Here is a 288,358-nt window from a genome sequence, read left to right as displayed (position 1 = left end):
TATTTGACCCTGTAACTTCCCAAAACACCATAAAACCTGTACATAGGGGGTACTGTTTTACACGTGAGACTTTGCTGAATACAAATATGTGTATTTTATTGCAGTAAAAGCAAACAGTATTATGACATTAACAGTTAAAATGTCATGTAGAACGAAAAAAATCAAAAAAAATCTTATTTTCTCCCATTTTTTTCATATTAAATTATGTTTCATAGCTAAATATTTGATATTAAATGAAAGCCCTGTTTCCCCTGAATAAAATGATATATAATAAGGGGGGGTGCATTTAATATGAAAGAGGTGAATTACGGTTGGACAGACATATAGCGCAAATGCCAGGTTTTGTTTACGTTTTGTTTCGTTCACAACTTGTACATTTGGCTGCGGTGTTAAGGGGTTAATACTCGTTTAGCTTTTACTTAGAAATGTATGAGAAAAATCATAAAAAATGTGTCGTTTTCATTATCAACCATTTAAAATCAATGGTTTATCGTAAGTCATTAATGCAAGTCCTAACTGCTCAGATGACGCTTTTAAGACTGCAAAGTCTTTCTTAAGACTGCAAAATCTTTGTTAACAACAAACAAAGGGGAAAAAATACATGTTTTGACATACGGAATTCTATTTTTATTCATACTTAGACTTGTGCAAATATGTGATGGAGAGGGTAGGTTTGAATCAAATTCCTTCCAGTACACGCCTGAATGTATCGATGAATAAAACTGTAAAGGTAAATTCAAGGCAGTCGTTACGTTCGACTGTGGATTCAAGTTATGGAACCAGGCCAACCTCCCCAAACATTATTTTGCACAAGACTATTTATAATTAATTTCTCCTCTGCACATCTTTACTTTATTTTCAACATGGTGATAGCATGCAGAATATAAGAAAGAAAGTTAAATCCTTCATGTGCTTTTCCAACATATATTAGAACCACAAATTTCTCCTAAACCAACAAAGCCCTCATAAACAATTAAGAAATGAATGGACATTTTAAGTCTTCCCCAGCAATTTGACCAGAAGCAGACTCAACTTTGACAACAGTCAATATGATTTATCACCATCGTACATAAACCTCAACTGTTAATTCACCCATACAATGAAAATGATATTGGAAAAACAGATCCTATTGAGGAATTTTAAAATCCTCACTTCAAAACGAAAACTTTGTTTCTATTTTGAGAACACAAACGCTGTCTGGCGCGTTAGTCTGGCAATTTTTTTCCTAAAACCCAACTAATGTAATGGCTCGTTGGTCTAGGGGTATGATTCTCGCTTAGGGTGCGAGAGGTCCCGGGTTCAAATCCCGGACGAGCCCAAGCATTTGGTGTTTTTTCTTTTGAAACACGTAGCTTCGAACTGTGTTTAATATAGTCAGCAAAAATCACTTATAGCAAAACCCTTCAAGTGCTCCAAAGAGAAGATTTTGGCATGCCACCATCAATATATATATTTCCTGGTGCTTCTGATATCACCTTTCAAAGCTAACATCTTATATTAATACTCGTTTAGCTTTTACTTAGAAATGTATGAGAGAAATCATAAAAAATGTGTCGTTTTCATTATCAACCATTTAAAATCAATGGCTTATCGTAAGTCATTAATGCAAGTCCTAACTGCTCAGATGACGCTTTTAAGACTGCAAAGTCTTTCTTAAGACTGCAAAATCTTTGTTAACAACAAACAAAGGGGAAAAAAATATATGTTTTGACATACGGAATTCTATTTTTATTCATACTTAGACTTGTGCAAATATGTGATGGAGAGGGTAGGTTTGAATCAAATTCCTTCCAGTACACGCCTGAATGTATCGATGAATAAAACTGTAAAGGTAAATTCAAGGCAGTCGTTACGTTCAACTGTGGATTCAAGTTATGGAACCAGGCCAACCTCCCCAAACATTATTTTGCACAAGACTATTTATAATTAATTTCTCCTCTGCACATCTTTACTTTATTTTCAACATGGTGATAGCATGCAGAATATGAGAAAGAAAGTTAAATCCTTCATGTGCTTTTCCAACATATATTAGAACCACAAATTTCTCCTAAACCAACAAAGCCCTCATAAACAATTAAGAAATGAATGGACATTTTAAGTCTTCCCCAGCAATTTGACCAGAAGCAGACTCAACTTTGACAACAGTCAATATGATTTATCACCATCGTACATAAACCTCAACTGTTAATTCACCCATACAATGAAAATGATATTGGAAAAACAGATCCTATTGAGGAATTTTAAAATCCTCACTTCAAAACGAAAACTTTGTTTCTATTTTGAGAACACAAACGCTGTCTGGTGCGTTAGTCTGGCAATTTTTTTCCTAAAACCCAACTAATGTAATGGCTCGTTGGTCTAGGGGTATGATTCTCGCTTAGGGTGCGAGAGGTCCTGGGTTCAAATCCCGGACGAGCCCAAGCATTTGGTGTTTTTTCTTTTGAAACACGTAGCTTCGAACTGTGTTTAATATAGTCAGCAAAAATCACTTATAGCAAAACCCTTCAAGTGCTCCAAAGAGAAGATGTTGGCATGCCACCATCAATATATATATTTCCTGGTGCTTCTGATATCACCTTTCAAAGCTAACATCTTATATTAATACTCGTTTAGCTTTTACTTAGAAATGTATGAGAGAAATCATAAAAAATGTGTCGTTTTCATTATCAACCATTTAAAATCAATGGCTTATCGTAAGTCATTAATGCAAGTCCTAACTGCTCAGATGACGCTTTTAAGACTGCAAAGTCTTTCTTAAGACTGCAAAATCTTTGTTAACAACAAACAAAGGGGAAAAAATACATGTTTTGACATACGGAATTCTATTTTTATTCATACTTAGACTTGTGCAAATATGTGATGGAGAGGGTAGGTTTGAATCAAATTCCTTCCAGTACACGCCTGAATGTATCGATGAATAAAACTGTAAAGGTAAATTCAAGGCAGTCGTTACGTTCGACTGTGGATTCAAGTTATGGAACCAGGCCAACCTCCCCAAACATTATTTTGCACAAGACTATTTATAATTAATTTCTCCTCTGCACATCTTTACTTTATTTTCAACATGGTGATAGCATGCAGAATATGAGAAAGAAAGTTAAATCCTTCATGTGCTTTTCCAACATATATTAGAACCACAAATTTCTCCTAAACCAACAAAGCCCTCATAAACAATTAAGAAATGAATGGACATTTTAAGTCTTCCCCAGCAATTTGACCAGAAGCAGACTCAACTTTGACAACAGTCAATATGATTTATCACCATCGTACATAAACCTCAACTGTTAATTCACCCATACAATGAAAATGATATTGGAAAAACAGATCCTATTGAGGAATTTTAAAATCCTCACTTCAAAACGAAAACTTTGTTTCTATTTTGAGAACACAAACGCTGTCTGGCGCGTTAGTCTGGCAATTTTTTTCCTAAAACCCAACTAATGTAATGGCTCGTTGGTCTAGGGGTATGATTCTCGCTTAGGGTGCGAGAGGTCCCGGGTTCAAATCCCGGACGAGCCCAAGCATTTGGTGTTTTTTCTTTTGAAACACGTAGCTTCGAACTGTGTTTAATATAGTCAGCAAAAATCACTTATAGCAAAACCCTTCAAGTGCTCCAAAGAGAAGATGTTGGCATGCCACCATCAATATATATATTTCCTGGTGCTTCTGATATCACCTTTCAAAGCTAACATCTTATATTAATACTCGTTTAGCTTTTACTTAGAAATGTATGAGAGAAATCATAAAAAATGTGTCGTTTTCATTATCAACCATTTAAAATCAATGGTTTATCGTAAGTCATTAATGCAAGTCCTAACTGCTCAGATGACGCTTTTAAGACTGCAAAGTCTTTCTTAAGACTGCAAAATCTTTGTTAACAACAAACAAAGGGGAAAAAATACATGTTTTGACATACGGAATTCTATTTTTATTCATACTTAGACTTGTGCAAATATGTGATGGAGAGGGTAGGTTTGAATCAAATTCCTTCCAGTACACGCCTGAATGTATCGATGAATAAAACTGTAAAGGTAAATTCAAGGCAGTCGTTACGTTCGACTGTGGATTCAAGTTATGGAACCAGGCCAACCTCCCCAAACATTATTTTGCACAAGACTATTTATAATTAATTTCTCCTCTGCACATCTTTACTTTATTTTCAACATGGTGATAGCATGCAGAATATAAGAAAGAAAGTTAAATCCTTCATGTGCTTTTCCAACATATATTAGAACCACAAATTTCTCCTAAACCAACAAAGCCCTCATAAACAATTAAGAAATGAATGGACATTTTAAGTCTTCCCCAGCAATTTGACCAGAAGCAGACTCAACTTTGACAACAGTCAATATGATTTATCACCATCGTACATAAACCTCAACTGTTAATTCACCCATACAATGAAAATGATATTGGAAAAACAGATCCTATTGAGGAATTTTAAAATCCTCACTTCAAAACGAAAACTTTGTTTCTATTTTGAGAACACAAACGCTGTCTGGCGCGTTAGTCTGGCAATTTTTTTCCTAAAACCCAACTAATGTAATGGCTCGTTGGTCTAGGGGTATGATTCTCGCTTAGGGTGCGAGAGGTCCCGGGTTCAAATCCCGGACGAGCCCAAGCATTTGGTGTTTTTTCTTTTGAAACACGTAGCTTCGAACTGTGTTTAATATAGTCAGCAAAAATCACTTATAGCAAAACCCTTCAAGTGCTCCAAAGAGAAGATGTTGGCATGCCACCATCAATATATATATTTCCTGGTGCTTCTGATATCACCTTTCAAAGCTAACATCTTATATTAATACTCGTTTAGCTTTTACTTAGAAATGTATGAGAGAAATCATAAAAAATGTGTCGTTTTCATTATCAACCATTTAAAATCAATGGCTTATCGTAAGTCATTAATGCAAGTCCTAACTGCTCAGATGACGCTTTTAAGACTGCAAAGTCTTTCTTAAGACTGCAAAATCTTTGTTAACAACAAACAAAGGGGAAAAATACATGTTTTGACATACGGAATTCTATTTTTATTCATACTTAGACTTGTGCAAATATGTGATGGAGAGGGTAGGTTTGAATCAAATTCCTTCCAGTACACGCCTGAATGTATCGATGAATAAAACTGTAAAGGTAAATTCAAGGCAGTCGTTACGTTCGACTGTGGATTCAAGTTATGGAACCAGGCCAACCTCCCCAAACATTATTTTGCACAAGACTATTTATAATTAATTTCTCCTCTGCACATCTTTACTTTATTTTCAACATGGTGATAGCATGCAGAATATGAGAAAGAAAGTTAAATCCTTCATGTGCTTTTCCAACATATATTAGAACCACAAATTTCTCCTAAACCAACAAAGCCCTCATAAACAATTAAGAAATGAATGGACATTTTAAGTCTTCCCCAGCAATTTGACCAGAAGCAGACTCAACTTTGACAACAGTCAATATGATTTATCACCATCGTACATAAACCTCAACTGTTAATTCACCCATACAATGAAAATGATATTGGAAAAACAGATCCTATGGAGGAATTTTAAAATCCTCACTTCAAAATGAAAACTTTGTTTCTATTTTGAGAACACAAACGCTGTCTGGCGCGTTAGTCTGGCAATTTTTTTCCTAAAACCCAACTAATGTAATGGCTCGTTGGTCTAGGGGTATGATTCTCGCTTAGGGTGCGAGAGGTCCCGGGTTCAAATCCCGGACGAGCCCAAGCATTTGGTGTTTTTTCTTTTGAAACACGTAGCTTCGAACTGTGTTTAATATAGTCAGCAAAAATCACTTATAGCAAAACCCTTCAAGTGCTCCAAAGAGAAGATGTTGGCATGCCACCATCAATATATATATTTCCTGGTGCTTCTGATATCACCTTTCAAAGCTAACATCTTATATTAACCCCTTAAATCCGGAGGACGTACTATTACGCCCTGCAGGAACCGGCTCTAAACGCCGGCGGGCGTAATAGTACGTCCTCGCCATAATGGCCGCCCACGTGGCCGGCGCTAATCGCCCGCTGCAGATCGCGGTCTGGGGGGATGCCTGGCCCCCCAGGCAACCCCCCCTGTGGCCGGTGACCGCGATCTGCAGTCTCTGATCGCAGTGACAGGCTGTCACTGCGACCAGTATTCAGCATGTGTCAGCCGATTTCAAATCGGCTGACACATGCGGCCGGCGGCTTTCCCCTTCTGCAGATCGCGGTCGGGGGACTTACCTGGCCCCCCAGGCAGTCCCCCTGGGGTCAGTGACCGCGATCTGCTAAGTCTGAGATCGCAGTGACAGGCTGTCACTGCGATCTCAGAGCTCTCTGATCGCAGTGACAGCCTGTCACTGCGATCAGTGTTACATGTGTCAGCCTATTGGCTGACACATGTAACTGGCACAGTGATCCCCCTGCAGATTGGAAGGGGGGAGTGCTTGTACCACCCAGGCACTCCCCCCTGTGGTCAATTACCCAATCTGCAGGAGGTGATCACAGTGACAGGCAGTCACTGTGATCACTGATCCTGTGTGTCAGCCAGTGATGTGACATCACTGGCTGACACTGTCTCTGCCCCCTGTCCTGTAATAAAAATAAAATATTAGTTAAAAAAAGAAATAAAAAAAATGACAGTTACAAATAAAATATACTTAGATCATATATATTATATATATATGATCTAAGTATATATATATATATATACACATACACACACATTTACACATACACGACGTGTATTTAAATATTAATATATATATATATATATATATATTAATATCAAATTACACGTAGACTGATACTGATTAAATATATATATAATTATTGTTATATATATATTTATAAATAATATAAAAAAAATAAATATGTAAATACGTAAAAAAATAAAATAAAATAAATAATTAAAAATAAAATATTAAAAAATATATAGATGTGTTTTATTTCGTTCTAACTGTATTGTGATATTAATATATATATATTTATATCAAAATACACGTAGAACGAAATAATATATATATCTATATACATAAATATATACGTATATATCACTATATATATACCTATATATAAATAAAAATATTAAAAAAAAATATATATATATATATACGTATATATACACATATGTATATATATACATATATTAATTCTACACATATATTTATGTAATAATTTTACATAATTAGGTATCCTAATTAATTACAATTAGCGGGACCTGCCTGACCACCCATGCCGAAAGTATAGGGAATTTAATTTGCTAGCACTATATTTAACCCTATAACTTTCCAAGACACCACAAAACCTGTACATGGGGGGTACTGTTTTACTCGGGAGACTTCGCTGAACACAAATATTAGTGTTTCAAAACAGTAAAATGTATTACAACCATGATATCGCCAGTAAAAGTGACGTTTTTTGCATTTTTCACGCACAAACAGCACTTACAGGGACGATATTATTGCTGCAATACTTTTTACTGTTTTGAAACACAAATATTTGTGTTCAGCGAAGTCTCCTGAGTACAACAGTACCCCTCATGTACAGGTTTTATGGTGTTTTCAAAAATTACAGCGTCAAATATAATGCTTGTGTTTAATTTTTTTCACATTAAAATTCGCCAGATTGCTTACGTTGCCTTTATGACCCTATGGTAGCCCAAGAATGAAAATTACCCCTATGATGGCATACCATTTGCAATAGTAGACAACCAAAGGTATTGCAAATGGGGTATGTCCAGTCTTTTTTAGTAGCCACTTAGTCACAAACACTGGCCAAAATTGGCGTTTTTTGCATTTTTCACACACAAACAAATACGAACGCTAACTTTGGCCAGTGTTTGTGACCAAATGGCTACTAAAAAAGACTGGACATCGCTTATTTGCAATACCTTGGGTCGTCTACTATTGCAAATGGTATGCCATTATGGGTGTAAATTTATTTCCTGGGCTACTATACAGTCTCAAAGGCAACGTAACCAATCTGGCGAATTTCAATTTCAAATGTAACACGCTATATTTGACCCTGTAACTTCCCAAAACACCATAAAACCTGTACATAGGGGGTACTGTTTTACACGTGAGACTTTGCTGAATACAAATATGTGTATTTTATTGCAGTAAAAGCAAACAGTATTATGACATTAACAGTTAAAATGTCATGTAGAACGAAAAAAATCAAAAAAAATCTTATTTTCTCCCATTTTTTTCATATTAAATTATGTTTCATAGCTAAATATTTGATATTAAATGAAAGCCCTGTTTCCCCTGAATAAAATGATATATAATAAGGGGGGGTGCATTTAATATGAAAGAGGTGAATTACGGTTGGACAGACATATAGCGCAAATGCCAGGTTTTGTTTACGTTTTGTTTCGTTCACAACTTGTACATTTGGCTGCGGTGTTAAGGGGTTAATACTCGTTTAGCTTTTACTTAGAAATGTATGAGAAAAATCATAAAAAATGTGTCGTTTTCATTATCAACCATTTAAAATCAATGGTTTATCGTAAGTCATTAATGCAAGTCCTAACTGCTCAGATGACGCTTTTAAGACTGCAAAGTCTTTCTTAAGACTGCAAAATCTTTGTTAACAACAAACAAAGGGGAAAAAATACATGTTTTGACATACGGAATTCTATTTTTATTCATACTTAGACTTGTGCAAATATGTGATGGAGAGGGTAGGTTTGAATCAAATTCCTTCCAGTACACGCCTGAATGTATCGATGAATAAAACTGTAAAGGTAAATTCAAGGCAGTCGTTACGTTCGACTGTGGATTCAAGTTATGGAACCAGGCCAACCTCCCCAAACATTATTTTGCACAAGACTATTTATAATTAATTTCTCCTCTGCACATCTTTACTTTATTTTCAACATGGTGATAGCATGCAGAATATAAGAAAGAAAGTTAAATCCTTCATGTGCTTTTCCAACATATATTAGAACCACAAATTTCTCCTAAACCAACAAAGCCCTCATAAACAATTAAGAAATGAATGGACATTTTAAGTCTTCCCCAGCAATTTGACCAGAAGCAGACTCAACTTTGACAACAGTCAATATGATTTATCACCATCGTACATAAACCTCAACTGTTAATTCACCCATACAATGAAAATGATATTGGAAAAACAGATCCTATTGAGGAATTTTAAAATCCTCACTTCAAAACGAAAACTTTGTTTCTATTTTGAGAACACAAACGCTGTCTGGCGCGTTAGTCTGGCAATTTTTTTCCTAAAACCCAACTAATGTAATGGCTCGTTGGTCTAGGGGTATGATTCTCGCTTAGGGTGCGAGAGGTCCCGGGTTCAAATCCCGGACGAGCCCAAGCATTTGGTGTTTTTTCTTTTGAAACACGTAGCTTCGAACTGTGTTTAATATAGTCAGCAAAAATCACTTATAGCAAAACCCTTCAAGTGCTCCAAAGAGAAGATGTTGGCATGCCACCATCAATATATATATTTCCTGGTGCTTCTGATATCACCTTTCAAAGCTAACATCTTATATTAATACTCGTTTAGCTTTTACTTAGAAATGTATGAGAGAAATCATGAAAAATGTGTCGTTTTCATTATCAACCATTTAAAATCAATGGTTTATCGTAAGTCATTAATGCAAGTCCTAACTGCTCAGATGACGCTTTTAAGACTGCAAAGTCTTTCTTAAGACTGCAAAATCTTTGTTAACAACAAACAAAGGGGAAAAAATACATGTTTTGACATACGGAATTCTATTTTTATTCATACTTAGACTTGTGCAAATATGTGATGGAGAGGGTAGGTTTGAATCAAATTCCTTCCAGTACACGCCTGAATGTATCGATGAATAAAACTGTAAAGGTAAATTCAAGGCAGTCGTTACGTTCGACTGTGGATTCAAGTTATGGAACCAGGCCAACCTCCCCAAACATTATAGTGCACAAGACTATTTATAATTAATTTCTCCTCTGCACATATTTACTTTATTTTCAACATGGTGATAGCATGCAGAATATGAGAAAGAAAGTTAAATCCTTCATGTGCTTTTCCAACATATATTAGAACCACAAATTTCTCCTAAACCAACAAAGCCCTCATAAACAATTAAGAAATGAATGGACATTTTAAGTCTTCCCCAGCAATTTGACCAGAAGCAGACTCAACTTTGACAACAGTCAATATGATTTATCACCATCGTACATAAACCTCAACTGTTAATTCACCCATACAATGAAAATGATATTGGAAAAACAGATCCTATTGAGGAATTTTAAAATCCTCACTTCAAAACGAAAACTTTGTTTCTATTTTGAGAACACAAACGCTGTCTGGCGCGTTAGTCTGGCAATTTTTTTCCTAAAACCCAACTAATGTAATGGCTCGTTGGTCTAGGGGTATGATTCTCGCTTAGGGTGCGAGAGGTCCCGGGTTCAAATCCCGGACGAGCCCAAGCATTTGGTGTTTTTTCTTTTGAAACACGTAGCTTCGAACTGTGTTTAATATAGTCAGCAAAAATCACTTATAGCAAAACCCTTCAAGTGCTCCAAAGAGAAGATGTTGGCATGCCACCATCAATATATATATTTCCTGGTGCTTCTGATATCACCTTTCAAAGCTAACATCTTATATTAATACTCGTTTAGCTTTTACTTAGAAATGTATGAGAGAAATCATAAAAAATGTGTCGTTTTCATTATCAACCATTTAAAATCAATGGTTTATCGTAAGTCATTAATGCAAGTCCTAACTGCTCAGATGACGCTTTTAAGACTGCAAAGTCTTTCTTAAGACTGCAAAATCTTTGTTAACAACAAACAAAGGGGAAAAAATACATGTTTTGACATACGGAATTCTATTTTTATTCATACTTAGACTTGTGCAAATATGTGATGGAGAGGGTAGGTTTGAATCAAATTCCTTCCAGTACACGCCTGAATGTATCGATGAATAAAACTGTAAAGGTAAATTCAAGGCAGTCGTTACGTTCGACTGTGGATTCAAGTTATGGAACCAGGCCAACCTCCCCAAACATTATTTTGCACAAGACTATTTATAATTAATTTCTCCTCTGCACATCTTTACTTTATTTTCAACATGGTGATAGCATGCAGAATATAAGAAAGAAAGTTAAATCCTTCATGTGCTTTTCCAACATATATTAGAACCACAAATTTCTCCTAAACCAACAAAGCCCTCATAAACAATTAAGAAATGAATGGACATTTTAAGTCTTCCCCAGCAATTTGACCAGAAGCAGACTCAACTTTGACAACAGTCAATATGATTTATCACCATCGTACATAAACCTCAACTGTTAATTCACCCATACAATGAAAATGATATTGGAAAAACAGATCCTATTGAGGAATTTTAAAATCCTCACTTCAAAACGAAAACTTTGTTTCTATTTTGAGAACACAAACGCTGTCTGGCGCGTTAGTCTGGCAATTTTTTTCCTAAAACCCAACTAATGTAATGGCTCGTTGGTCTAGGGGTATGATTCTCGCTTAGGGTGCGAGAGGTCCCGGGTTCAAATCCCGGACGAGCCCAAGCATTTGGTGTTTTTTCTTTTGAAACACGTAGCTTCGAACTGTGTTTAATATAGTCAGCAAAAATCACTTATAGCAAAACCCTTCAAGTGCTCCAAAGAGAAGATGTTGGCATGCCACCATCAATATATATATTTCCTGGTGCTTCTGATATCACCTTTCAACGCTAACATCTTATATTAATACTCGTTTAGCTTTTACTTAGAAATGTATGAGAGAAATCATAAAAAATGTGTCGTTTTCATTATCAACCATTTAAAATCAATGGCTTATCGTAAGTCATTAATGCAAGTCCTAACTGCTCAGATGACGCTTTTAAGACTGCAAAGTCTTTCTTAAGACTGCAAAATCTTTGTTAACAACAAACAAAGGGGAAAAAATACATGTTTTGACATACGGAATTCTATTTTTATTCATACTTAGACTTGTGCAAATATGTGATGGAGAGGGTAGGTTTGAATCAAATTCCTTCCAGTACACGCCTGAATGTATCGATGAATAAAACTGTAAAGGTAAATTCAAGGCAGTCGTTACGTTCGACTGTGGATTCAAGTTATGGAACCAGGCCAACCTCCCCAAACATTATTTTGCACAAGACTATTTATAATTAATTTCTCCTCTGCACATCTTTACTTTATTTTCAACATGGTGATAGCATGCAGAATATGAGAAAGAAAGTTAAATCCTTCATGTGCTTTTCCAACATATATTAGAACCACAAATTTCTCCTAAACCAACAAAGCCCTCATAAACAATTAAGAAATGAATGGACATTTTAAGTCTTCCCCAGCAATTTGACCAGAAGCAGACTCAACTTTGACAACAGTCAATATGATTTATCACCATCGTACATAAACCTCAACTGTTAATTCACCCATACAATGAAAATGATATTGGAAAAACAGATCCTATTGAGGAATTTTAAAATCCTCACTTCAAAATGAAAACTTTGTTTCTATTTTGAGAACACAAACGCTGTCTGGCGCGTTAGTCTGGCAATTTTTTTCCTAAAACCCAACTAATGTAATGGCTCGTTGGTCTAGGGGTATGATTCTCGCTTAGGGTGCGAGAGGTCCCGGGTTCAAATCCCGGACGAGCCCAAGCATTTGGTGTTTTTTCTTTTGAAACACGTAGCTTCGAACTGTGTTTAATATAGTCAGCAAAAATCACTTATAGCAAAACCCTTCAAGTGCTCCAAAGAGAAGATGTTGGCATGCCACCATCAATATATATATTTCCTGGTGCTTCTGATATCACCTTTCAAAGCTAACATCTTATATTAACCCCTTAAATCCGGAGGACGTACTATTACGCCCTGCAGGAACCGGCTCTAAACGCCGGCGGGCGTAATAGTACGTCCTCGCCATAATGGCCGCCCACATGGCCGGCGCTAATCGCCCGCTGCAGATCGCGGTCTGGGGGGATGCCTGGCCCCCCAGGCAACCCCCCCTGTGGCCGGTGACCGCGATCTGCAGTCTCTGATCGCAGTGACAGGCTGTCACTGCGACCAGTATTCAGCATGTGTCAGCCGATTTCAAATCGGCTGACACATGCGGCCGGCGGCTTTCCCCTTCTGCAGATCGCGGTCGGGGGACTTACCTGGCCCCCCAGGCAGTCCCCCTGGGGTCAGTGACCGCGATCTGCTAAGTCTGAGATCGCAGTGACAGGCTGTCACTGCGATCTCAGAGCTCTCTGATCGCAGTGACAGCCTGTCACTGCGATCAGTGTTACATGTGTCAGCCTATTGGCTGACACATGTAACTGGCACAGTGATCCCCCTGCAGATTGGAAGGGGGGAGTGCTTGTACCACCCAGGCACTCCCCCCTGTGGTCAATTACCCAATCTGCAGGAGGTGATCACAGTGACAGGCAGTCACTGTGATCACTGATCCTGTGTGTCAGCCAGTGATGTGACATCACTGGCTGACACTGTCTCTGCCCCCTGTCCTGTAATAAAAATAAAATATTAGTTAAAAAAAGAAATAAAAAAAATGACAGTTACAAATAAAATATACTTAGATCATATATATTATATATATATGATCTAAGTATATATATATATATACACATACACACACATTTACACATACACGACGTGTATTTAAATATTAATATATATATATATATATATTAATATCAAATTACACGTAGACTGATACTGATTAAATATATATATAATTATTGTTATATATATATTTATAAATAATATAAAAAAAATAAATATGTAAATACGTAAAAAAATAAAATAAAATAAATAATTAAAAATAAAATATTAAAAAATATATAGATGTGTTTTATTTCGTTCTAACTGTATTGTGATATTAATATATATATATTTATATCAAAATACACGTAGAACGAAATAATATATATATCTATATACATAAATATATACGTATATATCACTATATATATACCTATATATAAATAAAAATATTAAAAAAAAAAATATATATATATATACGTATATATACACATATGTATATATATACATATATTAATTCTACACATATATTTATGTAATAATTTTACATAATTAGGTATCCTAATTAATTACAATTAGCGGGACCTGCCTGACCACCCATGCCGAAAGTATAGGGAATTTAATTTGCTAGCACTATATTTAACCCTATAACTTTCCAAGACACCACAAAACCTGTACATGGGGGGTACTGTTTTACTCGGGAGACTTCGCTGAACACAAATATTAGTGTTTCAAAACAGTAAAATGTATTACAACCATGATATCGCCAGTAAAAGTGACGTTTTTTGCATTTTTCACGCACAAACAGCACTTACAGGGACGATATTATTGCTGCAATACTTTTTACTGTTTTGAAACACAAATATTTGTGTTCAGCGAAGTCTCCTGAGTACAACAGTACCCCTCATGTACAGGTTTTATGGTGTTTTCAAAAATTACAGCGTCAAATATAATGCTTGTGTTTAATTTATTTCACATTAAAATTCGCCAGATTGCTTACGTTGCCTTTATGACCCTATGGTAGCCCAAGAATGAAAATTACCCCTATGATGGCATACCATTTGCAATAGTAGACAACCAAAGGTATTGCAAATGGGGTATGTCCAGTCTTTTTTAGTAGCCACTTAGTCACAAACACTGGCCAAAATTGGCGTTTTTTGCATTTTTCACACACAAACAAATACGAACGCTAACTTTGGCCAGTGTTTGTGACCAAATGGCTACTAAAAAAGACTGGACATCGCTTATTTGCAATACCTTGGGTCGTCTACTATTGCAAATGGTATGCCATTATGGGTGTAAATTTATTTCCTGGGCTACTATACAGTCTCAAAGGCAACGTAACCAATCTGGCGAATTTCAATTTCAAATGTAACACGCTATATTTGACCCTGTAACTTCCCAAAACACCATAAAACCTGTACATAGGGGGTACTGTTTTACACGTGAGACTTTGCTGAATACAAATATGTGTATTTTATTGCAGTAAAAGCAAACAGTATTATGACATTAACAGTTAAAATGTCATGTAGAACGAAAAAAATCAAAAAAAATCTTATTTTCTCCCATTTTTTTCATATTAAATTATGTTTCATAGCTAAATATTTGATATTAAATGAAAGCCCTGTTTCCCCTGAATAAAATGATATATAATAAGGGGGGGTGCATTTAATATGAAAGAGGTGAATTACGGTTGGACAGACATATAGCGCAAATGCCAGGTTTTGTTTACGTTTTGTTTCGTTCACAACTTGTACATTTGGCTGCGGTGTTAAGGGGTTAATACTCGTTTAGCTTTTACTTAGAAATGTATGAGAAAAATCATAAAAAAATGTGTCGTTTTCATTATCAACCATTTAAAATCAATGGTTTATCGTAAGTCATTAATGCAAGTCCTAACTGCTCAGATGACGCTTTTAAGACTGCAAAGTCTTTCTTAAGACTGCAAAATCTTTGTTAACAACAAACAAAGGGGAAAAAATACATGTTTTGACATACGGAATTCTATTTTTATTCATACTTAGACTTGTGCAAATATGTGATGGAGAGGGTAGGTTTGAATCAAATTCCTTCCAGTACACGCCTGAATGTATCGATGAATAAAACTGTAAAGGTAAATTCAAGGCAGTCGTTACGTTCGACTGTGGATTCAAGTTATGGAACCAGGCCAACCTCCCCAAACATTATTTTGCACAAGACTATTTATAATTAATTTCTCCTCTGCACATCTTTACTTTATTTTCAACATGGTGATAGCATGCAGAATATAAGAAAGAAAGTTAAATCCTTCATGTGCTTTTCCAACATATATTAGAACCACAAATTTCTCCTAAACCAACAAAGCCCTCATAAACAATTAAGAAATGAATGGACATTTTAAGTCTTCCCCAGCAATTTGACCAGAAGCAGACTCAACTTTGACAACAGTCAATATGATTTATCACCATCGTACATAAACCTCAACTGTTAATTCACCCATACAATGAAAATGATATTGGAAAAACAGATCCTATTGAGGAATTTTAAAATCCTCACTTCAAAACGAAAACTTTGTTTCTATTTTGAGAACACAAACGCTGTCTGGCGCGTTAGTCTGGCAATTTTTTTCCTAAAACCCAACTAATGTAATGGCTCGTTGGTCTAGGGGTATGATTCTCGCTTAGGGTGCGAGAGGTCCCGGGTTCAAATCCCGGACGAGCCCAAGCATTTGGTGTTTTTTCTTTTGAAACACGTAGCTTCGAACTGTGTTTAATATAGTCAGCAAAAATCACTTATAGCAAAACCCTTCAAGTGCTCCAAAGAGAAGATGTTGGCATGCCACCATCAATATATATATTTCCTGGTGCTTCTGATATCACCTTTCAAAGCTAACATCTTATATTAATACTCGTTTAGCTTTTACTTAGAAATGTATGAGAGAAATCATGAAAAATGTGTCGTTTTCATTATCAACCATTTAAAATCAATGGTTTATCGTAAGTCATTAATGCAAGTCCTAACTGCTCAGATGACGCTTTTAAGACTGCAAAGTCTTTCTTAAGACTGCAAAATCTTTGTTAACAACAAACAAAGGGGAAAAAATACATGTTTTGACATACGGAATTCTATTTTTATTCATACTTAGACTTGTGCAAATATGTGATGGAGAGGGTAGGTTTGAATCAAATTCCTTCCAGTACACGCCTGAATGTATCGATGAATAAAACTGTAAAGGTAAATTCAAGGCAGTCGTTACGTTCGACTGTGGATTCAAGTTATGGAACCAGGCCAACCTCCCCAAACATTATAGTGCACAAGACTATTTATAATTAATTTCTCCTCTGCACATATTTACTTTATTTTCAACATGGTGATAGCATGCAGAATATGAGAAAGAAAGTTAAATCCTTCATGTGCTTTTCCAACATATATTAGAACCACAAATTTCTCCTAAACCAACAAAGCCCTCATAAACAATTAAGAAATGAATGGACATTTTAAGTCTTCCCCAGCAATTTGACCAGAAGCAGACTCAACTTTGACAACAGTCAATATGATTTATCACCATCGTACATAAACCTCAACTGTTAATTCACCCATACAATGAAAATGATATTGGAAAAACAGATCCTATTGAGGAATTTTAAAATCCTCACTTCAAAACGAAAACTTTGTTTCTATTTTGAGAACACAAACGCTGTCTGGCGCGTTAGTCTGGCAATTTTTTTCCTAAAACCCAACTAATGTAATGGCTCGTTGGTCTAGGGGTATGATTCTCGCTTAGGGTGCGAGAGGTCCCGGGTTCAAATCCCGGACGAGCCCAAGCATTTGGTGTTTTTTCTTTTGAAACACGTAGCTTCGAACTGTGTTTAATATAGTCAGCAAAAATCACTTATAGCAAAACCCTTCAAGTGCTCCAAAGAGAAGATGTTGGCATGCCACCATCAATATATATATTTCCTGGTGCTTCTGATATCACCTTTCAAAGCTAACATCTTATATTAATACTCGTTTAGCTTTTACTTAGAAATGTATGAGAGAAATCATAAAAAATGTGTTGTTTTCATTATCAACCATTTAAAATCAATGGTTTATCGTAAGTCATTAATGCAAGTCCTAACTGCTCAGATGACGCTTTTAAGACTGCAAAGTCTTTCTTAAGACTGCAAAATCTTTGTTAACAACAAACAAAGGGGAAAAAATACATGTTTTGACATACGGAATTCTATTTTTATTCATACTTAGACTTGTGCAAATATGTGATGGAGAGGGTAGGTTTGAATCAAATTCCTTCCAGTACACGCCTGAATGTATCGATGAATAAAACTGTAAAGGTAAATTCAAGGCAGTCGTTACGTTCGACTGTGGATTCAAGTTATGGAACCAGGCCAACCTCCCCAAACATTATTTTGCACAAGACTATTTATAATTAATTTCTCCTCTGCACAACTTTACTTTATTTTCAACATGGTGATAGCATGCAGAATATGAGAAAGAAAGTTAAATCCTTCATGTGCTTTTCCAACATATATTAGAACCACAAATTTCTCCTAAACCAACAAAGCCCTCATAAACAATTAAGAAATGAATGGACATTTTAAGTCTTCCCCAGCAATTTGACCAGAAGCAGACTCAACTTTGACAACAGTCAATATGATTTATCACCATCGTACATAAACCTCAACTGTTAATTCACCCATACAATGAAAATGATATTGGAAAAACAGATCCTATTGAGGAATTTTAAAATCCTCACTTCAAAACGAAAACTTTGTTTCTATTTTGAGAACACAAACGCTGTCTGGCGCGTTAGTCTGGCAATTTTTTTCCTAAAACCCAACTAATGTAATGGCTCGTTGGTCTAGGGGTATGATTCTCGCTTAGGGTGCGAGAGGTCCCGGGTTCAAATCCCGGACGAGCCCAAGCATTTGGTGTTTTTTCTTTTGAAACACGTAGCTTCGAAGTGTGTTTAATATAGTCAGCAAAAATCACTTATAGCAAAACCCTTCAAGTGCTCCAAAGAGAAGATGTTGGCATGCCACCATCAATATATATATTTCCTGGTGCTTCTGATATCACCTTTCAGAGCTAACATCTTATATTAATACTCGTTTAGCTTTTACTTAGAAATGTATGAGAGAAATCATAAAAAATGTGTCGTTTTCATTATCAACCATTTAAAATCAATGGTTTATCGTAAGTCATTAATGCAAGTCCTAACTGCTCAGATGACGCTTTTAAGACTGCAAAGTCTTTCTTAAGACTGCAAAATCTTTGTTAACAACAAACAAAGGGGAAAAAATACATGTTTTGACATACGGAATTCTATTTTTATTCATACTTAGACTTGTGCAAATATGTGATGGAGAGGGTAGGTTTGAATCAAATTCCTTCCAGTACACGCCTGAATGTATCGATGAATAAAACTGTAAAGGTAAATTCAAGGCAGTCGTTACGTTCGACTGTGGATTCAAGTTATGGAACCAGGCCAACCTCCCCAAACATTATTTTGCACAAGACTATTTATAATTAATTTCTCCTCTGCACAACTTTACTTTATTTTCAACATGGTGATAGCATGCAGAATATGAGAAAGAAAGTTAAATCCTTCATGTGCTTTTCCAACATATATTAGAACCACCAATTTCTCCTAAACCAACAAAGCCCTCATAAACAATTAAGAAATGAATGGACATTTTAAGTCTTCCCCAGCAATTTGACCAGAAGCAGACTCAACTTTGACAACAGTCAATATGATTTATCACCATCGTACATAAACCTCAACTGTTAATTCACCCATACAATGAAAATGATATTGGAAAAACAGATCCTATTGAGGAATTTTAAAATCCTCACTTCAAAACGAAAACTTTGTTTCTATTTTGAGAACACAAACGCTGTCTGGCGCGTTAGTCTGGCAATTTTTTTCCTAAAACCCAACTAATGTAATGGCTCGTTGGTCTAGGGGTATGATTCTCGCTTAGGGTGCGAGAGGTCCCGGGTTCAAATCCCGGACGAGCCCAAGCATTTGGTGTTTTTTCTTTTGAAACACGTAGCTTCGAAGTGTGTTTAATATAGTCAGCAAAAATCACTTATAGCAAAACCCTTCAAGTGCTCCAAAGAGAAGATGTTGGCATGCCACCATCAATATATATATTTCCTGGTGCTTCTGATATCACCTTTCAAAGCTAACATCTTATATTAATACTCGTTTAGCTTTTACTTAGAAATGTATGAGAGAAATCATAAAAAATGTGTCGTTTTCATTATCAACCATTTAAAATCAATGGTTTATCGTAAGTCATTAATGCAAGTCCTAACTGCTCAGATGACGCTTTTAAGACTGCAAAGTCTTTCTTAAGACTGCAAAATCTTTGTTAACAACAAGCAAAGGGGAAAAAATACATGTTTTGACATACGGAATTCTATTTTTATTCATACTTAGACTTGTGCAAATATGTGATGGAGAGGGTAGGTTTGAATCAAATTCCTTCCAGTACACGCCTGAATGTATCGATGAATAAAACTGTAAAGGTAAATTCAAGGCAGTCGTTACGTTCGACTGTGGATTCAAGTTATGGAACCAGGCCAACCTCCCCAAACATTATTTTGCACAAGACTATTTATAATTAATTTCTCCTCTGCACAACTTTACTTTATTTTCAACATGGTGATAGCATGCAGAATATGAGAAAGAAAGTTAAATCCTTCATGTGCTTTTCCAACATATATTAGAACCACAAATTTCTCCTAAACCAACAAAGCCCTCATAAACAATTAAGAAATGAATGGACATTTTAAGTCTTCCCCAGCAATTTGACCAGAAGCAGACTCAACTTTGACAACAGTCAATATGATTTATCACCATCGTACATAAACCTCAACTGTTAATTCACCCATACAATGAAAATGATATTGGAAAAACAGATCCTATTGAGGAATTTTAAAATCCTCACTTCAAAACGAAAACTTTGTTTCTATTTTGAGAACACAAACGCTGTCTGGCGCGTTAGTCTGGCAATTTTTTTCCTAAAACCCAACTAATGTAATGGCTCGTTGGTCTAGGGGTATGATTCTCGCTTAGGGTGCGAGAGGTCCCGGGTTCAAATCCCGGACGAGCCCAAGCATTTGGTGTTTTTTCTTTTGAAACACGTAGCTTCGAACTGTGTTTAATATAGTCAGCAAAAATCACTTATAGCAAAACCCTTCAAGTGCTCCAAAGAGAAGATGTTGGCATGCCACCATCAATATATATATTTCCTGGTGCTTCTGATATCACCTTTCAAAGCTAACATCTTATATTAATACTCGTTTAGCTTTTACTTAGAAATGTATGAGAGAAATCATAAAAAATGTGTCGTTTTCATTATCAACCATTTAAAATCAATGGTTTATCGTAAGTCATTAATGCAAGTCCTAACTGCTCAGATGACGCTTTTAAGACTGCAAAGTCTTTCTTAAGACTGCAAAATCTTTGTTAACAACAAACAAAGGGGAAAAAATACATGTTTTGACATACGGAATTCTATTTTTATTCATACTTAGACTTGTGCAAATATGTGATGGAGAGGGTAGGTTTGAATCAAATTCCTTCCAGTACACGCCTGAATGTATCGATGAATAAAACTGTAAAGGTAAATTCAAGGCAGTCGTTACGTTCGACTGTGGATTCAAGTTATGGAACCAGGCCAACCTCCCCAAACATTATTTTGCACAAGACTATTTATAATTAATTTCTCCTCTGCACAACTTTACTTTATTTTCAACATGGTGATAGCATGCAGAATATGAGAAAGAAAGTTAAATCCTTCATGTGCTTTTCCAACATATATTAGAACCACAATTTTCTCCTAAACCAACAAAGCCCTCATAAACAATTAAGAAATGAATGGACATTTTAAGTCTTCCCCAGCAATTTGACCAGAAGCAGACTCAACTTTGACAACAGTCAATATGATTTATCACCATCGTACATAAACCTCAACTGTTAATTCACCCATACAATGAAAATGATATTGGAAAAACAGATCCTATTGAGGAATTTTAAAATCCTCACTTCAAAACGAAAACTTTGTTTCTATTTTGAGAACACAAACGCTGTCTGGCGCGTTAGTCTGGCAATTTTTTTCCTAAAACCCAACTAATGTAATGGCTCGTTGGTCTAGGGGTATGATTCTCGCTTAGGGTGCGAGAGGTCCCGGGTTCAAATCCCGGACGAGCCCAAGCATTTGGTGTTTTTTCTTTTGAAACACGTAGCTTCGAACTGTGTTTAATATAGTCAGCAAAAATCACTTATAGCAAAACCCTTCAAGTGCTCCAAAGAGAAGATGTTGGCATGCCACCATCAATATATATATTTCCTGGTGCTTCTGATATCACCTTTCAGAGCTAACATCTTATATTAATACTCGTTTAGCTTTTACTTAGAAATGTATGAGAGAAATCATAAAAAATGTGTCGTTTTCATTATCAACCATTTAAAATCAATGGTTTATCGTAAGTCATTAATGCAAGTCCTAACTGCTCAGATGACGCTTTTAAGACTGCAAAGTCTTTCTTAAGACTGCAAAATCTTTGTTAACAACAAACAAAGGGGAAAAAATACATGTTTTGACATACGGAATTCTATTTTTATTCATACTTAGACTTGTGCAAATATGTGATGGAGAGGGTAGGTTTGAATCAAATTCCTTCCAGTACACGCCTGAATGTATCGATGAATAAAACTGTAAAGGTAAATTCAAGGCAGTCGTTACGTTCGACTGTGGATTCAAGTTATGGAACCAGGCCAACCTCCCCAAACATTATTTTGCACAAGACTATTTATAATTAATTTCTCCTCTGCACAACTTTACTTTATTTTCAACATGGTGATAGCATGCAGAATATGAGAAAGAAAGTTAAATCCTTCATGTGCTTTTCCAACATATATTAGAACCACCAATTTCTCCTAAACCAACAAAGCCCTCATAAACAATTAAGAAATGAATGGACATTTTAAGTCTTCCCCAGCAATTTGACCAGAAGCAGACTCAACTTTGACAACAGTCAATATGATTTATCACCATCGTACATAAACCTCAACTGTTAATTCACCCATACAATGAAAATGATATTGGAAAAACAGATCCTATTGAGGAATTTTAAAATCCTCACTTCAAAACGAAAACTTTGTTTCTATTTTGAGAACACAAACGCTGTCTGGCGCGTTAGTCTGGCAATTTTTTTCCTAAAACCCAACTAATGTAATGGCTCGTTGGTCTAGGGGTATGATTCTCGCTTAGGGTGCGAGAGGTCCCGGGTTCAAATCCCGGACGAGCCCAAGCATTTGGTGTTTTTTCTTTTGAAACACGTAGCTTCGAAGTGTGTTTAATATAGTCAGCAAAAATCACTTATAGCAAAACCCTTCAAGTGCTCCAAAGAGAAGATGTTGGCATGCCACCATCAATATATATATTTCCTGGTGCTTCTGATATCACCTTTCAAAGCTAACATCTTATATTAATACTCGTTTAGCTTTTACTTAGAAATGTATGAGAGAAATCATAAAAAATGTGTCGTTTTCATTATCAACCATTTAAAATCAATGGTTTATCGTAAGTCATTAATGCAAGTCCTAACTGCTCAGATGACGCTTTTAAGACTGCAAAGTCTTTCTTAAGACTGCAAAATCTTTGTTAACAACAAGCAAAGGGGAAAAAATACATGTTTTGACATACGGAATTCTATTTTTATTCATACTTAGACTTGTGCAAATATGTGATGGAGAGGGTAGGTTTGAATCAAATTCCTTCCAGTACACGCCTGAATGTATCGATGAATAAAACTGTAAAGGTAAATTCAAGGCAGTCGTTACGTTCGACTGTGGATTCAAGTTATGGAACCAGGCCAACCTCCCCAAACATTATTTTGCACAAGACTATTTATAATTAATTTCTCCTCTGCACAACTTTACTTTATTTTCAACATGGTGATAGCATGCAGAATATGAGAAAGAAAGTTAAATCCTTCATGTGCTTTTCCAACATATATTAGAACCACAAATTTCTCCTAAACCAACAAAGCCCTCATAAACAATTAAGAAATGAATGGACATTTTAAGTCTTCCCCAGCAATTTGACCAGAAGCAGACTCAACTTTGACAACAGTCAATATGATTTATCACCATCGTACATAAACCTCAACTGTTAATTCACCCATACAATGAAAATGATATTGGAAAAACAGATCCTATTGAGGAATTTTAAAATCCTCACTTCAAAACGAAAACTTTGTTTCTATTTTGAGAACACAAACGCTGTCTGGCGCGTTAGTCTGGCAATTTTTTTCCTAAAACCCAACTAATGTAATGGCTCGTTGGTCTAGGGGTATGATTCTCGCTTAGGGTGCGAGAGGTCCCGGGTTCAAATCCCGGACGAGCCCAAGCATTTGGTGTTTTTTCTTTTGAAACACGTAGCTTCGAACTGTGTTTAATATAGTCAGCAAAAATCACTTATAGCAAAACCCTTCAAGTGCTCCAAAGAGAAGATGTTGGCATGCCACCATCAATATATATATTTCCTGGTGCTTCTGATATCACCTTTCAAAGCTAACATCTTATATTAATACTCGTTTAGCTTTTACTTAGAAATGTATGAGAGAAATCATAAAAAATGTGTCGTTTTCATTATCAACCATTTAAAATCAATGGTTTATCGTAAGTCATTAATGCAAGTCCTAACTGCTCAGATGACGCTTTTAAGACTGCAAAGTCTTTCTTAAGACTGCAAAATCTTTGTTAACAACAAACAAAGGGGAAAAAATACATGTTTTGACATACGGAATTCTATTTTTATTCATACTTAGACTTGTGCAAATATGTGATGGAGAGGGTAGGTTTGAATCAAATTCCTTCCAGTACACGCCTGAATGTATCGATGAATAAAACTGTAAAGGTAAATTCAAGGCAGTCGTTACGTTCGACTGTGGATTCAAGTTATGGAACCAGGCCAACCTCCCCAAACATTATTTTGCACAAGACTATTTATAATTAATTTCTCCTCTGCACAACTTTACTTTATTTTCAACATGGTGATAGCATGCAGAATATGAGAAAGAAAGTTAAATCCTTCATGTGCTTTTCCAACATATATTAGAACCACAATTTTCTCCTAAACCAACAAAGCCCTCATAAACAATTAAGAAATGAATGGACATTTTAAGTCTTCCCCAGCAATTTGACCAGAAGCAGACTCAACTTTGACAACAGTCAATATGATTTATCACCATCGTACATAAACCTCAACTGTTAATTCACCCATACAATGAAAATGATATTGGAAAAACAGATCCTATTGAGGAATTTTAAAATCCTCACTTCAAAACGAAAACTTTGTTTCTATTTTGAGAACACAAACGCTGTCTGGCGCGTTAGTCTGGCAATTTTTTTCCTAAAACCCAACTAATGTAATGGCTCGTTGGTCTAGGGGTATGATTCTCGCTTAGGGTGCGAGAGGTCCCGGGTTCAAATCCCGGACGAGCCCAAGCATTTGGTGTTTTTTCTTTTGAAACACGTAGCTTCGAACTGTGTTTAATATAGTCAGCAAAAATCACTTATAGCAAAACCCTTCAAGTGCTCCAAAGAGAAGATGTTGGCATGCCACCATCAATATATATATTTCCTGGTGCTTCTGATATCACCTTTCAAAGCTAACATCTTATATTAATACTCGTTTAGCTTTTACTTAGAAATGTATGAGAGAAATCATAAAAAATGTGTCGTTTTCATTATCAACCATTTAAAATCAATGGTTTATCGTAAGTCATTAATGCAAGTCCTAACTGCTCAGATGATGCTTTTAAGACTGCAAAGTCTTTCATAAGACTGCAAAATCTTTGTTAACAACAAACAAAGGGGAAAAAATACATGTTTTGACATACGGAATTCTATTTTTATTCATACTTAGACTTGTGCAAATATGTGATGGAGAGGGTAGGTTTGAATCAAATTCCTTCCAGTACACGCCTGAATGTATCGATGAATAAAACTGTAAAGGTAAATTCAAGGCAGTCGTTACGTTCGACTGTGGATTCAAGTTATGGAACCAGGCCAACCTCCCCAAACATTATTTTGCACAAGACTATTTATAATTAATTTCTCCTCTGCACATCTTTACTTTATTTTCAACATGGTGATAGCATGCAGAATATAAGAAAGAAAGTTAAATCCTTCATGTGCTTTTCCAACATATATTAGAACCACAAATTTCTCCTAAACCAACAAAGCCCTCATAAACAATTAAGAAATGAATGGACATTTTAAGTCTTCCCCAGCAATTTGACCAGAAGCAGACTCAACTTTGACAACAGTCAATATGATTTATCACCATCGTACATAAACCTCAACTGTTAATTCACCCATACAATGAAAATGATATTGGAAAAACAGATCCTATTGAGGAATTTTAAAATCCTCACTTCAAAACGAAAACTTTGTTTCTATTTTGAGAACACAAACGCTGTATGGCGCGTTAGTCTGGCAATTTTTTTCCTAAAACCCAACTAATGTAATGGCTCGTTGGTCTAGGGGTATGATTCTCGCTTAGGGTGCGAGAGGTCCCGGGTTCAAATCCCGGACGAGCCCAAGCATTTGGTGTTTTTTCTTTTGAAACACGTAGCTTCGAACTGTGTTTAATATAGTCAGCAAAAATCACTTATAGCAAAACCCTTCAAGTGCTCCAAAGAGAAGATGTTGGCATGCCACCATCAATATATATATTTCCTGGTGCTTCTGATATCACCTTTCAAAGCTAACATCTTATATTAATACTCGTTTAGCTTTTACTTAGAAATGTATGAGAGAAATCATAAAAAATGTGTCGTTTTCATTATCAACCATTTAAAATCAATGGTTTATCGTAAGTCATTAATGCAAGTCCTAACTGCTCAGATGACGCTTTTAAGACTGCAAAGTCTTTCTTAAGACTGCAAAATCTTTGTTAACAACAAACAAAGGGGAAAAAATACATGTTTTGACATACGGAATTCTATTTTTATTCATACTTAGACTTGTGCAAATATGTGATGGAGAGGGTAGGTTTGAATCAAATTCCTTCCAGTACACGCCTGAATGTATCGATGAATAAAACTGTAAAGGTAAATTCAAGGCAGTCGTTACGTTCGACTGTGGATTCAAGTTATGGAACCAGGCCAACCTCCCCAAACATTATTTTGCACAAGACTATTTATAATTAATTTCTCCTCTGCACAACTTTACTTTATTTTCAACATGGTGATAGCATGCAGAATATGAGAAAGAAAGTTAAATCCTTCATGTGCTTTTCCAACATATATTAGAACCACAAATTTCTCCTAAACCAACAAAGCCCTCATAAACAATTAAGAAATGAATGGACATTTTAAGTCTTCCCCAGCAATTTGACCAGAAGCAGACTCAACTTTGACAACAGTCAATATGATTTATCACCATCGTACATAAACCTCAACTGTTAATTCACCCATACAATGAAAATGATATTGGAAAAACAGATCCTATTGAGGAATTTTAAAATCCTCACTTCAAAACGAAAACTTTGTTTCTATTTTGAGAACACAAACGCTGTCTGGCGCGTTAGTCTGGCAATTTTTTTCCTAAAACCCAACTAATGTAATGGCTCGTTGGTCTAGGGGTATGATTCTCGCTTAGGGTGCGAGAGGTCCCGGGTTCAAATCCCGGACGAGCCCAAGCATTTGGTGTTTTTTCTTTTGAAACACGTAGCTTCGAACTGTGTTTAATATAGTCAGCAAAAATCACTTATAGCAAAACCCTTCAAGTGCTCCAAAGAGAAGATGTTGGCATGCCACCATCAATATATATATTTCCTGGTGCTTCTGATATCACCTTTCAAAGCTAACATCTTATATTAATACTCGTTTAGCTTTTACTTAGAAATGTATGAGAGAAATCATAAAAAATGTGTCGTTTTCATTATCAACCATTTAAAATCAATGGTTTATCGTAAGTCATTAATGCAAGTCCTAACTGCTCAGATGACGCTTTTAAGACTGCAAAGTCTTTCTTAAGACTGCAAAATCTTTGTTAACAACAAACAAAGGGGAAAAAATACATGTTTTGACATACGGAATTCTATTTTTATTCATACTTAGACTTGTGCAAATATGTGATGGAGAGGGTAGGTTTGAATCAAATTCCTTCCAGTACACGCCTGAATGTATCGATGAATAAAACTGTAAAGGTAAATTCAAGGCAGTCGTTACGTTCGACTGTGGATTCAAGTTATGGAACCAGGCCAACCTCCCCAAACATTATTTTGCACAAGACTATTTATAATTAATTTCTCCTCTGCACAACTTTACTTTATTTTCAACATGGTGATAGCATGCAGAATATGAGAAAGAAAGTTAAATCCTTCATGTGCTTTTCCAACATATATTAGAACCACAAATTTCTCCTAAACCAACAAAGCCCTCATAAACAATTAAGAAATGAATGGACATTTTAAGTCTTCCCCAGCAATTTGACCAGAAGCAGACTCAACTTTGACAACAGTCAATATGATTTATCACCATCGTACATAAACCTCAACTGTTAATTCACCCATACAATGAAAATGATATTGGAAAAACAGATCCTATTGAGGAATTTTAAAATCCTCACTTCAAAACGAAAACTTTGTTTCTATTTTGAGAACACAAACGCTGTCTGGCGCGTTAGTCTGGCAATTTTTTTCCTAAAACCCAACTAATGTAATGGCTCGTTGGTCTAGGGGTATGATTCTCGCTTAGGGTGCGAGAGGTCCCGGGTTCAAATCCCGGACGAGCCCAAGCATTTGGTGTTTTTTCTTTTGAAACACGTAGCTTCGAACTGTGTTTAATATAGTCAGCAAAAATCACTTATAGCAAAACCCTTCAAGTGCTCCAAAGAGAAGATGTTGGCATGCCACCATCAATATATATATTTCCTGGTGCTTCTGATATCACCTTTCAAAGCTAACATCTTATATTAATACTCGTTTAGCTTTTACTTAGAAATGTATGAGAGAAATCATAAAAAATGTGTCGTTTTCATTATCAACCATTTAAAATCAATGGTTTATCGTAAGTCATTAATGCAAGTCCTAACTGCTCAGATGACGCTTTTAAGACTGCAAAGTCTTTCTTAAGACTGCAAAATCTTTGTTAACAACAAACAAAGGGGAAAAAATACATGTTTTGACATACGGAATTCTATTTTTATTCATACTTAGACTTGTGCAAATATGTGATGGAGAGGGTAGGTTTGAATCAAATTCCTTCCAGTACACGCCTGAATGTATCGATGAATAAAACTGTAAAGGTAAATTCAAGGCAGTCGTTACGTTCGACTGTGGATTCAAGTTATGGAACCAGGCCAACCTCCCCAAACATTATTTTGCACAAGACTATTTATAATTAATTTCTCCTCTGCACAACTTTACTTTATTTTCAACATGGTGATAGCATGCAGAATATGAGAAAGAAAGTTAAATCCTTCATGTGCTTTTCCAACATATATTAGAACCACAAATTTCTCCTAAACCAACAAAGCCCTCATAAACAATTAAGAAATGAATGGACATTTTAAGTCTTCCCCAGCAATTTGACCAGAAGCAGACTCAACTTTGACAACAGTCAATATGATTTATCACCATCGTACATAAACCTCAACTGTTAATTCACCCATACAATGAAAATGATATTGGAAAAACAGATCCTATTGAGGAATTTTAAAATCCTCACTTCAAAACGAAAACTTTGTTTCTATTTTGAGAACACAAACGCTGTCTGGCGCGTTAGTCTGGCAATTTTTTTCCTAATACCCAACTAATGTAATGGCTCGTTGGTCTAGGGGTATGATTCTCGCTTAGGGTGCGAGAGGTCCCGGGTTCAAATCCCGGACGAGCCCAAGCATTTGGTGTTTTTTCTTTTGAAACACGTAGCTTCGAACTGTGTTTAATATAGTCAGCAAAAATCACTTATAGCAAAACCCTTCAAGTGCTCCAAAGAGAAGATGTTGGCATGCCACCATCAATATATATATTTCCTGGTGCTTCTGATATCACCTTTCAAAGCTAACATCTTATATTAATACTCGTTTAGCTTTTACTTAGAAATGTATGAGAGAAATCATAAAAAATGTGTCGTTTTCATTATCAACCATTTAAAATCAATGGTTTATCGTAAGTCATTAATGCAAGTCCTAACTGCTCAGATGACGCTTTTAAGACTGCAAAGTCTTTCTTAAGACTGCAAAATCTTTGTTAACAACAAACAAAGGGGAAAAAATACATGTTTTGACATACGGAATTCTATTTTTATTCATACTTAGACTTGTGCAAATATGTGATGGAGAGGGTAGGTTTGAATCAAATTCCTTCCAGTACACGCCTGAATGTATCGATGAATAAAACTGTAAAGGTAAATTCAAGGCAGTCGTTACGTTCGACTGTGGATTCAAGTTATGGAACCAGGCCAACCTCCCCAAACATTATTTTGCACAAGACTATTTATAATTAATTTCTCCTCTGCACAACTTTACTTTATTTTCAACATGGTGATAGCATGCAGAATATGAGAAAGAAAGTTAAATCCTTCATGTGCTTTTCCAACATATATTAGAACCACAAATTTCTCCTAAACCAACAAAGCCCTCATAAACAATTAAGAAATGAATGGACATTTTAAGTCTTCCCCAGCAATTTGACCAGAAGCAGACTCAACTTTGACAACAGTCAATATGATTTATCACCATCGTACATAAACCTCAACTGTTAATTCACCCATACAATGAAAATGATATTGGAAAAACAGATCCTATTGAGGAATTTTAAAATCCTCACTTCAAAACGAAAACTTTGTTTCTATTTTGAGAACACAAACGCTGTCTGGCGCGTTAGTCTGGCAATTTTTTTCCTAAAACCCAACTAATGTAATGGCTCGTTGGTCTAGGGGTATGATTCTCGCTTAGGGTGCGAGAGGTCCCGGGTTCAAATCCCGGACGAGCCCAAGCATTTGGTGTTTTTTCTTTTGAAACACGTAGCTTCGAACTGTGTTTAATATAGTCAGCAAAAATCACTTATAGCAAAACCCTTCAAGTGCTCCAAAGAGAAGATGTTGGCATGCCACCATCAATATATATATTTCCTGGTGCTTCTGATATCACCTTTCAAAGCTAACATCTTATATTAATACTCGTTTAGCTTTTACTTAGAAATGTATGAGAGAAATCATAAAAAATGTGTCGTTTTCATTATCAACCATTTAAAATCAATGGTTTATCGTAAGTCATTAATGCAAGTCCTAACTGCTCAGATGACGCTTTTAAGACTGCAAAGTCTTTCTTAAGACTGCAAAATCTTTGTTAACAACAAACAAAGGGGAAAAAATACATGTTTTGACATACGGAATTCTATTTTTATTCATACTTAGACTTGTGCAAATATGTGATGGAGAGGGTAGGTTTGAATCAAATTCCTTCCAGTACACGCCTGAATGTATCGATGAATAAAACTGTAAAGGTAAATTCAAGGCAGTCGTTACGTTCGACTGTGGATTCAAGTTATGGAACCAGGCCAACCTCCCCAAACATTATTTTGCACAAGACTATTTATAATTAATTTCTCCTCTGCACATCTTTACTTTATTTTCAACATGGTGATAGCATGCAGAATATAAGAAAGAAAGTTAAATCCTTCATGTGCTTTTCCAACATATATTAGAACCACAAATTTCTCCTAAACCAACAAAGCCCTCATAAACAATTAAGAAATGAATGGACATTTTAAGTCTTCCCCAGCAATTTGACCAGAAGCAGACTCAACTTTGACAACAGTCAATATGATTTATCACCATCGTACATAAACCTCAACTGTTAATTCACCCATACAATGAAAATGATATTGGAAAAACAGATCCTATTGAGGAATTTTAAAATCCTCACTTCAAAACGAAAACTTTGTTTCTATTTTGAGAACACAAACGCTGTATGGCGCGTTAGTCTGGCAATTTTTTTCCTAAAACCCAACTAATGTAATGGCTCGTTGGTCTAGGGGTATGATTCTCGCTTAGGGTGCGAGAGGTCCCGGGTTCAAATCCCGGACGAGCCCAAGCATTTGGTGTTTTTTCTTTTGAAACACGTAGCTTCGAACTGTGTTTAATATAGTCAGCAAAAATCACTTATAGCAAAACCCTTCAAGTGCTCCAAAGAGAAGATGTTGGCATGCCACCATCAATATATATATTTCCTGGTGCTTCTGATATCACCTTTCAAAGCTAACATCTTATATTAATACTCGTTTAGCTTTTACTTAGAAATGTATGAGAGAAATCATAAAAAATGTGTCGTTTTCATTATCAACCATTTAAAATCAATGGTTTATCGTAAGTCATTAATGCAAGTCCTAACTGCTCAGATGACGCTTTTAAGACTGCAAAGTCTTTCTTAAGACTGCAAAATCTTTGTTAACAACAAACAAAGGGGAAAAAATACATGTTTTGACATACGGAATTCTATTTTTATTCATACTTAGACTTGTGCAAATATGTGATGGAGAGGGTAGGTTTGAATCAAATTCCTTCCAGTACACGCCTGAATGTATCGATGAATAAAACTGTAAAGGTAAATTCAAGGCAGTCGTTACGTTCGACTGTGGATTCAAGTTATGGAACCAGGCCAACCTCCCCAAACATTATAGTGCACAAGACTATTTATAATTAATTTCTCCTCTGCACATCTTTACTTTATTTTCAACATGGTGATAGCATGCAGAATATGAGAAAGAAAGTTAAATCCTTCATGTGCTTTTCCAACATATATTAGAACCACAAATTTCTCCTAAACCAACAAAGCCCTCATAAACAATTAAGAAATGAATGGACATTTTAAGTCTTCCCCAGCAATTTGACCAGAAGCAGACTCAACTTTGACAACAGTCAATATGATTTATCACCATCGTACATAAACCTCAACTGTTAATTCACCCATACAATGAAAATGATATTGGAAAAACAGATCCTATTGAGGAATTTTAAAATCCTCACTTCAAAATGAAAACTTTGTTTCTATTTTGAGAACACAAACGCTGTCTGGCGCGTTAGTCTGGCAATTTTTTTCCTAAAACCCAACTAATGTAATGGCTCGTTGGTCTAGGGGTATGATTCTCGCTTAGGGTGCGAGAGGTCCCGGGTTCAAATCCCGGACGAGCCCAAGCATTTGGTGTTTTTTCTTTTGAAACACGTAGCTTCGAACTGTGTTTAATATAGTCAGCAAAAATCACTTATAGCAAAACCCTTCAAGTGCTCCAAAGAGAAGATGTTGGCATGCCACCATCAATATATATATTTCCTGGTGCTTCTGATATCACCTTTCAAAGCTAACATCTTATATTAATACTCGTTTAGCTTTTACTTAGAAATGTATGAGAGAAATCATAAAAAATGTGTCGTTTTCATTATCAACCATTTAAAATCAATGGTTTATCGTAAGTCATTAATGCAAGTCCTAACTGCTCAGATGACGCTTTTAAGACTGCAAAGTCTTTCTTAAGACTGCAAAATCTTTGTTAACAACAAACAAAGGGGAAAAAATACATGTTTTGACATACGGAATTCTATTTTTATTCATACTTAGACTTGTGCAAATATGTGATGGAGAGGGTAGGTTTGAATCAAATTCCTTCCAGTACACGCCTGAATGTATCGATGAATAAAACTGTAAAGGTAAATTCAAGGCAGTCGTTACGTTCGACTGTGGATTCAAGTTATGGAACCAGGCCAACCTCCCCAAACATTATTTTGCACAAGACTATTTATAATTAATTTCTCCTCTGCACAACTTTACTTTATTTTCAACATGGTGATAGCATGCAGAATATGAGAAAGAAAGTTAAATCCTTCATGTGCTTTTCCAACATATATTAGAACCACAAATTTCTCCTAAACCAACAAAGCCCTCATAAACAATTAAGAAATGAATGGACATTTTAAGTCTTCCCCAGCAATTTGACCAGAAGCAGACTCAACTTTGACAACAGTCAATATGATTTATCACCATCGTACATAAACCTCAACTGTTAATTCACCCATACAATGAAAATGATATTGGAAAAACAGATCCTATTGAGGAATTTTAAAATCCTCACTTCAAAACGAAAACTTTGTTTCTATTTTGAGAACACAAACGCTGTCTGGCGCGTTAGTCTGGCAATTTTTTTCCTAAAACCCAACTAATGTAATGGCTCGTTGGTCTAGGGCAGGGGTAGGCAACCTTCGGCTCTACAGATGTTTTGGACTACATCTCCCATAATGCTTTTACAGCCATATTGCTGGCAAAGCATCAAGCGAGATGTAGTCCACAACATCTGTAGAGCCGAAGGTTGCCTACCCCTGGTCTAGGGGTATGATTCTCGCTTAGGGTGCGAGAGGTCCCGGGTTCAAATCCCGGACGAGCCCAAGCATTTGGTGTTTTTTCTTTTGAAACACGTAGCTTCGAACTGTGTTTAATATAGTCAGCAAAAATCACTTATAGCAAAACCCTTCAAGTGCTCCAAAGAGAAGATGTTGGCATGCCACCATCAATATATATATTTCCTGGTGCTTCTGATATCACCTTTCAAAGCTAACATCTTATATTAATACTCGTTTAGCTTTTACTTAGAAATGTATGAGAGAAATCATAAAAAATGTGTCGTTTTCATTATCAACCATTTAAAATCAATGGTTTATCGTAAGTCATTAATGCAAGTCCTAACTGCTCAGATGACGCTTTTAAGACTGCAAAGTCTTTCTTAAGACTGCAAAATCTTTGTTAACAACAAACAAAGGGGAAAAAATACATGTTTTGACATACGGAATTCTATTTTTATTCATACTTAGACTTGTGCAAATATGTGATGGAGAGGGTAGGTTTGAATCAAATTCCTTCCAGTACACGCCTGAATGTATCGATGAATAAAACTGTAAAGGTAAATTCAAGGCAGTCGTTACGTTCGACTGTGGATTCAAGTTATGGAACCAGGCCAACCTCCCCAAACATTATTTTGCACAAGACTATTTATAATTAATTTCTCCTCTGCACATCTTTACTTTATTTTCAACATGGTGATAGCATGCAGAATATAAGAAAGAAAGTTAAATCCTTCATGTGCTTTTCCAACATATATTAGAACCACAAATTTCTCCTAAACCAACAAAGCCCTCATAAACAATTAAGAAATGAATGGACATTTTAAGTCTTCCCCAGCAATTTGACCAGAAGCAGACTCAACTTTGACAACAGTCAATATGATTTATCACCATCGTACATAAACCTCAACTGTTAATTCACCCATACAATGAAAATGATATTGGAAAAACAGATCCTATTGAGGAATTTTAAAATCCTCACTTCAAAACGAAAACTTTGTTTCTATTTTGAGAACACAAACGCTGTATGGCGCGTTAGTCTGGCAATTTTTTTCCTAAAACCCAACTAATGTAATGGCTCGTTGGTCTAGGGGTATGATTCTCGCTTAGGGTGCGAGAGGTCCCGGGTTCAAATCCCGGACGAGCCCAAGCATTTGGTGTTTTTTCTTTTGAAACACGTAGCTTCGAACTGTGTTTAATATAGTCAGCAAAAATCACTTATAGCAAAACCCTTCAAGTGCTCCAAAGAGAAGATGTTGGCATGCCACCATCAATATATATATTTCCTGGTGCTTCTGATATCACCTTTCAAAGCTAACATCTTATATTAATACTCGTTTAGCTTTTACTTAGAAATGTATGAGAGAAATCATAAAAAATGTGTCGTTTTCATTATCAACCATTTAAAATCAATGGTTTATCGTAAGTCATTAATGCAAGTCCTAACTGCTCAGATGACGCTTTTAAGACTGCAAAGTCTTTCTTAAGACTGCAAAATCTTTGTTAACAACAAACAAAGGGGAAAAAATACATGTTTTGACATACGGAATTCTATTTTTATTCATACTTAGACTTGTGCAAATATGTGATGGAGAGGGTAGGTTTGAATCAAATTCCTTCCAGTACACGCCTGAATGTATCGATGAATAAAACTGTAAAGGTAAATTCAAGGCAGTCGTTACGTTCGACTGTGGATTCAAGTTATGGAACCAGGCCAACCTCCCCAAACATTATAGTGCACAAGACTATTTATAATTAATTTCTCCTCTGCACATCTTTACTTTATTTTCAACATGGTGATAGCATGCAGAATATGAGAAAGAAAGTTAAATCCTTCATGTGCTTTTCCAACATATATTAGAACCACAAATTTCTCCTAAACCAACAAAGCCCTCATAAACAATTAAGAAATGAATGGACATTTTAAGTCTTCCCCAGCAATTTGACCAGAAGCAGACTCAACTTTGACAACAGTCAATATGATTTATCACCATCGTACATAAACCTCAACTGTTAATTCACCCATACAATGAAAATGATATTGGAAAAACAGATCCTATTGAGGAATTTTAAAATCCTCACTTCAAAATGAAAACTTTGTTTCTATTTTGAGAACACAAACGCTGTCTGGCGCGTTAGTCTGGCAATTTTTTTCCTAAAACCCAACTAATGTAATGGCTCGTTGGTCTAGGGGTATGATTCTCGCTTAGGGTGCGAGAGGTCCCGGGTTCAAATCCCGGACGAGCCCAAGCATTTGGTGTTTTTTCTTTTGAAACACGTAGCTTCGAACTGTGTTTAATATAGTCAGCAAAAATCACTTATAGCAAAACCCTTCAAGTGCTCCAAAGAGAAGATGTTGGCATGCCACCATCAATATATATATTTCCTGGTGCTTCTGATATCACCTTTCAAAGCTAACATCTTATATTAATACTCGTTTAGCTTTTACTTAGAAATGTATGAGAGAAATCATAAAAAATGTGTCGTTTTCATTATCAACCATTTAAAATCAATGGTTTATCGTAAGTCATTAATGCAAGTCCTAACTGCTCAGATGACGCTTTTAAGACTGCAAAGTCTTTCTTAAGACTGCAAAATCTTTGTTAACAACAAACAAAGGGGAAAAAATACATGTTTTGACATACGGAATTCTATTTTTATTCATACTTAGACTTGTGCAAATATGTGATGGAGAGGGTAGGTTTGAATCAAATTCCTTCCAGTACACGCCTGAATGTATCGATGAATAAAACTGTAAAGGTAAATTCAAGGCAGTCGTTACGTTCGACTGTGGATTCAAGTTATGGAACCAGGCCAACCTCCCCAAACATTATTTTGCACAAGACTATTTATAATTAATTTCTCCTCTGCACAACTTTACTTTATTTTCAACATGGTGATAGCATGCAGAATATGAGAAAGAAAGTTAAATCCTTCATGTGCTTTTCCAACATATATTAGAACCACAAATTTCTCCTAAACCAACAAAGCCCTCATAAACAATTAAGAAATGAATGGACATTTTAAGTCTTCCCCAGCAATTTGACCAGAAGCAGACTCAACTTTGACAACAGTCAATATGATTTATCACCATCGTACATAAACCTCAACTGTTAATTCACCCATACAATGAAAATGATATTGGAAAAACAGATCCTATTGAGGAATTTTAAAATCCTCACTTCAAAACGAAAACTTTGTTTCTATTTTGAGAACACAAACGCTGTCTAGCGCGTTAGTCTGGCAATTTTTTTCCTAAAACCCAACTAATGTAATGGCTCGTTGGTCTAGGGGTATGATTCTCGCTTAGGGTGCGAGAGGTCCCGGGTTCAAATCCCGGACGAGCCCAAGCATTTGGTGTTTTTTCTTTTGAAACACGTAGCTTCGAACTGTGTTTAATATAGTCAGCAAAAATCACTTATAGCAAAACCCTTCAAGTGCTCCAAAGAGAAGATGTTGGCATGCCACCATCAATATATATATTTCCTGGTGCTTCTGATATCACCTTTCAAAGCTAACATCTTATATTAATACTCGTTTAGCTTTTACTTAGAAATGTATGAGAGAAATCATAAAAAATGTGTCGTTTTCATTATCAACCATTTAAAATCAATGGTTTATCGTAAGTCATTAATGCAAGTCCTAACTGCTCAGATGACGCTTTTAAGACTGCAAAGTCTTTCTTAAGACTGCAAAATCTTTGTTAACAACAAACAAAGGGGAAAAAATACATGTTTTGACATACGGAATTCTATTTTTATTCATACTTAGACTTGTGCAAATATGTGATGGAGAGGGTAGGTTTGAATCAAATTCCTTCCAGTACACGCCTGAATGTATCGATGAATAAAACTGTAAAGGTAAATTCAAGGCAGTCGTTACGTTCGACTGTGGATTCAAGTTATGGAACCAGGCCAACCTCCCCAAACATTATTTTGCACAAGACTATTTATAATTAATTTCTCCTCTGCACATCTTTACTTTATTTTCAACATGGTGATAGCATGCAGAATATAAGAAAGAAAGTTAAATCCTTCATGTGCTTTTCCAACATATATTAGAACCACAAATTTCTCCTAAACCAACAAAGCCCTCATAAACAATTAAGAAATGAATGGACATTTTAAGTCTTCCACAGCAATTTGACCAGAAGCAGACTCAACTTTGACAACAGTCAATATGATTTATCACCATCGTACATAAACCTCAACTGTTAATTCACCCATACAATGAAAATGATATTGGAAAAACAGATCCTATTGAGGAATTTTAAAATCCTCACTTCAAAACGAAAACTTTGTTTCTATTTTGAGAACACAAACGCTGTCTGGCGCGTTAGTCTGGCAATTTTTTTCCTAAAACCCAACTAATGTAATGGCTCGTTGGTCTAGGGGTATGATTCTCGCTTAGGGTGCGAGAGGTCCCGGGTTCAAATCCCGGACGAGCCCAAGCATTTGGTGTTTTTTCTTTTGAAACACGTAGCTTCGAACTGTGTTTAATATAGTCAGCAAAAATCACTTATAGCAAAACCCTTCAAGTGCTCCAAAGAGAAGATGTTGGCATGCCACCATCAATATATATATTTCCTGGTGCTTCTGATATCACCTTTCAAAGCTAACATCTTATATTAATACTCGTTTAGCTTTTACTTAGAAATGTATGAGAGAAATCATAAAAAATGTGTCGTTTTCATTATCAACCATTTAAAATCAATGGTTTATCGTAAGTCATTAATGCAAGTCCTAACTGCTCAGATGACGCTTTTAAGACTGCAAAGTCTTTCTTAAGACTGCAAAATCTTTGTTAACAACAAACAAAGGGGAAAAAATACATGTTTTGACATACGGAATTCTATTTTTATTCATACTTAGACTTGTGCAAATATGTGATGGAGAGGGTAGGTTTGAATCAAATTCCTTCCAGTACACGCCTGAATGTATCGATGAATAAAACTGTAAAGGTAAATTCAAGGCAGTCGTTACGTTCGACTGTGGATTCAAGTTATGGAACCAGGCCAACCTCCCCAAACATTATTTTGCACAAGACTATTTATAATTAATTTCTCCTCTGCACAACTTTACTTTATTTTCAACATGGTGATAGCATGCAGAATATGAGAAAGAAAGTTAAATCCTTCATGTGCTTTTCCAACATATATTAGAACCACAATTTTCTCCTAAACCAACAAAGCCCTCATAAACAATTAAGAAATGAATGGACATTTTAAGTCTTCCCCAGCAATTTGACCAGAAGCAGACTCAACTTTGACAACAGTCAATATGATTTATCACCATCGTACATAAACCTCAACTGTTAATTCACCCATACAATGAAAATGATATTGGAAAAACAGATCCTATTGAGGAATTTTAAAATCCTCACTTCAAAACGAAAACTTTGTTTCTATTTTGAGAACACAAACGCTGTCTGGCGCGTTAGTCTGGCAATTTTTTTCCTAAAACCCAACTAATGTAATGGCTCGTTGGTCTAGGGGTATGATTCTCGCTTAGGGTGCGAGAGGTCCCGGGTTCAAATCCCGGACGAGCCCAAGCATTTGGTGTTTTTTCTTTTGAAACACGTAGCTTCGAACTGTGTTTAATATAGTCAGCAAAAATCACTTATAGCAAAACCCTTCAAGTGCTCCAAAGAGAAGATGTTGGCATGCCACCATCAATATATGTATTTCCTGGTGCTTCTGATATCACCTTTCAAAGCTAACATCTTATATTAACCCCTTAAATCCGGAGGACGTACTATTACGCCCTGCAGGAACCGGCTCTAAACGCCGGCGGGCGTAATAGTACGTCCTCGCCATAATGGCCGCCCACGTGGCCGGCGCTAATCGCCCGCTGCAGATCACGGTCTGGGGGGATGCCTGGCCCCCCAGGCAACCCCCCCTGTGGCCGGTGACCGCGATCTGCAGTCTCTGATCGCAGTGACAGGCTGTCACTGCGACCAGTATTCAGCATGTGTCAGCCGATTTCAAATCGGCTGACACATGCGGCCGGCGGCTTTCCCCTTCTGCAGATCGCGGTCGGGGGACTTACCTGGCCCCCCAGGCAGTCCCCCTGGGGTCAGTGACCGCGATCTGCTAAGTCTGAGATCGCAGTGACAGGCTGTCACTGCGATCTCAGAGCTCTCTGATCGCAGTGACAGCCTGTCACTGCGATCAGTGTTACATGTGTCAGCCTATTGGCTGACACATGTAACTGGCACAGTGATCCCCCTGCAGATTGGAAGGGGGGAGTGCTTGTACCACCCAGGCACTCCCCCCTGTGGTCAATTACCCAATCTGCAGGAGGTGATCACAGTGACAGGCAGTCACTGTGATCACTGATCCTGTGTGTCAGCCAGTGATGTGACATCACTGGCTGACACTGTCTCTGCCCCCTGTCCTGTAATAAAAATAAAATATTAGTTAAAAAAAGAAATAAAAAAAATGACAGTTACAAATAAAATATACTTAGATCATATATATTATATATATATGATCTAAGTATATATATATATATATACACATACACACACATTTACACATACACGACGTGTATTTAAATATTAATATATATATATATATATATTAATATCAAATTACACGTAGACTGATACTGATTAAATATATATATAATTATTGTTATATATATATTTATAAATAATATAAAAAAAATAAATATGTAAATACGTAAAAAAATAAAATAAAATAAATAATTAAAAATAAAATATTAAAAAATATATAGATGTGTTTTATTTCGTTCTAACTGTATTGTGATATTAATATATATATATTTATATCAAAATACACGTAGAACGAAATAATATATATATCTATATACATAAATATATACGTATATATAAAAGAAAAAGGGTAATAGGCGCTCACTATAGAGACCAGGCAGCAGTATACAGGACAAGGATTCCCCAACCTTGTGAGTGAAATAGTTGAAAGAGAGAGGGCGTATACCGCGCTTATAGTATTACAAATAAAATATACAAAGATACATACATATGTTCTTGAGTATTTCAATTAGTCGTGACCTCAAAGGGAAATACAAATAGAAAAACAATAATAGCGCAATACAGCAAATATATTTATAGAGATAAATGATAAGAAACTAAGTACAGTCCACTCACATGAAGTAGAGCTATAACAGAGCTCTACTGTGAAAGCGCTTGGACGGTACAATCCCCGTCTTGGGATTCGTGGTGGTTGCCGCAGTTGTATTCAAAGGTGCCAAATATGGAGTTGGTATAAAAAGAAAAAATAGCAGCAATATGGTGAAGTAAGTCCAAGTGGTAGAGTAAAATAGTAAAAAGTAATGTACTTACACTTTCTAGAGCATGAAACCTGCTCTAGTGTGAACAGCTTGGGTGGTATGATCCCCACCAAGGATATACAGGATACCAGGAAATGAAGATAATAAAAAAGTAACTTAAAAGTATACTTTAATAGAACAGACTAGACAATGAATATAAAATATAGATATAAAATATAATATATAAAATAAAGTCCCACTTAACGCGTTTCGCCTGATAGGCTTCTTCAGAAGTGTGGTGTAGAGTTCAAACAGTCCGTTTATATATCTTCTTTGATGATTAGATGAATTCCTGGTGAGATGACTTCCGGGTTTCGGCTTTGTGATGGTGCGCATGCGTCAGACCGGAAATGGCGCGACATCCGTGTCGCACCGGAAGTGATGCGTTGTTGTGATGCAGGCCGGAAATGGCCGCGATTTGTCCATAAGGGAAGGGGGAGGGTGCTGACGTGACACTCGTGGAGCGCACGCACAACCAGGAAGTGGTGTGCGTCGCGTTCCAGACGTCACTCCTAAGTCCAATCTTAAAGGGAGTATCGGTTGTAATGACCGGGTAATGGCGTAGCGGCCATATTGGATAAGGGCAATAGTCCATAAATATATGAAAGACATAAATAATACATGATAAATATCACAAGCAATGATTAAAGGGAAAGTTAATATTCTGTTAGTGTATAATCATAATAAAAAACAGAATAAAAGGGCAGTTTTACTAAATAGCTAAAAACCTTAAGGTGAATAAAGTGACAGTAGCTTTGCAAGCATAATTAGCAGAGTGTAGATATTGCAAATAGGTGCACCTAATTGGTGGAGTATACTTTGAGAGAGGGTGGACAATTAATAATTAAAACACATGGCTTAAAAATTGGAATATGAATAAAAATATAAAATCTATTGGGTACTTTATAAAAATCTAATATGAAAAAGAGGGAAGATAAAAATTGAACCATACGGAATCTATAAAATATAGAGTGACTAACTAAACTTTTAAAAAATATTATAAAAAATTAAAAAGGTCGAAATCCACATTTAACCCCTTGGGGTGTAGGGTATCTAGTTGATATACCCATTGCATTTCTGTTTGTCCAATCTTTCTTATAATATCTCCTCCTCTCCAGTGGTTTTTCACTATTTTAATACCAATAAAAGTAAGGTGCTTAGGATCATTGTTGTGCATGCAGAAGTGTGCTGGTATTGAATGGTTTTGTACACCTTTTTCTATATTTCTGCAATGTTCTGCAATTCTGGTTTTCAGTGGTCTGATCGTTCTGCCCACATATTGAAGGCCACATGAACATTCTAATAGATAAATCACGTTTTTACTGTTGCATGAAATGACATCTTTAATATTATATATTTTATTTGTATTATTTGATTTAAACTCAGTAATGGTTCTTTTAGTAGTTTTTGTTTTCTTACATGCCATGCAGCAATTACATTTATAAAAACCCTTTTTGTCCATAAAATTGTTTATCTTATTGGGACTCTTTTTTGTAAAATTTTTTGTCAAATGCATTTTAAGGTTAGGAGCTCCTCTGAATATTATTTTTGGTTTATCAGGGATTAATTTACCTAGAATTTCGTCTTCCTTCAATAGGTGCCAGTGTTTCATTAAAATTTTCTTTAATTGTCTGTTTTTGTTATTGTAATCTAGTACGATTGGTAGGGTAAAATCACAATTGTTCTGATTGGCTGGAGTTTTAACCTTATGTATAAGTTGGTTCCTATTGGTTGTGGTAATTTGGTTAATAGTTGCATCAATGTGGTTACCATTATAGCCTTTTTGTATAAAACTTTTTTTCAATGTATTTGCTTGCTCTAAAAACACAGAATTATCTGAACAATTTCTTTTTAGGCGCATCATTTGGCTTTTGGGTATGTTGTCCAGCCATATTTTATTGTGACAACTTTCAGTGCTTATATAGTTATTAACATTTACATCTTTAAAATGTGTCTTTGTTTGTATTTGATTGTCTTTAATGTATATATTTAGATCTAAATAGGTCACTGCAGTACTACTAAAATCAGCTGTTAAAACTATTCCTTCTTCATTTATGTTTAAAAAAGAGATAAAATCCTTGGCCGAACTCATAGAGCCTTTCCAGATGAAAAAGAGGTCATCTATATAACGAGAGTAGGATACCAGGCTTTCCACCCAGTCATGCCCCCTCCACACGGCTCGGTCCTCCCACTCCGCCATATAGAGGTTGGCATAACTGGGTGCAAACCTGGTACCCATAGCTGTGCCGGTTTTCTGTAGGAAGAAGCTATCTTTGAACCAGAAATAGTTATATTTTAAAATTAGATCTATGCCTTCAATAATAAAATCAGTGTGTTCTTGAGGCATAGAGTCATCTCGTTCCAAAACAGATCTAATTGCTTGGCATCCCTTATTATGCTGAATGATCGTGTATAGTGACTGGACATCACACGTAATGAGTATATAATCATTGTTCCAGGTAATGGTTTCCAATTTTTTCAAAAGATCTATTGTGTCTTTTAAGTAAGATTTTGTTTTTTTAACGTACGGCTGCAGCATTATGTCAATATACTCAGATAGGTTAGAGAGAAGGGATCCTATTCCTGACACAATAGGGCGTCCAGGTGGGTTATTTAAACATTTATGAATCTTTGGTAAAAAGTATATCACTGGGGTTTTGGGGAATAGTATTTTTATATAGTTATACTCCTTCTCGTTTAAAATTCCAATTTCCTTACCTCTATTTAAATAGTCAAAAAATTTCAATTTGATATCTCCTATTGGATCACTGTCCAATTTAATGTAAGTGTTAGAGTCGTTGAGCTGTCTATAAGCTTCTGTTTCGTATTTATCTTTAGATAAGATGACGAGACCTCCGCCTTTATCAGCTGGCTTGATTACTATTGAGGTATCGTCATATAGTTCTTTTAGTATTTTTATTTCTTTTCTGCTCATATTTGGTCTATCTTTTATTTTTTTAGTGTCTAGGATTTTTAAGTCCTTGACTACTTTCTTTTCGAATATATCTAAAGCACTCGATTTGAAATGTGCCGGGTAGAAGGTGGATTTGTTTTTTAGTTCACTATCTTTATAAACTTTTGGATTTGTATTCGCTGTATTAGCTGATAGATTGGTTTTGCTTTTATCAACGAAAAAGCGTTTTAAGGTCGCATTCCTAACGAATTTATTTACATCAATGTAGGCTAGGAAGGAGTTGTATGACTTTGTGGGGGCAAACTTTAAGCCTCGTTTTAAAATGTTTGTTTCTGTTGTGTTAAGAATTTTATCAGATAGATTAAATATGCCAGTAGGTGTCTTCTGTGTTTTTTGAACTAGAAGCTCTCTAGTCTTCCTTTTTTGGTGTCTTCTACCTGATCTCCTCCCTCTAAGCATCTTTTGCGATTTTTTATAGGTGAGATATTGAGTTGGTGAGTTTGTCTCTCTCTGTTGGAGGGGATCTCTAAAAAAGATGTCTCATCAAATTGGTCACAAAAAGATAAGACATGATATTTATTGTTCTTAGTTAGATCTTGTGGTGATAGTGGTTTGTTTTCGTCTAATCTCTTGTAGGTTTTTTTTGGGATTTCCCAAGAGTACTTTCTATTTCTTAATTTATGTTTGGGGGAGTCTGGCACAAATGTGTATCTGTGAGTTTTAGGTCTGACAACAAGGGGTGATTCTTGAGCAACGTGGTGGGTGTGATATTTGTGTTTGGTACGATCTTCGTTTATTTCTAAATCGTGTGAGTTGGAGGATTTGTAGTGGAAACGAGTGTTCGGATAGTGAGTATTCTGTTGATATCTAGTATTAAATTTATCATATCCTTTGTTGTGTCTCTCATATCTTGTGTTGTGCCTTGGAGATCTATCCGGTGATTTGTGACGATTATTGTGAACATATTTCTTTTCGTGAAATTCTTTACTTTGTAACCTTTTGTGTCTGAATTGATGACCTCCTTGTGTATTTGAGTTGTAGTTAGTTCCCCCATTTTTCCATCGGTTTTGGATATTTGGTTTTTTTATATTGTATGTACGGACTTGTTTTTGGGCATAATCGTATTTGTCTCGGTTATATTTTTGAATTTTTATTTTCTTTGTATCGATTTCAATTTTTTCTACAGTTTTTTTTATTTTTTGGGATGCATTATAGTACTCTTCGGTGTCCCCAAAAGGGATAAGTTGCTCCCGCAATGTATTAATTTTTTTATCTATTGTAGATAGCTTCTCGTTCTTAACTTTAATGAGACTTTTCATTAGTCCGAATGTACAATATTCTAGATGGTTATACCATTCTTCCATAAATTTTTCATTTTCAGTATCTGAGGTGGGCATTTTAAACAACCTGAGACCTCTAGGGGTTATTTTCTCCTCTACATATTTAGTTAAGGTTGCAATCTCCCACCTTAATTTCATTTCTTTTGTTAAAGAGAATTCTAATTCTTTTAGTAGTTCTGGTAGATTGTCGAAGACAATTAAGGGTTCATTGGTATTCATTTCTTCTAATTCATTAAAAACATCATTGATGTTAATGGTATAATTGTCTCGATATTCGAAGAGAGACATACTATAATGATCTATAGGGCTGCCTATATGAGGAATAAGTGGTAGTTACAAAAGAAAAAGGGTAATAGGCGCTCACTATAGAGACCAGGCAGCAGTATACAGGACAAGGATTCCCCAACCTTGTGAGTGAAATAGTTGAAAGAGAGAGGGCGTATACCGCGCTTATAGTATTACAAATAAAATATACAAAGATACATACATATGTTCTTGAGTATTTCAATTAGTCGTGACCTCAAAGGGAAATACAAATAGAAAAACAATAATAGCGCAATACAGCAAATATATTTATAGAGATAAATGATAAGAAACTAAGTACAGTCCACTCACATGAAGTAGAGCTATAACAGAGCTCTACTGTGAAAGCGCTTGGACGGTACAATCCCCGTCTTGGGATTCGTGGTGGTTGCCGCAGTTGTATTCAAAGGTGCCAAATATGGAGTTGGTATAAAAAGAAAAAATAGCAGCAATATGGTGAAGTAAGTCCAAGTGGTAGAGTAAAATAGTAAAAAGTAATGTACTTACACTTTCTAGAGCATGAAACCTGCTCTAGTGTGAACAGCTTGGGTGGTATGATCCCCACCAAGGATATACAGGATACCAGGAAATGAAGATAATAAAAAAGTAACTTAAAAGTATACTTTAATAGAACAGACTAGACAATGAATATAAAATATAGATATAAAATATAATATATAAAATAAAGTCCCACTTAACGCGTTTCGCCTGATAGGCTTCTTCAGAAGTGTGGTGTAGAGTTCAAACAGTCCGTTTATATATCTTCTTTGATGATTAGATGAATTCCTGGTGAGATGACTTCCGGGTTTCGGCTTTGTGATGGTGCGCATGCGTCAGACCGGAAATGGCGCGACATCCGTGTCGCACCGGAAGTGATGCGTTGTTGTGATGCAGGCCGGAAATGGCCGCGATTTGTCCATAAGGGAAGGGGGAGGGTGCTGACGTGACACTCGTGGAGCGCACGCACAACCAGGAAGTGGTGTGCGTCGCGTTCCAGACGTCACTCCTAAGTCCAATCTTAAAGGGAGTATCGGTTGTAATGACCGGGTAATGGCGTAGCGGCCATATTGGATAAGGGCAATAGTCCATAAATATATGAAAGACATAAATAATACATGATAAATATCACAAGCAATGATTAAAGGGAAAGTTAATATTCTGTTAGTGTATAATCATAATAAAAAACAGAATAAAAGGGCAGTTTTACTAAATAGCTAAAAACCTTAAGGTGAATAAAGTGACAGTAGCTTTGCAAGCATAATTAGCAGAGTGTAGATATTGCAAATAGGTGCACCTAATTGGTGGAGTATACTTTGAGAGAGGGTGGACAATTAATAATTAAAACACATGGCTTAAAAATTGGAATATGAATAAAAATATAAAATCTATTGGGTACTTTATAAAAATCTAATATGAAAAAGAGGGAAGATAAAAATTGAACCATACGGAATCTATAAAATATAGAGTGACTAACTAAACTTTTAAAAAATATTATAAAAAATTAAAAAGGTCGAAATCCACATTTAACCCCTTGGGGTGTAGGGTATCTAGTTGATATACCCATTGCATTTCTGTTTGTCCAATCTTTCTTATAATATCTCCTCCTCTCCAGTGGTTTTTCACTATTTTAATACCAATAAAAGTAAGGTGCTTAGGATCATTGTTGTGCATGCAGAAGTGTGCTGGTATTGAATGGTTTTGTACACCTTTTTCTATATTTCTGCAATGTTCTGCAATTCTGGTTTTCAGTGGTCTGATCGTTCTGCCCACATATTGAAGGCCACATGAACATTCTAATAGATAAATCACGTTTTTACTGTTGCATGAAATGACATCTTTAATATTATATATTTTATTTGTATTATTTGATTTAAACTCAGTAATGGTTCTTTTAGTAGTTTTTGTTTTCTTACATGCCATGCAGCAATTACATTTATAAAAACCCTTTTTGTCCATAAAATTGTTTATCTTATTGGGACTCTTTTTTGTAAAATTTTTTGTCAAATGCATTTTAAGGTTAGGAGCTCCTCTGAATATTATTTTTGGTTTATCAGGGATTAATTTACCTAGAATTTCGTCTTCCTTCAATAGGTGCCAGTGTTTCATTAAAATTTTCTTTAATTGTCTGTTTTTGTTATTGTAATCTAGTACGATTGGTAGGGTAAAATCACAATTGTTCTGATTGGCTGGAGTTTTAACCTTATGTATAAGTTGGTTCCTATTGGTTGTGGTAATTTGGTTAATAGTTGCATCAATGTGGTTACCATTATAGCCTTTTTGTATAAAACTTTTTTTCAATGTATTTGCTTGCTCTAAAAACACAGAATTATCTGAACAATTTCTTTTTAGGCGCATCATTTGGCTTTTGGGTATGTTGTCCAGCCATATTTTATTGTGACAACTTTCAGTGCTTATATAGTTATTAACATTTACATCTTTAAAATGTGTCTTTGTTTGTATTTGATTGTCTTTAATGTATATATTTAGATCTAAATAGGTCACTGCAGTACTACTAAAATCAGCTGTTAAAACTATTCCTTCTTCATTTATGTTTAAAAAAGAGATAAAATCCTTGGCCGAACTCATAGAGCCTTTCCAGATGAAAAAGAGGTCATCTATATAACGAGAGTAGGATACCAGGCTTTCCACCCAGTCATGCCCCCTCCACACGGCTCGGTCCTCCCACTCCGCCATATAGAGGTTGGCATAACTGGGTGCAAACCTGGTACCCATAGCTGTGCCGGTTTTCTGTAGGAAGAAGCTATCTTTGAACCAGAAATAGTTATATATAAAACTATATATAAAAGGCTATAATGGTAACCACATTGATGCAACTATTAACCAAATTACCACAACCAATAGGAACCAACTTATACATAAGGTTAAAACTCCAGCCAATCAGAACAATTGTGATTTTACCCTACCAATCGTACTAGATTACAATAACAAAAACAGACAATTAAAGAAAATTTTAATGAAACACTGGCACCTATTGAAGGAAGACGAAATTCTAGGTAAATTAATCCCTGATAAACCAAAAATAATATTCAGAGGAGCTCCTAACCTTAAAATGCATTTGACAAAAAATTTTACAAAAAAGAGTCCCAATAAGATAAACAATTTTATGGACAAAAAGGGTTTTTATAAATGTAATTGCTGCATGGCATGTAAGAAAACAAAAACTACTAAAAGAACCATTACTGAGTTTAAATCAAATAATACAAATAAAATATATAATATTAAAGATGTCATTTCATGCAACAGTAAAAACGTGATTTATCTATTAGAATGTTCATGTGGCCTTCAATATGTGGGCAGAACGATCAGACCACTGAAAACCAGAATTGCAGAACATTGCAGAAATATAGAAAAAGGTGTACAAAACCATTCAATACCAGCACACTTCTGCATGCACAACAATGATCCTAAGCACCTTACTTTTATTGGTATTAAAATAGTGAAAAACCACTGGAGAGGAGGAGATATTATAAGAAAGATTGGACAAACAGAAATGCAATGGGTATATCAACTAGATACCCTACACCCCAAGGGGTTAAATGTGGATTTCGACCTTTTTAATTTTTTATAATATTTTTTAAAAGTTTAGTTAGTCACTCTATATTTTATAGATTCCGTATGGTTCAATTTTTATCTTCCCTCTTTTTCATATTAGATTTTTATAAAGTACCCAATAGATTTTATATTTTTATTCATATTCCAATTTTTAAGCCATGTGTTTTAATTATTAATTGTCCACCCTCTCTCAAAGTATACTCCACCAATTAGGTGCACCTATTTGCAATATCTACACTCTGCTAATTATGCTTGCAAAGCTACTGTCACTTTATTCACCTTAAGGTTTTTAGCTATTTAGTAAAACTGCCCTTTTATTCTGTTTTTTATTATGATTATACACTAACAGAATATTAACTTTCCCTTTAATCATTGCTTGTGATATTTATCATGTATTATTTATGTCTTTCATATATTTATGGACTATTGCCCTTATCCAATATGGCCGCTACGCCATTACCCGGTCATTACAACCGATACTCCCTTTAAGATTGGACTTAGGAGTGACGTCTGGAACGCGACGCACACCACTTCCTGGTTGTGCGTGCGCTCCACGAGTGTCACGTCAGCACCCTCCCCCTTCCCTTATGGACAAATCGCGGCCATTTCCGGCCTGCATCACAACAACGCATCACTTCCGGTGCGACACGGATGTCGCGCCATTTCCGGTCTGACGCATGCGCACCATCACAAAGCCGAAACCCGGAAGTCATCTCACCAGGAATTCATCTAATCATCAAAGAAGATATATAAACGGACTGTTTGAACTCTACACCACACTTCTGAAGAAGCCTATCAGGCGAAACGCGTTAAGTGGGACTTTATTTTATATATTATATTTTATATCTATATTTTATATTCATTGTCTAGTCTGTTCTATTAAAGTATACTTTTAAGTTACTTTTTTATTATCTTCATTTCCTGGTATCCTGTATATCCTTGGTGGGGATCATACCACCCAAGCTGTTCACACTAGAGCAGGTTTCATGCTCTAGAAAGTGTAAGTACATTACTTTTTACTATTTTACTCTACCACTTGGACTTACTTCACCATATTGCTGCTATTTTTTCTTTTTATACCAACTCCATATTTGGCACCTTTGAATACAACTGCGGCAACCACCACGAATCCCAAGACGGGGATTGTACCGTCCAAGCGCTTTCACAGTAGAGCTCTGTTATAGCTCTACTTCATGTGAGTGGACTGTACTTAGTTTCTTATCATTTATCTCTATAAATATATTTGCTGTATTGCGCTATTATTGTTTTTCTATTTGTATTTCCCTTTGAGGTCACGACTAATTGAAATACTCAAGAACATATGTATGTATCTTTGTATATTTTATTTGTAATACTATAAGCGCGGTATACGCCCTCTCTCTTTCAACTATTTCACTCACAAGGTTGGGGAATCCTTGTCCTGTATACTGCTGCCTGGTCTCTATAGTGAGCGCCTATTACCCTTTTTCTTTTGTAACTACCACTTATTCCTCATATAGGCAGCCCTATAGATCATTATAGTATGTCTCTCTTCGAATATCGAGACAATTATACCATTAACATCAATGATGTTTTTAATGAATTAGAAGAAATGAATACCAATGAACCCTTAATTGTCTTCGACAATCTACCAGAACTACTAAAAGAATTAGAATTCTCTTTAACAAAAGAAATGAAATTAAGGTGGGAGATTGCAACCTTAACTAAATATGTAGAGGAGAAAATAACCCCTAGAGGTCTCAGGTTGTTTAAAATGCCCACCTCAGATACTGAAAATGAAAAATTTATGGAAGAATGGTATAACCATCTAGAATATTGTACATTCGGACTAATGAAAAGTCTCATTAAAGTTAAGAACGAGAAGCTATCTACAATAGATAAAAAAATTAATACATTGCGGGAGCAACTTATCCCTTTTGGGGACACCGAAGAGTACTATAATGCATCCCAAAAAATAAAAAAAACTGTAGAAAAAATTGAAATCGATACAAAGAAAATAAAAATTCAAAAATATAACCGAGACAAATACGATTATGCCCAAAAACAAGTCCGTACATACAATATAAAAAAACCAAATATCCAAAACCGATGGAAAAATGGGGGAACTAACTACAACTCAAATACACAAGGAGGTCATCAATTCAGACACAAAAGGTTACAAAGTAAAGAATTTCACGAAAAGAAATATGTTCACAATAATCGTCACAAATCACCGGATAGATCTCCAAGGCACAACACAAGATATGAGAGACACAACAAAGGATATGATAAATTTAATACTAGATATCAACAGAATACTCACTATCCGAACACTCGTTTCCACTACAAATCCTCCAACTCACACGATTTAGAAATAAACGAAGATCGTACCAAACACAAATATCACACCCACCACGTTGCTCAAGAATCACCCCTTGTTGTCAGACCTAAAACTCACAGATACACATTTGTGCCAGACTCCCCCAAACATAAATTAAGAAATAGAAAGTACTCTTGGGAAATCCCAAAAAAAACCTACAAGAGATTAGACGAAAACAAACCACTATCACCACAAGATCTAACTAAGAACAATAAATATCATGTCTTATCTTTTTGTGACCAATTTGATGAGACATCTTTTTTAGAGATCCCCTCCAACAGAGAGAGACAAACTCACCAACTCAATATCTCACCTATAAAAAATCGCAAAAGATGCTTAGAGGGAGGAGATCAGGTAGAAGACACCAAAAAAGGAAGACTAGAGAGCTTCTAGTTCAAAAAACACAGAAGACACCTACTGGCATATTTAATCTATCTGATAAAATTCTTAACACAACAGAAACAAACATTTTAAAACGAGGCTTAAAGTTTGCCCCCACAAAGTCATACAACTCCTTCCTAGCCTACATTGATGTAAATAAATTCGTTAGGAATGCGACCTTAAAACGCTTTTTCGTTGATAAAAGCAAAACCAATCTATCAGCTAATACAGCGAATACAAATCCAAAAGTTTATAAAGATAGTGAACTAAAAAACAAATCCACCTTCTACCCGGCACATTTCAAATCGAGTGCTTTAGATATATTCGAAAAGAAAGTAGTCAAGGACTTAAAAATCCTAGACACTAAAAAAATAAAAGATAGACCAAATATGAGCAGAAAAGAAATAAAAATACTAAAAGAACTATATGACGATACCTCAATAGTAATCAAGCCAGCTGATAAAGGCGGAGGTCTCGTCATCTTATCTAAAGATAAATACGAAACAGAAGCTTATAGACAGCTCAACGACTCTAACACTTACATTAAATTGGACAGTGATCCAATAGGAGATATCAAATTGAAATTTTTTGACTATTTAAATAGAGGTAAGGAAATTGGAATTTTAAACGAGAAGGAGTATAACTATATAAAAATACTATTCCCCAAAACCCCAGTGATATACTTTTTACCAAAGATTCATAAATGTTTAAATAACCCACCTGGACGCCCTATTGTGTCAGGAATAGGATCCCTTCTCTCTAACCTATCTGAGTATATTGACATAATGCTGCAGCCGTACGTTAAAAAAACAAAATCTTACTTAAAAGACACAATAGATCTTTTGAAAAAATTGGAAACCATTACCTGGAACAATGATTATATACTCATTACGTGTGATGTCCAGTCACTATACACGATCATTCAGCATAATAAGGGATGCCAAGCAATTAGATCTGTTTTGGAACGAGATGACTCTATGCCTCAAGAACACACTGATTTTATTATTGAAGGCATAGATCTAATTTTAAAATATAACTATTTCTGGTTCAAAGATAGCTTCTTCCTACAGAAAACCGGCACAGCTATGGGTACCAGGTTTGCACCCAGTTATGCCAACCTCTATATGGCGGAGTGGGAGGACCGAGCCGTGTGGAGGGGGCATGACTGGGTGGAAAGCCTGGTATCCTACTCTCGTTATATAGATGACCTCTTTTTCATCTGGAAAGGCTCTATGAGTTCGGCCAAGGATTTTATCTCTTTTTTAAACATAAATGAAGAAGGAATAGTTTTAACAGCTGATTTTAGTAGTACTGCAGTGACCTATTTAGATCTAAATATATACATTAAAGACAATCAAATACAAACAAAGACACATTTTAAAGATGTAAATGTTAATAACTATATAAGCACTGAAAGTTGTCACAATAAAATATGGCTGGACAACATACCCAAAAGCCAAATGATGCGCCTAAAAAGAAATTGTTCAGATAATTCTGTGTTTTTAGAGCAAGCAAATACATTGAAAAAAAGTTTTATACAAAAAGGCTATAATGGTAACCACATTGATGCAACTATTAACCAAATTACCACAACCAATAGGAACCAACTTATACATAAGGTTAAAACTCCAGCCAATCAGAACAATTGTGATTTTACCCTACCAATCGTACTAGATTACAATAACAAAAACAGACAATTAAAGAAAATTTTAATGAAACACTGGCACCTATTGAAGGAAGACGAAATTCTAGGTAAATTAATCCCTGATAAACCAAAAATAATATTCAGAGGAGCTCCTAACCTTAAAATGCATTTGACAAAAAATTTTACAAAAAAGAGTCCCAATAAGATAAACAATTTTATGGACAAAAAGGGTTTTTATAAATGTAATTGCTGCATGGCATGTAAGAAAACAAAAACTACTAAAAGAACCATTACTGAGTTTAAATCAAATAATACAAATAAAATATATAATATTAAAGATGTCATTTCATGCAACAGTAAAAACGTGATTTATCTATTAGAATGTTCATGTGGCCTTCAATATGTGGGCAGAACGATCAGACCACTGAAAACCAGAATTGCAGAACATTGCAGAAATATAGAAAAAGGTGTACAAAACCATTCAATACCAGCACACTTCTGCATGCACAACAATGATCCTAAGCACCTTACTTTTATTGGTATTAAAATAGTGAAAAACCACTGGAGAGGAGGAGATATTATAAGAAAGATTGGACAAACAGAAATGCAATGGGTATATCAACTAGATACCCTACACCCCAAGGGGTTAAATGTGGATTTCGACCTTTTTAATTTTTTATAATATTTTTTAAAAGTTTAGTTAGTCACTCTATATTTTATAGATTCCGTATGGTTCAATTTTTATCTTCCCTCTTTTTCATATTAGATTTTTATAAAGTACCCAATAGATTTTATATTTTTATTCATATTCCAATTTTTAAGCCATGTGTTTTAATTATTAATTGTCCACCCTCTCTCAAAGTATACTCCACCAATTAGGTGCACCTATTTGCAATATCTACACTCTGCTAATTATGCTTGCAAAGCTACTGTCACTTTATTCACCTTAAGGTTTTTAGCTATTTAGTAAAACTGCCCTTTTATTCTGTTTTTTATTATGATTATACACTAACAGAATATTAACTTTCCCTTTAATCATTGCTTGTGATATTTATCATGTATTATTTATGTCTTTCATATATTTATGGACTATTGCCCTTATCCAATATGGCCGCTACGCCATTACCCGGTCATTACAACCGATACTCCCTTTAAGATTGGACTTAGGAGTGACGTCTGGAACGCGACGCACACCACTTCCTGGTTGTGCGTGCGCTCCACGAGTGTCACGTCAGCACCCTCCCCCTTCCCTTATGGACAAATCGCGGCCATTTCCGGCCTGCATCACAACAACGCATCACTTCCGGTGCGACACGGATGTCGCGCCATTTCCGGTCTGACGCATGCGCACCATCACAAAGCCGAAACCCGGAAGTCATCTCACCAGGAATTCATCTAATCATCAAAGAAGATATATAAACGGACTGTTTGAACTCTACACCACACTTCTGAAGAAGCCTATCAGGCGAAACGCGTTAAGTGGGACTTTATTTTATATATTATATTTTATATCTATATTTTATATTCATTGTCTAGTCTGTTCTATTAAAGTATACTTTTAAGTTACTTTTTTATTATCTTCATTTCCTGGTATCCTGTATATCCTTGGTGGGGATCATACCACCCAAGCTGTTCACACTAGAGCAGGTTTCATGCTCTAGAAAGTGTAAGTACATTACTTTTTACTATTTTACTCTACCACTTGGACTTACTTCACCATATTGCTGCTATTTTTTCTTTTTATACCAACTCCATATTTGGCACCTTTGAATACAACTGCGGCAACCACCACGAATCCCAAGACGGGGATTGTACCGTCCAAGCGCTTTCACAGTAGAGCTCTGTTATAGCTCTACTTCATGTGAGTGGACTGTACTTAGTTTCTTATCATTTATCTCTATAAATATATTTGCTGTATTGCGCTATTATTGTTTTTCTATTTGTATTTCCCTTTGAGGTCACGACTAATTGAAATACTCAAGAACATATGTATGTATCTTTGTATATTTTATTTGTAATACTATAAGCGCGGTATACGCCCTCTCTCTTTCAACTATTTCACTCACAAGGTTGGGGAATCCTTGTCCTGTATACTGCTGCCTGGTCTCTATAGTGAGCGCCTATTACCCTTTTTCTTTTGTAACTACCACTTATTCCTCATATAGGCAGCCCTATAGATCATTATAGTATGTCTCTCTTCGAATATCGAGACAATTATACCATTAACATCAATGATGTTTTTAATGAATTAGAAGAAATGAATACCAATGAACCCTTAATTGTCTTCGACAATCTACCAGAACTACTAAAAGAATTAGAATTCTCTTTAACAAAAGAAATGAAATTAAGGTGGGAGATTGCAACCTTAACTAAATATGTAGAGGAGAAAATAACCCCTAGAGGTCTCAGGTTGTTTAAAATGCCCACCTCAGATACTGAAAATGAAAAATTTATGGAAGAATGGTATAACCATCTAGAATATTGTACATTCGGACTAATGAAAAGTCTCATTAAAGTTAAGAACGAGAAGCTATCTACAATAGATAAAAAAATTAATACATTGCGGGAGCAACTTATCCCTTTTGGGGACACCGAAGAGTACTATAATGCATCCCAAAAAATAAAAAAAACTGTAGAAAAAATTGAAATCGATACAAAGAAAATAAAAATTCAAAAATATAACCGAGACAAATACGATTATGCCCAAAAACAAGTCCGTACATACAATATAAAAAAACCAAATATCCAAAACCGATGGAAAAATGGGGGAACTAACTACAACTCAAATACACAAGGAGGTCATCAATTCAGACACAAAAGGTTACAAAGTAAAGAATTTCACGAAAAGAAATATGTTCACAATAATCGTCACAAATCACCGGATAGATCTCCAAGGCACAACACAAGATATGAGAGACACAACAAAGGATATGATAAATTTAATACTAGATATCAACAGAATACTCACTATCCGAACACTCGTTTCCACTACAAATCCTCCAACTCACACGATTTAGAAATAAACGAAGATCGTACCAAACACAAATATCACACCCACCACGTTGCTCAAGAATCACCCCTTGTTGTCAGACCTAAAACTCACAGATACACATTTGTGCCAGACTCCCCCAAACATAAATTAAGAAATAGAAAGTACTCTTGGGAAATCCCAAAAAAAACCTACAAGAGATTAGACGAAAACAAACCACTATCACCACAAGATCTAACTAAGAACAATAAATATCATGTCTTATCTTTTTGTGACCAATTTGATGAGACATCTTTTTTAGAGATCCCCTCCAACAGAGAGAGACAAACTCACCAACTCAATATCTCACCTATAAAAAATCGCAAAAGATGCTTAGAGGGAGGAGATCAGGTAGAAGACACCAAAAAAGGAAGACTAGAGAGCTTCTAGTTCAAAAAACACAGAAGACACCTACTGGCATATTTAATCTATCTGATAAAATTCTTAACACAACAGAAACAAACATTTTAAAACGAGGCTTAAAGTTTGCCCCCACAAAGTCATACAACTCCTTCCTAGCCTACATTGATGTAAATAAATTCGTTAGGAATGCGACCTTAAAACGCTTTTTCGTTGATAAAAGCAAAACCAATCTATCAGCTAATACAGCGAATACAAATCCAAAAGTTTATAAAGATAGTGAACTAAAAAACAAATCCACCTTCTACCCGGCACATTTCAAATCGAGTGCTTTAGATATATTCGAAAAGAAAGTAGTCAAGGACTTAAAAATCCTAGACACTAAAAAAATAAAAGATAGACCAAATATGAGCAGAAAAGAAATAAAAATACTAAAAGAACTATATGACGATACCTCAATAGTAATCAAGCCAGCTGATAAAGGCGGAGGTCTCGTCATCTTATCTAAAGATAAATACGAAACAGAAGCTTATAGACAGCTCAACGACTCTAACACTTACATTAAATTGGACAGTGATCCAATAGGAGATATCAAATTGAAATTTTTTGACTATTTAAATAGAGGTAAGGAAATTGGAATTTTAAACGAGAAGGAGTATAACTATATAAAAATACTATTCCCCAAAACCCCAGTGATATACTTTTTACCAAAGATTCATAAATGTTTAAATAACCCACCTGGACGCCCTATTGTGTCAGGAATAGGATCCCTTCTCTCTAACCTATCTGAGTATATTGACATAATGCTGCAGCCGTACGTTAAAAAAACAAAATCTTACTTAAAAGACACAATAGATCTTTTGAAAAAATTGGAAACCATTACCTGGAACAATGATTATATACTCATTACGTGTGATGTCCAGTCACTATACACGATCATTCAGCATAATAAGGGATGCCAAGCAATTAGATCTGTTTTGGAACGAGATGACTCTATGCCTCAAGAACACACTGATTTTATTATTGAAGGCATAGATCTAATTTTAAAATATAACTATTTCTGGTTCAAAGATAGCTTCTTCCTACAGAAAACCGGCACAGCTATGGGTACCAGGTTTGCACCCAGTTATGCCAACCTCTATATGGCGGAGTGGGAGGACCGAGCCGTGTGGAGGGGGCATGACTGGGTGGAAAGCCTGGTATCCTACTCTCGTTATATAGATGACCTCTTTTTCATCTGGAAAGGCTCTATGAGTTCGGCCAAGGATTTTATCTCTTTTTTAAACATAAATGAAGAAGGAATAGTTTTAACAGCTGATTTTAGTAGTACTGCAGTGACCTATTTAGATCTAAATATATACATTAAAGACAATCAAATACAAACAAAGACACATTTTAAAGATGTAAATGTTAATAACTATATAAGCACTGAAAGTTGTCACAATAAAATATGGCTGGACAACATACCCAAAAGCCAAATGATGCGCCTAAAAAGAAATTGTTCAGATAATTCTGTGTTTTTAGAGCAAGCAAATACATTGAAAAAAAGTTTTATACAAAAAGGCTATAATGGTAACCACATTGATGCAACTATTAACCAAATTACCACAACCAATAGGAACCAACTTATACATAAGGTTAAAACTCCAGCCAATCAGAACAATTGTGATTTTACCCTACCAATCGTACTAGATTACAATAACAAAAACAGACAATTAAAGAAAATTTTAATGAAACACTGGCACCTATTGAAGGAAGACGAAATTCTAGGTAAATTAATCCCTGATAAACCAAAAATAATATTCAGAGGAGCTCCTAACCTTAAAATGCATTTGACAAAAAATTTTACAAAAAAGAGTCCCAATAAGATAAACAATTTTATGGACAAAAAGGGTTTTTATAAATGTAATTGCTGCATGGCATGTAAGAAAACAAAAACTACTAAAAGAACCATTACTGAGTTTAAATCAAATAATACAAATAAAATATATAATATTAAAGATGTCATTTCATGCAACAGTAAAAACGTGATTTATCTATTAGAATGTTCATGTGGCCTTCAATATGTGGGCAGAACGATCAGACCACTGAAAACCAGAATTGCAGAACATTGCAGAAATATAGAAAAAGGTGTACAAAACCATTCAATACCAGCACACTTCTGCATGCACAACAATGATCCTAAGCACCTTACTTTTATTGGTATTAAAATAGTGAAAAACCACTGGAGAGGAGGAGATATTATAAGAAAGATTGGACAAACAGAAATGCAATGGGTATATCAACTAGATACCCTACACCCCAAGGGGTTAAATGTGGATTTCGACCTTTTTAATTTTTTATAATATTTTTTAAAAGTTTAGTTAGTCACTCTATATTTTATAGATTCCGTATGGTTCAATTTTTATCTTCCCTCTTTTTCATATTAGATTTTTATAAAGTACCCAATAGATTTTATATTTTTATTCATATTCCAATTTTTAAGCCATGTGTTTTAATTATTAATTGTCCACCCTCTCTCAAAGTATACTCCACCAATTAGGTGCACCTATTTGCAATATCTACACTCTGCTAATTATGCTTGCAAAGCTACTGTCACTTTATTCACCTTAAGGTTTTTAGCTATTTAGTAAAACTGCCCTTTTATTCTGTTTTTTATTATGATTATACACTAACAGAATATTAACTTTCCCTTTAATCATTGCTTGTGATATTTATCATGTATTATTTATGTCTTTCATATATTTATGGACTATTGCCCTTATCCAATATGGCCGCTACGCCATTACCCGGTCATTACAACCGATACTCCCTTTAAGATTGGACTTAGGAGTGACGTCTGGAACGCGACGCACACCACTTCCTGGTTGTGCGTGCGCTCCACGAGTGTCACGTCAGCACCCTCCCCCTTCCCTTATGGACAAATCGCGGCCATTTCCGGCCTGCATCACAACAACGCATCACTTCCGGTGCGACACGGATGTCGCGCCATTTCCGGTCTGACGCATGCGCACCATCACAAAGCCGAAACCCGGAAGTCATCTCACCAGGAATTCATCTAATCATCAAAGAAGATATATAAACGGACTGTTTGAACTCTACACCACACTTCTGAAGAAGCCTATCAGGCGAAACGCGTTAAGTGGGACTTTATTTTATATATTATATTTTATATCTATATTTTATATTCATTGTCTAGTCTGTTCTATTAAAGTATACTTTTAAGTTACTTTTTTATTATCTTCATTTCCTGGTATCCTGTATATCCTTGGTGGGGATCATACCACCCAAGCTGTTCACACTAGAGCAGGTTTCATGCTCTAGAAAGTGTAAGTACATTACTTTTTACTATTTTACTCTACCACTTGGACTTACTTCACCATATTGCTGCTATTTTTTCTTTTTATACCAACTCCATATTTGGCACCTTTGAATACAACTGCGGCAACCACCACGAATCCCAAGACGGGGATTGTACCGTCCAAGCGCTTTCACAGTAGAGCTCTGTTATAGCTCTACTTCATGTGAGTGGACTGTACTTAGTTTCTTATCATTTATCTCTATAAATATATTTGCTGTATTGCGCTATTATTGTTTTTCTATTTGTATTTCCCTTTGAGGTCACGACTAATTGAAATACTCAAGAACATATGTATGTATCTTTGTATATTTTATTTGTAATACTATAAGCGCGGTATACGCCCTCTCTCTTTCAACTATTTCACTCACAAGGTTGGGGAATCCTTGTCCTGTATACTGCTGCCTGGTCTCTATAGTGAGCGCCTATTACCCTTTTTCTTTTGTAACTACCACTTATTCCTCATATAGGCAGCCCTATAGATCATTATAGTATGTCTCTCTTCGAATATCGAGACAATTATACCATTAACATCAATGATGTTTTTAATGAATTAGAAGAAATGAATACCAATGAACCCTTAATTGTCTTCGACAATCTACCAGAACTACTAAAAGAATTAGAATTCTCTTTAACAAAAGAAATGAAATTAAGGTGGGAGATTGCAACCTTAACTAAATATGTAGAGGAGAAAATAACCCCTAGAGGTCTCAGGTTGTTTAAAATGCCCACCTCAGATACTGAAAATGAAAAATTTATGGAAGAATGGTATAACCATCTAGAATATTGTACATTCGGACTAATGAAAAGTCTCATTAAAGTTAAGAACGAGAAGCTATCTACAATAGATAAAAAAATTAATACATTGCGGGAGCAACTTATCCCTTTTGGGGACACCGAAGAGTACTATAATGCATCCCAAAAAATAAAAAAAACTGTAGAAAAAATTGAAATCGATACAAAGAAAATAAAAATTCAAAAATATAACCGAGACAAATACGATTATGCCCAAAAACAAGTCCGTACATACAATATAAAAAAACCAAATATCCAAAACCGATGGAAAAATGGGGGAACTAACTACAACTCAAATACACAAGGAGGTCATCAATTCAGACACAAAAGGTTACAAAGTAAAGAATTTCACGAAAAGAAATATGTTCACAATAATCGTCACAAATCACCGGATAGATCTCCAAGGCACAACACAAGATATGAGAGACACAACAAAGGATATGATAAATTTAATACTAGATATCAACAGAATACTCACTATCCGAACACTCGTTTCCACTACAAATCCTCCAACTCACACGATTTAGAAATAAACGAAGATCGTACCAAACACAAATATCACACCCACCACGTTGCTCAAGAATCACCCCTTGTTGTCAGACCTAAAACTCACAGATACACATTTGTGCCAGACTCCCCCAAACATAAATTAAGAAATAGAAAGTACTCTTGGGAAATCCCAAAAAAAACCTACAAGAGATTAGACGAAAACAAACCACTATCACCACAAGATCTAACTAAGAACAATAAATATCATGTCTTATCTTTTTGTGACCAATTTGATGAGACATCTTTTTTAGAGATCCCCTCCAACAGAGAGAGACAAACTCACCAACTCAATATCTCACCTATAAAAAATCGCAAAAGATGCTTAGAGGGAGGAGATCAGGTAGAAGACACCAAAAAAGGAAGACTAGAGAGCTTCTAGTTCAAAAAACACAGAAGACACCTACTGGCATATTTAATCTATCTGATAAAATTCTTAACACAACAGAAACAAACATTTTAAAACGAGGCTTAAAGTTTGCCCCCACAAAGTCATACAACTCCTTCCTAGCCTACATTGATGTAAATAAATTCGTTAGGAATGCGACCTTAAAACGCTTTTTCGTTGATAAAAGCAAAACCAATCTATCAGCTAATACAGCGAATACAAATCCAAAAGTTTATAAAGATAGTGAACTAAAAAACAAATCCACCTTCTACCCGGCACATTTCAAATCGAGTGCTTTAGATATATTCGAAAAGAAAGTAGTCAAGGACTTAAAAATCCTAGACACTAAAAAAATAAAAGATAGACCAAATATGAGCAGAAAAGAAATAAAAATACTAAAAGAACTATATGACGATACCTCAATAGTAATCAAGCCAGCTGATAAAGGCGGAGGTCTCGTCATCTTATCTAAAGATAAATACGAAACAGAAGCTTATAGACAGCTCAACGACTCTAACACTTACATTAAATTGGACAGTGATCCAATAGGAGATATCAAATTGAAATTTTTTGACTATTTAAATAGAGGTAAGGAAATTGGAATTTTAAACGAGAAGGAGTATAACTATATAAAAATACTATTCCCCAAAACCCCAGTGATATACTTTTTACCAAAGATTCATAAATGTTTAAATAACCCACCTGGACGCCCTATTGTGTCAGGAATAGGATCCCTTCTCTCTAACCTATCTGAGTATATTGACATAATGCTGCAGCCGTACGTTAAAAAAACAAAATCTTACTTAAAAGACACAATAGATCTTTTGAAAAAATTGGAAACCATTACCTGGAACAATGATTATATACTCATTACGTGTGATGTCCAGTCACTATACACGATCATTCAGCATAATAAGGGATGCCAAGCAATTAGATCTGTTTTGGAACGAGATGACTCTATGCCTCAAGAACACACTGATTTTATTATTGAAGGCATAGATCTAATTTTAAAATATAACTATTTCTGGTTCAAAGATAGCTTCTTCCTACAGAAAACCGGCACAGCTATGGGTACCAGGTTTGCACCCAGTTATGCCAACCTCTATATGGCGGAGTGGGAGGACCGAGCCGTGTGGAGGGGGCATGACTGGGTGGAAAGCCTGGTATCCTACTCTCGTTATATAGATGACCTCTTTTTCATCTGGAAAGGCTCTATGAGTTCGGCCAAGGATTTTATCTCTTTTTTAAACATAAATGAAGAAGGAATAGTTTTAACAGCTGATTTTAGTAGTACTGCAGTGACCTATTTAGATCTAAATATATACATTAAAGACAATCAAATACAAACAAAGACACATTTTAAAGATGTAAATGTTAATAACTATATAAGCACTGAAAGTTGTCACAATAAAATATGGCTGGACAACATACCCAAAAGCCAAATGATGCGCCTAAAAAGAAATTGTTCAGATAATTCTGTGTTTTTAGAGCAAGCAAATACATTGAAAAAAAGTTTTATACAAAAAGGCTATAATGGTAACCACATTGATGCAACTATTAACCAAATTACCACAACCAATAGGAACCAACTTATACATAAGGTTAAAACTCCAGCCAATCAGAACAATTGTGATTTTACCCTACCAATCGTACTAGATTACAATAACAAAAACAGACAATTAAAGAAAATTTTAATGAAACACTGGCACCTATTGAAGGAAGACGAAATTCTAGGTAAATTAATCCCTGATAAACCAAAAATAATATTCAGAGGAGCTCCTAACCTTAAAATGCATTTGACAAAAAATTTTACAAAAAAGAGTCCCAATAAGATAAACAATTTTATGGACAAAAAGGGTTTTTATAAATGTAATTGCTGCATGGCATGTAAGAAAACAAAAACTACTAAAAGAACCATTACTGAGTTTAAATCAAATAATACAAATAAAATATATAATATTAAAGATGTCATTTCATGCAACAGTAAAAACGTGATTTATCTATTAGAATGTTCATGTGGCCTTCAATATGTGGGCAGAACGATCAGACCACTGAAAACCAGAATTGCAGAACATTGCAGAAATATAGAAAAAGGTGTACAAAACCATTCAATACCAGCACACTTCTGCATGCACAACAATGATCCTAAGCACCTTACTTTTATTGGTATTAAAATAGTGAAAAACCACTGGAGAGGAGGAGATATTATAAGAAAGATTGGACAAACAGAAATGCAATGGGTATATCAACTAGATACCCTACACCCCAAGGGGTTAAATGTGGATTTCGACCTTTTTAATTTTTTATAATATTTTTTAAAAGTTTAGTTAGTCACTCTATATTTTATAGATTCCGTATGGTTCAATTTTTATCTTCCCTCTTTTTCATATTAGATTTTTATAAAGTACCCAATAGATTTTATATTTTTATTCATATTCCAATTTTTAAGCCATGTGTTTTAATTATTAATTGTCCACCCTCTCTCAAAGTATACTCCACCAATTAGGTGCACCTATTTGCAATATCTACACTCTGCTAATTATGCTTGCAAAGCTACTGTCACTTTATTCACCTTAAGGTTTTTAGCTATTTAGTAAAACTGCCCTTTTATTCTGTTTTTTATTATGATTATACACTAACAGAATATTAACTTTCCCTTTAATCATTGCTTGTGATATTTATCATGTATTATTTATGTCTTTCATATATTTATGGACTATTGCCCTTATCCAATATGGCCGCTACGCCATTACCCGGTCATTACAACCGATACTCCCTTTAAGATTGGACTTAGGAGTGACGTCTGGAACGCGACGCACACCACTTCCTGGTTGTGCGTGCGCTCCACGAGTGTCACGTCAGCACCCTCCCCCTTCCCTTATGGACAAATCGCGGCCATTTCCGGCCTGCATCACAACAATGCATCACTTCCGGTGCGACACGGATGTCGCGCCATTTCCGGTCTGACGCATGCGCACCATCACAAAGCCGAAACCCGGAAGTCATCTCACCAGGAATTCATCTAATCATCAAAGAAGATATATAAACGGACTGTTTGAACTCTACACCACACTTCTGAAGAAGCCTATCAGGCGAAACGCGTTAAGTGGGACTTTATTTTATATATTATATTTTATATCTATATTTTATATTCATTGTCTAGTCTGTTCTATTAAAGTATACTTTTAAGTTACTTTTTTATTATCTTCATTTCCTGGTATCCTGTATATCCTTGGTGGGGATCATACCACCCAAGCTGTTCACACTAGAGCAGGTTTCATGCTCTAGAAAGTGTAAGTACATTACTTTTTACTATTTTACTCTACCACTTGGACTTACTTCACCATATTGCTGCTATTTTTTCTTTTTATACCAACTCCATATTTGGCACCTTTGAATACAACTGCGGCAACCACCACGAATCCCAAGACGGGGATTGTACCGTCCAAGCGCTTTCACAGTAGAGCTCTGTTATAGCTCTACTTCATGTGAGTGGACTGTACTTAGTTTCTTATCATTTATCTCTATAAATATATTTGCTGTATTGCGCTATTATTGTTTTTCTATTTGTATTTCCCTTTGAGGTCACGACTAATTGAAATACTCAAGAACATATGTATGTATCTTTGTATATTTTATTTGTAATACTATAAGCGCGGTATACGCCCTCTCTCTTTCAACTATATACGTATATATCACTATATATATACCTATATATAAATAAAAATATAAAAAAAAAAATATATATATATATACGTATATATACACATATGTATATATATACATATATTAATTCTACACATATATTTATGTAATAATTTTACATAATTAGGTATCCTAATTAATTACAATTAGCGGGACCTGCCTGACCACCCATGCCGAAAGTATAGGGAATTTAATTTGCTAGCACTATATTTAACCCTATAACTTTCCAAGACACCACAAAACCTGTACATGGGGGGTACTGTTTTACTCGGGAGACTTCGCTGAACACAAATATTAGTGTTTCAAAACAGTAAAATGTATTACAACCATGATATCGCCAGTAAAAGTGACGTTTTTTGCATTTTTCACGCACAAACAGCACTTACAGGGACGATATTATTGCTGCAATACTTTTTACTGTTTTGAAACACAAATATTTGTGTTCAGCGAAGTCTCCTGAGTACAACAGTACCCATCATGTACAGGTTTTATGGTGTTTTCAAAAATTACAGCGTCAAATATAATGCTTGTGTTTAATTTTTTTCACATTAAAATTCGCCAGATTGCTTACGTTGCCTTTATGACCCTATGGTAGCCCAAGAATGAAAATTACCCCTATGATGGCATACCATTTGCAATAGTAGACAACCAAAGGTATTGCAAATGGGGTATGTCCAGTCTTTTTTAGTAGCCACTTAGTCACAAACACTGGCCAAAATTGGCGTTTTTTGCATTTTTCACACACAAACAAATACGAACGCTAACTTTGGCCAGTGTTTGTGACCAAATGGCTACTAAAAAAGACTGGACATCGCTTATTTGCAATACCTTGGGTCGTCTACTATTGCAAATGGTATGCCATTATGGGTGTAAATTTATTTCCTGGGCTACTATACAGTCTCAAAGGCAACGTAACCAATCTGGCGAATTTCAATTTCAAATGTAACACGCTATATTTGACCCTGTAACTTCCCAAAACACCATAAAACCTGTACATAGGGGGTACTGTTTTACACGTGAGACTTTGCTGAATACAAATATGTGTATTTTATTGCAGTAAAAGCAAACAGTATTATGACATTAACAGTTAAAATGTCATGTAGAACGAAAAAAATCAAAAAAAATCTTATTTTCTCCCATTTTTTTCATATTAAATTATGTTTCATAGCTAAATATTTGATATTAAATGAAAGCCCTGTTTCCCCTGAATAAAATGATATATAATAAGGGGGGGTGCATTTAATATGAAAGAGGTGAATTACGGTTGGACAGACATATAGCGCAAATGCCAGGTTTTGTTTACGTTTTGTTTCGTTCACAACTTGTACATTTGGCTGCGGTGTTAAGGGGTTAATACTCGTTTAGCTTTTACTTAGAAATGTATGAGAAAAATCATAAAAAATGTGTCGTTTTCATTATCAACCATTTAAAATCAATGGTTTATCGTAAGTCATTAATGCAAGTCCTAACTGCTCAGATGACGCTTTTAAGACTGCAAAGTCTTTCTTAAGACTGCAAAATCTTTGTTAACAACAAACAAAGGGGAAAAAATACATGTTTTGACATACGGAATTCTATTTTTATTCATACTTAGACTTGTGCAAATATGTGATGGAGAGGGTAGGTTTGAATCAAATTCCTTCCAGTACACGCCTGAATGTATCGATGAATAAAACTGTAAAGGTAAATTCAAGGCAGTCGTTACGTTCGACTGTGGATTCAAGTTATGGAACCAGGCCAACCTCCCCAAACATTATTTTGCACAAGACTATTTATAATTAATTTCTCCTCTGCACATCTTTACTTTATTTTCAACATGGTGATAGCATGCAGAATATAAGAAAGAAAGTTAAATCCTTCATGTGCTTTTCCAACATATATTAGAACCACAAATTTCTCCTAAACCAACAAAGCCCTCATAAACAATTAAGAAATGAATGGACATTTTAAGTCTTCCCCAGCAATTTGACCAGAAGCAGACTCAACTTTGACAACAGTCAATATGATTTATCACCATCGTACATAAACCTCAACTGTTAATTCACCCATACAATGAAAATGATATTGGAAAAACAGATCCTATTGAGGAATTTTAAAATCCTCACTTCAAAACGAAAACTTTGTTTCTATTTTGAGAACACAAACGCTGTCTGGCGCGTTAGTCTGGCAATTTTGTTCCTAAACCCCAACTAATGTAATGGCTCGTTGGTCTAGGGGTATGATTCTCGCTTAGGGTGCGAGAGGTCCCGGGTTCAAATCCCGGACGAGCCCAAGCATTTGGTGTTTTTTCTTTTGAAACACGTAGCTTCGAACTGTGTTTAATATAGTCAGCAAAAATCACTTATAGCAAAACCCTTCAAGTGCTCCAAAGAGAAGATGTTGGCATGCCACCATCAATATATATATATTTCCTGGTGCTTCTGATATCACCTTTCAAAGCTAACATCTTATATTAATACTCGTTTAGCTTTTACTTAGAAATGTATGAGAGAAATCATAAAAAATGTGTCATTTTCATTATCAACCATTTAAAATCAATGGTTTATCGTAAGTCATTAATGCAAGTCCTAACTGCTCAGATGACGCTTTTAAGACTGCAAAGTCTTTCTTAAGACTGCAAAATCTTTGTTAACAACAAACAAAGGGGAAAAAATACATGTTTTGACATACGGAATTCTATTTTTATTCATACTTAGACTTGTGCAAATATGTGATGGAGAGGGTAGGTTTGAATCAAATTCCTTCCAGTACACGCCTGAATGTATCGATGAATAAAACTGTAAAGGTAAATTCAAGGCAGTCGTTACGTTCGACTGTGGATTCAAGTTATGGAACCAGGCCAACCTCCCCAAACATTATAGTGCACAAGACTATTTATAATTAATTTCTCCTCTGCACATCTTTACTTTATTTTCAACATGGTGATAGCATGCAGAATATGAGAAAGAAAGTTAAATCCTTCATGTGCTTTTCCAACATATATTAGAACCACAAATTTCTCCTAAACCAACAAAGCCCTCATAAACAATTAAGAAATGAATGGACATTTTAAGTCTTCCCCAGCAATTTGACCAGAAGCAGACTCAACTTTGACAACAGTCAATATGATTTATCACCATCGTACATAAACCTCAACTGTTAATTCACCCATACAATGAAAATGATATTGGAAAAACAGATCCTATTGAGGAATTTTAAAATCCTCACTTCAAAACGAAAACTTTGTTTCTATTTTGAGAACACAAACGCTGTCTGGCGCGTTAGTCTGGCAATTTTTTTCCTAAAACCCAACTAGTGTAATGGCTCGTTGGTCTAGGGGTATGATTCTCGCTTAGGGTGCGAGAGGTCCCGGGTTCAAATCCCGGACAAGCCAAAGCATTTGGTGTTTTTTCTTTTGAAACACGTAGCTTCGAACTGTGTTTAATATAGTCAGCAAAAATCACTTATAGCAAAACCCTTCAAGTGCTCCAAAGAGAAGATGTTGGCATGCCACCATCAATATATATTTTTCCTGGTGCTTCTGATATCACCTTTCAAAGCTAACATCTTATATTAATACTCGTTTAGCTTTTACTTAGAAATGTATGAGAGAAATCATAAAAAATGTGTCGTTTTCATTATCAACCATTTAAAATCAATGGTTTATCGTAAGTCATTAATGCAAGTCCTAACTGCTCAGATGACGCTTTTAAGACTGCAAAGTCTTTCTTAAGACTGCAAAATCTTTGTTAACAACAAACAAAGGGGAAAAAATACATGTTTTGACATACGGAATTCTATTTTTATTCATACTTAGACTTGTGCAAATATGTGATGGAGAGGGTAGGTTTGAATCAAATTCCTTCCAGTACACGCCTGAATGTATCGATGAATAAAACTGTAAAGGTAAATTCAAGGCAGTCGTTACGTTCGACTGTGGATTCAAGTTATGGAACCAGGCCAACCTCCCCAAACATTATAGTGCACAAGACTATTTATAATTAATTTCTCCTCTGCCCATCTTTACTTTATTTTCAACATGGTGATAGCATGCAGAATATGAGAAAGAAAGTTAAATCCTTCATGTGCTTTTCCAACATATATTAGAACCACAAATTTCTCCTAAACCAACAAAGCCCTCATAAACAATTAAGAAATGAATGGACATTTTAAGTCTTCCCCAGCAATTTGACCAGAAGCAGACTCAACTTTGACAACAGTCAATATGATTTATCACCATCGTACATAAACCTCAACTGTTAATTCACCCATACAATGAAAATGATATTGGAAAAACAGATCCTATTGAGGAATTTTAAAATCCTCACTTCAAAACGAAAACTTTGTTTCTATTTTGAGAACACAAACGCTGTCTGGCGCGTTAGTCTGGCAATTTTTTCCTAAGGCCCAACATGGAAGCGTAATGGCTCGTTGGTCTAGGGGTATGATTCTCGCTTCGGGTGCGAGGGGTCCCGGGTTTAAATCCCGGACAAGCCCATGCATTCAGTGTTTTGCTTTTGAAACACGTAGCTTCGAACTGTGTTTAATATAGTCAGCAAAAATCACTTATAGCAAAACCCTTCAAGTGCTCCAAAGAGAAGATGTTGGCATGCCACCATCAATATATATATTTCCTGGTGCTTCTGATATCACCTTTCAAAGCTAACATCTTATATTAATACACGTTTAGCTTTTACTTAGAAATGTATGAGAGAAATCATAAAAAATGTGTCGTTTTCAATATCAACCCTTTAAAATCAATGGTTTATCGTAAGTCATTAATGCAAGTCCTAACTGCTCAGATGACGCTTTTAAGACTGCAAAGTCTTTCTTAAGACTGCAAAATCTTTGTTAACAACAAACAAAGGGGAAAAAAATATATGTTTTGACATACGGAATTCTATTTTTATTCATACATAGACATGTTCAAATACGTGTTGGAGAGGGTAGGTCCAAATCAAATTCCTTCCAGTACACGCCTGAATATATCGATGAATAAAACTGTAGAGGTAAATTCAAGGCTGTCGTTACGTTCGGCTGTGGATTCAAGTTATGGAACCAGGCCAACCTCCCCAAACATTATTTTGCACAAGACTATTTATAATTAATTCCTCCTCTTAACATCTTTACTTTATTTTCAACATGGTGATAGCATGCAGAATATGAGAAAGAAAAATAAATCCTACAAGTGCTTTTCCAACATATATTTGAACCACAAATTTCTCCTCTTGTACATGTTGAAATTTTGAAATGTTAGTGTTACATTCAAAAAAAGGTGATTGTGAATGTACTCCTTTTTTCCCCTAACTCTTCAAATCCACATGTTATGATAAATCAGTCCTGCTCTAGTGCTGCCCGACCTGCTCAAATCCCTCCTTCAAATTAGAAATGTAATATCAAACATGTAAATGATATTGGGAAAAAAAGATCATATTGAGGAATTTTAAAATCCCCACTTCAATACAAAAACTTTGTGGATATTTTGAGAACACAAACGCTGTCTGCTGCGTTAGTCTAGCATTTTTTCCTAAGGCCCAACATGGAAGCGTAATGGCTCGTTGGTCTAGGGGTATGATTCTCGCTTCGGGTGCGAGAGGTCCCGGGTTCAAATCCCGGACGAGCCCATGCATTCAGTGTTTTTTTTTTTGAAACACGTAGCTTCGAACTGTGTTTAATATAGTCAGCAAAAAGCACTTATAGCAAAACCCTTCAAGTGCTCCAAAGAGAAGATGTTGGCACACCACCATCAATATATATATATTTCCTGGTGCTTCTGATATCATCTTTCAAAGCTAACATCTTTTATTAATACACGTTTAGCTTTTACTTAGAAATGTATGAGAGAAATCATAAAAAATGTGTCGTTTTCAATATCAACCCTTTAAAATCAATGGTTTATCGTAAGTCATTAATGCAAGTCCTAACTGCTCAGATGACGCTTTTAAGACTGCAAAGTCTTTCTTAAGACTGCAAAATCTTTGTTAACAACAAACAAAGGGGAAAAAATATATGTTTTGACATACGGAATTCTATTTTTATTCATACTTAGACTTGTGCAAATATGTGATGGAGAGGGTAGGTTTGAATCAAATTCCTTCCAGTACACGCCTGAATGTATCGATGAATAAAACTGTAGAGGTAAATTCAAGGCTGTCGTTACGTTCGGCTGTGGATTCAAGTTATGGAACCAGGCCAACCTCCCCAAACATTATTTTGCACAAGACTATTTATAATTAATTTCTCCTCTCAACATCTTTACTTTATTTTCAACATGGTGATAGCATGCAGAATATGAGAAAGAAAAAGAAATCCTACAAGTGCTTTTCCAACATATATTTGAACCACAAATTTCTCCTCTTGTACATGTTGAAATTTTGAAATGTTAGTGTTACATTCAAAAAAAGGTGATTGTGAATGTACTCCTTTTTTCCCCTAACTCTTCAAATCCACATGTTATGATAAATCAGTCCTGCTCTAGTGCTGCCCGACCTGCTCAAATCCCTCCTTCAAATTAGAAATGTAATATCAAACATGTAAATGATATTGGGAAAAAAGATCCTATTGAGGAATTTAAAAATCCCCACTTCAAAACAAAAACTTTGTGGATATTTTGAGAACACGTACGCTGTCTGCTGCGTTAGTCTAGCATTTTTTCCTAAGACCCAACATGGAAGCGTAATGGCTCGTTGGTCTAGGGGTATGATTCTCGCTTTGGGTGCGAGAGGTCCCGGGTTCAAATCCCGGACGAGCCCATTCATTCAGTGGTTTTCTTTTGAAACACGTAGCTTCGAACTGTGTTTAATATAGTCAGCAAAAAGCACTTATAGCAAAACCCTTCAAGTGCTCCAAAGAGAAGATGTTTGCATGCCGCCATCAATATATATATATATAGTTCCTGGTGCTTCTGATATCACCTTTCAAAGCTAACATCTTATATTAATACACGTTTAGCTTTTACTTAGAAATGTATGAGAGAAATCATAAAAAATGTGTCGTTTTCAATATCAACCCTTTAAAATCAATGGTTTATCGTAAGTCATTAATGCAAGTCCTAACTGCTCAGATGACGCTTTTAAGACTGCAAAGTCTTTCTTAAGACTGCAAAATCTTTGTTAACAACAAACAAAGGGGAAAAAAAATTATGTTTTGACATATGGAATTCTATTTTTATTCATACTTAGACATGTTCAAATATGTGTTGGAGAGGGTAGGTCCAAATCAAATTCCTTCCAGTACACGCCTGAATGTATCGATGAATAAAACTGTAGAGGTAAATTCAAGGCTGTCGTTACGTTCGGCTGTGGATTCAAGTTATGGAACCAGGCCAACCTCCCCAAACATTATTTTGCACAAGACTATTTATAATTAATTTCTCCTCTTAACATCTTTACTTTATTTTCAACATGGTGATAGCATGCAGAATATGAGAAAGAAAAATAAATCCTACAAGTGCTTTTCCAACATATATTTTAACCACAAATTTCTCCTCTTGTACATGTTGAAATTTTGAAATGTTAGTGTTACATTCAAAAAAAGGTGATTGTGAATGTACTCCTTTTTTCCCCTAACTCTTCAAATCCACATGTTATGATAAATCAGTCCTGCTCTAGTGCTGCCCGACCTGCTCAAATCCCTCCTTCAAATTAGAAATGTAATATCAAACATGTAAATGATATTGGGAAAAAAAGATCATATTGAGGAATTTTAAAATCCCCACTTCAAAACAAAAACTTTGTGGATATTTTGAGAACACAAACGCAGTCTGCTGCGTTAGTCTAGCATTTTTTCCTAAGGCCCAACATGGAAGCGTAATGGCTCGTTGGTCTAGGGGTATGATTCTTGCTTCGGGTGCGAGAGGTCCCGGGTTCAAATCCCGGACGAGCCCATGCATTCAGTGTTTTTCTTTTGAAACACGTAGCTTCGAACTGTGTTTAATATAGTCAGCAAAAAGCACTTATAGCAAAACCCTTCAAGTGCTCCAAAGAGAAGATGTTGGCATGCCACCATCAATATATATATATATATATATATTTCCTGGTGCTTCTGATATCACCTTTCAAAGCTAACATCTTATATTAATACACGTTTAGCTTTTACTTAGAAATGTATGAGAGAAATCATAAAAAATGTGTCGTTTTCAATATCAACCTGTAATGGTCACTTATTGACAATATGGATCACAACTGTAGATAACTGAATTTGTTTATTAAATTGTTATAATTGAAATAAAGTAAAATTCAAGTTGAGCTGTCTCTTTAATTCCTTGTCAGAAAATTAAGCAGCAGCAGGATTTGCAGAGAAGATTAGGTTGAGGCAATTATTAGTCTGAACAGAGATGAGATTCCAATGTAGAATTGTTAAATGGCAGCAGAACAATTAGTTAGGTTGAAGCAAAAGAAGGTAAGCAGAGATGCAGGATATCAATACTCCTGTTTAGGCAGAAGAGTTCTACTTAGCTTTGTAGGGGTGGTAATCCGGTTTGATGTGAGATGTTTCTCAGAGAGGATTAAGGTTGCTGCAATCAAAAGAGTATCCAAAGGCAAGTCCGTGGTCGAGGAGAGGAGAAGGCAGGTAAACGATAACAGTCCGGGTCCGATACACAGTAGAGATAAACACAGATACACTTAGCTTGAAGTTTTCGCGGGAGGCTTTCAAATTGATCCAGCACTGAGGTGTTGCCGCGGTCTCCCTTTGTATCCTGGGAGTAACCGCGTCAGAGGAGGGGGAGTGGCCGCGCTCCGTCTACCCGGAAGTCCCCGGAGTACGGATGCCGGAAGGTCTGACAGAACCCCCCCCATAAGAAGCAGCCACCGGATGCTGTCAACGAGGTCTGGAAGGGTAGCGAGCATGGAACGCGTTGATGAGTCGACGAGCATGCACCGCGGAGGACGACACCCAGGAATCCTCGTCAACTCCGTAGCCTTTCCACCGGATAAGATACTGTAAGGAACCACGATGGATTCGCGAATCCAGGATCCTCTGGACCTCGTATTCTTCCTCACCTTGTACCAGAAGGGGATCAGGAGTGGTAAGAGCATCCCTTAGAAAAGGGTCGGAGCGGTGTGGTTTAAGCAGAGACACATGGAAGACAGGATGAAGTTTCATGGTAGGTGGAAGTTTCAATCTGACCACGTTTTCGTTGATAAGAGACAATATACGAAAAGGGCCAAGGAAGAGAGAACTCAGTTTCTTTGAGGGACGGTTTGTGACAATGTTCTTTGAAGAGAGCCATACGAGATCACCAACGTTGTAAGCAGGGGAAGGTCGTCTGCCAGTATCGAAAAACTTTTTCTGAGCAGAGGATGCATTTTTGAGGTTATCACGCAACTTGAGGAAGAGGGCAGACATGAAAGCGTTGTGGTTGGAGACGTATGGATTAGAAGAAGGGAGTCCCTGATCAGGAATCGAAGAGGGATGGAATCCGTAATTTGAAAAGAATGGAGTCATTTTACTGCTAGCATGTACAGAGTTGTTATATGAGAATTCTGCCATTGGTAACCATGTGATCCAATCATCTTGTAAGTGAGAGCAATAACACCTCAAGTATTGTTCAACACACTGGTTAACTCTCTCTGTTTGTCCGTTGGTTTGGGGATGATAGGCTGAAGACAATTTACGTTGAATACTGAGAGAGGAACACATCTCATTCCAGAACTTGGAGGTGAACTGTGTTCCCCTGTCTGAAATGATTTCCTCAGGAAGTCCATGGAGTTTCACTATGTTGTCGATGAATATTTTTGCAAGCTCCGATGAAGAGGGTAATTTCCTTAAAGGAATAAAATGAGACATTTTGGTGAAACGGTCTACCACTACTAGAATGGTGTTATGATGTTGCGAAGGAGGGAGTTCCACCAAGAAATCCATTGAAATGGACTGCCAAGGTCTTTCTGGGATCGGTAGGCTTAATAGTTGACCGAATGGTGGATGATGGTCAGATTTTGATCTCAGACAGGTTGGACAGGTTTTGACATAAGATTCTATGGTTCTGTCCTGGCGAGGCCACCAGTAATATCTTTTAGACAGCTCCAGTGTTTTCCTTGTACCAGGATGACCAGCCAGAGGGGAATCATGTATTAAGGTGAGAATTTTATTCCTAAACAAGGGAGGAATGTATAACCTGTTTTTGAAGTAGTAGAGACCGTCCTTTTTTGATAGTTTCTTTTGTTTGGGAAGCTCAAGATCTTCTTCTTTAAGATGTTTAATATCATCTATTAATGACGAAATGATACCTATGATTTTAGGTGGGGGAGTTCCAGTCACAGGAAGATCTTGTTGAATTCTGGACAGAGCATCTGCTTTTTTGTTTCTGGATCCAGGTCTGTAAATAATTTGAAAATTGAATCGGGCAAAGAAAAGATTCCATCTTACTTGTCTGGCAGAGAGAGTTTTGTTCGAATGAAGATATTCAAGGTTCCTGTGGTCAGTGTAAACAATTACAGGAGTGCGTGAGTCTTCAAGTATGTGTCGCCAGTTTTCGAATGCTGCTTTAATACTTAACAATTCTTTTTCTCCTATAGGATAATTTCGTTCAGCAGGAGACATAGATCGTGAGAAAAAAGCCACTGGATGGAGAGGATCTTGAGGCGATCGTTGCTGAGAAAGGACAGCCCCGATAGCGGCGTCAGAAGCATCTGTTTCCATGACGTAGAGAAAATCAGGATTAGGGAGTTGGAGAATGGGAGCACTTGTAAATCTCCGTTTTAATTCATCAAAGGCTGCTTGAGCCTCTTCGTTCCAAGCAAAGGAACGTTTACTGCTATTGAGCAGGTTAAGAGGATGAGCTACATTGGAGTAATTTTTAATGAACTTCCTGTAGAAGTTGGCAAATCCCAAAAAACGTTGTAAGTCCTTAATATTAGCAGGAGTAGACCAATTGACAATACAATCTATTTTTGAGGTATCCATACTTATGGAATGAGGGGAGATAACGTATCCCAAAAAAGTGATTTCATTGACTTCAAAAATACATTTTTCTGGTTTTGCATATAATTTGTGTGTTCTTAATCTGGATAATACCCATCTCACATGTTTTCTGTGTTCCTCAAGGTTGTTGGAGTAGATGAGAATATCATCTAAGTAGATGATGACACAAACATCTAGGAGATCTCTGAAGATATCGTTTATGAAATGCTGAAATGTTGCAGGGGCGTTACAGAGCCCGAAGGGCATGACAAGATATTCGTACAGGCCATATCGGGTCCTGAACGCCGTTTTCCATTCATCATTGGCCTTGATTCTAACGAGGTTATATGCCCCACGAAGGTCAAGTTTAGTGTAGATGGTAGCTGTTCTTAATCTTTCGATCAACTCATTGATCAGGGGAAGAGGGTAACGATTCTTGATAGTTATTTTATTTAATGACCTGTAGTCGATGATTGGGCGTATAGTCTGATCCTTGTTCCTTACGAAAAACATGCTGGAAGCGGCTGGTGAACAGGAAGGTCTAATGAACCCTTTACGGAGGTTCTCATCCAGGTATTCTTTGAGGGTTTTTAACTCTGATTCAGAGAGAGGGTAAATGTGTCCAAAAGGGATAGGAGCACCAGGAACAAGGTCAATCGGACAATCATAAGGTCGATGAGGAGGAAGTGTCTCCGCTTCCTTTTTACTGAATACATCGGCGAACTCAGAATAGATGGAAGGTATGGGGGTTTCCTCAGTAACTTGTAGAATGGGGATGTGTTGTAGACATGTTCCCTTACAATATGCAGAGTTAAAGGTGAGAGAGAAAGGAGCCCATGTAATATATGGGTTGTGAGTCCGCAACCAGTCGATTCCTAAGATAATTGGATAAAGAGGAGAATTTATAACATCAAAAACAAGAAATTCAGAATGGATATGATTGGTAGTAGTTCTTAAAGGGATAGTTTCAGAACGAATGGGCCCAGAGGATATTAAGGAGCCATCAATAACTCTGACAGAGACGGAATTACGTTTTTGAACACAAGGAATTTTATTTTTTGTAACGAAGGATGAGTCCAGGAAAACCCCATTAGCACCGGAATCGATAATGGCATCAGTGGTAATCCTTTCTTTGTCCCACTGTAATATGAGAGAAACAGAGGAGAGATGAGAGGTAGTTTTAGGAGGAAGTACACTCATTACATTCGTAGTAGAACCATGCTTACCGCCTCTTAAAAATGAAATAACAGAACAAACCTTAGATCTTTCGGTGGGATATGATCTAGGTTTCAATGCAATCAACAATTTGCAAGAATTGATAAATTCCCGGTATTGGGACCTGTCTCCAGAAAACTTTTCGGGGTTGGAAACAGCAGGATCACTAGCCGAGTGTGTAACGGTATGAGGAGTGTGTGTTTGTAAGTCCCTTACATAAGTAAGGATTCGTTCATTGGTGACCTGTAGGTCTTGCATGCCTTGAGTAAGCGTATCCACTCTTTGGTTCAATCTTGTGATTTCAGAAGTGAGATCTACTGGATCCATTAAGAAGGCTGGATCAATCTGTAATGGTCACTTATTGACAATATGGATCACAACTGTAGATAACTGAATTTGTTTATTAAATTGTTATAATTGAAATAAAGTAAAATTCAAGTTGAGCTGTCTCTTTAATTCCTTGTCAGAAAATTAAGCAGCAGCAGGATTTGCAGAGAAGATTAGGTTGAGGCAATTATTAGTCTGAACAGAGATGAGATTCCAATGTAGAATTGTTAAATGGCAGCAGAACAATTAGTTAGGTTGAAGCAAAAGAAGGTAAGCAGAGATGCAGGATATCAATACTCCTGTTTAGGCAGAAGAGTTCTACTTAGCTTTGTAGGGGTGGTAATCCGGTTTGATGTGAGATGTTTCTCAGAGAGGATTAAGGTTGCTGCAGACAAAAGAGTATCCAAAGGCAAGTCCGTGGTCGAGGAGAGGAGAAGGCAGGTAAACGATAACAGTCCGGGTCCGATACACAGTAGAGATAAACACAGATACACTTAGCTTGAAGTTTTCGCGGGAGGCTTTCAAATTGATCCAGCACTGAGGTGTTGCCGCGGTCTCCCTTTGTATCCTGGGAGTAACCGCGTCAGAGGAGGGGGAGTGGCCGCGCTCCGTCTACCCGGAAGTCCCCGGAGTACGGATGCCGGAAGGTCTGACACAACCCTTTAAAATCAATGGTTAATCATAAGTCATTAATGCAAGTCCTAACTGCTTTGATGACGCTTTTAAGACTGCAAAGTCTTTCTTAAGACTGCAAAATCTTTGTTAACAACAAAAAAAGGGGAAAAAAATATATGCTTTGACATACGGAATTCTATTTTTATTCATACATAGACATGTTCAAATATGTGTTGGAGAGGGTAGGTCCAAATCAAATTCCTTCCAGTACACGCCTGAATGTATCGATGAATAAAACTGTAGAGGTAAATTCAAGGCTGTCGTTACGTTCGGCTGTGGATTCAAGTTATGGAACCAGGCCAACCTCCCCAAACATTATTTTGCACAAGACTATTTATAATTAATTTCTCCTCTTAACATCTTTACTTTATTTTCAACATGGTGATAGCATGCAGAATATGAGAAAGAAAAATAAATCCTACAAGTGCTTTTCCAACATATATTTGAACCACAAATTTCTCCTCTTGTACATGTTGAAATTTTGAAATGTTAGTGTTACATTCAAAAAAAGGTGATTTGTGAATGTACTCCTTTTTTCCCCTAACTCTTCAAATCCACATGTTATGATTAACCAGTCCTGCTCTAGTGCTGCCCGACCTACTTAAATCCCTCCTTCAAATTAGAAATGTAATATCAAACATGTAAATTATATTGGGAAAAAAAGATCATATTGAGGAATTTTTAGATCCCCACTTCAAAACAAAAACTTTGTGGATATTTTGAGAACACAAACGCTGTCTGCTGCGTTAGTCTAGCATTTTTTCCTAAGGCCCAACATGGAAGCGTAATGGGTCATTGGTCTAGGGGTATGATTCTCGCTTCGGGTGCGAGTGGTCCCGGGTTCAAATCCCGGACTAGCCCATGAATTCAGTGTTTTTCTTTTGAAACACGTAGCTTCGAACTGTGTTTAATATAGTCAGCAAAAAGCACTTATAGCAAAACCCTTCAAGTGCTCCAAAGAGAAGATGTTGGCATGCCACCATCAATATATATATATATATATTTCCTGGTGCTTCTGATATCACCTTTCAAAGCTAACATCTTATATTAATACACGTTTAGCTTTTACTTAGAAATGTATGAGAGAAATCATAAAAAATGTGTCGTTTTCAATATCAACCCTTTAAAATCAATGGTTAATCGTAAGTCATTAATGCAAGTCCTAACTGCTTTGATGACGCTTTTAAGACTGCAAAGTCTTTCTTAAGACTGCAAAATCTTTGTTAACAACAAAAAAAGGGGAAAAAAATATATGCTTTGACATACGGAATTCTATTTTTATTCATACATAGACATGTTCAAATATGTGTTGGAGAGGGTAGGTCCAAATCAAATTCCTTCCAGTACACGCCTGAATGTATCGATGAATAAAACTGTAGAGGTAAATTCAAGGCTGTCGTTACGTTCGGCTGTGGATTCAAGTTATGGAACCAGGCCAACCTCCCCAAACATTATTTTGCACAAGACTATTTATAATTAATTTCTCCTCTTAACATCTTTACTTTATTTTCAACATGGTGATAGCATGCAGAATATGAGAAAGAAAAATAAATCCTACAAGTGCTTTTCCAACATATATTTGAACCACAAATTTCTCCTCTTGTACATGTTGAAATTTTGAAATGTTAGTGTTACATTCAAAAAAAGGTGATTTGTGAATGTACTCCTTTTTTCCCCTAACTCTTCAAATCCACATGTTATGATTAATCAGTCCTGCTCTAGTGTTGCCCGACCTACTTAAATCCCTCCTTCAAATTAGAAATGTAATATCAAACATGTAAATTATATTGGGAAAAAAAGATCATATTGAGGAATTTTTAGATCCCCACTTCAAAACAAAAACTTTGTGGATATTTTGAGAACACAAACGCTGTCTGCTGCGTTAGTCTAGCATTTTTTCCTAAGGCCCAACATGGAAGCGTAATGGGTCATTGGTCTAGGGGTATGATTCTCGCTTCGGGTGCGAGTGGTCCCGGGTTCAAATCCCGGACTAGCCCATGCATTCAGTGTTTTTCTTTTGAAACACGTAGCTTCGAACTGTGTTTAATATAGTCAGCAAAAAGCACTTATAGCAAAACCCTTCAAGTGCTCCAAAGAGAAGATGTTGGCATGCCACCATCAATATATATATATATATATATATTTCCTGGTGCTTCTGATATCACCTTTCAAAGCTAACATCTTATATTAATACACGTTTAGCTTTTACTTAGAAATGTATGAGAGAAATCATAAAAAATGTGTCGTTTTCAATATCAACCCTTTAAAATCAATGGTTTATCGTAAGTCATTAATGCAAGTCCTAACTGCTCAGATGACGCTTTTAAGACTGCAAAGTCTTTCTTAAGACTGCAAAATCTTTGTTAACAACAAACAAAGGGGAAAAAAATGTATGTTTTGACATATGGAATTCTATTTTTATTCATACTTAGACATGTTCAAATATGTGTTGGAGAGGGTAGGTCCAAATCAAATTCCTTCCAGTACACGCCTGAATGTATCGATGAATAAAACTGTAGAGGTAAATTCAAGGCTGTCGTTACGTTCGGCTGTGGATTCAAGTTATGGAACCAGGCCAACCTCCCCAAACATTATTTTGCACAAGACTATTTATAATTAATTTCTCCTCTTAACATCTTTACTTTATTTTCAACATGGTGATAGCATGCAGAATATGAGAAAAAAAAAAAAAATCCTACAAGTGCTTTTCCAACATATATTTTAACCACAAATTTCTCCTCTTGTACATGTTGAAATTTTGAAATGTTAGTGTTACATTCAAAAAAAGGTGATTGTGAATGTACTCCTTTTTTCCCCTAACTCTTCAAATCCACATGTTATGATAAATCAGTCCTGCTCTAGTGCTGCCCGACCTGCTCAAATCCCTCCTTCAAATTAGAAATGTAATATCAAACATGTAAATGATATTGGGAAAAAAAGATCATATTGAGGAATTTTAAAATCCCCACTTCAAAACAAAAACTTTGTGGATATTTTGAGAACACAAACGCTGTCTGCTGCGTTAGTCTAGCATCTTTTCCTAAGGCCCAACATGGAAGCGTAATGGCTCGTTGGTCTAGGGGTATGATTCTCGCTTCGGGTGCGAGAGGTCCCGGGTTCAAATCCCGGACGAGCCCATGCATTCAGTGTTTTTCTTTTGAAACACGTAGCTTCGAACTGTGTTTAATATAGTCAGCAAAAAGCACTTATAGCAAAACCCTTCAAGTGCTCCAAAGAGAAGATGTTGGCATGCCACCATCAATATATATATATATATATTTCCTGGTGCTTCTGATATCACCTTTCAAAGCTAACATCTTATATTAATATACGTTTAGCTTTTACTTAGAAATGTATGAGAGAAATCATAAAAAATGTGTAGTTTTCAATATCAACCCTTTAAAATCAATGGTTAATCGTAAGTCATTAATGCAAGTCCTAACTGCTCAGATGACGCTTTTAAGACTGCAAAGTCTTTCTTAAGACTGCAAAATCTTTGTTAACAACAAAAAAAGGGGAAAAAAATATATGCTTTGACATACGGAATTCTATTTTTATTCATACATAGACATGTTCAAATATGTGTTGGAGAGGGTAGGTCCAAATCAAATTCCTTCCAGTACACGCCTGAATGTATCGATGAATAAAACTGTAGAGGTAAATTCAAGGCTGTCGTTATGTTCCACTGTGGATTCAAGTTATGGAACCAGGACAACCTCCCCAAACATTATTTTGCACAAGACTATTTATAATTAATTTCTCCTCTCAACATCTTTACTTTATTTTCAACATGGTGATAGCATGCAGAATATGAGAAAGAAAAAGAAATCCTACAAGTGCTTTTCCAACATATATTTGAACCACAAATTTCTCCTCTTGTACATGTTGAAATTCTGAAATGTTAGTGTTACATTCAAAAATAGGTTATTGTGAATCTACTCCTTTTTTCCCCTAACTCTTCAAATCCACATGTTATGATAAATCAGTCCTGCTCTAGTGCTGCCCGACCTGCTCAAATACCTCCTTCAAATTAGAAATGTAATATCAAACATGTAAATGATATTGGGAAAAAAGATCCTATTGAGGAATTTTAAAATCCCCACTTCAAAACAAAAACTTTGTGGATATTTTGAGAACACGTACGCTGTCTGCTGCGTTAGTCTAGCATTTTTTCCTGAGGCCCAACATGGAAGCGTAATGGCTCGTTGGTCTAGGGGTATGATTCTCGCTTTGGGTGCGAGAGGTCCCGGGTTCAAATCCCGGACGAGCCCATGCATTCAGTGGTTTTCTTTTGAAACACGTAGCTTCGAACTGTGTTTAAAATAGTCAGCAAAAAGCACTTATAGCAAAACCCTTCAAGTGCTCCAAAGAGAAGATGTTGGCATGCCACCATCAATATATATATATATATATATATATATATATTTCCTGGTGCTTCTGATATCACCTTTCAAAGCTAACAGCTTATATTAATACACGTTTAGCTTTTACTTAGAAATGTATGAGAGAAATCATAAAAAATGTGTCGTTTTAAATATCAACCCTTTAAAATCAATGGTTTATCGTAAGTCATTAATGCAAGTCCTAACTGCTCAGATGACGCTTTTAAGACTGCAAAGTCTTTCTTAAGACTGCAAAATCTTTGTTAACAACAAACAAAGGGGAAAAAAATATATGCTTTGACATACGGAATTCTATTTTTATTCATACATAGACATGTTCAAATATGTGTTGGAGAGGGTAGGTCCAAATCAAATTCCTTCCAGTACACGCCTGAATGTATCGATGAATAAAACTGTAGAGGTAAATTCAAGGCTGTCGTTACGTTCGGCTGTGGATTCAAGTTATGGAACCAGGCCAACCTCCCCAAACATTATTTTGCACAAGACTATTTATAATTAATTTCTCCTCTTAACATCTTTACTTTATTTTCAACATGGTGATAGCATGCAGAATATGAGAAAGAAAAATAAATCCTACAAGTGCTTTTCCAACATATATTTGAACCACAAATTTCTCCTCTTGTACATGTTGAAATTTTGAAATGTTAGTGTTACATTCAAAAAAAGGTGATTTGTGAATGTACTCCTTTTTTCCCCTAACTCTTCAAATCCACATGTTATGATAAATCAGTCCTGCTCTAGTGCTGCCCGACCTGCTCAAATCCCTCCTTCAAATTAGAAATGTAATATCAAACATGTAAATTATATTGGAAAAAAAAGATCATATTGAGGAATTTTAAAATCCCCACTTCAAAACAAAAACTTTGTGGATATTTTGAGAACACAAACGCTGTCTGCTGCGTTAGTCTAGCATTTTTTCCTAAGGCCCAACATGGAAGCGTAATGGCTCGTTGGTCTAGGGGTATGATTCTCGCTTCGGGTGCGAGAGGTCCCGGGTTCAAATCCCGGACGAGCCCACGCATTCAGTGTTTTTCTTTTGAAACACGTAGCTTCGAACTGTGTTTAATATAGTCAGCAAAAAGCACTTATAGCAAAACCCTTCAAGTGCTCCAAAGAGAAGATGTTGGCATGCCACCATCAATATATATATATATTTCCTGGTGCTTCTGATATCACCTTTCAAAGCTAACATCTTATATTAATACACGTTTAGCTTTTACTTAGAAATGTATGAGAGAAATCATAAAAAATGTGTCGTTTTAAATATCAACCCTTTAAAATCAATGGTTTATCGTAAGTCATTAATGCAAGTCCTAACTGCTCAGATGACGCTTTTAAGACTGCAAAGTCTTTCTTAAGACTGCAAAATCTTTGTTAACAACAAACAAAGGGGAAAAAAATATATGCTTTGACATACGGAATTCTATTTTTATTCATACATAGACATGTTCAAATATGTGTTGGAGAGGGTAGGTCCAAATCAAATTCCTTCCAGTACACGCCTGAATGTATCGATGAATAAAACTGTAGAGGTAAATTCAAGGCTGTCGTTACGTTTGGCTGTGGATTCAAGTTATGGAACCAGGCCAACCTCCCCAAACATTATTTTGCACAAGACTATTTATAATTAATTTCTCCTCTTAACATCTTTACTTTATTTTCAACATGGTGATAGCATGCAGAATATGAGAAAGAAAAATAAATCCTACAAGTGCTTTTCCAACATATATTTGAACCACAAATTTCTCCTCTTGTACATGTTGAAATTTTGAAATGTTAGTGTTACATTCAAAAAAAGGTGATTTGTGAATGTACTCCTTTTTTCCCCTAACTCTTCAAATCCACATGTTATGATAAATCAGTCCTGCTCTAGTGCTGCCCGACCTGCTCAAATCCCTCCTTCAAATTTGAAATGTAATATCAAACATGTAAATTATATTGGAAAAAAAAGATCATATTGAGGAATTTTAAAATCCCCACTTCAAAACAAAAACTTTGTGGATATTTTGAGAACACGTACGCTGTCTGCTGCGTTAGTCTAGCATTTTTTCCTAAGGCCCAACATGGAAGCGTAATGGCTCGTTGGTCTAGGGGTATGATTCTCGTTTCGGGTGCGAGAGGTCCCGGGTTCAAATCCCGGACGAGCCCATGCATTCAGTGTTTTTCTTTTGAAACACGTAGCTTCGAACTGTGTTTAATATAGTCAGCAAAAAGCACTTATAGCAAAACCCTTCAAGTGCTCCAAAGAGAAGATGTTGGCATGCCACCATCAATATATATATATATATTTCCTGGTGCTTCTGATATCACCTTTCAAAGCTAACATCTTATATTAATACACGTTTAGCTTTTACTTAGAAATGTATGAGAGAAATCATAAAAAATGTGTTGTTTTCAATATCAACCCTTTAAAATCAATGGTTTATCGTAAGTCATTAATGCAAGTCCTAACTGCTCAGATGACGCTTTTAAGACTGCAAAGTCTTTCTTAAGACTGCAAAATCTTTGTTAACAACAAACAAAGGGGAAAAAAATATATGTTTTGACATACGGAATTCTATTTTTATTCATACATAGACATGTTCAAATATGTGTTGGAGAGGGTAGGTCCAAATCAAATTCCTTCCAGTACACGCCTGAATATATTGATGAATAAAACTGTAGAGGTAAATTCAAGGCTGTCGTTACGTTCGGCTGTGGATTCAAGTTATGGAACCAGGCCAACCTCCCCAAACATTATTTTGCACAAGACTATTTATAATTAATTTCTCCTCTTAACATTTTTACTTTATTTTCAACATGGTGATAGCATGCAGAATATGAGAAAGAAAAATAAATCCTACAAGTGCTTTTCCAACATATATTTGAACCACAAATTTCTCCTCTTGTACATGTTGAAATTTTGAAATGTTAGTGTTACATTCAAAAAAAGGTGATTGTGAATGTACTCCTTTTTTCCCCTAACTCTTCAAATCCACATGTTATGATAAATCAGTCCTGCTCTAGTGCTGCCCGACCTGCTCAAATCCCTCCTTCAAATTAGAAATGTAATATCAAACATGTAAATGATATTGGAAAAAAAGATCACATTGAGGAATTTTAAAATCCCCACTTCAAAACAAAAACTTTGTGGATATTTTGAGAACACAAACGCTGTCTGCTGCGTTAGTCTAGCATTTTTTCCTAAGGCCCAACATGGAAGCGTAATGGCTCGTTGGTCTAGGGGTATGATTCTCGCTTCGGATGCGAGAGGTCCCGGGTTCAAATCCCAGACGAGCCCATGCATTCAGTGTTTTTCTTTTGAAACACGTAGCTTCGAACTGTGTTTAATATAGTCAGCAAAAAGCACTTATAGCAAAACCCTTCAAGTGCTCCAAAGAGAAGATGTTGGCATGCCACCATCAATATATATATATATATTTCCTGGTGCTTCTGATATCACCTTTCAAAGCTAACATCTTATATTAATACACGTTTAGCTTTTACTTAGAAATGTATGAGAGAAATCATAAAAAATGTGTTGTTTTCAATATCAACCCTTTAAAATCAATGGTTTATCGTAAGTCATTAATGCAAGTCCTAACTGCTCAGATGACGCTTTTAAGACTGCAAAGTCTTTCTTAAGACTGCAAAATCTTTGTTAACAACAAACAAAGGGGAAAAAAATATATGTTTTGACATACGGAATTCTATTTTTATTCATACATAGACATGTTCAAATATGTGTTGGAGAGGGTAGGTCCAAATCAAATTCCTTCCAGTACACGCCTGAATATATTGATGAATAAAACTGTAGAGGTAAATTCAAGGCTGTCGTTACGTTCGGCTGTGGATTCAAGTTATGGAACCAGGCCAACCTCCCCAAACATTATTTTGCACAAGACTATTTATAATTAATTTCTCTTCTTAACATCTTTACTTTATTTTCAACATGGTGATAGCATGCAGAATATGAGAAAGAAAAATAAATCCTACAAGTGCTTTTCCAACATATATTTGAACCACAAATTTCTCCTCTTGTACATGTTGAAATTTTGAAATGTTAGTGTTACATTCAAAAAAAGGTGATTGTGAATGTACTCCTTTTTTCCCCTAACTCTTCAAATCCACATGTTATGATAAATCAGTCCTGCTCTAGTGCTGCCCGACCTGCTCAAATCCCTCCTTCAAATTAGAAATGTAATATCAAACATGTAAATGATATTGGAAAAAAAGATCCCATTGAGGAATTTTAAAATCCCCACTTCAAAACAAAAACTTTGTGGATATTTTGAGAACACAAACGCTGTCTGCTGCGTTAGTCTAGCATTTTTTCCTAAGGCACAACATGGAAGCGTAATGGCTCGTTGGTCTAGGGGTATGATTCTCGCTTTGGGTGCGAGAGATCCCGGACGAGCCCATGCATTCAGTGTTTTTCTTTTGAAACACGTAGCTTCGAACTGTGTTTAATATAGTCAGCAAAAAGCACTTATAGCAAAACCCTTCAAGTGCTCCAAAGAGAAGATGTTGGCATGCCACCATCAATATATATATATTTCCTGGTGCTTCTGATATCACCTTTCAAAGCTAACATCTTATATTAATACACGTTTAGCTTTTACTTAGAAATGTATGAGAGAAATCATAAAAAATGTGTCGTTTTCAATATCAACCCTTTAAAATCAATGGTTTATCGTAAGTCATTAATGCAAGTCCTAACTGCTCAGATGACGTTTTTAAGACTGCAAAATCTTTGTTAACAACAAACAAAGGGGAAAAAATATATGTTTTGACATACGGAATTCTATTTTTATTCATACTTAGACATGTTCAAATATGTGTTAGAGAGGGTAGGTCCAAATCAAATTCCTTCCAGTACACGCCTGAATGTATCGATGAATAAAACTGTAGAGGTAAATTCAAGGCTGTCGTTACGTTCGGCTGTGGATTCAAGTTATGGAACCAAGCCAACCTCCCCAAACATTATTTTGCAAAGGACTATTTATAATTAATTTCTCCTCTCAACATCTTTACTTTATTTTCAACATGGTGATAGCATGCAGAATATGAGAAAGAAAAATAAATCCTACAAGTGCTTTTCCAACATATATTTGAACCACAAATTTCTCCTCTTGTACATGTTGAAATTTTGAAATGTTAGTGTTACATTCAAAAATAGGTGATTGTGAATCTACTCCTTTTTTCCCCTAACTCTTCAAATCCACATGTTATGATAAATCAGTCCTGCTCTAGTGCTGCCCGACCTGCTCAAATCCCTCCTTCAAATTAGAAATGTAATATCAAACATGTAAATGATATTGGGAAAAAAGATCCTATTGAGGAATTTTAAAATCCCCACTTCAAAACAAAAACTTTGTGGATATTTTGAGAACACGTACGCTGTCTGCTGCGTTAGTCTAGCATTTTTTCCTAAGGCCCAAAATGGAAGCGTAATGGCTCGTTGGTCTAGGAATAGGATTCTCGCTTTGGGTGCGAGAGGTCCCGGGTTCAAATCTTTTGAAACATGTAGCTTCGAACTGTGTTTAAAATAGTCAGCAAAAAGCACTTATAGCAAAACCCTTCAAGTGCTCCAAAGAGAAGATGTTGGCATGTCACCATCAATATATATATATTTCCTGGTGCTTCTGATATCACCTTTCAAAGCTAACATCTTATATTAAAACACGTTTAGCTTTTATTTAGAAATGTATGAGAGAAATCATAAAAAATGTGTCGTTTTCAATATCAACCCTTTAAAATCAATGGTTTATCGTAAGTCATTAATGCAAGTCCTAACTGCTCAGATGACGCTTTTAAGACTGCAAAGTCTTTCTTAAGACTGCAAAATCTTTGTTAACAACAAACAAAGGGGAAAAAAAATATATGTTTTGACATACGGAATTCTATTTTTATTCATACTTAGACATGTTCAAATATGTGTTGGAGAGGGTAGGTCCAAATCAAATTCCTTCCAGTACACGCCTGAATGTATCGGAGAATAAAACTGTAGAGGTAAATTCAAGGCTGTCGTTACGTTCGGCTGTGGATTCAAGTTATGGAACCAGGCCAACCTCCCCAAACATTATTTTGCACAAGACTATTTATAATTAATTTCTCCTCTCAACATCTTTACTTTATTTTTAACATGGTGATAGCATGCAGAATATGAGAAAGAAAAAGAAATCCTACAAGTGCTTTTCCAACACATATTTGAACCACAAATGTCTCCTCTTGTACATGTTGACATTTTGAAATGTTAGTGTTACATAAAAAAAAGGTGATTGTGAATGTACTCCTTTTTTCCCCTAACTCTTCAAATCCACATGTTATGATAAATCAGTCCTGCTCTAGTGCTTCCCGACCTGCTCAAATCCCTCCTTCAAATTAGAAATGTAATATCAAACATGTAAATGATATTGGGAAAAAAAGATCCTATTGAGGAATTTTAAAATCCCCACTTCAAAACTAAAACTTTGTGGATATTTTGAGAACACGTACGCTGTCTGCTGCGTTAGTCTAGCATTTTTTCCTAAGGCCCAACATGGAAGTGTAATGGCTCGTTGGTCTAGTGGTATGATTCTCGCTTTGGGTGCGAGAGGTCCCGGGTTCAAATCCCGGACGAGCCCATGCATTCAGTGGTTTTCTTTTGAAACACGTAGCTTCGAACTGTGTTTAATATAATCAGCAAAAAGCACTTATAGCAAAACCCTTCAAGTGCTCCAAAGAGAAGATGTTGGCATGCCACCATCAATACATATATATATATTTCCTGGTGCTTCTGATATCACCTTTCAAAGCTAACATCTTATATTAATACACGTTTAGCTTTTACTTAGAAATGTATGAGAGAAATCATAAAAAATGTGTCGTTTTCAATATCAACCCTTTAAAATCAATGGTTTATCGTAAGTCATTAATGCAAGTCCTAACTGCTCAGATGACGTTTTTAAGACTGCAAAGTCTTTTTTAAGACTGCAAAATCTTTGTTAACAACAAACAAAGGGGAAAAAATATATGTTTTGACATACGGAATTCTATTTTTATTCATACATAGACATGTTCAAATATGTGTTGGAGAGGGTAGGTCCAAATCAAATTCCTTCCAGTACACGCCTGAATGTATCAATGAATAAAACTGTAGAGGTAAATTCAAGGCTGTCGTTACGTTCGGCTGTGGATTCAAGTTATGGAACCAGGCCAAACTCCCCAAACATTATTTTGCACAAGACTATTTATAATTAATTTCTCCTCTTAACATCTTTACTTTATTTTCAACATGGTAATAGCATGCAGAATATGAGAAAGAAAAATAAATCCTACAAGTGCTTTTCCAACATATATTTGAACCACAAATTTCTCCTCTTGTACATGTTGAAATTTTGAAATGTTAGTGTTACATTCAAAAATAGGTGATTGTGAATGTACTCCTTTTTTCCCCTAACTCTTCAAATCCACATGTTATGATAAATCAGTCCTGCTCTAGTGCTGCCCGACCTGCTCAAATCCCTCCTTCAAATTAGAAATGTAATATCAAACATGTAAATGATATTGGGAAAAAAATATCCTATTGAGGAATTTTAAAATCCCCACTTCAAAACAAAAACTTTGTGGATATTTTGAGAACACAAACGCTGTCTGCTGCGTTAGTCTAGCATGTTTTCCTAAGGCCCAACATGGAAGTGTAATGGCTCGTTGTTCTAGGGGTATGATTCTCGCTTCGGGTGCAAGTAGTCCCGGGTTCAAATCTTTTGAAACATGTAGCTTCGAACTGTGTTTAAAATAGTCAGCAAAAAGCACTTATAGCAAAACCCTTCAAGTGCTCCAAAGAGAAGATGTTGGCATGTCACCATCAATATATATATATTTCCTGGTGCTTCTGATATCACCTTTCAAAGCTAACATCTTATATTAATACACGTTTAGCTTTTACTTAGAAATGTATGAGAGAAATCATAAAAAATGTGTCGTTTTCAATATCAACCCTTTAAAATCAATGGTTTATCGTAAGTCATTAATGCAAGTCCTAACTGCTCAGATGACGCTTTTAAGACTGCAAAGTCTTTCTTAAGACTGCAAAATCTTTGTTAACAACAAACAAAGGGGAAAAAATATATGTTTTGACATACGGAATTCTATTTTTATTCATACTTAGACATGTTCAAATATGTGTTGGAGAGAGTAGGTCCAAATCAAATTCCTTCCAGTACACGCCTGAATGTATCGATGAATAAAACTGTAGAGGTAAATTCAAGGCTGTCGTTACGTTCGGCTGTGGATTCAAGTTATGGAACCAGGCCAACCTCCCCAAACATTATTTTGCACAAGACTATTTATAATTAATTTCTCCTCTCAACATCTTTACTTTATTTTTATCATGGTGATAGCATGCAGAATATGAGAAAGAAAAAGAAATCCTACAAGTGCTTTTCCAACATATATTTGAACCACAAATTTCTCCTCTTGTACATGTTGAAATTTTGAAATGTTAGTGTTACATTCAAAAAAGGTGATTGTGAATCTACTCCTTTTTTCCCCTAACTCTTCAAATCCACATGTTATGATAAATCAGTCCTGCTCTAGTGCTGCCCGACCTGCTCAAATCCCTCCTTCAAATTAGAAATGTAATATCAAACATGTAAATGATATTGGGAAAAAAAGATCCTATTGAGGAATTTTAAAATCCCCACTTCAAAACAAAAACTTTGTGGATATTTTGAGAACACGTACGCTGTCTGCTGCGTTAGTCTAGCATTTTTTCCTAAGGCCCAACATGGAAGCGTAATGGCTCGTTGGTCTAGGGGTATGATTCTCGCTTCGGGTGCGAGAGGTCCCGGGTTCAAATCCCAGACGAGCCCATGCATTCAGTGTTTTTCTTTTGAAACACGTAGCTTCGAACTGTGTTTAATATAGTCAGCAAAAAGCACTGATAGCAAAACCCTTCAAGTGCTCCAAAGAGAAGATGTTGGCATGCCACCATCAATATATATATATATATATTTCCTGGTGCTTCTGATATCACCTTTCAAAGCTAACATCTTATATTAATACACGTTTAGCTTTTACTTAGAAATGTATGAGAGAAATCATAAAAAATGTGTCGTTTTCAATATCAACCCTTTAAAATCAATGGTTTATCGTAAGTCATTAATGCAAGTCCTAACTGCTCAGATGACGCTTTTAAGACTGCAAAGTCTTTCTTAAGACTGCAAAATCTTTGTTAACAACAAACAAAGGGGAAAAAATATATGTTTTGACATACGGAATTCTATTTTTATTCATACATAGACATGTTCAAATATGTGTTGGAGAGGATAGGTCCAAATCAAATTCCTTCCAGTACACGCCTGAATATATCGATGAATAAAACTGTAGAGGTAAATTCAAGGCTGTCGTTACGTTCGGCTGTGGATTCAAGTTATGGAACCAGGCCAACCTCCCCAAACATTATTTTGCACAAGACTATTTATAATTAATTTCTCCTCTTAACATCTTTACTTTATTTTCAACATGGTGATAGCATGCAGAATATGAGAAAGAAAAATAAATCCTACAAGTGCTTTTCCAACATATATTTGAACCACAAATTTCTCCTCTTGTACATGTTGAAATTTTGAAATGTTAGTGTTACATTCAAAAAAGGTGATTGTGAATGTACTCCTTTTTCCCCCTAACTCTTCAAATCCACATGTTATGATAAATCAGTCCTGCTCTAGTGCTGCCCGACCTGCTCAAATCCCTCCTTCAAATTAGAAATGTAATATCAAACATGTAAATGATATATGGAAAAAAATATCCTATTGAGGAATTTTAAAATCCCCACTTCAAAACAAAAACTTTGTGGATATTTTGAGAACACAAACGCTGTCTGCTGCGTTAGTCTAGCATGTTTTCCTAAGGCCCAACATGGAAGTGTAATGGCTCGTTGGTCTAGGGGTATGATTCTCGCTTCGGGTGCAAGTGTTCCCGGGTTCAAATCTTTTGAAACATGTAGCTTCGAACTGTGTTTAATATAGTCAGCAAAAAGCACTTATAGCAAAACCCTTCAAGTGCTCCAAAGAGAAGATGTTGGCATGCCACCATCAATATATATATATATTTCCTGGTGCTTCTGATATCACCTTTCAAAGCTAACATCTTATATTAATACACGTTTAGCTTTTACTTAGAAATGTATGAGAGAAATCATAAAAAATGTGTCGTTTTCAATATCAACCCTTTAAAATCAATGGTTTATCGTAAGTCATTAATGCAAGTCCTAACTGCTCAGATGACGCTTTTAAGACTGCAAAGTCTTTCTTAAGACTTCAAAATCTTTGTTAACAACAAACAAAGGGGAAAAAAATGTATGTTTTGACATACGGAATTCTATTTTTATTCATACTTAGACATGTTCAAATATGTGTTGGAGAGGGTAGGTCCAAATCAAATTCCTTCCAGTACACGCCTGAATGTATCGATGAATAAAACTGTAGAGGTAAATTCAAGGCTGTCGTTACGTTCGGCTGTGGATTCAAGTTATGGAACCAGGCCAACCTGCCCAAACATTATTTTGCACAAGACTATTTATAATTAATTTCTCCTCTCAACATCTTTACTTTATTTTTAACATGGTGATAGCATGCAGAATATGAGAAAGAAAAATAAATCCTACAAGTGCTTTTCCAACATATATTTGAACCACAAATTTCTCCTCTTGTACATGTTGAAATTTTGAAATGTTAGTGTTACATTCAAAAATAGGTGATTGTGAATCTACTCCTTTTTTCGCCTAACTCTTCAAATCCACATGTTATGCTAAATCAGTCCTGCTCTAGTGCTGCCCGACCTGCTCAAATCCCTCCTTCAAATTAGAAATGTAATATCAAACATGTAAATGATATTGGGAAAAAAAGATCCTATTGAGGAATTTTAAAATCCCCACTTCAAAACTAAAACTTTGTGGATATTTTGAGAACACAAACGCTGTCTGCTGCGTTAGTCTAGCATTTTTTCCTAAGGCCCAACATGGAAGCGTAATGGCTCGTTGGTCTAGGGGTATGATTCTCGCTTCGGGTGCGAGAGGTCCCGGGTTCAAATCCCAGACGAGCCCATGCATTCAGTGTTTTTCTTTTGAAACATGTAGCTTCGAACTGTGTTTAATATAGTCAGCAAAAAGCACTTATAGCAAAACCCTTCAAGTGCTCCAAAGAGAAGATGTTGGCATGCCACCATCAATACATATATATATATTTCCTGGTGCTTCTGATATCACCTTTCAAAGCTAACATCTTATATTAATACATGTTTAGCTTTTACTTAGAAATGTATGAGAGAAATCATAAAAAATGTGTCGTTTTCAATATCAACCCTTTAAAATCAATGGTTTATCGTAAGTCATTAATGCAAGTCCTAACTGCTCAGATGACGCTTTTAAGACTGCAAAGTCTTTCTTAAGACTGCAAAATCTTTGTTAACAACAAACAAAGGGGAAAAAATATATGTTTTGACATACGGAATTCTATTTTTATTCATACATAGACATGTTCAAATATGTGTTGGAGAGGATAGGTCCAAATCAAATTCCTTCCAGTACACGCCTGAATGTATCGATGAATAAAACTGTAGAGGTAAATTCAAGGCTGTCGTTATGTTCGGCTGTGGATTCAAGTTATGGAACCAAGCCAACCTCCCCAAACATTATTTTGCACAAGACTATTTATAATTAATTTCTCCTCTCAACATCTTTACTTTATTTTCAACATGGTGATAGCATGCAGAATATGAGAAAGAAAAATAAATCTTACAAGTGCTTTTCCAACATATATTTGAACCACAAATTTCTCCTCTTGTACATGTTGAAATTTTGAAATGTTAGTGTTACATTCAAAAATAGGTGATTGTGAATCTACTCCTTTTTTTCCCTAACTCTTCAAATCCACATGTTATGATAAATCAGTCCTGCTCTAGTGCTGCCCGACCTGCTCAAATCCCTCCTTCAAATTAGAAATGTAATATCAAACATGTAAATGATATTGGGAAAAAAAGATCCTATTGAGGAATTTTAAAATCCCCACTTCAAAACAAAAACTTTGTGGATATTTTGAGAACACGTACGCTGTCTGCTGCGTTAGTCTAGCATTTTTTCCTAAGGCCCAACATGGAAGCGTAATGGCTCGTTGGTCTAGGGGTATGATTCTCGCTTCGGGTGCGAGAGGTCCCGGGTTCAAATCCCGGACGAGCCCATGCATTCAGTGTTTTTCTTTTGAAACACGTAGCTTCGAACTGTGTTTAATATAGTCAGCAAAAAGCACTTATAGCAAAACCCTTCAAGTGCTCCAAAGAGAAGATGTTGGCATGCCGCCATCAATATATATATATATTTCCTGGTGCTTCTGATATCACCTTTCAAAGCTAACATCTTATATTAATACACGTTTAGCTTTCACTTAGAAATGTATGAGAGAAATCATAAAAAATGTGTCGTTTTCAATATCAACCCTTTAAAATCAATGGTTTATCGTAAGTCATTAATGCAAGTCCTAACTGCTCAGATGACGCTTTTAAGACTGCAAAGTCTTTCTTAAGACTTCAAAATCTTTGTTAACAACAAACAAAGGGGAAAAAAATGTATGTTTTGACATACGGAATTCTATTTTTATTCATACTTAGACATGTTCAAATATGTGTTGGAGAGGGTAGGTCCAAATCAAATTCCTTCCAGTACACGCCTGAATGTATCGATGAATAAAACTGTAGAGGTAAATTCAAGGCTGTCGTTATGTTCGGCTGTGGATTCAAGTTATGGAACCAGGCCAACCTGCCCAAACATTATTTTGCACAAGACTATTTATAATTAATTTCTCCTCTCAACATCTTTACTTTATTTTTAACATGGTGATAGCATGCAGAATATGAGAAAGAAAAATAAATCCTACAAGTGCTTTTCCAACATATATTTGAACCACAAATTTCTCCTCTTGTACATGTTGAAATTTTGAAATGTTAGTGTTACATTCAAAAAAAGGTGATTGTGAATGTACTCCTTTTTTCCCCTTACTCTTCAAATCCACATGTTATGCTAAATCAGTCCTGCTCTAGTGCTGCCCGACCTGCTCAAATCCCTCCTTCAAATTAGAAATGTAATATCAAACATGTAAATGATATTGGGAAAAAAAGATCCTATTGAGGAATTTTAAAATCCCCACTTCAAAACTAAAACTTTGTGGATATTTTGAGAACACAAACGCTGTCTGCTGCGTTAGTCTAGCATTTTTTCCTAAGGCCCAACATGGAAGCGTAATGGCTCGTTGATCTAGGGGTATGATTCTCGCTTCGGGTGCGAGAGGTCCCGGGTTCAAATCCCAGACGAGCCCATGCATTCAGTGTTTTTCTTTTGAAACACGTAGCTTCGAACTGTGTTTAATATAGTCAGCAAAAAGCACTTATAGCAAAACCCTTCAAGTGCTCCAAAGAGAAGATGTTGGCATGCCACCATCAATACATATATATATATTTCCTGGTGCTTCTGATTTCACCTTTCAAAGCTAACATCTTATATTAATACATGTTTAGCTTTTACTTAGAAATGTATGAGAGAAATCATAAAAAATGTGTCGTTTTCAATATCAACCCTTTAAAATCAATGGTTTATCGTAAGTCATTAATGCAAGTCCTAACTGCTCAGATGACGCTTTTAAGACTGCAAAGTCTTTCTTAAGACTGCAAAATCTTTGTTAACAACAAACAAAGGGGAAAAAATATATGTTTTGACATACGGAATTCTATTTTTATTCATACATAGACATGTTCAAATATGTGTTGGAGAGGATAGGTCCAAATCAAATTCCTTCCAGTACACGCCTGAATGTATCGATGAATAAAACTGTAGAGGTAAATTCAAGGCTGTCGTTATGTTCGGCTGTGGATTCAAGTTATGGAACCAAGCCAACCTCCCCAAACATTATTTTGCACAAGACTATTTATAATTAATTTCTCCTCTCAACATCTTTACTTTATTTTCAACATGGTGATAGCATGCAGAATATGAGAAAGAAAAATAAATCTTACAAGTGCTTTTCCAACATATATTTGAACCACAAATTTCTCCTCTTGTACATGTTGAAATTTTGAAATGTTAGTGTTACATTCAAAAATAGGTGATTGTGAATCTACTCCTTTTTTTCCCTAACTCTTCAAATCCACATGTTATGATAAATCAGTCCTGCTCTAGTGCTGCCCGACCTGCTCAAATCCCTCCTTCAAATTAGAAATGTAATATCAAACATGTAAATGATATTGGGAAAAAAAGATCCTATTGAGGAATTTTAAAATCCCCACTTCAAAACAAAAACTTTGTGGATATTTTGAGAACACGTACGCTGTCTGCTGCGTTAGTCTAGCATTTTTTCCTAAGGCCCAACATGGAAGCGTAATGGCTCGTTGGTCTAGGGGTATGATTCTCGCTTCGGGTGCGAGAGGTCCCGGGTTCAAATCCCGGACGAGCCCATGCATTCAGTGTTTTTCTTTTGAAACACGTAGCTTCGAACTGTGTTTAATATAGTCAGCAAAAAGCACTTATAGCAAAACCCTTCAAGTGCTCCAAAGAGAAGATGTTGGCATGCCGCCATCAATATATATATATATTTCCTGGTGCTTCTGATATCACCTTTCAAAGCTAACATCTTATATTAATACACGTTTAGCTTTTACTTAGAAATGTATGAGAGAAATCATAAAAAATGTGTCGTTTTCAATATCAACCCTTTAAAATCAATGGTTTATCGTAAGTCATTAATGCAAGTCCTAACTGCTCAGATGACGCTTTTAAGACTGCAAAGTCTTTCTTAAGACTTCAAAATCTTTGTTAACAACAAACAAAGGGGAAAAAAATGTATGTTTTGACATACGGAATTCTATTTTTATTCATACTTAGACATGTTCAAATATGTGTTGGAGAGGGTAGGTCCAAATCAAATTCCTTCCAGTACACGCCTGAATGTATCGATGAATAAAACTGTAGAGGTAAATTCAAGGCTGTCGTTATGTTCGGCTGTGGATTCAAGTTATGGAACCAGGCCAACCTGCCCAAACATTATTTTGCACAAGACTATTTATAATTAATTTCTCCTCTCAACATCTTTACTTTATTTTTAACATGGTGATAGCATGCAGAATATGAGAAAGAAAAATAAATCCTACAAGTGCTTTTCCAACATATATTTGAACCACAAATTTCTCCTCTTGTACATGTTGAAATTTTGAAATGTTAGTGTTACATTCAAAAAAAGGTGATTGTGAATGTACTCCTTTTTTCCCCTAACTCTTCAAATCCACATGTTATGATAAATCAGTCCTGCTCTAGTGCTGCCCGACCTGCTCAAATCCCTCCTTCAAATTAGAAATGTAATATCAAACATGTAAATGATATTGGGAAAAAAAGATCCTATTGAGGAATTTTAAAATCCCCACTTCAAAACTAAAACTTTGTGGATATTTTGAGAACACAAACGCTGTCTGCTGCGTTAGTCTAGCATTTTTTCCTAAGGCCCAACATGGAAGCGTAATGGCTCGTTGGTCTAGGGGTATGATTCTCGCTTCGGGTGCGAGAGGTCCCGGGTTCAAATCCCGGACGAGCCCATGCATTCAGTGTTTTTCTTTTGAAACACGTAGCTTCGAACTGTGTTTAATATAGTCAGCAAAAAGCACTTATAGCAAAACCCTTCAAGTGCTCCAAAGAGAAGATGTTGGCATGCCACCATCAATACATATATATATATTTCCTGGTGCTTCTGATATCACCTTTCAAAGCTAACATCTTATATTAATACACGTTTAGCTTTTACTTAGAAATGTATGAGAGAAATCATAAAAAATGTGTCGTTTTCAATATCAACCCTTTAAAATCAATGGTTTATCGTAAGTCATTAATGCAAGTCCTAACTGTAGGAAATTGGCATTCCGTGAAATCTTTGTTTGTCACATATCAGTTTTCATAACAATCGAATCAAATATCTTGCAGTTAACTTATGTTTATTCAAACATAACAATCCATCTGGTAATAACAAATGTCTTTAACATTCTTTGTCCAATACAGAGAGCAATTTTCCAGTTGTTATCCATTTTTGATGTTAAAGGTATTGGCCACGAATTCTAAACTACAATCAGTTTTGTGGGTTTAAAATTCAGTTACAGAGGGGAGTATACATAAGATTGCCTTACTTTAAAATAAGTGGCTATCTTAGAAAAAGGGGTGTGACTTAGCATCATTTGAAATCTATGATTAAAGCCATACGTTATATTTGGCGGCAAGATATGTGAGACAAAGAACTTCTATATACATGATGTAATGAATAATTGCCTGTAGAAATGTGAGTCTCCAAAGGAATTCAGGCTTTCAAGGCTAGGTCAAAGGTTACTATAAACAAGCCCTTCAACATCACTCTTAAAGTGAACCAGATGTGGTCTCCATTCCTTATACAATGAAAGTCTGTAATACTCTATAGGCCAAGGTATGGCTTCTCAATTTCAGTGTTCTTGAAGCAATCTGAATAAAACTTATAATATTTATATCAACACATTAAATACATTTAAAGTACATAATAATATTTTTCAAGCCCCTCTTTGATGCTTTATTTTAATGAATTTTAAAATATTGCATCATAATAACTTATACCAATTACTTATGGGATTTTAATTTTGTTCTCTGATATTGATCTAAGTATTAGTTTACAAGGAAAGGCCTTTTAACACAGCCATTTCCAGTTGTCTGTATTGCTTTTTACACTCCAAGAGGGAGAAGCAAGACATTTTAACCCTTTCATTTCTGAACTCCTAAGAACAAAATTCTTGTTACGATTACCTTTACATTTTTCACTAATTCATTAATTTACCTTGGGCATTGATTTTACCTAACATTAATAATAACGGTATCATAGTTATTATGCTGTGCAATTGTATACAGTTTACATTAACCAGAAAACACAATCGGTTTGATTTAGTCCATGAAATACTGTCCTCTCCAATCGAATCCACAAGCACAGTCTCTTTGAAAGTCCATAATGTCCTTTGAAAGTCCAAACAATTTGTCCTTTTATTTAAAATCATACAGGTTTGTGTCCATGTAAAACAGTATTGGTTCTGTAATGAAAAACAGATGGCAGTTTACTATTCTTATACATTAGTAAATTTCTTATACATTAGTACATTTCTTATACCTTAGTACATTTCTTTTACATTGATCACTAGACACAAGAATTGATTTATTACACTTTGTACCAATGTTTGCTTTTTAAACCTGTAACACAGTTTGTTCTAATTTTTATTCTTAGACCAACATAAGGACCATAAGGACCTTCCCAACTTGTTTTTCATAGACCTGGTGTTTTAAATGATTTTTACCTTTGCCTTGTAACCTTGCTTAAACATATCTGCATTATTCCCCTGTGTTACTTCTTTATATTTATTTAATTTATTTATATAGCGCCATCAGATTCCGTAGCGCTGTACAACTTTAACACATAGTTTACCATAAGGGACGACATTTGAAGTAGCAAACTTCAATTCTAACAATAGATGTTCCTGTAATACTTTTAACTATTCAGCATGTTCTGCTGTAACTTGGAACAAAAGGTTCATTAGGGAACGTGATTACATAGTTCTACATGTCACTAACTCATGAGGTGACACTTGAGTTTGGATTTGCAGGAATAGACATTAATACTCCTGGTAAATATGTTAACCACTTACTCTTATCTTAAAGCATTTTTATTTCTATTTTATTTTATTCATTTTAATTTAGAAATTAATTTATATAGAGTACCATGGTATTTTTGCCAAAGGAACTCTCTGCAATTTTGGTTTCTAGTATTTAGGTCTTGGATTAAATTGCGCACATATGAGACACTTCTGCAATATATTTATACACTTTTTGTTTTAAATTAGGATGATACAATTTATTTTGCAGGACCTTAAACAGTTGTCCTGTACCCAAATGCCCTGTGTACGATGATTGAATACAATCAGCCCTTGTAATAAGCCACTAGGTACAAATGTTTGTGTTTCATTGTGTTTAACCCTGTACATGCCAGTTTCAGTATCTAGATCCATTGTTTCTATACTGAAAGCTACATCCTTTCATTCTCTATCTGATCTTATAGGGTATTTGTTATTTGTCTTTTACTAACAGTTGCACTCATTACATTTTCAAGTATTACAACTCCTCAGACAAAGTTTCCTTTGATTCCTGATCTACAAGTCTATTTCACAACAACAAGTTAAACCTTTATTTTCTTTTTCATAATTAAACAGTTCTGCCAGAATACCTGCATGTTTTAAAGCTTTATCCTGAGAATCTACCATTCCTCGTTTCTCCATATTGGGAGGTGAAGTGTTAAAGCTTTAACTACATAACTGCTGTCACTGATTATATTCACTGGGTCATATATTTCTAGAACTTTCTTTACAGACTCTAACTCCGCTTTCTGAGCAGACATATGGCGTGGCAGTCTATCTTTGCAATTCTTTTGTTTAATCGTCATATATGGCATAACCTGTGTGATGTGATCCATCAACATAAAATCTCGTCCCTCCACATACAAACTAGAAATCCCTTGTATTATTTGCTTCTCAAAAGGAGATCTGGATTATATTTCCATTTCCTTCTGACATCAAATCAGGAATAACATAGCTTTTACTGGTTTCTACCCTGGGTGGTTTATTTTGTAACTGGCTATATACTCCTAACTCAGAACAATTTTGTAACAGTTTTAGATATTTGGGGGGTTTGTAAATTTATCTGTCCAAATCCTGCCATGTGTTGTGTTGCTTCTAAAGCCCATCATACAGCCATGAGCTGTTTTACATAGGAAAACATTCCTCTTTCCACTGGATACATAATTTTAGAAAAATATCCCAGTATTCGTAAAGATTCATGCTACCTTTGCATTAAACTGCTATTAATGAAGAGACACCTGCGTAACATTGAACAATATATGGTACTGTTTCAATGGGAGCAGCTAGCACAGGCGCTTGTGTGAGAGCATCTTTTAACAGATTTAACTCTTTTCAAATTCCCCTGTCCAGATGATCTTATCTTTTATATTTTAGCATATTGCATAAGGGTTTTGCTATCCCTGCCATATCATATATAAATTCTCTGCTAACATTTATCAAGCTTAAACATTTCTGTAGATGATACACTGTCATTGGCCTTGGCAATTGCTGCAATGCTTTAACCCTTGCTGTACATGGCGTTTTACATTCTGGATCTATATTAACTCCTAGGAAAGTAAATCTTTCCTTCAAGATCTGCACTTTGAATGTGTTCAGTTTTAACCCATTATCTGCCAGTGCTTTGACAATTATCACACAGTATCTGCTCATGCTCTTCCCTTGTTACTGTTTGAACTAACAGATCATCAACATATTGCAAAATCTTATTCCCATACCCCAGGGGTTCCAATACTTGAGCCATTGCTTTATGAAAGTAAGCTGGTGAGGATTGGAAGCCCTGTAGCAACACCTGGAACAGATATTGATGATTTTTAAAGGTAAAAGCATAGCGATACTAGCTATCTGGATTGAATGGTATAGAAAAGAACACATTGACTATATCCAATACAGAAAGTACTTAACATTAGCATCTATTTGCGCCATGATATCTGATGAGATTTACTTATTCACCACATACGTGTCTACAATTAAACCATAAGTGCCATTGGCTTGATTATTAGCCAAATGGTGACTTACATTTGGAATTACCCACTCTCAACACTCCTTGAGATACCAATGCTTTTATCACCTGATTCACACCTTCTTCTTATTCTTTGGGATCTTATATTGTTTAACTGCAGGGGGTCTAGAACTACAATTACAACTTGCAAATTCACTATCCCACACTCTTGTTTAGACTTAGAGCACACTGTGGGGTATTTAGTTTTAAGATATGGTACAACCTCATCATCTTGTTGTATAGAAGGTGACACTTCACTCTGTTTTACAGTTATATCATGACTAAACTATCTTAAATTATTAGGTTTAAGCACTCAACCTGTTTTGCTCTCACCTAAAGCTTGCCATAAAACCAAATTTAATAAATCCACATACAACTTTTTTTCATTGATAACATCCATTCCCATAATAATAGTACAGTGGGAGGAGAGGTGCAACTATAAATCACCAAAAGATTTTTCCTCCTTCAATCTCAACTTCATTATCATTGGATAGAATTTCATGTGCATTTGTTCAATTAAAAACTTAGAAGGGATTTGTTGATATGCTTAAATTTTTAAAGGCAAGCGTGTTTTATTAGAGTCATTCCTGCTCCTGTTTCTAATAAAACTGTGTTATTTTTCCCTCTAGTCTTCCATAAATATATGGTCGCCTATCTTCACTTCGTTATCAGCAAGATAGATCTGATAATAGCTAGGGGTTTCACATCCCTATTTATTGGTGAGTTTAGGCAGATTTTACTTGTCGATTTGTGACACCTTTCTTTCAATGGCACTTAACATCAGTATACACTCTTCACATGAATTTGATATGTGAGGGGGGGGTTGGTTGAAGATGTATGCTCTGTTTTTACAGCTGCCACTCTCTGTAGATTCTTATGGTCTGGGAAATTCAATTTTCTTTCCCTTTCACTGGGTAAGTTTTTTCTTCATATTTAGGACAATATCTCCTAACATGACCTTATTGGTTGCAATTATAGCATACCATAGAATTACTCTAATAAAACCCTATAATATCTATCTTGGGGTGTGGCCGAATAGTTTTTAGTACCCTGGTAATTTTGTTAATTTTGTGGTCTTTCCTTAAACCTCACTCTAAAATTACCATATTCAATTAATAACCTAATTTCTCCTTCTACCTTCTTCACTAGACACAATTTTAATAGGGGCCAGTCCTGCTGAAGTATCCCTAGACAAAAGTGTGTCTGTGCAACATTGTAGTTATTCCTGTGTTTTTCCTTTTTAACAATTGCAAGGATTTCATAATTTCCATAGCAGCAAAATCTCTTAATCTAGCTCATTTGGTTACCCTGATATTCTAGAGACATATTCACTAACACTCTGCCTGTGTTACTCTTTAGACATAGTAAACTGTTTTGTGTCAGTAATTAAATTCCATGCCTTATTCCTTAAATTAGCACAAACATGTATATCATAATTTTCTCCATTTAAATTAATCAAAAATAGAAAATTCTAAACTATTCAAACCAGTTTCACACTGTACAACCATTAGCAATATATTTGGAAACAATCCCTGCAACTAAACTCTGGGCTTTTCACATTCTTTATCCTCCAACACATCAATGAGTTAATTTTTTTTAACCCATTCACTTAATGAGACTGGCAGCCAGATCAAACGACATCTGGTGGCTACCACATCACTAAATTTCCGTTTATTCATTTCACCTTCAAAAACACTCATATTGTAAAAAGGTCCTCTCTGCTCATCATATTTAGACACATTTTTAATCAATCTGGCTAATCTGAGAGTATCCATCTAACCCTTTTCCTTGCACAATTTCCCAATTTTCCTATATCTTTTCTTCTCTTCTGCCCTTTTCACACAACTTCTACTTCCAATCTAGAATCCAAATCTTTCAGATTTTTCCACAAAATATCTGTAACATTCCCCAGACTAACAATTTTTGCAAATTGTCAAAATTAGTAACAACGTCTAATATTGGACATGTGAGACATTGTTTTATGGGTTCTATTTAACAGATCAGTCTGATTCTTAAACATTTCTTTCATTATATTCAAATCTTAATTTCCTTGACATTACTTAATCCTTTCAACAACTGCCGAGAGTCTGAGTTTTTGTTTCAACTAATGTTGCATCCAATGCACTCTCAAAAGAGAGCCATGGGGGGGCGATTTCCTTCTTTTAACACTTTTAAGGAGATTTACAGTTTAGCTAGAGGCTAGGTAAATTACTAGACCTTGCAACAACACATATATTTTTCAATTGTTTTTAACAACACATTTCTATTTTGTTTCGATGTATTACAAACATAACAATTACTGGTCTTTTTAAGTTGACACCATTCCTTTATAGAATCTTTAGTTTCCAGAAAGCCTTTTGCCAGTAATGCAACTTTTTCTTTCCCTTTTAACCACATTGCTTTGCTCATTACCAGTTAATCTGTCTAACCATTTCAATACACAATAGCGTTTTCAGGATTAACTCTTTTACAGACAGATCCTGTTACATTTGACAGCAGTCTTTTGCTGCCAATCCATAATTAACTAAACAGTTAATACAATTAGTTTCAATATACATATGAGCAACTTCTACAGACATGTTAAAGACACATACCCTTGAAGTATTTGATTTCCACAGGTGTGCGCATCATCTGATGGAAGAATACTTTTTGGAATATGTAGTTATTTCTTGAGAATCCTCCGAAATGCCATCTTCGATCTGCAATTCGTCATAACATTTATTTCTTCATAAATAAAGTATGGATAAAAGGATCCAGATTGTCATCTCAATTATTATCGTCAAAATTATAATATATTATCAATATATTATCGTCATATTCTTCCGTCAGTACTGAGCATTTCCACGTTCGAACGATTTTTCCCCTGCGCAACTCTATTTTCGCATAGTAAAACTGAATGTTTAAATAAAGGATTTTTGGGATGCCATCCTGCTGTATCAGTCACTTGTGTTTCTCCTGTTTCAAGCCGGGTACTAAAGCTTTTTCTTCAGGGAACAATTTCAACTTTTCTTCAGTGAGTTTCTTGTCTTCTTCTTGTAATCTTCTTGTAGCTTGTAGCAGTCATAATTCAGGCTTAAATCAAAAGTTTGCTGTTGTTGGTGCCGTTGGTGCCCGCATTCTCCACCATTAAATGTAGGAAATTGGCATTCCGTGAAATCTTTGTTTGTCACATATCAGTTTTCATAACAATCGAATCAAATATCTTGCAGTTAACTTATGTTTATTCAAACATAACAATCCATCTGGTAATAACAAATGTCTTTAACATTCTTTGTCCAATACAGAGAGCAATTTTCCAGTTGTTATCCATTTTTGATGTTAAAGGTATTGGCCACGAATTCTAAACTACAATCAGTTTTGTGGGTTTAAAATTCAGTTACAGAGGGGAGTATACATAAGATTGCCTTACTTTAAAATAAGTGGCTATCTTAGAAAAAGGGGTGTGACTTAGCATCATTTGAAATCTATGATTAAAGCCATACGTTATATTTGGCGGCAAGATATGTGAGACAAAGAACTTCTATATACATGATGTAATGAATAATTGCCTGTAGAAATGTGAGTCTCCAAAGGAATTCAGGCTTTCAAGGCTAGGTCAAAGGTTACTATAAACAAGCCCTTCAACATCACTCTTAAAGTGAACCAGATGTGGTCTCCATTCCTTATACAATGAAAGTCTGTAATACTCTATAGGCCAAGGTATGGCTTCTCAATTTCAGTGTTCTTGAAGCAATCTGAATAAAACTTATAATATTTATATCAACACATTAAATACATTTAAAGTACATAATAATATTTTTCACTAACTGCTCAGATGACGCTTTTAAGACTGCAAAGTCTTTCTTAAGACTTCAAAATCTTTGTTAACAACAAACAAAGGGGAAAAAAATGTATGTTTTGACATACGGAATTCTATTTTTATTCATACTTAGACATGTTCAAATATGTGTTGGAGAGGGTAGGTCCAAATCAAATTCCTTCCAGTACACGCCTGAATGTATCGATGAATAAAACTGTAGAGGTAAATTCAAGGCTGTCGTTACGTTCGGCTGTGGATTCAAGTTATGGAACCAGGCCAACCTGCCCAAACATTATTTTGCACAAGACTATTTATAATTAATTTCTCCTCTCAACATCTTTACTTTATTTTTAACATGGTGATAGCATGCAGAATATGAGAAAGAAAAATAAATCCTACAAGTGCTTTTCCAACATATATTTGAACCACAAATTTCTCCTCTTGTACATGTTGAAATTTTGAAATGTTAGTGTTACATTCAAAAATAGGTGATTGTGAATCTACTCCTTTTTTCCCCTAACTCTTCAAATCCACATGTTATGATAAATCAGTCCTGCTCTAGTGCTGCCCGACCTGCTCAAATCCCTCCTTCAAATTAGAAATGTAATATCAAACATGTAAATGATATTGGGAAAAAAAGATCCTATTGAGGAATTTTAAAATCCCCACTTCAAAACTAAAACTTTGTGGATATTTTGAGAACACAAACGCTGTCTGCTGCGTTAGTCTAGAATTTTTTCCTAAGGCCCAACATGGAAGCGTAATGGCTCGTTGGTCTAGGGGTATGATTCTCGCTTCGGGTGCGAGAGGTCCCGGGTTCAAATCCCGGACGAGCCCATGCATTCAGTGTTTTTCTTTTGAAACACGTAGCTTCGAACTGTGTTTAATATAGTCAGCAAAAAGCACTTATAGCAAAACCCTTCAAGTGCTCCAAAGAGAAGATGTTGGAATGCCGCCATCAATATATATATATATTTCCTGGTGCTTCTGATATCACCTTTCAAAGCTAACATCTTATATTAATACACGTTTAGCTTTTACTTAGAAATGTATGAGAGAAATCATAAAAAATGTGTCGTTTTCAATATCAACCCTTTAAAATCAATGGTTTATCGTAAGTCATTAATGCAAGTCCTAACTGCTCAGATGACGCTTTTAAGACTGCAAAGTCTTTCTTAAGACTGCAAAATCTTTGTTAACAACAAACAAAGGGGAAAAAATATATGTTTTGACATACGGAATTCTATTTTTATTCATACATAGACATGTTCAAATATGTGTTGGAGAGGATAGGTCCAAATCAAATTCCTTCCAGTACACGCCTGAATATATCGATGAATAAAACTGTAGAGGTAAATTCAAGGCTGTCGTTACGTTCGGCTGTGGATTCAAGTTATGGAACCAGGCCAACCTCCCCAAACATTATTTTGCACAAGACTATTTATAATTAATTTCTCCTCTTAACATCTTTACTTTATTTTCAACATGGTGATAGCATGCAGAATATGAGAAAGAAAAAGAAATCCTACAAGTGCTTTTCCAACATATATTTGAACCACAAATTTCTCCTCTTGTACATGTTGAAATTTTGAAATGTTAGTGTTACATTCAAAAATAGGTGATTGTGAATCTACTCCTTTTTTTCCCTAACTCTTCAAATCCACATGTTATGATAAATCAGTCCTGCTCTAGTGCTGCCCGACCTGCTCAAATCCCTCCTTCAAATTAGAAATGTAATATCAAACATGTAAATGATATTGGGAAAAAAGATCCTATTGAGGAATTTTAAAATCCCCACTTCAAAACAAAAACTTTGTGGATATTTTGAGAACACGTACGCTGTCTGCTGCGTTAGTCTAGCATTTTTTCCTAAGGCCCGACATGGAAGCGTAATGGCTCGTTGGTCTAGGGGTATGATTCTCGCTTCGGGTGCGCGAGGTCCCCGGTTCAAATCCCGGACGAGCCCAAGCATTCTTGTTTTTCTTTTGAAACACGTAGCTTCGAACTGTGTTTAATATAGTCAGCAAAAAGCACTTATAGCAAAACCCTTCAAGTGCTCCAAAGAGAAGATGTTGGCATGCCGCCATCAATATATATATATATATTTCCTGGTGCTTCTGATATCACCTTTCAAGCTAACATCTTATATTAATACACGTTTAGCTTTTACTTAGAAATGTATGAGAGAAATCATAAAAAATGTGTCGTTTTCAATATCAACCCTTTAAAATCAATGGTTTATCGTAAGTCATTAATGCAAGTCCTAACTGCTCAGATGACGCTTTTAAGACTGCAAAGTCTTTCTTAAGACTTCAAAATCTTTGTTAACAACAAACAAAGGGGAAAAAAATGTATGTTTTGACATACGGAATTCTATTTTTATTCATACTTAGACATGTTCAAATATGTGTTGGAGAGGGTAGGTCCAAATCAAATTCCTTCCAGTACACGCCTGAATGTATCGATGAATAAAACTGTAGAGGTAAATTCAAGGCTGTCGTTATGTTCGGCTGTGGATTCAAGTTATGGAACCAGGCCAACCTGCCCAAACATTATTTTGCACAAGACTATTTATAATTAATTTCTCCTCTCAACATCTTTACTTTATTTTTAACATGGTGATAGCATGCAGAATATGAGAAAGAAAAATAAATCCTACAAGTGCTTTTCCAACATATATTTGAACCACAAATTTCTCCTCTTGTACATGTTGAAATTTTGAAATGTTAGTGTTACATTCAAAAAAAGGTGATTGTGAATGTACTCCTTTTTTCCCCTAACTCTTCAAATCCACATGTTATGATAAATCAGTCCTGCTCTAGTGCTGCCCGACCTGCTCAAATCCCTCCTTCAAATTAGAAATGTAATATCAAACATGTAAATGATATTGGGAAAAAAAGATCCTGTTGAGGAATTTTAAAATCCCCACTTCAAAACTAAAACTTTGTGGATATTTTGAGAACACAAACGCTGTCTGCTGCGTTAGTCTAGCCTTTTTTCCTAAGGCCCAACATGGAAGCGTAATGGCCCGTTGGTCTAGGGGTATGATTCTCGCTTCGGGTGCGAGAGGTCCCGGGTTCAAATCCCGGACGAGCCCATGCATTCAGTGTTTTTCTTTTGAAACACGTAGCTTCGAACTGTGTTTAATATAGTCAGCAAAAAGCACTTATAGCAAAACCCTTCAAGTGCTCCAAAGAGAAGATGTTGGAATGCCGCCATCAATATATATATATATATTTCCTGGTGCTTCTGATATCACCTTTCAAAGCTAACATCTTATATTAATACACGTTTAGCTTTTACTTAGAAATGTATGAGAGAAATCATAAAAAATGTGTCGTTTTCAATATCAACCCTTTAAAATCAATGGTTTATCGTAAGTCATTAATGCAAGTCCTAACTGCTCAGATGACGCTTTTAAGACTGCAAAGTCTTTCTTAAGACTGCAAAATCTTTGTTAACAACAAACAAAGGGGAAAAAATATATGTTTTGACATACGGAATTCTATTTTTATTCATACATAGACATGTTCAAATATGTGTTGGAGAGGATAGGTCCAAATCAAATTCCTTCCAGTACACGCCTGAATATATCGATGAATAAAACTGTAGAGGTAAATTCAAGGCTGTCGTTACGTTCGGCTGTGGATTCAAGTTATGGAACCAGGCCAACCTCCCCAAACATTATTTTGCACAAGACTATTTATAATTAATTTCTCCTCTTAACATCTTTACTTTATTTTCAACATGGTGATAGCATGCAGAATATGAGAAAGAAAAAGAAATCCTACAAGTGCTTTTCCAACTTATATTTGAACCACAAATTTCTCCTCTTGTACATGTTGAAATTTTGAAATGTTAGTGTTACATTCAAAAAAAGGTGATTGTGAATGTACTCCTTTTTTCCCCTAACTCTTCAAATCCACATGTTATGATAAATCAGTCCTGCTCTAGTGCTGCCCGACCTGCTCAAATCCCTCCTTCAAATTAGAAATGTAATATCAAACATGTAAATGATATTGGGAAAAAAGATCATATTGAGGAATTTTAAAATCCCCACTTCAAAACAAAAACTTTGTGGATATTTTGAGAACACAAACGCTGTCTGCTGCGTTAGTCTAGCATTTTTTCCTAAGGCCCAACATGGAAGCGTAATGGCTCGTTGGTCTAGGGGTATGATTCTCGCTTCGGGTGCGAGAGGTCCCGGGTTCAAATCCCGGATGAGCCCATGCATTCAGTGTTTTTCTTTTGAAACACGTAGCTTCGAACTGTGTTTAATATAGTCAGCAAAAAGCACTTATAGCAAAACCCTTCAAGTGCTCCAAAGAGAAGATGTTGGCATGCCACCATCAATATATATATATATTTCCTGGTGCTTCTGATATCACCTTTCAAAGCTAACATCTTATATTAATACACGTTTAGCTTTTACTTAGAAATGTATGAGAGAAATCATAAAAAATGTGTCGTTTTCAATATCAACCCTTTAAAATCAATGGTTTATCGTAAGTCATTAATGCAAGTCCTAACTGCTCAGATGACGTTTAAAGACTGCAAAGTCTTTCTTAAGACTGCAAAATCTTTGTTAACAACAAACAAAGGGGAAAAAATATATGTTTTGACATACGGAATTCTATTTTTATTCATACTTAGACATGTTCAAATATGTGTTGGAGAGAGTAGGTCCAAATCAAATTCCTTCCAGTACACGCCTGAATGTATCGATGAATAAAACTGTAGAGGTAAATTCAAGGCTGTCGTTATGTTCGGCTGTGGATTCAAGTTATGGAACCAAGCCAACCTCCCCAAACATTATTTTGCACAAGACTATTTATAATTAATTTCTCCTCTCAACATCTTTACTTTATTTTCAACATGGTGATAGCATGCAGAATATGAGAAAGAAAAAGAAATCCTACAAGTGCTTTTCCAACATAAATTTGAACCACAAATTTCTCCTCTTGTACATGTTGAAATTTTGAAATGTTAGTGTTACATTCAAAAATAGGTGATTGTGAATCTACTCCTTTTTTCCCCTAACTCTTCAAATCCACATGTTATGATAAATCAGTCCTGCTCTAGTGCTGCCCGACCTGCTCAAATCCCTCCTTCAAATTAGAAATGTAATATCAAACATGTAAATGATATTGGGAAAAAAGATCCTATTGAGGAATTTTAAAATCCCCACTTCAAAACAAAAACTTTATGGATATTTTGAGAACACGTACGCTGTCTGCTGCGTTAGTCTAGCATTTTTTCCTAAGGCCCGACATGGAAGCGTAATGGCTCGTTGGTCTAGGGGTATGATTCTCGCTTCGGGTGCGCGAGGTCCCCGGTTCAAATCCCGGACGAGCCCAAGCATTCATGTTTTTCTTTTGAAACACGTAGCTTCGAACTGTGTTTAATATAGTCAGCAAAAAGCACTTATAGCAAAACCCTTCAAGTGCTCCAAAGAGAAGATGTTGGCATGCCACCATCAATATATATATATATTTCCTGGTGCTTCTGATATCACCTTTCAAAGCTAACATCTTATATTAATACACGTTTAGCTTTTACTTAGAAATGTATGAGAGAAATCATAAAAAATGTGTCGTTTTCAATCTCAACCCTTTAAAATCAATGGTTTATCGTAAGTCATTAATGCAAGTCCTAACTGCTCAGATGACGCTTTTAAGACTGCAAAGTCTTTCTTAAGACTTCAAAATCTTTGTTAACAACAAACAAAGGGGAAAAAAATGTATGTTTTGACATACGGAATTCTATTTTTATTCATACTTAGACATGTTCAAATATGTGTTGGAGAGGGTAGGTCCAAATCAAATTCCTTCCAGTACACGCCTGAATGTATCGATGAATAAAACTGTAGATGTAAATTCAAGGCTGTCGTTACGTTCGGCTGTGGATTCAAGTTATGGAACCAGGCCAACCTGCCCAAACATTATTTTGCACAAGACTATTTATAATTAATTTCTCCTCTCAACATCTTTACTTTATTTTTAACATGGTGATAGCATGCAGAATATGAGAAAGAAAAATAAATCCTACAAGTGCTTTTCCAACATATATTTGAACCACAAATTTCTCCTCTTGTACATGTTGAAATTTTGAAATGTTAGTGTTACATTCAAAAAAAGGTGATTGTGAATGTACTCCTTTTTTCCCCTAACTCTTCAAATCCACATGTTATGATAAATCAGTCCTGCTCTAGTGCTGCCAGACCTGCTCAAATCCCTCCTTCAAATTAGAAATGTAATATCAAACATGTAAATGATATTGGGAAAAAAGATCATATTGAGGAATTTTAAAATCCCCACTTCAAAACAAAAACTTTGTGGATATTTTGAGAACACAAACGCTGTCTGCTGCGTTAGTCTAGCATTTTTTCCTAAGGCCCAACATGGAAGCGTAATGGCTCGTTGGTCTAGGGGTATGATTCTCGCTTCGGGTGCGAGAGGTCCCGGGTTCAAATCCCGGACGAGCCCATGCATTCAGTGTTTTTCTTTTGAAACACGTAGCTTCGAACTGTGTTTAATATAGTCAGCAAAAAGCACTTATAGCAAAACCCTTCAAGTGCTCCAAAGAGAAGATGTTGGCATGCCACCATCAATATATATATATATTTCCTGGTGCTTCTGATATCACCTTTCAAAGCTAACATCTTATATTAATACACGTTTAGCTTTTACTTAGAAATGTATGAGAGAAATCATAAAAAATGTGTCGTTTTCAATATCAACCCTTTAAAATCAATGGTTTATCGTAAGTCATTAATGCAAGTCCTAACTGCTCAGATGACGTTTAAAGACTGCAAAGTCTTTCTTAAGACTGCAAAATCTTTGTTAACAACAAACAAAGGGGAAAAAATATATGTTTTGACATACGGAATTCTATTTTTATTCATACTTAGACATGTTCAAATATGTGTTGGAGAGAGTAGGTCCAAATCAAATTCCTTCCAGTACACGCCTGAATGTATCGATGAATAAAACTGTAGAGGTAAATTCAAGGCTGTCGTTATGTTCGGCTGTGGATTCAAGTTATGGAACCAAGCCAACCTCCCCAAACATTATTTTGCACAAGACTATTTATAATTAATTTCTCCTCTCAACATCTTTACTTTATTTTCAACATGGTGATAGCATGCAGAATATGAGAAAGAAAAAGAAATCCTACAAGTGCTTTTCCAACATAAATTTGAACCACAAATTTCTCCTCTTGTACATGTTGAAATTTTGAAATGTTAGTGTTACATTCAAAAATAGGTGATTGTGAATCTACTCCTTTTTTCCCCTAACTCTTCAAATCCACATGTTATGATAAATCAGTCCTGCTCTAGTGCTGCCCGACCTGCTCAAATCCCTCCTTCAAATTAGAAATGTAATATCAAACATGTAAATGATATTGGGAAAAAAGATCCTATTGAGGAATTTTAAAATCCCCACTTCAAAACAAAAACTTTGTGGATATTTTGAGAACACGTACGCTGTCTGCTGCGTTAGTCTAGCATTTTTTCCTAAGGCCCGACATGGAAGCGTAATGGCTCGTTGGTCTAGGGGTATGATTCTCGCTTCGGGTGCGCGAGGTCCCCGGTTCAAATCCCGGACGAGCCCAAGCATTCTTGTTTTTCTTTTGAAACACGTAGCTTCGAACTGTGTTTAATATAGTCAGCAAAAAGCACTTATAGCAAAACCCTTCAAGTGCTCCAAAGAGAAGATGTTGGCATGCCACCATCAATATATATATATATTTCCTGGTGCTTCTGATATCACCTTTCAAACCTTACATCTTATATTAATACACGTTTAGCTTTTACTTAGAAATGTATGAGAGAAATCATAAAAAATGTGTCGTTTTCAATCTCAACCCTTTAAAATCAATGGTTTATCGTAAGTCATTAATGCAAGTCCTAACTGCTCAGATGACGCTTTTAAGACTGCAAAGTCTTTCTTAAGACTTCAAAATCTTTGTTAACAACAAACAAAGGGGAAAAAAATGTATGTTTTGACATACGGAATTCTATTTTTATTCATACTTAGACATGTTCAAATATGTGTTGGAGAGGGTAGGTCCAAATCAAATTCCTTCCAGTACACGCCTGAATGTATCGATTAATAAAACTGTAGAGGTAAATTCAAGGCTGTCGTTACGTTCGGCTTTGGATTCAAGTTATGGAACCAGGCCAACCTGCCCAAACATTATTTTGCACAAGACTATTTATAATTAATTTCTCCTCTCAACATCTTTACTTTATTTTCAACATGGTGATAGCATGCAGAATATGAGAAAGAAAAAGAAATCCTACAAGTGCTTTTCCAACATATATTTGAACCACAAATTTCTCCTCTTGTACATGTTGAAATTTTGAAATGTTAGTGTTACATTCAAAAATAGGTGATTGTGAATCTACTCCTTTTTTCCCCTAACTCTTCAAATCCACATGTTATGATAAATCAGTCCTGCTCTAGTGCTGCCCGACCTGCTCAAATCCCTCCTTCAAATTAGAAATGTAATATCAAACATGTAAATGATATTGGGAAAAAAAGATCCTATTGAGGAATTTTAAAATCCCCACTTCAAAACTAAAACTTTGTGGATATTTTGAGAACACGTACGCTGTCTGCTGCGTTAGTCTAGCATTTTTTCCTAAGGCCCAACATGGAAGCGTAATGGCTCGTTGGTCTAGGGGTATGATTCTCGCTTCGGGTGCGAGAGGTCCCGGGTTCAAATCCCGGACGAGCCCATGCATTCAGTGTTTTTCTTTTGAAACACGTAGCTTCGAACTGTGTTTAATATAGTCAGCAAAAAGCACTTATAGCAAAACCCTTCAAGTGCTCCAAAGAGAAGATGTTGGAATGCCGCCATCAATATATATATATATTTCCTGGTGCTTCTGATATCACCTTTCAAAGCTAACATCTTATATTAATACACGTTTAGCTTTTACTTAGAAATGTATGAGAGAAATCATAAAAAATGTGTCGTTTTCAATATCAACCCTTTAAAATCAATGGTTTATCGTAAGTCATTAATGCAAGTCCTAACTGCTCAGATGACGCTTTTAAGACTGCAAAGTCTTTCTTAAGACTTCAAAATCTTTGTTAACAACAAACAAAGGGGAAAAAAATGTATGTTTTGACATACGGAATTCTATTTTTATTCATACTTAGACATGTTCAAATATGTGTTGGAGAGGGTAGGTCCAAATCAAATTCCTTCCAGTACACGCCTGAATGTATCGATGAATAAAACTGTAGAGGTAAATTCAAGGCTGTCGTTATGTTCGGCTGTGGATTCAAGTTATGGAACCAGGCCAACCTGCCCAAACATTATTTTGCACAAGACTATTTATAATTAATTTCTCCTCTCAACATCTTTACTTTATTTTTAACATGGTGATAGCATGCAGAATATGAGAAAGAAAAATAAATCCTACAAGTGCTTTTCCAACATATATTTGAACCACAAATTTCTCCTCTTGTACATGTTGAAATTTTGAAATGTTAGTGTTACATTCAAAAAAAGGTGATTGTGAATGTACTCCTTTTTTCCCCTAACTCTTCAAATCCACATGTTATGATAAATCAGTCCTGCTCTAGTGCTGCCCGACCTGCTCAAATCCCTCCTTCAAATTAGAAATGTAATATCAAACATGTAAATGATATTGGGAAAAAAAGATCCTATTGAGGAATTTTAAAATCCCCACTTCAAAACTAAAACTTTGTGGATATTTTGAGAACACAAACGCTGTCTGCTGCGTTAGTCTAGCATTTTTTCCTAAGGCCCAACATGGAAGCGTAATGGCTCGTTGGTCTAGGGGTATGATTCTCGCTTCGGGTGCGAGAGGTCTCGGGTTCAAATCCCGGACGAGCCCATGCATTCAGTGTTTTTCTTTTGAAACACGTAGCTTCGAACTGTGTTTAATATAGTCAGCAAAAAGCACTTATAGCAAAACCCTTCAAGTGCTCCAAAGAGAAGATGTTGGAATGCCGCCATCAATATATATATATATTTCCTGGTGCTTCTGATATCACCTTTCAAAGCTAACATCTTATATTAATACACGTTTAGCTTTTACTTAGAAATGTATGAGAGAAATCATAAAAAATGTGTCGTTTTCAATATCAACCCTTTAAAATCAATGGTTTATCGTAAGTCATTAATGCAAGTCCTAACTGCTCAGATGACGCTTTTAAGACTGCAAAGTCTTTCTTAAGACTGCAAAATCTTTGTTAACAACAAACAAAGGGGAAAAAATATATGTTTTGACATACGGAATTCTATTTTTATTCATACATAGACATGTTCAAATATGTGTTGGAGAGGATAGGTCCAAATCAAATTCCTTCCAGTACACGCCTGAATATATCGATGAATAAAACTGTAGAGGTAAATTCAAGGCTGTCGTTACGTTCGGCTGTGGATTCAATTTATGGAACCAGGCCAACCTCCCCAAACATTATTTTGCACAAGACTATTTATAATTAATTTCTCCTCTTAACATCTTTACTTTATTTTCAACATGGTGATAGCATGCAGAATATGAGAAAGAAAAAGAAATCCTACAAGTGCTTTTCCAACATATATTTGAACCACAAATTTCTCCTCTTGTACATGTTGAAATTTTGAAATGTTAGTGTTACATTCAAAAAAAGGTGATTGTGAATGTACTCCTTTTTTCCCCTAACTCTTCAAATCCACATGTTATGATAAATCAGTCCTGCTCTAGTGCTGCCCGACCTGCTCAAATCCCTCCTTCAAATTAGAAATGTAATATCAAACATGTAAATGATATTGGGAAAAAAAGATCCTGTTGAGGAATTTTAAAATCCCCACTTCAAAACTAAAACTTTGTGGATATTTTGAGAACACAAACGCTGTCTGCTGCGTTAGTCTAGCCTTTTTTCCTAAGGCCCAACATGGAAGCGTAATGGCCCGTTGGTCTAGGGGTATGATTCTCGCTTCGGGTGCGAGAGGTCCCGGGTTCAAATCCCGGACGAGCCCATGCATTCAGTGTTTTTCTTTTGAAACACGTAGCTTCGAACTGTGTTTAATATAGTCAGCAAAAAGCACTTATAGCAAAACCCTTCAAGTGCTCCAAAGAGAAGATGTTGGAATGCCGCCATCAATATATATATATATTTCCTGGTGCTTCTGATATCACCTTTCAAAGCTAACATCTTATATTAATACACGTTTAGCTTTTACTTAGAAATGTATGAGAGAAATCATAAAAAATGTGTCGTTTTCAATATCAACCCTTTAAAATCAATGGTTTATCGTAAGTCATTAATGCAAGTCCTAACTGCTCAGATGACGCTTTTAAGACTGCAAAGTCTTTCTTAAGACTGCAAAATCTTTGTTAACAACAAACAAAGGGGAAAAAATATATGTTTTGACATACGGAATTCTATTTTTATTCATACATAGACATGTTCAAATATGTGTTGGAGAGGATAGGTCCAAATCAAATTCCTTCCAGTACACGCCTGAATATATCGATGAATAAAACTGTAGAGGTAAATTCAAGGCTGTCGTTACGTTCGGCTGTGGATTCAAGTTATGGAACCAGGCCAACCTCCCCAAACATTATTTTGCACAAGACTATTTATAATTAATTTCTCCTCTTAACATCTTTACTTTATTTTCAACATGGTGATAGCATGCAGAATATGAGAAAGAAAAAGAAATCCTACAAGTGCTTTTCCAACATATATTTGAACCACAAATTTCTCCTCTTGTACATGTTGAAATTTTGAAATGTTAGTGTTACATTCAAAAAAAGGTGATTGTGAATGTACTCCTTTTTTCCCCTAACTCTTCAAATCCACATGTTATGATAAATCAGTCCTGCTCTAGTGCTGCCCGACCTGCTCAAATCCCTCCTTCAAATTAGAAATGTAATATCAAACATGTAAATGATATTGGGAAAAAAGATCATATTGAGGAATTTTAAAATCCCCACTTCAAAACAAAAACTTTGTGGATATTTTGAGAACACAAACGCTGTCTGCTGCGTTAGTCTAGCATTTTTTCCTAAGGCCCAACATGGAAGCGTAATGGCTCGTTGGTCTAGGGGTATGATTCTCGCTTCGGGTGCGAGAGGTCCCGGGTTCAAATCCCGGATGAGCCCATGCATTCAGTGTTTTTCTTTTGAAACACGTAGCTTCGAACTGTGTTTAATATAGTCAGCAAAAAGCACTTATAGCAAAACCCTTCAAGTGCTCCAAAGAGAAGATGTTGGCATGCCACCATCAATATATATATATATTTCCTGGTGCTTCTGATATCACCTTTCAAAGCTAACATCTTATATTAATACACGTTTAGCTTTTACTTAGAAATGTATGAGAGAAATCATAAAAAATGTGTCGTTTTCAATATCAACCCTTTAAAATCAATGGTTTATCGTAAGTCATTAATGCAAGTCCTAACTGCTCAGATGACGTTTAAAGACTGCAAAGTCTTTCTTAAGACTGCAAAATGTTTGTTAACAACAAACAAAGGGGAAAAAATATATGTTTTGACATACGGAATTCTATTTTTATTCATACTTAGACATGTTCAAATATGTGTTGGAGAGAGTAGGTCCAAATCAAATTCCTTCCAGTACACGCCTGAATGTATCGATGAATAAAACTGTAGAGGTAAATTCAAGGCTGTCGTTATGTTCGGCTGTGGATTCAAGTTATGGAACCAAGCCAACCTCCCCAAACATTATTTTGCACAAGACTATTTATAATTAATTTCTCCTCTCAACATCTTTACTTTATTTTCAACATGGTGATAGCATGCAGAATATGAGAAAGAAAAAGAAATCCTACAAGTGCTTTTCCAACATAAATTTGAACCACAAATTTCTCCTCTTGTACATGTTGAAATTTTGAAATGTTAGTGTTACATTCAAAAATAGGTGATTGTGAATCTACTCCTTTTTTCCCCTAACTCTTCAAATCCACATGTTATGATAAATCAGTCCTGCTCTAGTGCTGCCCGACCTGCTCAAATCCCTCCTTCAAATTAGAAATGTAATATCAAACATGTAAATGATATTGGGAAAAAAGATCCTATTGAGGAATTTTAAAATCCCCACTTCAAAACAAAAACTTTATGGATATTTTGAGAACACGTACGCTGTCTGCTGCGTTAGTCTAGCATTTTTTCCTAAGGCCCGACATGGAAGCGTAATGGCTCGTTGGTCTAGGGGTATGATTCTCGCTTCGGGTGCGCGAGGTCCCCGGTTCAAATCCCGGACGAGCCCAAGCATTCATGTTTTTCTTTTGAAACACGTAGCTTCGAACTGTGTTTAATATAGTCAGCAAAAAGCACTTATAGCAAAACCCTTCAAGTGCTCCAAAGAGAAGATGTTGGCATGCCACCATCAATATATATATATATTTCCTGGTGCTTCTGATATCACCTTTCAAAGCTAACATCTTATATTAATACACGTTTAGCTTTTACTTAGAAATGTATGAGAGAAATCATAAAAAATGTGTCGTTTTCAATCTCAACCCTTTAAAATCAATGGTTTATCGTAAGTCATTAATGCAAGTCCTAACTGCTCAGATGACGCTTTTAAGACTGCAAAGTCTTTCTTAAGACTTCAAAATCTTTGTTAACAACAAACAAAGGGGAAAAAAATGTATGTTTTGACATACGGAATTCTATTTTTATTCATACTTAGACATGTTCAAATATGTGTTGGAGAGGGTAGGTCCAAATCAAATTCCTTCCAGTACACGCCTGAATGTATCGATGAATAAAACTGTAGATGTAAATTCAAGGCTGTCGTTACGTTCGGCTGTGGATTCAAGTTATGGAACCAGGCCAACCTGCCCAAACATTATTTTGCACAAGACTATTTATAATTAATTTCTCCTCTCAACATCTTTACTTTATTTTTAACATGGTGATAGCATGCAGAATATGAGAAAGAAAAATAAATCCTACAAGTGCTTTTCCAACATATATTTGAACCACAAATTTCTCCTCTTGTACATGTTGAAATTTTGAAATGTTAGTGTTACATTCAAAAAAAGGTGATTGTGAATGTACTCCTTTTTTCCCCTAACTCTTCAAATCCACATGTTATGATAAATCAGTCCTGCTCTAGTGCTGCCCGACCTGCTCAAATCCCTCCTTCAAATTAGAAATGTAATATCAAACATGTAAATGATATTGGGAAAAAAAGATCCTATTGAGGAATTTTAAAATCCCCACTTCAAAACTAAAACTTTGTGGATATTTTGAGAACACAAACGCTGTCTGCTGCGTTAGTCTAGCATTTTTTCCTAAGGCCCAACATGGAAGCGTAATGGCTCGTTGGTCTAGGGGTATGATTCTCGCTTCGGGTGCGAGAGGTCCCGGGTTCAAATCCCGGACGAGCCCATGCATTCAGTGTTTTTCTTTTGAAACACGTAGCTTCGAACTGTGTTTAATATAGTCAGCAAAAAGCACTTATAGCAAAACCCTTCAAGTGCTCCAAAGAGAAGATGTTGGCATGCCACCATCAATACATATATATATTTCCTGGTGCTTCTGATATCACCTTTCAAAGCTAACATCTTATATTAATACACGTTTAGCTTTTACTTAGAAATGTATGAGAGAAATCATAAAAAATGTGTCGTTTTCAATATCAACCCTTTAAAATCAATGGTTTATCGTAAGTCATTAATGCAAGTCCTAACTGCTCAGATGACGTTTAAAGACTGCAAAGTCTTTCTTAAGACTGCAAAATCTTTGTTAACAACAAACAAAGGGGAAAAAATATATGTTTTGACATACGGAATTCTATTTTTATTCATACTTAGACATGTTCAAATATGTGTTGGAGAGGATAGGTCCAAATCAAATTCCTTCCAGTACACGCCTGAATATATCGATGAATAAAACTGTAGAGGTAAATTCAAGGCTGTCGTTACGTTCGGCTGTGGATTCAAGTTATGGAACCAGGCCAACCTCCCCAAACATTATTTTGCACAAGACTATTTATAATTAATTTCTCCTCTTAACATATTTACTTTATTTTCAACATGGTGATAGCATGCAGAATATGAGAAAGAAAAATAAATCCTACAAGTGCTTTTCCAACATATATTTGAACCACAAATTTCTCCTCTTGTACATGTTGAAATTTTGAAATGTTAGTGTTACATTCAAAAAAAGGTGATTGTGAATGTACTCCTTTTTTCCCCTAACTCTTCAAATCCACATGTTATGATAAATCAGTCCTGCTCTAGTGCTGCCCGACCTGCTCAAATCCCTCCTTCAAATTAGAAATGTAATATCAAACATGTAAATGATATTGGGAAAAAAGATCATATTGAGGAATTTTAAAATCCCCACTTCAAAACAAAAACTTTGTGGATATTTTGAGAACACGTACGCTGTCTGCTGCGTTAGTCTAGCATTTTTTCCTAAGGCCCAACATGGAAGCGTAATGGCTCGTTGGTCTAGGGGTATAATTCTCGCTTCAGGTGCGAGAGGTCCCGGGTTCAAATCCCGGACGAGCCCATGCATTCAGTGTATTTCTTTTGAAACACGTAGCTTCGAACTGTGTTTAATATAGTCAGCAAAAAGCACTTATAGCAAAACCCTTCAAGTGCTCCAAAGAGAAGATGTTGGCATGCCGCCATCAATATATATATATATTTCCTGGTGCTTCTGATATCACCTTTCAAAGCTAACATCTTATATTAATACACGTTTAGCTTTTACTTAGAAATGTATGAGAGAAATCATAAAAAATGTGTCGTTTTCAATATCAACCCTTTAAAATCAATGGTTTATCGTAAGTCATTAATGCAAGTCCTAACTGCTCAGATGACGTTTTTAAGACTGCAAAGTCTTTCTTAAGACTGCAAAATCTTTGTTAACAACAAACAAAGGGGAAAAAATATATGTTTTGACATACGGAATTCTATTTTTATTCATACTTAGACATGTTCAAATATGTGTTGGAGAGGGTAGGTCCAAATCAAATTCCTTCCAGTACACGCCTGAATGTATCGATGAATAAAACTGTAGAGGTAAATTCAAGGCTGTCGTTACGTTCGGCTGTGGATTCAAGTTATGGAACCAGGCCAACCTGCCCAAACATTATTTTGCACAAGACTATTTATAATTAATTTCTCCTCTCAACATCTTTACTTTATTTTTAACATGGTGATAGCATGCAGAATATGAGAAAGAAAAATAAATCCTACAAGTGCTTTTCCAACATATATTTGAACCACAAATTTCTCCTCTTGTACATGTTGAAATTTTGAAATGTTAGTGTTACATTCAAAAATAGGTGATTGTGAATCTACTCCTTTTTTCCCCTAACTCTTCAAATCCACATGTTATGATAAATCAGTCCTGCTCTAGTGCTGCCCGACCTGCTCAAATCCCTCCTTCAAATTAGAAATGTAATATCAAACATGTAAATGATATTGGGAAAAAAGATCATATTGAGGAATTTTAAAATCCCCACTTGAAAACAAAAACTTTGTGGATATTTTGAGAACACAAACGCTGTCTGCTGCGTTAGTCTAGCATTTTTTCCTAAGGCCCAACATGGAAGCGTAATGGCTCGTTGGTCTAGGGGTTTGATTCTCGCTTCGGGTGCGAGAGGTCCCGGGTTCAAATCCCGGACGAGCCCATGCATTCAGTGTATTTCTTTTGAAACACGTAGCTTCGAACTGTGTTTAATATAGTCAGCAAAAAGCACTTATAGCAAAACCCTTCAAGTGCTCCAAAGAGAAGATGTTGGCATGCCGCCATCAATATATATATATATTTCCTGGTGCTTCTGATATCACCTTTCAAAGCTAACATCTTATATTAATACACGTTTAGCTTTTACTTAGAAATGTATGAGAGAAATCATAAAAAATGTGTCGTTTTCAATATCAACCCTTTAAAATCAATGGTTTATCGTAAGTCATTAATGCAAGTCCTAACTGCTCAGATGACGTTTTTAAGACTGCAAAGTCTTTCTTAAGACTGCAAAATCTTTGTTAACAACAAACAAAGGGGAAAAAATATATGTTTTGACATACGGAATTCTATTTTTATTCATACTTAGACATGTTCAAATATGTGTTGGAGAGGGTAGGTCCAAATCAAATTCCTTCCAGTACACGCCTGAATGTATCGATGAATAAAACTGTAGAGGTAAATTCAAGGCTGTCGTTACGTTCGGCTGTGGATTCAAGTTATGGAACCAGGCCAACCTGCCCAAACATTATTTTGCACAAGACTATTTATAATTAATTTCTCCTCTCAACATCTTTACTTTATTTTTAACATGGTGATAGCATGCAGAATATGAGAAAGAAAAATAAATCCTACAAGTGCTTTTCCAACATATATTTGAACCACAAATTTCTCCTCTTGTACATGTTGAAATTTTGAAATGTTAGTGTTACATTCAAAAATAGGTGATTGTGAATCTACTCCTTTTTTCCCCTAACTCTTCAAATCCACATGTTATGATAAATCAGTCCTGCTCTAGTGCTGCCCGACCTGCTCAAATCCCTCCTTCAAATTAGAAATGTAATATCAAACATGTAAATGATATTGGGAAAAAAAGATCCTATTGAGGAATTTTAAAATCCCCACTTCAAAACTAAAACTTTGTGGATATTTTGAGAACACAAACGCTGTCTGCTGCGTTAGTCTAGCATTTTTTCCTAAGGCCCAACATGGAAGCGTAATGGCTCGTTGGTCTAGGGGTATGATTCTCGCTTCGGGTGCGAGAGGTCCCGGGTTCAAATCCCGGACGAGCCCATGCATTCAGTGTTTTTCTTTTGAAACACGTAGCTTCGAACTGTGTTTAATATAGTCAGCAAAAAGCACTTATAGCAAAACCCTTCAAGTGCTCCAAAGAGAAGATGTTGGCATGCCACCATCAATATATATATATATATTTCCTGGTGCTTCTGATATCACCTTTCAAAGCTAACATCTTATATTAATACACGTTTAGCTTTTACTTAGAAATGTATGAGAGAAATCATAAAAAATGTGTCGTTTTCAATATCAACCCTTTAAAATCAATGGTTTATCGTAAGTCATTAATGCAAGTCCTAACTGCTCAGATGACGCTTTTAAGACTGCAAAGTCTTTCTTAAGACTGCAAAATCTTTGTTAACAACAAACAAAGGGGAAAAAATATATGTTTTGACATACGGAATTCTATTTTTATTCATACATAGACATGTTCAAATATGTGTTGGAGAGGATAGGTCCAAATCAAATTCCTTCCAGTACACGCCTGAATATATCGATGAATAAAACTGTAGAGGTAAATTCAAGGCTGTCGTTACGTTCGGCTGTGGATTCAAGTTATGGAACCAGGCCAACCTGCCCAAACATTATTTTGCACAAGACTATTTATAATTAATTTCTCCTCTCAACATCTTTACTTTATTTTTAACATGGTGATAGCATGCAGAATATGAGAAAGAAAAATAAATCCTACAAGTGCTTTTCCAACATATATTTGAACCACAAATTTCTCCTCTTGTACATGTTGAAATTTTGAAATGTTAGTGTTACATTCAAAAATAGGTGATTGTGAATCTACTCCTTTTTTTCCCTAACTCTTCAAATCCACATGTTATGATAAATCAGTCCTGCTCTAGTGCTGCCCGACCTGCTCAAATCCCTCCTTCAAATTAGAAATGTAATATCAAACATGTAAATGATATTGGGAAAAAAAGATCCTATTGAGGAATTTTAAAATCCCCACTTCAAAACTAAAACTTTGTGGATATTTTGAGAACACAAACGCTGTCTGCTGCGTTAGTCTAGCATTTTTTCCTAAGGCCCAACATGGAAGCGTAATGGCTCCTTGGTCTAGGGGTATGATTCTCGCTTCGGGTGCAAGAGGTCCCGGGTTCAAATCCCGGACGAGCCCATGCATTCAGTGTTTTTCTTTTGAAACACGTAGCTTCGAACTGTGTTTAATATAGTCAGCAAAAAGCACTTATAGCAAAACCCTTCAAGTGCTCCAAAGAGAAGATGTTGGCATGCCGCCATCAATATATATATATATTTCCTGGTGCTTCTGATATCACCTTTCAAAGCTAACATCTTATATTAATACACGTTTAGCTTTTACTTAGAAATGTATGAGAGAAATCATAAAAAATGTGTCGTTTTCAATATCAACCCTTTAAAATCAATGGTTTATCGTAAGTCATTAATGCAAGTCCTAACTGCTCAGATGACGTTTTTAAGACTGCAAAGTCTTTCTTAAGACTGCAAAATCTTTGTTAACAACAAACAAAGGGGAAAAAATATATGTTTTGACATACGGAATTCTATTTTTATTCATACTTAGACATGTTCAAATATGTGTTGGAGAGGGTAGGTCCAAATCAAATTCCTTCCAGTACACGCCTGAATGTATCGATGAATAAAACTGTAGAGGTAAATTCAAGGCTGTCGTTACGTTCGGCTGTGGATTCAAGTTATGGAACCAGGCCAACCTGCCCAAACATTATTTTGCACAAGACTATTTATAATTAATTTCTCCTCTCAACATCTTTACTTTATTTTTAACATGGTGATAGCATGCAGAATATGAGAAAGAAAAATAAATCCTACAAGTGCTTTTCCAACATATATTTGAACCACAAATTTCTCCTCTTGTACATGTTGAAATTTTGAAATGTTAGTGTTACATTCAAAAATAGGTGATTGTGAATCTACTCCTTTTTTCCCCTAACTCTTCAAATCCACATGTTATGATAAATCAGTCCTGCTCTAGTGCTGCCCGACCTGCTCAAATCCCTCCTTCAAATTAGAAATGTAATATCAAACATGTAAATGATATTGGGAAAAAAAGATCCTATTGAGGAATTTTAAAATCCCCACTTCAAAACTAAAACTTTGTGGATATTTTGAGAACACAAACGCTGTCTGCTGCGTTAGTCTAGCATTTTTTCCTAAGGCCCAACATGGAAGCGTAATGGCTCGTTGGTCTAGGGGTATGATTCTCGCTTCGGGTGCGAGAGGTCCCGGGTTCAAATCCCGGACGAGCCCATGCATTCAGTGTTTTTCTTTTGAAACACGTAGCTTCGAACTGTGTTTAATATAGTCAGCAAAAAGCACTTATAGCAAAACCCTTCAAGTGCTCCAAAGAGAAGATGTTGGCATGCCACCATCAATATATATATATATATTTCCTGGTGCTTCTGATATCACCTTTCAAAGCTAACATCTTATATTAATACACGTTTAGCTTTTACTTAGAAATGTATGAGAGAAATCATAAAAAATGTGTCGTTTTCAATATCAACCCTTTAAAATCAATGGTTTATCGTAAGTCATTAATGCAAGTCCTAACTGCTCAGATGACGCTTTTAAGACTGCAAAGTCTTTCTTAAGACTGCAAAATCTTTGTTAACAACAAACAAAGGGGAAAAAATATATGTTTTGACATACGGAATTCTATTTTTATTCATACATAGACATGTTCAAATATGTGTTGGAGAGGATAGGTCCAAATCAAATTCCTTCCAGTACACGCCTGAATATATCGATGAATAAAACTGTAGAGGTAAATTCAAGGCTGTCGTTACGTTCGGCTGTGGATTCAAGTTATGGAACCAGGCCAACCTGCCCAAACATTATTTTGCACAAGACTATTTATAATTAATTTCTCCTCTCAACATCTTTACTTTATTTTTAACATGGTGATAGCATGCAGAATATGAGAAAGAAAAATAAATCCTACAAGTGCTTTTCCAACATATATTTGAACCACAAATTTCTCCTCTTGTACATGTTGAAATTTTGAAATGTTAGTGTTACATTCAAAAATAGGTGATTGTGAATCTACTCCTTTTTTTCCCTAACTCTTCAAATCCACATGTTATGATAAATCAGTCCTGCTCTAGTGCTGCCCGACCTGCTCAAATCCCTCCTTCAAATTAGAAATGTAATATCAAACATGTAAATGATATTGGGAAAAAAAGATCCTATTGAGGAATTTTAAAATCCCCACTTCAAAACTAAAACTTTGTGGATATTTTGAGAACACAAACGCTGTCTGCTGCGTTAGTCTAGCATTTTTTCCTAAGGCCCAACATGGAAGCGTAATGGCTCCTTGGTCTAGGGGTATGATTCTCGCTTCGGGTGCAAGAGGTCCCGGGTTCAAATCCCGGACGAGCCCATGCATTCAGTGTTTTTCTTTTGAAACACGTAGCTTCGAACTGTGTTTAATATAGTCAGCAAAAAGCACTTATAGCAAAACCCTTCAAGTGCTCCAAAGAGAAGATGTTGGCATGCCACCATCAATACATATATATATATTTCCTGGTGCTTCTGATAGCACCTTTCAAAGCTAACATCTTATATTAATACACGTTTAGCTTTTACTTAGAAATGTATGAGAGAAATCATAAAAAATGTGTCGTTTTCAATATCAACCCTTTAAAATCAATGGTTTATCGTAAGTCATTAATGCAAGTCCTAACTGCTCAGATGACGCTTTTAAGACTGCAAAGTCTTTCTTAAGACTGCAAAATCTTTGTTAACAGCAAACAAAGGGGAAAAAATATATGTTTTGACATACGGAATTCTATTTTTATTCATACATAGACATGTTCAAATATGTGTTGGAGAGGATAGGTCCAAATCAAATTCCTTCCAGTACACGCCTGAATATATCGATGAATAAAACTGTAGAGGTAAATTCAAGGCTGTCGTTACATTCGGCTGTGGATTCAAGTTATGGAACCAGGCCAACCTCCCCAAACATTATTTTGCACAAGACTATTTATAATTAATTTCTCCTCTTAACATCTTTACTTTATTTTCAACATGGTGATAGCATGCAGAATATGAGAAAGAAAAATAAATCCTACAAGTGCTTTTCCAACATATATTTGAACCACAAATTTCTCCTCTTGTACATGTTGAAATTTTGAAATGTTAGTAAACATTCAAAAAAAGGTGATTGTGAATGTACTCCTTTTTTCCCCTAACTCTTCAAATCCACATGTTATGATAAATCAGTCCTGCTCTAGTGCTGCCCGACCTGCTCAAATCCCTCCTTCAAATTAGAAATGTAATATCAAACATGTAAATGATATTGGGAAAAAAGATCATATTGAGGAATTTAAAATCCCCACTTCAAAACAAAAACTTTGTGGATATTTTGAGAACACAAACGCTGTCTGCTGCGTTAGTCTAGCATTTTTTCCTAAGGCCCAACATGGAAGCGTAATGGCTCGTTGGTCTAGGGGTATGATTCTCGCTTCGGGTGCGAGAGGTCTAACGCAGCAGACAGCGTTTGTGTTCTCAAAATATCCACAAAGTTTTTGTTTTGAAGTGGGGATTTTAAAATTCAAATCCCGGACGAGCCCATGCATTCAGTGTTTTTCTTTTGAAACACGTAGCTTCGAACTGTGTTTAATATAGTCAGCAAAAAGCACTTATAGCAAAACCCTTCAAGTGCTCCAAAGAGAAGATGTTGGCATGCCACCATCAATATATATATATATTTCCTGGTGCTTCTGATATCACCTTTCAAAGCTAACATCTTATATTAATACACGTTTAGCTTTTACTTAGAAATGTATGAGAGAAATCATAAAAAATGTGTCGTTTTCAATATCAACCCTTTAAAATCAATGGTTTATCGTAAGTCATTAATGCAAGTCCTAACTGCTCAGATGACGTTTAAAGACTGCAAAGTCTTTCTTAAGACTGCAAAATCTTTGTTAACAACAAACAAAGGGGAAAAAATATATGTTTTGACATACGGAATTCTATTTTTATTCATACTTAGACATGTTCAAATATGTGTTGGAGAGAGTAGGTCCAAATCAAATTCCTTCCAGTACACGCCTGAATGTATCGATGAATAAAACTGTAGATGTAAATTCAAGGCTGTCGTTACGTTCGGCTGTGGATTCAAGTTATGGAACCAGGCCAACCTGCCCAAACATTATTTTGCACAAGACTATTTATAATTAATTTCTCCTCTCAACATCTTTACTTTATTTTTAACATGGTGATAGCATGCAGAATATGAGAAAGAAAAATAAATCCTACAAGTGCTTTTCCAACATATATTTGAACCACAAATTTCTCCTCTTGTACATGTTGAAATTTTGAAATGTTAGTGTTACATTCAAAAATAGGTGATTGTGAATCTACTCCTTTTTTCCCCTAACTCTTCAAATCCACATGTTATGATAAATCAGTCCTGCTCTAGTGCTGCCCGACCTGCTCAAATCCCTCCTTCAAATTAGAAATGTAATATCAAACATGTAAATGATATTGGGAAAAAAAGATCCTATTGAGGAATTTTAAAATCCCCACTTCAAAACAAAAACTTTGTGGATATTTTGAGAACACAAACGCTGTCTGCTGCGTTAGTCTAGCATTTTTTCCTAAGGCCCGACATGGAAGCGTAATGGCTCGTTGGTCTAGGGGTATGATTCTCGCTTCGGGTGCGCGAGGTCCCCGGTTCAAATCCCGGACGAGCCCATGCATTCGTGTTTTTCTTTTGAATCACGTAGCTTCGAACTGTGTTTAATATAGTCAGCAAAAAGCACTTATAGCAAAACCCTTCAAGTGCTCCAAAGAGAAGATGTTGGCATGCCACCATCAATATATATATATATTTCCTGGTGCTTCTGATATCACCTTTCAAAGCTAACATCTTATATTAATACACGTTTAGCTTTTACTTAGAAATGTATGAGAGAAATCATAAAAAATGTGTCGTTTTCAATATCAACCCTTTAAAATCAATGGTTTATCGTAAGTCATTAATGCAAGTCCTAACTGCTCAGATGACGCTTTTAAGACTGCAAAGTCTTTCTTAAGACTGCAAAATCTTTGTTAACAGCAAACAAAGGGGAAAAAATATATGTTTTGACATACGGAATTCTATTTTTATTCATACATAGACATGTTCAAATATGTGTTGGAGAGGATAGGTCCAAATCAAATTCCTTCCAGTACACGCCTGAATATATCGATGAATAAAACTGTAGAGGTAAATTCAAGGCTGTCGTTACATTCGGCTGTGGATTCAAGTTATGGAACCAGGCCAACCTCCCCAAACATTATTTTGCACAAGACTATTTATAATTAATTTCTCCTCTTAACATCTTTACTTTATTTTCAACATGGTGATAGCATGCAGAATATGAGAAAGAAAAATAAATCCTACAAGTGCTTTTCCAACATATATTTGAACCACAAATTTCTCCTCTTGTACATGTTGAAATTTTGAAATGTTAGTAAACATTCAAAAAAAGGTGATTGTGAATGTACTCCTTTTTTCCCCTAACTCTTCAAATCCACATGTTATGATAAATCAGTCCTGCTCTAGTGCTGCCCGACCTGCTCAAATCCCTCCTTCAAATTAGAAATGTAATATCAAACATGTAAATGATATTGGGAAAAAAGATCATATTGAGGAATTTAAAATCCCCACTTCAAAACAAAAACTTTGTGGATATTTTGAGAACACAAACGCTGTCTGCTGCGTTAGTCTAGCATTTTTTCCTAAGGCCCAACATGGAAGCGTAATGGCTCGTTGGTCTAGGGGTATGATTCTCGCTTCGGGTGCGAGAGGTCTAACGCAGCAGACAGCGTTTGTGTTCTCAAAATATCCACAAAGTTTTTGTTTTGAAGTGGGGATTTTAAAATTCAAATCCCGGACGAGCCCATGCATTCAGTGTTTTTCTTTTGAAACACGTAGCTTCGAACTGTGTTTAATATAGTCAGCAAAAAGCACTTATAGCAAAACCCTTCAAGTGCTCCAAAGAGAAGATGTTGGCATGCCACCATCAATATATATATATATTTCCTGGTGCTTCTGATATCACCTTTCAAAGCTAACATCTTATATTAATACACGTTTAGCTTTTACTTAGAAATGTATGAGAGAAATCATAAAAAATGTGTCGTTTTCAATATCAACCCTTTAAAATCAATGGTTTATCGTAAGTCATTAATGCAAGTCCTAACTGCTCAGATGACGTTTAAAGACTGCAAAGTCTTTCTTAAGACTGCAAAATCTTTGTTAACAACAAACAAAGGGGAAAAAATATATGTTTTGACATACGGAATTCTATTTTTATTCATACTTAGACATGTTCAAATATGTGTTGGAGAGAGTAGGTCCAAATCAAATTCCTTCCAGTACACGCCTGAATGTATCGATGAATAAAACTGTAGATGTAAATTCAAGGCTGTCGTTACGTTCGGCTGTGGATTCAAGTTATGGAACCAGGCCAACCTGCCCAAACATTATTTTGCACAAGACTATTTATAATTAATTTCTCCTCTCAACATCTTTACTTTATTTTTAACATGGTGATAGCATGCAGAATATGAGAAAGAAAAATAAATCCTACAAGTGCTTTTCCAACATATATTTGAACCACAAATTTCTCCTCTTGTACATGTTGAAATTTTGAAATGTTAGTGTTACATTCAAAAATAGGTGATTGTGAATCTACTCCTTTTTTCCCCTAACTCTTCAAATCCACATGTTATGATAAATCAGTCCTGCTCTAGTGCTGCCCGACCTGCTCAAATCCCTCCTTCAAATTAGAAATGTAATATCAAACATGTAAATGATATTGGGAAAAAAAGATCCTATTGAGGAATTTTAAAATCCCCACTTCAAAACAAAAACTTTGTGGATATTTTGAGAACACAAACGCTGTCTGCTGCGTTAGTCTAGCATTTTTTCCTAAGGCCCGACATGGAAGCGTAATGGCTCGTTGGTCTAGGGGTATGATTCTCGCTTCGGGTGCGCGAGGTCCCCGGTTCAAATCCCGGACGAGCCCATGCATTCGTGTTTTTCTTTTGAATCACGTAGCTTCGAACTGTGTTTAATATAGTCAGCAAAAAGCACTTATAGCAAAACCCTTCAAGTGCTCCAAAGAGAAGATGTTGGCATGCCACCATCAATATATATATATATTTCCTGGTGCTTCTGATATCACCTTTCAAAGCTAACATCTTATATTAATACACGTTTAGCTTTTACTTAGAAATGTATGAGAGAAATCATAAAAAATGTGTCGTTTTCAATATCAACCCTTTAAAATCAATGGTTTATCGTAAGTCATTAATGCAAGTCCTAACTGCTCAGATGACGCTTTTAAGACTGCAAAGTCTTTCTTAAGACTTCAAAATCTTTGTTAACAACAAACAAAGGGGAAAAAAATGTATGTTTTGACATACTGAATTCTATTTTTATTCATACTTAGACATGTTCAAATATGTGTTGGAGAGGGTAGGTCCAAATCAAATTCCTTCCAGTACACGCCTGAATGTATCGATGAATAAAACTGTAGATGTAAATTCAAGGCTGTCGTTACGTTCGGCTGTGGATTCAAGTTATGGAACCAGGCCAACCTGCCCAAACATTATTTTGCACAAGACTATTTATAATTAATTTCTCCTCTCAACATCTTTACTTTATTTTTAACATGGTGATAGCATGCAGAATATGAGAAAGAAAAATGAATCCTACAAGTGCTTTTCCAACATATATTTGAACCACAAATTTCTCCTCTTGTACATGTTGAAATTTTGAAATGTTAGTGTTACATTCAAAAAAAGGTGATTGTGAATGTACTCCTTTTTTCCCCTAACTCTTCAAATCCACATGTTATGATAAATCAGTCCTGCTCTAGTGCTGCCAGACCTGCTCAAATCCCTCCTTCAAATTAGAAATGTAATATCAAACATGTAAATGATATTGGGAAAAAAGATCATATTGAGGAATTTTAAAATCCCCACTTCAAAACAAAAACTTTGTGGATATTTTGAGAACACAAACGCTGTCTGCTGCGTTAGTCTAGCATTTTTTTTCTAAGGCCCAACATGGAAGCGTAATGGCTCGTTGGTCTAGGGGTATGATTCTCGCTTCGGGTGCGAGAGGTCCCGGGTTCAAATCCCGGACGAGCCCATGCATTCAGTGTTTTTCTTTTGAAACACGTAGCTTCGAACTGTGTTTAATATAGTCAGCAAAAAGCACTTATAGCAAAACCCTTCAAGTGCTCCAAAGAGAAGATGTTGGCATGCCACCATCAATATATATATATATTTCCTGGTGCTTCTGATATCACCTTTCAAAGCTAACATCTTATATTAATACACGTTTAGCTTTTACTTAGAAATGTATGAGAGAAATCATAAAAAATGTGTCGTTTTCAATATCAACCCTTTAAAATCAATGGTTTATCGTAAGTCATTAATGCAAGTCCTAACTGCTCAGATGACGTTTAAAGACTGCAAAGTCTTTCTTAAGACTGCAAAATCTTTGTTAACAACAAACAAAGGGGAAAAAATATATGTTTTGACATACGGAATTCTATTTTTATTCATACTTAGACATGTTCAAATATGTGTTGGAGAGAGTAGGTCCAAATCAAATTCCTTCCAGTACACGCCTGAATGTATCGATGAATAAAACTGTAGAGGTAAATTCAAGGCTGTCGTTATGTTCGGCTGTGGATTCAAGTTATGGAACCAAGCCAACCTCCCCAAACATTATTTTGCACAAGACTATTTATAATTAATTTCTCCTCTCAACATCTTTACTTTATTTTCAACATGGTGATAGCATGCAGAATATGAGAAAGAAAAAGAAATCCTACAAGTGCTTTTCCAACATAAATTTGAACAACAAATTTCTCCTCTTGTACATGTTGAAATTTTGAAATGTTAGTGTTACATTCAAAAATAGGTGATTGTGAATCTACTCCTTTTTTCCCCTAACTCTTCAAATCCACATGTTATGATAAATCAGTCCTGCTCTAGTGCTGCCCGACCTGCTCAAATCCCTCCTTCAAATTAGAAATGTAATATCAAACATGTAAATGATATTGGGAAAAAAGATCCTATTGAGGAATTTTAAAATCCCCACTTCAAAACAAAAACTTTGTGGATATTTTGAGAACACGTACGCTGTCTGCTGCGTTAGTCTAGCATTTTTTCCTAAGGCCCGACATGGAAGCGTAATGGCTCGTTGGTCTAGGGGTATGATTCTCGCTTCGGGTGCGCGAGGTCCCCGGTTCAAATCCCGGACGAGCCCAAGCATTCATGTTTTTCTTTTGAAACACGTAGCTTCGAACTGTGTTTAATATAGTCAGCAAAAAGCACTTATAGCAAAACCCTTCAAGTGCTCCAAAGAGAAGATGTTGGCATGCCACCATCAATATATATATATATTTCCTGGTGCTTCTGATATCACCTTTCAAAGCTAACATCTTATATTAATACACGTTTAGCTTTTACTTAGAAATGTATGAGAGAAATCATAAAAAATGTGTCGTTTTCAATCTCAACCCTTTAAAATCAATGGTTTATCGTAAGTCATTAATGCAAGTCCTAACTGCTCAGATGACGCTTTTAAGACTGCAAAGTCTTTCTTAAGACTTCAAAATCTTTGTTAACAACAAACAAAGGGGAAAAAAATGTATGTTTTGACATACGGAATTCTATTTTTATTCATACTTAGACATGTTCAAATATGTGTTGGAGAGGGTAGGTCCAAATCAAATTCCTTCCAGTACACGCCTGAATGTATCGATGAATAAAACTGTAGATGTAAATTCAAGGCTGTCGTTACGTTCGGCTGTGGATTCAAGTTATGGAACCAGGCCAACCTGCCCAAACATTATTTTGCACAAGACTATTTATAATTAATTTCTCCTCTCAACATCTTTACTTTATTTTTAACATGGTGATAGCATGCAGAATATGAGAAAGAAAAATAAATCCTACAAGTGCTTTTCCAACATATATTTGAACCACAAATTTCTCCTCTTGTACATGTTGAAATTTTGAAATGTTAGTGTTACATTCAAAAAAAGGTGATTGTGAATGTACTCCTTTTTTCCCCTAACTCTTCAAATCCACATGTTATGATAAATCAGTCCTGCTCTAGTGCTGCCAGACCTGCTCAAATCCCTCATTCAAATTAGAAATGTAATATCAAACATGTAAATGATATTGGGAAAAAAGATCATATTGAGGAATTTTAAAATCCCCACTTCAAAACAAAAACTTTGTGGATATTTTGAGAACACAAACGCTGTCTGCTGCGTTAATCTAGCATTTTTTCCTAAGGCCCAACATGGAAGCGTAATGGCTCGTTGGTCTAGGGGTATGATTCTCGCTTCGGGTGCGAGAGGTCCCGGGTTCAAATCCCGGACGAGCCCATGCATTCAGTGTTTTTCTTTTGAAACACGTAGCTTCGAACTGTGTTTAATATAGTCAGCAAAAAGCACTTATAGCAAAACCCTTCAAGTGCTCCAAAGAGAAGATGTTGGCATGCCACCATCAATATATATATATATTTCCTGGTGCTTCTGATATCACCTTTCAAAGCTAACATCTTATATTAATACACGTTTAGCTTTTACTTAGAAATGTATGAGAGAAATCATAAAAAATGTGTCGTTTTCAATATCAACCCTTTAAAATCAATGGTTTATCGTAAGTCATTAATGCAAGTCCTAACTGCTCAGATGACGTTTAAAGACTGCAAAGTCTTTCTTAAGACTGCAAAATCTTTGTTAACAACAAACAAAGGGGAAAAAATATATGTTTTGACATACGGAATTCTATTTTTATTCATACTTAGACATGTTCAAATATGTGTTGGAGAGAGTAGGTCCAAATCAAATTCCTTCCAGTACACGCCTGAATGTATCGATGAATAAAACTGTAGAGGTAAATTCAAGGCTGTCGTTATGTTCGGCTGTGGATTCAAGTTATGGAACCAAGCCAACCTCCCCAAACATTATTTTGCACAAGACTATTTATAATTAATTTCTCCTCTCAACATCTTTACTTTATTTTCAACATGGTGATAGCATGCAGAATATGAGAAAGAAAAAGAAATCCTACAAGTGCTTTTCCAACATAAATTTGAACCACAAATTTCTCCTCTTGTACATGTTGAAATTTTGAAATGTTAGTGTTACATTCAAAAATAGGTGATTGTGAATCTACTCCTTTTTTCCCCTAACTCTTCAAATCCACATGTTATGATAAATCAGTCCTGCTCTAGTGCTGCCCGACCTGCTCAAATCCCTCCTTCAAATTAGAAATGTAATATCAAACATGTAAATGATATTGGGAAAAAAGATCCTATTGAGGAATTTTAAAATCCCCACTTCAAAACAAAAACTTTGTGGATATTTTGAGAACACGTACGCTGTCTGCTGCGTTAGTCTAGCATTTTTTCCTAAGGCCCGACATGGAAGCGTAATGGCTCGTTGGTCTAGGGGTATGATTCTCGCTTCGGGTGCACGAGGTCCCCGGTTCAAATCCCGGACGAGCCCAAGCATTCATGTTTTTCTTTTGAAACACGTAGCTTCGAACTGTGTTTAATATAGTCAGCAAAAAGCACTTATAGCAAAACCCTTCAAGTGCTCCAAAGAGAAGATGTTGGCATGCCACCATCAATATATATATATATTTCCTGGTGCTTCTGATATCACCTTTCAAAGCTAACATCTTATATTAATACACGTTTAGCTTTTACTTAGAAATGTATGAGAGAAATCATAAAAAATGTGTCGTTTTCAATCTCAACCCTTTAAAATCAATGGTTTATCGTAAGTCATTAATGCAAGTCCTAACTGCTCAGATGACGCTTTTAAGACTGCAAAGTCTTTCTTAAGACTTCAAAATCTTTGTTAACAACAAACAAAGGGGAAAAAAATGTATGTTTTGACATACGGAATTCTATTTTTATTCATACTTAGACATGTTCAAATATGTGTTGGAGAGGATAGGTCCAAATCAAATTCCTTCCAGTACACGCCTGAATATATCGATGAATAAAACTGTTGAGGTAAATTCAAGGCTGTCGTTACGTTCGGCTGTGGATTCAAGTTATGGAACCAGGCCAACCTCCCCAAACATTATTTTGCACAAGACTATTTATAATTAATTTCTCCTCTTAACATCTTTACTTTATTTTCAACATGGTGATAGCATGCAGAATATGAGAAAGAAAAATAAATCCTACAAGTGCTTTTCCAACATATATTTGAACCACAAATTTCTCCTCTTGTACATGTTGAAATTTTGAAATGTTAGTGTTACATTCAAAAATAGGTGATTGTGAATGTACTCCTTTTTTCCCCTAACTCTTCAAATCCACATGTTATGATAAATCAGTCCTGCTCTAGTGCTGCCCGACCTGCTCAAATCCCTCCTTCAAATTAGAAATGTAATATCAAACATGTAAATGATATTGGGAAAAAAGATCATATTGAGGAATTTTAAAATCCCCACTTCAAAACAAAAACTTTGTGGATATTTTGAGAACACAAACGCTGTCTGCTGCGTTAGTCTAGCATTTTTTCCTAAGGCCCAACATGGAAGCGTAATGGCTCGTTGGTCTAGGGGTATGATTCTCGCTTCGGGTGCGAGAGGTCCCGGGTTCAAATCCCGGACGAGCCCATGCATTCAGTGTTTTTCTTTTGAAACACGTAGCTTCGAACTGTGTTTAATATAGTCAGCAAAAAGCACTTATAGCAAAACCCTTCAAGTGCTCCAAAGAGAAGATGTTGGCATGCCACCATCAATATATATATATATTTCCTGGTGCTTCTGATATCACCTTTCAAAGCTAACATCTTATATTAATACACGTTTAGCTTTTACTTAGAAATGTATGAGAGAAATCATAAAAAATGTGTCGTTTTCAATATCAACCCTTTAAAATCAATGGTTTATCGTAAGTCATTAATGCAAGTCCTAACTGCTCAGATGACGTTTAAAGACTGCAAAGTCTTTCTTAAGACTGCAAAATCTTTGTTAACAACAAACAAAGGGGAAAAAATATATGTTTTGACATACGGAATTCTATTTTTATTCATACTTAGACATGTTCAAATATGTGTTGGAGAGAGTAGGTCCAAATCAAATTCCTTCCAGTACACGCCTGAATGTATCGATGAATAAAACTGTAGAGGTAAATTCAAGGCTGTCGTTATGTTCGGCTGTGGATTCAAGTTATGGAACCAAGCCAACCTCCCCAAACATTATTTTGCACAAGACTATTTATAATTAATTTCTCCTCTCAAGATCTTTACTTTATTTTCAACATGGTGATAGCATGCAGAATATGAGAAAGAAAAATAAATCCTACAAGTGCTTTTCCAACATATATTTGAACCACAAATTTCTCCTCTTGTACATGTTGAAATTTTGAAATGTTAGTGTTACATTCAAAAAAGGTGATTGTGAATCTACTCCTTTTTTCCCCTAACTCTTCAAATCCACATGTTATGATAAATCAGTCCTGCTCTAGTGCTGCCCGACCTGCTCAAATCCCTCCTTCAAATTAGAAATGTAATATCAAACATGTAAATGATATTGGGAAAAAAAGATCCTATTGAGGAATTTTAAAATCCCCACTTCAAAACAAAAACTTTGTGGATATTTTGAGAACACGTACGCTGTCTGCTGCGTTAGTCTAGCATTTTTTCCTAAGGCCCGACATGGAAGCGTAATGGCTCGTTGGTCTAGGGGTATGATTCTCGCTTCGGGTGCGCGAGGTCCCCGGTTCAAATCCCGGACGAGCCCAAGCAATTGGTGTTTTTCTTTTGAAACACGTAGCTTCCAACTGTGTTTAATATAGTCAGCAAAAATCATTTGTAGCAAAACCCTTCAAGTGCTCCACAGAGAAGATGTTGGCATGCCACCATCAATATATATATTTCCTGGTGCTTCTGATATCACCTTTCAAAGCTAACATCTTATATTAATACACGTTTAGCTTTTACTTAGAAATGTATGAGAGAAATCATAAAAAATGTGTCGTTTTCAATATCAACCCTTTAAAATCAATGGTTTATCGTAAGTCATTAATGCAAGTCCTAACTGCTCAGATGACGCTTTTAAGACTGCAAAGTCTTTCTTAAGACTTCAAAATCTTTGTTAACAACAAACAAAGGGGAAAAAAATGTATGTTTTGACATACTGAATTCTATTTTTATTCATACTTAGACATGTTCAAATATGTGTTGGAGAGGGTAGGTCCAAATCAAATTCCTTCCAGTACACGCCTGAATGTATCGATGAATAAAACTGTAGATGTAAATTCAAGGCTGTCGTTACGTTCGGCTGTGGATTCAAGTTATGGAACCAGGCCAACCTGCCCAAACATTATTTTGCACAAGACTATTTATAATTAATTTCTCCTCTCAACATCTTTACTTTATTTTTAACATGGTGATAGCATGCAGAATATGAGAAAGAAAAATGAATCCTACAAGTGCTTTTCCAACATATATTTGAACCACAAATTTCTCCTCTTGTACATGTTGAAATTTTGAAATGTTAGTGTTACATTCAAAAAAAGGTGATTGTGAATGTACTCCTTTTTTCCCCTAACTCTTCAAATCCACATGTTATGATAAATCAGTCCTGCTCTAGTGCTGCCAGACCTGCTCAAATCCCTCCTTCAAATTAGAAATGTAATATCAAACATGTAAATGATATTGGGAAAAAAGATCATATTGAGGAATTTTAAAATCCCCACTTCAAAACAAAAACTTTGTGGATATTTTGAGAACACAAACGCTGTCTGCTGCGTTAGTCTAGCATTTTTTCCTAAGGCCCAACATGGAAGCGTAATGGCTCGTTGGTCTAGGGGTATGATTCTCGCTTCGGGTGCGAGAGGTCCCGGGTTCAAATCCCGGACGAGCCCATGCATTCAGTGATTTTCTTTTGAAACACGTAGCTTCGAACTGTGTTTAATATAGTCAGCAAAAAGCACTTATAGCAAAACCCTTCAAGTGCTCCAAAGAGAAGATGTTGGCATGCCACCATCAATATATATATATATTTCCTGGTGCTTCTGATATCACCTTTCAAAGCTAACATCTTATATTAATACACGTTTAGCTTTTACTTAGAAATGTATGAGAGAAATCATAAAAAATGTGTCGTTTTCAATATCAACCCTTTAAAATCAATGGTTTATCGTAAGTCATTAATGCAAGTCCTAACTGCTCAGATGACGTTTAAAGACTGCAAAGTCTTTCTTAAGACTGCAAAATCTTTGTTAACAACAAACAAAGGGGAAAAAATATATGTTTTGACATACGGAATTCTATTTTTATTCATACTTAGACATGTTCAAATATGTGTTGGAGAGAGTAGGTCCAAATCAAATTCCTTCCAGTACACGCCTGAATGTATCGATGAATAAAACTGTAGAGGTAAATTCAAGGCTGTCGTTATGTTCGGCTGTGGATTCAAGTTATGGAACCAAGCCAACCTCCCCAAACATTATTTTGCACAAGACTATTTATAATTAATTTCTCCTCTCAACATCTTTACTTTATTTTCAACATGGTGATAGCATGCAGAATATGAGAAAGAAAAAGAAATCCTACAAGTGCTTTTCCAACATAAATTTGAACCACAAATTTCTCCTCTTGTACATGTTGAAATTTTGAAATGTTAGTGTTACATTCAAAAATAGGTGATTGTGAATCTACTCCTTTTTTCCCCTAACTCTTCAAATCCACATGTTATGATAAATCAGTCCTGCTCTAGTGCTGCCCGACCTGCTCAAATCCCTCCTTCAAATTAGAAATGTAATATCAAACATGTAAATGATATTGGGAAAAAAGATCCTATTGAGGAATTTTAAAATCCCCACTTCAAAACAAAAACTTTGTGGATATTTTGAGAACACGTACGCTGTCTGCTGCGTTAGTCTAGCATTTTTTCCTAAGGCCCGACATGGAAGCGTAATGGCTCGTTGGTCTAGGGGTATGATTCTCGCTTCGGGTGCACGAGGTTCCCGGTTCAAATCCCGGACGAGCCCAAGCATTCATGTTTTTCTTTTGAAACACGTAGCTTCGAACTGTGTTTAATATAGTCAGCAAAAAGCACTTATAGCAAAACCCTTCAAGTGCTCCAAAGAGAAGATGTTGGCATGCCACCATCAATATATATATATATTTCCTGGTGCTTCTGATATCACCTTTCAAAGCTAACATCTTATATTAATACACGTTTAGCTTTTACTTAGAAATGTATGAGAGAAATCATAAAAAATGTGTCGTTTTCAATCTCAACCCTTTAAAATCAATGGTTTATCGTAAGTCATTAATGCAAGTCCTAACTGCTCAGATGACGCTTTTAAGACTGCAAAGTCTTTCTTAAGACTTCAAAATCTTTGTTAACAACAAACAAAGGGGAAAAAAATGTATGTTTTGACATACGGAATTCTATTTTTATTCATACTTAGACATGTTCAAATATGTGTTGGAGAGGATAGGTCCAAATCAAATTCCTTCCAGTACACGCCTGAATATATCGATGAATAAAACTGTTGAGGTAAATTCAAGGCTGTCGTTACGTTCGGCTGTGGATTCAAGTTATGGAACCAGGCCAACCTCCCCAAACATTATTTTGCACAAGACTATTTATAATTAATTTCTCCTCTTAACATCTTTACTTTATTTTCAACATGGTGATAGCATGCAGAATATGAGAAAGAAAAATAAATCCTACAAGTGCTTTTCCAACATATATTTGAACCACAAATTTCTCCTCTTGTACATGTTGAAATTTTGAAATGTTAGTGTTACATTCAAAAATAGGTGATTGTGAATGTACTCCTTTTTTCCCCTAACTCTTCAAATCCACATGTTATGATAAATCAGTCCTGCTCTAGTGCTGCCCGACCTGCTCAAATCCCTCCTTCAAATTAGAAATGTAATATCAAACATGTAAATGATATTGGGAAAAAAGATCATATTGAGGAATTTTAAAATCCCCACTTCAAAACAAAAACTTTGTGGATATTTTGAGAACACAAACGCTGTCTGCTGCGTTAGTCTAGCATTTTTTCCTAAGGCCCAACATGGAAGCGTAATGGCTCGTTGGTCTAGGGGTATGATTCTCGCTTCGGGTGCGAGAGGTCCCGGGTTCAAATCCCGGACGAGCCCATGCATTCAGTGTTTTTCTTTTGAAACACGTAGCTTCGAACTGTGTTTAATATAGTCAGCAAAAAGCACTTATAGCAAAACCCTTCAAGTGCTCCAAAGAGAAGATGTTGGCATGCCTCCATCAATATATATATATATTTCCTGGTGCTTCTGATATCACCTTTCAAAGCTAACATCTTATATTAATACACGTTTAGCTTTTACTTAGAAATGTATGAGAGAAATCATAAAAAATGTGTCGTTTTCAATATCAACCCTTTAAAATCAATGGTTTATCGTAAGTCATTAATGCAAGTCCTAACTGCTCAGATGACGTTTAAAGACTGCAAAGTCTTTCTTAAGACTGCAAAATCTTTGTTAACAACAAACAAAGGGGAAAAAATATATGTTTTGACATACGGAATTCTATTTTTATTCATACTTAGACATGTTCAAATATGTGTTGGAGAGAGTAGGTCCAAATCAAATTCCTTCCAGTACACGCCTGAATGTATCGATGAATAAAACTGTAGAGGTAAATTCAAGGCTGTCGTTATGTTCGGCTGTGGATTCAAGTTATGGAACCAAGCCAACCTCCCCAAACATTATTTTGCACAAGACTATTTATAATTAATTTCTCCTCTCAAGATCTTTACTTTATTTTCAACATGGTGATAGCATGCAGAATATGAGAAAGAAAAATAAATCCTACAAGTGCTTTTCCAACATATATTTGAACCACAAATTTCTCCTCTTGTACATGTTGAAATTTTGAAATGTTAGTGTTACATTCAAAAAAGGTGATTGTGAATCTACTCCTTTTTTCCCCTAACTCTTCAAATCCACATGTTATGATAAATCAGTCCTGCTCTAGTGCTGCCCGACCTGCTCAAATCCCTCCTTCAAATTAGAAATGTAATATCAAACATGTAAATGATATTGGGAAAAAAAGATCCTATTGAGGAATTTTAAAATCCCCACTTCAAAACAAAAACTTTGTGGATATTTTGAGAACACGTACGCTGTCTGCTGCGTTAGTCTAGCATTTTTTCCTAAGGCCCGACATGGAAGCGTAATGGCTCGTTGGTCTAGGGGTATGATTCTCGCTTCGGGTGCGCGAGGTCCCCGGTTCAAATCCCGGACGAGCCCAAGCAATTGGTGTTTTTCTTTTGAAACACGTAGCTTCCAACTGTGTTTAATATAGTCAGCAAAAATCATTTGTAGCAAAACCCTTCAAGTGCTCCACAGAGAAGATGTTGGCATGCCACCATCAATATATATATTTCCTGGTGCTTCTGATATCACCTTTCAAAGCTAACATCTTATATTAATACACGTTTAGCTTTTACTTAGAAATGTATGAGAGAAATCATAAAAAATGTGTCGTTTTCAATATCAACCCTTTAAAATCAATGGTTTATCGTAAGTCATTAATGCAAGTCCTAACTGCTCAGATGACGCTTTTAAGACTGCAAAGTCTTTCTTAAGACTTCAAAATCTTTGTTAACAACAAACAAAGGGGAAAAAAATGTATGTTTTGACATACTGAATTCTATTTTTATTCATACTTAGACATGTTCAAATATGTGTTGGAGAGGGTAGGTCCAAATCAAATTCCTTCCAGTACACGCCTGAATGTATCGATGAATAAAACTGTAGATGTAAATTCAAGGCTGTCGTTACGTTCGGCTGTGGATTCAAGTTATGGAACCAGGCCAACCTGCCCAAACATTATTTTGCACAAGACTATTTATAATTAATTTCTCCTCTCAACATCTTTACTTTATTTTTAACATGGTGATAGCATGCAGAATATGAGAAAGAAAAATGAATCCTACAAGTGCTTTTCCAACATATATTTGAACCACAAATTTCTCCTCTTGTACATGTTGAAATTTTGAAATGTTAGTGTTACATTCAAAAAAAGGTGATTGTGAATGTACTCCTTTTTTCCCCTAACTCTTCAAATCCACATGTTATGATAAATCAGTCCTGCTCTAGTGCTGCCAGACCTGCTCAAATCCCTCCTTCAAATTAGAAATGTAATATCAAACATGTAAATGATATTGGGAAAAAAGATCATATTGAGGAATTTTAAAATCCCCACTTCAAAACAAAAACTTTGTGGATATTTTGAGAACACAAACGCTGTCTGCTGCGTTAGTCTAGCATTTTTTCCTAAGGCCCAACATGGAAGCGTAATGGCTCGTTGGTCTAGGGGTATGATTCTCGCTTCGGGTGCGAGAGGTCCCGGGTTCAAATCCCGGACGAGCCCATGCATTCAGTGATTTTCTTTTGAAACACGTAGCTTCGAACTGTGTTTAATATAGTCAGCAAAAAGCACTTATAGCAAAACCCTTCAAGTGCTCCAAAGAGAAGATGTTGGCATGCCACCATCAATATATATATATATTTCCTGGTGCTTCTGATATCACCTTTCAAAGCTAACATCTTATATTAATACACGTTTAGCTTTTACTTAGAAATGTATGAGAGAAATCATAAAAAATGTGTCGTTTTCAATATCAACCCTTTAAAATCAATGGTTTATCGTAAGTCATTAATGCAAGTCCTAACTGCTCAGATGACGTTTAAAGACTGCAAAGTCTTTCTTAAGACTGCAAAATCTTTGTTAACAACAAACAAAGGGGAAAAAATATATGTTTTGACATACGGAATTCTATTTTTATTCATACTTAGACATGTTCAAATATGTGTTGGAGAGAGTAGGTCCAAATCAAATTCCTTCCAGTACACGCCTGAATGTATCGATGAATAAAACTGTAGAGGTAAATTCAAGGCTGTCGTTATGTTCGGCTGTGGATTCAAGTTATGGAACCAAGCCAACCTCCCCAAACATTATTTTGCACAAGACTATTTATAATTAATTTCTCCTCTCAACATCTTTACTTTATTTTCAACATGGTGATAGCATGCAGAATATGAGAAAGAAAAAGAAATCCTACAAGTGCTTTTCCAACATAAATTTGAACCACAAATTTCTCCTCTTGTACATGTTGAAATTTTGAAATGTTAGTGTTACATTCAAAAATAGGTGATTGTGAATCTACTCCTTTTTTCCCCTAACTCTTCAAATCCACATGTTATGATAAATCAGTCCTGCTCTAGTGCTGCCCGACCTGCTCAAATCCCTCCTTCAAATTAGAAATGTAATATCAAACATGTAAATGATATTGGGAAAAAAGATCCTATTGAGGAATTTTAAAATCCCCACTTCAAAACAAAAACTTTGTGGATATTTTGAGAACACGTACGCTGTCTGCTGCGTTAGTCTAGCATTTTTTCCAAAGGCCCGACATGGAAGCGTAATGGCTCGTTGGTCTAGGGGTATGATTCTCGCTTCGGGTGCGCGAGGTCCCCGGTTCAAATCCCGGACGAGCCCAAGCATTCATGTTTTTCTTTTGAAACACGTAGCTTCGAACTGTGTTTAATATAGTCAGCAAAAAGCACTTATAGCAAAACCCTTCAAGTGCTCCAAAGAGAAGATGTTGGCATGCCACCATCAATATATATATATATATATTTCCTGGTGCTTCTGATATCACCTTTCAAAGCTAACATCTTATATTAATACACGTTTAGCTTTTACTTAGAAATGTATGAGAGAAATCATAAAAAATGTGTCGTTTTCAATCTCAACCCTTTAAAATCAATGGTTTATCGTAAGTCATTAATGCAAGTCCTAACTGCTCAGATGACGCTTTTAAGACTGCAAAGTCTTTCTTAAGACTTCAAAATCTTTGTTAACAACAAACAAAGGGGAAAAAAATGTATGTTTTGACATACGGAATTCTATTTTTATTCATACTTAGACATGTTCAAATATGTGTTGGAGAGGGTAGGTCCAAATCAAATTCCTTCCAGTACACGCCTGAATGTATCGATGAATAAAACTGTAGATGTAAATTCAAGGCTGTCGTTACGTTCGGCTGTGGATTCAAGTTATGGAACCAGGCCAACCTGCCCAAACATTATTTTGCACAAGACTATTTATAATTAATTTCTCCTCTCAACATCTTTACTTTATTTTTAACATGGTGATAGCATGCAGAATATGAGAAAGAAAAATAAATCCTACAAGTGCTTTTCCAACATATATTTGAACCACAAATTTCTCCTCTTGTACATGTTGAAATTTTGAAATGTTAGTGTTACATTCAAAAAAAGGTGATTGTGAATGTACTCCTTTTTTCCCCTAACTCTTCAAATCCACATGTTATGATAAATCAGTCCTGCTCTAGTGCTGCCAGACCTGCTCAAATCCCTCCTTCAAATTAGAAATGTAATATCAAACATGTAAATGATATTGGGAAAAAAGATCATATTGAGGAATTTTAAAATCCCCACTTCAAAACAAAAACTTTGTGGATATTTTGAGAACACAAACGCTGTCTGCTGCGTTAGTCTAGCATTTTTTCCTAAGGCCCAACATGGAAGCGTAATGGCTCGTTGGTCTAGGGGTATGATTCTCGCTTCGGGTGCGAGAGGTCCCGGGTTCAAATCCCAGACGAGCCCATGCATTCAGTGTTTTTCTTTTGAAACACGTAGCTTCGAACTGTGTTTAATATAGTCAGCAAAAAGCACTTATAGCAAAACCCTTCAAGTGCTCCAAAGAGAAGATGTTGGCATGCCACCATCAATATATATATATATTTCCTGGTGCTTCTGATATCACCTTTCAAAGCTAACATTTTATATTAATACACGTTTAGCTTTTACTTAGAAATGTATGAGAGAAATCATAAAAAATGTGTCGTTTTCAATATCAACCCTTTAAAATCAATGGTTTATCGTAAGTCATTAATGCAAGTCCTAACTGCTCAGATGACGTTTAAAGACTGCAAAGTCTTTCTTAAGACTGCAAAATCTTTGTTAACAACAAACAAAGGGGAAAAAATATATGTTTTGACATACGGAATTCTATTTTTATTCATACTTAGACATGTTCAAATATGTGTTGGAGAGAGTAGGTCCAAATCAAATTCCTTCCAGTACACGCCTGAATGTATCGATGAATAAAACTGTAGAGGTAAATTCAAGGCTGTCGTTATGTTCGGCTGTGGATTCAAGTTATGGAACCAAGCCAACCTCCCCAAACATTATTTTGCACAAGACTATTTATAATTAATTTCTCCTCTCAACATCTTTACTTTATTTTCAACATGGTGATAGCATGCAGAATATGAGAAAGAAAAAGAAATCCTACAAGTGCTTTTCCAACATAAATTTGAACCACAAATTTCTCCTCTTGTACATGTTGAAATTTTGAAATGTTAGTGTTACATTCAAAAATAGGTGATTGTGAATCTACTCCTTTTTTCCCCTAACTCTTCAAATCCACATGTTATGATAAATCAGTCCTGCTCTAGTGCTGCCCGACCTGCTCAAATCCCTCCTTCAAATTAGAAATGTAATATCAAACATGTAAATGATATTGGGAAAAAAGATCCTATTGAGGAATTTTAAAATCCCCACTTCAAAACAAAAACTTTGTGGATATTTTGAGAACACGTACGCTGTCTGCTGCGTTAGTCTAGCATTTTTTCCTAAGGCCCGACATGGAAGCGTAATGGCTCGTTGGTCTAGGGGTATGATTCTCGCTTCGGGTGCGCGAGGTCCCCGGTTCAAATCCCGGATGAGCCCAAGCATTCATGTTTTTCTTTTGAAACACGTAGCTTCGAACTGTGTTTAATATAGTCAGCAAAAAGCACTTATAGCAAAACCCTTCAAGTGCTCCAAAGAGAAGATGTTGGCATGCCACCATCAATATATATATATATTTCCTGGTGCTTCTGATATCACCTTTCAAAGCTAACATCTTATATTAATACACGTTTAGCTTTTACTTAGAAATGTATGAGAGAAATCATAAAAAATGTGTCGTTTTCAATCTCAACCCTTTAAAATCAATGGTTTATCGTAAGTCATTAATGCAAGTCCTAACTGCTCAGATGACGCTTTTAAGACTGCAAAGTCTTTCTTAAGACTTCAAAATCTTTGTTAACAACAAACAAAGGGGAAAAAAATGTATGTTTTGACATACGGAATTCTATTTTTATTCATACTTAGACATGTTCAAATATGTGTTGGAGAGGGTAGGTCCAAATCAAATTCCTTCCAGTACACGCCTGAATGTATCGATGAATAAAACTGTAGAGGTAAATTCAAGGCTGTCGTTACGTTCGGCTTTGGATTCAAGTTATGGAACCAGGCCAACCTGCCCAAACATTATTTTGCACAAGACTATTTATAATTAATTTCTCCTCTCAACATCTTTACTTTATTTTTAACATGGTGATAGCATGCAGAATATGAGAAAGAAAAATAAATCCTACAAGTGCTTTTCCAACATATATTTGAACCACAAATTTCTCCTCTTGTACATGTTGAAATTTTGAAATGTTAGTGTTACATTCAAAAATAGGTGATTGTGAATCTACTCCTTTTTTCCCCTAACTCTTCAAATCCACATGTTATGATAAGTCAGTCCTGCTCTAGTGCTGCCCGACCTGCTCAAATCCCTCCTTCAAATTAGAAATGTAATATCAAACATGTAAATGATATTGGGAAAAAAAGATCCTATTGAGGAATTTTAAAATCCCCACTTCAAAACTAAAACTTTGTGGATATTTTGAGAACACAAACGCTGTCTGCTGCGTTAGTCTAGCATTTTTTCCTAAGGCCCAACATGGAAGCGTAATGGCTCGTTGGTCTAGGGGTATGATTCTCGCTTCGGGTGCGAGAGGTCCCGGGTTCAAATCCCGGACGAGCCCATGCATTCAGTGTTTTTCTTTTGAAACACGTAGCTTCCAACTGTGTTTAATATAGTCAGCAAAAAGCACTTATAGCAAAACCCTTCAAGTGCTCCAAAGAGAAGATGTTGGCATGCCACCATCAATACATATATATATATATTTCCTGGTGCTTCTGATATCACCTTTCAAAGCTAACATCTTATATTAATACACGTTTAGCTTTTACTTAGAAATGTATGAGAGAAATCATAAAAAATGTGTCGTTTTCAATATCAACCCTTTAAAATCAATGGTTTATCGTAAGTCATTAATGCAAGTCCTAACTGCTCAGATGACGCTTTTAAGACTGCAAAGTCTTTCTTAAGACTGCAAAATCTTTGTTAACAACAAACAAAGGGGAAAAAATATATGTTTTGACATACGGAATTCTATTTTTATTCATACTTAGACATGTTCAAATATGTGTTGGAGAGGATAGGTCCAAATCAAATTCCTTCCAGTACACGCCTGAATATATCGATGAATAAAACTGTAGAGGTAAATTCAAGGCTGTCGTTATGTTCGGCTGTGGATTCAAGTTATGGAACCAGGCCAACCTCCCCAAACATTATTTTGCACAAGACTATTTATAATTAATTTCTCCTCTTAACATCTTTACTTTATTTTCAACATGGTGATAGCATGCAGAATATGAGAAAGAAAAATAAATCCTACAAGTGCTTTTCCAACATATATTTGAACCACAAATTTCTCCTCTTGTACATGTTGAAATTTTGAAATGTTTGTGTTACATTCAAAAAAAGGTGATTGTGAATGTACTCCTTTTTTCCCCTAACTCTTCAAATCCACATGTTATGATAAATCAGTCCTGCTCTAGTGCTGCCCGACCTGCTCAAATCCCTCCTTCAAATTAGAAATGTAATATCAAACATGTAAATGATATTGGGAAAAAAGATCATATTGAGGAATTTTAAAATCCCCACTTCAAAACAAAAACTTTGTGGATATTTTGAGAACACAAACGCTGTCTGCTGCGTTAGTCTAGCATTTTTTCCTAAGGCCCAACATGGAAGCGTAATGGCTCGTTGGTCTAGGGGTATGATTCTCGCTTCGGGTGCGAGAGGTCCCGGGTTCAAATCCCGGACGAGCCCATGCATTCAGTGTTTTTCTTTTGAAACACGTAGCTTCGAACTGTGTTTAATATAGTCAGCAAAAAGCACTTATAGCAAAACCCTTCAAGTGCTCCAAAGAGAAGATGTTGGCATGCCACCATCAATATATATATATATTTCCTGGTGCTTCTGATATCACCTTTCAAAGCTAACATCTTATATTAATACACGTTTAGCTTTTACTTAGAAATGTATGAGAGAAATCATAAAAAATGTGTCGTTTTCAATATCAACCCTTTAAAATCAATGGTTTATCGTAAGTCATTAATGCAAGTCCTAACTGCTCAGATGACGCTTTTAAGACTGCAAAGTCTTTCTTAAGACTGCAAAATCTTTGTTAACAACAAACAAAGGGGAAAAAATATATGTTTTGACATACGGAATTCTATTTTTATTCATACTTAGACATGTTCAAATATGTGTTGGAGAGGATAGGTCCAAATCAAATTCCTTCCAGTACACGCCTGAATATATCGATGAATAAAACTGTAGAGGTAAATTCAAGGCTGTCGTTACGTTCGGCTGTGGATTCAAGTTATGGAACCAGGCCAACCTCCCCAAACATTATTTTGCACAAGACTATTTATAATTAATTTCTCCTCTTAACATCTTTACTTTATTTTCAACATGGTGATAGCATGCAGAATATGAGAAAGAAAAATAAATCCTACAAGTGCTTTTCCAACATATATTTAAACCACAAATTTCTCCTCTTGTACATGTTGAAATTTTGAAATGTTAGTGTTACATTCCAAAAAAGGTGATTGTGAATGTACTCCTTTTTTCCCCTAACTCTTCAAATCCACATGTTATGATAAATCAGTCCTGCTCTAGTGCTGCCCGACCTGCTCAAATCCCTCCTTCAAATTAGAAATGTAATATCAAACATGTAAATGATATTGGGAAAAAAGATCATATTGAGGAATTTTAAAATCCCCACTTCAAAACAAAAACTTTGTGGATATTTTGAGAACACAAACGCTGTCTGCTGCGTTAGTCTAGCATTTTTTCCTAAGGCCCAACATGGAAGCGTAATGGCTCGTTGGTCTAGGGGTATGATTCTCGCTTTGGGTGCGAGAGGTCCCGGGTTCAAATCCCGGACGAGCCCATGCATTCAGTGTTTTTCTTTTGAAACACGTAGCTTCGAACTGTGTTTAATATAGTCAGCAAAAAGCACTTATAGCAAAACCCTTCAAGTGCTCCAAAGAGAAGATGTTGGCATGCCACCATCAATATATATATATATTTCCTGGTGCTTCTGATATCACCTTTCAAAGCTAACATCTTATATTAATACACGTTTAGCTTTTATTTAGAAATGTATGAGAGAAATCATAAAAAATGTTTCGTTTTCAATATCAACCCTTTAAAATCAATGGTTTATCGTAAGTCATTAATGCAAGTCCTAACTGCTCAGATGACGTTTAAAGACTGCAAAGTCTTTCTTAAGACTGCAAAATCTTTGTTAACAACAAACAAAGGGGAAAAAATATATGTTTTGACATACGGAATTCTATTTTTATTCATACTTAGACATGTTCAAATATGTGTTGGAGAGAGTAGGTCCAAATCAAATTCCTTCCAGTACACGCCTGAATATATCGATGAATAAAACTGTAGAGGTAAATTCAAGGCTGTCGTTACGTTCGGCTGTGGATTCAAGTTATGGAACCAGGCCAACCTCCCCAAACATTATTTTGCACAAGACTATTTATAATTAATTTCTCCTCTTAACATCTTTACTTTATTTTCAACATGGTGATAGCATGCAGAATATGAGAAAGAAAAATAAATCCTACAAGTGCTTTTCCAACATATATTTGAACCACAAATTTCTCCTCTTGTACATGTTGAAATTTTGAAATGTTAGTGTTACATTCAAAAAAAGGTGATTGTGAATGTACTCCTTTTTTCCCCTAACTCTTCAAATCCACATGTTATGATAAATCAGTCCTGCTCTAGTGCTGCCCGACCTGCTCAAATCCCTCCTTCAAATTAGAAATGTAATATCAAACATGTAAATGATATTGGGAAAAAAGATCATATTGAGGAATTTTAAAATCCCCACTTCAAAACAAAAACTTTGTGGATATTTTGAGAACACAAACGCTGTCTGCTGCGTTAGTCTAGCATTTTTTCCTAAGGCCCAACATGGAAGCGTAATGGCTCGTTGGTCTAGGGGTATGATTCTCGCTTCGGGTGCGAGAGGTCCCGGGTTCAAATCCCGGACGAGCCCATGCATTCAGTGTTTTTCTTTTGAAACACGTAGCTTCGAACTGTGTTTAATATAGTCAGCAAAAAGCACTTATAGAAAAACCCTTCAAGTGCTCCAAAGAGAAGATGTTGGCATGCCACCATCAATATATATATATATTTCCTGGTGCTTCTGATATCACCTTTCAAAGCTAACATCTTATATTAATACTCGTTTAGCTTTTACTTAGAAATGTATGAGAGAAATCATAAAAAATGTGTCGTTTTCAATATCAACCCTTTAAAATCAATGGTTTATCGTAAGTCATTAATGCAAGTCCTAACTGCTCAGATGACGTTTAAAGACTGCAAAGTCTTTCTTAAGACTGCAAAATCTTTGTTAACAACAAACAAAGGGGAAAAAATATATGTTTTGACATACGGAATTCTATTTTTATTCATACTTAGACATGTTCAAATATGTGTTGGAGAGAGTAGGTCCAAATCAAATTCCTTCCAGTACACGCCTGAATGTATCGATGAATAAAACTGTAGAGGTAAATTCAAGGCTGTCGTTATGTTCGGCTGTGGATTCAAGTTATGGAACCAAGCCAACCTCCCCAAACATTATTTTGCACAAGACTATTTATAATTAATTTCTCCTCTCAACATCTTTACTTTATTTTCAACATGGTGATAGCATGCAGAATATGAGAAAGAAAAATAAATCCTACAAGTGCTTTTCCAACATATATTTGAACCACAAATTTCTCCTCTTGTACATGTTGAAATTTTGAAATGTTAGTGTTACATTCAAAAATAGGTGATTGTGAATCTACTCCTTTTTTTCCCTAACTCTTCAAATCCACATGTTATGATAAATCAGTCCTGCTCTAGTGCTGCCCGACCTGCTCAAATCCCTCCTTCAAATTAGAAATGTAATATCAAACATGTAAATGATATTGGGAAAAAAAGATCCTATTGAGGAATTTTAAAATCCCCACTTCAAAACAAAAACTTTGTGGATATTTTGAGAACACGTACGCTGTCTGCTGCGTTAGTCTAGCATTTTTTCCTAAGGCCCAACATGGAAGCGTAATGGCTTGTTGGTCTAGGGGTATAATTCTCGCTTCAGGTGCGAGAGGTCCCGGGTTCAAATCCCGGACGAGCCCATGCATTCAGTGTTTTTCTTTTGAAACACGTAGCTTCGAACTGTGTTTAATATAGTCAGCAAAAAGCACTTATAGCAAAACCCTTCAAGTGCTCCAAAGAGAAGATGTTGGCATGCCGCCATCAATATATATATATATTTCCTGGTGCTTCTGATATCACCTTTCAAAGCTAACATCTTATATTAATACACGTTTAGCTTTTACTTAGAAATGTATGAGAGAAATCATAAAAAATGTGTCGTTTTCAATATCAACCCTTTAAAATCAATGGTTTATCGTAAGTCATTAATGCAAGTCCTAACTGCTCAGATGACGCTTTTAAGACTGCAAAGTCTTTCTTAAGACTGCAAAATCTTTGTTAACAACAAACAAAGGGGAAAAAATATATGTTTTGACATACGGAATTCTATTTTTATTCATACTTAGACATGTTCAAATATGTGTTGGAGAGGATAGGTCCAAATCAAATTCCTTCCAGTACACGCCTGAATATATCGATGAATAAAACTGTAGAGGTAAATTCAAGGCTGTCGTTACGTTCGGCTGTGGATTCAAGTTATGGAACCAGGCCAACCTCCCCAAACATTATTTTGCACAAGACTATTTATAATTAATTTCTCCTCTTAACATCTTTACTTTATTTTCAACATGGTGATAGCATGCAGAATATGAGAAAGAAAAATAAATCCTACAAGTGCTTTTCCAACATATATTTAAACCACAAATTTCTCCTCTTGTACATGTTGAAATTTTGAAATGTTAGTGTTACATTCCAAAAAAGGTGATTGTGAATGTACTCCTTTTTTCCCCTAACTCTTCAAATCCACATGTTATGATAAATCAGTCCTGCTCTAGTGCTGCCCGACCTGCTCAAATCCCTCCTTCAAATTAGAAATGTAATATCAAACATGTAAATGATATTGGGAAAAAAGATCATATTGAGGAATTTTAAAATCCCCACTTCAAAACAAAAACTTTGTGGATATTTTGAGAACACAAACGCTGTCTGCTGCGTTAGTCTAGCATTTTTTCCTAAGGCCCAACATGGAAGCGTAATGGCTCGTTGGTCTAGGGGTATGATTCTCGCTTTGGGTGCGAGAGGTCCCGGGTTCAAATCCCGGACGAGCCCATGCATTCAGTGTTTTTCTTTTGAAACACGTAGCTTCGAACTGTGTTTAATATAGTCAGCAAAAAGCACTTATAGCAAAACCCTTCAAGTGCTCCAAAGAGAAGATGTTGGCATGCCACCATCAATATATATATATATTTCCTGGTGCTTCTGATATCACCTTTCAAAGCTAACATCTTATATTAATACACGTTTAGCTTTTATTTAGAAATGTATGAGAGAAATCATAAAAAATGTTTCGTTTTCAATATCAACCCTTTAAAATCAATGGTTTATCGTAAGTCATTAATGCAAGTCCTAACTGCTCAGATGACGTTTAAAGACTGCAAAGTCTTTCTTAAGACTGCAAAATCTTTGTTAACAACAAACAAAGGGGAAAAAATATATGTTTTGACATACGGAATTCTATTTTTATTCATACTTAGACATGTTCAAATATGTGTTGGAGAGAGTAGGTCCAAATCAAATTCCTTCCAGTACACGCCTGAATATATCGATGAATAAAACTGTAGAGGTAAATTCAAGGCTGTCGTTACGTTCGGCTGTGGATTCAAGTTATGGAACCAGGCCAACCTCCCCAAACATTATTTTGCACAAGACTATTTATAATTAATTTCTCCTCTTAACATCTTTACTTTATTTTCAACATGGTGATAGCATGCAGAATATGAGAAAGAAAAATAAATCCTACAAGTGCTTTTCCAACATATATTTGAACCACAAATTTCTCCTCTTGTACATGTTGAAATTTTGAAATGTTAGTGTTACATTCAAAAAAAGGTGATTGTGAATGTACTCCTTTTTTCCCCTAACTCTTCAAATCCACATGTTATGATAAATCAGTCCTGCTCTAGTGCTGCCCGACCTGCTCAAATCCCTCCTTCAAATTAGAAATGTAATATCAAACATGTAAATGATATTGGGAAAAAAGATCATATTGAGGAATTTTAAAATCCCCACTTCAAAACAAAAACTTTGTGGATATTTTGAGAACACAAACGCTGTCTGCTGCGTTAGTCTAGCATTTTTTCCTAAGGCCCAACATGGAAGCGTAATGGCTCGTTGGTCTAGGGGTATGATTCTCGCTTCGGGTGCGAGAGGTCCCGGGTTCAAATCCCGGACGAGCCCATGCATTCAGTGTTTTTCTTTTGAAACACGTAGCTTCGAACTGTGTTTAATATAGTCAGCAAAAAGCACTTATAGAAAAACCCTTCAAGTGCTCCAAAGAGAAGATGTTGGCATGCCACCATCAATATATATATATATTTCCTGGTGCTTCTGATATCACCTTTCAAAGCTAACATCTTATATTAATACTCGTTTAGCTTTTACTTAGAAATGTATGAGAGAAATCATAAAAAATGTGTCGTTTTCAATATCAACCCTTTAAAATCAATGGTTTATCGTAAGTCATTAATGCAAGTCCTAACTGCTCAGATGACGTTTAAAGACTGCAAAGTCTTTCTTAAGACTGCAAAATCTTTGTTAACAACAAACAAAGGGGAAAAAATATATGTTTTGACATACGGAATTCTATTTTTATTCATACTTAGACATGTTCAAATATGTGTTGGAGAGAGTAGGTCCAAATCAAATTCCTTCCAGTACACGCCTGAATGTATCGATGAATAAAACTGTAGAGGTAAATTCAAGGCTGTCGTTATGTTCGGCTGTGGATTCAAGTTATGGAACCAAGCCAACCTCCCCAAACATTATTTTGCACAAGACTATTTATAATTAATTTCTCCTCTCAACATCTTTACTTTATTTTCAACATGGTGATAGCATGCAGAATATGAGAAAGAAAAATAAATCCTACAAGTGCTTTTCCAACATATATTTGAACCACAAATTTCTCCTCTTGTACATGTTGAAATTTTGAAATGTTAGTGTTACATTCAAAAATAGGTGATTGTGAATCTACTCCTTTTTTTCCCTAACTCTTCAAATCCACATGTTATGATAAATCAGTCCTGCTCTAGTGCTGCCCGACCTGCTCAAATCCCTCCTTCAAATTAGAAATGTAATATCAAACATGTAAATGATATTGGGAAAAAAAGATCCTATTGAGGAATTTTAAAATCCCCACTTCAAAACAAAAACTTTGTGGATATTTTGAGAACACGTACGCTGTCTGCTGCGTTAGTCTAGCATTTTTTCCTAAGGCCCAACATGGAAGCGTAATGGCTTGTTGGTCTAGGGGTATAATTCTCGCTTCAGGTGCGAGAGGTCCCGGGTTCAAATCCCGGACGAGCCCATGCATTCAGTGTTTTTCTTTTGAAACACGTAGCTTCGAACTGTGTTTAATATAGTCAGCAAAAAGCACTTATAGCAAAACCCTTCAAGTGCTCCAAAGAGAAGATGTTGGCATGCCGCCATCAATATATATATATATTTCCTGGTGCTTCTGATATCACCTTTCAAAGCTAACATCTTATATTAATACACGTTTAGCTTTTACTTAGAAATGTATGAGAGAAATCATAAAAAATGTGTCGTTTTCAATATCAACCCTTTAAAATCAATGGTTTATCGTAAGTCATTAATGCAAGTCCTAACTGCTCAGATGACGTTTTTAAGACTGCAAAGTCTTTCTTAAGACTGCAAAATCTTTGTTAACAACAAACAAAGGGGAAAAAAATATATGTTTTGACATACGGAATTCTATTTTTATTCATACTTAGACATGTTCAAATATGTGTTGGAGAGGGTAGGTCCAAATCAAATTCCTTCCAGTACACGCCTGAATGTATCGATGAATAAAACTGTAGACGTAAATTCAAGGCTGTCGTTACGTTCGGCTGTGGATTCAAGTTATGGAACCAGGCCAACCTGCCCAAACATTATTTTGCACAAGACTATTTATAATTAATTTCTCCTCTCAACATCTTTACTTTATTTTTAACATGGTGATAGCATGCAGAATATGAGAAAGAAAAATAAATCCTACAAGTGCTTTTCCAACATATATTTGAACCACAAATTTCTCCTCTTGTACATGTTGAAATTTTGAAATGTTAGTGTTACATTCAAAAATAGGTGATTGTGAATCTACTCCTTTTTTTCCCTAACTCTTCAAATCCACATGTTATGATAAATCAGTCCTGCTCTAGTGCTGCCCGACCTGCTCAAATCCCTCCTTCAAATTAGAAATGTAATATCAAACATGTAAATGATATTGGGAAAAAAAGATCCTATTGAGGAATTTTAAAATCCCCACTTCAAAACTAAAACTTTGTGGATATTTTGAGAACACAAACGCTGTCTGCTGCGTTAGTCTAGCATTTTTTCCTAAGGCCCAACATGGAAGCGTAATGGCTCCTTGGTCTAGGGGTATGATTCTCGCTTCGGGTGCACGAGGTCCCGGGTTCAAATCCCGGACGAGCCCATGCATTCAGTGTTTTTCTTTTGAAACACGTAGCTTCGAACTGTGTTTAATATAGTCAGCAAAAAGCACTTATAGCAAAACCCTTCAAGTGCTCCAAAGAGAAGATGTTGGCATGCCACCATCAATACATATATATATATTTCCTGGTGCTTCTGATAGCACCTTTCAAAGCTAACATCTTATATTAATACACGTTTAGCTTTTACTTAGAAATGTATGAGAGAAATCATAAAAAATGTGTCGTTTTCAATATCAACCCTTTAAAATCAATGGTTTATCGTAAGTCATTAATGCAAGTCCTAACTGCTCAGATGACGCTTTTAAGACTGCAAAGTCTTTCTTAAGACTGCAAAATCTTTGTTAACAACAAACAAAGGGGAAAAAATATATGTTTTGACATACGGAATTCTATTTTTATTCATACATAGACATGTTCAAATATGTGTTGGAGAGGATAGGTCCAAATCAAATTCCTTCCAGTACACGCCTGAATGTATCGATGAATAAAACTGTAGAGGTAAATTCAAGGCTGTCGTTATGTTCGGCTGTGGATTCAAGTTATGGAACCAGGCCAACCTCCCCAAACATTATTTTGCACAAGACTATTTATAATTAATTTCTCCTCTCAACATCTTTACTATATTTTCAACATGGTGATAGCATGCAGAATATGAGAAAGAAAAATAAATCCTACAAGTGCTTTTCCAACATATATTTGAACCACAAATTTCTCCTCTTGTACATGTTGAAATTTTGAAATGTTAGTGTTACATTCAAAAATAGGTGATTGTGAATCTACTCCTTTTTTTCCCTAACTCTTCAAATCCACATGTTATGATAAATCAGTCCTGCTCTAGTGCTGCCCGACCTGCTCAAATCCCTCCTTCAAATTAGAAATGTAATATCAAACATGTAAATGATATTGGGAAAAAAAGATCCTATTGAGGAATTTTAAAATCCCCACTTCAAAACAAAAACTTTGTGGATATTTTGAGAACACGTACGCTGTCTGCTGCGTTAGTCTAGCATTTTTTCCTAAGGCCCAACATGGAAGCGTAATGGATCGTTGGTCTAGGGGTTTGATTCTCGCTTCGGGTGCGAGAGGTCCCGGGTTCAAATCCCGGACGAGCCCATGCATTCAGTGTTTTTCTTTTGAAACACGTAGCTTCGAACTGTGTTTAATATAGTCAGCAAAAAGCACTTATAGCAAAACCCTTCAAGTGCTCCAAAGAGAAGATGTTGGCATGCCGCCATCAATATATATATATATATATATATATATTTCCTGGTGCTTCTGATATCACCTTTCAAAGCTAACTTCTTATATTAATACACGTTTAGCTTTTACTTAGAAATGTATGAGAGAAATCATAAAAAATGTGTCGTTTTCAATATCAACCCTTTAAAATCAATGGTTTATCGTAAGTCATTAATGCAAGTCCTAACTGCTCAGATGACGTTTTTAAGACTGCAAAGTCTTTCTTAAGACTGCAAAATCTTTGTTAACAACAAACAAAGGGGAAAAAATATATGTTTTGACATACGGAATTCTATTTTTATTCATACTTAGACATGTTCAAATATGTGTTGGAGAGGGTAGGTCCAAATCAAATTCCTTCCAGTACACGCCTGAATGTATCGATGAATAAAACTGTAGAGGTAAATTCAAGGCTGTCGTTATGTTCGGCTGTGGATTCAAGTTATGGAACCAGGCCAACCTCCCCAAACATTATTTTGCACAAGACTATTTATAATTAATTTCTCCTCTTAACATCTTTACTTTATTTTCAACATGGTGATAGCATGCAGAATATGAGAAAGAAAAATAAATCCTACAAGTGCTTTTCCAACATATATTTGAACCACAAATTTCTCCTCTTGTACATGTTGAAATTTTGAAATGTTAGTGTTACATTCAAAAAAAGGTGATTGTGAATCTACTCCTTTTTTCCCCTAACTCTTCAAATCCACATGTTATGATAAATCAGTCCTGCTCTAGTGCTGCCCGACCTGCTCAAATCCCTCCTTCAAATTAGAAATGTAATATCAAACATGTAAATGATATTGGGAAAAAAAGATCCTATTGAGGAATTTTAAAATCCCCACTTCAAAACAAAAACTTTGTGGATATTTTGAGAACACGTACGCTGTCTGCTGCGTTAGTCTAGCATTTTTTCCTAAGGCCCAACAAGGAAGCGTAATGGCTCGTTGGTCTAGGGGTATGATTCTCGCTTCGGGTGCGAGAGGTCCCGGGTTCAAATCCCGGACGAGCCCATGCATTCGTGTTTTTCGTTTGAAACACGTAGCTTCGAACTGTGTTTAATATAGTCAGCAAAAAGCACTTATAGCAAAACCCTTCAAGTGCTCCAAAGAGAAGATGTTGGCATGCCACCATCCACATATATATATATTTCCTGGTGCTTCTGATATCACCTTTCAAAGCTAACATCTTATATTAATACACGTTTAGCTTTTACTTAGAAATGTATGAGAGAAATCATAAAAAATGTGTCGTTTTCAATATCAACCCTTTAAAATCAATGGTTTATCGTAAGTCATTAATGCAAGTCCTAACTGCTCAGATGACGTTTAAAGACTGCAAAGTCTTTCTTAAGACTGCAAAATCTTTGTTAACAACAAACAAAGGGGAAAAAATATATGTTTTGACATACGGAATTCTATTTTTATTCATACTTAGACATGTTCAAATATGTGTTGGAGAGGATAGGTCCAAATCAAATTCCTTCCAGTACACGCCTGAATGTATCGATGAATAAAACTGTAGAGGTAAATTCAAGGCTGTCGTTATGTTCGGCTGTGGATTCAAGTTATGGAACCAAGCCAACCTCCCCAAACATTATTTTGCACAAGACTATTTATAATTAATTTCTCCTCTCAACATCTTTACTATATTTTCAACATGGTGATAGCATGCAGAATATGAGAAAGAAAAATAAATCCTACAAGTGCTTTTCCAACATATATTTGAACCACAAATTTCTCCTCTTGTACATGTTGAAATTTTGAAATGTTAGTGTTACATTCAAAAATAGGTGATTGTGAATCTACTCCTTTTTTTCCCTAACTCTTCAAATCCACATGTTATGATAAATCAGTCCTGCTCTAGTGCTGCCCGACCTGCTCAAATCCCTCCTTCAAATTAGAAATGTAATATCAAACATGTAAATGATATTGGGAAAAAAAGATCCTATTGAGGAATTTTAAAATCCCCACTTCAAAACAAAAACTTTGTGGATATTTTGAGAACACGTACGCTGTCTGCTGCGTTAGTCTAGCATTTTTTCCTAAGGCCCAACATGGAAGCGTAATGGCTCGTTGGTCTAGGGGTTTGATTCTCGCTTCGGGTGCGAGAGGTCCCGGGTTCAAATCCCGGACGAGCCCATGCATTCAGTGTTTTTCTTTTGAAACACGTAGCTTCGAACTGTGTTTAATATAGTCAGCAAAAAGCACTTATAGAAAAACCCTTCAAGTGCTCCAAAGAGAAGATGTTGGCATGCCGCCATCAATATATATATATATATATATATATTTCCTGGTGCTTCTGATATCACCTTTCAAAGCTAACTTCTTATATTAATACACGTTTAGCTTTTACTTAGAAATGTATGAGAGAAATCATAAAAAATGTGTCGTTTTCAATATCAACCCTTTAAAATCAATGGTTTATCGTAAGTCATTAATGCAAGTCCTAACTGCTCAGATGACGTTTTTAAGACTGCAAAGTCTTTCTTAAGACTGCAAAATCTTTGTTAACAACAAACAAAGGGGAAAAAATATATGTTTTGACATACGGAATTCTATTTTTATTCATACTTAGACATGTTCAAATATGTGTTGGAGAGGGTAGGTCCAAATCAAATTCCTTCCAGTACACGCCTGAATGTATCGATGAATAAAACTGTAGAGGTAAATTCAAGGCTGTCGTTATGTTCGGCTGTGGATTCAAGTTATGGAACCAGGCCAACCTCCCCAAACATTATTTTGCACAAGACTATTTATAATTAATTTCTCCTCTTAACATCTTTACTTTATTTTCAACATGGTGATAGCATGCAGAATATGAGAAAGAAAAATAAATCCTACAAGTGCTTTTCCAACATATATTTGAACCACAAATTTCTCCTCTTGTACATGTTGAAATTTTGAAATGTTAGTGTTACATTCAAAAAAAGGTGATTGTGAATCTACTCCTTTTTTCCCCTAACTCTTCAAATCCACATGTTATGATAAATCAGTCCTGCTCTAGTGCTGCCCGACCTGCTCAAATCCCTCCTTCAAATTAGAAATGTAATATCAAACATGTAAATGATATTGGGAAAAAAAGATCCTATTGAGGAATTTTAAAATCCCCACTTCAAAACAAAAACTTTGTGGATATTTTGAGAACACGTACGCTGTCTGCTGCGTTAGTCTAGCATTTTTTCCTAAGGCCCAACAAGGAAGCGTAATGGCTCGTTGGTCTAGGGGTATGATTCTCGCTTCGGGTGCGAGAGGTCCCGGGTTCAAATCCCGGACGAGCCCATGCATTCGTGTTTTTCGTTTGAAACACGTAGCTTCGAACTGTGTTTAATATAGTCAGCAAAAAGCACTTATAGCAAAACCCTTCAAGTGCTCCAAAGAGAAGATGTTGGCATGCCACCATCCACATATATATATATTTCCTGGTGCTTCTGATATCACCTTTCAAAGCTAACATCTTATATTAATACACGTTTAGCTTTTACTTAGAAATGTATGAGAGAAATCATAAAAAATGTGTCGTTTTCAATATCAACCCTTTAAAATCAATGGTTTATCGTAAGTCATTAATGCAAGTCCTAACTGCTCAGATGACGTTTAAAGACTGCAAAGTCTTTCTTAAGACTGCAAAATCTTTGTTAACAACAAACAAAGGGGAAAAAATATATGTTTTGACATACGGAATTCTATTTTTATTCATACTTAGACATGTTCAAATATGTGTTGGAGAGGATAGGTCCAAATCAAATTCCTTCCAGTACACGCCTGAATGTATCGATGAATAAAACTGTAGAGGTAAATTCAAGGCTGTCGTTATGTTCGGCTGTGGATTCAAGTTATGGAACCAAGCCAACCTCCCCAAACATTATTTTGCACAAGACTATTTATAATTAATTTCTCCTCTCAACATCTTTACTATATTTTCAACATGGTGATAGCATGCAGAATATGAGAAAGAAAAATAAATCCTACAAGTGCTTTTCCAACATATATTTGAACCACAAATTTCTCCTCTTGTACATGTTGAAATTTTGAAATGTTAGTGTTACATTCAAAAATAGGTGATTGTGAATCTACTCCTTTTTTTCCCTAACTCTTCAAATCCACATGTTATGATAAATCAGTCCTGCTCTAGTGCTGCCCGACCTGCTCAAATCCCTCCTTCAAATTAGAAATGTAATATCAAACATGTAAATGATATTGGGAAAAAAAGATCCTATTGAGGAATTTTAAAATCCCCACTTCAAAACAAAAACTTTGTGGATATTTTGAGAACACGTACGCTGTCTGCTGCGTTAGTCTAGCATTTTTTCCTAAGGCCCAACATGGAAGCGTAATGGCTCGTTGGTCTAGGGGTTTGATTCTCGCTTCGGGTGCGAGAGGTCCCGGGTTCAAATCCCGGACGAGCCCATGCATTCAGTGTTTTTCTTTTGAAACACGTAGCTTCGAACTGTGTTTAATATAGTCAGCAAAAAGCACTTATAGCAAAACCCTTCAAGTGCTCCAAAGAGAAGATGTTGGCATGCCGCCATCAATATATATATATATATATATATTTCCTGGTGCTTCTGATATCACCTTTCAAAGCTAACTTCTTATATTAATACACGTTTAGCTTTTACTTAGAAATGTATGAGAGAAATCATAAAAAATGTGTCGTTTTCAATATCAACCCTTTAAAATCAATGGTTTATCGTAAGTCATTAATGCAAGTCCTAACTGCTCAGATGACGTTTTTAAGACTGCAAAGTCTTTCTTAAGACTGCAAAATCTTTGTTAACAACAAACAAAGGGGAAAAAATATATGTTTTGACATACGGAATTCTATTTTTATTCATACTTAGACATGTTCAAATATGTGTTGGAGAGGGTAGGTCCAAATCAAATTCCTTCCAGTACACGCCTGAATGTATCGATGAATAAAACTGTAGAGGTAAATTCAAGGCTGTCGTTATGTTCGGCTGTGGATTCAAGTTATGGAACCAGGCCAACCTCCCCAAACATTATTTTGCACAAGACTATTTATAATTAATTTCTCCTCTTAACATCTTTACTTTATTTTCAACATGGTGATAGCATGCAGAATATGAGAAAGAAAAATAAATCCTACAAGTGATTTTTCAACATATATTTGAACCACAAATTTCTCCTCTTGTACATGTTGAAATTTTGAAATGTTAGTGTTACATTCAAAAAAAGGTGATTGTGAATCTACTCCTTTTTTCCCCTAACTCTTCAAATCCACATGTTATGATAAATCAGTCCTGCTCTAGTGCTGCCCGACCTGCTCAAATCCCTCCTTCAAATTAGAAATGTAATATCAAACATGTAAATGATATTGGGAAAAAAAGATCCTATTGAGGAATTTTAAAATCCCCACTTCAAAACAAAAACTTTGTGGATATTTTGAGAACACGTACGCTGTCTGCTGCGTTAGTCTAGCATTTTTTCCTAAGGCCCAACAAGGAAGCGTAATGGCTCGTTGGTCTAGGGGTATGATTCTCGCTTCGGGTGCGAGAGGTCCCGGGTTCAAATCCCGGACGAGCCCATGCATTCGTGTTTTTCGTTTGAAACACGTAGCTTCGAACTGTGTTTAATATAGTCAGCAAAAAGCACTTATAGCAAAACCCTTCAAGTGCTCCAAAGAGAAGATGTTGGCATGCCACCATCCACATATATATATATTTCCTGGTGCTTCTGATATCACCTTTCAAAGCTAACATCTTATATTAATACACGTTTAGCTTTTACTTAGAAATGTATGAGAGAAATCATAAAAAATGTGTCGTTTTCAATATCAACCCTTTAAAATCAATGGTTTATCGTAAGTCATTAATGCAAGTCCTAACTGCTCAGATGACGTTTAAAGACTGCAAAGTCTTTCTTAAGACTGCAAAATCTTTGTTAACAACAAACAAAGGGGAAAAAATATATGTTTTGACATACGGAATTCTATTTTTATTCATACTTAGACATGTTCAAATATGTGATGGAGACAGTGGGTCCAAATCAAATTCCTTCCAGTACACGCCTGAATGTATCGATGAATAAAACTGTAGAGGTAAATTCAAGGCTGTCGTTATGTTCGGCTGTGGATTCAAGTTATGGAACCAAGCCAACCTCCCCAAACATTATTTTGCACAAGACTATTTATAATAAATTTCTCCTCTCAACATCTTTACTTTATTTTCAACATGGTGATAGCATGCAGAATATGAGAAAGAAAAATAAATCCTACAAGTGCTTTTCCAACATATATTTGAACCACAAATTTCTCCTCTTGTACATGTTGAAATTTTTAAATGTTAGTGTTACATTCAAAAATAGGTGATTGTGAATCTACTCCTTTTTTCCCCTAACTCTTCAAATCCACATGTTATGATAAATCAGTCCTGCTCTAGTGCTGCCCGACCTGCTCAAATCCCTCCTTCAAATTAGAAATGTAATATCAAACATGTAAATGATATTGGAAAAAAAAGATCCTATTGAGGAATTTTAAAATCCCCACTTCAAAACAAAAACTTTGTGGATATTTTGAGAACACAAACGCTGTCTGCTGCGTTAGTCTAGCATTTTTTCCTAAGGCCCAACATGGAAGCGTAATGGCTCCTTGGTCTAGGGGTATGATTCTCGCTTCGGGTGCGAGAGGTCCCGGGTTCAAATCCCGGACGAGCCCATGCATTCAGTGTTTTTCTTTTGAAACACGTAGCTTCGAACTGTGTTTAATATAGTCAGCAAAAAGCACTTATAGCAAAACCCTTCAAGTGCTCCAAAGAGAAGATGTTGGCATGCCACCATCAATATATATATATATATATTTCCTGGTGCTTCTGATATCACCTTTCAAAGCTAACATCTTATATTAATACACGTTTAGCTTTTACTTAGAAATGTATGAGAGAAATCATAAAAAATGTGTCGTTTTCAATATCAACCCTTTAAAATCAATGGTTTATCGTAAGTCATTAATGCAAGTCCTAACTGCTCAGATGACGCTTTTAAGACTGCAAAGTCTTTCTTAAGACTGCAAAATCTTTGTTAACAACAAACAAAGGGGAAAAAATATATGTTTTGACATACGGAATTCTATTTTTATTCATACATAGACATGTTCAAATATGTGTTGGAGAGGATAGGTCCAAATCAAATTCCTTCCAGTACACGCCTGAATGTATCGATGAATAAAACTGTAGAGGTAAATTCAAGGCTGTCGTTATGTTCGGCTGTGGATTCAAGTTATGGAACCAGGCCAACCTCCCCAAACATTTTTTTGCACAAGACTATTTATAATTAATTTCTCCTCTTAACATCTTTACTTTATTTTCAACATGGTGATAGCATGCAGAATATGAGAAAGAAAAAGAAATCCTACAAGTGCTTTTCCAACATATATTTGAACCACAAATTTCTCCTCTTGTACATGTTGAAATTTTGAAATGTTAGTGTTACATTCAAAAAAAGGTGATTGTGAATCTACTCCTTTTTTCCCCTAACTCTTCAAATCCACATGTTATGATAAATCAGTCCTGCTCTAGTGCTGCCCGACCTGCTCAAATCCCTCCTTCAAATTAGAAATGTAATATCAAACATGTAAATGATATTGGGAAAAAAAGATCCTATTGAGGAATTTTAAAATCCCCACTTCAAAACAAAAACTTTGTGGATATTTTGAGAACACGTACGCTGTCTGCTGCGTTAGTCTAGCATTTTTTCCTAAGGCCCAACAAGGAAGCGTAATGGCTCGTTGGTCTAGGGGTATGATTCTCGCTTCGGGTGCGAGAGGTCCCAGGTTCAAATCCCGGACGAGCCCATGCATTCGTGTTTTTCGTTTGAAACACGTAGCTTCGAACTGTGTTTAATATAGTCAGCAAAAAGCACTTATAGCAAAACCCTTCAAGTGCTCCAAAGAGAAGATGTTGGCATGCCACTATCCACATATATATATATTTCCTGGTGCTTCTGATATCACCTTTCAAAGCTAACATCTTATATTAATACACGTTTAGCTTTTACTTAGAAATGTATGAGAGAAATCATAAAAAATGTGTCGTTTTCAATATCAACCCTTTAAAATCAATGGTTTATCGTAAGTCATTAATGCAAGTCCTAACTGCTCAGATGACGTTTAAAGACTGCAAAGTCTTTCTTAAGACTGCAAAATCTTTGTTAACAACAAACAAAGGGGAAAAAATATATGTTTTGACATACGGAATTCTATTTTTATTCATACTTAGACATGTTCAAATATGTGATGGAGACAGTAGGTCCAAATCAAATTCCTTCCAGTACACGCCTGAATGTATCGATGAATAAAACTGTAGAGGTAAATTCAAGGCTGTCGTTATGTTCGGCTGTGGATTCAAGTTATGGAACCAAGCCAACCTCCCCAAACATTATTTTGCACAAGACTATTTATAATTAATTTCTCCTCTCAACATCTTTACTTTATTTTCAACATGGTGATAGCATGCAGAATATGAGAAAGAAAAATAAATCCTACAAGTGCTTTTCCAACATATATTTGAACCACAAATTTCTCCTCTTGTACATGTTGAAATTTTTAAATGTTAGTGTTACATTCAAAAATAGGTGATTGTGAATCTACTCCTTTTTTCCCCTAACTCTTCAAATCCACATGTTATGATAAATCAGTCCTGCTCTAGTGCTGCCCGACCTGCTCAAATCCCTCCTTCAAATTAGAAATGTAATATCAAACATGTAAATGATATTGGAAAAAAAAGATCCTATTGAGGAATTTTAAAATCCCCATTTCAAAACAAAAACTTTGTGGATATTTTGAGAACACGTACGCTGTCTGCTGCGTTAGTCTAGCATTTTTTCCTAAGGCCCAACATGGAAGCGTAATGGCTCGTTGGTCTAGGGGTATGATTCTCGCTTCGGGTGCGAGAGGTCCCGGGTTCAAATCCCGGACGAGCCCATGCATTCAGTGTTTTTCTTTTGAAACACGTAGCTTCGAACTGTGTTTAATATAGTCAGCAAAAAGCACTTATAGCAAAACCCTTCAAGTGCTCCAAAGAGAAGATGTTGGCATGCCACCATCAATATATATATATATATTTCCTGGTGCTTCTGATATCACCTTTCAAAGCTAACATCTTATATTAATACACGTTTAGCTTTTACTTAGAAATGTATGAGAGAAATCATAAAAAATGTGTCGTTTTCAATATCAACCCTTTAAAATCAATGGTTTATCGTAAGTCATTAATGCAAGTCCTAACTGCTCAGATGACGCTTTTAAGACTGCAAAGTCTTTCTTAAGACTGCAAAATCTTTGTTAACAACAAACAAAGGGGAAAAAATATATGTTTTGACATACGGAATTCTATTTTTATTCATACATAGACATGTTCAAATATGTGTTGGAGAGGATAGGTCCAAATCAAATTCCTTCCAGTACACGCCTGAATATATCGATGAATAAAACTGTAGAGGTAAATTCAAGGCTGTCGTTACGTTCGGCTGTGGATTCAAGTTATGGAACCAGGCCAACCTCCCCAAACATTATTTTGCACAAGACTATTTATAATTAATTTCTCCTCTTAACATCTTTACTTTATTTTCAACATGGTGATAGCATGCAGAATATGAGAAAGAAAAATAAATCCTACAAGTGCTTTTCCAACATATATTTGAACCACAAATTTCTCCTCTTGTACATGTTGAAATTTTGAAATGTTAGTGTTACATTCAAAAAAGGTGATTGTGAATGTACTCCTTTTTTCCCCTAACTCTTCAAATCCACATGTTATTATAAATCAGTCCTGCTCTAGTGCTGCCCGACCTGCTCAAATCCCTCCTTCAAATTAGAAATGTAATATCAAACATGTAAATGATATTGGGAAAAAAGATCATATTGAGGAATTTTAAAATCCCCACTTGAAAACAAAAACTTTGTGGATATTTTGAGAACACGTACGCTGTCTGCTGCGTTAGTCTAGCATTTTTTCCTAAGGCCCAACATGGAAGCGTAATGGCTCGTTGGTCTAGGGGTATGATTCTCGCTTCGGGTGCGAGAGGTCCCGGGTTCAAATCCCGGACGAGCCCATGCATTCAGTGTTTTTCTTTTGAAACACGTAGCTTCGAACTGTGTTTAATATAGTCAGCAAAAAGCACTTATAGCAAAACCCTTCAAGTGCTCCAAAGAGAAGATGTTGGCATGCCACCATCAATATATATATATATATTTCCTGGTGCTTCTGATATCACCTTTCAAAGCTAACATCTTATATTAATACACGTTTAGCTTTTACTTAGAAATGTATGAGAGAAATCATAAAAAATGTGTCGTTTTCAATATCAACCCTTTAAAATCAATGGTTTATCGTAAGTCATTAATGCAAGTCCTAACTGCTCAGATGACGCTTTTAAGACTGCAAAGTCTTTCTTAAGACTGCAAAATCTTTGTTAACAACAAACAAAGGGGAAAAAATATATGTTTTGACATACGGAATTCTATTTTTATTCATACTTAGACATGTTCAAATATGTGTTGGAGAGAGTAGGTCCAAATCAAATTCCTTCCAGTACACGCCTGAATGTATCGATGAATAAAACTGTAGAGGTAAATTCAAGGCTGTCGTTATGTTCGGCTGTGGATTCAAGTTATGGAACCAAGCCAACCTCCCCAAACATTATTTTGCACAAGACTATTTATAATTAATTTCTCCTCTCAACATCTTTACTTTATTTTCAACATGGTGATAGCATGCAGAATATGAGAAAGAAAAATAAATCCTACAAGTGCTTTTCCAACATATATTTGAACCACAAATTTCTCCTCTTGTACATGTTGAAATTTTGAAATGTTAGTGTTACATTCAAAAATAGGTGATTGTGAATCTACTCCTTTTTTCCCCTAACTCTTCAAATCCACATGTTATGATAAATCAGTCCTGCTCTAGTGCTGCCCGACCTGCTCAAATCCCTCCTTCAAATTAGAAATGTAATATCAAACATGTAAATGATATTGGGAAAAAAAGATCCTATTGAGGAATTTTAAAATCCCCACTTCAAAACAAAAACTTTGTGGATATTTTGAGAACACGTACGCTGTCTGCTGCGTTAGTCTAGCATTTTTTCCTAAGGCCCAACATGGAAGCGTAATGGCTCGTTGGTCTAGGGGTATGATTCTCGCTTTGGGTGCGAGAGGTCCCGGGTTCAAATCTTTTGAAACATGTAGCTTCGAACTGTGTTTAATATAGTCAGCAAAAAGCACTTATAGCAAAACCCTTCAAGTGCTCCAAAGAGAAGATGTTGGCATGCCACCATCAATATATATATATATATTTCCTGGTGCTTCTGATATCACCTTTCAAAGCTAACATCTTATATTAATACACGTTTAGCTTTTACTTAGAAATGTATGAGAGAAATCATAAAAAATGTGTCGTTTTCAATATCAACCCTTTAAAATCAATGGTTTATCGTAAGTCATTAATGCAAGTCCTAACTGCTCAGATGACGCTTTTAAGACTGCAAAGTCTTTCTTAAGACTGCAAAATCTTTGTTAACCCCTTCAGGACCGCTGACGGTTCAGGACCGTCAGCGGTAAAACGTGCGTTTGGACCGCTGACGTTCCTGAACCGTCATAACGGTTTTGGGCTACTTACCTGATCGCCGTCGGTCCCACGGCGGCGATCAGCTCTCCTCCCGGTCCAGGGGGACTGCCTGTCTGCCCGGGCAGTCCCCCCTCGGCAGATCAGGACCCCACGGCCATGTGATCACTCGATCACATGACCGCAATAGGGGTCTTTGTATCTGCCTGCAGGGGGACTGTCTGTGCTGACAGGCAGTCTCCCTGCAAGTGTAAAATCATAAAATAAAGTTAAAAAAAAAAACAATCAGTGTAAAAAAAATTATAATATGTGTATATATATATGATATATATACATGTATTATATCTATATATACCTATATATAATATATGTATATGTATCATATATATAATGTCACACTAAGTGTATTTTTATATTTATATATACGTATATTAATATAAAAATACACTTATATTTAAATTACACACGAATATATACAATATATATAATAACTATATATATGGTATATATATATTATTATAAAATACAAATAATATGTTAATAAAAATAAATAACAAAAAATAAAAATAATTTTTAATAATTAAAAAAAAATTATATATATATATTCAATTTTATTCTAACAGTATTTTGATATTGATATATATATATTTATATCAAAATACACTTAGAATGTAATGATATATATATCTATGTATAAATAAATAAATAAAAATAATACGAAATATACATATGTCCACATACAAAATTACATTAATAATTTCATAAATATACACGTAGACGTCAAATATATAAATATGTATATATATTAAAATTCTACGTGCATATTTATGTAATATTTTTACCTAATTAAGTAATTTTAATGATTGCAATTTGAGGGACCTGCCTGCCAACCCAGGCCAAAAGTCCAGATAATTTAATTTGCTAGCAATGTGCTTAACCCTGTAACTTTCTATGACACCCTAAATCCTGTACATGGGGGTACTGTTTTACTCGGGAGACTTCGCTGAACACAAATATTAGTGTTTCAAAACAGTAAAACATATCACAGCGATGATATTGTCAGTGAAAGTGAAGTTTTTTGCATTTTTCACACACACTCTTTCACACACACTCTTTCACACACTCTTTCACTGAGGATATTATTGCTGTGATATATTTTACTGTTCTGATACACTAATATTTGTGTTCAGCGAAGTCTCCTGAGTATAACAGTACCCCACATGTAGAGGTTTTATAGTGTTTGTGAAAGTTACAGGGTCAAATATAAGGCTTGATTTTACTTTTTTTTTTTTTATTGAAATTTGTCAGATTGGTTAGGTTGCCTTTGACAGCGTATGGTAGCCAAGGAATGAGAATTAGCCCCATGATGGCATACCATTTACAAAAGAAGACAACCCAAGGTATTGCAAATGGGGTATGTTCAGCCTTTTTTAGTAGCCACTTAGTCACAAACACCGGCCAAAGTTAGCGGTTTTTGCATTTTTAACACACAAACAAATATAAATGCTAACTTTGGCCAGTGTTTGTGACTAGGTGGCTACTAAAAAAGACTGGACATACCCCATTTTAAATACCCTGGGTTGTCTACTTTAAAAAATATGTACATGTTAGGTGTGTTTCGGGGATTTATGACAGATAACGGTGTAACAATGTCACTATTGATACATTTAAAATATATATATTTTGAAACAGCAATTTCCTACTTGTATTTATAGGCCTATAACTTGCAAAAAAAAGCAATAAAGCATGTAAACACTGGGTGTTTTTAAACTCGGGACAAAATTTTGAATCTATTTAGCAGTTTTTTTCATTAGCTTTTGTAGATAAGTAAAAGATTTTTCAAGTAAAAGTCCAAAAACATGTTTTTTTTTTTATTTTTCACCATATTTCATTATTTTTTTTAAATACAATATATGACATAATATAAATACTGGTATGTAAAGAAAGCCCTTCTTGTCGTGAAAAAAACAATATATAACTTGTATGGGAACCGTAAATGAGAGAGCGGAAAATTACAGCTAAACACAAACACCACAAAAGTGTTAAAACTGCTCTGGTCCTTAACGTACAAACATCGCAAAAACAGGCCGGTCCTGAAGGGGTTAACAACAAACAAAGGGGAAAAAATATATGTTTTGACATACGGAATTCTATTTTTATTCATACATAGACATGTTCAAATATGTGTTGGAGAGGATAGGTCCAAATCAAATTCCTTCCAGTACACGCCTGAATATATCGATGAATAAAACTGTAGAGGTAAATTCAAGGCTGTCGTTACGTTCGGCTGTGGATTCAAGTTATGGAACCAGGCCAACCTCCCCAAACATTATTTTGCACAAGACTATTTATAATTAATTTCTCCTCTTAACATCTTTACTTTATTTTCAACATGGTGATAGCATGCAGAATATGAGAAAGAAAAATAAATCCTACAAGTGCTTTTCCAACATATATTTGAACCACAAATTTCTCCTCTTGTACATGTTGAAATTTTGAAATGTTAGTGTTACATTCAAAAAAAGGTGATTGTGAATGTACTCCTTTTTTCCCCTAACTCTTCAAATCCACATGTTATTATAAATCAGTCCTGCTCTAGTGCTGCCCGACCTGCTCAAATCCCTCCTTCAAATTAGAAATGTAATATCAAACATGTAAATGATATTGGGAAAAAAGATCATATTGAGGAATTTTAAAATCCCCACTTGAAAACAAAAACTTTGTGGATATTTTGAGAACACAAACGCTGTCTGCTGCGTTAGTCTAGCATTTTTTCCTAAGGCCCAACATGGAAGCGTAATGGCTCGTTGGTCTAGGGGTATGATTCTCGCTTCGGGTGCGAGAGGTCCCGGGTTCAAATCCCGGACGAGCCCATGCATTCAGTATTTTTCTTTTGAAACACGTAGCTTCGAACTGTGTTTAATATAGTCAGCAAAAAGCACTTATAGCAAAACCCTTCAAGTGCTCCAAAGAGAAGATGTTGTCATGCCACCATCAATATATATATATATATATTTCCTGGTGCTTCTGATATCACCTTTCAAAGCTAACATCTTATATTATTACACGTTTAGCTTTTACTTAGAAATGTATGAGAGAAATCATAAAAAATGTGTCGTTTTCAATATCAACCCTTTAAAATCAATGGTTTATCGTAAGTCATTAATGCAAGTCCTAACTGCTCAGATGACGTTTAAAGACTGCAAAGTCTTTCTTAAGACTGCAAAATCTTTGTTAACAACAAACAAAGGGGAAAAAATATATGTTTTGACATACGGAATTCTATTTTTATTCATACTTAGACATGTTCAAATATGTGTTGGAGAGAGTAGGTCCAAATCAAATTCCTTCCAGTACACGCCTGAATGTATCGATGAATAAAACTGTAGAGGTAAATTCAAGGCTGTCGTTATGTTCGGCTGTGGATTCAAGTTATGGAACCAAGCCAACCTCCCCAAACATTATTTTGCACAAGACTATTTATAATTAATTTCTCCTCTCAACATCTTTACTTTATTTTCAACATGGTGATAGCATGCAGAATATGAGAAAGAAAAATAAATCCTACAAGTGCTTTTCCAACATATATTTGAACCACAAATTTCTCCTCTTGTACATGTTGAAATTTTGAAATGTTAGTGTTACATTCAAAAATAGGTGATTGTGAATCTACTCCTTTTTTCCCCTAACTCTTCAAATCCACATGTTATGATAAATCAGTCCTGCTCTAGTGCTGCCCGACCTGCTCAAATCCCTCCTTCAAATTAGAAATGTAATATCAAACATGTAAATGATATTGGGAAAAAAATATCCTATTGAGGAATTTTAAAATCCCCACTTCAAAACAAAAACTTTGTGGATATTTTGAGAACACGTACGCTGTCTGCTGCGTTAGTCTAGCATTTTTTCCTAAGGCCCAACATGGAAGCGTAATGGCTCGTTGGTCTAGGGGTATGATTCTCGCTTCGGGTGCGAGAGGTCCCAGGTTCAAATCCCGGATGAGCCCATGCATTCAGTGTTTTTATTTTGAAACACGTAGCTTCGAACTGTGTTTAATATAGTCAGCAAAAAGCACTTATAGCAAAACCCTTCAAGTGCTCCAAAGAGAAGATGTTGGCATGCCACCATCAATATATATATATATATATTTCCTGGTGCTTCTGATATCACCTTTCAAAGCTAACATCTTATATTAATACACATTTAGCTTTTACTTAGAAATGTATGAGAGAAATCATAAAAAATGTGTCGTTTTCAATATCAACCCTTTAAAATCAATGGTTTATCGTAAGTCATTAATGCAAGTCCTAACTGCTCAGATGACGCTTTTAAGACTGCAAAGTCTTTCTTAAGACTGCAAAATCTTTGTTAACAACAAACAAAGGGGAAAAAATATATGTTTTGACATACGGAATTCTATTTTTATTCATACATAGACATGTTCAAATATGTGTTGGAGAGGATAGGTCCAAATCAAATTCCTTCCAGTACACGCCTGAATATATCGATGAATAAAACTGTAGAGGTAAAATCAAGGCTGTCGTTACGTTCGGCTGTGGATTCAAGTTATGGAACCAGGCCAACCTCCCCAAACATTATTTTGCACAAGACTATTTATAATTAATTTCTCCTCTTAACATCTTTACTTTATTTTCAACATGGTGATAGCATGCAGAATATGAGAAAGAAAAATAAATCCTACAAGTGCTTTTCCAACATATATTTGAACCACAAATTTCTCCTCTTGTACATGTTGAAATTTTGAAATGTTAGTGTTACATTCAAAAAAAGGTGATTGTGAATGTACTCCTTTTTTCCCCTAACTCTTCAAATCCACATGTTATTATAAATCAGTCCTGCTCTAGTGCTGCCCGACCTGCTCAAATCCCTCCTTCAAATTAGAAATGTAATATCAAACATGTAAATGATATTGGGAAAAAAGATCATATTGAGGAATTTTAAAATCCCCACTTGAAAACAAAAACTTTGTGGATATTTTGAGAACACGTACGCTGTCTGCTGCGTTAGTCTAGCATTTTTTCCTAAGGCCCAACATGGAAGCGTAATGGCTCGTTGGTCTAGGGGTATGATTCTCGCTTTGGGTGCGAGAGGTCCCGGGTTCAAATCTTTTGAAACATGTAGCTTCGAACTGTGTTTAATATAGTCAGCAAAAAGCACTTATAGCAAAACCCTTCAAGTGCTCCAAAGAGAAGATGTTGGCATGCCACCATCAATATATATATATATATTTCCTGGTGCTTCTGATATCACCTTTCAAAGCTAACATCTTATATTAATACACGTTTAGCTTTTACTTAGAAATGTATGAGAGAAATCATAAAAAATGTGTCGTTTTCAATATCAACCCTTTAAAATCAATGGTTTATCGTAAGTCATTAATGCAAGTCCTAACTGCTCAGATGACGCTTTTAAGACTGCAAAGTCTTTCTTAAGACTGCAAAATCTTTGTTAACCCCTTCAGGACCGCTGACGGTTCAGGACCGTCAGCGGTAAAACGTGCGTTTGGACCGCTGATGGTCCTGAACCGTCATAACGGTTTTGGGCTACTTACCTGATCGCCGTCGGTCCCACGGCGGCGATCAGCTCTCCTCCCGGTCCAGGGGGACTGCCTGTCTGCCCGGGCAGTCCCCCCTCGGCAGATCAGGACCCCACGGCCATGTGATCACTCGATCACATGACCGCAATAGGGGTCTTTGTATCTGCCTGCAGGGGGACTGTCTGTGCTGACAGGCAGTCTCCCTGCAAGTGTAAAATCATAAAATAAAGTTAAAAAAAAAAACAATCAGTGTAAAAAAAATTATAATATGTGTATATATATATGATATATATACATGTATTATATCTATATATACCTATATATAATATATGTATATGTATCATATATATAATGTCACACTAAGTGTATTTTTATATTTATATATACGTATATTAATATAAAAATACACTTATATTTAAATTACACACGAATATATACAATATATATAATAACTATATATATGGTATATATATATTATTATAAAATACAAATAATATGTTAATAAAAATAAATAACAAAAAATAAAAATAATTTTTAATAATTAAAAAAAAATTATATATATATATTCAATTTTATTCTAACAGTATTTTGATATTGATATATATATATTTATATCAAAATACACTTAGAATGTAATGATATATATATCTATGTATAAATAAATAAATAAAAATAATACGAAATATACATATGTCCACATACAAAATTACATTAATAATTTCATAAATATACACGTAGACGTCAAATATATAAATATGTATATATATTAAAATTCTACGTGCATATTTATGTAATATTTTTACCTAATTAAGTAATTTTAATGATTGCAATTTGAGGGACCTGCCTGCCAACCCAGGCCAAAAGTCCAGATAATTTAATTTGCTAGCACTGTGCTTCACCCTGTAACTTTCTATGACACCCTAAATCCTGTACATGGGGGTACTGTTTTACTCGGGAGACTTCGCTGAACACAAATATTAGTGTTTCAAAACAGTAAAACATATCACAGCGATGATATTGTCAGTGAAAGTGAAGTTTTTTGCATTTTTCACACACAAACAGCTCTTTCACTGAGGATATTATTGCTGTGATATATTTTACTGTTCTGATACACTAATATTTGTGTTCAGCGAAGTCTCCTGAGTATAACAGTACCCCACATGTAGAGGTTTTATAGTGTTTGTGAAAGTTACAGGGTCAAATATAAGGCTTGATTTTACTTTTTTTTTTTATTGAAATTTGTCAGATTGGTTAGGTTGCCTTTGACAGCGTATGGTAGCCAAGGAATGAGAATTAGCCCCATGATGGCATACCATTTACAAAAGAAGACAACCCAAGGTATTGCAAATGGGGTATGTTCAGCCTTTTTTAGTAGCCACTTAGTCACAAACACCGGCCAAAGTTAGCGGTTTTTGCATTTTTAACACACAAACAAATATAAATGCTAACTTTGGCCAGTGTTTGTGACTAGGTGGCTACTAAAAAAGACTGGACATACCCCATTTTAAATACCCTGGGTTGTCTACTTTAAAAAATATGTACATGTTAGGTGTGTTTCGGGGATTTATGACAGATAACGGTGTAACAATGTCACTATTGATACATTTAAAATATATATATTTTGAAACAGCAATTTCCTACTTGTATTTATAGGCCTATAACTTGCAAAAAAAAGCAATAAAGCATGTAAACACTGGGTGTTTTTAAACTCGGGACAAAATTTTGAATCTATTTAGCAATTTTTTTCATTAGCTTTTGTAGATAAGTAAAAGATTTTTCAAGTAAAAGTCCAAAAACATGTTTTTTTTTTTATTTTTCACCATATTTCATTATTTTTTTTAAATACAATATATGACATAATATAAATACTGGTATGTAAAGAAAGCCCTTCTTGTCGTGAAAAAAACAATATATAACTTGTATGGGAACCGTAAATGAGAGAGCGGAAAATTACAGCTAAACACAAACACCACAAAAGTGTTAAAACTGCTCTGGTCCTTAACGTACAAACATCGCAAAAACAGGCCGGTCCTGAAGGGGTTAACAACAAACAAAGGGGAAAAAATATATGTTTTGACATACGGAATTCTATTTTTATTCATACATAGACATGTTCAAATATGTGTTGGAGAGGATAGGTCCAAATCAAATTCCTTCCAGTACACGCCTGAATATATCGATGAATAAAACTGTAGAGGTAAATTCAAGGCTGTCGTTACGTTCGGCTGTGGATTCAAGTTATGGAACCAGGCCAACCTCCCCAAACATTATTTTGCACAAGACTATTTATAATTAATTTCTCCTCTTAACATCTTTACTTTATTTTCAACATGGTGATAGCATGCAGAATATGAGAAAGAAAAATAAATCCTACAAGTGCTTTTCCAACATATATTTGAACCACAAATTTCTCCTCTTGTACATGTTGAAATTTTGAAATGTTAGTGTTACATTCAAAAAAAGGTGATTGTGAATGTACTCCTTTTTTCCCCTAACTCTTCAAATCCACATGTTATTATAAATCAGTCCTGCTCTAGTGCTGCCCGACCTGCTCAAATCCCTCCTTCAAATTAGAAATGTAATATCAAACATGTAAATGATATTGGGAAAAAAGATCATATTGAGGAATTTTAAAATCCCCACTTGAAAACAAAAACTTTGTGGATATTTTGAGAACACAAATGCTGTCTGCTGCGTTAGTCTAGCATTTTTTCCTAAGGCCCAACATGGAAGCGTAATGGCTCGTTGGTCTAGGGGTATGATTCTCGCTTCGGGTGCGAGAGGTCCCGGGTTCAAATCCCGGACGAGCCCATGCATTCAGTATTTTTCTTTTGAAACACGTAGCTTCGAACTGTGTTTAATATAGTCAGCAAAAAGCACTTATAGCAAAACCCTTCAAGTGCTCCAAAGAGAAGATGTTGTCATGCCACCATCAATATATATATATATATATTTCCTGGTGCTTCTGATATCACCTTTCAAAGCTAACATCTTATATTATTACACGTTTAGCTTTTACTTAGAAATGTATGAGAGAAATCATAAAAAATGTGTCGTTTTCAATATCAACCCTTTAAAATCAATGGTTTATCGTAAGTCATTAATGCAAGTCCTAACTGCTCAGATGACGCTTTTAAGACTGCAAAGTCTTTCTTAAGACTGCAAAATCTTTGTTAACAACAAACAAAGGGGAAAAAATATATGTTTTGACATACGGAATTCTATTTTTATTCATACTTAGACATGTTCAAATATGTGTTGGAGAGAGTAGGTCCAAATCAAATTCCTTCCAGTACACGCCTGAATGTATCGATGAATAAAACTGTAGAGGTAAATTCAAGGCTGTCGTTATGTTCGGCTGTGGATTCAAGTTATGGAACCAAGCCAACCTCCCCAAACATTATTTTGCACAAGACTATTTATAATTAATTTCTCCTCTCAACATCTTTACTTTATTTTCAACATGGTGATAGCATGCAGAATATGAGAAAGAAAAATAAATCCTACAAGTGCTTTTCCAACATATATTTGAACCACAAATTTCTCCTCTTGTACATGTTGAAATTTTGAAATGTTAGTGTTACATTCAAAAATAGGTGATTGTGAATCTACTCCTTTTTTCCCCTAACTCTTCAAATCCACATGTTATGATAAATCAGTCCTGCTCTAGTGCTGCCCGACCTGCTCAAATCCCTCCTTCAAATTAGAAATGTAATATCAAACATGTAAATGATATTGGGAAAAAAAGATCCTATTGAGGAATTTTAAAATCCCCACTTCAAAACAAAAACTTTGTGGATATTTTGAGAACACGTACGCTGTCTGCTGCGTTAGTCTAGCATTTTTTCCTAAGGCCCAACATGGAAGCGTAATGGCTCGTTGGTCTAGGGGTATGATTCTCGCTTTGGGTGCGAGAGGTCCCGGGTTCAAATCTTTTGAAACATGTAGCTTCGAACTGTGTTTAATATAGTCAGCAAAAAGCACTTATAGCAAAACCCTTCAAGTGCTCCAAAGAGAAGATGTTGGCATGCCACCATCAATATATATATATATATTTCCTGGTGCTTCTGATATCACCTTTCAAAGCTAACATCTTATATTAATACACGTTTAGCTTTTACTTAGAAATGTATGAGAGAAATCATAAAAAATGTGTTGTTTTCAATATCAACCCTTTAAAATCAATGGTTTATCGTAAGTCATTAATGCAAGTCCTAACTGCTCAGATGACGCTTTTAAGACTGCAAAGTCTTTCTTAAGACTGCAAAATCTTTGTTAACCCCTTCAGGACCGCTGACGGTTCAGGACCGTCAGCGGTAAAATGTGCGTTTGGACCGCTGACGGTCCTGAACCGTCATAACGGTTTTGGGCTACTTACCTGATCGCCGTCGGACCCACGGCGGCGATCAGCTCTCCTCCCGGTCCAGGGGGACTGCCTGTCTGCCCGGGCAGTCCCCCCTCGGCAGATCAGGACCCCACGGCCATGTGATCACTCGATCACATGACCGCAATAGGGGTCTTTGTATCTGCCTGCAGGGGGACTGTCTGTGCTGACAGGCAGTCTCCCTGCAAGTGTAAAATCATAAAATAAAGTTAAAAAAAAAAACAATCAGTGTAAAAAAAATTATAATATGTGTATATATATATATGATATATATACATGTATTATATCTATATATACCTATATATAATATATGTATATGTATCATATATATAATGTCACACTAAGTGTATTTTTATATTTATATATACGTATATTAATATAAAAATACACTTATATTTAAATTACACACGAATATATACAATATATATAATAACTATATATATGGTATATATATATTATTATAAAATACAAATAATATGTTAATAAAAATAAATAACAAAAAATAAAAATAATTTTTAATAATTAAAAAAAAATTATATATATATATTCAATTTTATTCTAACAGTATTTTGATATTGATATATATATATTTATATCAAAATACACTTAGAATGTAATGATATATATATCTATGTATAAATAAATAAATAAAAATAATACGAAATATACATATGTCCACATACAAAATTACATTAATAATTTCATAAATATACACGTAGACGTCAAATATATAAATATGTATATATATTAAAATTCTACGTGCATATTTATGTAATATTTTTACCTAATTAAGTAATTTTAATGATTGCAATTTGAGGGACCTGCCTGCCAACCCAGGCCAAAAGTCCAGATAATTTAATTTGCTAGCACTGTGCTTAACCCTGTAACTTTCTATGACACCCTAAATCCTGTACATGGGGGTACTGTTTTACTCGGGAGACTTCGCTGAACACAAATATTAGTGTTTCAAAACAGTAAAACATATCACAGCGATGATATTGTCAGTGAAAGTGAAGTTTTTTGCATTTTTCACACACAAACAGCTCTTTCACTGAGGATATTATTGCTGTGATATATTTTACTGTTCTGATACACTAATATTTGTGTTCAGCGAAGTCTCCTGAGTATAACAGTACCCCACATGTAGAGGTTTTATAGTGTTTGTGAAAGTTACAGGGTCAAATATAAGGCTTGATTTTACTTTTTTTTTTTTTTATTGAAATTTGTCAGATTGGTTAGGTTGCCTTTGACAGCGTATGGTAGCCAAGGAATGAGAATTAGCCCCATGATGGCATACCATTTACAAAAGAAGACAACCCAAGGTATTGCAAATGGGGTATGTTCAGCCTTTTTTAGTAGCCACTTAGTCACAAACACCGGCCAAAGTTAGCGGTTTTTGCATTTTTAACACACAAACAAATATAAATGCTAACTTTGGCCAGTGTTTGTGACTAGGTGGCTACTAAAAAAGACTGGACATACCCCATTTTAAATACCCTGGGTTGTCTACTTTAAAAAATATGTACATGTTAGGTGTGTTTCGGGGATTTATGACAGATAACGGTGTAACAATGTCACTATTGATACATTTAAAATATATATATTTTGAAACAGCAATTTCCTACTTGTATTTATAGGCCTATAACTTGCAAAAAAAAGCAATAAAGCATGTAAACACTGGGTGTTTTTAAACTCGGGACAAAATTTTGAATCTATTTAGCAGTTTTTTCATTAGCTTTTGTAGATAAGTAAAAGATTTTTCAAGTAAAAGTCCAAAAACATGTTTTTTTTTTTATTTTTCACCATATTTCATTATTTTTTTTAAATACAATATATGACATAATATAAATACTGGTATGTAAAGAAAGCCCTTCTTGTCGTGAAAAAAACAATATATAACTTGTATGGGAACCGTAAATGAGAGAGCGGAAAATTACAGCTAAACACAAACACCACAAAAGTGTTAAAACTGCTCTGGTCCTTAACGTACAAACATCGCAAAAACAGGCCGGTCCTGAAGGGGTTAACAACAAACAAAGGGGAAAAAATATATGTTTTGACATACGGAATTCTATTTTTATTCATACATAGACATGTTCAAATATGTGTTGGAGAGGATAGGTCCAAATCAAATTCCTTCCAGTACACGCCTGAATATATCGATGAATAAAACTGTAGAGGTAAATTCAAGGCTGTCGTTACGTTCGGCTGTGGATTCAAGTTATGGAACCAGGCCAACCTCCCCAAACATTATTTTGCACAAGACTATTTATAATTAATTTCTCCTCTTAACATCTTTACTTTATTTTCAACATGGTGATAGCATGCAGAATATGAGAAAGAAAAATAAATCCTACAAGTGCTTTTCCAACATATATTTGAACCACAAATTTCTCCTCTTGTACATGTTGAAATTTTGAAATGTTAGTGTTACATTCAAAAAAAGGTGATTGTGAATGTACTCCTTTTTTCCCCTAACTCTTCAAATCCACATGTTATTATAAATCAGTCCTGCTCTAGTGCTGCCCGACCTGCTCAAATCCCTCCTTCAAATTAGAAATGTAATATCAAACATGTAAATGATATTGGGAAAAAAGATCATATTGAGGAATTTTAAAATCCCCACTTGAAAACAAAAACTTTGTGGATATTTTGAGAACACAAATGCTGTCTGCTGCGTTAGTCTAGCATTTTTTCCTAAGGCCCAACATGGAAGCGTAATGGCTCGTTGGTCTAGGGGTATGATTCTCGCTTCGGGTGCGAGAGGTCCCGGGTTCAAATCCCGGACGAGCCCATGCATTCAGTATTTTTCTTTTGAAACACGTAGCTTCGAACTGTGTTTAATATAGTCAGCAAAAAGCACTTATAGCAAAACCCTTCAAGTGCTCCAAAGAGAAGATGTTGTCATGCCACCATCAATATATATATATATATATTTCCTGGTGCTTCTGATATCACCTTTCAAAGCTAACATCTTATATTATTACACGTTTAGCTTTTACTTAGAAATGTATGAGAGAAATCATAAAAAATGTGTCGTTTTCAATATCAACCCTTTAAAATCAATGGTTTATCGTAAGTCATTAATGCAAGTCCTAACTGCTCAGATGACGCTTTTAAGACTGCAAAGTCTTTCTTAAGACTGCAAAATCTTTGTTAACAACAAACAAAGGGGAAAAAATATATGTTTTGACATACGGAATTCTATTTTTATTCATACTTAGACATGTTCAAATATGTGTTGGAGAGAGTAGGTCCAAATCAAATTCCTTCCAGTACACGCCTGAATGTATCGATGAATAAAACTGTAGAGGTAAATTCAAGGCTGTCGTTATGTTCGGCTGTGGATTCAAGTTATGGAACCAAGCCAACCTCCCCAAACATTATTTTGCACAAGACTATTTATAATTAATTTCTCCTCTCAACATCTTTACTTTATTTTCAACATGGTGATAGCATGCAGAATATGAGAAAGAAAAATAAATCCTACAAGTGCTTTTCCAACATATATTTGAACCACAAATTTCTCCTCTTGTACATGTTGAAATTTTGAAATGTTAGTGTTACATTCAAAAATAGGTGATTGTGAATCTACTCCTTTTTTCCCCTAACTCTTCAAATCCACATGTTATGATAAATCAGTCCTGCTCTAGTGCTGCCCGACCTGCTCAAATCCCTCCTTCAAATTAGAAATGTAATATCAAACATGTAAATGATATTGGGAAAAAAAGATCCTATTGAGGAATTTTAAAATCCCCACTTCAAAACAAAAACTTTGTGGATATTTTGAGAACACGTACGCTGTCTGCTGCGTTAGTCTAGCATTTTTTCCTAAGGCCCAACATGGAAGCGTAATGGCTCGTTGGTCTAGGGGTATGATTCTCGCTTTGGGTGCGAGAGGTCCCGGGTTCAAATCTTTTGAAACATGTAGCTTCGAACTGTGTTTAATATAGTCAGCAAAAAGCACTTATAGCAAAACCCTTCAAGTGCTCCAAAGAGAAGATGTTGGCATGCCACCATCAATATATATATATATATTTCCTGGTGCTTCTGATATCACCTTTCAAAGCTAACATCTTATATTAATACACGTTTAGCTTTTACTTAGAAATGTATGAGAGAAATCATAAAAAATGTGTTGTTTTCAATATCAACCCTTTAAAATCAATGGTTTATCGTAAGTCATTAATGCAAGTCCTAACTGCTCAGATGACGCTTTTAAGACTGCAAAGTCTTTCTTAAGACTGCAAAATCTTTGTTAACCCCTTCAGGACCGCTGACGGTTCAGGACCGTCAGCGGTAAAATGTGCGTTTGGACCGCTGACGGTCCTGAACCGTCATAACGGTTTTGGGCTACTTACCTGATCGCCGTCGGTCCCACGGCGGCGATCAGCTCTCCTCCCGGTCCAGGGGGACTGCCTGTCTGCCCGGGCAGTCCCCCCTCGGCAGATCAGGACCCCACGGCCATGTGATCACTCGATCACATGACCGCAATAGGGGTCTTTGTATCTGCCTGCAGGGGGACTGTCTGTGCTGACAGGCAGTCTCCCTGCAAGTGTAAAATCATAAAATAAAGTTAAAAAAAAAAACAATCAGTGTAAAAAAAATTATAATATGTGTATATATATATGATATATATACATGTATTATATCTATATATACCTATATATAATATATGTATATGTATCATATATATAATGTCACACTAAGTGTATTTTTATATTTATATATACGTATATTAATATAAAAATACACTTATATTTAAATTACACACGAATATATACAATATATATAATAACTATATATATGGTATATATATATTATTATAAAATACAAATAATATGTTAATAAAAATAAATAACAAAAAATAAAAATAATTTTTAATAATTAAAAAAAAATTATATATATATATATTCAATTTTATTCTAACAGTATTTTGATATTGATATATATATATTTATATCAAAATACACTTAGAATGTAATGATATATATATCTATGTATAAATAAATAAATAAAAATAATACGAAATATACATATGTCCACATACAAAATTACATTAATAATTTCATAAATATACACGTAGACGTCAAATATATAAATATGTATATATATTAAAATTCTACGTGCATATTTATGTAATATTTTTACCTAATTAAGTAATTTTAATGATTGCAATTTGAGGGACCTGCCTGCCAACCCAGGCCAAAAGTCCAGATAATTTAATTTGCTAGCACTGTGCTTAACCCTGTAACTTTCTATGACACCCTAAATCCTGTACATGGGGGTACTGTTTTACTCGGGAGACTTCGCTGAACACAAATATTAGTGTTTCAAAACAGTAAAACATATCACAGCGATGATATTGTCAGTGAAAGTGAAGTTTTTTGCATTTTTCACACACAAACAGCTCTTTCACTGAGGATATTATTGCTGTGATATATTTTACTGTTCTGATACACTAATATTTGTGTTCAGCGAAGTCTCCTGAGTATAACAGTACCCCACATGTAGAGGTTTTATAGTGTTTGTGAAAGTTACAGGGTCAAATATAAGGCTTGATTTTACTTTTTTTTTTTTTATTGAAATTTGTCAGATTGGTTAGGTTGCCTTTGACAGCGTATGGTAGCCAAGGAATGAGAATTAGCCCCATGATGGCATACCATTTACAAAAGAAGACAACCCAAGGTATTGCAAATGGGGTATGTTCAGCCTTTTTTAGTAGCCACTTAGTCACAAACACCGGCCAAAGTTAGCGGTTTTTGCATTTTTAACACACAAACAAATATAAATGCTAACTTTGGCCAGTGTTTGTGACTAGGTGGCTACTAAAAAAGACTGGACATACCCCATTTTAAATACCCTGGGTTGTCTACTTTAAAAAATATGTACATGTTAGGTGTGTTTCGGGGATTTATGACAGATAACGGTGTAACAATGTCACTATTGATACATTTAAAATATATATATTTTGAAACAGCAATTTCCTACTTGTATTTATAGGCCTATAACTTGCAAAAAAAAGCAATAAAGCATGTAAACACTGGGTGTTTTTAAACTCGGGACAAAATTTTGAATCTATTTAGCAGTTTTTTCATTAGCTTTTGTAGATAAGTAAAAGATTTTTCAAGTAAAAGTCCAAAAACATGTTTTTTTTTTTATTTTTCACCATATTTCATTATTTTTTTTAAATACAATATATGACATAATATAAATACTGGTATGTAAAGAAAGCCCTTCTTGTCGTGAAAAAAACAATATATAACTTGTATGGGAACCGTAAATGAGAGAGCGGAAAATTACAGCTAAACACAAACACCACAAAAGTGTTAAAACTGCTCTGGTCCTTAACGTACAAACATCGCAAAAACAGGCCGGTCCTGAAGGGGTTAACAACAAACAAAGGGGAAAAAATATATGTTTTGACATACGGAATTCTATTTTTATTCATACATAGACATGTTCAAATATGTGTTGGAGAGGATAGGTCCAAATCAAATTCCTTCCAGTACACGCCTGAATATATCGATGAATAAAACTGTAGAGGTAAATTCAAGGCTGTCGTTACGTTCGGCTGTGGATTCAAGTTATGGAACCAGGCCAACCTCCCCAAACATTATTTTGCACAAGACTATTTATAATTAATTTCTCCTCTTAACATCTTTACTTTATTTTCAACATGGTGATAGCATGCAGAATATGAGAAAGAAAAATAAATCCTACAAGTGCTTTTCCAACATATATTTGAACCACAAATTTCTCCTCTTGTACATGTTGAAATTTTGAAATGTTAGTGTTACATTCAAAAAAAGGTGATTGTGAATGTACTCCTTTTTTCCCCTAACTCTTCAAATCCACATGTTATTATAAATCAGTCCTGCTCTAGTGCTGCCCGACCTGCTCAAATCCCTCCTTCAAATTAGAAATGTAATATCAAACATGTAAATAATATTGGGAAAAAAGATCATATTGAGGAATTTTAAAATCCCCACTTGAAAACAAAAACTTTGTGGATATTTTGAGAACACAAACGCTGTCTGCTGCGTTAGTCTAGCATTTTTTCCTAAGGCCCAACATGGAAGCATAATGGCTCGTTGGTCTAGGGGTATGATTCTCGCTTCGGGTGCGAGAGGTCCCGGGTTCAAATCCCGGACGAGCCCATGCATTCAGTATTTTTCTTTTGAAACACGTAGCTTCGAACTGTGTTTAATATAGTCAGCAAAAAGCACTTATAGCAAAACCCTTCAAGTGCTCCAAAGAGAAGATGTTGTCATGCCACCATCAATATATATATATATATATTTCCTGGTGCTTCTGATATCACCTTTCAAAGCTAACATCTTATATTATTACACGTTTAGCTTTTACTTAGAAATGTATGAGAGAAATCATAAAAAATGTGTCGTTTTCAATATCAACCCTTTAAAATCAATGGTTTATCGTAAGTCATTAATGCAAGTCCTAACTGCTCAGATGACGTTTAAAGACTGCAAAGTCTTTCTTAAGACTGCAAAATCTTTGTTAACAACAAACAAAGGGGAAAAAATATATGTTTTGACATACGGAATTCTATTTTTATTCATACTTAGACATGTTCAAATATGTGTTGAAGAGAGTAGGTCCAAATCAAATTCCTTCCAGTACACGCCTGAATGTATCGATGAATAAAACTGTAGAGGTAAATTCAAGGCTGTCGTTATGTTCGGCTGTGGATTCAAGTTATGGAACCAGGCCAACCTCCCCAAACATTATTTTGCACAAGACTATTTATAATTAATTTCTCCTCTTAACATCTTTACTTTATTTTCAACATGGTGATAGCATGCAGAATATGAGAAAGAAAAATAAATCCTACAAGTGCTTTTCCAACATATATTTGAACCACAAATTTCTCCTCTTGTACATGTTGAAATTTTGAAATGTTAGTGTTACATTCAAAAAAAGGTGATTGTGAATGTACTCCTTTTTTCCCCTAACTCTTCAAATCCACATGTTATTATAAATCAGTCCTGCTCTAGTGCTGCCCGACCTGCTCAAATCCCTCCTTCAAATTAGAAATGTAATATCAAACATGTAAATGATATTGGGAAAAAAGATCATATTGAGGAATTTTAAAATCCCCACTTGAAAACAAAAACTTTGTGGATATTTTGAGAACACGTACGCTGTCTGCTGCGTTAGTCTAGCATTTTTTCCTAAGGCCCAACATGGAAGCGTAATGGCTCGTTGGTCTAGGGGTATGATTCTCGCTTTGGGTGCGAGAGGTCCCGGGTTCAAATCTTTTGAAACATGTAGCTTCGAACTGTGTTTAATATAGTCAGCAAAAAGCACTTATAGCAAAACCCTTCAAGTGCTCCAAAGAGAAGATGTTGGCATGCCACCATCAATATATATATATATATTTCCTGGTGCTTCTGATATCACCTTTCAAAGCTAACATCTTATATTAATACACGTTTAGCTTTTACTTAGAAATGTATGAGAGAAATCATAAAAAATGTGTCGTTTTCAATATCAACCCTTTAAAATCAATGGTTTATCGTAAGTCATTAATGCAAGTCCTAACTGCTCAGATGACGCTTTTAAGACTGCAAAGTCTTTCTTAAGACTGCAAAATCTTTGTTAACCCCTTCAGGACCGCTGACGGTTCAGGACCGTCAGCGGTAAAACGTGCGTTTGGACCGCTGACGGTCCTGAACCGTCATAACGGTTTTGGGCTACTTACCTGATCGCCGTCGGTCCCACGGCGGCGATCAGCTCTCCTCCCGGTCCAGGGGGACTGCCTGTCTGCCCGGGCAGTCCCCCCTCGGCAGATCAGGACCCCACGGCCATGTGATCACTCGATCACATGACCGCAATAGGGGTCTTTGTATCTGCCTGCAGGGGGACTGTCTGTGCTGACAGGCAGTCTCCCTGCAAGTGTAAAATCATAAAATAAAGTTAAAAAAAAAAACAATCAGTGTAAAAAAAATTATAATATGTGTATATATATATGATATATATACATGTATTATATCTATATATACCTATATATAATATATGTATATGTATCATATATATAATGTCACACTAAGTGTATTTTTATATTTATATATACGTATATTAATATAAAAATACACTTATATTTAAATTACACACGAATATATACAATATATATAATAACTATATATATGGTATATATATATTATTATAAAATACAAATAATATGTTAATAAAAATAAATAACAAAAAATAAAAATAATTTTTAATAATTAAAAAAAATATATATATATATATTCAATTTTATTCTAACAGTATTTTGATATTGATATATATATATTTATATCAAAATACACTTAGAATGTAATGATATATATATCTATGTATAAATAAATAAATAAAAATAATACGAAATATACATATGTCCACATACAAAATTACATTAATAATTTCATAAATATACACGTAGACGTCAAATATATAAATATGTATATATATTAAAATTCTACGTGCATATTTATGTAATATTTTTACCTAATTAAGTAATTTTAATGATTGCAATTTGAGGGACCTGCCTGCCAACCCAGGCCAAAAGTCCAGATAATTTAATTTGCTAGCACTGTGCTTCACCCTGTAACTTTCTATGACACCCTAAATCCTGTACATGGGGGTACTGTTTTACTCGGGAGACTTCGCTGAACACAAATATTAGTGTTTCAAAACAGTAAAACATATCACAGCGATGATATTGTCAGTGAAAGTGAAGTTTTTTGCATTTTTCACACACAAACAGCTCTTTCACTGAGGATATTATTGCTGTGATATATTTTACTGTTCTGATACACTAATATTTGTGTTCAGCGAAGTCTCCTGAGTATAACAGTACCCCACATGTAGAGGTTTTATAGTGTTTGTGAAAGTTACAGGGTCAAATATAAGGCTTGATTTTACTTTTTTTTTTTATTGAAATTTGTCAGATTGGTTAGGTTGCCTTTGACAGCGTATGGTAGCCAAGGAATGAGAATTAGCCCCATGATGGCATACCATTTACAAAAGAAGACAACCCAAGGTATTGCAAATGGGGTATGTTCAGCCTTTTTTAGTAGCCACTTAGTCACAAACACCGGCCAAAGTTAGCGGTTTTTGCATTTTTAACACACAAACAAATATAAATGCTAACTTTGGCCAGTGTTTGTGACTAGGTGGCTACTAAAAAAGACTGGACATACCCCATTTTAAATACCCTGGGTTGTCTACTTTAAAAAATATGTACATGTTAGGTGTGTTTCGGGGATTTATGACAGATAACGGTGTAACAATGTCACTATTGATACATTTAAAATATATATATTTTGAAACAGCAATTTCCTACTTGTATTTATAGGCCTATAACTTGCAAAAAAAAGCAATAAAGCATGTAAACACTGGGTGTTTTTAAACTCGGGACAAAATTTTGAATCTATTTAGCAGTTTTTTTCATTAGCTTTTGTAGATAAGTAAAAGATTTTTCAAGTAAAAGTCCAAAAACATGTTTTTTTTTTTATTTTTCACCATATTTCATTATTTTTTTTAAATACAATATATGACATAATATAAATACTGGTATGTAAAGAAAGCCCTTCTTGTCGTGAAAAAAACAATATATAACTTGTATGGGAACCGTAAATGAGAGAGCGGAAAATTACAGCTAAACACAAACACCACAAAAGTGTTAAAACTGCTCTGGTCCTTAACGTACAAACATCGCAAAAACAGGCCGGTCCTGAAGGGGTTAACAACAAACAAAGGGGAAAAAATATATGTTTTGACATACGGAATTCTATTTTTATTCATACATAGACATGTTCAAATATGTGTTGGAGAGGATAGGTCCAAATCAAATTCCTTCCAGTACACGCCTGAATATATCGATGAATAAAACTGTAGAGGTAAATTCAAGGCTGTCGTTACGTTCGGCTGTGGATTCAAGTTATGGAACCAGGCCAACCTCCCCAAACATTATTTTGCACAAGACTATTTATAATTAATTTCTCCTCTTAACATCTTTACTTTATTTTCAACATGGTGATAGCATGCAGAATATGAGAAAGAAAAATAAATCCTACAAGTGCTTTTCCAACATATATTTGAACCACAAATTTCTCCTCTTGTACATGTTGAAATTTTGAAATGTTAGTGTTACATTCAAAAAAAGGTGATTGTGAATGTACTCCTTTTTTCCCCTAACTCTTCAAATCCACATGTTATTATAAATCAGTCCTGCTCTAGTGCTGCCCGACCTGCTCAAATCCCTCCTTCAAATTAGAAATGTAATATCAAACATGTAAATGATATTGGGAAAAAAGATCATATTGAGGAATTTTAAAATCCCCACTTGAAAACAAAAACTTTGTGGATATTTTGAGAACACAAATGCTGTCTGCTGCGTTAGTCTAGCATTTTTTCCTAAGGCCCAACATGGAAGCGTAATGGCTCGTTGGTCTAGGGGTATGATTCTCGCTTCGGGTGCGAGAGGTCCCGGGTTCAAATCCCGGACGAGCCCATGCATTCAGTATTTTTCTTTTGAAACACGTAGCTTCGAACTGTGTTTAATATAGTCAGCAAAAAGCACTTATAGCAAAACCCTTCAAGTGCTCCAAAGAGAAGATGTTGTCATGCCACCATCAATATATATATATATATATTTCCTGGTGCTTCTGATATCACCTTTCAAAGCTAACATCTTATATTATTACACGTTTAGCTTTTACTTAGAAATGTATGAGAGAAATCATAAAAAATGTGTCGTTTTCAATATCAACCCTTTAAAATCAATGGTTTATCGTAAGTCATTAATGCAAGTCCTAACTGCTCAGATGACGCTTTTAAGACTGCAAAGTCTTTCTTAAGACTGCAAAATCTTTGTTAACAACAAACAAAGGGGAAAAAATATATGTTTTGACATACGGAATTCTATTTTTATTCATACTTAGACATGTTCAAATATGTGTTGGAGAGAGTAGGTCCAAATCAAATTCCTTCCAGTACACGCCTGAATGTATCGATGAATAAAACTGTAGAGGTAAATTCAAGGCTGTCGTTATGTTCGGCTGTGGATTCAAGTTATGGAACCAAGCCAACCTCCCCAAACATTATTTTGCACAAGACTATTTATAATTAATTTCTCCTCTCAACATCTTTACTTTATTTTCAACATGGTGATAGCATGCAGAATATGAGAAAGAAAAATAAATCCTACAAGTGCTTTTCCAACATATATTTGAACCACAAATTTCTCCTCTTGTACATGTTGAAATTTTGAAATGTTAGTGTTACATTCAAAAATAGGTGATTGTGCATCTACTCCTTTTTTCCCCTAACTCTTCAAATCCACATGTTATGATAAATCAGTCCTGCTCTAGTGCTGCCCGACCTGCTCAAATCCCTCCTTCAAATTAGAAATGTAATATCAAACATGTAAATGATATTGGGAAAAAAAGATCCTATTGAGGAATTTTAAAATCCCCACTTCAAAACAAAAACTTTGTGGATATTTTGAGAACACGTACGCTGTCTGCTGCGTTAGTCTAGCATTTTTTCCTAAGGCCCAACATGGAAGCGTAATGGCTCGTTGGTCTAGGGGTATGATTCTCGCTTTGGGTGCGAGAGGTCCCGGGTTCAAATCTTTTGAAACATGTAGCTTCGAACTGTGTTTAATATAGTCAGCAAAAAGCACTTATAGCAAAACCCTTCAAGTGCTCCAAAGAGAAGATGTTGGCATGCCACCATCAATATATATATATATATTTCCTGGTGCTTCTGATATCACCTTTCAAAGCTAACATCTTATATTAATACACGTTTAGCTTTTACTTAGAAATGTATGAGAGAAATCATAAAAAATGTGTTGTTTTCAATATCAACCCTTTAAAATCAATGGTTTATCGTAAGTCATTAATGCAAGTCCTAACTGCTCAGATGACGCTTTTAAGACTGCAAAGTCTTTCTTAAGACTGCAAAATCTTTGTTAACCCCTTCAGGACCGCTGACGGTTCAGGACCGTCAGCGGTAAAATGTGCGTTTGGACCGCTGACGGTCCTGAACCGTCATAACGGTTTTGGGCTACTTACCTGATCGCCGTCGGTCCCACGGCGGCGATCAGCTCTCCTCCCGGTCCAGGGGGACTGCCTGTCTGCCCGGGCAGTCCCCCCTCGGCAGATCAGGACCCCACGGCCATGTGATCACTCGATCACATGACCGCAATAGGGGTCTTTGTATCTGCCTGCAGGGGGACTGTCTGTGCTGACAGGCAGTCTCCCTGCAAGTGTAAAATCATAAAATAAAGTTAAAAAAAAAAACAATCAGTGTAAAAAAAAATATAATATGTGTATATATATATGATATATATACATGTATTATATCTATATATACCTATATATAATATATGTATATGTATCATATATATATAATGTCACACTAAGTGTATTTTTATATTTATATATACGTATATTAATATAAAAATACACTTATATTTAAATTACACACGAATATATACAATATATATAATAACTATATATATGGTATATATATATTATTATAAAATACAAATAATATGTTAATAAAAATAAATAACAAAAAATAAAAATAATTTTTAATAATTAAAAAAAAATTATATATATATATTCAATTTTATTCTAACAGTATTTTGATATTGATATATATATATTTATATCAAAATACACTTAGAATGTAATGATATATATATCTATGTATAAATAAATAAATAAAAATAATACGAAATATACATATGTCCACATACAAAATTACATTAATAATTTCATAAATATACACGTAGACGTCAAATATATAAATATGTATATATATTAAAATTCTACGTGCATATTTATGTAATATTTTTACCTAATTAAGTAATTTTAATGATTGCAATTTGAGGGACCTGCCTGCCAACCCAGGCCAAAAGTCCAGATAATTTAATTTGCTAGCACTGTGCTTAACCCTGTAACTTTCTATGACACCCTAAATCCTGTACATGGGGGTACTGTTTTACTCGGGAGACTTCGCTGAACACAAATATTAGTGTTTCAAAACAGTAAAACATATCACAGCGATGATATTGTCAGTGAAAGTGAAGTTTTTTGCATTTTTCACACACAAACAGCTCTTTCACTGAGGATATTATTGCTGTGATATATTTTACTGTTCTGATACACTAATATTTGTGTTCAGCGAAGTCTCCTGAGTATAACAGTACCCCACATGTAGAGGTTTTATAGTGTTTGTGAAAGTTACAGGGTCAAATATAAGGCTTGATTTTACTTTTTTTTTTTTTATTGAAATTTGTCAGATTGGTTAGGTTGCCTTTGACAGCGTATGGTAGCCAAGGAATGAGAATTAGCCCCATGATGGCATACCATTTACAAAAGAAGACAACCCAAGGTATTGCAAATGGGGTATGTTCAGCCTTTTTTAGTAGCCACTTAGTCACAAACACCGGCCAAAGTTAGCGGTTTTTGCATTTTTAACACACAAACAAATATAAATGCTAACTTTGGCCAGTGTTTGTGACTAGGTGGCTACTAAAAAAGACTGGACATACCCCATTTTAAATACCCTGGGTTGTCTACTTTAAAAAATATGTACATGTTAGGTGTGTTTCGGGGATTTATGACAGATAACGGTGTAACAATGTCACTATTGATACATTTAAAATATATATATTTTGAAACAGCAATTTCCTACTTGTATTTATAGGCCTATAACTTGCAAAAAAAAGCAATAAAGCATGTAAACACTGGGTGTTTTTAAACTCGGGACAAAATTTTGAATCTATTTAGCAGTTTTTTCATTAGCTTTTGTAGATAAGTAAAATATTTTTCAAGTAAAAGTCCAAAAACATGTTTTTTTTTTTTTTTTTTTTTTCACCATATTTCATTATTTTTTTTAAATACAATATATGACATAATATAAATACTGGTATGTAAAGAAAGCCCTTCTTGTCGTGAAAAAAACAATATATAACTTGTATGGGAACCGTAAATGAGAGAGCGGAAAATTACAGCTAAACACAAACACCACAAAAGTGTTAAAACTGCTCTGGTCCTTAACGTACAAACATCGCAAAAACAGGCCGGTCCTGAAGGGGTTAACAACAAACAAAGGGGAAAAAATATATGTTTTGACATACGGAATTCTATTTTTATTCATACATAGACATGTTCAAATATGTGTTGGAGAGGATAGGTCCAAATCAAATTCCTTCCAGTACACGCCTGAATATATCGATGAATAAAACTGTAGAGGTAAATTCAAGGCTGTCGTTACGTTCGGCTGTGGATTCAAGTTATGGAACCAGGCCAACCTCCCCAAACATTATTTTGCACAAGACTATTTATAATTAATTTCTCCTCTTAACATCTTTACTTTATTTTCAACATGGTGATAGCATGCAGAATATGAGAAAGAAAAATAAATCCTACAAGTGCTTTTCCAACATATATTTGAACCACAAATTTCTCCTCTTGTACATGTTGAAATTTTGAAATGTTAGTGTTACATTCAAAAAAAGGTGATTGTGAATGTACTCCTTTTTTCCCCTAACTCTTCAAATCCACATGTTATTATAAATCAGTCCTGCTCTAGTGCTGCCCGACCTGCTCAAATCCCTCCTTCAAATTAGAAATGTAATATCAAACATGTAAATGATATTGGGAAAAAAGATCATATTGAGGAATTTTAAAATCCCCACTTGAAAACAAAAACTTTGTGGATATTTTGAGAACACAAACGCTGTCTGCTGCGTTAGTCTAGCATTTTTTCCTAAGGCCCAACATGGAAGCGTAATGGCTCGTTGGTCTAGGGGTATGATTCTCGCTTCGGGTGCGAGAGGTCCCGGGTTCAAATCCCGGACGAGCCCATGCATTCAGTATTTTTCTTTTGAAACACGTAGCTTCGAACTGTGTTTAATATAGTCAGCAAAAAGCACTTATAGCAAAACCCTTCAAGTGCTCCAAAGAGAAGATGTTGTCATGCCACCATCAATATATATATATATATATTTCCTGGTGCTTCTGATATCACCTTTCAAAGCTAACATCTTATATTATTACACGTTTAGCTTTTACTTAGAAATGTATGAGAGAAATCATAAAAAATGTGTCGTTTTCAATATCAACCCTTTAAAATCAATGGTTTATCGTAAGTCATTAATGCAAGTCCTAACTGCTCAGATGACGTTTAAAGACTGCAAAGTCTTTCTTAAGACTGCAAAATCTTTGTTAACAACAAACAAAGGGGAAAAAATATATGTTTTGACATACGGAATTCTATTTTTATTCATACTTAGACATGTTCAAATATGTGTTGGAGAGAGTAGGTCCAAATCAAATTCCTTCCAGTACACGCCTGAATGTATCGATGAATAAAACTGTAGAGGTAAATTCAAGGCTGTCGTTATGTTCGGCTGTGGATTCAAGTTATGGAACCAAGCCAACCTCCCCAAACATTATTTTGCACAAGACTATTTATAATTAATTTCTCCTCTCAACATCTTTACTTTATTTTCAACATGGTGATAGCATGCAGAATATGAGAAAGAAAAATAAATCCTACAAGTGCTTTTCCAACATATATTTGAACCACAAATTTCTCCTCTTGTACATGTTGAAATTTTGAAATGTTAGTGTTACATTCAAAAATAGGTGATTGTGAATCTACTCCTTTTTTCCCCTAACTCTTCAAATCCACATGTTATGATAAATCAGTCCTGCTCTAGTGCTGCCCGACCTGCTGAAATCCCTCCTTCAAATTAGAAATGTAATATCAAACATGTAAATGATATTGGGAAAAAAAGATCCTATTGAGGAATTTTAAAATCCCCACTTCAAAACAAAAACTTTGTGGATATTTTGAGAACACGTACGCTGTCTGCTGCGTTAGTCTAGCATTTTTTCCTAAGGCCCAACATGGAAGCGTAATGGCTCGTTGGTCTAGGGGTATGATTCTCGCTTTGGGTGCGAGAGGTCCCGGGTTCAAATCTTTTGAAACATGTAGCTTCGAACTGTGTTTAATATAGTCAGCAAAAAGCACTTATAGCAAAACCCTTCAAGTGCTCCAAAGAGAAGATGTTGGCATGCCACCATCAATATATATATATATATTTCCTGGTGCTTCTGATATCACCTTTCAAAGCTAACATCTTATATTAATACACGTTTAGCTTTTACTTAGAAATGTATGAGAGAAATCATAAAAAATGTGTCGTTTTCAATATCAACCCTTTAAAATCAATGGTTTATCGTAAGTCATTAATGCAAGTCCTAACTGCTCAGATGACGCTTTTAAGACTGCAAAGTCTTTCTTAAGACTGTAAAATCTTTGTTAACCCCTTCAGGACCGCTGACGGTTCAGGACCGTCAGCGGTAAAACGTGCGTTTGGACCGCTGACGGTCCTGAACCGTCATAACGGTTTTGGGCTACTTACCTGATCGCCGTCGGTCCCACGGCGGCGATCAGCTCTCCTCCCGGTCCAGGGGGACTGCCTGTCTGCCCGGGCAGTCCCCCCTCGGCAGATCAGGACCCCACGGCCATGTGATCACTCGATCACATGACCGCAATAGGGGTCTTTGTATCTGCCTGCAGGGGGACTGTCTGTGCTGACAGGCAGTCTCCCTGCAAGTGTAAAATCATAAAATAAAGTTAAAAAAAAAAACAATCAGTGTAAAAAAAATTATAATATGTGTATATATATATGATATATATACATGTATTATATCTATATATACCTATATATAATATATGTATATGTATCATATATATAATGTCACACTAAGTGTATTTTTATATTTATATATACGTATATTAATATAAAAATACACTTATATTTAAATTACACACGAATATATACAATATATATAATAACTATATATATGGTATATATATATTATTATAAAATACAAATAATATGTTAATAAAAATAAATAACAAAAAATAAAAATAATTTTTAATAATTAAAAAAAAATTATATATATATATTCAATTTTATTCTAACAGTATTTTGATATTGATATATATATATTTATATCAAAATACACTTAGAATGTAATGATATATATATATCTATGTATAAATAAATAAATAAAAATAATACGAAATATACATATGTCCACATACAAAATTACATTAATAATTTCATAAATATACACGTAGACGTCAAATATATAAATATGTATATATATTAAAATTCTACGTGCATATTTATGTAATATTTTTACCTAATTAAGTAATTTTAATGATTGCAATTTGAGGGACCTGCCTGCCAACCCAGGCCAAAAGTCCAGATAATTTAATTTGCTAGCACTGTGCTTAACCCTGTAACTTTCTATGACACCCTAAATCCTGTACATGGGGGTACTGTTTTACTCGGGAGACTTCGCTGAACACAAATATTAGTGTTTCAAAACAGTAAAACATATCACAGCGATGATATTGTCAGTGAAAGTGAAGTTTTTTGCATTTTTCACACACAAACAGCTCTTTCACTGAGGATATTATTGCTGTGATATATTTTACTGTTCTGATACACTAATATTTGTGTTCAGCGAAGTCTCCTGAGTATAACAGTACCCCACATGTAGAGGTTTTATAGTGTTTGTGAAAGTTACAGGGTCAAATATAAGGCTTGATTTTACTTTTTTTTTTTTATTGAAATTTGTCAGATTGGTTAGGTTGCCTTTGACAGCGTATGGTAGCCAAGGAATGAGAATTAGCCCCATGATGGCATACCATTTACAAAAGAAGACAACCCAAGGTATTGCAAATGGGGTATGTTCAGCCTTTTTTAGTAGCCACTTAGTCACAAACACCGGCCAAAGTTAGCGGTTTTTGCATTTTTAACACACAAACAAATATAAATGCTAACTTTGGCCAGTGTTTGTGACTAGGTGGCTACTAAAAAAGACTGGACATACCCCATTTTAAATACCCTGGGTTGTCTACTTTAAAAAATATGTACATGTTAGGTGTGTTTCGGGGATTTATGACAGATAACGGTGTAACAATGTCACTATTGATACATTTAAAATATATATATTTTGAAACAGCAATTTCCTACTTGTATTTATAGGCCTATAACTTGCAAAAAAAAAGCAATAAAGCATGTAAACACTGGGTGTTTTTAAACTCGGGACAAAATTTTGAATCTATTTAGCAGTTTTTTTCATTAGCTTTTGTAGATAAGTAAAAGATTTTTCAAGTAAAAGTCCAAAAACATGTTTTTTTTTTTATTTTTCACCATATTTCATTATTTTTTTTAAATACAATATATGACATAATATAAATACTGGTATGTAAAGAAAGCCCTTCTTGTCGTGAAAAAAACAATATATAACTTGTATGGGAACCGTAAATGAGAGAGCGGAAAATTACAGCTAAACACAAACACCACAAAAGTGTTAAAACTGCTCTGGTCCTTAACGTACAAACATCGCAAAAACAGGCCGGTCCTGAAGGGGTTAACAACAAACAAAGGGGAAAAAATATATGTTTTGACATACGGAATTCTATTTTTATTCATACATAGACATGTTCAAATATGTGTTGGAGAGGATAGGTCCAAATCAAATTCCTTCCAGTACACGCCTGAATATATCGATGAATAAAACTGTAGAGGTAAATTCAAGGCTGTCGTTACGTTCGGCTGTGGATTCAAGTTATGGAACCAGGCCAACCTCCCCAAACATTATTTTGCACAAGACTATTTATAATTAATTTCTCCTCTTAACATCTTTACTTTATTTTCAACATGGTGATAGCATGCAGAATATGAGAAAGAAAAATAAATCCTACAAGTGCTTTTCCAACATATATTTGAACCACAAATTTCTCCTCTTGTACATGTTGAAATTTTGAAATGTTAGTGTTACATTCAAAAAAAGGTGATTGTGAATGTACTCCTTTTTTCCCCTAACTCTTCAAATCCACATGTTATTATAAATCAGTCCTGCTCTAGTGCTGCCCGACCTGCTCAAATCCCTCCTTCAAATTAGAAATGTAATATCAAACATGTAAATGATATTGGGAAAAAAGATCATATTGAGGAATTTTAAAATCCCCACTTGAAAACAAAAACTTTGTGGATATTTTGAGAACACAAACGCTGTCTGCTGCGTTAGTCTAGCATTTTTTCCTAAGGCCCAACATGGAAGCGTAATGGCTCGTTGGTCTAGGGGTATGATTCTCGCTTCGGGTGCGAGAGGTCCCGGGTTCAAATCCCGGACGAGCCCATGCATTCAGTATTTTTCTTTTGAAACACGTAGCTTCGAACTGTGTTTAATATAGTCAGCAAAAAGCACTTATAGCAAAACCCTTCAAGTGCTCCAAAGAGAAGATGTTGTCATGCCACCATCAATATATATATATATATATTTCCTGGTGCTTCTGATATCACCTTTCAAAGCTAACATCTTATATTATTACACGTTTAGCTTTTACTTAGAAATGTATGAGAGAAATCATAAAAAATGTGTCGTTTTCAATATCAACCCTTTAAAATCAATGGTTTATCGTAAGTCATTAATGCAAGTCCTAACTGCTCAGATGACGTTTAAAGACTGCAAAGTCTTTCTTAAGACTGCAAAATCTTTGTTAACAACAAACAAAGGGGAAAAAATATATGTTTTGACATACGGAATTCTATTTTTATTCATACTTAGACATGTTCAAATATGTGTTGGAGAGAGTAGGTCCAAATCAAATTCCTTCCAGTACACGCCTGAATGTATCGATGAATAAAACTGTAGAGGTAAATTCAAGGCTGTCGTTATGTTCGGCTGTGGATTCAAGTTATGGAACCAAGCCAACCTCCCCAAACATTATTTTGCACAAGACTATTTATAATTAATTTCTCCTCTCAACATCTTTACTTTATTTTCAACATGGTGATAGCATGCAGAATATGAGAAAGAAAAATAAATCCTACAAGTGCTTTTCCAACATATATTTGAACCACAAATTTCTCCTCTTGTACATGTTGAAATTTTGAAATGTTAGTGTTACATTCAAAAATAGGTGATTGTGAATCTACTCCTTTTTTCCCCTAACTCTTCAAATCCACATGTTATGATAAAATAGTCCTGCTCTAGTGCTGCCCGACCTGCTCAAATCCCTCCTTCAAATTAGAAATGTAATATCAAACATGTAAATGATATTGGGAAAAAAATATCCTATTGAGGAATTTTAAAATCCCCACTTCAAAACAAAAACTTTGTGGATATTTTGAGAACACGTACGCTGTCTGCTGCGTTAGTCTAGCATTTTTTCCTAAGGCCCAACATGGAAGCGTAATGGCTCGTTGGTCTAGGGGTATGATTCTCGCTTCGGGTGCGAGAGGTCCCGGGTTCAAATCCCGGACGAGCCCATGCATTCAGTGTTTTTCTTTTGAAACACGTAGCTTCGAACTGTGTTTAATATAGTCAGCAAAAAGCACTTATAGCAAAACCCTTCAAGTGCTCCAAAGAGAAGATGTTGGCATGCCACCATCAATATATATATATATATATTTCCTGGTGCTTCTGATATCACCTTTCAAAGCTAACATCTTATATTAATACACGTTTAGCTTTTACTTAGAAATGTATGAGAGAAATCATAAAAAATGTGTCGTTTTCAATATCAACCCTTTAAAATCAATGGTTTATCGTAAGTCATTAATGCAAGTCCTAACTGCTCAGATGACGCTTTTAAGACTGCAAAGTCTTTCTTAAGACTGCAAAATCTTTGTTAACAACAAACAAAGGGGAAAAAATATATGTTTTGACATACGGAATTCTATTTTTATTCATACATAGACATGTTCAAATATGTGTTGGAGAGGATAGGTCCAAATCAAATTCCTTCCAGTACACGCCTGAATATATCGATGAATAAAACTGTAGAGGTAAATTCAAGGCTGTCGTTACGTTCGGCTGTGGATTCAAGTTATGGAACCAGGCCAACCTCCCCAAACATTATTTTGCACAAGACTATTTATAATTAATTTCTCCTCTTAACATCTTTACTTTATTTTCAACATGGTGATAGCATGCAGAATATGAGAAAGAAAAATAAATCCTACAAGTGCTTTTCCAACATATATTTGAACCACAAATTTCTCCTCTTGTACATGTTGAAATTTTGAAATGTTAGTGTTACATTCAAAAAAAGGTGATTGTGAATGTACTCCTTTTTTCCCCTAACTCTTCAAATCCACATGTTATTATAAATCAGTCCTGCTCTAGTGCTGCCCGACCTGCTCAAATCCCTCCTTCAAATTAGAAATGTAATATCAAACATGTAAATGATATTGGGAAAAAAGATCATATTGAGGAATTTTAAAATCCCCACTTGAAAACAAAAACTTTGTGGATATTTTGAGAACACGTACGCTGTCTGCTGCGTTAGTCTAGCATTTTTTCCTAAGGCCCAACATGGAAGCGTAATGGCTCGTTGGTCTAGGGGTATGATTCTCGCTTTGGGTGCGAGAGGTCCCGGGTTCAAATCTTTTGAAACATGTAGCTTCGAACTGTGTTTAATATAGTCAGCAAAAAGCACTTATAGCAAAACCCTTCAAGTGCTCCAAAGAGAAGATGTTGGCATGCCACCATCAATATATATATATATATATTTCCTGGTGCTTCTGATATCACCTTTCAAAGCTAACATCTTATATTAATACACGTTTAGCTTTTACTTAGAAATGTATGAGAGAAATCATAAAAAATGTGTCGTTTTCAATATCAACCCTTTAAAATCAATGGTTTATCGTAAGTCATTAATGCAAGTCCTAACTGCTCAGATGACGCTTTTAAGACTGCAAAGTCTTTCTTAAGACTGCAAAATCTTTGTTAACCCCTTCAGGACCGCTGACGGTTCAGGACCGTCAGCGGTAAAACGTGCGTTTGGACCGCTGACGGTCCTGAACCGTCATAACGGTTTTGGGCTACTTACCTGATCGCCGTCGGTCCCACGGCGGCGATCAGCTCTCCTCCCGGTCCAGGGGGACTGCCTGTCTGCCCGGGCAGTCCCCCCTCGGCAGATCAGGACCCCACGGCCATGTGATCACTCGATCACATGACCGCAATAGGGGTCTTTGTATCTGCCTGCAGGGGGACTGTCTGTGCTGACAGGCAGTCTCCCTGCAAGTGTAAAATCATAAAATAAAGTTAAAAAAAAAAACAATCAGTGTAAAAAAAATTATAATATGTGTATATATATATGATATATATACATGTATTATATCTATATATACCTATATATAATATATGTATATGTATCATATATATAATGTCACACTAAGTGTATTTTTATATTTATATATACGTATATTAATATAAAAATACACTTATATTTAAATTACACACGAATATATACAATATATATAATAACTATATATATGGTATATATATATATTATTATAAAATACAAATAATATGTTAATAAAAATAAATAACAAAAAATAAAAATAATTTTTAATAATTAAAAAAAAATTATATATATATATTCAATTTTATTCTAACAGTATTTTGATATTGATATATATATATTTATATCAAAATACACTTAGAATGTAATGATATATATATCTATGTATAAATAAATAAATAAAAATAATACGAAATATACATATGTCCACATACAAAATTACATTAATAATTTCATAAATATACACGTAGACGTCAAATATATAAATATGTATATATATTAAAATTCTACGTGCATATTTATGTAATATTTTTACCTAATTAAGTAATTTTAATGATTGCAATTTGAGGGACCTGCCTGCCAACCCAGGCCAAAAGTCCAGATAATTTAATTTGCTAGCACTGTGCTTAACCCTGTAACTTTCTATGACACCCTAAATCCTGTACATGGGGGTACTGTTTTACTCGGGAGACTTCGCTGAACACAAATATTAGTGTTTCAAAACAGTAAAACATATCACAGCGATGATATTGTCAGTGAAAGTGAAGTTTTTTGCATTTTTCACACACAAACAGCTCTTTCACTGAGGATATTATTGCTGTGATATATTTTACTGTTCTGATACACTAATATTTGTGTTCAGCGAAGTCTCCTGAGTATAACAGTACCCCACATGTAGAGGTTTTATAGTGTTTGTGAAAGTTACAGGGTCAAATATAAGGCTTGATTTTACTTTTTTTTTTTTATTGAAATTTGTCAGATTGGTTAGGTTGCCTTTGACAGCGTATGGTAGCCAAGGAATGAGAATTAGCCCCATGATGGCATACCATTTACAAAAGAAGACAACCCAAGGTATTGCAAATGGGGTATGTTCAGCCTTTTTTAGTAGCCACTTAGTCACAAACACCGGCCAAAGTTAGCGTTTTTTGCATTTTTAACACACAAACAAATATAAATGCTAACTTTGGCCAGTGTTTGTGACTAGGTGGCTACTAAAAAAGACTGGACATACCCCATTTTAAATACCCTGGGTTGTCTACTTTAAAAAATATGTACATGTTAGGTGTGTTTCGGGGATTTATGACAGATAACGGTGTAACAATGTCACTATTGATACATTTAAAATATATATATTTTGAAACAGCAATTTCCTACTTGTATTTATAGGCCTATAACTTGCAAAAAAAAGCAATAAAGCATGTAAACACTGGGTGTTTTTAAACTCGGGACAAAATTTTGAATCTATTTAGCAGTTTTTTTCATTAGCTTTTGTAGATAAGTAAAAGATTTTTCAAGTAAAAGTCCAAAAACATGTTTTTTTTTTATTTTTCACCATATTTCATTATTTTTTTTTAAATACAATATATGACATAATATAAATACTGGTATGTAAAGAAAGCCCTTCTTGTCGTGAAAAAAACAATATATAACTTGTATGGGAACCGTAAATGAGAGAGCGGAAAATTACAGCTAAACACAAACACCACAAAAGTGTTAAAACTGCTCTGGTCCTTAACGTACAAACATCGCAAAAACAGGCCGGTCCTGAAGGGGTTAACAACAAACAAAGGGGAAAAAATATATGTTTTGACATACGGAATTCTATTTTTATTCATACATAGACATGTTCAAATATGTGTTGGAGAGGATAGGTCCAAATCAAATTCCTTCCAGTACACGCCTGAATATATCGATGAATAAAACTGTAGAGGTAAATTCAAGGCTGTCGTTACGTTCGGCTGTGGATTCAAGTTATGGAACCAGGCCAACCTCCCCAAACATTATTTTGCACAAGACTATTTATAATTAATTTCTCCTCTTAACATCTTTACTTTATTTTCAACATGGTGATAGCATGCAGAATATGAGAAAGAAAAATAAATCCTACAAGTGCTTTTCCAACATATATTTGAACAACAAATTTCTCCTCTTGTACATGTTGAAATTTTGAAATGTTAGTGTTACATTCAAAAAAAGGTGATTGTGAATGTACTCCTTTTTTCCCCTAACTCTTCAAATCCACATGTTATTATAAATCAGTCCTGCTCTAGTGCTGCCCGACCTGCTCAAATCCCTCCTTCAAATTAGAAATGTAAAATCAAACATGTAAATGATATTGGGAAAAAAGATCATATTGAGGAATTTTAAAATCCCCACTTGAAAACAAAAACTTTGTGGATATTTTGAGAACACAAACGCTGTCTGCTGCGTTAGTCTAGCATTTTTTCCTAAGGCCCAACATGGAAGCGTAATGGCTCGTTGGTCTAGGGGTATGATTCTCGCTTCGGGTGCGAGAGGTCCCGGGTTCAAATCCCGGACGAGCCCATGCATTCAGTATTTTTCTTTTGAAACACGTAGCTTCGAACTGTGTTTAATATAGTCAGCAAAAAGCACTTATAGCAAAACCCTTCAAGTGCTCCAAAGAGAAGATGTTGTCATGCCACCATCAATATATATATATATATATTTCCTGGTGCTTCTGATATCACCTTTCAAAGCTAACATCTTATATTATTACACGTTTAGCTTTTACTTAGAAATGTATGAGAGAAATTATAAAAAATGTGTCGTTTTCAATATCAACCCTTTAAAATCAATGGTTTATCGTAAGTCATTAATGCAAGTCCTAACTGCTCAGATGACGTTTAAAGACTGCAAAGTCTTTCTTAAGACTGCAAAATCTTTGTTAACAACAAACAAAGGGGAAAAAATATATGTTTTGACATACGGAATTCTATTTTTATTCATACTTAGACATGTTCAAATATGTGTTGGAGAGAGTAGGTCCAAATCAAATTCCTTCCAGTACACGCCTGAATGTATCGATGAATAAAACTGTAGAGGTAAATTCAAGGCTGTCGTTAAGTTCGGCTGTGGATTCAAGTTATGGAACCAAGCCAACCTCCCCAAACATTATTTTGCACAAGACTATTTATAATTAATTTCTCCTCTCAACATCTTTACTTTATTTTCAACATGGTGATAGCATGCAGAATATGAGAAAGAAAAATAAATCCTACAAGTGCTTTTCCAACATATATTTGAACCACAAATTTCTCCTCTTGTACATGTTGAAATTTTGAAATGTTAGTGTTACATTCAAAAATAGGTGATTGTGAATCTACTCCTTTTTTCCCCTAACTCTTCAAATCCACATGTTATGATAAATCAGTCCTGCTCTAGTGCTGCCCGACCTGCTCAAATCCCTCCTTCAAATTAGAAATGTAATATCAAACATGTAAATGATATTGGGAAAAAAATATCCTATTGAGGAATTTTAAAATCCCCACTTCAAAACAAAAACTTTGTGGATATTTTGAGAACACGTACGCTGTCTGCTGCGTTAGTCTAGCATTTTTTCCTAAGGCCCAACATGGAAGCGTAATGGCTCGTTGGTCTAGGGGTATGATTCTCGCTTCGGGTGCGAGAGGTCCCGGGTTCAAATCCCGGACGAGCCCATGCATTCAGTGTTTTTCTTTTGAAACACGTAGCTTCGAACTGTGTTTAATATAGTCAGCAAAAAGCACTTATAGCAAAACCCTTCAAGTGCTCCAAAGAGAAGATGTTGGCATGCCACCATCAATATATATATATATATATATTTCCTGGTGCTTCTGATATCACCTTTCAAAGCTAACATCTTATATTAATACACGTTTAGCTTTTACTTAGAAATGTATGAGAGAAATCATAAAAAATGTGTCGTTTTCAATATCAACCCTTTAAAATCAATGGTTTATCGTAAGTCATTAATGCAAGTCCTAACTGCTCAGATGACGCTTTTAAGACTGCAAAGTCTTTCTTAAGACTGCAAAATCTTTGTTAACAACAAACAAAGGGGAAAAAATATATGTTTTGACATACGGAATTCTATTTTTATTCATACATAGACATGTTCAAATATGTGTTGGAGAGGATAGGTCCAAATCAAATTCCTTCCAGTACACGCCTGAATATATCGATGAATAAAACTGTAGAGGTAAATTCAAGGCTGTCATTACGTTCGGCTGTGGATTCAAGTTATGGAACCAGGCCAACCTCCCCAAACATTATTTTGCACAAGACTATTTATAATTAATTTCTCCTCTTAACATCTTTACTTTATTTTCAACATGGTGATAGCATGCAGAATATGAGAAAGAAAAATAAATCCTACAAGTGCTTTTCCAACATATATTTGAACCACAAATTTCTCCTCTTGTACATGTTGAAATTTTGAAATGTTAGTGTTACATTCAAAAAAAGGTGATTGTGAATGTACTCCTTTTTCCCCCTAACTCTTCAAATCCACATGTTATTATAAATCAGTCCTGCTCTAGTGCTGCCCGACCTGCTCAAATCCCTCCTTCAAATTAGAAATGTAATATCAAACATGTAAATGATATTGGGAAAAAAGATCATATTGAGGAATTTTAAAATCCCCACTTCAAAACAAAAACTTTGTGGATATTTTGAGAACACAAACGCTGTCTGCTGCGTTAGTCTAGCATTTTTTCCTAAGGCCCAACATGGAAGCGTAATGGCTCGTTGGTCTAGGGGTATGATTCTCGCTTCGGGTGCGAGAGGTCCCGGGTTCAAATCCCGGACGAGCCCATGCATTCAGTGTTTTTCTTTTGAAACACGTAGCTTCGAACTGTGTTTAATATAGTCAGCAAAAAGCACTTATAGCAAAACCCTTCAAGTGCTCCAAAGAGAAGATGTTGGCATGCCACCATCAATATATATATATATATTTCCTGGTGCTTCTGACATCACCTTTCAAAGCTAACATCTTATATTAATACACGTTTAGCTTTTACTTAGAAATGTATGAGAGAAATCATAAAAAATGTGTCGTTTTCAATATCAACCCTTTAAAATCAATGGTTTATCGTAAGTCATTAATGCAAGTCCTAACTGCTCAGATGCTGCTTTTAAGACTGCAAAGTCTTTCTTAAGACTGCAAAATCTTTGTTAACAACAAACAAAGGGGGAAAAAATGTATGTTTTGACATACGGAATTCTATTTTTATTCATACATAGACATGTTAAAATATGTGTTGGAGAGGGTAGGTCCAAATCAAATTCCTTCCAGTACACGCCTGAATGTATCGATGAATAAAACTGTAGAGGTAAATTCAAGGCTGTCGTTACGTTCGGCTGTGGATTCAAGTTATTGGACCAGGCCAACCTCCCCAAACATTATTTTGCACAAGACTATTTATAATTAATTTCTCCGCTTAACATCTTTACTTTATTTTCAACATGGTGATAGCATGCAGAATATGAGAAAGAAAAAGAAATCCTACAAGTGCTTTTCCAACATATATTTGAACCACAAATTTCTCCTCTTGTACATGTTGAAATTTTGAAATGTTAGTGTTACATTCAAAAAAGGTGATTGTGAATGTACTCCTTTTTTCCCCTAACTCTTCAAATCCACATGTTATGATAAATCAGTCCTGCTCTAGTGCTGCCCGACCTGCTCAAATCCCTCCTTCAAATTAGAAATGTAATATCAAACATGTAAATGATATTGGGAAAAAAATATCCTATTGAGGAATTTTAAAATCCCCACTTCAAAACAAAAACTTTGTGGATATTTTGAGAACACAAACGCTGTCTGCTGCGTTAGTCTAGCATTTTTTCCTAAGGCCCAACATGGAAGCGTAATGGCTCGTTGGTCTAGGAGTATTATTCTCGCTTCGGGTGCAAGAGGTCCCGGGTTCAAATCTTTTGAAACACGTAGCTTCGAACTGTGTTTAAAATAGTCAGCAAAAAGCGCTTATAGCAAAACCCTTCAAGTGCTCCAAAGAGAAGATGTTGGCATGTCACCATCAATATATATATATTTCCTGGTGCTTCTGATATCACCTTTCAAAGCTAACATCTTATATTAAAACACGTTTAGCTTTTATTTAGAAATGTATGAGAGAAATCATAAAAAATGTGTTGTTTTCAATATCAACCCTTTAAAATCAATGGTTTATCGTAAGTCATTAATGCAAGTCCTAACTGCTCAGATGACGCTTTTAAGACTGCAAAGTCTTTCTTAAGACTGCAAAATCTTTGTTAACAACAAACAAAGGAGAAAAAAATATATGTTTTGACATACGGAATTCTATTTTTATTCATACTTAGACATGTTCAAATATGTGTTGGAGAGGGTAGGTCCAAATCAAATTCCTTCCAGTACACGCCTGAATGTATCGGAGAATAAAACTGTAGAGGTAAATTCAAGGCTGTCGTTACGTTCGGCTGTGGATTCAAGTTATGGAACCAGGCCAACCTCCCCAAACATTATTTTGCACAAGACTATTTATAATTAATTTCTCCTCTCAACATCTTTACTTTATTTTTAACATGGTGATAGCATGCAGAATATGAGAAAGAAAAATAAATCCTACAAGTGCTTTTCCAACATATATTTGAACCACAAATTTCTCCTCTTGTACATGTTGACATTTTGAAATGTTAGTGTTACATTCAAAAAAAGGTGATTGTGAATCTACTCCTTTTTTCCCCTAACTCTTCAAATCCACATGTTATGATAAATCAGTCCTGCTCTAGTGCTGCCCGACCTGCTCAAATCCCTCCTTCAAATTAGAAATGTAATATCAAACATGTAAATGATATTGGGAAAAAAAGATCCTATTGAGGAATTTTAAAATCCCCACTTCAAAACAAAAACTTTGTGGATATTTTGAGAACACAAACGCTGTCTGGCGCGTTAGTCTGGCAATTTTTTCCTAAGGCACAATGCGGTAGCGTAATGGCTCGTTGGTCTAGGGGTATAGTTCTCACTTAGGGTGCAAGAGGTCCCAGGTTCTAATCCTGGCCGAGCCAAGCATTTGGTGTTTTTCTTTTGAAACACGTAGCTTTGTACTGTGTTTAATATAGTCAGCAAAAATCACTTATAGCAAAACCCTTCAAATGCTCCAAAGAGAAGATGTTGGCATGCCACCATCAATATATATATTTCCTGGTGCTTCTGATATCACCTTTCAAAGCTAACATCTTATATATTTTTTTTTTTTTAAATATATTTTATTTCTACAAATTTTCCATGTACAATTTACATACTTTACCTCTAAGACAATAGTACAATAATGGATAGGTTCAATTAAAACAACATTTCAACTATGCTTCCAAATTTAAATGACCATTTCCACTGTTCCCATAATTTTCCCATAGAGGTACATTAAAAACATATGCCTTTCATACTCTGAAACATACCCTCCGGATGGTGCTTCCTATATTAACCATTATACCTATTCCTAAGCATAGGAACTGTATTACAAATGCTCATCCAGGAACATTGCTCGTTGGTCTAGGGGTAGGATTCTTGCTTAGGGTGTGAGAGGTCCCGGGTTCAAATCCCGGATGAGCCCAATAATTTGGTGTTTTCTTTTGAAATGAGTAGCCGAGCTACTTATTTCCCGTTCCTTCTCCTCACACAGAGCAGAATAGGGACTGTTCCCCCTACATAGGTTCACTTGGCAGGTATGGATTGACACCTGTCCTCAAAGCCCCTGATACACACTGACACAGAGCAGAATAGAGACTGTTCCCCGTCCTCAGAGACCATGATACACACTGACATAGAGCAGAATAGTGACTGTTCCCCGTCCTGAGAGACCATGATACACACTGACACAGAGCAGAATAGGGACTGTTCCCCCTAGATAGGGTCACTTGGCAGATATGGATTGACACCTGTCCTAAGGATCCCTGTATTGGGGAACATTGTCGCCCAAACTAGTTTATATGCCCATCAATTCCGAGCCACAAATCCGGACTCTTTTTTGGCAAAGATACACCCTGTGCCAGAATTTAAATGATTCTGGGCATTGACTATGCTGATGGGCATCATAAAGAAGCCCTCCATCCACTCCTACTGGAGCAGTAGCCCCATCTGCTCTACCCCCATTTACTCCCAATGTATGTCGAGGAAGAGGTATGAAATGATTCTGCATTTCATGCACTTCAGCGACAACAGCCTGTGTCCCCCTAGGGACATCCCCAGTTTGACAGGCTGTATAAAATCCGCCCCCTGATTACCCACTTTGCTGCCAGGTTTGAAGAGGCTTATACACCTGGAAGGAATATATGCGTGGATGAATCCCTGATGATGAAGTATAAGGGAAGGCTGGGATTCAAGCAGTATGTTTCCTTCCAAGCGCTCTAGGTATGGTGTAAAGATGTATAAGCTCTGTGATAGCGAGACTGGGTATACTGAGGCCTTCCGGGTGTTCGAGGGAAAGGATAGCCACCTTGACCCTCCAGGTTGCCCAGAACATAGGAACCAGTGGCAAGATTGTCTGGGACCTGATATTCCCCCTGATGAACAAAGGGTATCACTTGTATACTGACAATTTTTATACAAGTGTCCCTTTGTTCAAGCTACTGTACTGTTTTGATACAGTAGCTTGCGGCACAATTAAGAAGAACAGCACAGGTTTCCCAGGACAACTTGCACGCACCCGGCTACGAAGGGGGGAGACCTCAGCTCTGCGCCAAGAGGAGCTGTTGGCAGTTAAGTACAGAGACAAGAAGGACGTCCTGTAAGTCTGTTTACTTATGCACAAAGCGTTGTACGATCAGATTACACACATTTGCCATGCACGGCACATGTGTCAACTTGCCCAACTTCAATGCCGCCAACAAATTTGTTCCGTTGTCACAAACCACTTTGCCAATCTCCAGTTGCTGCGGAGTCAGCCACTTTTCCACCTGTGCATTCAGGGCGGTCAGGAGTGCTTGTCCGGTGTGACTCTCTGCTTTCAAGCAAGTCAAACCCAAGACGGCGTGACACTGCCGTATCCGGGATGTGGAATAGTACCTGGGGAGCTGGGGGGGGGTGCCGTTGATGTGGAGCAAGACGCAGCAGCAGAAGAAGACTCAGCCGAGGAGGTTATGGAAGAGGATGGAGTAGGAAGAGTAGAGGAGGTGGCAGCAGGCCTGCCTGCAAGTCGTGGCGGTGTCACCAACTCCTCTGCAGAGCCACACATTCCATGCTTGGCAGCCGTCAGCAGGTTTACCCAATGCACAGTGTAGGTGATATACCTGCCCTGACTGTAAGGATCCTGCGGGCGGCTGCGAGGGGAGGCTGCAGTCCGCTCGCGGCACTCACCCTCCAGCCGTCCGCTAGTCCTTTCCCGGCATACGCTCGCTGGGCGGCATCCTCTCAGTCTCGGATGCCGCCCGCATCCTCCTCTCCGTCCCCCAGCGGCAGCATGCATGACGCTGAACGCTGGGGGACCGCCCACTATTATACACGCCGCGGTCAGCCACCTGACCAGGCGTTAAAGACACAGTATGACAATCACAGTGGGAGACATAGATATCTCCCACGTGTGATTGTTAATTCTGATTGGAAGTTATCCAATCAGAATTAACCACAGGGTTTAAATACTTACCTTTCCTGTTCCTCCCTGCTCTGTTGTGGTCTTTGCTTTATAGTATTGATTCTGAACGTGTGCTTTCTGGTTACGTACTCTCTGGCTTGTTATACTGACTTTGTGACTTTCTCCTACCCTTTGACCTCGGCTTGTTTCTCGTTATTCTGTTTTCTGGTTCCCCTTACTCGGCTTGTCTCCTGACTATTCTGTGTGTGCTTAGCCCGCCCACTCTAAGGACCGGTACTGCACACTTTCTGTGTGTGTGTCTGTGTGTGTGTTAGCATGTTGGATTCCCCGAATCCTGACATTACAACAGGGCCATAATGGAACCTGCTGACATACCACAGCTCCTAGTTAATCAGGAGGCTAGAATGGATGGCTTGGACCACCGTATGAATCAGTTTGCTCAAGCTTTGCAAACCATACTGGCTCGTACTGCACACTTGCAGCCTGCCGTTCAGGAGGCTGCTGCTGCTGTGCCGAGTCCATTCCCACTCTGGTACCCGTTCCTGCTCATGTAGTGCATATGACGCCGCCACAGCGCTACAGCTGTGACCCAGCATTGTGTCGTGGTTTCCTCAACCAAATCAACATCCATTTAGTGATGAATCCACGTTCCTATCCCACTGACAGATCTAAAATAGCCTTTTTGATAAACCACTTGTCAGGGAGAGCTTTAGCATGGGCTAATCCCATGTGTGAGAATGCTTCCCCAATGTCCTTTGCAGACTTTTTGACCGCTTTCAAACGCACATTTGATCAACCCGGCAGGGTTGCTTCTGCTGGCAAAGCTCTGCTTAGGGTACGACAGGGTAATAGATCTGTAGCGGATTACACTATTGAATTCCGCACTCTAGCAGCTGAAGTGGTTTGGAACAATGACGCCCTCGTAACAGCCTTTCAGGAGGGTTTGGCCGCTTACATACTGGATGAAATAGCATCCAGGGAATTGCCTGTTCTTTTGGATGACGTTATAGACTATGTGATCCTTATTGATAACCGTATTAGAGAGAGGCGTAGTCAAAGACGGCTGGATACACGGGTGTTACCTGCTCTACCCAGTACTGCATTACTAGCACTACCCGCTCCTAGGCCACCATCCCCTGAACCCATGCAATTGGGCGCTACGGGGTTAACTGAGGCTGAAAGAGCCGTAGAAGGGAGGGGTTATGCCTTTATTGTGGAAAGAGGGGGCACCACTGTAATGCCTGCCCTAAGGTACAGGGAAACTACCGTAGAAGGGAGGGGTTATGCCTTTATTGTGGAAAGAGGGGGCACCACTGTAATGCCTGCCCTAAGGTACAGGGAAACTACAGCACCTAAGGCCTAGAGAGGGGTCGGCCTCGGGTGTTATGACTTTGTCCCCTCATGTGTCCATCTCCAGACCGTTTATTACGGTTTCTCTTTTGGTAAATAAAACCACCATAACAACTAAAGCCTTGATCGATTCAGGTATGGCAGACAACCTTATGGATGAGAACTTTGCCAAAACCGCAACCTTGACTTTGATCCAAAAGGCCACACCCTTGGCCGTTGAGGCCATAGATGGTAGACCGCTTGAGAAACCTCTGGTAACACATGAAACCCAAGAAATCATTATGTCTGTGGGTGCTTTGCACAAGGAAAGGTTAACCTTCCAAATAATTGACTCCCCTACTGCCTCCATCGTTCTGGGTTTTCCCTGGTTAGTTAAGCACAACCCGGTACTTGACTGGGGTTGTTTAGATATACTCTCCTGGGGGGAATCTTGTCAACGAGACTGTATGGCTCATGTACGTCCTGTTTGTTCACTCAATGTGCCCACGGCTAAACCACTTTCTGTTTCTGTCCCTTCTGTATATGCAGACCTTTCATTGTTTTTTGATAAACGGGAGGTAGATAAGCTACCTCCGCATAGGGAGTATGACTGTGCCATAAACCTGTTACCGGGTACTATGCCTCCTAGAGGTAAGGTCTACCCTCTTTCTGAGAAAGAAAACCAGATCATGGAGGAGTACATACGGGAGTCCTTAAGTAAAGGTTTAATTAGAAGGTCCTCCTCTCCTGCTGGGGCTGGATTCTTTTTTGTGGCTAAGAAGGAAGGCGACTTGAGGCCATGTATAGACTACAGGGGTCTGAACAACATTACGATTAAAAACGCCTACCCTATCCCCCTCATCACTGAGTTGTTTGATCGTGTGAAAGGTTCTAAGTTCTTCACTAAATTAGACCTCAGGGGGGCCTATAACCTTGTCCGTATAAAGGAGAATGACGAGTGGAAGACAGCATTTAATACGCGCAGTGGGCATTACGAATATTTGGTTATGCCTTTTGGATTATGTAATGCTCCTGCAGTGTTTCAGGACCTCATAAACGATGTCCTTAGGGATCTATTGCATGTCTGTGCCGTGGTGTACCTTGACGACATACTTGTGTATTCTCCTGATTTGAAGACACACCATAACCACGTTAGGATGGTGCTCAAGAAGTTATTACAGAACGGACTCTACTGTAAGTTAGAAAAATGTTTGTTCGATCAGACCTCTGTGCAGTTTCTTGGATACATAATTACCGAACAGGGTTTCAGTATGGATCCTGCTAAATTGGAAGCCATACTGTCCTGGCCACTTCCCCAAGGACTTAAGGCTATCCAGCGTTTTATAGGATTTGCCAACTATTATAGGAAATTTATAAAAAACTTCTCGCCCATTATCTCTCCTTTAACGAAACTGACTAAAAAGGGTCTACACCCTAGGGTTTGGACTTCCGAAGCCCTTAAGGCATTCGAAACACTCAAGAAGGCATTTGCCTCTGCTCCAGTGCTGCACCACCCTAATCCTTCTCTTCCCTTTGTTATGGAAGTAGACGCTTCTGAATCGGGTGTGGGAGCAGTACTGTCACAGAGGTTGTTGTATGACAAACCCCTCCATCCCTGTTGTTTCTTTTCAAAACGGTTGTCTGATCCAGAAAAGAACTATGATGTTGGGAACAGGGAACTACTAGCTATTGTGTTAGCTTTTAAGGAATGGAGGTACTTATTCGAGGGTTCTAAACACAAAATCATGGTCATAACAGATCATAAGAACCTCTCCTATATAGCTGACGCTAGAAGGTTATCTGCCCGGCAGGCTAGATGGTCTCTATTTCTTTCGCGTTTCCAATACGTTATTACCTATAGACCTGGTTGCCGTAATGCCAAAGCTGACGCTATCTCTCGACAGCATGAACCGTTAGAATTTGTTAACCCGACTCCTGTACCTATTGTTCCTGCGTCTCAGATAATAGCTGCTACCCGTTTGGTTGTTTCATCTCCTTTCCTTAATAGTATTAAGACTTACCAAACCCGAGCACCCCCTGAGACGCCGGCTGGTATATTATACGTTAAAACTAAGGACAGAAAAAAGTTGTTAACTTTATTTCACACCGCCAAAACTGCTGGTCATCCGGGGGTTACCAAAACCTATAAGGGCCTCCTTCAACAGTTCTGGTGGCCTTCACTTAAGCAAGACGTAGTGGATTATGTACAGGCTTGTCGGGTCTGTACGCAGTGTAAGTCCCCTAATGTGAGACCCCAGGGTCTACTGATGCCTCTATCTATACCCAAGATACCATGGACCCACTTATCCATGGATTTCATTGTAGACCTTCCTCTTTCTGATGGTCAGACCGTAATATTGACTGTGACGGATAGGTTCTCCAAAGTGGCGCACTTTATCCCGCTTAAGAAGTTACCTTCTGCGGTTCAATTGGCTCAGGTGTTTGCCAAAGAAGTGTTCCGCTTGCATGGGGTACCTCAGGATATCGTGTCTGACAGGGGTCCTCAATTTGTCTCTCGGTTTTGGAGGGGCTTTTGTGCTGAGATGGGGGTCTCCTTGTCGTTCACTTCCTCCTATCACCCGCAATCTAATGGGGCGGCCGAACGTGCTAATCAGTCTGTGGAATTGTATTTGCGCTGCTTCACTAATGCGCACCAGGATGACTGGTCTCGCCTCCTTCCGTGGGCTGAGTTTGCCAGGAAAACGGTGTCTCATTCGTCTACTGGCTTAAGTCCTTTTGAGGTTGCTTATGGGTTTCGACCTACTGTCCTTCCCGGTGCGTTCTCCGACAAGGGAATGCCCGCCTTGGACCAGCACCACGCTTCTTTGCGGAAGATGTGGGACCAGGTCCATATAGCACTGTCTCGTTCAGCGGCTGCTCAGAAGAGGTTTGCGGATCGCCATAGAGGTGCAGCCCCTTCTTATGCTCCGGGTGATAGGGTATGGTTGTCCTCCAGGAACCTCAGGGTTCCCTCGATTAAGTTTGCTCCCTGGTTACTTGGTCCCTACAAGGTGTTGCGTAGGGTTAACCCCGTTTCCTACTCCCTGGACTTGCCTCCTTCCATGCGTATTCCGAACACATTTCACACCTCCCTTTTGAAGCCCTTACTATGTAACCGGTTCTCTCGTCCCCTCGGACGGACCGTTTCCCCTCGTGCTGTCTCTAGTGACATGTAAGAGGTGTCTGCCCTCCTCGACTCTCGTGTTTCCAGGGGTGGGTTGCAGTATCTGGTGGATTGGTAGGGGTACGGTCCCGAGGAGCGGTCTTGGGTTTTGGCCTCTGATTTGCACGCTCACTCTCTGGTCCGCCCCTTTCATGCCCGGTTTCCTCTGAAGCCTTCTGCTTCCCGCCCTCCGGGCGGTCTTCGAGGGGGGGGGTAATGTCAGGATCCCGCGGGCAGCTGCGAGGGGAGGCTGCAGTCCGCTTGCGGCACTCACCCTCCAGCCGTCCGCGGGTCCTTTCCCGGCATACGCTCGCTGGGCGGCATCCTCTCAGTCTCGGATGCCGCCCGCGTCCTCCTCTCCGTCCCCCAGCGGCAGCATGCATGACGCTGAACGCTGGGGGACCGCCCACTATTATACATGCCGCGGTCAGCCACCTGACCCGGCGTTAAAGACACAGTATGGCAATCACAGTGGGAGACATAGATATCTACCACGTGTGATTGTTAATTCTGATTGGAAGTTATCCAATCAGAATTAACCACATGGTTTAAATACTTACCTTTCCTGTTCCTCCCTGCCCTGTTGTGGTCTTTGCTTTATAGTATTGATTCTGAACGTGTGCTTTCTGGTTACGTACTCTCTGGCTTGTTATACTGACTTTGTGACTTTCTCCTACCCTTTGACCTCGGCTTGTTTCTCGTTATTCTGTTTTCGGGTTCCCCTTACTCGGCTTGTCTCCTGCCTATTCTGTGTGTGCTTAGCCCGGCCATTCTAAGGACCGGTACTGCACACTTTCTGTGTGTGTCTGTGTGTGTGTTAGCGTGTTGGGTTCCCCGAATCGTGACACTGACCATGCTTTGCAGACCAGGTATCAATGGTCAGATGGACCCTTGCCCCAACACTGTGTGCCAGACATGCCATTACTTCCTTTTGCACAATCGAGTACAGGTTGAGGATTGCCTTTTGTGAAAAGAAATTTCAACCGGGTACCTTCCACTTCGGTGTCCCAATAGCTACAAATTTTTGGAACGCCTCAGACTCCACCAGCTTGTATGGTAAAAGTTGGTGGGCTAATAGTACAGACAAGCCAGCTGTCAGACGCCGGGCAAGGGGGTGACTTTCTGACATTGGCTTCTTACGCTCAAACATGTCCTTGACAGACACCTGGCTGTGGGCAGATGAGCAGGCCTGACACACAGACGCTTGGAGACAACTAACTGCTATTCAATCTATAACAGTGAAAAAAGTGTTTTGGTCTTTAAATGCAAGCTATTGGGACACCAGATATAAGTGGCACTATGAACTGGCAAAGGTTGGCAGAATACACGTTGTAGGCCTGACACACAGACGCTTGGAGACAACTAACTGCTATTCAATCTATAACAGTGAAAAAGTTGTTTGGTTTTAAATGCACGCTATTGTGACACCAGATATGAGTGGCAGAGTACACTGGCACTGTTTTCTTTGTAAAAGCACGCTACAGAGACACCAGATATGAGTGGCAACTGTCAAAGTACACTGGCAGGGGTCTGCAGGGCACACGCTGAAGGAAGGCCTGACACACCCGCTTTAAGGACACTGTCTGCTATTAGCTTACACTGGAAAACTTTTTTTCTTTGTAAAAGCACGCTATAGACACACCAGATATGAGTGGCAACTGTCAAAGTACACTGGCAGGGGTCTGCATGGCACACGCTGAAGGAAGGCCTGACACACCCGCTTTAAGGACACTGACTGCTATTAGCTTACACTGGAAAACTTTTTTTCTTTGTAAAAGCACGCTATAGAGACAACAGATATGAGTGGCAACTGTCAAAGGACACTGGCAGGGGTCTGCAGGGCACACGCTGAAGGAAGGCCTGACACACCCGCTTTAAGGACACTGACTGCTATTAGCTTACACTGGAAAACTTTTTTTCTTTGTAAAAGCACGCTATAGAGACACCAGATATGAGTGGCAACTGTCAAAGTACACTGGCAGGGGTCTGCAGGGCACACGCTGAAGGAAGGCCTGACACACCCGCTTTAAGGACACTGACTGCTATTAGCTTACACTGGAAAACTTTTTTTCTTTGTAAACGCACGCTATAGAGACACCAGATATGAGTGGCAACTGTCAAAGTACACTGGCAGGGGTCTGCAGGGCACACGCTGAAGGAAGGACACACCCGCTTTGAGGACACTGACTGCTATTAGCTTACACTGGAAAACTTTTTTTCTTTGTAAAAGCACGCTATAGAGACACCAGATATGAGTAGCAACTGTCAAAGTACACTGGCAGGGGTCTGCAGGGCACACGCTGAAGGAAGGCCTGACAAACCCGCTTTAAGGACACTGACTGCTATTAGCTTACACTGGAAAACTTTTTTTCTTTGTAAAAGCACGCTATAGAGACACCAGATATGAGTGGCAACTGTCAAAGTACACTGGCAGGGGTCTGCAGGGCACACGCTGAAAGCCTGACACACCCGCTTTAAGGACACTGACTGCTATTAGCTTACACTGGAAAACTATTTTTCTTTGTAAAAGCACGCTATAGAGACACCAGATATAAGTGGCTACTGTCAAAGTACACTGGCAGGGGTCTGCAGGGCACACGCTGAAGGCCTGACACACCCGCTTTAAGGACACTGACTGCTATTAGCTTACACTGGAAAACTCTTTTTCTTTGTTAAAGCACGCTATGGAGACACCAGATATAAGTGGCAACTGTCAAAGTACACTGGCAGGGGTCTGCAGGGCACACGCTGAAGGAAGGGCTGACACACCCGCTTTAAGGACACTGACTGCTATTAGCTTACACTGGAAAACTTTTTTTCTTTGTAAAAGCACGCTATAGAGACACCAGATATGAGTGGCAACTGTCAAAGTACAGTGGCAGGGGTCTGCAGGGCACACGCTGAAGGAAGGCCTGACACACCCGCTGTAAGGACACTGACTGCTATTAGCTTACACTGGAAAACTTTTTTTCTTTGTAAAAGCACGCTATAGAGACAACAGATATGAGTGGCAACTGTCAAAGTACACTGGCAGGGGTCTGCAGGGCACACGCTGAAGGAAGGCCTGACACACCCGCTTTAAGGACACTGACTGCTATTAGCTTACACTGGAAATTTTTTTTTCTTTGTAAAAGCACGCTATAGACACACCAGATATGAGTGGCAACTGTCAAAGTACACTGGCATGGGTCAGCAGGGCACACGCTGAAGGCCTGACACACCCGCTTTAAGGACACTGACTGCTATTAGCTTACACTGGAAAACTTTTTTTCTTTGTAAAAGCACGGTATAGAGAGAACAGATATGAGTGGCAACTGTCAAAGTACACTGGCAGGGGTCTGCAGGGCACACGCTGAAGGAAGGCCTGACACACCCGCTTTAAGGACACTGTCTGCTATTAGCTTACACTGGAAAACTTTTTTTCTTTGTAAAAGCACGCTATAGAGACAACAGATATGAGTGGCAACTGTCAAAGTACACTGGCAGGGGTCTGCAGGGCACACGCTGAAGGCCTAACACACCCGCTTTAAGGACACTGACTGCTATTAGCTTACACTGGAAAACTTTTTTTCTTTGTAAAAGCATGTTATAGACACACCAGATATGAGTGGCAACTGTCAAAGTACACTGGCAGGGGTCTGCAGGGCACACGCTGAAGGAAGGCCTGACACACCCGCTTTAAGGACACTGACTGCTATTAGCTTACACTGGAAAACTTTTTTTCTTTGTAAACGCACGCTATAGAGACACCAGATATGAGTGGCAACTGTCAAAGTACACTGGCAGGGGTCTGCAGGGCACACGCTGAAGGAAGGACACACCCGCTTTGAGGACACTGACTGCTATTAGCTTACACTGGAAAACTTTTTTTCTTTGTAAAAGCACGCTATAGAGACACCAGATATGAGTAGCAACTGTCAAAGTACACTGGCAGGGGTCTGCAGGGCACACGCTGAAGGAAGGCCTGACACACCCGCTTTAAGGACACTGACTGCTATTAGCTTACACTGGAAAACTTTTTTTCTTTGTAAATGCACGCTATAGAGACACCAGATATGAGTGGCAACTGTCAAAGTACACTGGCAGGGGTCTGCAGGGCACACGCTGAAAGCCTGACACACCCGCTTTAAGGACACTGACTGCTATTAGCTTACACTGGAAAACTATTTTTCTTTGTAAAAGCACGCTATAGAGACACCAGATATAAGTGGCTACTGTCAAAGTACACTGGCAGGGGTCTGCAGGGCACACGCTGAAGGCCTGACACACCCGCTTTAAGGACACTGACTGCTATTAGCTTACACTGGAAAACTCTTTTTCTTTGTTAAAGCACGCTATGGAGACACCAGATATAAGTGGCAACTGTCAAAGTACACTGGCAGGGGTCTGCAGGGCACACGCTGAAGGAAGGGCTGACACACCCGCTTTAAGGACACTGACTGCTATTAGCTTACACTGGAAAACTTTTTTTCTTTGTAAAAGCACGCTATAGAGACACCAGATATGAGTGGCAACTGTCAAAGTACAGTGGCAGGGGTCTGCAGGGCACACGCTGAAGGAAGGCCTGACACACCCGCTGTAAGGACACTGACTGCTATTAGCTTACACTGGAAAACTGTTTTTCTTTGTAAAAGCACGCTATAGAGACACCAGATATGAGTGGCAACTGTCAAAGTACACTGGCAGGGGTCTGCAAGGCACACGCTGAAGGAAGGCCTGACACACCCGCTTTGAGGACACTGACTGCTATTAGCTTACACTGGAAAACTTTTTTTCTTTGTAAAAGCACGCTATAGAGACAACAGATATGAGTGGCAACTGTCAAAGTACACTGGCAGGGGTCTGCAGGGCACACGCTGAAGGAAGGCCTGACACACCCGCTTTAAGGACACTGACTGCTATTAGCTTACACTGGAAATTTTTTTTCTTTGTAAAAGCACGCTATAGACACACCAGATATGAGTGGCAACTGTCAAAGTACACTGGCATGGGTCAGCAGGGCACACGCTGAAGGCCTGACACACCCGCTTTAAGGACACTGACTGCTATTAGCTTACACTGGAAAACTTTTTTTCTTTGTAAAAGCACGCTATAGAGAGAACAGATATGAGTGGCAACTGTCAAAGTACACTGGCAGGGGTCTGCAGGGCACACGCTGAAGGAAGGCCTGACACACCCGCTTTAAGGACACTGACTGCTATTAGCTTACACTGGAAAACTTTTTTTCTTGGCAAAAGCACGCTATAGAGACACCAGATATGAGTGGCAACTGTCAAAGTACACTGGCAGGGGTCTGCAGGGCACACGCTGAAGGCCTAACACACCCGCTTTAAGGACACTGACTGCTATTAGCTTACACTGGAAAACTTTTTTTCTTTGTAAAAGCACGCTATAGAGACAACAGATATGAGTGGCAACTGTCAAAGTACACTGGCAGGGGTCTGCAAAGCACACGCTGAAGGAAGGCCTGACACACCCGCTTTAAGGACACTGACTGCTATTAGCTTACACTGGAAAACTTTTTTTTCTTTGTAAAAGCACGCTATAGAGACACCAGATATGAGTGGCAACTGTCAAAGTACACTGGCAGGGGTCTGCAGGGCACACGCTGAAGGAAGGCCTGACACACCCACTTTAAGGACACTGACTGCTATTAGCTTACACTGGAAAACTCTTTTTCTTTATAAAAGCACGCTATAGAGACACCAAATATGAGTGGCAACTGTCAAAGTACACTGGCAGGGGTCTGCAGGGCACACGCTGAAGGAAGGCCTGACACACCCGCTTTAAGGACACTGACTGCTATTAGCTTACACTGGAAAACTTTTTTTCTTTGTAAAAGCACGCTATAGAGACAACAGATATGAGTGGCAACTGTCAAAGTACACTGGCAGGGGTCTGCAGGGCACACGCTGAAGGAAGGCCTGACACACCCGCTTTAAGGACACTGACTGCTATTAGCTTACACTGGAAAACTTTTTTTCTTTGTAAAAGCACGCTATAGAGACACCAGATATGAGTGGCAACTGTCAAAGTACACTGGCAGGGGTCTGCAGGGCACACGCTGAAGGCCTGACACACCCGCTTTAAGGACACTGACTGCTATTAGCTTACACTGGAAAACTTTTTTTCTTTGTAAAAGCACGCTATAGAGACACCAGATATTGTGGTGGAATCTCGGTAAAAATAAATTCAGTAGGCCGAGATTACCACCTGGCATGTGTACGTGCATATGCTGACGTATCGATCAGTTGGTTGCACGAGGCAAGATACGATCAGTAGTGTACGGAGCATGTGCAAGAATACAGGATGTAGTATTCCCCTCCTCCATTGTGCTGGACAAGCCATGCGGTCAAGCAGGAAGTTAATTCTTATTTGTATTGATTGGTCAAGAGAATGTGCGGGTGGAGCTTAATATGGGAGGAGTTATATGCCTATATAAGGAGCCTGCACTATTGTCCAGGGCTCAGAACTTGCTGTATTTTGGTGACATTAGTCCCTCTGAGTCCCGATCGGTGAACCGAATAAAGAATCTCTTCCTTCCTGAAGAAACCTGTGTCCATCTCTCTGTGCTTGGCTTCCGTCAGTTTCTCCGGTATCAATATGAGTGGCAACTGTCAAAGTACACTGGCAGGGGTCTGCAGGGCACACGCTGAAGGCCTAACACACCCGCTTTAAGGACACTGACTGCTATTAGCTTACACTGGAAAACTTTTTTTCTTTGTAAAAGCACGCTATAGAGACAACAGATATAAGTGGCAACTGTCAAAGTACACTGGCAGGCGTCTGCAGGGCACACGCTGAAGGAAGGCCTGACACACCCGCTTTAAGGACACTGACTGCTATTAGCTTACACTGGAAAACTTTTTTTATTTGTAAAAGCAAGCTATAGAGACACCAGATATGAGTGGCAACTGTCAAAGTACACTGGCAGGGGTCTGCAGGGCACACGCTGAAGGAAGGCCTGACACACCCGCTTTATGGACACTGACTGCTATTAGCTTACACTGGAAAACATTTTTCTTTGTAAAAGCACGCTATAGAGACAACAGATATGAGTGGCAACTGTCAAAGTACACTGGCAGGGGTCTGCAGGGCACACGCTGAAGGAAGGCCTGACACACCCGCTTTAAGGACACTGACTGCTATTAGCTTACACTGGAAAACTTTTTTTCTTTGTAAAAGCACGCTATAGAGACACCAGATATGAGTGGAAACTGTAAAAGTACACTGGCAGGGGTCTGCAGGGCACACGCTGAAGGAAGGCCTGACACACCCGCTTTAAGGACACTGACTGCTATTAGCTTACACTGGAAAACTTTTTTTCTTTGTAAAAGCACGCTATAGAGACACCAGATATGAGTGGCAACTGTCAAAGTACACTGGCAGGGGTCTGCAGGGCACACACTGAAGGCCTAACACACCCGTTTTAAGGACAGTGACTGCTATTAGCTTACACTGGAAAACTTTTTTTCTTTGTAAAAGCACGCTATAGAGACACCAGATATGAGTGGAAACTGTAAAAGTACACTGGGAGGGGTCTGCAGGGCACACGCTGGAGGAAGGCCTGACACACCCGCTTTAAGGACACTGACTGCTATTAGCTTACACTGGAAAACTTTTTTCTTTGTAAAAGCACGCTATAGAGACACCAGATATGAGTAGCAACTGTCAAAGTACACTGGCAGGGGTCTGCAGGGCACACGCTGAAGGAAGGCCTGACACACCCGCTTTAAGGACACTTACTGCTATTAGCTTACACTGGAAAACTCTTTTTCTTTGTAAAAACACGCTATAGAGACACCAGATATAAGTGGCAACTGGCAAAGTACACTGGCAGGGGTCTGCAGGGCACACGCTGAAGGCCTGACACACCCGCTTTAGGCCCGCACTGACTGCTATTAGCTTACACTGGAAAACTCTTTTTCTTTGTAAAAGCACGCTATGGAGACACCAGATATAAGTGGCAACTGTCAAAGTACACTGGCAGGGGTCTGCAGGGCACACGCTGATGGAAGGCCTGACACAACCGCTTTAAGGACACTGACTGCTATTAGCTTACACTGGAAAACTTTTTTTCTTTGTAAAAGCACGCTATAGAGACACCAGATATGAGTAGCAACTGTGAAAGTACACTGGCAGGGGTCTGCAGGGCACACGCTGAAGGAAGGCCTGACACACCCGCTTTGAGGACACTGACTGCTATTAGCTTACACTGGAAAACTTTTTTCTTTGTAAAAGCACGCTATAGAGACACCAGATATGAGTAGCAACTGTCAAAGTACACTGGCAGGGGTCTGCAGGGCACACGCTGAAGGCCTAACACACCCGCTTTAAGGACACTGACTGCTATTAGCTTACACTGGAAAACTTTTTTCTTTGTAAAAGCACGCTATAGAGACACAAGATATGAGTGGAAACTGTAAATGTACACTGGCAGGGGTCTGCAGGGCACACGCTGAAGGAAGGCCTCACACACCCGCTTTAAGGACACTGACTGCTATTAGCTTACACTGGAAAACTTTTTTTCTTTGTAAAAGCACGCTATAGAGACACAAGATATGAGTGGAAACTGTAAAAGTACACTGGCAGGGGTCTGCAGGTCACACTCTGAAGGAAGGCCTGACACACCCGCTTTAAGGACACTGACTGCTATTAGCTTACACTGGAAAACTTTTTTTTCTTTGTAAAAGCACGCTATAGAGACACCAGATATTATGGTGGAATCTCGGTAAAAATAAATTTAGTAGGCCGAGATTACCACCTGGCATGTGTACGTGCATATGCTGACGTATCGATCAGTTGGTTGCACGAGGCAAGATACAATCAGTAGTGTACGGAGCATGTGCAAGAATACAGGATGTAGTATTCCCCTCCTCCATTGTGCTGGACAAGCCATGCGGTCAAGCAGGAAGTTAATTCTTATTTGTATTGATTGGTCAAGAGAATGTGCGGGTGGAGCTTAATATGGGAGGAGTTATATGCCTATATAAGGAGCCTGCACTATTGTCCAGGGCTCAGAACTTGCTGTATTTTGGTGACATTAGTCCCTCTGAGTCCCGATCGGTGAACCGAATAAAGAATCTCTTCCTTCCTGAAGAAACCTGTGTCCATCTCTCTGTGCTTGGCTTCCGTCAGTTTCTCCGGTATCAATATGAGTGGCAACTGTCAAAGTACACTGGCAGGGGTCTGCAGGGCACACGCTGAAGGCCTAACACACCCGCTTTAAGGACACTGACTGCTATTAGCTTACACTGGAAAACTTTTTTTCTTTGTAAAAGTACGCTATAGAGACAACAGATATAAGTGGCAACTGTCAAAGTACACTGGCAGGGGTCTGCAGGGCACACGCTGAAGGAAGGCCTGACAAACCCGCTTTAAGGACACTGACTGCTATTAGCTTACACTGGAAAACTCTTTTTCTTTGTAAAAGCACGCTATAGAGACACCAGATATGAGTGGCAACTGTCAAAGTACACTGGCAGGGGTCTGCAGGGCACACGCTGAAGGAAGGCCTGACACACCCGCTTTAAGGACACTGACTGCTATTAGCTTACACTGGAAAACTTTTTTTCTTTGTAAAAGCACGCTATAGAGACACCAGATATGAGTGGAAACTGTAAAAGTACACTGGCAGGGGTCTGCAGGGCACACGCTGAAGGAAGGCCTGACACACCCGCTTTAAGGACACTGACTGCTATTAGCTTACACTGGAAAACTTTTTTTCTTTGTAAAAGCACGCTATAGAGACACCAGATATGAGTGGCATCTGTCAAAGTACACTGGCAGGGGTCTGCAGGGCACACGCTGAAGGCCTAACACACCCGCTTTAAGGACACTGACTGCTATTAGCTTACACTGGAAAACTTTTTTTCTTTGTAAAAGCACGCTATAGAGACACCAGATATGAGTGGAAACTGTAAAAGTACTCTGGCAGGGGTCTGCAGGGCACACGCTGAAGGAAGGCCTGACACACCCGCTTTAAGGACACTGACTGCTATTAGCTTACACTGGAAAACTTTTTTTCTTTGTAAAAGCACGCTATAGAGACACCAGATATGAGTGGAAACTGTAAAAGTACTCTGGCAGGGGTCTGCAGGGCACACGCTGAAGGAAGGCCTGACACACCCGCTTTAAGGACACTGACTGCTATTAGCTTACACTGGAAAACTTTTTTCTTTGTAAAAGCACGCTATAGAGACACCAGATATGATTAGCAACTGTCAAAGTACACTGGCATAGGTCTCCAGGGCACACGCTGAAGGAAGGCCTGACACACCCGCTTTAAGGACACTGACTGCTACTAGCTTACACTGGAAAACATTTTTCTTTGTAAAAGCACGCTATAGAGACACCAGATATGAGTAGCAACTGTCAAAGTACACTGGCAGGGGTCTGCAGGGCACACGCTGAAGGAAGGCCTGACACACCCGCTTTAAGGACACTGACTGCTATTAGCTTACACTGGAAAACGTTTTTTCTTTGTAAAAGCACGCTATAGAGACACCAGATATGAGTGGCAACTGTCAAAGTACACTGGCAGGGGTCTGCAGGGCACACGCTGATGGCCTGACACACCCGCTTTAAGGACACTGACTGCTATTAGCTTACACTGGAAAACTCTTTTTCTTTGTAAAAGCACGCTATGGAGACACCAGATATAAGTGGCAACTGTCAAAGTACACTGGCAGGGGTCTGCAGGGCACACGCTGATGGAAGGCCTGACACACCCGCTTTAAGGACACTGACTGCTATTAGCTTACACTGGAAAACTCTTTTTCTTTGTAAAAGCACGCTATAGAGACACCAGATATAAGTTGCAACTGTCAAAGTACACTGGCAGGGGTCTGCAGGGCACACGCTGAAGGCCTGACACAACCACTTTAAGGACACTGACTGCTATTAGCTTACACTGGAAAACTCTTTTTCTTTGTAAAAGCACGCTATGGAGACACCAGATATAAGTGGCAACTGTCAAAGTACACTGGCAGGGGTCTGCAGGGCACACGCTGATGGAAGGCCTGACACACCCGCTTTAAGGACACTGACTGCTATTAGCTTACACTGGAAAACTTTTTTTCTTTGTAAAAGCACGCTATAGAGACACCAGATATGAGTAGCAACTGTGAAAATACACTGGCAGTGGTCTGCAGGGCACACGCTGAAGGAAGGCCTGACACACCCGCTTTGAGGACACTGACTGCTATTAGCTTACACTGGAAAACTTTTTTCTTTGTAAAAGCATGCTATAGAGACACCAGATATGAGTAGCAACTGTCAAAGTACACTGGCAGGGGTCTGCAGGGCACACGCTGAAGGCCTGACACACCCGCTTTAAGGACACTGACTGCTATTAGCTTACACTGGAAAACTCTTTTTCTTTGTAAAAGCACACTATAGAGACACCAGATATAAGTGGCAACTGTCAAAGTACACTGGCAGGGGTCTGCAGGGCACACGCTGAAGGCCTGACACAACCGCTTTAAGGACACTGACTGCTATTAGCTTACACTGGAAAACTCTTTTTCTTTGTAAAAGCACGCTATGGAGACACCAGATATAAGTGGCAACTGTCAAAGTACACTGGCAGGGGTCTGCAGGGCACACGCTGATGGAAGGCCTGACACACCCGCTTTAAGGACACTGACTGCTATTAGCTTACACTGGAAAACTTTTTTTCTTTGTAAAAGCACGCTATAGAGACACCAGATATGAGTAGCAACTGTGAAAGTACACTGGCAGGAGTCTGCAGGGCACACGCTGAAGGAAGGCCTGACACACCCGCTTTGAGGACACTGACTGCTATTAGCTTACACTGGAAAACTTTTTTCTTTGTAAAAGCACGCTATAGAGACACCAGATATGAGTAGCAACTGTCAAAGTACACTGGTAGGGGTCTGCAGGGCACACGCTGAAGGAAGGCCTGACACACCCGCTTTAAGTACACTGACTGCTATTAGCTTACACTGGAAAACTTTTTTTCTTTGTAAAAGCACGCTATAGAAACACCAGATATGAGTGGAAACTGTAAAAGTATACTGGCAGGGGTCTGCAGGGCACACGCTGAAGGCCTAACACACCCGCTTTAAGGACACTGACTGCTATTAGCTTACACTGGAAAACTTTTTTTCTTTGTAAAAGCACGCTATAGAGACACCAGATATGAGTGGAAACTGTAAAAGTACACTGGCAGGGGTCTTCAGGGCACACGCTGAAGGAAGGCCTGACACACCCGCTTTAAGGACACTGACTGCTATTAGCTTACACTGGAAAACTTTTTTTCTTTGTAAAAGCACGCTATAGAGACACCAGATATGAGTGGCAACTGTCAAAGTACACTGGCAGGGGTCTGCAGGGCACACGCTGAAGGAAGGCCTGACACACCCGCTTTAAGGACACTGACTGCTATTAGCTTACACTGGAAAACTTTTTTTCTTTGTAAAAGCACGCTATAGAGACACCAGATATGAGTGGCAACTGTCAAAGTACACTGGCAGGGGTCTGCAGGGCACACACTGAAGGCCTAACACACCCGCTTTAAGGACACTGACTGCTATTAGCTTACACTGGAAAACTTTTTTTCTTGGCAAAAGCACGCTATAGAGACACCAGATATGAGTGGCAACTGTCAAAGTACACTGGCAGGGGTCTGCAGGGCACACGCTGAAGGCCTAACACACCCGCTTTAAGGACACTGACTGCTATTAGCTTACACTGGAAAACTTTTTTTCTTTGTAAAAGCACGCTATAGAGACAACAGATATGAGTGGCAACTGTCAAAGTACACTGGCAGGGGTCTGCAAAGCACACGCTGAAGGAAGGCCTGACACACCCGCTTTAAGGACACTGACTGCTATTAGCTTACACTGGAAAACTTTTTTTTCTTTGTAAAAGCACGCTATAGAGACACCAGATATGAGTGGCAACTGTCAAAGTACACTGGCAGGGGTCTGCAGGGCACACGCTGAAGGAAGGCCTGACACACCCACTTTAAGGACACTGACTGCTATTAGCTTACACTGGAAAACTCTTTTTCTTTATAAAAGCACGCTATAGAGACACCAAATATGAGTGGCAACTGTCAAAGTACACTGGCAGGGGTCTGCAGGGCACACGCTGAAGGAAGGCCTGACACACCCGCTTTAAGGACACTGACTGCTATTAGCTTACACTGGAAAACTTTTTTTCTTTGTAAAAGCACGCTATAGAGACAACAGATATGAGTGGCAACTGTCAAAGTACACTGGCAGGGGTCTGCAGGGCACACGCTGAAGGAAGGCCTGACACACCCGCTTTAAGGACACTGACTGCTATTAGCTTACACTGGAAAACTTTTTTTCTTTGTAAAAGCACGCTATAGAGACACCAGATATTGTGGTGGAATCTCGGTAAAAATAAATTCAGTAGGCCGAGATTACCACCTGGCATGTGTACGTGCATATGCTGACGTATCGATCAGTTGGTTGCACGAGGCAAGATACGATCAGTAGTGTACGGAGCATGTGCAAGAATACAGGATGTAGTATTCCCCTCCTCCATTGTGCTGGACAAGCCATGCGGTCAAGCAGGAAGTTAATTCTTATTTGTATTGATTGGTCAAGAGAATGTGCGGGTGGAGCTTAATATGGGAGGAGTTATATGCCTATATAAGGAGCCTGCACTATTGTCCAGGGCTCAGAACTTGCTGTATTTTGGTGACATTAGTCCCTCTGAGTCCCGATCGGTGAACCGAATAAAGAATCTCTTCCTTCCTGAAGAAACCTGTGTCCATCTCTCTGTGCTTGGCTTCCGTCAGTTTCTCCGGTATCAATATGAGTGGCAACTGTCAAAGTACACTGGCAGGGGTCTGCAGGGCACACGCTGAAGGCCTAACACACCCGCTTTAAGGACACTGACTGCTATTAGCTTACACTGGAAAACTTTTTTTCTTTGTAAAAGCACGCTATAGAGACAACAGATATAAGTGGCAACTGTCAAAGTACACTGGCAGGCGTCTGCAGGGCACACGCTGAAGGAAGGCCTGACACACCCGCTTTAAGGACACTGACTGCTATTAGCTTACACTGGAAAACTTTTTTTATTTGTAAAAGCAAGCTATAGAGACACCAGATATGAGTGGCAACTGTCAAAGTACACTGGCAGGGGTCTGCAGGGCACACGCTGAAGGAAGGCCTGACACACCCGCTTTATGGACACTGACTGCTATTAGCTTACACTGGAAAACATTTTTCTTTGTAAAAGCACGCTATAGAGACAACAGATATGAGTGGCAACTGTCAAAGTACACTGGCAGGGGTCTGCAGGGCACACGCTGAAGGAAGGCCTGACACACCCGCTTTAAGGACACTGACTGCTATTAGCTTACACTGGAAAACTTTTTTTCTTTGTAAAAGCACGCTATAGAGACACCAGATATGAGTGGAAACTGTAAAAGTACACTGGCAGGGGTCTGCAGGGCACACGCTGAAGGAAGGCCTGACACACCCGCTTTAAGGACACTGACTGCTATTAGCTTACACTGGAAAACTTTTTTTCTTTGTAAAAGCACGCTATAGAGACACCAGATATGAGTGGCAACTGTCAAAGTACACTGGCAGGGGTCTGCAGGGCACACACTGAAGGCCTAACACACCCGTTTTAAGGACAGTGACTGCTATTAGCTTACACTGGAAAACTTTTTTTCTTTGTAAAAGCACGCTATAGAGACACCAGATATGAGTGGAAACTGTAAAAGTACACTGGGAGGGGTCTGCAGGGCACACGCTGGAGGAAGGCCTGACACACCCGCTTTAAGGACACTGACTGCTATTAGCTTACACTGGAAAACTTTTTTCTTTGTAAAAGCACGCTATAGAGACACCAGATATGAGTAGCAACTGTCAAAGTACACTGGCAGGGGTCTGCAGGGCACACGCTGAAGGAAGGCCTGACACACCCGCTTTAAGGACACTTACTGCTATTAGCTTACACTGGAAAACTCTTTTTCTTTGTAAAAACACGCTATAGAGACACCAGATATAAGTGGCAACTGGCAAAGTACACTGGCAGGGGTCTGCAGGGCACACGCTGAAGGCCTGACACACCCGCTTTAGGCCCGCACTGACTGCTATTAGCTTACACTGGAAAACTCTTTTTCTTTGTAAAAGCACGCTATGGAGACACCAGATATAAGTGGCAACTGTCAAAGTACACTGGCAGGGGTCTGCAGGGCACACGCTGATGGAAGGCCTGACACAACCGCTTTAAGGACACTGACTGCTATTAGCTTACACTGGAAAACTTTTTTTCTTTGTAAAAGCACGCTATAGAGACACCAGATATGAGTAGCAACTGTGAAAGTACACTGGCAGGGGTCTGCAGGGCACACGCTGAAGGAAGGCCTGACACACCCGCTTTGAGGACACTGACTGCTATTAGCTTACACTGGAAAACTTTTTTCTTTGTAAAAGCACGCTATAGAGACACCAGATATGAGTAGCAACTGTCAAAGTACACTGGCAGGGGTCTGCAGGGCACACGCTGAAGGCCTAACACACCCGCTTTAAGGACACTGACTGCTATTAGCTTACACTGGAAAACTTTTTTCTTTGTAAAAGCACGCTATAGAGACACAAGATATGAGTGGAAACTGTAAAAGTACACTGGCAGGGGTCTGCAGGGCACACGCTGAAGGAAGGCCTCACACACCCGCTTTAAGGACACTGACTGCTATTAGCTTACACTGGAAAACTTTTTTTCTTTGTAAAAGCACGCTATAGAGACACAAGATATGAGTGGAAACTGTAAAAGTACACTGGCAGGGGTCTGCAGGTCACACTCTGAAGGAAGGCCTGACACACCCGCTTTAAGGACACTGACTGCTATTAGCTTACACTGGAAAACTTTTTTTCTTTGTAAAAGCACGCTATAGAGACACCAGATATTATGGTGGAATCTCGGTAAAAATAAATTCAGTAGGCCGAGATTACCACCTGGCATGTGTACGTGCATATGCTGACGTATCGATCAGTTGGTTGCACGAGGCAAGATACAATCAGTAGTGTACGGAGCATGTGCAAGAATACAGGATGTAGTATTCCCCTCCTCCATTGTGCTGGACAAGCCATGCGGTCAAGCAGGAAGTTAATTCTTATTTGTATTGATTGGTCAAAAGAATGTGCGGGTGGAGCTTAATATGGGAGGAGTTATATGCCTATATAAGGAGCCTGCACTATTGTCCAGGGCTCAGAACTTGCTGTATTTTGGTGACATTAGTCCCTCTGAGTCCCGATCGGTGAACCGAATAAAGAATCTCTTCCTTCCTGAAGAAACCTGTGTCCATCTCTCTGTGCTTGGCTTCCGTCAGTTTCTCCGGTATCAATATGAGTGGCAACTGTCAAAGTACACTGGCAGGGGTCTGCAGGGCACACGCTGAAGGCCTAACACACCCGCTTTAAGGACACTGACTGCTATTAGCTTACACTGGAAAACTTTTTTTCTTTGTAAAAGTACGCTATAGAGACAACAGATATAAGTGGCAACTGTCAAAGTACACTGGCAGGGGTCTGCAGGGCACACGCTGAAGGAAGGCCTGACAAACCCGCTTTAAGGACACTGACTGCTATTAGCTTACACTGGAAAACTCTTTTTCTTTGTAAAAGCACGCTATAGAGACACCAGATATGAGTGGCAACTGTCAAAGTACACTGGCAGGGGTCTGCAGGGCACACGCTGAAGGAAGGCCTGACACACCCGCTTTAAGGACACTGACTGCTATTAGCTTACACTGGAAAACTTTTTTTCTTTGTAAAAGCACGCTATAGAGACACCAGATATGAGTGGAAACTGTAAAAGTACACTGGCAGGGGTCTGCAGGGCACACGCTGAAGGAAGGCCTGACACACCCGCTTTAAGGACACTGACTGCTATTAGCTTACACTGGAAAACTTTTTTTCTTTGTAAAAGCACGCTATAGAGACACCAGATATGAGTGGCAACTGTCAAAGTACACTGGCAGGGGTCTGCAGGGCACACGCTGAAGGCCTAACACACCCGCTTTAAGGACACTGACTGCTATTAGCTTACACTGGAAAACTTTTTTTCTTTGTAAAAGCACGCTATAGAGACACCAGATATGAGTGGAAACTGTAAAAGTACTCTGGCAGGGGTCTGCAGGGCACACGCTGAAGGAAGGCCTGACACACCCGCTTTAAGGACACTGACTGCTATTAGCTTACACTGGAAAACTTTTTTTCTTTGTAAAAGCACGCTATAGAGACACCAGATATGAGTGGAAACTGTAAAAGTACTCTGGCAGGGGTCTGCAGGGCACACGCTGAAGGAAGGCCTGACACACCCGCTTTAAGGACACTGACTGCTATTAGCTTACACTGGAAAACTTTTTTCTTTGTAAAAGCACGCTATAGAGACACCAGATATGATTAGCAACTGTCAAAGTACACTGGCATAGGTCTCCAGGGCACACGCTGAAGGAAGGCCTGACACACCCGCTTTAAGGACACTGACTGCTACGAGCTTACACTGGAAAACATTTTTCTTGGTAAAAGCACGCTATAGAGACACCAGATATGAGTAGCAACTGTCAAAGTACACTGGCAGGGGTCTGCAGGGCACACGCTGAAGGAAGGCCTGACACACCCGCTTTAAGGACACTGACTGCTATTAGCTTACACTGGAAAACGTTTTTTCTTTGTAAAAGCACGCTATAGAGACACCAGATATGAGTGGCAACTGTCAAAGTACACTGGCAGGGGTCTGCAGGGCACACGCTGATGGCCTGACACACCCGCTTTAAGGACACTGACTGCTATTAGCTTACACTGGAAAACTCTTTTTCTTTGTAAAAGCACGCTATAGAGACACCAGATATAAGTTGCAACTGTCAAAGTACACTGGCAGGGGTCTGCAGGGCACACGCTGAAGGCCTGACACAACCACTTTAAGGACACTGACTGCTATTAGCTTACACTGGAAAACTCTTTTTCTTTGTAAAAGCACGCTATGGAGACACCAGATATAAGTGGCAACTGTCAAAGTACACTGGCAGGGGTCTGCAGGGCACACGCTGATGGAAGGCCTGACACACCCGCTTTAAGGACACTGACTGCTATTAGCTTACACTGGAAAACTTTTTTTCTTTGTAAAAGCACGCTATAGAGACACCAGATATGAGTAGCAACTGTGAAAATACACTGGCAGTGGTCTGCAGGGCACACGCTGAAGGAAGGCCTGACACACCCGCTTTGAGGACACTGACTGCTATTAGCTTACACTGGAAAACTTTTTTCTTTGTAAAAGCATGCTATAGAGACACCAGATATGAGTAGCAACTGTCAAAGTACACTGGCAGGGGTCTGCAGGGCACACGCTGAAGGCCTGACACACCCGCTTTAAGGACACTGACTGCTATTAGCTTACACTGGAAAACTCTTTTTCTTTGTAAAAGCACACTATAGAGACACCAGATATAAGTGGCAACTGTCAAAGTACACTGGCAGGGGTCTGCAGGGCACACGCTGAAGGCCTGACACAACCGCTTTAAGGACACTGACTGCTATTAGCTTACACTGGAAAACTCTTTTTCTTTGTAAAAGCACGCTATGGAGACACCAGATATAAGTGGCAACTGTCAAAGTACACTGGCAGGGGTCTGCAGGGCACACGCTGATGGAAGGCCTGACACACCCGCTTTAAGGACACTGACTGCTATTAGCTTACACTGGAAAACTTTTTTTCTTTGTAAAAGCACGCTATAGAGACACCAGATATGAGTAGCAACTGTGAAAGTACACTGGCAGGAGTCTGCAGGGCACACGCTGAAGGAAGGCCTGACACACCCGCTTTGAGGACACTGACTGCTATTAGCTTACACTGGAAAACTTTTTTCTTTGTAAAAGCACGCTATAGAGACACCAGATATGAGTAGCAACTGTCAAAGTACACTGGTAGGGGTCTGCAGGGCACACGCTGAAGGAAGGCCTGACACACCCGCTTTAAGTACACTGACTGCTATTAGCTTACACTGGAAAACTTTTTTTCTTTGTAAAAGCACGCTATAGAAACACCAGATATGAGTGGAAACTGTAAAAGTATACTGGCAGGGGTCTGCAGGGCACACGCTGAAGGCCTAACACACCCGCTTTAAGGACACTGACTGCTATTAGCTTACACTGGAAAACGTTTTTTCTTTGTAAAAGCACGCTATAGAGACACCAGATATGAGTGGAAACTGTAAAAGTACACTGGCAGGGGTCTTCAGGGCACACGCTGAAGGAAGGCCTGACACACCCGCTTTAAGGACACTGACTGCTATTAGCTTACACTGGAAAACTCTTTTTCTTTGTAAAAGCACGCTATGGAGACACCAGATATAAGTGGCAACTGTCAAAGTACACTGGCAGGGGTCTGCAGGGCACACGCTGATGGAAGGCCTGACACACCCGCTTTAAGGACACTGACTGCTATTAGCTTACACTGGAAAACTCTTTTTCTTTGTAAAAGCACGCTATAGAGACACCAGATATAAGTTGCAACTGTCAAAGTACACTGGCAGGGGTCTGCAGGGCACACGCTGAAGGCCTGACACAACCACTTTAAGGACACTGACTGCTATTAGCTTACACTGGAAAACTCTTTTTCTTTGTAAAAGCACGCTATGGAGACACCAGATATAAGTGGCAACTGTCAAAGTACACTGGCAGGGGTCTGCAGGGCACACGCTGATGGAAGGCCTGACACACCCGCTTTAAGGACACTGACTGCTATTAGCTTACACTGGAAAACTTTTTTTCTTTGTAAAAGCACGCTATAGAGACACCAGATATGAGTAGCAACTGTGAAAATACACTGGCAGTGGTCTGCAGGGCACACGCTGAAGGAAGGCCTGACACACCCGCTTTGAGGACACTGACTGCTATTAGCTTACACTGGAAAACTTTTTTCTTTGTAAAAGCATGCTATAGAGACACCAGATATGAGTAGCAACTGTCAAAGTACACTGGCAGGGGTCTGCAGGGCACACGCTGAAGGCCTGACACACCCGCTTTAAGGACACTGACTGCTATTAGCTTACACTGGAAAACTCTTTTTCTTTGTAAAAGCACGCTATGGAGACACCAGATATAAGTGGCAACTGTCAAAGTACACTGGCAGGGGTCTGCAGGGCACACGCTGATGGAAGGCCTGACACACCCGCTTTAAGGACACTGACTGCTATTAGCTTACACTGGAAAACTTTTTTTCTTTGTAAAAGCACGCTATAGAGACACCAGATATGAGTAGCAACTGTGAAAATACACTGGCAGTGGTCTGCAGGGCACACGCTGAAGGAAGGCCTGACACACCCGCTTTGAGGACACTGACTGCTATTAGCTTACACTGGAAAACTTTTTTCTTTGTAAAAGCATGCTATAGAGACACCAGATATGAGTAGCAACTGTCAAAGTACACTGGCAGGGGTCTGCAGGGCACACGCTGAAGGCCTGACACACCCGCTTTAAGGACACTGACTGCTATTAGCTTACACTGGAAAACTCTTTTTCTTTGTAAAAGCACACTATAGAGACACCAGATATAAGTGGCAACTGTCAAAGTACACTGGCAGGGGTCTGCAGGGCACACGCTGAAGGCCTGACACAACCGCTTTAAGGACACTGACTGCTATTAGCTTACACTGGAAAACTCTTTTTCTTTGTAAAAGCACGCTATGGAGACACCAGATATAAGTGGCAACTGTCAAAGTACACTGGCAGGGGTCTGCAGGGCACACGCTGATGGAAGGCCTGACACACCCGCTTTAAGGACACTGACTGCTATTAGCTTACACTGGAAAACTTTTTTTCTTTGTAAAAGCACGCTATAGAGACACCAGATATGAGTAGCAACTGTGAAAGTACACTGGCAGGAGTCTGCAGGGCACACGCTGAAGGAAGGCCTGACACACCCGCTTTGAGGACACTGACTGCTATTAGCTTACACTGGAAAACTTTTTTCTTTGTAAAAGCACGCTATAGAGACACCAGATATGAGTAGCAACTGTCAAAGTACACTGGTAGGGGTCTGCAGGGCACACGCTGAAGGAAGGCCTGACACACCCGCTTTAAGTACACTGACTGCTATTAGCTTACACTGGAAAACTTTTTTTCTTTGTAAAAGCACGCTATAGAAACACCAGATATGAGTGGAAACTGTAAAAGTATACTGGCAGGGGTCTGCAGGGCACACGCTGAAGGCCTAACACACCCGCTTTAAGGACACTGACTGCTATTAGCTTACACTGGAAAACTTTTTTTCTTTGTAAAAGCACGCTATAGAGACACCAGATATGAGTGGAAACTGTAAAAGTACACTGGCAGGGGTCTTCAGGGCACACGCTGAAGGAAGGCCTGACACACCCGCTTTAAGGACACTGACTGCTATTAGCTTACACTGGAAAACTTTTTTTCTTTGTAAAAGCACGCTATAGAGACACCAGATATGAGTGGCAACTGTCAAAGTACACTGGCAGGGGTCTGCAGGGCACACGCTGAAGGAAGGCCTGACACACCCGCTTTAAGGACACTGACTGCTATTAGCTTACACTGGAAAACTTTTTTTCTTTGTAAAAGCACGCTATAGAGACACCAGATATGAGTGGCAACTGTCAAAGTACACTGGCAGGGGTCTGCAGGGCACACGCTGAAGGAAGGCCTGACAAACCCGCTTTCAGGACACTGACTGCTATTAGCTTACACTGGAAAACTTTTTTTCTTTGTAAAAGCACGCTATAGAGACACCAGATATGAGTGGCAACTGTCAAAGTACACTGGCAGGGGTCTGCAGGGCACACGCTTAAGGCCTGACACACCCGCTTTAAGGACACTGACTGCTATTAGCTTACACTGGAAAACTTTTTTTCTTTGTAAAAGCACGCTATAGAGACAACAGATATGAGTGGCAACTGTCAAAGGACACTGGCAGGGTCTGCAGGGCACACGCTGTAGGAAGGCCTGACACACCCGCTTTAAGGACACTGACTGCTATTAGCTTACACTGGAAAACTCTTTTTCTTTGTAAAAGCACGCTATGGAGACACCAGATATAAGTGGCAACTGTCAAAGTACACTGGCAGTGGTCTGCAGGGCACACGCTGAAGGAAGGCCTGACACACCTGCTTTAAGGACACTGACTGCTATTAGCTTACACTGGAAAACCGTTTTTCTTTGTAAAAGCACGCTATAGAGACACCAGATATGAGTGGCAACTGTCAAAGTACACTGGCAGGGGTCTGCAGGGCACACGGTGAAGGAAGGCCTGACACACCCACTTTGAGGACACTGACTGCTATTAGCTTACACTGGAAAACTTTTTTTCTTTGTAAAAGCACGCTATAGAGACAACAGATATGAGTGGCAACTGTCAAAGTACACTGGCAGGGGTCTGCAGGGCAGACGCTGAAGGAAGGCCTTACACACCCGCTTTAAGGACAGTGACTGCTATTAGCTTACACTGGAAAACTTTTTTTCTTTGTAAAAGCACGCTATAGAGACAACAGATATAAGTGGCAACTGTCAAAGTACACTGGCAGGGGTCTGCAGGGCACACGCTGAAGGAAGGCCTGACACACCCACTTTAAGGACACTGACTGCTATTAGCTTACACTGGAAAACCGTTTTTCTTTGTAAAAGCACGCTACAGAGACACCAGATATGAGTGGCAACTGTCAAAGTACACTGGCAGGGGTCTGCAGGGCACACGCTGAAGGAAGGCCTGACACACCGGCTTTGAGGACACTGTCTGCTATTAGCTTACACTGGAAAACTGTTTTTCTTTGTAAAAGCATGCTATAGAGACACCAGATATGAGTGGCAACTGTCAAAGTACACTGGCAGGGGTCTGCAGGGCACATGCTGAAGGAAGGCCTGACACACCCGCTTTGAGGACACTGACTGCTATTAGCTTACACTGGAAAACTTTTTTTCTTTGTAAAAGCACGCTATAGAGACAACAGATATGAGTGGCAACTGTCAAAGTACACTGGCAGGGGTCTGCAGGGCACACGCTGAAGGAAGGCCTGACACACCCGCTTTAAGGACACTGACTGCTATTAGCTTACACTGGAAAACGTTTTTCTTTGTAAAAGCACTTTTATTATTATTATTTTTTTTTTCCACCCCCCCTGCTTGACACATGGCAGGGAGGGGGACTCACTCCCTGGTGGTCCAGTGGCATTGGCAGTTCAGTGGAGGGGGACTGGCAGAGCTGTTACTTACCTCTCTTGCAGCTCCTGTCAGCTCCCTTCTCCTCCGCGCCGGTCCGCTCAGCTCCCCTGTCAGCTTACACTGTAAGTCTCGCGAGAGCCGCACTATGACCCCGCGGCTCTCGCGAGACTTACACTGGGAGCTGACAGAGGTGCTGACTGGACCGGAGCGGAGGAGAAGGGAGCTTACAGGAGCTGCATGAGAGGTAAGTAAGAGCTATGCCAGCCCCCACAGCACCCTGTCTGTATTATGGCAATATAAATAATACAGACAATTGACTAGAGTATAAGCCAAGTTGGGGGTTTTCAGCACAAAAAATGTGCTGAAAAACTCGGCTTATACTCGAGTATATACGGTACTTAGCATTTAACAACTGCTCAGACAAATAAAAAAAATTAAAAAGGGATCTAAATAGAAAGATCTCATTCAACACATTCAACACATTCTTGGATAACAGTCTCAAAAATTGTTACTTATCTAAACTTAAAGTTACATTTTTAAATCCTTAACAAAGGATGTGGTCATGGGCGTCCACGGGAAGGGAGGGGGAAATGGGGGGGGAACATACAGATCAGGGAAGTGAGGCATGAGGAGGCAACCTATAGATCAGGTAAGTGAGGCATGGGGGAGATATAGCCTATAGATCAGGTAAGTGAGGCGGGGGGAGGAAAGAGATAGCAGTTACAAAACATTTTACGGTTGCCTCCAGGCTGGCTGGAAGTTGGGCCGTAGAAAGGATGCTCCTAGCGCTCACCAAAGGACCATCAGCACCATTGATACCATAACTACTGCATAGCCACCATAAGTACTGCAGACTCCACGAACCACCACTCCTGGGCTGGTATCTCGCCGTCTGCTCTGCGCCCTGGACCTCCGACCAGGCTCCAGGTTCCAGTCGATGAACCTCTTCCTTCTGTAGAGCGAAGCAGGATCAGGAACAAGAGCTCTTACAAGAGCTCAGTAGCTAAGGTAGTATGAAGAGCATAGCAATCCCTGTAGTGATTATAGCTGTCCCCTACAAACATGAGTCAAGGCTGCAAGTTAGAGGGTCAGCAGAGGTCTGCCTGTGTGGTACTTGGTTCAGTAAGCCCCATTTACTGAACCAAGAGGGAGAAAGCCAGGAACAAGTTATTTTACAGGTCTGGGGACATAGTCTTAAAGGGGCATTGTTCACCAAAGTCACAATATGTCCCCAGACGGTTCTTAAAGGGCCATACACACCCAATAAAAGTCCATAAGATTTCAGGGGCACAATCTTCCAGGGGCCATAGTCATGAGGAAGGAGGCTGGCAAATAGGCTTCTCCACAATCCAGGGAAGCAGGGCAATTTTCCATTTAAAGGGCCAGTTACAAATAGCAGTTTGTAACATATCTCCCCTTTTGGAGGGAGACTAACCAGGCACCTGACCTTCTGTAAGTCAGTGCCTAAGTTAGTCTCGCAGCCCACCCACAAATAAACATTAGCAGCAAAGTAGCCCCCCCACAATAAGTAGTACTGGCCTGTAGGTTCCAGGTTGTAGGATGAAATTGTAGCATCCTCGGCCTTCCTGGTGCAGCTGGGCAAATAGCTGGTTGTACTTGGGGGGCAGAGGCCAGCGGCTGGTACCAGCGCTTCTGCTGGGGTGAGGGGTTTGCAGGCCAGTCCTGTAACAAGGGGGTCTGTAGGGCAGAGGCCAGCGGTGCTCTGTCCTGATGCAGTTTGTTACAATAGCCTATAGATGAGGTAAGTGAGGCGGGAGGAGGAAGAAAGAGATAGCCTATAAATCAGGTAAGTGAGGCGGGGGGGTGGAAAGAGATAGCCTATAGATCAGGTAAGTGAGGCGGGGTGGAGGAAAGAGAAAGCCTATAGATCAGGTAAGTGAGGCGGGGGGGAGGAAAGAGATAGCCTATAGATGAGGTAAGTGAGGCGGGGAGGAGGAAAGAGATAGCCTATAGATGAGGTAAGTGAGGCGGGGGGAGGAAAGAGATAGCCTATAGATGAGGTAAGTGAGGCGGGAGGGAAGAAATAGAGAGCCTATAGATCAGGTAAGTGAGGCGGGGGAGGAAAGAGATAGCCTATAGATCAGGGAATTGAGGCATTTTGGCAGCCTATAGATCAGGGAAGTGAGGCATGGGTGGCAGCCTACAGATCAGGGAAGTGAGGAAGGGGGGAGGGGAGAGACAGCCTATAGATCAGGTAAGTGAGGCGGGGGGGAGGAAATAGATAGCCTATAGATGAGGTAAATGAGGCGGGGAGGAGGAAAGAGATAGCCTATAGATGAGGTAAGTGAGGCGGGGGGAGGAAAGAGATAGCCTATAGATGAGGTAAGTGAGGCGGGAGGGAAGAAATAGAGAGCCTATAGATGAGGTAAGTGAGGCGGGGGAGGAAAGAGATAGCCTATAGATCAGGGAATTGAGGCATTTTGGCAGCCTATAGATCAGGGAAGTGAGGCATGGGAGGCAGCCTACAGATCAGGGAAGTGAGGAAGGGGGGAGGGGAGAGACAGCCTATAGATCAGGTAAGTGAGGAATGGGAGGGGAGAGACAGCCTATAGATCAGGTAAGTGAGAAATGGGGCGGGCAGCATACATATCAGGTAAGTGAGAGATGGGGGGATTCACCTACAGATCAGGTAAGTGAGGGATGGTGGAGACAGCCTACAAGAAGGGTCAGCAAGGAGCAGGAAGGTAAAGTATGAGACGGAGCAGAAAGGAGAAGGAATTTAAATGAGCAGGAAGGGACATCAAGGAGCAGAAAGGGTCAGCAGGGAGCAGGAAGGGGCAACAAGAAGCAGGAAGGAGCATGAAGGGTCAGCAAGGAGCTGGAAGATAAAGCAGTACAAATGTAAAGTAGAAGTAACAGAAAGGGTCAGCAAGGAGCTGGAAAGAGCAGCAAGGAGCAGGATGGGACAGAAGGAGCACAGAGGTAAAGTAGGAGAAGGAACAGAAATGAGCAGCAAGGAACATCAAGGAGCAGAAAGGGTCAGCAGTGAACTGGAAGGGGCAGAAGGATCACAAACATAAAGTAGGAGAAGGAGCAGAAATTAGCAGGAAGGGGCAGCAAGGAGCAGGAAGGGGCAGCAAGGAGCAGAAAGGGTCTGCAAGGGGCAGCAAGGAAGGGTCTGCAAGGAGAAGGAAGGGTCTGCAAAGAGCAGAAAGGGACGCAAGGAGCACAAAGGTAAAGTAGGAGATGGAGCAGAAACGGGTAGCAAGGAGCACAAAGGGACAGCAAGAAGCACAAAGGTAAAGTAGGAGAAGGAGCAGAAAGGGATCAAAAAGAGAATGGAGCAGAAGGGCGCAAAATAAGCAGAAAGTAGCAGAAAGGTAAAGGAGCAGAAGGAGCCAAGGAGGAAAGAAGACAGTGTCAGAAGAAATAGAAGACTGTGTCAAATAAAGGAGAAGAAAATGAAATTGGAGCAGGAAGGACAAGTGAAGTGAACACTCCACTTTATTCTGGACACAACATCATAAGGCTTTGGTACCTGGGCCTGGGCCTGGCAGGGAAACTTTGGACCTTCTCATCTCCCCAGGTAAAAAAAAAATATCTCAGTGTTAATGTGACTTTTACTGAGTGTTAGGAATTACAGAGTGCCACTGGGTAGGGGTGTTGCTGATTGGCTAGAGTGGTGAGCTGGCACTCTAAGCCGATCAGTAGCTCCCCATTCACAAAAAAGTAAAAAAAAATTTCGAACCTTGAACTAGCAATTGGCTTAGAGCGTCAACTGACCACCCTAGCCAATCTGCAGCACCCATACCTAGCCAATCTGCAGCACCCATACCTGACATCAATCTGCACTTCCTGACACACAGTGACATCATGATCCCATTACTCGGATCAACTTGATTGGCAGGAATGACTGAATATCTCACCACCTCTGACCTCTCCACTGCTGTACTGCAACGTGTGACCTAATCACAGCTAAATCCAAAGGCCACTACTCCATTCTTCTTGACCTCTCTGCTGCCTTTGACACCATTGATCATGCTCTTCTTCTTCAAACTCTTCAATCACTCGGTCTCTGTGACTCTGTCCTCTTGTGGTTTTCCTCTTATCTTCCCAACACTCATTCAGTGTTTCCTTTTCTAATGACACCTGCTTCCTTTGACCTGTCTCGGTTTGAGTCCCCCAAGGCTCTGTCCTCTGTCTGCTTCTATCTTCTCTTTATACTGCATCTCTTGGCCAACTTATTACCTAATTTGGATTCCACTACCACCTGTAGGCTGATGACACCCAGACATATCTCTCCTCCCCGGACCTCTTTCTTCCATTATGTCCTCCTGCTTTCTGAAACTCAATCTCTCTAAACATAAGCTCCTTGTCTTTCCTCCTCCTAATACTGATCCTCCTCTTTTGTTCTCCCTTCAAGTTAGTGGTATCCGCATCAGTCCATTCTTGCAAGCTTTCTGTCATGGCGTTATACTTGATTCTGGCCTCACCTTTGAGCCTCACATCCAGTATGTTACCAAATCCTATATATTCCATCGTAAAAACATAACCCGCATCCGCCCCTTTCTTACGCAAGATGCTACTAAGGAGCTTGTCCATGCTTTAGTAATTTATTGTAACCCTCTCCTAACTGGTCATCCCAAAAGCCTCGCTACAGTCTGCAATGAATGCTGCCGCCAGGTTGATTTTCCTCTCTTGTCGCTCCTCTCACACCTCTCCCCTCTGTCAGTCCTTACATTGGCTTCCAGTATCCTATAGGAGTCAATTCAAAGTACTAATCCACACCTATAAAGCACTGAACAATGCTAGCCACTCCTATATCTCTTCATTGATCCGTAGGTGTGCCCCTTCTTGGGCTCTGCCCTCGGCTTTCGTCTGTCCACTGCTTGGAGCCATACAGCTAACTCACACTTGCAGGACTTCTCACAGATGGCTCCTTTCCTTTGGAATAGCCTGCCTGCCACCATCAGACATTTCCTCAATTCCTCCCTTTTAAATCTGGCTTTTTCCCCCACCACTCTACTGAGACTTCGATGCTTGCACCCATTCGGCCAACTCATGTTTGCAGGACTTCTCGCAGGCGGCTCCCTTCCTATGGAATAGCCTGCCTACTGCCATCAGACTCTCCCCTAGACTTCAATCATTTAAAAAGTGCCTTTAGACCCATCTCTTTGCAAAAGTTTATGGCCTCCCAGAGTGACCTCTACTTCACATACCTACAGGGCAGCACTCTACTCTCTCCTCAATCTCTGCTTCACTTCCACCTTGTTTGATTGTTACCTCCTGTCCTGTTGTGTTTTATACCCCACCTCATCTAGACTGTAAGCTTGTTTGAGCAGGGTCCTCTTCAACCTATTGTTCCTGTAAATATTTGTATTTGTCTAATTTATTGTTAAATCTCCTCCTCTGCTAATGTTGTAAAGCGCTACGGAATATTTTGGCGCTTTATAAATAGCAATAATAATAATATATATCTATATCACCAGAGAGCATTCTTCTCCCGAGTGTGAGGGGTATTACAGTATTCCCAGTAGTCATCCAAGTATAGAAGCTCTTACAAGAGCTAGCGTGATAGCTTTATAGCAGTTTCCCCCAATAAGAGACAAGACTCTAGATTGAGGGTAAAGTAAGAACTGAAGTTTAATGGAGGCACACTGGCTTTTATGCAGGTTTCCCAACAAGGGTTCCAAAGAATTAGGCTGTGTGGCCGGTCTATTTCAAAAAGTCAAAGTACATTCAAATCGTTGAACATGGCCGTTCATACACAGGCATTGAGTGTAGTTGGTTCGGTAGATTGTATCTAACGAACGGTGTTCCATTCGTGTAATTACTGTTGAAGTCGAACATAATGGGGAGTGGAAGTCCCAGCAGTGTTCATGCCATCGACTGTCCGATTTTAGTTCCATGCACTCTACGACAAAACATTGCTGGCCGCATTCATATCCCAAGATGGGCACCACCACGTGTTCGTGCATACGAACGCCGACCACCAAGTCAACCGCTTAGAATGTTAGGGTGTTCGTAGTTTTTAGAGGTGTTAAGAAGGTCAATGAAGTTAACAAGCGCCACTCTCCAGGTCTGGGTGGTTGGTCGTTTGGTAGATCTTTCGGTATTCGAACAGCCAATGATAAAATAAGACAGATTGTATTCCATTCGAACGATTAGAAAAACAAAATGTCTAAACTTTAAAGTTCAGGGACAGAGGGTCTGTCACACATACATACATGCATATATACATATATATATATATATATATATATATATATATATATATATATATATATATATATATATATATATATATACACACACACACACACACACACACACACAAAGTCAGAAAGGCTGCACTCACCTAAACATTACAGGGTGCTATTGGGACCAAAATACACAAACCAGTGCACTCGCTTATCAACTAAACAATGATTTCAAATCCTAAATAGTACTATTTAAAAACACCTCACCTAGATAATAAATAATGGGCGGTTGGTTACATTACATGATCACACATTGCATAAGCCTGTCAACTGCATCAACTAAACAGTGATTTCAAATCCTAAATAGTACTACTTAAAAACACCTCACCTAGGTAAAAAATAATGGGGGTTTGGTTACATTATATGATCATACATTGAGATTAATCCACTTACTTGGGAAATACTTCCTTACTGGGACTCTCTGCAAGTCAAGGCTAAATTGGATCCTGGAACGAGACACCTGTGACAAGGAGGGGTGCAAAACCCGGGGTTGGCCTAGACCCCCATAATTATAAACAAAGTCAGAAGGGCTGCACTCACCTAAACATGCATACATTACAGGGTGCTACTGGGACCAAAATACAAAATACACAAACCAGTGCACTCGCTTATAAACTAAACTATGATTTCAAATCCTGTAGGATTATTCAATGTGTGATCATGTAATGTAACCAACCCCCCCATTAGTTTTTTATCTAGGTGAGGTGTTTTTAAATAGTACTATTTAGGATTTGAAATCATTGTTTAGTTGATAAGCGAATGCACTGGTTTGTGTATTTTATTTATATATGTATATATATATATATTTCCTTGCTAAACATGGCAGCATATATATCATGGGTTAGCTCATCCCATTAAAGCCAATAGGACAGGAAGACCACCAAAGGCTTTAAAAGGAGGCTCCATTGCTAAGGTCCTCAGTCTTTTTCCTGTCCTACAGCCCTTAGGATGTGAGTTTGCGCCGTTTACTTATAGACATGTATGTTTTTTCTCTTCATCACTTTATTTGTTTTTGCTATTTTAGGGTGTCTTTATTTTATTTTTCATTTGATGTCTGAATCCACACTATGTTCTCATTGTGATTGGAATGCAGTGGAAGGAAAACCATTATGCATTTACTGTCTTCAGAAGGTAACCTCTTTAGCATTACCTATACCTGCTCAGCCACAGGACATGTTGGCATAGCTCACAAAGGAAAGTTGCAAGGTATTATCTGAAAATCCACCATGTTCTAATTGTGATAAGAAAGCAGTGGAAGGAAAACAGTTATGCACTGACTGTCTCCTGAAGGTAGCCGCTTCAGCATCACCTATACCTGCACAGCCACATGACATGCAGGCATGGCTTGCAAAGGAAGTTCCAAGGTATTTCAGAGGTCTTAGAGGTAAGAAAAAGAGGTCAAACTTTACCCTGTGGAAGAAGGTACTTCCACACTCTGGGCTACACCACCTAAGGTGGATGCACTGATTTCCAGGGTAGCCTGTGGGATGATGCTAACGCTTCACAACTCTGCTTGTTTATGCAAGCCTATGGATCAAATATACCGTATATACTCGAGTATAAGACGAGTTTTTCAGCACATTTTTTGTGCTGAAAAACTCCCACTCGTCTTATACTCGAGTGAGTGTCTGTATTATGGCAATTTTCATTGCCATAATACAGACTGGGGGGAGAGGGGGGCTGGCAGAGCTGTAACTTACCTTCACAGCAGCTCCTGTCAGCTCCCTTCTCTCTCCTCCGTCCGTGCAGCTCCCAGGTCGGCTTCCTCTGCAACTCTCGCGAGAGCCGCGGGGTCAGAGCGTTGCCACGGGTTACCGTGGCAACGCTCCGCGCGGCCGCGAGAGTTGCAGAGGAAGCTGACCTGGGAGCTGCACGGACGGAGGAGAGAGAAGGGAGCTGACAGGAGCTGCGGTGAAGGTAAGTTACAGCTTCCTGCCATCCCCCCTCCTACAGCCCATCCACTGGACCACCAGGGAGTGAGAGCCCCCCTCCCTGGCCAGCTAACAGGCAGGGAGGGGGGACGAAAAAATAAAAATATTAATAAAACAAATAATAAGAAAAAAAATATTAAAATAATAATAACAAAAAAAATAATACAATTAATAATAAAATAAAAAAATAATTACCTAAAAAAAATAACAAAAAAAATAAATATTAAGATAATAATTAAATAATAATTAATAAAATGCCCAACCCCCACCAATGCTCTGCACACACACACACACACACACACACACACACACACACACACACACACACACACACTGCATTCATACACACACTGCACTGCATTCATTATATACACACTGCATTCATACACACTGCACTCATACACACACACTGCACTGCATTCATTATACACACACTGCATACACACTGCACTCATACACACACACTGCACTCACACATACACACTGCATTCATCATTCATTATATACACACTGCACTCATATACACACTGCACTCATATACACACTGCACTCATATACACACACTGCACTCATATACACACACTGCACTGCATTCATTATACACACTCATATACACACTGCACTCATATACACTCTACACTCATACACACACTGCATACACACTGCACTCATACACACACTGCACTGCATTCATTATATACACACTGCATTCATACACACACTGCATTCATACACACACACACACTGCACTCATATACACACACTGCACTCATATACACACACTGCACTCATACATACACACTGCACTCATACATACACTGCACTGCATTCATTATACACACACTGCACTCATATACACACACTGCACTCCATTCATTATATACACACTGCACTCATACACACTGCATACACACACACTGCATTCATATACACACTGCATTCATTATATACACACGCTGTAAATAAATATTCAGTTAATATAATTTTTTTAGGATCTAATTTTATTTAGAAATTTACCAGTAGCTGCTTCATTTCCCACCCTAGTCTTATACTCGAGTCAATACGTTTTCCCAATTTTTGGGGGTAAAATTAGGGGCCTCGGCTTATATTCGGGTCGGCTTATACTCGAGTATATACGGTATACGCCTGCCGATGCTGGATGTAATTCAGCTGTAGCTTTCACTGCTCTTTCTAAAACCATGAAAAGTGTGATTAAAGGGACACTACAGTCTACATATAAAAGCAAGAAAGACAGGTCCCCCAACCTTCCTTCTTGCTTTTATATGAACTTACAGTTAATAAAAATAATTTTCATCCATATCATCCATCCACTCCCATCATCCATATCCATCCACTCACATCATCCAAATCCATCCCCAAATCCATCCACTCCCATCATCCATATCCATCCCCAAATCCATCCACTACATCCCCAAATCCATCCACTCCCATCATCCATCCACTCCCATCATCCAAATCCATCCACTCCCATCATCCATATCATCCACTCCCATCATCCATCTTATCCACTCCCATCATCCATATCATCCATCCACTCCCATCATCCAAATCCATCCCCAAATAAATCCAATCCCATCATCCAAATTCATCCACTCCCATCATCCATCCACTCCCATCATCCAAATCCATCCCCAAATCAATCCAATTCCATCATCCATATCATCCATCCACTCCCATCATCCAAATCCATCCACTCCCATCATCCATATCCATCCCCAAATCCATCCACTCCCATCATCCATCCACTCCCATCATCCATCCTCACCCACTCGCCCTCAGTCACCCACCCACACTCACTAAATAAATTTACTTACTGTTTAAATGCTCTCCTCCTCGGTCTTCAGCCTTTTCAGACCTGTCTTCTTAAGCCACTCCCACGCAGTGCTGACAGCCTCAGCACACAAAGCGCGTGCACAGTGCTTTGTGTGCTGATAGCCCGTCTGATGCATTCACCCAGAATGCATCGGACGAGAGGCCTTTTTAGGGCCTCTGAACTCGGAAGTCCCTCTGGTGGCCGTCTGATTGACTGCAACAAGAGGTGTTCCAAGCTTCCAATGTAAACACTGCATTTTCTCAGAAAATACAGTGCTTACAAGAAAAAGGCTGCAGGGAGCTGTAGCACTCACCTGAACAACCTCATTAAGCTGAAGTTGTTCAGGTGACTATAGTGTCCCTTTAACCCCTTAAGGACCAAACTTCTGGAATAAAAGGGAATCATGACATGTCACACATGTCATGTGTCCTTAAGGGGTTAAAGATCTTAAGATTTCTATGGAGAGAGATATTAAGAGCCAAGACTGAAGATTCTTCAGGTTACAAACTGACTTCTTCACAGAAGCTTCCCTAGATGTAACTAGGATATTCTCTTGAACAAATGGCTTTATCTATAGCAGCTAGGAAAGCATTATGGTTCTGTTTCTGGGATCAAGTCTGCCCTCTACACCATTCTATTTGAAGGGGAGCTGCTGTTTTTGAAAGCTTTGGATGAATTCATTGAAAAGGCGGTTAAGGGCTGCAAGGTATTTGTACCTCAGGACTGAAGATCCAAGAATCCCAGCTCCTCATGGTCAGACAGGAGAACCTCCAGTAACCAGCATTTCTGAGATACATGGAGTTACTGACCCTGCAGGGAATACTCTAGAGGTAACACATGGCAGTTAGTAAACCTGCCTTTCATGGTTCTAACAGAGCAATGAAGCAGTCATTTTGCTCTTCAGTAATGAACTTGTGTCTGTCTTCCAGTACTAGGAGCCTTATTTTTTCTGATCAGACATACCTGGGCTCATCAGTCTGGAGAATTGGTTGGTATCCATAGTCCATAGTCCAGATGGATATAGACTGCAGTTTTCTTCAGACACAAGAGATAATTTAGACAGATGAATCAAAAGGTATAGCACTGAAGGAATATGTAAGAAACCTTCTGGACGAAGAGGTGATTTCTTGGGTGCTATAACAAGAGCGGTTCCAGGGACAATATTCACCTCTCTTCTGGTGCTAAAAGAAAAGGCACATGGAAGCCTATGCTGGACCTAAGAAAGACCAACAAAAGGCTGAATGTCAGAGCCTTCGGGATGGAGTCAATCAGATCCGCATCCTAAGAATTTGGAAGGATAACATCCTTGTTTCTATATATTTCAAGGATGCTTGCCCTAGATCTTCAGCATTATCTCAGATGAGAACTTCCAATTTAGTGCTCTACCATTTGGCCTCACTGCCACAATAACCTTATATGTGCTTATAATGATAGTGAGAGCCCAGAACACCACTTGGTTCCATTATCTGGATGATCTACTTCTGGTAGCCTTAGACCCACAGAAGGCAGGCACACAGAAGGATATAGTTCTTTCAGAACCCCTTAAGTTTGGCTGCTTGATGAATATCAAGAAAAGCAGTCTCACACCAGCTCAGAGATTGACATTTCTGGGTGATAAACTCTATACTCTGCTTTTTCCCTATCTCAGGAACAGTTCCACAGATTTTGGAAGTTTTCTCTTCCAGTTTCTTCATTTTCGCTTGGTATCAGCAAGAAAGTAGATGCAACTACTAGGAATCCTGGCTTCCACAATCAGACTTGGCTGGAATTACTCCTCAATCAGGCCTAGAAAGGGTCTGAGTTATAAAACTCTAAAGGCACACATATTGGCACTTTCCACATTGATGGGTACACATTGAGCATTGGAGCCCCTGGTGCTTTGCTTCATGTAAGCAGCGATAAAACTCAAGCCTCCACTGAGGGTGTTGAAGCCAATATGTGATGTACCACATGTCTTATACGATCTGACTAAACCATCATTCAAACCTCTAGCAGGAGCTTCCATGGTGTGAGCACAGAAAGTGCTGTTGCTGGTGGCTGGTACCTCAGCAAGGAGAATGTGTGAACTCCAGGCTTGGTCCTGTAAAGTCCCATTCACTAATTTTCAACAGGATATGTTTGTCTTGCATTAAGCACCAGGTCCTGCCTAAGGTAAAAGCTTATCAATACCATCTACCATATAAGGGGAAAATAAGGTCATTATTGCGTAGACTCGCAGGTCTGTGCAATCTTCATCAACATGTTAGGGTCAAACATAAAGCGGGCACGCAGGCCCAACAAGGATGTCGGACACGCAGGTCCCAGGTATTAACAACAGTAAGAGCTTATGAAGGTGAATCCCCCACTCCCTCCCCCAAATTATTCCCAGCCTCTTGTATTGTGTTCATCCGAGGGGGAGTAACCACCCTTGGCTAGACTGTTGTCCCCTCAAGTAAGACAAGATCCCTCTAGTTGGCTACCTCTAAGGTGTCTAATGGGAAGGTCCCTATTGCCTCCCGTGTGTCCCTTGCAAGGTCTTTTTTGTTATCTGCATGTGCGAGAGGGATGAGTACTTGATCTGTTGATATACATCTGTGGGGGATCGTGTCTGTTGAGGTTCCCTATTGACAGCTAACTATGGCAGCGGATTCCCATTTTGTAGGGAAGTGAACATGTAAGGGCCCATTTCCAGTGCCTTTATACCTTCGTGACCTTTGGGCAGTGTTTCTCATTTGAGACTACCGGGTAGTGGGGAAGGGAGAGGGTTAGGAAAGTGAAGGGAAGGAGGAGGAGGGTCTGTCCGTCGTCCCCTAAGTCATTTAGGCAAGGTATAGCCCTGTTTTTAGTTTTGTAGCAACGTCAGGAAGTCCTGTTTCGTTGTGGTCAGTATCCAGTGAGTCCAGATGTCCAAGTATGTTTGACGCTGTTTTTCAGTTGCTAACATGGAGAGCTCCTCCACTGCTCTCAGCTCCTCCATGTGGGTGAACCACTTGAGAAGGGAAGGGGTCTCACTCTTTTTCCAGCATTGTGGTATAGTTTGCTTGGCCATGTTTAGGATATGAATTGTAAGCGATTTTTTTGTACCTAGAAGTCGGTATAGTCGTGTGATGGAGCAGCATTGCTGCAGGTTCTAGTGGTGGTGGGTTGTCAGAGAAGCGGGATGTGATTGTGTGTATCTTCCTCCAGAATGGTTGGACGAATTCGCAAACCCACCAAATATGTAGGGGTGTGCCCGGTGCATTTGGGCATCTCCAGCATATGTTGGACCCATGGGCATGTATGTATTGAGTTGTGTCTGGGGTGCAGTACCATTGTGTGAGTATCTTATAAGCTATCTCCTGGCTCTTACTAAATATGGAGCAGTGGTGTGTGATCTCACATATCTTTTCCCATTCCCTCGCGCTAAATGTATGGTCAAGGGCCTCCTCCCATTTTCCCATAAAACGTGGTGTAGCCGTGGGTGTGTGTGTTTGTAGGAGGGTGTAAAGCTGCGAGATACCATGTGGTAGCGGGTCAGAGTCTACACAAAGTTGCTCAAAAGTAGTGAGTCCCCTCGTGAGAGCTCCTGCCCGTGGTAGGGTTTTGGTGTAGCTCGCTAGTTGCGCGTATCGGAAGTGGGTCGTGAACGGCTGGTTAGGGTCCCCACATAAGTCACTCAAGGACCTCAGCCCCTGACCGGAGCACACATGTCTCAGCCTCGGCAGTGGGCATTGCACCAGGGCCCTCAGTGCCCTAGGGTCCTTGCCTGGTGGGAAGCCTGGATTGTGTGTGAGGGGGAGCAGTGGGGACGGGTATGTGGAGAGTGTGTGTCTGCCGGCACTCCCTCGCCATATCTTCAGCGTCGCTTTCGTGTATGTGGAGTAGTGCGTTTCCTTTCCATCTGTCCCCCCGGGGAGCCACGGGATGAGGGCGACTGGGATCCCAGCCAACCCCTCCTCCGCCTGTTTCCACAATTTACTGACCCCAGTTTTAGACCACTCCACTACCCGTTGTAGATGGCATGCCTTGTAGTATTGCCGTAAATCGGGTAGGGCTAGGCCCCCTTTTTTCCTAGGTTGGGTGAGTAGTGCATACTTTAGTCTGGGTCTCCTCCCGTCCCATACAAAGGCTCCCATTGCTTGTCGAAGTGTGGTAAAGAATGAGGTGGGGATCGCGATGGGCAGAGCCTGAAAGAGGTAGAGTAATCTCGGTAGCAGGTTCATTTTTATTACTTGGATTCTGCCCAGCCAGGAGATGTGCGGTACGGCCCACTCCCTCATGTCTGCTTGGAACCTAGCCAGTATCGGGGCAAAATTTGCTGTAAAAAGCTCCGATTCCCTAACCGTCAGCCAAGTGCCGAGGTAACGGATTTTGTCAGCGGCCCACTGGAACGCGAAGCTGTGTTGGAGCTGCGTCGTTCTCCTTGCGGGTACGCTGACGTTTAATACATATGACTTTGAGAAGTTGATCTTGTACCCCGATAACCTGCCGAAGGTCTGGAACTCCTGCACTAAATTGGGGAGGGAGATCTCTGGGTGAGTTATGAAGAATAGAAGGTCATCTGCGTATGCGGCAAGTTTATGGTGTGTATCTCCTATGTGTACTCCCTTGATGTCCGGGTGGTGTCGGATAGTAGTGAGCAGGGGTTCCAGGGCCAGGACGAACAGCAACGGAGACAGGGGACACCCCTGTCTCGTTCCATTGTGAATTGGGAACGCCTCCGTGGGCGCCCCATTAACCAGGATGTGTGCTGTCGGATGAGTGTACAGGGCCTTGATCCATCCCTGTAGGTACGGCCCCACACCCAAGTGTGACAGTGTCCGGAACATATACGTCCAGCAGACCCTGTCAAAGGCCTTCTCCGCGTCCGTGGACAGCAGGAGAAGGCCCGTGTCGTCCCCTGTTTTTTGTGCATTATAGTAAGGGCCCTTATGGTGTCATCCCTGGCTTCCCTGCCCATCACAAACCCCACCTGGTCCGGATGGACCAGAGAGGGTACGTGCACCTGGAGCCGGGTCGCCAGGACCTTCGCCAGCAGTTTGATGTCGTTATTTATAAGGGATATGGGCCGATAACTCCCGCAGTGCTCCCGGTCCTTGCCCTCTTTCGGAATTATGGTGATGTGTGTCATGAGCGCTTGTGGGGGCAGTTCGTGTCCCTCCCTGATGGCATTGAACATGTCTAGGAGTGGGGTGTACAGGATCTCGGCATAGCTTTTGTAATATTTGATGGGCAGGCCGTCTGGGCCTGGGGTCTTGCCTGGTTTCATGGATTTAATAGCTAGCGCTAGTTCCCCCATAGATATGGGTTCATCCAGCTGGTCGGCCGTGGCGGCCGTCAGGGAAGGGAGCTTATGGGTCTTTAGGTAGTCATCTATTGAGGTCTGTAGTGATCGTGACTGGGCGTCGGTGTGAGGGCGTGGGAGGGAGTACAACCCCGCGTAATATGTGCGGATGATTTCCTGGATCTTGGCCGGGTGTCTGTGTAGGACCCCCGCCTTGTCTCGGATCCTGTCTATGTATGTGTCGTGGCGCCTTTTGGCTAGCATGCGCGCTAGAAGTTTCCCACTTTTGTTCCCATGGATCGCAAAGAAAGCCCTATTTCGCAGAGCGTCCCTCTGATGAGTGGAATGAATGAGTGTAGTTAGTTCCCTATGCAAGCTGAGGAGAGTGGCCTGGTGTGTGGGGAGTTGGTGTTGTTTGTTAAGTGTGTCTGCCTGTGCTATGTCCGATAGTAGTTTAGCCATACGGGCTTCCCTCTGTTTTTTCAGGAGCGCACTTTTTTGGATGAAGTGGCCTCTTATGACACTCTTGTGTGCCTCCCAGCGTATGATGGGGGAAGTCTGTTCGCAGGTGTTATAGGCGAAATATTCCCGCAGTGTCTCCCCTATGTCTGAGGTGATCGTAGGGTTTGTAAGCAGCGATTCATTTAACCTCCACTTAGAGATCTTGGGCCTGTGGAGGGGGGAGTGTAATTTGATGATCACTGGGGCATGGTCCGACCACGTCACAGTGCCTTGGTCAGCCTGTAAAACTAGCGGTATGTGGTAGCTGGGGACTAGTAGGTAATCTATGCGGGTGTAGGAGTTATGAGGGTGGGAATAAAAGGTGAAAGGCTCTCCAACAGTCTACTAGTTTAGTCCTGGCCAGGAGAGCTTTAATGGCTGTAAGATATTGTGAGGGGATGTGTGAGTGGCCCGAGGAGGAGTCCCACTTGGGGTCTAACGCTACATTTAGATCCCCGCCCACTATTAATATGCCTTCCTGGAAACCCGCTAGTATGCGGAGCGTCTTAGCCAAGAACTTATATTGCCCTCGGTTAGGGGCATAGAGATTGGCTAGGGTATACATGGTACCTGCGATCGTCCCCTTGAGGAACAGGAAGAGGCCCTCCGGGTCCGTCAAGACCCCAGTTTCTGTAAATGGGAGATGTCTATGCAGGAGTATTGCCGTGCCCCGGGATTTACCTCCCTGAAAGTCACTATAGTATCCCCTGGGGTAGTGTTGGTTCGTCAGCGTGGGTCACGAGCCTGCCCGAAAATGGGTCTCTTGCAGAAACACTATGGGTGCGCGGGCTGTCCTAAAGTCCTTATGAGCTCCAGCCCTTTTTTCTGGCGTGTTTAGTCCCCTAGCGTTCAGTGTGAAAATGGTGAGTGGGGCCGGTAGTAGAGACATACTGGATATGTGTCAGTCGCTCACAGGTGATACGGTCACTTTTGTCCGGTCGTCAGGTACAGCGAGTACGGGATAGGGTAACTTGGGGAAAACCGGAAAGGTCAGAGGGGAAGAAGGGAAGGAACGTACCCTCTGGGTCTAGAGACTGGGTACGAATGAGTAACGCTTTATACAGCGGAAAATGGAGTTGAGCGTTGGAGGGCAGTAATCACCCCCCCCTCCCGTAGGTAGGAGGGGTGCACTGCGCACCTAGGGTTAGAACGCTCCAACCAGTAGGGTAGCAAAGGAGTCCAAGAAGCCCCAAGTAGGCAGAACCCAGTGGGCCCAGGACGCTCCCAGAAAGATCGTCACGTTCCTCTGCGAGCCCCCGGAGTTCCGCCCAGTCAGGACATCCCGTCTCCCCGCCTCTTGGCTCACTAAGTAGGGAATGTAGCCTATGATGTACCTCTATAAGCAAATGTTTGCAAGGTCTGTGTCATGACCGCAGTTAGTGGGTTGACCGGCCCACCGATCTAATATGGTATCCTTCGTCTAAGTGTGCTTCGCCCGCCACCCCCCCGGTGTCTGGGTGATTCCCAACTATCTAGGGTCGAAGAAAGCCACCTAGCTTTGAGTAGTGAGAGATTCGCCTTGGTCCCCCCCGGAGGCCGTAAACATCCCCTCTCTCCCCCCCCCCCCTCTAGGCTCCGTGACATGCCTCCACCCAAGCCAGGCCCTGACCCCCATCGGCCATCCGGCCCCTGTTCTACATGCTACAACATATGTCTGGTTGGTCCCAAGAAGGCCTAGCACAGTGCTCTCCTGCAACCCTCTGCACCCCGGTAAGGGTGGAATCAGGATAGCCGGGAGAGCTGCAACGGTCTATAAAGTCTGAGGGGACCCACTGTATAGCTGCGTGGGCCGCATCACCCCTCTACGGGTACTGATGTGGCGGGCTCCCCTGTCTCGTGTGGGTGGTATGATGGCATTTGCCGGTTAGCGTCCCAGTGTGTCCTGATAAATTGTGCCTGAGGGCTGTAGCCTTTCGGGGTGACTATAGGGGTGGATCATGTAGTCCTCCCTAGCTCCTCGCATAAAGAGGGGACAAGTCCAGGGCTTGAAAGTGTCCATCCCCCTCCCTCCGTGCCATGCTTAGGCAGGGTGTGCCATTCAGTAGGGCCCGGGGCCACCCCCTCTCCCCCTCCCCAACTATTCGGCCCACTGTCCTCGTGCTGTAGGGAAGCGTGTAGTCCCGTACCCCCCCTGGCCCCGTAGGCATACTTGCGGTAATGAAGCGGAAAGAGGAAGGTTGCCACCGGACTCCGGGTTGATTGTCCACTGCCCCTACGGCTCCACACGGACCCAGGGTTTGGAGGTGGAAGGTCAATTGCAAGTCCCAGGGTTGGAGTGGAGAAGCTCCGAATAAGGGTGATGTTCAAAGCGGTGTGGATGCAGCAAAGAAAAAATAGAGGGTGAAAAAAGCATACCAGTCCTCCCTTTCAAAGCCTGGTGCATTTCGTCAGAATCCCAGGGAGCGGCAGGGCCGGCGATTCATTTAGTTCTGTGTTCCCGCTGGTCTTATCGTCTGCATGCGGGGATTCCGCAGTCGTTGGGGTTTGGGACCCATGCCTTGAGGCCTAGGACCTTCCGTGTAAAATCTGAGCGGGTTCGGCCAGATTAGCTTCTCCGGCGGCAGATGCAGCTCCCGTTGAAGCGTCTCTAAGTCTTCTGCTCCCGTGACCATGAAGGGGCCTGAGGGTGTAGCTACTTGAAGGCCTGTGGGGAAGCACCATCGGTACCTTATGTTGGCGGACTGCAATTGTCTGGTGAAAGGCTTCAGGCCTCGCCGGTACGCCAGAGTAGCAGGGGACAGATCTGGGTATAGCTGGAATTCTGACCCTTCTAGCAACACCTTGTCTGCGGCCCGTGCCTTGCGTAGGATCTCTTCCTTAAGCTGGAAACTCTCCATGCAGCAGATGATGTCTCTGGGGGGGTCCCCCCGGGGGCCCTTGGGGTCTCAGGGCCCGGTGTGCTCTAATAAAGCCCATGTGCGTCAGTGGCGGCCTAGCTAGGAGCCTATTGAACAGCTCCATCAGTGTACTCTGTACTGGGGCCTTGGTATCCAACTCCTCTGGGACCCCCCTTACCCTAATGTTCTGGCGTCTGCCCCTATTATCGAGGTCCTCTATATGCAGGGCCATCTGTCTCATCACTGTGGTGTGGTGCTGCAGCATGTCTGTATTAGCAGCCTGTGCCACTGCCATGTGGTCACAGTCCGCTTCAATCTGCGATACTCGTTGGTTGAGGCCTTGTAAGTCCTCTCTCAGTGCGTGGAGTTCCGCCGTGATCGAGGAGCGCAACTCAGCGTTGGCCGTCTTGAGATCGGTTTTTGTGGGTAAGTCTTTTAGCAGGGCCATCAGGTCCGGTATCGCGGGGTCTCTTGTCACCTGCGTCTCAGGGGCCTGCTCTCCCGTTAGGGAACGCTGGGAGAAAATGTCCGACTCAGTGGAGTCATTTGAGGCATGCGGATCCAAGTCCGCCTGTGCGAGCAAGTATCGTTTCATATGGATGCTTATACTTATATATACATATGTATATGCTGATTACTAATTGTGATTGCACTCACATTCTATGTGCATCTCATGTATCCTTAATACGCACACATTATTGAAAATATTAATATGTATGCTCTGTATCTATATTAGTACAGCTTTTTATGTTTGTTTCTTTTTAATTTCTAATTCCTAATTTTCTTTACATTCAGACACTACTATTATGTCTTATTTGTGTATTTTTTTGTACCACATACTATCAGATCGCACTATTTTGGCTCATATTCTGTTTTGAATTATGCTTTTGCTTTAAGAATACTATATGCTGAGCCATTGTATCGATATGCCAATTGTTCTTTTGAATATGGACTTCTGTGTTGAATCTGCTGAGGCATACACACAAACAGTGTTTCCATGGACATTTGTATTGAATCTGCTAATGCAGACATGCGGACAGTATTTCCCCTTGATGCATGGAAGGTTATTATGGCCCCATGATTGGTCCGTTCAGGACATGCGTTCCACGCTGAAACGCATAGATTACCACCGTCCGGATACGCCGCGTCACTTCCGGTATGACGCGTGCGTTCCACCGGTGGTTAGAACAACTCACTTCCTTAAGCCTATGATTGGTTAATACGGCGCCGCGTCACTTCCGGTTTGACAGCGCGCGCAAAATCAGGATACAGTAAGTAAACTAATTCTCTACCACATGAAGCTAATTATTCTTATTGTTTTGCATATATATTTGGACATTACCAGGACTTCATCCACACTTCTGAAGAAGCCTCTATAGGTGAAACGCGTAAAGTGGATTTTTTATGGACTTTCTCATTGAGTATTCTATATATATTGTTTTTTACTGATTTATATGTATAATAAATAGTTGTTATCTTAACTTTTTTACTACTCTGAGATTTCCATTATATTTTGCTCCTGGTTTACATCTTTATTCCTTGGTGGGGATTATACCACCTATGCGCTATTAACTAGAGCGAGGCACGCTCTAGTAAATGTGAGTACGATATTTTCTATTCACTTACCATTTATATTTATACCAGTATATACTACACTATGTGGATTTTCCTGTCTGTTTTCTCTGTTTGAGACCATCAAGACGTGGACTACCTCATATTTATCCTAGGACGGGGATCATTCCGTCTACGCGCTAAAACAGCAGAGCTCTGTATTTAGCTCTGCTAAATGTGAGTGTACTACCTTACATGCTTTTTATTGTTTCCAGAATATTTACAGGGTTACACTATTGTTTTGCTTATTTCTCTTTTTTTGAGGTCTACCATTATACGACCATAAGGATTTGAGTACGTATGTTCGTATCAAAATAAGGGCGCGGTTTCCTTTCTCTCTCTGTTCACCATTATTTTATCATAAGGTGGGGAATCCTTGTGCTGGTCACTGCTGCCCACTTTACACCACTCGTACTACTATAGCGAGCGCCTATACCTTGTTTGTTAAGTATCGTTTCATGGTCGGGTCGGGGTTCCTTTTGGGGGATCCCCTGGTCTTTGGGCATGTGAGGCTCGATGAGTCTTACCCATCACTGCAGTCAGAGTGCGGTTTAAACGAGGTTACGAGCCGAGCCAGCGGGGAGCTCAGGGATCAAGCTGCCATCTTCTCGGACCACTAGGCCACGCCCCCCTGCTGACACTTTTTGTAAAGCTGGCATTTGGACCTCTTTGGACACGTTTGTTCGGCATTACATACTGCACGTTACAGCAGTCAATGATGCGCAATTTGGACGTCATGTACTTAATTCAGTTCAATCTTCTAATCTATGTTGAATTGTTCTGATTATTTGATAGGCAGTTATTTACGTTTCTGTCCCTTCCACTGTTAGCTTGGGTATTCCCACAATGTATGTGCTGCCATGATTAGCCAGGAAAGTGGAAAATGCATTAATACTTACTATAATTTTCTTTTCTGGCTATTATTCATGGCAGCATATACTATCCACCCATCAATGTCTCTATTTATCTAATGTAGAGCTTGTTACTGACTGAGGACCTTAGGAATGGAGCCTCCTTTTAAAGTGGTTGGTGTTTTTCCTGTCCTTTTGGCTGTAAGGGGCGTAGCTAACCAATGATGTATATGATGCCATGAATAATAGCCAGGAAAAGAAAATTACTTAAGTATGAATACATTTTTCACTATATAATTATACATTAACACACTTACAATGATTAACATATGTATATAATTTTGATTGCAAAATCAAATTTCATTATATGATAATTATTCATTATAATTTATAGGTACCTGCCTGACAACCCAACCAGAAATTTAAGAGAATTAATTTGCAAGCCCTATATATGACCCTGTAACTTTCCAAAAAGCCATAAAACCTGTACATGAGAGGGTGCAGTTTTACTTTTCAGTAATGTCTGAATACAAATATGAGTAATATGCATAATGGTGATGATATCATCTGTAAAAGTGCAAAAAACCAAAAAACAAATATGAACACTAGAAATTGAATTTGATTGAACGTTTGTGACTAAGTGGCTACTACAAAAGACGGAACATACCCCATTTTGAATACTCTGGATTGTCTACTTTTGCAAATGGTATGGCATGATGGGGGTAATTTGTATTCCTGGGCTTTCATAAGGCAACATAGGCTCAGCAAACCAATCTGGCAAATTTCATTGTGTAAAAACTGAAATGGGCAAGCCCTATATTTGACCCGGACACTTTCCAAAACACCATAGAACCTGTACATGGGCATACAAATATTGCATTTTATTGCAGTAAAAGATAACAGTATTATGACATTCACATTCAAAATACAAGTCACAACTTCTCACATCTTTTTAGATTTTATTCAAATTAACTTATGTTTAATAACAACATTTTTGATGTGAAATAAATTCCCTATTTCTCCTGAAAATAATGATATATAATACATATGGGTTCACTTATTATGAAAGAGGTAAATGACGGTTGAACAAACATATAGCTGAAATTCTAGGTATTGTTTTGTTTCAGAAGTTGGACAAGAAGTCTGACACCCTTCAGAGGTCTAAGTGTATTGATATTCCCTTTCCTTGTTGCAAACACAATAATTACTATAGTATTCTACAGTTGTAAGTCTTGTATGAAGTTCTCATAAGCACAACAAATGTCCCAATGCCCTTCCATATAATGTCTGGTAATATTTTCACACTTGTGCGTATTTAGACTCTTTCCCTGATGGGCTAAGCCTGAGGTCTGGTTATGTTTTTGTGCTTTGATATATGGAGAAGGAGAGCTTATTAGATCACATTTAGTAAGGTTCATTAGGTATGGTAAGGTTCACAGCTATAGAAATGCTAAATCTTTAAATGAATGCACATTGTTTACCTGATATTTATATCTGGAAATGTGATGGTTTTTTTCATTAGAATGTGTATTGAGAGAGACATGTATATTGTTCAAAACATACGCCAAAGAGTTTACTGCACGGTACACTTGAGAATAATGTCCTTCTTTACAAAAACCAGGAATACCTGCAATATTTTTCTCCTCAGTGCAGTTAGAAAGCGTAATCTTAAATTGATGCTCATAATATTGATTCTTTGTTTGATTTTTTGATAAACATCTAAAGTAATATACCCAGATATCTTCAAGTAATCTGTCCTTTGGGTGTTTTGAAGGCTGAAAATAATATACTAAATCTTGGATGACTGGAGCTTTATCAGCATATATATGAAGCGTTAAACTGCCATTAAATATATCTGGTAGCTCAATTAAGAAATCTATATTTAGGGCCCAAGTTGGCCCAAGTATTAATGTCTTGTCTTATAGCAATTCTCTTAAAGCTGCTAAGCTATATATAATATCAGCAGAAAACGAACCACACATTATGATGACCTGTGCTTCTGATTTACTAATAATATTCCTCAATCTGAATTTCACTTCATCTGTATATGCATCAAGCCTACTTTTTATTATAAATGAAACACAGATACCACCACTGTCTAAATAATGTGTTAATACTTGAGTTTCCTCATCTCCGCTGGCATCATCAGAAGCAAGAATCCCAATCCAGGTCCAGCCATAGAACTTCAGCAGCTTGGATATCACTGAATAAATAATGTGATCATTTTGAAGCGTTCGGAAAATAGTTGGGTAAAAATTTCTGTCAGTGAGCTGAAAACTAGTTGCACCGTAACTTATCTAGGAAAAAAATGAAATATAATTTAAAAGCACAAAGTAAAAACATGTAAGTGGTTCCATCTAGACTTGAACATTGAGTTGTTTCTATTTGTCCAAATTTGGGACGATTGGCTTATTAAGCATCATGCAAGCAAACAATAAGACAATGCCCAAATATATCTGAATGCTTCAGGATTAGGGATTCTGCACATATGGCATAAAAAAGGTAGGGGCAATATCAGCTTAGGCTGCCATGATGGACAAGAGATTTGTCTAATCATGTGGTCTGCATATTTTGTAAAAAAAAAAGCTGATTTAGAGGACAACCACCAAAACATTCATTTTAGTCATAGATCAAGAGAGAAAAAATGAGGCGTAAAAGAAGATATTTCCACTCTGGATTTTTCAGATATTGTGGTAACAACTTCTGAGAGAAACAAAGCAGCAGACAGGGATTACATGCTTTCATTGCTGTACCCAAGAAATAATGGGAGCCTGGGTCACTGATCCAAGTGGGAGACTGCTTAGGCTTATGCTGCTGCTGTATACACATAAATATAGTGGAGATACAGTAAATGCTGTAGGGACATAAAGAACAATAGTCGTACATAGACATAATTATCGCTCTCACAAATGCATATAAAAATAAAAGGTAAAACAGCATTTATTGACTCCAATAAATGAAAGCATAATACATCTATTATATGTAAAATCCTCCAATCAGCAATCCAGATATGGCTAATCTCTAATACATACAAATTACAAGTGAAAAATGGTGCTTTCACAACTTCTCTCTCTTATAAAAATATCCTAATATAAAATTATAAAATAAGCAGCACCTTATAAAGTGCAATATCCCAAATATACACATTGAAAAACCATATATCAAAATTAGTGTTGTCGTGAACCCGAAATTTTCGGTTCGCGAACGGCGAACGCGAACTTCCGCAAATGTTCGCGAACGGGCGAACCGGGCGAACCGCCATAGACTTCAATGGACAGGCGAATTTTAAAACACACAGGGACTCTTTCTGGCCACAATAGTGATGGAAAAGTTGTTTCAAGGGGACTAACACCTGGACTGTGGCATGCCGGAGGGGGATCCATGGCAAAACTCCCATGGAAAATTACATAGTTGATGCAGAGTCTGGTTTTAATCCATAAAGGGCATAAATCACCTAACATTCCTAAATTGTTTGGAATAACGTGCTTTAAAACATCAGGTATGATGTTGTATCGATCAGGTAGTGTAAGGGTTACGCCCGCTTCACAGTGACAGACCAAACTCCCCGTTTAACGCACCGCAAACAGTCCTCTATATACAGTGTAAACATGGCTCCCTCTATATACAGAGTAACATGGCTCCCTCTGTATACTGTGTAAACATGGCTCCCCTCTATATACAGTGTAAACATGGCTCCCTCTATATACAGAGTAACATGGCTCCCTCTATATACAGTGTAACATGGCTCCCCTCTATATACAGAGTAACATGGCTCCCCTCTATATACAGAGTAACATGGCTCCCCTCTATATACAGTGTAAACATGGCTCCTCTCTATATACAGAGTAACATGGCTCCCCTCTATATACAGAGTAACATGGCTCCCCTCTATATACAGTGTAAACATGGTTCCCTCTATATACAGTGTAAACATGGCTCCTCACTATATACAGAGTAACATGGCTTCCCTCTATATACCGTGTAACCATGGCTCCCTCTATATACAGAATAACATGGCTTCCCTCTATATACCGTGTAAACATGGCTCCCCTCTGTATATAGAGGGAGCCATGTTACTCTGTATATAGAGGGAGCCATGTTTCCACTGTATATAGTGTAACATGGCTCCCCTCTATATACAGAGTAACATGGCTCCCCTCTATATACAGTGTAAACATGGCTCCTCTCTATATACAGAGTAACATGGCTCCCCTCTATACAGGGGCGTACCTGGAGCATTTGGCACCCGGGGCGGATCCTTTATTTGGCACCCCCCTCCCCAACTTTGAAATGTAAAAAACAGCTGCAATTTTTTTTTAAATGTATGTTTATGCAGTGTGTGTATAGTGTGTAAAGTGTGTGTATATTGTGTGTATAGTGAGTGTGTATAGTGTGTACAGTGTGTGTATATTGTGTGTATAGTGAGTGTGTATAGTGTGTGTGTATAGTGTGTATAGTGTGTGCAGTGTGTGTATAGAGTGTGTATAGTGTCTGTATGCAGTGTGTGTAGTGTGTGTGTATAGTGTGTGCATAGTGTATGCAGTGTGTGCAGTGTGTGCATAGTGTGTACAGTGTGTGTGTATATTGTGTGTATAGTGTGTGTAGTGTGTGTATAATGTGTGCAGTGTGTGCAGTGTGTATGTAGTGTGTGTGTGTATAGTGTGTGCATAGTGTATGCAGTGTGTGCATAGTGTGTACAGTGTGTGTGTAGTGTGTGTATAGTGTGTATAGTGTGTGCAGTGTGTGTATAGTGTGTATGCAGTGTGTGTATAGTGTGTATGCAGTGTGTGTATAGTGTATGCAGTGTGTGTATAGTGTGTGCAGTGTGTGTATAGTTAGTGCAGTGTGTGTATAGTGTATGCAGTTTGTGCAGTGTGTATGCAGTGTGTGTAGAGTGTGTATAGTGTATGCAGTGTGTGTATAGTGTGTGTATAGAGTGTGCAGTGTGTGTATAGTGTGTGCAGTGTGTATGCAGTGTGTGTAGTGTGTGTATGCAGTGTGTGTAGTGTGTGTGCATAGTGTGTACAGTGTGTGTATAGTGTGTACAGTGTGTGTGTATATTGTGTGTATAGTGTGTGTATATTGTGTGCAGTGTGTGTATAGTGTGTGCAGTGTGTATATAGTGTGTATGCAGTGTGTGTCCCCAAGCCCCTAGTCACACAACCAAATAAAAAAGCCCCTACCTACCCCCCTCACCCTAAAAAATAGTGAAGGGGGAATAAAATTACTACCCTGTAAAGTAAAATTCAACTTACTATTCAACGTCTTCTTCTTCTAAAATCTTCATTTTTTTAGCCCCCAAAAAGGCCAAATAAAAAGCCATCATACCCGTCGAACTTAAAAATAAAATAAAAAACCCGAGCAAAAAAAAAAAAATTAATCCATCTTCACCCATGGAGGGCTCCGTGTCAGTGTTTATCAGGGATCCTTAGGATAGGTGTCAATCCATATCTGCCAAGTGACCCTATGTAGGGGGAACAGTCCCCTCTGTGTCAGTGTCTGGAGGGAGTATCTGCAGTAACACAGAGTGTCTGGGGGGAGTATCTGCAGTAACACAGGGTGTCTGGAGGGAGTATCTGCAGTAACACAGAGTGTCTGGGGGTAGTATCTACTTGTAACATTTATATGCACTAAAAAAAAAAAAATAATACATTGAAAAAAAAATAAAAAATGGTTGCAGCTTCCGAATTAATCTAAAATGGATGCTGTCCAGTAGGTGGGAGGGTCTGCTAGGGAGGGTGTGCTGCTGATTGGCTGTAATGTGTCTGCTGACTGTGAGGTACAGGGTCAAAGTTTACTCAATGATGACGAATAGGGGGCGGACCGAACACCGCATGTGTTCGCCCGCGGTGGCGGACGCGAACATGCTATGTTCGCCGGGAACTATTCGCCAGCGAACAGTTCGGTACATCACTAATCAAAATGTAAGTTACAGTTCTGGAGAGAAAGAGGAAGTACGCCCTTACCTACCCGCGATCCCTGGCCCTGAATGCCAGCAATTCAAAATTTGTGGCCTTTGAAATGCTGTCATTCCGTCTGGTGCAGATGGACAGTTTTAAAAACCTGATGGCGGTGCTGTCCCACAGTACGTGGTTCCCAGCCGCCACTACTCTTCCAGGTGAGCCATCCCTTCCCTGCACAACCAATTGGCGGACAAAATCAGGTGTGCACTGCACAACTCCATTTGTGGCAAGGTCCACATAACCACGATACGTGGACCAGTAAGCATGGACAGGTAGTATCTACCGAACTACACAGGGGAAATGTAGTGACGGCTGGGCCTGAGGCGGATAGCAGTTTGGCGCAAGTCCTTTCGCCACCGAGGATTTCTCTTTGCCTCCTGTTGCCTCCTCCTCCTACTACGCTTCCTCCTCCTCTACCACCACCTCATTCAGGCAGCGTAACCCCTTCACCACAAACTTCAGCACAGCCAGGGGGAAATGACAGCAGGCTGTTTTAAAACTGATATGTTTGGGGGAAAAAGCCCACACCACACAAGAGCTGTGGATGAGCATGGAACAACAGACCGATGAGTGGTTGTTGCCACTGAGCCTCAAGCCTGGCCTAGTGGTGTGCGATAATGGGCAAAATCTCGTAGCAGCTCTGGGCCTAGCCGGTTTGACGCACATCCCTTGCCTGGCGCATGTGCTGAATTTGGTGGTACAGAAATTCCTGAAAAACTACCCAGATATATCAGAGCTGCTGCAGAGAGTGCGGGCCGTCTGTGCTCTGCGGAACAGCACCACTTCACCACCAGTGAGTGGGCCTCCATGCGACACCTATGCGCCATTTTGCACTGTTTCGAGTACTCCACCAACATGGCCGCTTCTATGTCTCCTTGAAAAAACGCTGTGGGCGATGATGGAAGAGGATGTGGCACAGGAGGAAGAAGGGGTAATTTCCATGGTTATCAGGCCAGTCATTCACAAGTGACTTGGAGGGTGGGTTCCTGCACCAGCATAGGCCAGGTACGCAATTGTCCAGCCAGGGTACAGTTCTGGAGGATGAGGAGGAGGATGATGAGGATGAAGATGATGATGAGGAGGAGGAACCGTGTTCAAAGCAGGCTGGCACCCAACGCAGCTCGTGGGCATCACTGGAGCATGGCTGGGGGGATACGGAGGACACAGACGATACACCTCCCACAGAGGACAGTTTGTCCTTGCCTCTGGGCAGCCTGGCACACATGAGCGACTACATGCTGCAGTGCCTGTGCAATGACTGCCGAGTTGCCCACATTCTAACTTGTGCTGATTACTGGGTGGCCACCCTTCTGGATCCCCGTTACAAGGACAATGTGCCGTCCTTAATTCCCTCACTGGAGCGTGATCGGAAGATGCACGACTACAAGTGCACACTAGTAGACGCGCTGCTGAGGGCATTCCCATCTGACACCAGGGGCTCAGTGGAAGCAAAAGGCGAAGGCAGAGGAGGAGGAAGAGGTCACCAATGTACCTGGGGCCAGCACCTCAGAAGGCAGGGTTAGCATGGCTGAAATGTGGAAAAGCTTTGTCAGCACGCCACAACAACCAGCACCACCATCTGATATGTAACGTCTAAGCAGGAGGCAGCATTTCAGCAACATGGTGGAACAGTACGTGTGCACATGCCTACACGTACTGACTGATGGGTCTGTCCCATTCAACTTTTTGGTCTCCAAATTGGGCACATGGCCTGAGCTTGCCCTTTATGCCTTGGAAGTGCTGGCCTGCTCTGCAGCCAGTGTATTGTCTGAACATGTGTTTAGCACGGCAGGGGGCGTTATCACAGACAAGCGCAGCCGCCTGTCCACAGCCAACGTGGACAAGCTCACGTTTATTAAAATGAACCAGGCATGGATCCCACCAGTCTTGTCTGTACCTTGTGCAGAATAGACATTTATACCAGCCTCACCCAGCCATTGTTATACTCAAGTGCACTTTACCTTCGCCACTTGGTCTTGGAGAGGCCTGCTTGCCAGCCTCCTCCCCTGTGACTATGACTCTTTGATGTATTTGGCTTTAAAGCCCCTATTCTACCTTCAGACAGACTATTTATGTAGGTTGCTTTATTTCTCTTGTGTTTTAGTCACCCTGTACCCATTATAGGTGCAGGGTGTGTGTAATGTAATTGTTTATAGTGTGTGTGTGTACTTTGAAATGTATTGCCTGCTCTCCTGTACTGCTGAGGTTTGCTACCAACTAGATGGATTTGGCTATGGAGCTTGTCTAGTGCCCTCTGTTGGTAGCAACAGCAATATGCACTACCTGAATAGCAAGACTGGTTCATTTGCATATTCGGGTAGATTTGCATATTGCTAATTCTGCAGGCACGTGAGATATTTTCTGTTAAATATTGTCTCCCCCACCCCTTTAAAAATATGCCATTGTGTTATAATAAGTCACTGTATGTTGCCTGATTTGACTGTTTGTAATTTTATTGAGTTTTCGCAGCAATGTTAATCTAATGACCATATGGGCTAGTCCCAAGTAAAATAAAGTTTTAGACAGTTCTTCTTGATCTCTCAAAATGTAGCCTTGTCTCGTTATTGGAGAGAGCTGTTATAATCCCACTGGGGATTGCTATGCTCTGCATACTCCCCTGAGCTTGAATCACTTAGCTCTTTTAAGAGCTGTTCCTGTTACGCTCTCATTGGAGGAGAGGTCTTCCTCACACAGTCCTGGATGCTCAAGGTTCATACAGGGTGGAAGGAAGAGGTCTTTCCCACACAGTCCTGGAGGGCAGAAGCTGATCTAGGGTGGAAGGAAGACGGCGAGACTCCAGTCAAGCTACAGCGGTTGCAGAGTCTGCGGTGGTTGTGGTGTCCGGTGTGGTGCTTGTGGTCCTCGGCACAAGCTAGGAAGCGTCCATCAACGGAGGGTACTCGGTCGGAGTACGGGGAGCTCCGTTACACACTTATTCTTTGTTTTCTTTTTTTATATGTCCCAATATTTTGGAGGCTACCCCGATAAAATAAAAAACAGTGTTGGCTACCTTCTCCTCCTCCACCGCCGCTTCCACCTACACTGCCACGGTCACCGCCTCCTCAACCTATGGGTCACTTAGTATAAACTATGTACACAATAGCAGAGGCTTGTGAAGGCCTTTTCTCCATGCATCAGGAGTTCAGCATTTCTCCATGCATCAGGACTGCAAGAAATGCACTGCAGGCCGCAAATGTATCTTTTTTTATATGTTCCAATATTTTGGGGGCTACCCCAATAATTTTTTTAAAAAAAAAACAGTGTTGGCTACCTCCTCCACCGCCGCTTCCACCTACACTGCCACAGTCACCGCCTCCTCAACCTATGGGTCACTTAGTATAAACTATGTACACAATAGCAGAGGCTTGTGAAGGCCTTTTCTCCATGCATCAGGAGTTGAGCATTTCTCCATGCATCAGGACTGCAAGAAATGCACCGCAGGCCACAAATGTTTCTTTTTGTGTATGTCCCAATATTTTGGGGGCTACCCCAATTAAAATAAAAAAAATAGATATATATAAACAGTGTTGGCTACCTCCTCCTCCACCGCTGCTTCCACCTACACCTACACGGTCACCGCCTCCTCAACCTATGGGTCACTTAGTATAAACTATGTACACAATAGCAGAGGCTTGTGAAGGCCTTTTCTCCATGCATCAGGAGTTGAGCATTTCTCCATGCATCAGGACTGCAAGAGATGCACCGCAGGCCGCAAATGTTTATTTTTTTTATATATCCAAATACTTTGGGGGCTACCCCCCCCCCCCAAAAAAAGTGTTGGCTACCTCCTTGTGAAGGCATTTTCTCCATGCATCAGGAGTTGAGCTCAGTTTGAACAATGAAAGAGAATACCCTGCCCTCCAACCCTCTCTCAAATGGATAATTCTGTTGATCCTCCTGACAGCCATGCTTTAGATTTTGATTTATGTTCTTCCAAAGCTAAAATCAAAGATTCCATCTAGTGCTATTTTATGGCTCAGCTGTATTTTTAAGTGTTATGTTATTTTAAGTGATTTACCTATCCACATTTGTTTGCAGGGCACTTGTCCTACTCTTACCCCCATTTTACTTCCTTTTGCAGCTTTTTTCAAAGTTCGGCCGAACCCGCCGGACCCGAACATCCAGGTGTCCGCTCAACTATACAGAATGTCATTCATCGAAATGAAATTCCAAAATGAAAATAATTTGTGGATTTCATACTAAAACAAATGATCTAATGGATGAAATTTAGCTCGGACAAAGTGTAGCGGAGCTGCAATGCTGAGACTGAATATCTCCGCTGTAATCCTCTAGAGCTGGAAGGGAAGTGCTGGTTAGTAGATATAGCCCATTCCCCCAGTAACTGGAAGACACACAGTTCTGGGAGTCAACTGATTTTTATTAGCCCACCCACTGCTTTTTATGCACAGCCCCATAGTATGTGGTTTCCAGGACAAGTTACAGGGAATTTTCCCAAGATGCACTGGGTCTGAGAGATAATTGAGCTTGTAATTTTAGATAACTCAATTATCTCTCAGTTACATAAAATATATACTTTTTATAAAACGCCCCAAAAACATAATAAACAGTACATAATTTTTATATCCCTTAATAGCCTGAATCTGAGCATATAACATACCCGAAAAGCGCTCAGATTGGTTCAGTGGAACAAGATCGCTATTGCGAGGTGATGCCCCAAAAGAGTTCCAGAGAATCCAGGGCTGTAGCCGGTCTTGGGTCAGAGGCTCCTGCATGAACACCGGTGAATGATTCCCCTGGCTCTTAGCTTGCGTATGCTCCCCCCAGTCGGTAGATCATACCTCCCGAACATGGTTTGTGTAGTTGTTCGGGAATGCATACAGGAAGCAGCACCATCTTGACCAGGCTTCGCGAGAACGTGTTGCCAAAATTTGTTCCACGCACTCGATGAGTAGTACCGCTGCCTGTGTTCAGGAGACAAAATGGCCGCTGTGCACTGAACCACGTGCGTTTGGTTATACGAACAGCAGCCACCCAAGGAAAGCACTCAAGTACTCTTTAATCGCTGTTAAGAGCCAAGGGTGATCGGTGTTCTAAGTCAATAACAGGGGGAAGCCACAAACGTTCTGTTCGTAAGAACTCCATATGCGTTTGGGCAACCCCAGGGACTGATGACAGGTCAGCCACACAAAGCAACTTTTTTTTTTGTCTGAATGTAATTAAACAAAACGAACATTTTGGTGGCACCCAAGTCTAATAAATACACCCTATGAAACATATATAAACAATAATAATAATAATATAAATAAGAAATAATATAACTAAAAATAAAAGAATATAAAAAACAAAAATAACAAAAAGGTATAAATGAATATTAAAATAAAAATAATGATAAATAAAAAAAGGTTGTAAAATTTGGAAAAATAAGGATAAATACAGAAAATATATATTTAGAAACTTTGAGTGGAAGATAAATAGCCTGGGTTCTTGATCCCATTGAGATTGGTTTGGGTTCCCTGTATGCCAAGCCCTGCCAGTACCAGTTATACAAACTTTAGATAGTTACTGTGACGAGACCAATCTCGACACATTGCATTGGAGGAGCCTGGTTGCCCGCCTCTTGCCCTGTGACTATGGACCCTGGGAGATTTGGCCCGTTCAATTCAGTATGATAGGAGTTCTGTATTTTTGTATCCTTTTGTGTTTTACTGGTAACATGTGCTCAATGGAGTCTGCCTCTATCCCTGGATATAATTGGATTATTTTCCCCATTGTCTCCAGGATAGAGGGCTCTGTAAAACCGGTTTGGGACAGATAGCCATGCTGCCAGCCAGGCCCCAAAAGATACTTTACTAACTTCTGAACCCCTGGTCTGATTAATGCCATTTTTTGATATGTTGTTCCCCTGAATGGATTGATTGTGAAAATATATTTTTATGTGAATGTGATGTATATTTTAGAAGTTATGAATATGCTGTAAAAACTGTAATTTTCCTGCCTGTGATAAATTACATTAACCCATTGTGTTCAGTAATTATATCACAAGCAGAGGGGAGGATTTTATGTGTTTGTGCTGGGTGTGTTTTATGTTTTACTGTACGGGATTGGTTACATGTTGTCCCTCCCTGTGGAATGTCCCCTTGCATGGGGACTTGCATAAAAGTCTGTGAGTGTTAATTAAAACAGACCACTGCTTGACCCTCAACACGGAGCTCTGTCTCGTTCTTGGGGGGATTTACTGTATGCTGTTAAAGACTGATTTCCAGGAGTGTAAGCTGATTGTCTGCTTTTCCTGTTCGTCTGCTAGCAGCTATTCGTGAGGTTTCGGTTCGGGAGTTTGGAGTGCTACCTTATTCCCTTGTATGCAGTTCGGGAGTTTGGTGCATTCACTTGTATTCAATTCAGGAGTTTGGTGTTCTACAGTAGCTGCCTTTATATCTGAAAGGGGAATATTGCCTAAACAGATTTTAACCCCTTGTCTGCTGAAACGGTCCGTTACAGTTACATAGTTGTATAGAAGAAAAGAGACTTGCACCCATAAAGTTCAGAATTTCTCACATATGTTTTTGCTGTTGATCCAAAAGAAGGCAAAAAAAAAACTGAAGTGCTTCCAATTTTGCAACAAACTAGGAAAAAAATTCTTCTTGACCCCAGAATGGGAGTCAGATATCTCCTTGGATCAAGAAGCTATTTCCCCACTAATTTATTCATTCTAAGTATTTTTCCAATTGCTCTTTAAACATCTGTATGGACACTGATTTTGGGTTTGACTGGTCTTTTTTTTAACAATTAGTAGAAAGAAAATACTTTGTAGGGGAGTGTGTTGTTCAGTAAAAAAAATAAAAAATATTTTGCCTAGCTGCACTCAATTCCATGTACATCAACTTTGAGTGGGAAATAGATAGCGTGGGTCATTGATCTTTGTGTGAGGCTAGTTATGTTACTGCTGTGCCTAACCCCTGCCAGTGGCATTATGCAACTTGCATACGCTTTGATTTGGAGATTGATGGATATATAATTTTTCATAAAAGTTTAATTCACCTAGATCCTAGATTTGTTGTTTCAGGTTACTCCTGTGCCTAGCCACTGCAACTTAAACCAAGATGGTTTTACTAGTTGGGAGTTTGACAGGCCTTTTTTTGTTAACTATCTGTAGAAAGAAAATCCTTTTTTTAAGAGCATGTCTAATGCAGTGTGTAATGAGCATGTGTGTGAGAGTGGTGCTTCACACAGGACAAGTTTGTTGATCCACACTGATAGGAAATCCCCCAAAATACATCAGGAAGAAATCATAGAAAACATTTACATTTATTGAAGTAAAAAAATAAAATGCAGGGGTGTGTGGCCAAGCGGTTGAGTTGAATGGATGCATTATCTCGGAGCTCGGAGCCACTGCACGAGTTTAACCCATATTATTCGCAGTATTGCTCGACTACCAGTGCAGGATTAGAAAACAAGACACAAAAAATGGGTCGAAAGATGAAAAAGCTGAAGCCTGACAAACCTCGAATGGGCCTCAACATCGGAGACCTCCTGCAGCAGGCACAAGGAGCAATTTGGCCCAAAATGGCTGACTGACCTGTCGGCCGAGCTGTCTGTGTGGGAGAAGCAGGGTGCCTTGCCAGCTGAAGAACTTCCAAATCTAGCAGCCCTGACAAATCTCAGGTCACAACGGCTTAAAGACCTCCTAGCAGACTTGCAGAAAAAATTTCTGTCCGACATGGCAAATCTGCGCGCTGATCTCCAGGGCCTAACAGGCCTTCTCAGTGCGGTGGAATCCATGCAACAGATATGCAGCAAACAATACTGGGGCTTCAAAAGCAGAACAAAATCTATGACCAGTGTTTCGCTATGATGGAGGACATGTGGAGCAAGAACATGATAAAAATAAGGGGCATCCCAGAGGACATTCCCGCAGAGGAACTGCCACATATGCTGAGACGACTCATCATGGCATTGTTATCCCTATGGCAGGTCAAGACAATGGATCTGGAGGACTACTCCGGCATCCCCAACTCAGCAAAGGCCCCTGCAGCAGTTCCGCAAGACCTGATCATCCACTTCTACAATGGCATGGATAAAGCAGAAGTTCTAACAGCTTTTAAAGATCAGGATCCTTATGCTTTCGAGGGAATGCTACTCATCTTTCATCCTGACCTCTCAGCAGGCACTCTGGCATGGCGGAGGTGTTTCAAAGTATTCCCGGCTCTCCTCTGGAAGAACGGCATCCAATACTTCTGGCGACTGACTGTACGCTGTTAATCCTCCATGGAGACACCCAATATGCTGTCCATGATATCGCTGAAGCAACAGCCTTATTGGCCACACTAGAATTTCGATGGACTCATTGACACCAGTCAGACCTTGAGCAGCTGACCCTACAGCCCACCATTGGGACCGAACGAAGGTGACAACATTCATCTCACAGAAGTCCCCACCAGCTACTTATGCAGCGACCACCACCTGAATCTCCTGCTCAGACATGATATGCCTGCTTATCTCAGCCCTACTCTGTTATGTATATATGTTTTCTCTGTTTTCTACTAACAATATTGTTAGTTCTCAGCACAACACGGTAGCCATGCCTTACTTTCCACATGAGCGTTCATTCAATCGCATACCAACAACCCCCTGCCTGTAGTTGTGAAGCAAGCCGGATACCGCATGCAACTCCCTAGTCAGACATTAAACCCCCAGACCCAGCAATAGACCCAATGGTACCTTTCTACCCCCATACTATAGGAGTAGCAGATAAGTAGTGCTATTCCTACACTGTAGTCTAACATAAGTTACTTATGTCGATAATTCAATATTATCTATTTGCTCCATTACGAGGCTGGACCCTTAAGTGTTCATATTTTCATACTTGTGACAGAACCACCTGTCTGTAAACTACTTCTATTCCCCCTTTGGTTTCGTCTGTTTGTTCGGTTAATTGCCTGTCCGTACACCCCGTTAGTTTATTTCCTTAACTCCAGAATAAACTGCCGAACGGCTGGCCACCCAGCATGGAAGTGTGTTGCTGGTTAACCTCTTGGCCCCATTTGAACATTGTGGTTAACCGAAGACAACTCTTAATTGTCAAAAGTAGGCAGGGTGGTCGTCGTTCGCATCCCGACCACGAGGCGGCGGCCATCTTGGGCGCATGAATGCCCAGCGGTGTTCGTTGACGATTCCCTGGAACTAAAAATGGACACTATTTCTCACGAACACCGCTAAAGCCGCCGACCTCCCTTCACCGTCATCCAGCATACGAACGCCGGCCCGTTCGGTACTTTTTCTGCACAAATGGACTTAACCCAGATAGCTATGCCATGGAGCCCATTCGTATACCGAAAGACTATGTGAAAGACTTTAGCTCCATGGCGATTGAACTGTATGTGTGTTATCTGAGTGCCATTCGGTAATAATGTGCGCTCAGATCTAAGCTATCTGGGGATACGTTAATTGTACCTAGTGCATTCAATATTTTACCTGTTGTACATTTTTGTGTGTTTTTACTGTTACATGTAACATGGTGATTTGCCTCTATCCGCAGAGATAATTGGATTACTTCCCCAATTATCTCCAGGATAGGGAGGAGGGTCATTTCAGCTAAAGGGGGGTGTTTATGCCTGAGCCATTGTAATTGGCTACTGTATTCTTATTGTCCCAGTTTTCTACCAGGTCTCCTAGGGCAGTGTCCACCTGGTGGAAAGCCTGCATAAATACCGGTCAGGTAGCCCACATTAAATCAGATCTCTGCTTAACCCTCAATACGGAGCTTGGTCTCATACTTGGGGGCATTGGATTTGTATGGCTTACTCGTTCAGCTGTTTGATATGTGAAGGATTTCGTATGGTTCCTGCTCGGCTGATTGGAGCTTTTGTTAGCTGTCTCTCCCTCTGGAAGGTGAACGTCCTCAGCGGTATTAACCCCTTTTATACCTGGGTGTACCGTAACAATACTCTTTGTGTGTTAGAATTCCTTTTTGATTACTACATGTTCTGTTTGACATGCATGCCTTATTTGACCAAGGCTATATCACTAATATTATAAAAATGTGCAGAATCTCTAGTTGCCATGTTTTAAAATGTATGACGCTATTAGGCCTGTTATTGCTGTTTTGATAACACAGGCTTATTTGTTATAACGTGCACAACAAAAAATAAAGAATTTAAAAAAAAATACATTATGGCAAGGTATAACCAAATACAAAAATGTACAGATACACCAAATAGTGGATATAGCACACACTTAGTGGGTAATAGATAGAGAAAAATTCTAAAGCAATTACCCTTGTACTACAAGTACTGTAGATAAAGACTCCTCACAGTCCTCAAAATGATATGGAAAACAGAAAATCTACAATACAATAATAACAGAGAAAAACATAGTGTAATAATGTTGCAACAATTATAAGATGGAAAGTAAATGCAATAATCACACTCACAAACCAAAATTGATTGTAGGCGATATTCCCCTTTCAGATATAAGGGCAGCTAGTGTAGAACACCAAACTCCCGAATTGAATACAAGTGAATGCACCAAACTCCCGAACTGCATACAAGGGAATAAGGTAGCACTCCAAACTCCCGAACCGAAACCTCACGAATAGCTGCTAGCAGGCGAACAGGAAAAGCTCCCAAGCAGCTTACACTCCTGGCAATCAGTCTCTATCAGCATACAGTGAATCCCCCCCAAGAACGAGACAAGGCTCCGTGTTGGGGGTCAAGCAGTGGTCTGGTTTATTATGGGCTATCCGCCCAGTATTTATGCAGGTCTCCCACTTGGTGGACACTCCCCTAGGGGACCAAATGGGAGACTGTAACAAAAGACAGACAGGTATCAATATAGGACATACAGTCACAATACTTTCCCACAATGCATCCTGGCTTCCTCCCTTCTGCCCTGGTGATAATTGAGAAGTAATTCAATTATCTCCCAGGACAAAGGCAAATCGCCATTATGCACATGGTGAGCACAAAAACATTAAAACACTTTAAAATACACAAAGTCACATTTTATACATAAAACACAGACATGTCACACATCCCCAGATAGCTGGGATCTGAGCGCACAAAACTACAGAATAGCGCTCAGATCCTATTCACACAGTTCAATTGCCATGAAGCCAAAGTCTTTAATTACACGAATAGGCTCCATGGCATAGCTATCTGGGTTAACACATTCACATAACAAAAGTACCGGATGAACATGTGTTCGGTTCAATTGTCACGAATAAGAGCCAGGCAGCGGACGGCTCAGCGGTGTTCGTGCAAATAAGTGTCCGTCTTTAGTTCCATAGTTCAAGCGCTGAACACCGCTGGCCGCTCGGGACTTCTAAAATGGTCCCCGCGACGTGTTCGGTAAACGAACAAAGACCACCCTGCATTCGTCAATTAAGCTGCGGTTAACTGCAGCTTCAGGGAGATAAATTGGCGGCACACTCCAGCTCCTAGTTGGTCGCTCCTTCGGTAGTTTGTTCGGTAGATTAAATCTACCGAACACCCCGGCAGAAAGGCACGAATAAGCCTTTCTGCAGGGAAAATAAGTCTTTTAAAGTCTGGTCCATAGTCTAAAGGCATCAGGTGGGCAGCCAGGCTTCTCCAATGCAATGTGGCGAGATTGCTCTCGTCACAGGCGTATCATAAAAATGGTAGAAACCTCAGGACTTGTGGAACATCATGGCAAATATAGAGGAAAAGAAATAAAAATAATAATAGTGCAGAGTATCTCAGTCAGAATAGACACTTTAATATAAAGACACACTTACAAAGTTGAAGTGAAAAACAGGCACATCATATAAAAATGGTTCAATCACAGGATCCCAGAAAACAGGAACACCGGAGAAAACAGCATCCAAAATAATAAATAAATGAATAAATAAAAACAAATAAATAGATAAATAGAACTCTGCACTAATCCAAATAGCCCTATGCGTTTCATTCAATAACTTGAACTTCCTCAGGGGCAAGTAAAACTCCTTGTAGGCATAAACGTCCACCATGTTCTAATCTTCTTTTAAGCTCCTCTAATCTTGGCACGCAGTGTATCCGAGCCTATCGGCAGCATACTTCCGGGTTCGTCACTCCTAATAATTCTGGGTACATCCATGTGACGTCACCGGAAATGCGTCTCTAGCCTCGCTTTCAAACTGAAACTGGGCATGATGATGTGTAGGCTTGCGTTCCATTCGGCAACTTGCGTTCCACCGCTCATAATAAGAGCGAAAAAAGGCCATAATGCATAAAGACATAAAGAAACATATCCAGTATCAGTAAAATATCCCAAACATTGTGTAATTACAAAAGTTTTAATAGCAAACCTTCATATATATATATATATATATATTATTACAAACCCTTAAAACAAAATAACAAAAGTATCCTAAAAATGAAATGCAATGACTCAACACTATTTAAATCAAAAGACAGCAGCAAAAAATATAATATAATAATAATTAAACCAACATCTTAAAGAAAACAAACTTAATCAAAATCTACATTAAGTCCCCTTGGTTGCATAGTTTGTAAAGTATGTATCCAGTAACCCTCTCTTTTTCTCAACAATAACCCAAGGTCACCACCTCTTTTGTCCAGAGCTACCTGTTCGATAATAATGCATTGGAGAGTATTAAAATTAAAAGAAGGGCATTTATTACAGTGCACTGGCACTGAATGTGTTAACATATGTTTTTTGATGTTATTCCTATGTTCCTGGAATTTGATTTTAGCTTTCCTTCCTGCCCTCCCTACATATTGCAACCCGCATCCACATATGAGAAGGTATACAACATGTGTTGAGGAACAGGAAACCAGACTTTTAATTTTAAACTTCTTTTTAGTTTGTGTACTGCTGAAACTTGAAACGACTCTTTATTGGTGATTACAACTTATATAGTTCCCATGTACTGGGTGCAAGAATTTGCTTGAAATTCACTCCCTTCCTAAAAATAATTTTCGGAACTTGGGGAATCTGTGTATTTAAAAAGTCATCTTCTTTCTGATAATTTGATAATTCTCTGTATGTCAAAAGCTCTAGAGCTATATTGTGTGTTGAAAGGGAAGTCGAACATAGGATTTCTGGTATCCACCTTTTTTTTTATCTTTTAGAAGGTCATTTCTATTGATGTTTCCCACTCTTTTAATCTCAGCATCCAAAAGTTCCGGACAATACCCCTTTTCTAGAAAACGATTCTTCAGGACGTCCGCTTGCGAATAAAACAGGTCTAAATCACTACAGTTTCTACGCATCCTAATGAACTGGCTTTTGGGAACCCCCTTGAGCCAGTTCGGATGGTGTCCACTTGCAGTATCAATAAAACTGTTGGAATCGGTAGTCTTGAAAAAGGTTTTGGTCTTAATGACTCCATTTTCAATAAAAATGGATAGGTCAAGAAAATCTATATTTGAGATGCCTACCTTAGGTGTAAAAATTAAGGATAAGGAATTATAGTTGACATACATAAAAAACTTTTCAAGTTCATCTAAAGAGCCACGCCAAATAACCAAGACATCATCGATGTAACGTCTCCAGAGCACCAAGTTTGCACCATAGGGGTTATTGGACCAAATTGACGATCTCTCCCAATAGTCCATAAACACGTTTGCATAAATTGGTGCAAACTTGGTGCCCATCGCCGTGCCCTTTATCTGAAGAAAAAAAAATGGCAAGGAACTAGAACTAGAGTCCTCATGTATGATGCATTTGGTCCAAGCATGTGAAAAATGAAAAAAAAAATGGTTGTGAGTGAACAAGGTATAACAAGTCCAAAACCTGAGCATGGGACCACCCGCAGCTGCTGTTCAGGGGGAGTCCACCAAAGACGCCAACCCTAAAGAAAAATTAGAGAAACCTGGACACATTTTGCACCACTCCGAGTGCTTTCTCAACATTGGCATTTTATGGGATTCATAAAGAATGAGAGTGGTGCACTGTACAGTTTGTGCTGTGTAGTGTTTCTTAAGGTCAAAGATTATAAGAACATTACAAATCCTTTTAAATCCACCGAGCAGGAAATCCTTTTATTAACACAAACATGTATTTGGGCTTAAGTAGAGATTGTAGTCGTATTAGTCCAGTAATGTAAATGTAAAAAACAGATAAAATTCATATCTTGTAATACCTTTTTTTATTGGACTTACAAGATACGCATTTTATTTATTTGGACTTAATAACCTTATGTTATTATACACAACACTCATTCATATGGAATACATTTTAAAATAAAAACAAAACCGCCATCATCGATGTCATGTACTAATCCCAAGATGGAACTAAAGGAGGGTAGCTGATGTTCTCCTATCCATTATCGACTGTAGTGCCTATTAAAGTTTTAACACCTCTTCCTTGTCCATCAGTACTGCTGTCACCTTGGCCAGTATATATTTTTGCCACTAGTGGACAGAGAACATTGTCAGTGCAAGGATTTCTGCCGCCCTAGGTAAAGATCCATTTTGCTGTCCCTTCATGTCACACACTCACTGACAGACACACACATAAGCTGACACACACACACACACACAAACTCACTGAAAGACACACACAGACACTCACTGACAGACATATACTCACTTACTAACAGACACAAACACAAACACTTACTGACAGACATATACTCACTCACTGACACATACACACACACATCCACTCACTGACTGACATTCACTCACTGACAGACACACACACACTTACTGACAGACATACACTCACACACACACACACACACACACACACTGACAGACACACACACTTACTGACAGACATGCACTCACACATTTACTGACAGACATAAACTCACTCAATGACAGACACACACACACATTCACGGACAGACATATACTCACTCACTGACACACACACACACACACACACAGACACTCACTGACAGACATACACTCACTCACTGACAGACACACACACACACACACACTGACAGACACACACACACACACACACACAGACACTTACTGACAGACATACACTCACTGACAGACACACACAGGCAGACACTCACTGACATACAGACACACACACAGACACTCACTGACAGGCATACAAACACACACACAGACACTCATTGACATACATACACTCACTGACAGACACACACAGGCAGACACTCACTCACTAACAAAGACTCAATCACTGACAAACACTCAAACACTCACCTCCCTGGGGTCTAGTGTGGGATAGCTCCTCACTCCTCCAGCATGCCGTTTAGTATGCCGGGGGCCGGAATGACATCATATTCAGGCTCCCTGCATCACAGAGCCTCCCTCTTTACCTGCCTGCTCCGTCCCCCCTCTCCTCTGGTCACCGGGATTTGATGGCAGAGCAGGCACCTGTCATCAAGGTAAGACGTTGCCTGCTCTGCCATACTGTGACAGGGCTCCTCTGGGTGCCCCCACCTTTGGGCACCTGGAGGAGAGGCCCGGGGCTGAGAGTGGGCAACAATAGAGCCATTCGCCCAGCGCTGTGGCTCAGGACATGGGGAACCCACCAGGAAATATCCTAGGAATGCCTAACAGTGGCGCAGGCCCTGACAGAGACAGGTTAGACTTTAACAGTCAGACAGCTTCACCCGCAGCTCTGGCAGTAGCAACTAGGAACTCTTTAATTACATGATTAAGAATTGTTTTTCTGATTTGTTCTTTTTTTATTTTATTTCTAATGAGATGGATTATTTGATTTGTAGTGTGTTTCTGTTCCACTGTTTTTGCTTTAGCTACTTCCCTATATGCAGTGCATGGCAGTTTACTGCTCAATTATAAAACAACTCTAAAATGTGCTGGTGGTCGTTGTAATGTTTTCAAATGATTTTCACTCTAGTGTAGTGGTTTTGGTCTTCCTGGCTTCCAATGTGACTAAGTATGTAACTTCTGCAGACACAATTGAGAGCAGTTGATAGGACGCTGGGGTTTTACCAACATTGAAGAATGGTCACACATGCTACAGACTTGATGTGTGAGAAAGGAGTGAGTGGGTCATCAATTGCCCACTAGCTCAAATACTTTTTTCTTTCATTCTTTGAAGAATTTACTACCAATAACTTATTAAGTTATCCTATTGATGCACCCTCGTTTTTTAAATGCCTTTTATTGTATTGGCTTTGCCCTGTCTGGCTGAGTCTTGTTGTATGGCAGAGCAAAACCTAAGACCTGAACCAGAAGGAGTTGGTATAAGCTGACTATTTCAAAAAGTGAATGTTGGCATCCTGTTCCAGTGTTATAACATAAACATCCTGCTAATGGGTTATTTAAAGCCTGTCAGAAAGCAGTGTGGGTCTTCAATGTTTACAAGTATCACAGCTAGGAAAAATGGCTGTGCATTGAGGCAGGAATGAAACATGGGAATCTGTAGCCTTCAAATAAGGCTGACCCTAGTAGAACAGTGGCAAGGCAGTGTCCCAGCTGGACATACTGTATATATTAAAATAACTTCTGCTTTGACTGAACTCAAGGAGATCCTGGGTTTACCACAGCTATACAAACATGTTAACTGTAAGCCCACAAACTGTCAACAAGCAACTATTTATACTTTTATTAAATGGACATGCCATTGCCACCGTTCCCCATAATAAAAACCTGTTTAGTAGAAAATAACCATGCATTTAATAATATTTTTTTCATTAGGATTACATATTATTCTAAAAACAGATTGCAAAAAACTTCCAGGGGTGTAATAAGGATAATTGATAGAAAATGACACATTTTTAGTGACATCTGCACTTTTTGTAAAATGAAAGTAAAAAAGGACACACTGCTTATACAAAAAGCTTTTTGAAACACAAGAAAATGATGGGCTGGCATACTTTATTATCAATTTATGACAGGCTTGTGTTTTACTTCTAATATAATATTCTTATATAATATAAAAACAATTTAGCTATTTACATAATCAACCACCAACCAAGATAATTCTGTGCAGCTAGAACTAGACAAAAATTCCAAACATACCAAGTGCATACATGACGACTTAAATAAATTATCTTCCAGCTATGAATGGTCAGCACCATGCTGTAATGTAAACCTTCTTGGAAGACTCCAGTTAAGAGGACAACTCTCGAAGGGTGGATCTTGAAAACGTACTGTGGTTTTATTTACAGATCTTCATGTTACTGCGGCATTCTCAGCTTGCTAACTTAGTGTGCTTGACTGGATATAGCTTAACTTGGATTGATTTTAAGAGAAATGAGGGGATGTAATAATGTTTTAATCTTTCCACATCTGCGGGAAGACCCTTTTCTCCCCAACCACAAACTTACCAAAATCAATACTGAGACCCATATATTATGTGGTTACTGTGAGGGAATGTGTTTTAACTCTGATTAACATCATGGTAACTACGGAGGGAATCAAGACATGTTCATGAGAGCACTTGTTATCAGGCAGGGGGTAGTCAGGCTGTTTACTTACTGTGTTATTCACTTGTAATGTGCTCAAACACAATTTACTAAAAACCTTAGAATCCCAGGACTGAAGGAGCAGGGGGGGTTGTCACCCTGTTATGAATTATTTCATTTAGATAGAAACGAAAGGATGAACTATTGTCAGTAATCGAATATAGCAGTTTACCCCCTCCATTTTATTTAAGTCAAGTTCACAAAACTGTAAGTGTTCTTGTTGTGCCATCTGGTATTACAAAACCATTTATTTATTACTGACATTTATAAAAAGCCAACGTATTCTGCAGCTCTGTACATTTAGGGGAGAACATACAGTATACACAGATAAATATAAAATGTAAAAAGGCCCTGCCCATAAACTGAGATCTAACCATAGAAGCTCTTTTATACAAAGTGCTTAGTTAGATAGCCCATGAGCTTACAATCTAAAGGATATAATGGGGAATTGAGAGAAGAGTTGCAGCTATTGGAAAAATGTAAATGGAATGATGAGGTAATTGAGTGTGATCTCAGGCAGCTAGAGGGGCAGGCTATGAATTTAGCAGGAACCGGGATAGGCGGGTTGGGAAGTGGGAATTTAGAGATTCAGCATTGCTTGGTTCTGGGTGTGTGAAGTGACGCTTAAGGAAAAAAGAAGGAGATGAGACCAAGTATGAGACCAAGTCTGAAGATTTTTATGACTAGGAGTGGCAACAAATGGAGAGAGAAGGAGTGGGTTGAAGTAAAATTTATTGTATACAATTGAATAACATTTGACAGTAAACCTTCAGAGTAGGACACAATGGCCAAGTAGATTCTGCATAATAGTGTAATTACCCTGACATAAGTAAGGCCACATACACTTTTAAACCACAAACATCCCTTCTGCTGCACTGTCTGATTTTACTCCATATAATAAAGCTAATGCTTGTAAATATAACAGTGTCCTCTTACCCTGGTAACTGAGTGCGTGGTCATTGAAATTCAATTGAAGAATGAAACAAAATATGGCATTATAGGACATATTCCATCATTACTTACTTGTTAAAATAAATTATTGAATCCATCCAAATTCATTAAAAATACAGACAAATTGCTAGATAAACAGGCTTGCAACATGCTACATCTTCAAGTTATGCATCTTGTGAGTAACTATCACTTCCTCGAGACCACACGATTCTTTGCAAACTTGGTCTGAATAGCCCCCTCAATTAGTATCTGCTGTATAATTATCAGTTATCACACCTACAAGCTTCAATCAACTCATTACAGCAAAGGCAAATGATAGATAAAGTGGTTAAAAAGATAACCTTTATATTATATTAATTCAGTACATCATAGAATATCAGAACACTAGGCCTGCAATGTGTGTCCTGAATAATATGTATTTCCAGGAGAACAACCATTTAGGATATGTAGCCCCCAATCATTTATGGACAGTTATAGAATTGTGACATTTCTACCTTAGTAGAAGTCTCTTCACTGACCCTAAAATCTTCAATAATTGACTTTAAGAAAAACTTGAAAAATTCTTAATATTGGCAATTTATTGTTTATTGCTGCATTGTTTGATTGTGTTCTCATACTTTAAAAGGTATGAAAACAAAATAATTATTATTTGACAAAATAAATACATTAAGATTAACCTTGAAACAATTTTCATTAAGAAAATTAATTATTTTTCTAATGTTTGCATTAGTTGCCTGCAAAAAAAGTCTTGTTTTATATGCAATGCTCTATCTTCTCCTCTTCTCCTTTTCTCTCATCTCCCTCAGCATCAAAATATCTTCTTACACTCAATTCCCTCAACAACACAATTACATTAACATTACTCCCTCTCTGCTTCACACCCCCCTTCTCTCATCTGAAGCCCTGCACTCAATTATCTATTCACTCTCTCCTGCTCTAACTCAATCTCATACTAGACCCCGCTCATATAAAACCCATTCACACCTTCTGTCACTATCTCTCCTCCTACTTCTGGTGATGTCTTACCCAACCCAGGGCCCTTCACCTCATCTGCTCACACTAAGACAACTAGAAACCACGCAAACCTCATCCATATACCCTGCAGTTTATCCTCCTTTACCAATAATCAGTGTGCACTCTGGAACGCCCGTACAATC

The 288,358-nt window shown here is 38.0% G+C and overlaps 94 non-coding genes across 94 annotated transcripts; all 94 read left to right on the top strand.

Moving 5' to 3' along the window:
• Positions 1 to 1,246: 1,246 nt before the first annotated feature.
• Positions 1,247 to 1,318, top strand: TRNAP-AGG (transfer RNA proline (anticodon AGG)). The gene has a single exon. It is a non-coding gene; the product is annotated as a tRNA-Pro (tRNA).
• A 1,029-nt stretch (positions 1,319 to 2,347) lies between these two features.
• Positions 2,348 to 2,419, top strand: TRNAP-AGG (transfer RNA proline (anticodon AGG)). The gene has a single exon. It is a non-coding gene; the product is annotated as a tRNA-Pro (tRNA).
• Positions 2,420 to 3,447: 1,028 nt separating this feature from the next.
• TRNAP-AGG (transfer RNA proline (anticodon AGG)) lies at positions 3,448 to 3,519 on the top strand. Its single transcript has one exon. It is a non-coding gene; the product is annotated as a tRNA-Pro (tRNA).
• Positions 3,520 to 4,547: 1,028 nt separating this feature from the next.
• On the top strand, positions 4,548 to 4,619 carry TRNAP-AGG (transfer RNA proline (anticodon AGG)). The gene has a single exon. It is a non-coding gene; the product is annotated as a tRNA-Pro (tRNA).
• A 1,027-nt stretch (positions 4,620 to 5,646) lies between these two features.
• On the top strand, positions 5,647 to 5,718 carry TRNAP-AGG (transfer RNA proline (anticodon AGG)). The gene has a single exon. It is a non-coding gene; the product is annotated as a tRNA-Pro (tRNA).
• A 3,518-nt stretch (positions 5,719 to 9,236) lies between these two features.
• TRNAP-AGG (transfer RNA proline (anticodon AGG)) lies at positions 9,237 to 9,308 on the top strand. Its single transcript has one exon. It is a non-coding gene; the product is annotated as a tRNA-Pro (tRNA).
• A 1,028-nt stretch (positions 9,309 to 10,336) lies between these two features.
• On the top strand, positions 10,337 to 10,408 carry TRNAP-AGG (transfer RNA proline (anticodon AGG)). Its single transcript has one exon. It is a non-coding gene; the product is annotated as a tRNA-Pro (tRNA).
• Positions 10,409 to 11,436: 1,028 nt separating this feature from the next.
• Positions 11,437 to 11,508, top strand: TRNAP-AGG (transfer RNA proline (anticodon AGG)). The gene has a single exon. It is a non-coding gene; the product is annotated as a tRNA-Pro (tRNA).
• A 1,028-nt stretch (positions 11,509 to 12,536) lies between these two features.
• Positions 12,537 to 12,608, top strand: TRNAP-AGG (transfer RNA proline (anticodon AGG)). Its single transcript has one exon. It is a non-coding gene; the product is annotated as a tRNA-Pro (tRNA).
• A 3,513-nt stretch (positions 12,609 to 16,121) lies between these two features.
• Positions 16,122 to 16,193, top strand: TRNAP-AGG (transfer RNA proline (anticodon AGG)). The gene has a single exon. It is a non-coding gene; the product is annotated as a tRNA-Pro (tRNA).
• Positions 16,194 to 17,221: 1,028 nt separating this feature from the next.
• On the top strand, positions 17,222 to 17,293 carry TRNAP-AGG (transfer RNA proline (anticodon AGG)). Its single transcript has one exon. It is a non-coding gene; the product is annotated as a tRNA-Pro (tRNA).
• A 1,028-nt stretch (positions 17,294 to 18,321) lies between these two features.
• On the top strand, positions 18,322 to 18,393 carry TRNAP-AGG (transfer RNA proline (anticodon AGG)). The gene has a single exon. It is a non-coding gene; the product is annotated as a tRNA-Pro (tRNA).
• Positions 18,394 to 19,421: 1,028 nt separating this feature from the next.
• On the top strand, positions 19,422 to 19,493 carry TRNAP-AGG (transfer RNA proline (anticodon AGG)). The gene has a single exon. It is a non-coding gene; the product is annotated as a tRNA-Pro (tRNA).
• Positions 19,494 to 20,521: 1,028 nt separating this feature from the next.
• Positions 20,522 to 20,593, top strand: TRNAP-AGG (transfer RNA proline (anticodon AGG)). The gene has a single exon. It is a non-coding gene; the product is annotated as a tRNA-Pro (tRNA).
• Positions 20,594 to 21,621: 1,028 nt separating this feature from the next.
• TRNAP-AGG (transfer RNA proline (anticodon AGG)) lies at positions 21,622 to 21,693 on the top strand. The gene has a single exon. It is a non-coding gene; the product is annotated as a tRNA-Pro (tRNA).
• A 1,028-nt stretch (positions 21,694 to 22,721) lies between these two features.
• Positions 22,722 to 22,793, top strand: TRNAP-AGG (transfer RNA proline (anticodon AGG)). Its single transcript has one exon. It is a non-coding gene; the product is annotated as a tRNA-Pro (tRNA).
• A 1,028-nt stretch (positions 22,794 to 23,821) lies between these two features.
• On the top strand, positions 23,822 to 23,893 carry TRNAP-AGG (transfer RNA proline (anticodon AGG)). The gene has a single exon. It is a non-coding gene; the product is annotated as a tRNA-Pro (tRNA).
• Positions 23,894 to 24,921: 1,028 nt separating this feature from the next.
• On the top strand, positions 24,922 to 24,993 carry TRNAP-AGG (transfer RNA proline (anticodon AGG)). The gene has a single exon. It is a non-coding gene; the product is annotated as a tRNA-Pro (tRNA).
• A 1,028-nt stretch (positions 24,994 to 26,021) lies between these two features.
• Positions 26,022 to 26,093, top strand: TRNAP-AGG (transfer RNA proline (anticodon AGG)). The gene has a single exon. It is a non-coding gene; the product is annotated as a tRNA-Pro (tRNA).
• A 1,028-nt stretch (positions 26,094 to 27,121) lies between these two features.
• On the top strand, positions 27,122 to 27,193 carry TRNAP-AGG (transfer RNA proline (anticodon AGG)). Its single transcript has one exon. It is a non-coding gene; the product is annotated as a tRNA-Pro (tRNA).
• Positions 27,194 to 28,221: 1,028 nt separating this feature from the next.
• TRNAP-AGG (transfer RNA proline (anticodon AGG)) lies at positions 28,222 to 28,293 on the top strand. Its single transcript has one exon. It is a non-coding gene; the product is annotated as a tRNA-Pro (tRNA).
• Positions 28,294 to 29,321: 1,028 nt separating this feature from the next.
• Positions 29,322 to 29,393, top strand: TRNAP-AGG (transfer RNA proline (anticodon AGG)). Its single transcript has one exon. It is a non-coding gene; the product is annotated as a tRNA-Pro (tRNA).
• A 1,028-nt stretch (positions 29,394 to 30,421) lies between these two features.
• On the top strand, positions 30,422 to 30,493 carry TRNAP-AGG (transfer RNA proline (anticodon AGG)). Its single transcript has one exon. It is a non-coding gene; the product is annotated as a tRNA-Pro (tRNA).
• Positions 30,494 to 31,521: 1,028 nt separating this feature from the next.
• Positions 31,522 to 31,593, top strand: TRNAP-AGG (transfer RNA proline (anticodon AGG)). The gene has a single exon. It is a non-coding gene; the product is annotated as a tRNA-Pro (tRNA).
• A 1,028-nt stretch (positions 31,594 to 32,621) lies between these two features.
• TRNAP-AGG (transfer RNA proline (anticodon AGG)) lies at positions 32,622 to 32,693 on the top strand. The gene has a single exon. It is a non-coding gene; the product is annotated as a tRNA-Pro (tRNA).
• Positions 32,694 to 34,965: 2,272 nt separating this feature from the next.
• On the top strand, positions 34,966 to 35,037 carry TRNAP-AGG (transfer RNA proline (anticodon AGG)). The gene has a single exon. It is a non-coding gene; the product is annotated as a tRNA-Pro (tRNA).
• A 1,028-nt stretch (positions 35,038 to 36,065) lies between these two features.
• Positions 36,066 to 36,137, top strand: TRNAP-AGG (transfer RNA proline (anticodon AGG)). The gene has a single exon. It is a non-coding gene; the product is annotated as a tRNA-Pro (tRNA).
• A 1,028-nt stretch (positions 36,138 to 37,165) lies between these two features.
• On the top strand, positions 37,166 to 37,237 carry TRNAP-AGG (transfer RNA proline (anticodon AGG)). The gene has a single exon. It is a non-coding gene; the product is annotated as a tRNA-Pro (tRNA).
• Positions 37,238 to 38,265: 1,028 nt separating this feature from the next.
• Positions 38,266 to 38,337, top strand: TRNAP-AGG (transfer RNA proline (anticodon AGG)). Its single transcript has one exon. It is a non-coding gene; the product is annotated as a tRNA-Pro (tRNA).
• Positions 38,338 to 39,365: 1,028 nt separating this feature from the next.
• TRNAP-AGG (transfer RNA proline (anticodon AGG)) lies at positions 39,366 to 39,437 on the top strand. The gene has a single exon. It is a non-coding gene; the product is annotated as a tRNA-Pro (tRNA).
• A 28,659-nt stretch (positions 39,438 to 68,096) lies between these two features.
• Positions 68,097 to 68,168, top strand: TRNAP-AGG (transfer RNA proline (anticodon AGG)). Its single transcript has one exon. It is a non-coding gene; the product is annotated as a tRNA-Pro (tRNA).
• Positions 68,169 to 69,198: 1,030 nt separating this feature from the next.
• On the top strand, positions 69,199 to 69,270 carry TRNAP-AGG (transfer RNA proline (anticodon AGG)). Its single transcript has one exon. It is a non-coding gene; the product is annotated as a tRNA-Pro (tRNA).
• A 2,158-nt stretch (positions 69,271 to 71,428) lies between these two features.
• TRNAP-CGG (transfer RNA proline (anticodon CGG)) lies at positions 71,429 to 71,500 on the top strand. Its single transcript has one exon. It is a non-coding gene; the product is annotated as a tRNA-Pro (tRNA).
• Positions 71,501 to 72,556: 1,056 nt separating this feature from the next.
• On the top strand, positions 72,557 to 72,628 carry TRNAP-UGG (transfer RNA proline (anticodon UGG)). Its single transcript has one exon. It is a non-coding gene; the product is annotated as a tRNA-Pro (tRNA).
• A 1,061-nt stretch (positions 72,629 to 73,689) lies between these two features.
• Positions 73,690 to 73,761, top strand: TRNAP-CGG (transfer RNA proline (anticodon CGG)). The gene has a single exon. It is a non-coding gene; the product is annotated as a tRNA-Pro (tRNA).
• Positions 73,762 to 82,060: 8,299 nt separating this feature from the next.
• On the top strand, positions 82,061 to 82,132 carry TRNAP-CGG (transfer RNA proline (anticodon CGG)). The gene has a single exon. It is a non-coding gene; the product is annotated as a tRNA-Pro (tRNA).
• A 1,062-nt stretch (positions 82,133 to 83,194) lies between these two features.
• TRNAP-UGG (transfer RNA proline (anticodon UGG)) lies at positions 83,195 to 83,266 on the top strand. The gene has a single exon. It is a non-coding gene; the product is annotated as a tRNA-Pro (tRNA).
• A 1,076-nt stretch (positions 83,267 to 84,342) lies between these two features.
• TRNAP-CGG (transfer RNA proline (anticodon CGG)) lies at positions 84,343 to 84,414 on the top strand. The gene has a single exon. It is a non-coding gene; the product is annotated as a tRNA-Pro (tRNA).
• A 1,060-nt stretch (positions 84,415 to 85,474) lies between these two features.
• On the top strand, positions 85,475 to 85,546 carry TRNAP-CGG (transfer RNA proline (anticodon CGG)). The gene has a single exon. It is a non-coding gene; the product is annotated as a tRNA-Pro (tRNA).
• A 1,060-nt stretch (positions 85,547 to 86,606) lies between these two features.
• TRNAP-CGG (transfer RNA proline (anticodon CGG)) lies at positions 86,607 to 86,678 on the top strand. The gene has a single exon. It is a non-coding gene; the product is annotated as a tRNA-Pro (tRNA).
• Positions 86,679 to 89,931: 3,253 nt separating this feature from the next.
• On the top strand, positions 89,932 to 90,003 carry TRNAP-UGG (transfer RNA proline (anticodon UGG)). The gene has a single exon. It is a non-coding gene; the product is annotated as a tRNA-Pro (tRNA).
• Positions 90,004 to 92,160: 2,157 nt separating this feature from the next.
• TRNAP-CGG (transfer RNA proline (anticodon CGG)) lies at positions 92,161 to 92,232 on the top strand. The gene has a single exon. It is a non-coding gene; the product is annotated as a tRNA-Pro (tRNA).
• A 2,162-nt stretch (positions 92,233 to 94,394) lies between these two features.
• Positions 94,395 to 94,466, top strand: TRNAP-CGG (transfer RNA proline (anticodon CGG)). The gene has a single exon. It is a non-coding gene; the product is annotated as a tRNA-Pro (tRNA).
• A 1,060-nt stretch (positions 94,467 to 95,526) lies between these two features.
• On the top strand, positions 95,527 to 95,598 carry TRNAP-CGG (transfer RNA proline (anticodon CGG)). The gene has a single exon. It is a non-coding gene; the product is annotated as a tRNA-Pro (tRNA).
• Positions 95,599 to 96,657: 1,059 nt separating this feature from the next.
• On the top strand, positions 96,658 to 96,729 carry TRNAP-CGG (transfer RNA proline (anticodon CGG)). Its single transcript has one exon. It is a non-coding gene; the product is annotated as a tRNA-Pro (tRNA).
• Positions 96,730 to 97,789: 1,060 nt separating this feature from the next.
• On the top strand, positions 97,790 to 97,861 carry TRNAP-CGG (transfer RNA proline (anticodon CGG)). Its single transcript has one exon. It is a non-coding gene; the product is annotated as a tRNA-Pro (tRNA).
• Positions 97,862 to 98,920: 1,059 nt separating this feature from the next.
• On the top strand, positions 98,921 to 98,992 carry TRNAP-CGG (transfer RNA proline (anticodon CGG)). Its single transcript has one exon. It is a non-coding gene; the product is annotated as a tRNA-Pro (tRNA).
• Positions 98,993 to 107,649: 8,657 nt separating this feature from the next.
• On the top strand, positions 107,650 to 107,721 carry TRNAP-CGG (transfer RNA proline (anticodon CGG)). The gene has a single exon. It is a non-coding gene; the product is annotated as a tRNA-Pro (tRNA).
• A 2,188-nt stretch (positions 107,722 to 109,909) lies between these two features.
• On the top strand, positions 109,910 to 109,981 carry TRNAP-CGG (transfer RNA proline (anticodon CGG)). Its single transcript has one exon. It is a non-coding gene; the product is annotated as a tRNA-Pro (tRNA).
• A 1,059-nt stretch (positions 109,982 to 111,040) lies between these two features.
• On the top strand, positions 111,041 to 111,112 carry TRNAP-CGG (transfer RNA proline (anticodon CGG)). The gene has a single exon. It is a non-coding gene; the product is annotated as a tRNA-Pro (tRNA).
• A 2,185-nt stretch (positions 111,113 to 113,297) lies between these two features.
• Positions 113,298 to 113,369, top strand: TRNAP-CGG (transfer RNA proline (anticodon CGG)). Its single transcript has one exon. It is a non-coding gene; the product is annotated as a tRNA-Pro (tRNA).
• A 2,186-nt stretch (positions 113,370 to 115,555) lies between these two features.
• TRNAP-CGG (transfer RNA proline (anticodon CGG)) lies at positions 115,556 to 115,627 on the top strand. The gene has a single exon. It is a non-coding gene; the product is annotated as a tRNA-Pro (tRNA).
• A 1,059-nt stretch (positions 115,628 to 116,686) lies between these two features.
• TRNAP-CGG (transfer RNA proline (anticodon CGG)) lies at positions 116,687 to 116,758 on the top strand. The gene has a single exon. It is a non-coding gene; the product is annotated as a tRNA-Pro (tRNA).
• Positions 116,759 to 117,816: 1,058 nt separating this feature from the next.
• Positions 117,817 to 117,888, top strand: TRNAP-CGG (transfer RNA proline (anticodon CGG)). The gene has a single exon. It is a non-coding gene; the product is annotated as a tRNA-Pro (tRNA).
• A 1,057-nt stretch (positions 117,889 to 118,945) lies between these two features.
• TRNAP-CGG (transfer RNA proline (anticodon CGG)) lies at positions 118,946 to 119,017 on the top strand. The gene has a single exon. It is a non-coding gene; the product is annotated as a tRNA-Pro (tRNA).
• Positions 119,018 to 121,203: 2,186 nt separating this feature from the next.
• TRNAP-CGG (transfer RNA proline (anticodon CGG)) lies at positions 121,204 to 121,275 on the top strand. Its single transcript has one exon. It is a non-coding gene; the product is annotated as a tRNA-Pro (tRNA).
• A 2,185-nt stretch (positions 121,276 to 123,460) lies between these two features.
• TRNAP-CGG (transfer RNA proline (anticodon CGG)) lies at positions 123,461 to 123,532 on the top strand. The gene has a single exon. It is a non-coding gene; the product is annotated as a tRNA-Pro (tRNA).
• Positions 123,533 to 124,590: 1,058 nt separating this feature from the next.
• On the top strand, positions 124,591 to 124,662 carry TRNAP-CGG (transfer RNA proline (anticodon CGG)). Its single transcript has one exon. It is a non-coding gene; the product is annotated as a tRNA-Pro (tRNA).
• A 2,190-nt stretch (positions 124,663 to 126,852) lies between these two features.
• Positions 126,853 to 126,924, top strand: TRNAP-CGG (transfer RNA proline (anticodon CGG)). The gene has a single exon. It is a non-coding gene; the product is annotated as a tRNA-Pro (tRNA).
• Positions 126,925 to 133,759: 6,835 nt separating this feature from the next.
• TRNAP-CGG (transfer RNA proline (anticodon CGG)) lies at positions 133,760 to 133,831 on the top strand. Its single transcript has one exon. It is a non-coding gene; the product is annotated as a tRNA-Pro (tRNA).
• A 2,185-nt stretch (positions 133,832 to 136,016) lies between these two features.
• On the top strand, positions 136,017 to 136,088 carry TRNAP-CGG (transfer RNA proline (anticodon CGG)). The gene has a single exon. It is a non-coding gene; the product is annotated as a tRNA-Pro (tRNA).
• A 2,185-nt stretch (positions 136,089 to 138,273) lies between these two features.
• TRNAP-CGG (transfer RNA proline (anticodon CGG)) lies at positions 138,274 to 138,345 on the top strand. Its single transcript has one exon. It is a non-coding gene; the product is annotated as a tRNA-Pro (tRNA).
• Positions 138,346 to 140,527: 2,182 nt separating this feature from the next.
• Positions 140,528 to 140,599, top strand: TRNAP-CGG (transfer RNA proline (anticodon CGG)). Its single transcript has one exon. It is a non-coding gene; the product is annotated as a tRNA-Pro (tRNA).
• Positions 140,600 to 142,784: 2,185 nt separating this feature from the next.
• Positions 142,785 to 142,856, top strand: TRNAP-CGG (transfer RNA proline (anticodon CGG)). Its single transcript has one exon. It is a non-coding gene; the product is annotated as a tRNA-Pro (tRNA).
• Positions 142,857 to 145,038: 2,182 nt separating this feature from the next.
• Positions 145,039 to 145,110, top strand: TRNAP-CGG (transfer RNA proline (anticodon CGG)). Its single transcript has one exon. It is a non-coding gene; the product is annotated as a tRNA-Pro (tRNA).
• A 2,189-nt stretch (positions 145,111 to 147,299) lies between these two features.
• On the top strand, positions 147,300 to 147,371 carry TRNAP-CGG (transfer RNA proline (anticodon CGG)). Its single transcript has one exon. It is a non-coding gene; the product is annotated as a tRNA-Pro (tRNA).
• Positions 147,372 to 149,557: 2,186 nt separating this feature from the next.
• On the top strand, positions 149,558 to 149,629 carry TRNAP-CGG (transfer RNA proline (anticodon CGG)). The gene has a single exon. It is a non-coding gene; the product is annotated as a tRNA-Pro (tRNA).
• Positions 149,630 to 150,690: 1,061 nt separating this feature from the next.
• On the top strand, positions 150,691 to 150,762 carry TRNAP-CGG (transfer RNA proline (anticodon CGG)). The gene has a single exon. It is a non-coding gene; the product is annotated as a tRNA-Pro (tRNA).
• Positions 150,763 to 151,819: 1,057 nt separating this feature from the next.
• Positions 151,820 to 151,891, top strand: TRNAP-UGG (transfer RNA proline (anticodon UGG)). The gene has a single exon. It is a non-coding gene; the product is annotated as a tRNA-Pro (tRNA).
• A 1,056-nt stretch (positions 151,892 to 152,947) lies between these two features.
• Positions 152,948 to 153,019, top strand: TRNAP-CGG (transfer RNA proline (anticodon CGG)). The gene has a single exon. It is a non-coding gene; the product is annotated as a tRNA-Pro (tRNA).
• Positions 153,020 to 155,205: 2,186 nt separating this feature from the next.
• On the top strand, positions 155,206 to 155,277 carry TRNAP-UGG (transfer RNA proline (anticodon UGG)). Its single transcript has one exon. It is a non-coding gene; the product is annotated as a tRNA-Pro (tRNA).
• A 1,056-nt stretch (positions 155,278 to 156,333) lies between these two features.
• Positions 156,334 to 156,405, top strand: TRNAP-CGG (transfer RNA proline (anticodon CGG)). Its single transcript has one exon. It is a non-coding gene; the product is annotated as a tRNA-Pro (tRNA).
• Positions 156,406 to 159,725: 3,320 nt separating this feature from the next.
• TRNAP-CGG (transfer RNA proline (anticodon CGG)) lies at positions 159,726 to 159,797 on the top strand. Its single transcript has one exon. It is a non-coding gene; the product is annotated as a tRNA-Pro (tRNA).
• Positions 159,798 to 160,867: 1,070 nt separating this feature from the next.
• On the top strand, positions 160,868 to 160,939 carry TRNAP-CGG (transfer RNA proline (anticodon CGG)). Its single transcript has one exon. It is a non-coding gene; the product is annotated as a tRNA-Pro (tRNA).
• A 1,056-nt stretch (positions 160,940 to 161,995) lies between these two features.
• TRNAP-CGG (transfer RNA proline (anticodon CGG)) lies at positions 161,996 to 162,067 on the top strand. The gene has a single exon. It is a non-coding gene; the product is annotated as a tRNA-Pro (tRNA).
• A 1,068-nt stretch (positions 162,068 to 163,135) lies between these two features.
• TRNAP-CGG (transfer RNA proline (anticodon CGG)) lies at positions 163,136 to 163,207 on the top strand. The gene has a single exon. It is a non-coding gene; the product is annotated as a tRNA-Pro (tRNA).
• Positions 163,208 to 164,263: 1,056 nt separating this feature from the next.
• On the top strand, positions 164,264 to 164,335 carry TRNAP-CGG (transfer RNA proline (anticodon CGG)). The gene has a single exon. It is a non-coding gene; the product is annotated as a tRNA-Pro (tRNA).
• A 1,066-nt stretch (positions 164,336 to 165,401) lies between these two features.
• On the top strand, positions 165,402 to 165,473 carry TRNAP-CGG (transfer RNA proline (anticodon CGG)). Its single transcript has one exon. It is a non-coding gene; the product is annotated as a tRNA-Pro (tRNA).
• A 1,056-nt stretch (positions 165,474 to 166,529) lies between these two features.
• Positions 166,530 to 166,601, top strand: TRNAP-CGG (transfer RNA proline (anticodon CGG)). The gene has a single exon. It is a non-coding gene; the product is annotated as a tRNA-Pro (tRNA).
• A 1,062-nt stretch (positions 166,602 to 167,663) lies between these two features.
• Positions 167,664 to 167,735, top strand: TRNAP-CGG (transfer RNA proline (anticodon CGG)). The gene has a single exon. It is a non-coding gene; the product is annotated as a tRNA-Pro (tRNA).
• Positions 167,736 to 168,791: 1,056 nt separating this feature from the next.
• On the top strand, positions 168,792 to 168,863 carry TRNAP-CGG (transfer RNA proline (anticodon CGG)). Its single transcript has one exon. It is a non-coding gene; the product is annotated as a tRNA-Pro (tRNA).
• A 1,058-nt stretch (positions 168,864 to 169,921) lies between these two features.
• TRNAP-CGG (transfer RNA proline (anticodon CGG)) lies at positions 169,922 to 169,993 on the top strand. Its single transcript has one exon. It is a non-coding gene; the product is annotated as a tRNA-Pro (tRNA).
• A 4,312-nt stretch (positions 169,994 to 174,305) lies between these two features.
• TRNAP-CGG (transfer RNA proline (anticodon CGG)) lies at positions 174,306 to 174,377 on the top strand. Its single transcript has one exon. It is a non-coding gene; the product is annotated as a tRNA-Pro (tRNA).
• Positions 174,378 to 175,438: 1,061 nt separating this feature from the next.
• Positions 175,439 to 175,510, top strand: TRNAP-CGG (transfer RNA proline (anticodon CGG)). The gene has a single exon. It is a non-coding gene; the product is annotated as a tRNA-Pro (tRNA).
• Positions 175,511 to 179,800: 4,290 nt separating this feature from the next.
• TRNAP-CGG (transfer RNA proline (anticodon CGG)) lies at positions 179,801 to 179,872 on the top strand. Its single transcript has one exon. It is a non-coding gene; the product is annotated as a tRNA-Pro (tRNA).
• A 4,295-nt stretch (positions 179,873 to 184,167) lies between these two features.
• On the top strand, positions 184,168 to 184,239 carry TRNAP-CGG (transfer RNA proline (anticodon CGG)). The gene has a single exon. It is a non-coding gene; the product is annotated as a tRNA-Pro (tRNA).
• A 4,294-nt stretch (positions 184,240 to 188,533) lies between these two features.
• TRNAP-CGG (transfer RNA proline (anticodon CGG)) lies at positions 188,534 to 188,605 on the top strand. The gene has a single exon. It is a non-coding gene; the product is annotated as a tRNA-Pro (tRNA).
• Positions 188,606 to 192,894: 4,289 nt separating this feature from the next.
• TRNAP-CGG (transfer RNA proline (anticodon CGG)) lies at positions 192,895 to 192,966 on the top strand. The gene has a single exon. It is a non-coding gene; the product is annotated as a tRNA-Pro (tRNA).
• A 4,299-nt stretch (positions 192,967 to 197,265) lies between these two features.
• Positions 197,266 to 197,337, top strand: TRNAP-CGG (transfer RNA proline (anticodon CGG)). The gene has a single exon. It is a non-coding gene; the product is annotated as a tRNA-Pro (tRNA).
• A 4,294-nt stretch (positions 197,338 to 201,631) lies between these two features.
• On the top strand, positions 201,632 to 201,703 carry TRNAP-CGG (transfer RNA proline (anticodon CGG)). The gene has a single exon. It is a non-coding gene; the product is annotated as a tRNA-Pro (tRNA).
• A 1,061-nt stretch (positions 201,704 to 202,764) lies between these two features.
• On the top strand, positions 202,765 to 202,836 carry TRNAP-CGG (transfer RNA proline (anticodon CGG)). The gene has a single exon. It is a non-coding gene; the product is annotated as a tRNA-Pro (tRNA).
• A 4,295-nt stretch (positions 202,837 to 207,131) lies between these two features.
• Positions 207,132 to 207,203, top strand: TRNAP-CGG (transfer RNA proline (anticodon CGG)). The gene has a single exon. It is a non-coding gene; the product is annotated as a tRNA-Pro (tRNA).
• A 1,061-nt stretch (positions 207,204 to 208,264) lies between these two features.
• Positions 208,265 to 208,336, top strand: TRNAP-CGG (transfer RNA proline (anticodon CGG)). Its single transcript has one exon. It is a non-coding gene; the product is annotated as a tRNA-Pro (tRNA).
• A 1,063-nt stretch (positions 208,337 to 209,399) lies between these two features.
• TRNAP-CGG (transfer RNA proline (anticodon CGG)) lies at positions 209,400 to 209,471 on the top strand. The gene has a single exon. It is a non-coding gene; the product is annotated as a tRNA-Pro (tRNA).
• The last annotated feature ends 78,887 nt before the right edge of the window (positions 209,472 to 288,358 follow it).

This window comes from Pelobates fuscus, chromosome 6 (assembly GCF_036172605.1).
Source record: "Pelobates fuscus isolate aPelFus1 chromosome 6, aPelFus1.pri, whole genome shotgun sequence".
Classification (NCBI taxonomy): domain Eukaryota; kingdom Metazoa; phylum Chordata; class Amphibia; order Anura; family Pelobatidae; genus Pelobates; species Pelobates fuscus.
This window is presented reverse-complemented; position numbering and strand designations above follow the sequence as displayed.